The sequence below is a fragment of the Lycorma delicatula genome, chromosome 9 (genome assembly GCF_047948215.1).
Source record: "Lycorma delicatula isolate Av1 chromosome 9, ASM4794821v1, whole genome shotgun sequence".
Classification (NCBI taxonomy): Eukaryota; Metazoa; Arthropoda; class Insecta; order Hemiptera; family Fulgoridae; genus Lycorma; species Lycorma delicatula.
This window is the reverse complement of record NC_134463.1, coordinates 130,547,128-130,810,319: the sequence shown is the minus strand read 5'-3', so window position 1 is coordinate 130,810,319 and position 263,192 is coordinate 130,547,128. Positions and strand designations below refer to the sequence as shown.

Below are 263,192 nucleotides of genomic sequence, written 5' to 3'. Positions count from 1 at the left end.
ACAGCTTGGACAAGCGATTGATGCCCTGAAAAAGCATACGGGGTCAGGTTTGACTAGATTTATAGCAGTCCACGAGCAGGAGCTGAGGAGAATACACGAGGGCTTAACTGATCTGTCTGATGTGCCCCTTCCCGTAGAGGTTAACACGCAGTCCACTCAGACTGATCCTGCTTCTGACACGTATCAGACAGAAATCTTAAATCTTGATTTGTCTGATGATGAATTAATTGAGTTACTCCCGCGCAGGTGGTCTGCGTGGGCAATGAACAAGGCGAAAGTCGTTACTCTTCCGACAGACGGGGATACATGTCAATTTGTTGGCATCAGTAAATCGAAGAGAGCGGCCACAGAGAAGATCCAAGCAGGCATGATCGCATTAGACTCCTCCACAATGATGGAGAGTTTCCAAATGGAGGCTACTAAGAAAAATAAATTTACTATTTTCTTCGATTCCGAAAAAGGGGAAAAGCTTGCGGCCAGATGCATTATAAATGCATTAAGAAAGGTATTAGTCAGTGTACGCAAAGTGACCTATATTCTACCGACTGGTGAATACGGCAATATTTTGAGAAAAATACTTATTTATTTGCATAGAACCAACGAGGAACCTGCAACATTGGTAGTATCCAGGAAATCAGACTCAAGCCGTGGGCGATCTAGGTCTGCTTCGGCTCGTCGCTCGACGCCTCCGGTTGAGGGGAGCAAGATAGTTGTTATCAAGGGACAGGGCAAGTCCTATGCGGATTTGCTCCGTACCGAAGGGCAAAATAAACAAGGAAGAAGCTGGAGAAGTTCTTTCTCTAAGAAAAGGAAGAAACAACGAATTAGAGGTCAGGATCAAGAATGCCGAGCAAGCAGCTCAATTTACTACGGTGCTTAAGGACAGAGCGGCAGACCTTCAAGTGAACGTAAGAACTAGGGGTGATAGAAGAGCGGTTGTGCATATAAAGGACAGAAGAAGACACGTCAGAGCGTGATATTAGTGAGGCGATAGTTGCAGTTATTGGTGCAGCTGAAACGTTCCGGATCACCTCGATAATGACGTGTAGCCTACGGTAATACACGTAATGCTACAGTCATCACAAATCATAGGGCAGCACTAAAATTGATTTCGAATAGACTTAGAGTTGGCTGGGTGCACTGCCGCTCATACATCACAACGGATCCTGTCAAATGTCATAAATGTTGGGCGCTGGGACACACCAGTTTTGAGTGCAGAGGTCCTGATAGGTCGGCTTTGTGCTACAACTGTGGGGGTACAGGCCACCTTATACGTGATTGTAAAGCGGCGTCCAAATGCCTCGATTGTAATGGGACTGACCTTGCACCGGAGGAGTAAAGTGCGGCAAAGCCAGAAATGATTAGTATAATATTGTCCGATCCCAACAGGAGTATTCTGTCCCATTAGTGGGAGAGACCGCCAGTGAATTGAATGTTGACATCGTGATTACTACTGAGTCGAACTTGGGTACTGCTGCTCGTCATGACTGGCTGGCTGATGCTGTTGGTGATGTCGCTATAACAAACATCAGTAATAGGATCGGATGGCAGTTGCATCATAGAGGAGAGGAGATTTTAGCGATTATTTTGCCGAATTTTATCCTTGTGGCTGGATACGTGAGTCCTAATATGGGAATTGCTGAGTATGAACTTTACATTGACGAACGGGTCATCTTACAGTCACCGAAAAGAGCCGTGGTTGTGGGTGATTTTAACTGCAAGGCCACGATTGCTGGTAGCAGTTATACTAACAGAAGAGGGCAAATCTTTACAGAAATGATGATGGCGACTGATATGATCTGTCTAAATGACGACTCTTATACATTTGAAGCCAGAGGTCATAGATCTGTATTAGACCTGACATTGGTCGACAATAGTTGGGATCCTTCGCTCTATCGATGGAGAGTTTTGAGGTCAGAAACCGGTAGTGATCACTTTGCCACGATATTTTTTTTTGACGGTATACGACCGGTGATCGGGAGAACATCAAAGCCGCTGAGATTGTCTAAAAGACAGGTAGAAGTAGCGGTTGACAAAGTTGCTCGCAAGCTCATGGATGGCAGAGAGGTTACGCCTTTTGTTCTGCAGGAATTAATAGTTACGGAGATGGCGAGGATTCCCCAAAATATCGGGGGGTATCAACCCGCTTACTGGTGGACTGCGGAGATTGCGGACCAAAGAGGGATTCTGCAGTACTGGCGAAGGAGAAAATTTAGACTCCGTAGAAGAGGCGGTGCTGTGTATGAGCATGCTGTAAATATGTTTGCTGATGCCAGGCGGTTACTAATTACCTAATAAAATCTAGCAAGAGAGCACGTTGGAAGGAGTTATGCTTGGAGCTGGACTCGGACCCGTGGGGACGTCCTTTTCAGATAGTCATGGGAAGACTGGGTAGACTGGGTAGCCTGTCCTTACAGCTGAGTCTGCTGGTATACAATTGAGAACACTTTTTCCGGTGGCCGAATCGGGTCTATCGGAGCTGGTTGAATGCGATGCAGGTCGATTCACACAACATGAAGTCACCTTGGCGGTATCTAGAATCAGGAACAAAAAGAGTCCGGGTCCAGACTGTATTCCTGCTGCGATCCTCAAGGATCCAAGGGACTTATGATGAAAGTCCCTTGGGAAATGACAGATGTGGCAAGTTATTGCTTGCAGAACAGGACCTTCCCTAATTGTTGGAGGGAGTCGCGCACTGTGTTCTTGCCCAAGAAGACTGCTAATGCAGAAGTGGTTGGTTACCGCCCGTTGAGCCTCATAAACAATATGGGAAAAGTGGCTAAGAGATTGATCGCAGAAAGGTTACTGCTTGAGTTAGAGACAGGCGGGGGTATTAATAACAACCAGTATGGGTTCAGGCGTGGCAGATCGACGCTTCAGGCGATTGAAAAGATAACTAGCTGGGCTATAACAGTCAAGGCTGGAACATGGCGCACCAGGAAGGTTCCTCTACTGGTTATGCTCGACATTAGAAATGCTTTTGGGACCGTCCAGTGGGACTCCATCATGGCGGCTTTAGTCAGAAGGCGAATAAGCCCTTACATTAGGAGACAGATCTCCGAATACCTGTCTGAAAGATGGACTACGGTTAGCACGCTTGATGGTGACATACGATACCAAGTTCATGGTGGTGTCCCCAGGGGTCAGTACTGGGACCGTTACTTTGGTTACTGGTCATTGATGATGTATTACGACTACAGCTACCTGAAGAGACGGAAATAGTGGCCTATGCTGATGATTTAGCGATACTCACCTCTGCGAGATCAGAAGATGTCCTCGAAAAAAGGAGCAATGATACTCTAGAGATCGTAAATAACTGGCTAACCGACAAAGGATTAACACTTTCAGTAGATAAAAGTCAATATATTATGTTGGCGGGAAGGAGACGGCTGCGAGATCTTGAACTTAAGATAGGGGAACATAGGCTTGAACGTGTCAATCAGGCTAAATATCTGGGAGTGATAATCGATAAAACCTTGAGCTTTAGTGCTCATATAGTATATAGATGCGAGAGAGTCAAAGGATTACTACAAGCCCTCATAAGGCTATTAGCTGGCCGAGATGCCCCAAGATCATCTAAACGTAGGGTTTTAGTCTCCGCATGCACCTCGGCTTTATTGTATGCTGCACCTGTTTGGTGCCATATTCACGCAAAGGAATGCTAAACGATGGAGGAGTCTACATAGACAGGCTCTAGTTGGGGTGATGTTCGGAAACCGCACAATATCTTATGAGACGGCGTGCGTTCTGGCGTCCACAAAACCCATAGAACTCCAGGTCTTGGAACGCTGGCTTCGCTTTCAGAGCATGTAACGGGGTGATGCTTCTGAAGTGGTTATACAGGCACGGCAGCGTATATGGAGTCAACATGAGGGGGCTATGTGGACAAAAAGGTTGATTTCTGACATTAGCCAATGGGTCAAACGAAAGCACGGCGAGGTCAGCTACTATGTCTCTCAGATGTTCTCCGGACATGGAAATTTCGAGCAATGTTTATTTCGCTTTGGCAAAAGAAGCTCTCCACGTTGTCGGTACTGTGAACGCGATGACATAGCTGAGCATACAATATTTGAATGCGATAAATGGACAACACTTAGGTTTCGCACGGGAATACAGAATCTCACACCCGAGGAACTAACCGGCTTCATATTGAGTTTCAGGCAAAATTGGAATAATTTTGAAAAATTCTCCTTTTTAGTTTTAAAAGAGAAAAATTATACTGAAAGACGTATGGAGTACTAATAAAGACTGAAGTAATTGTAGAACTAGGATATTCATGAGTATTGTCTCTTTATGAAACCTACGACCGCGAGTAGGCGTTACGAGATCGGACTGGGAATGTAAAGACCGAGACCCGGCTTCGTAGTTGGTGGTTGGGAACGACATGCCTGGCCTACCTTCTGCGGGGTTAGAGGCAGGCAACACCAAAAGACCGAGACCCGGTTCCCGGGGCTGGGGCTGGGGACGGCATAGTAGGACTCGGTTCCTGCCAGGGATTTGAGGCAGGCAATGTAGAGAAAACAAAAAGAAAAGATCCGACCGGGGGGGGGGGCTCTATAGGGGACACGGTAGATCCGGCACCTACCGTGCCGGACATACAGCCGGTGGGTGGGGAGGCCTCCTATTAGTAAAAGGACACTTCCTCGGGCTGCGTATACTTAATTGGATAACCGGCCCGAGGGAGTAGGGGAAAAAGAAAAAAAACACTTCTATGAAGAGTGGGAAAACAGCTTGAAGCGTTGTGTGGCTTCCCAAGAGAACTACTTCGAAGGTGACAGTCCATGTGTAATTGCATTGTAGATAAAACGTTTTTTCTGAACCGGTCTCATAACTTTATTTATAAACCTTGTATAAAGGTTTATATATATATATATATATATATATATATATATAATAAAGGTCAATCCTTTTACTTGTGTGTGTACTTAAACTGGTTTTGTACGGAATTGTTACTACATAACTTTTGCATCGAACTTAAAGAAAACCACCCAAAAGACAACATCGATGGAGGCAGTAAAACTCGATAGATTTACTCTTTTGGCTGCCTTTGCCAAAGATCTATCGTTGATCAGCTTAGAAAGAATATCGGGATTTTGATTTGTTATATCCCTTGGATAACTGTAGTGTTAATTTTAGGCTAGGATCGAACAACAAAAAGTACAGTTTTAATTCCGTACACGTCGTAGATTTATTATTTATCTTTCCGTTTGATAGCGTCACTAAGAAAGTTGCGAATCCAGAAAGTAAAGTCTTTTGATTTTTGTAGTTTGCTAAATGTGAATCTGTAGTTGCAGTTCACAGTGCGTTCCTTAGGAAGTTTATTTGTGATCCTCCGCTCTCGGAGGATGCATTCGTCGATGACATAATCGATTTGAAACGACCGGATGCTAAACAGCAATCTGAGATCTTATTCGAATTTCCTTAAGGGAAGTACACTTTCTTCCGTATTTAGTGTGAAAGTATCCAGCCGAACAATAACCGTTCACCGTTCGGCTAAACAGTACTAAAGGTCTCGACTCGTGTAAATTCTCCCGCTTCCGGAACAAGTAGAAAATTTAAATGTAACGTTTACATTTACTTAAATCGTTATAGAAATTTAATTATAAATAATTAACTATACGGACTTAAAATGAATTCAGCCTCTCATAATAAGATTTCCGAGGTTACCGAGGTTACCGGCAGAAAAAACTGCAAGTCATAATCTTTGGTCTCGATCGTCGAGGATTTAAAAAGGGGTTTTATCGTATTTTGTATGTCTTTCGTGTTCGGTGAATCCGACTTTTGACAAGTTTCAACGAAGCGTGCTTCATTTTTCTTGGTCCTAAACATCTTCAATAATTTTCTTATCCATTTTCCCTTTCTGGCTTCTGTAATCATCTCCATTTTTCTTTTTTTCTCCTCTCCTTGTTTTCATTTTTTCCGTACGATTCTTTGCTGAAGATAATCTCTACATAGGATATGTTCCCGACCGAGATTTTTTCCTCTTCATTATCGTTTAAATCGTATTCTGCTCACCTTCTATTCTTCTGAATAACCCCTCGTTTCTCATTTTGTTCGTTTTTTTTATTTTCACTTTTTTTCCCCGTTCCAAAACTATTCCTTAGGTAGTTCTCTTCCTTTTTTACGATCGTCGACGATTCAGTTCCAGACAAAGTGTTCATAAACCTTCATCGATTAAATAGGAATCTTTCTTGTTGGTAATTTTTTCACTTTTGATGAACTTAACTTTTCGCTATAGTTTTCTCGTTCTAAGCTTCCGTTTAAGAGGAAGCCGAACTTCTTCTCAAATACTTAAATGATTTTATTTGTTAAATAATCCACACTTCTAACTATATTTTTCTTCCTTGCCGACCCTCATTGTTTTTTTAAGTTCGTCTTCATTCCAAATATTTTCCCGTTCTTGCGATATTCTGTCATAAACTGAAGTTCTGCATTTAATTCTGTCGATCGAATTTTTAACCGAAAATTTTTTTATCTAATTTTATTTAATGATGAATAATTTAAAAGGGAAAATTAATAAATTTAGAAAAAATAGTCTTAAAAATGATCGTCGATCAAATTATTCTACGAGGTCCGAAGGCCAAATTTTTTCAGAAACCTTCTACTGTAATGTTGTATAGCAACAGAAAAAAAATGAAAGAGCTTGCGAAAGATTATTTAAGTAAATGCAATTTCTTTTTTAAAGAAACCAGTTACCCGTCCGTGTGTTCGGCTGTTATTAGCCACTTTATATAATAACAGTCATTCACTTTTATGCGAGTAATTTATAACCTCAGTTATGTTTTTTATATTCTATATTGAGAGAATAACAATAATAAATAATAATATCCGATAGGTATAATTTTAACCGAGTTGAAATTAGCAGTTTAAGTGAGATGAGTTTAATTACTGTAATAAATAAATTTGGATATTTTATCGGTTAAACGTCATCGATTGTTTTTATATTTTTACAATGGATTCTTTGTTTTTTCTATTCTTGTTATTAATCTTTGAAAACTACTTCCCCAAAGTAAATTGTAAACGATTAATTAACAAGTTCTTCTCGATATAATAATTTTACGTTCATCTTCTGCGCATTAATAGTTTTTACATTCTTTTTTTGTAATAAAAACTAAAAGGATTACTCGATAAACGTCTCGACCTCTTACCGAGGTTTTTGTACAGCCACCGAACAGAAACAGAGTCCTGAGATGAGATATGCTTCCCTCGCCAAATCGGATAAGTAAGAATGCAGCGACTAAAACAGACCCGGAACCTTACGTGTAACTGGTGAACGCTATGCCGAATTTCCCGATAAACCCGGTAAGAAGAATCAAGGTTGTAGGAAAAGACACCGTAATTTACGCACTGAATACCCATCAAAGCCGTTTTTATAATTAAATATTCTATCTTTATGTAGAAACTTCCATAATACTGGAAAAAGAACTCCGCAGATTTAAATTAAATTTAATATATTACGTTTAGAGTTATCGATATCCGTATTTATTATATAAAAGTATTAAGTCTAAAGTTTTGTTAACTCTTAATGTAACTCTATATGATTTACTCTGACGAGTATGTTTGCAGGAATCGCTTCCACGGCTGCTGTTATTTTCTGACGCAGGTATCGAGCTACTGGGTTTTTTCTCGTTATAGGATGTCTTCTACTTAGCATCAAAAGAAGAGATCCATCGCGTCAAATCGAGGTTTTGCGGAGCCGAACGACCGTAGCTTTTCTTCCTGCCGAGAATTTGTCGTTGAGCGCGGTCTGTACATCTTCTGCGCGATACGGAGTTCCATTCTATTGGAAAATTAGATCCTTCGTATTTTAAAGTCGGGAAATACTAAGTTCTCTAACATGTCTGAGTACACGATGCCCTTTGTAGTCTGCTCGTGGAAAAGAACGGTCCAATGGATTATGCAGGAACCACACCGTACATTCAGTTTCGGACATTTGAGACGAATTCCACCGATTCGTGTAGATTTTCTGTGTCGCATACTCTACAAGTGTGATGATTCACGACTCTACGAACACGAAATGTTTCTTCTCAGAAGATAAATGCGCTGCAAGTAGTTTTCAACAGTCTAACGGGGTCGTTACAGGCTAAATTCTTACGATTACATTTAATTTCACGAGGTAGCTACAGTTTATAGGCACAAAGTTTCAATCGCTCGCGAACAACATCATGGACGGTGTTTTTAGGAATGTTTAGTAGAGGCTAACTCTACGAAATAACATTTTTATTTTTTCGGAAAAACAGTCAAACTCTTTGTGTTTTCGGCCTGCTTCGTGAGTGCCCTTTTAAAACGTTTCCGCTTTCACACCGCTTACGTGTGCTTTGTCACTCGGAGAATTTCTTTGTTCGACAGTCACCGAATCTGTTTCAGAGAATCCGTACACGTAATGCGCTTTCTCTTGCGGCGACGCCACGTTATTGAAGCCGGAGTTCACAGGTAAACTCGTCATCACAAATCAGCTGATTTCGAAGAGATCTAAAGTCCAAATCCTAGTAAAGGCATTTATACGGATTTGAATACTAAATCGTGGATACCGGTGTTCTTCGGTGGTCGGGTTTCAATTAACCGCACATCTCAGGAACGGTCAACCTGAGACTGTAAAAGTCATACATATCATCCTCATTCATCCTCTGAAGTAATACCTTACGGAGGTTCCAGAGGCTAAACAGAAAAAGAAAAGTTCACAGGAGCTTGGTCTGTGCAACAATCTAACGCAGCTATTATCTGACGGAGAATGTGTAAACTAAAAGCTAATCGCTGTTGTTTTAAATTACGCATAAAATACTATCGACTGTTGTAAAATAAAAACCGTATTCGTTCTTGAAATACCACAGTTCTGTTCCGGTCACCCGGTACCTAGTAAATTTATTTGTTTCTTTATTTAGATAAGCCTGGTAAATTTAGGTCCTAAGATCCTTTCTTCCGCTTAACAGAACCTTACACTATACACAGAATAAAAACTTTGTCGATGTAGAAAGTAAAGCGTATGCGATAATGAGCGTAAAGGAAATAACAAATTTAGATAAAAACATAGATAACGTGAACAAAAGACTAGAGCTTTTTAAATAAATATCATGAAAGGTAGGTTTCATTAAAAAAAAACAGAGTATGTAGCCACGGGAAAATTCTACAGAAACTTTAAAAACCAGATACGGAAATATTAAGAAATGAAATAATTTAAAACATCCAGGTGAAAATACCCATCAAAAGTGAATAAGAAACGATCGGCATCAAACAGAAAATATAAAAAATAATAAAAAAAATAAAAATAGAAATAGATAATATAGAAAAATAATAAAATAAATAAATAGAATAAAATAATAAAACCTGTGTATGAAAGTTAGAAACTTGTGCGACAAAAAGTGTTTATCCAACGATGTTAAATTAAGACACTACAATATAAATCTATACCAGAACTCCTCTTTTTTTTTTGTCTTCAGTCATTTGACTGGTTTGATGCAGCTCTCCAAGATTCCCTATCTAGTGCTAGTCGTTTCATTTCAGTATACCCTCTACATCCTACATCCCCAACAATTTGTTTTACATACTCCAAACGTGGCCTGCCTGCACAATTTTTCCCTTCTACCTGTCCTTCCAATATTAAAGCGACTATTCCAGGATGCCTTAGAATGTGGTCTATAAGTCTGTCTCTTCTTTTAACTATATTTTTCCAAATGCTTCTTTCTTCATCTATTTGCCGCAATACCTCTTCATTTGTCACTTTATCCACCCGTCTGATTTTTAACATTCTCCTATAGCACCGCATTTCAAAAGCTTCTAATCTTTTCTTCTCAGATACTCCGATCGTCCAAGTTTCACTTCCATATAAAGCGACACTCCAAACATACACTTTCAAAAATCTTTTCCTGACATTTAAATTAATTTTTGATGTAAACAAATTATATTTCTTACTGAAGGCTCGTTTAGCTTGTGCTATTCGGCATTTTATATACTTTTGTTTATTTTATTACTTTTGTTTTGTTCTTGTTTATTTTCATGCGATAGTTCTTGCGTAGGACTTCATCTATGCCGTTCATTGTTTCTTCTAAATCCTTTTTACTCTCGACTAGAATTACCATATCATCAGCAAATTGTAGCATCTTTATCTTTTCACCTTGTACTGTTGCTCCGAATCTAAATTGTTCTTTCACATCATTAACTGCTAGTTCCATGTAAAGATTAAAACGTAACGGAGATAGGGAACATCCTTGTCGGACTCCCTTTCTTATTAGGGCTTCTTTCTTATGTTCTTCAATTGTTATTGTTGCTGTTTGGTTCCTGTACATGTTAGCAATTGTTCTTCTATCTCTGTATTTGAACCCTAATTTTTTTAAAATGCTGAACATTTTATTCCAGTCTACGTTATCGAAAGCCTTTTCTAGGTCTATAAACGCCAAGTATGTTGGTTTGTTTTTCTTTAATCTTCCTTCTACTATTAATCTGAGGCCTAAAATTGCTTCCCTTGTCCCTATACTTTTCCTGAAACCAAATTGGTCTTCTCCTAACACTTCTTCCACTCTCCTCTCAATTCTTCTGTATAAAATTCTAGTTAAGATTTTTGATGCATGACTAGTTAAACTAATTGTTCTGTATTCTTCACATTTATCTGCCCCTGCTTTCTTTGGTATCATAACTATAACACTTTTTTTGAAGTCTGATGGAAATTCCTCATTTTCATAAATATTACACACCAGTTTGTATAATCTATCAATCGCTTCCTCACCTGCACTGCGCAGTAATTCTACAGGTATTCCGTCTATTCCAGGAGAACTCCTCTACGGTTCGGAAACATTACTTTTCTCCGGATTTAAAAAAGCGTTAGAAGATCTTAAAGAGAGAAGAATTCTAAGAAAAATATTAGATCGGATCAAAGGAGATTAAAGAATTCTATGAATTTTGCCCAGGGTAAGTGATGAGATCATAAAAAGACAATTACCTTATACAGATATCTAAAGAGAGAATGAATGGAGACGGATTAACAAAAAAGAACACTCCGCTTTCTTCCAAAATTGAAAAAAAACAAATAGGGAAAGCGGTCGGAGTGGAAAAATTAAAAAGAATTAGAAGAAATGGAAATTCAGCAGGATACAACAAATTTAGAGTAGAAATAGAGAAATTCAAAGGTTTTCAGGAAGATAAAAGTAGGAGTAAATTAACTGGAACTAAGTGGTTGAAAGTTAAGAAAAAATCTCATTCTGAAAAAATGATAGAATTCTGAAAAAGGAATTTTCATAATTACACTTGTCAAAAATTCTCTTCGTAAGCCTGTTTGAACCCATTTTATTTTATGTCCGTAGAATTCCAGTCTTCGCTTCCGTGATTCCATCTGACTCTTTTTCTCTTAATTTCTCATTTTTTCTTAATTTCCAAGCGTCGTTAGTTTATCTGGGCCCTAGAATATTCCTAAGTGTCCGTCGTTCAGCAAGCTCCAGTTTATCTATTTCCTGCCGCGTATAAAACTCTTGGTAGGATTACCGTCGTGTGGTGTCTAATCTTGCCCGTCCTTGAGATCCGTTTTTTATTGTACACGTCCTTCGTTAGGCCATAGGATTTTAGAATCTTATTGATTCTGACGATGTTTGCTTCCTTCATTCCATTTAGTCGGATAACTTCACCCAAGTACCTAAATTTACTCGTCTTCTTAATTCGTTGGAGCTCTGACCGTAACAATTTTGGTGAGTTCTTAATATTTTTCATATATTCTGTAAGCCTGGGTTTTTGGCCATTCCATGTAAAACATCTTACTTGTTCTGTTCTGTCGTTTCTATATATTTTTCCATGAGGTCGTGATCTGAAAGCCAGACAGTCAATGTTCAGATTTTCTCTCGCCCTATCCCCCGATTTGATTTGCTCCAGCCCTTCAACTTGGCAAGTTTTGTTCCGTTCTCTTATGACCTTTTACAAGTCTACACTAAAGAAGAGAAGAAGAGATAGTCCGTCCCCTGCCTGACTCCTGTCTTGATTCCAAAAGAATGAGATATTTTCCTTTTAAATTTAATCTTGGACTTCGTGTGCGCGAGAGTCAGTTTGATGAGGTTTATTTGTTTTGTTTCTGTCTCAAATTCTTTAAGAATATTATTATACAATGTTTTTTAGTCGACTGTCATAAACCTTTGTAAAATCTACAAAGGTGATCTCTATTCTCTTGTTTGCCAAATTGTATTTCCTGATGACGGTTTTCAGGCTAAAAATCTGTTCTGCGCTAGATCTCCCTTTCCTTAAGTAAAGACAGCTACTTTTATACGGATTTGAATACTTGCTCGTGGATACCGGTGTTCTTTGGTGGTTGGGTTTCAATTAACCACACATCTCAGGAACGGTCGACCTGAGACTGTACAAGACTACACTTCATTCACATTCATCCTCTGAAGCGATACTTTACGGTAGTTCCGGAGGCTAAACAGAAAAGAGAGAGATTTCCCTTTCCTCAATCCACCTTGATACTCTCCAATTTGTTCTTCTAATTTGTCAAGGATAAATTAACATTAAATTAATGTTAAATTAAATTAAATTTAATTTAACATTTATATTTAATGTTATTTCAGTATAATTACAAATTTTAATTAATCGTTTTTAATATAATTGTTATTAGCTACTAATTATTTTATCATTATTTTCACATTTATTTACAAAAATAAATATATTTTTTTGTAAATTTTTAAGTACAGAGGAATGGGAATTTTTTTAAATTTTAAAGTAATATTTTTAATTTAATTTGAACGAGTAGATATCAATATGCCGATTCTAGCGCAAATTTTACCCCCACCATTCCGCCCGATCTAAATCTCATATTTTATGAGGGTTGAGTAGAAGAACAGATTTTATCCACATCACTCCGCCCGGCATGTGACGTTACCGCTGAGGTCCCACCTTTTGGCCAACCCGCCGTGACGTCACAAACCAGGCAGAGTGGTGGGAGTGATTTTGCCGCGTAAGCTTAAGGTTGTTCGTGAGGTATGGAAAAGGAATTCTATAGCCTGTGATAAATGCCATGCCTGACCGGAATTCGAATCCGGGACCTCGTGATGAAAGACCAATACCCTACTACTCCGCCACGGTGTTCGGCGGAGTGGTAGTATTCAATGAATTCTTTATTTTTAGAAGGCTTTTCTGTTTTCTTATTATATTCTGTTAGTTTTCTTTCGTTTTCTCTGTTATTATTATTATTTGTTATTGAATTTATTTATTATCGCAACTTTTATTTTTATTCGTTTTAAGTCAACATAGGATCACATTATTATTTCTATTGTCTTAATCCTTTTTCAAGATTTTATAAGAAACTTTTCCTCCCGACATCTGCAAAATAAATAAGTTTGACATTATTATTTTATAAAATTCGAAAATGGCGTCCTTTGAAACCGTTTAATTATTAATAGTACAGTAAATAATAATTTTACGGAATTATATTTTATTAAACAGAATTTTAAGCCTTTAATCAGATACCTCATTTATTTAAATCTGTGCATAAACAGCAGAGATATAGTTGAAATTTTTAAAGTATATCGCCAAAATTATGCAGTATGACAATTTTATGTTTATTTTCACTTCCTTCACTAATCAACTTAAAAATAACTAATCATAATTTCTATTATTTCTAATAATAGAAGAATTTACATAATAATAGTAAAAATCAGTTAAAAGAGTTTCGGATGGTACGTCCCCACAAAGGTGAACAAAATCTTCAGGTAAGATCAGGTAGTATTAAAATGTAAGTATTACTAAAATGGATAGGCGCACTCTATCTATATACTAAAATATATGACTTGTCAATAAATTAAAATTTATTCTGTCAAGGACAGTAAGTCCCTGCCACGCCTAGATCGCTGAATGCCAGCAAATACCTGTCCACCATATTATAGCGCTTGGAGCTATACTTGACCGATGGCCAGCCATTTGTCGAGGGTAGCTTCCTACGGCTAGCGATAGGAGTCTTATATCCCTTAAACTACTAATGCCGGTTGAACAAAGCAACGGCATCAAGGAACTCCCACACGGTCCGACAATGCGGCTCGAAACCGCATCCCAAATGAAGGGATCCCAAATCCCTTCCAATTTCCACATGGCCGCCCGAACTTTCACCACTAAATCGATTGGGAGAGCCTTTCCCAATATGGTGGTAGGCTCGTAGGAGGTTTTTTAAACACACCAGTGTATACGATTAAGGCCCTGCGCTGGGCACTCCTTAAATTTTGAATAAGTGCTCGATTTCTTTCCAACCTATGCGCCCAAACAGACGCAGCATAAGAGGTCATACTTTCGAAGACACCTCGGACACCATGTACAAATGACGGCCGGACAGCCCGTAATCCTCCTAAGCTTGTGCATCAAAGAGACGGCGTCCGCCGCTACTTGCCTAATGTGGCTGCTAAACAGCAACTTCTCATCAAACAAAACACCTAGGTACTTACGAACTCTAACTCGGCTGATTACACAGCCTTTATACTTAATATGGGGGTTACGACTGTACGATAATTTGTCTGCACACTTGAGAAGCATGAACTTCGTCTTGGACACAGAAATCTTTAAATTTTGAATGTTCATCCAGCCCTCTGCGGTTGACAAAGCCGCTTGCGTCCGGTCTTCTAGCTGTGGTTGTGAATTACCACGAACTAACAGGTGACAGACATCGGCGAAAGCCTGGGCCGTGACCCCTTCTGGGAATTTCAATCCCAGAAAGCCGTCGAATACCAGGTTCCACAGCAAGGGACCAAGAACGGAACCCTGCGGGCTACCCCTGGTGACTGATTTTTCCGCAACTAGGTGCGCATCCTTAAACAGAGCCGTACGGTTAGACAAATTGTCACGTACTACGGCCTGCAGGGCTTCGGGAACATTGCGGCGTTCCAACTCATACAGAACAGAACTCCAACACAAGATTAGAAATGCTGCCTCTATGTCAATAAAAATTGCCAAAACATATTTCCAGTCGGGGCTTTTCACCTCGACAAGAGCATTTAAGATGCAATCCTCGGCGTCACCCTTTTATGAAGCCGTATTGGCTTCTATTTAGAAAATCGTTCATATCGATGTTTTCCCAGAGCCGTTCCATCCACGATCTTGTATTCAAATCCGTATAAAAGTAACTGCCTTTACTAGAAATTGAACCTTAGAACTCTCAACTTCGAAATCAGCTGATTCACAAAGACACATTCACCACTAGACCAACCCGGTGGGTTGGTGGTGTCGTATCTGATCTCTTTGTTAATTCTTTTTCTTTTTCTATTTTTTTTTCTTTACTTTTTATTCTTTGTTATTAATGCTTATTCTTGTGGACTATATGGTGAAATTACTGTTTTGTGATTTATGATCGAGCTTGAAATTTCATATTGGACTTTGTTTACTTGCAGCTATTTATTGTGTATTACTTAATCTGGGGGTTCCTTAAGGATTCGCTTATCATATTCTTTTGTCACGAAACACTTAATGCTCCGAAGAAGAGCCGATTATATTTGTAATTGTTACTGAGTAAAAAAAAATAATTTAGCATCTTATATAATTGATTGTGTGTATAATTTACATGTGACGTTAGTGTCGAATATCAGGTAGAATTTTGGTATTCGGTGCGACTATTGTGTAGTTATCGGCAGGCCCCTGGATCGGTGGTCCATTTACTATAAATGCTCAGTCCTTAATAGATTTAAATATCTTTCGATTTTTAAGCAGGCTTGAAGAAAGAAGGAGAAAGGAAACGATTAATAAAAGATTAAAAATATACTTTTTTCTATCATATTCTACTGGATTTACTGCGTTTACTCGTAGTTTATCAAGATTTTCTTTGTTTTTTTTATTTGTCGTTTAGAAATGATTTCCTTGTATCTCCATCATCATTAAAGTATTAGAAAATCGGAAATCGTCCTTATATATGTGTTTCCGTGTACATAAGAGAAAGCAATCATCACGTTCTTATGTTTCGGATGAAACTTGAAGGTAAGCCTAGCGTACGTTTTCCCTTAACGAGGGGAATTAAAAATCATAAGAAACTCGATAACAGAGAGCTGAAAAAGCGACCGTTTAATCTCCTATCTATAAGAATCGAACCGATTTTTTTAGTAGCCGGTTTAATTTAATAAAATGAACTAATTTAATTATTATTTTGAGATAATACAACCTTAGAGTAGGCTAAAAACCAGAAACAGGCTGAATTGGTATTGCAAATTGGTATGCGATGATATTTCAAATTAACTTCGATTATCTACGGAATCGATTTATTATATGTAGGATGCCGATACGTCTCGCTCACTGCTGATCCGTCTAATTGTAAGGTGCCGTTTGTTGTTTTACTTAATATCCTACGGTTTTGATATTTTAACTCGAGGTTCAAATATACCGGCAACGTAGGCAGGAAATCGATATTTTCTCTTACGGGGAAATAATATTCAAATCATCGCTTCACCGATCATATCGTTGTAAGAAAATCTAAAAACTCGGCAATCTTGAAAATGTTTTCCGCAACAGTTTTGAATTTTAGAATCCTGTTTTTTTTGTTACGAAAGAGCGGGCAAAACAGCTATGTCATAAATCGGTAGCGTATGAAAAGATTTTTCTTATACTAAATATCAATTATTTAAATACAATTTGGTTTTCTATCGCAATATTGTTTTCTTTTACCGCTTTCTATGTAGATTTTTGTAGATAAATATTTTATTCTGTTCGGTACATAATGATACACAATTAGAATTATTGTGCATCAGGAACGTATAGTTGCGTTACTCCACTAATAAAAAAAGGGATTATTCCAGCATTTGCCTGGATGGATCGATGGAAACAGCGATAAAACCTCAATCAGAGTATCATCACAAAATACAATTAAATTAATTATAAAATAAAAAGTAGATACGATTAAAGTCCGTATTAATTAATTAAAATATAAATATGTGAAATAATTTTAATGTAAATACTCTAACATACTAAATAAAAAAATAGGTATCAAATAATTCACAATTCAGAAGATTTAATGAAAATTATTGAACGTAGATTTACGAGCACATTGAACGGGATACTGAAAATTTGGTGATTTTTTTAAAATTAATATATTTAAAAATTCATCCGAATTTAATTAAATTAAGGTAAATTCGAATCGAATTAAAAAGAAACTTGTATTTTCAAATTTAATAGAATTCATTAATTTTTTCCGTATTTTTACTGTAACCAGAACCCGGTTGTAAAACATCAGTAACAGAGCTAACCGCAAGATTGTTTTTTTAATAAAATCCACAATTGGAATCGGTTTTCAGAATTATAAAATTGATTCAAAAGTAAGCTAAAGTAAAAATATTTAAATGATAAAAAGCTAATTTTCAACCAACAAAGGTCGATTGGTAGAATTTTATAAGGAAATTTTAATAATAATAGATTCTAAGGGAAGAATACAAATTTCAAAAAGAACAACCACTAATACGTTTCACTGAGAATATATACTCATGTGTGTGTGTGTGTGTGTGTATGCGCGCGCGCGTGTGTATCTTAAATACTAAAGTAATTCGTGTTTAGCAATGAATTTAAGGACATGTAAAAAAACACACTGTAAGTTATTAAAAAACAGAACTCATTTGTGGATTCAACAAGAATAGAATAAAAAGTAAATAGTTACGGATTCCAAATGCGTAAAAGATGCGACCTGATCATTCAATATAACTGTGAATCATAAGTGCGCGTAGGTTATAATAAATGTATGTCAGTGCCACTAGGCATTGATCGTACAACGATTTATTACAAGAAATACTGAACGCCTAATTCACGGTTGTCATGACATTGTAAGTCGAATGTAGAATATAAAACGCAATAATTTACTTACACTACAACCTTTTTAAATACATGTTTATTTTACTAATTTTATGCCATTTTTGAAATTATGCTTTTTTATATTTAAAGTTTTTTTGTTGTTTTTTTTAATATCTAATGTCGATACTTTTTCAACAAAAGAAATTCCCTTCAAATCAGTGATAATATGTTTTTTTGTAAATAACTCTAGAACGTATAATATTCTGACGAGGTAAAATAATTAAAAATAAAATAATGCGTTCGAATCCCGGTCAAGCATAGCACCTTTTCAAACGCTTTCGATTTCCACCGGACTAATGACCATAACTGGTGATGCCCGCTTTTTATAACGAATAAAAAAAGAGGCGCACGTTTATTGTTCGTCAAATTTTTTGCCGTGGAGAATGGAAACGGGATGGCCGGAGCGACTACCGGTTTCTTGCTACTACGGCGTCCTGTCACGGTACGCGTCCTCTCCGCTGTACCATTAGTAGTGCAAATACTATTTCAAGTACTGCGCATCTTTGTATTTTACACTTTCTAAATTTTTACCGTTAATATTTTTACTTTTTTAGGAGTAATCGGTCAGTAATCGGTAACCGGTTCGAAGCCATTCTCCCGTTCCTTTATTTTAAGTATTAACCTTTTAAACTCAACGCGACATATTCACTGCATCGCTATATATTTTATAAATTCAAATTTTTGCCTTTTACTACAGTTTTTATACACTGTAATCCCGAATTAAGTACAATCTCGTAGCGGTCTCGTACCAAAAAATAGGTCATTTGAGGTGGAAGCATTAGCTAATTTTTTTTTATGTTTTACTTTTGAGAAGTTATTTAAGAGGTACTGTAGCCATCTTTGAAACCGGCTAAGAGCTGTGAAAATATTAAACGGTTACCATTTTGGTTAAAACTGTGGTAACTGGAGATTTTAAAGTCAAAAGTTTTGTTTTTCATTGCCGTTATGTTTTAAAAAGTGTACATACGCATTCCTTAATTGGTTTTTTTTTTAGTTATAAATTACTTTCCAAAAATTACAATTTTGAAATTATACAGTTAGATTATCAGTCGCTGCAAAAAACATGCCTTGTTAAGAAAATCTTAAGAGATCTTTGCGAAAGTACTCAACGGAATCACAAAAAAAATTAATACATTCTGCTGCTAGAATGTAATTTATAATATAAGTAGTATGTAAATTAGCCTTTCCTTTTTTCGGTCGGGTTGAGAGTATTATTGTTTAGTAATTTTCAAATTTTTTTAATCTTTTAAATTTTTTTGTATCCCGCTTAGAAATTTACTTCGATTTGGTTTTGTATTTATTTATATTTATTAATTCCTTTGTAGCTATACTTATTTATATTTGTTGAACGCCGAAATTCGCATCTTGTTTTGGAATTTTTATACGGTAATAGGTTCTGTTGTTATTCTACGAATAAATAAAAAATTATACGTTTTATAAACGTTTCTCGCGAGTTATTATTATTTTATTTTTTATCGAGTACACGCTACATTATCAGCGGCTGATGATACGATAGAGGAGTCGAGAATTAAAATAGCCTTCGAGCCGATAACTTCTTACGCGACTATTTAATTTAATCCGTAATTTATTGCGTATTTACACTTCGTTACGTACATATATACGGCTATTATTTAGATTAATTATTATATGACGGGTAGGCGAACCGTTGCTTTCTTTTAAGTGCAAAAACAGCTGAAATTTTAATAAAACAAAATATATCGTGTCTGCGATTAACAGAGAGGGATGAGGACTTGTTCTTAAAGTTAGCAACAGCCTGAAGGAATAAAAAAAGGCAGTGTATGTCCCCACTCCGACGTCAAACAACGACAGATTGCGATATACAGAGAGGCTACAACACTTGTGCAGGATATACAAGACAACACAACAAGAGCGTGCATACACATCCCCTAGCGGTTAAACTTTTTGTTCGGCCACAGGAGTCGACAATTCGTCCGCAAGAATATAACATTTTTATTTATATTTTACTGTCATCTTTTTTTTTATGAAATGTTAGATTTATAATGTTTATTTATTTTTAGAGGAAATATGAAGCTTTTTTTTAATACGTTTAGTAACGTATAGAGTTTCAATAGTGTAAAACAAATTATTGGTCTTAATACTAAATATATTTAAAAATAAGCTTTATTTGTAACGAATAAAGGATCTTTTTTTTTACAGTATAGTAAAAACCTTACTAATATATTTAAATAAATAAAAACAATTTTCATCATTCCATTCACGATAATATTAATCTGCAACTAGTTTTTGCGTCGAGCTACAACTATCGGTGAGTTGAAATTTTATAGTTTTTCCATTTATTTATTTTTTGTAAAGAATTTTAGATAAAATTACCATTTTTAAAGGTATATATATATATATATATATATATATATATATATATATATATATATATATATATATATACATATTTAATATAAACTTAAATGTAATATATAAGCTTATTTTCCTCTTGATTGGGTAGAATTAAATATAATATGCATAAAAAGACATATTTACTTAAAAATATTATCTTTATTAATCTCTTGGGTTAACCAATCAACTATACGAACGTGTAAATTAAATTCACTATGTTTCACTTAGAATTCTCTAATCTCCTCAGGTGACAATACACATTCATACACACATTCTCTTACATACTGTATTTTAATATATATATATATATATATAAATTTACAATTCTTGTATTGTAGTTAATTGCAGTTTTTATCTGTTAATATTTTAGGAGCCTAGTAATAATGTCTTAATTTATTCATTGTCTTTTATTTGGCTTAACTTTAAAATCATTTTACGACAGCTTTATTGAATCGATGAATTCAACATTAATCTTCTAAAAATAGTTATACAGTTCCGTTTCGATGCTTGATTTATTTAATATAAATTTATTATTCGATACGCAATTTTATTTCCTCTTATTTTTGGTGTGTTTTTTAAATCTTCTTCATTCATTTTTTTATATCTTTTCCGGTGAGTTTGAAGCTTAATATATCGTTTCATGATATCAGCAAAAATCGAGGAAAATCTCACTTTATCCTTAAATCTTCTTTTTTTTTGTTACATTTCGTTTCGTTACAAAAATGTATTTTTAAAAGCTAACGAAGAAATGATGAAAGCTAAATTTTTTTTAATATTTCTCAAATTACCTTGAACATGCGTTCATAATACTTACAAAAAAGAAATTCTAAACCTGTAATTTATGAACTATTTAATAATTAATTTTAGATTTATTTGTAAAATTTAGATATTTTTTGTCAAACGGTTTTCCGCTTATCGGCCTTTTTTTAGATGTTATTTTCTAAAATTAATACGAATAACGAATACGTTCTATTCTGTAAGATGAATAAGGGAACGTGTACGGTAATGAAAAGCGGTTATTACTATAATAAGAAGAAGCTTTACCCGGGGAAATAATTCCTTTAGAATAACTGCTATATTATTAAGTACTTTTTCTTTTTTCTTTTGCCTGTTTTGCCTCCGGTAACTGCCGTTTAGATAATTCTTCAGAGGATGAATGAGGATGATATGTATGAGTGTAAATGAAGAGTAGTCTTGTACATTCTCAGTTCGACCGTTCCTGAGATGTAAGGTTAATTGAAACCCGACCGCCAAAGAACACCGGTATCCACGATCTAGTATTCAAATCCGTGTAAAAATAACTGGCTTTACTAGGACTTGAACGCTGTAACTCTCGACTTCCAAATCAGCTGATTTGGGAAGACGCGTAAACCACTAGACCGACGCGGTGGGTCTACATTAAGTACTGCAGATAGGAAAAAACACTTTAACGATCGTGCAATAACGTAGATTACAATACTGCTAATGTGAACTATTGTCGCATTAGCAGTAGGTTACTACTACTACAAGCAGTATTACTAGCACATTAGCGGCTGTGAGCTATTATGGCTCATAAGATGATGTGACAGCCAGTACCGGTGTGGAGAAATTTAATCGTCTAATTTTAATTTTTAAAAAATAATAATTCATCTGTGACGCAAAGGTGAATATTTTTCATTATTATAATTTTTTTCTTACTTAGGATGCGAAAACGAACGATTTTTCCTTTTTTTTTTTTTTTTTTTTTTTTTTTTAATTTTAAAACTAACCGTTTCTGTATTTATTTTTTTTATTTTATTTATGAATGCGCATTATTTGCTAAAAAAAACAGTCATTTTTTCCTAAAAAATAACAACATCCACTTCTCCCAGATCAGACAACACTGTTTTTTGCTGACCTCCGCGGGGGAGTGGTAGCGTCTCGGCCTTTCATCCGGAGGTCCCGGGTTCGAATCCCGATTAGGCACGGCACTTTTTATACGCTACAGATTTCCATCCGGGCTAGTGACGTAGCGGTGTTCTCTTATAAACTGTATACAATATTTCGGCGTAAAATAAATGGTCTTATTATAAACGAATCGTTAAAAAAAAAGGTTTCCGTTAATTTATTGAAAATACAATGACCTGTTTTTACCGAAACAGTTATAGACTGTCGATGAGCTTTTAAACGATACTAATGTTTAAAAAATTCTGATTTCCCTGTGTTTCTGTTGAACTTGAAAATAAATTTATTTTCAAATAATTTTCATTAACGTCTTCTGAACTGTGATTTATTTTATAGCTATTTTGTTATATTTAGCGTATTCGTGTATTCACCTTAAAGTTATTTCACTTTTTAATATTTTAAATAATTAATACCGACCCCGATCGCATCTATTTTTTATTACGTTATTATTTGTAGATTTTTTGACGCTAATGTGATCAAGGTTTTACCACGGGTTAGGTCAGGTCTCTTATTATCCGTGGAGTAGCAAACTTATTCATTCCTTATGCGATTTATATAATGTATTATTATACCTCCCTCTATGAAGCATGATACCACCTTGCCGATGGTGAGGGGGCTTGAGTGCTCAGTAACACAGAGTAGCTGACCGCAGGTGTAACCATATCAGAGAGGTATCTTTTGAGTGCCAGAAAAAGGAATGATTCCTGAAAGAGGACAGCAGCTGTTTCGGTAGTTGTTAAGGGCGTCAGTCAGGAGGATTTAAACGGCCATATCAACATCACTTTATCTTCTGAGTAGCTGAAAGCGATGGAAAACTACGGCAGTTTTTTATTCCAAGAAAATATAGCTCTCTGCATTTACATGTAGCAATGATGGAGACGCCTTCCTTGGTAAAATATTCTGGAGGTAAACTAGTCCCCCGTTCGAATCTCCGGGTGGGGACTATTAAGGTCACCGGTAAATTAAAAAATAACACTCCACGAGTCGGAGCGTGAAATGTTAGAAGTCCAAAAAGGTTAGTAAGTTAGAATATGAGAGGGGAATGGATAGATTAAATGTAGATGTAGTAGGATTTAGCGAGATTCAGTGGGAAGAGGAAGACGACGTTTGGTGGGGTGAGAATAATTAACTCCGAATCAAATAAAGGGCAGGCAGGAGTAGGATTCATAATGAACAAGAGGATAAAAAAGAAAGTAGAGTATTTCAAAAAACTTCCCTCATTGTAATGAGGATAAAATCAAAACCTAAGTCGACAACGATTGTTAACGTCTATATGGCTACAAGTGCCCGTGATGATGTTGAGATACAGTGTGCATACAAAAAAAAATTGACGAAGCAATTACACACATAAAAGGGGATGAACATTTAATAATAGTTGGAGATTGGAATGCAAGCGTCGGAAAAGGCAAGGCAGGAAATTTTGTGGGTGAATACAGGCTGGGCAAAAGGAATGGAAGAGGGGACTGACTTATTGAGTTTTGCATGAAGTATAATTTAGTAATTGTCAACACCCAGTTTAGAAATCATAATAGAAGAATATATACATGAAAAAAGCCTGGTGATGCTGCAAGGTATCAGATAGATTATATCATGGTTAAAAAAGATTTAGAAATTAACTCCTCCACTGCAAAGCATATCCCGGAGCAGACATTGATAGCAACCATAATTTAGTGGTAATGAAACGTAGATTGTGGTTTAAAAACCTGAAGAAAAGGTGTCAGATGAATCGGTGAATTTACAGAAGCTTGAGTAAGAGGATGTAAAGAAGATTTTTGAGGAGGACACCGCAAGAGGTTTGAGTAAAAAAGATACGGTAGAAAATGTAGAAGAAGAATGGGAGAATGTTAAAAAGGAAAGTCTTAAATCAGCAGAAGCGAACTTAGGCCGAACAAAGAGAACCGGTAGAAAACCTTAGATTTCAGAGGATATATTGCAGCTTGTAGATGAATGTAGAAAATAGAAGAATGTTAGTGTGAAGAAGTTAAAAGGAACTATCGACAATTAAAATTTTCTATAAACAGGAAGTACAAATTAACGAAAGAAGAGCGGATTAAAGAAAAGTGTTCACAAGTGGAAAGAGAAATGAACATTGGTAGAAATAGACGGAGCATACAGGAATGTTAAGGAAAATGTTGTGGTATATAAATTATTATCTGATATGTTAAATAAAGATTATACACCTATTTATAATACGAAAGAAAAGGTCGGTAGGAGAGTGGAATATATTGAAAGGTTATACGGAGGAAATGAATTAGAAACTAGTGTTATAGAGGATGAAAAGGGAGGTATAATACTGACATTTTAATTTAATAAAGCATTAAAAGATTTGAATGGCAGAAAGGCTCCTGGGATAGACGGGAACCTGCACAATTACTTCGCAGTGCAGGTGAGGAAGCGATAAATAGATTATTCAAACTGGTGTGTAATATTTACAAAAAAGGGGAAGTTCCGTCAGACTTCAAAAAGAGTGTTTTTGTCATGATATCAAAGAAAGTAGGAGCAGATAAATTTGAAGAATACAGAACAATTAGCTTAACAAGCCATGCATCAAAAATCTTAACTAGAATTCTGTACAGAAGAAGAATTGAGAAGAGAGTGGAAGAAGTGATAGGAGAAGACAAATTTGGTTTCAGGAAATGTATAGGGACAAGAGAAGTCATTTTAGCGCTCAGATTAATAGTAGATGGAAGATTAAAGAAAAACAAACCAACATACGTAAAATTTATAAACTTAGAAAAGGCATTTGATAACGTAGACTGGAATAAAATATTCAGCATTTTAAAAAATGTAGGGTTCAAGTATAGAGATAAAAGAACAATTGTTAAGATTTACAGGAACCAAACTGCAATAGTAATAGTCGAAGAACATAAGAATGAATAATAATAAAAAAGAGAGTTTGACAAAAATGTTCTTATCCCCGTTACACTTTAACCTTACATAGAACTAGCAGTTCTATGATATTGAAGAACAACTTCGATCCGGAGTAACAGTCCAAGGTGAGAAGATAAAGATGCTACGATTTGTTGATGGTATAGAAATTCTAGCCGAGAGTATAAAAAATTTAGAAGCAACAATGAATGGCATAGAAGTCCTACGCAAAAAATACCTGATGAAAACAAACAAGAACAAAACGAAAGTAACGAAATGTAGTAGACATAACTTAGATGGACCACTGAATATAAAAATAGGAAGACAAAAGATTATGGAGGCAGAAGAATTTTGTTATTTTGAAAGTATATGTTTGGAGCGTAGCTTTAAATGTAAGTGATACTTGGACGATCGGAGTACCTGAGAAGAGAAGCTTTTGAAATATAGTGCTGCAGGAGAATATTAAAAATCAGATGGGTGGATAAAGTGACAAATGAATAGGTGTTGTGACAAATCGATAAAGAAAGAACCATTTGGAAAAATGTAGCTAAAAAAGGCATCCTGGAATAGTAGCTTTGATATTGGAGGTACAGGTAGATGGGAAAAATTGTGCAGGCAGACAACATTTGGAATATGTAAAATAAATTGTAGGGATGTTGGATGTACGGGGTATACCGAGATGAAACGACTGGCACTAGGTAGTTGGAGAGTTGCATCAAACCAGTCAAATGACTGAAGATAAAAAAAATTATTATACACGGATCAGAGTAAGATATTTATTTTATTGCATGTAGAGGAAAAGAAACCTGAATTCAAAAATAAGCGAGAAAAGATAAGATAATAAATAATTAATAAAACATAGCTTTAAAACTTTTTTTTGTGTGTTTCTTACACATTAAAATTAAATAATTTAAAATACATTCAAGAAAGTTTTCCTTTCGTTTCAGTTTCTTCTTGTTTCTGAAAAATAAAATGAAATTGTGTTGGTTAGGGAATCTAGTCTGGAATTTTTACCGTTATTATGAAAATGTAGTTATTGACGGGATTGTATTACATCAACATTCGTCTTTTAGTTTGTACTTTTATCCGTCTGTCGATACGTTTACAAAAAGTTACAACTAAGCTTACCGCGTCTACACGAAAAAGTTTTAAATTTTTAAACATTAAAAATGTAAATTTCGAATAAAGTCGCATTTATTATACGCGTGTAGTGTCATTTATATTATTATTCGATTTATCGTTTTCAGACTGCCACAGTCAGAACTACTTCGAAAAATTTCCCTTCTTTTTTATTTATTCGCGATTAGAAATTCTCAATGTTTCGTCATTTTTAAAATTCCAGTTACAGAACAGGTGTTTCTCATAACAAAACCTACAAGCTTAACTCAACAACATTTATCAACGTGTTTTCTTTCACACTTTTTTCTTAAAAAAATTATTTTCTTAATTTTTTTTTTTAATTTTTTTTTCAAATATGCTTTTACCAGTGTATGTATAGAACGTACGGCAAACCTTAAACAACTTTTCAACAACTGAACGAAGAAAAATGATACTTACCGAAAGCTCTTTCTTCGAAACGATTTATTTGTCGGTATGAGACCACCCCAACGGTCCGAGACGGGGGTCGCTGAAAAACCTTTAAATGGAAACGGTAGAATTATGAGTCGTCGCTTTAAAGGGATCGAAAAAAGATTTTTTGACGAAAAAACTTCGGACTACGACAACCAACATTTAATATTTTTCAAAGAGGTATTTTTTAAGAGATAACTCAAAAAGTGTTCGACAACGAAATAAAATTTAGCAAACGCTCCTACATATCGATCTACTTTTCGTTGTGAGAAAACTATTCGAGATGTATTTAGACGACCGTTCTTTTTACTCCTTTTAAAATTTCTCAGTCGCCCCCTATGGGGTCCCCTGGGTATCGGGATATTGTGGTGTCATATCGAAAAAAAATTGTTTCGAAGTAAGATTTTGATAAATTTCATTTTGTTAAGTTTAACCGTTGAAAAGTTATTAATGAGTTTCGTACTTTTTTACGCTCTTATATTATCCGAAAGGTAGATTATTTGATCGAAATTCGGCGGAAACTTTTCGCGTGAATAACGTTTAAAATAAGATTTAATTTTTACGTTCTCGAAATATTTTACTAGAATACATTTCCAAGGAGTTTCGTTAAAAACACGAGGATATAAACCCGGTTTGAAATTTAAAAATGTTTTGCGTGAGAGTTATTTAAAAATTTAATGCCTTTCGATTTATTTGTTAAAATGTTTTATATCGGATGTGCATTCCCATCGTTAAACAAAAGTTGAACTTTAAGAAGTAAATTCTACTTTTGTTTGTGCGATTTCAAATGCGAAATTACACGATTACCTCTTGTTTTTTTTTCTTAGAAATTCGTTCCACCGGTAAATCGGTTGCTAGTAGCGCTTCATTTGTCTCTTTGATCGGCCATTTTCTTGAGCTCAGCCCATATCATTGTGTACTCTATTAATATATTCCATCCGTTAACTAAGCTTATACGTCCGATCCATACGGTTCTTCTTTAACTATTGGCGGCGGCTTCTCTAATCGCATTCTCGATAAAAGTTCAAATTTGTAACGTTGTCGACGACGCAGCTCATTCTCTTCATCCTACGGTAGCTACATAATTCAAAAGTTCCGATCCACTTTTTCTCTACTTCCCCAAACGTCCGATCTAAAATTATCACCGTTTGATACGTCGGAGATGTAAAACCAGATATAATTTTAGTTAATTAACACTGTTTATCCTATAAAACTGTTTTAAGTATAATTTAATTTCACGAAGAAACGGAAATAGTTTTAGGATATGTTATATCGTTGAAAATAAAAGATCCGAAATCGTTTTACCGGAAGGGAAAAAGTTTGCTCTAATTTCTGCTTCAACAGTAAAATGACGAAGGCTATACTACCATTCTCGGAACGAGTTCAGCGGCTTTACACATCACTTGGCTTGAAACGTTTCTTAACGGACCCCGAAAATGTTTTTAGTAGTTTTCGAGAAAAACTGTTGTGAAGCCCAAAGATAAGTCGAAGACATTTAGGGTCGACGTAAATTTACCGAGAAATCGGTAAGGCAATTTTAGGCTTCGTGTAGGCAGGAAATATATTTTATTCGTTTCTGTAAGCTTACAGTATAATTTAAATACAGTACACAAAGCTTAATTGTTTTGCGTCTGTTAACATTGCCGACTTAGGAAATACAAATTTTCTCGTACGATTCCTTCTTTTTAACTTTTCTCTTCTTACGAGGATCGGCGATCCTCGATGTTTAAGCGAAGGTCGGTTACATAAAAAAAATAATAAAATTCCGATTCAAATACGTCGTCGTATTCCTACTCGGTTCGTGTCTCAAAATACTCCTCTGTTCACTTCATCTTTAAGTTCAATTCAAGGTAAATTATACCGAATTTTTTAATATTTTTAGTGTATTTCAAATGACCGGCAGGACGGATATCGATGAAACTTATGAGATAAACCAGACTGAACTTTTGAAGTTTTGAATGAAATTTTTACCTTCTGTATAGATAATACCGTCTCCTTGAACCAAAGTAGTTTTCCCGTATTTACAGCGCGGAAACATGAGTTTAACCTTATTTAATAAACGGGAAAATAAGTAAATAAATAATAATATGTATGAGAATTTTTTTTTTAAATTTTGACGGTTTAGACCTCATCCCAAGTGAATTTTTACGCGATTAACTCGCTCGTTACGAATTAAAAGAAAATTTCAATCGACAAAAAATGTGTCAAAACAAAAATTGTAAATAAGATTCGTTAAAAAACCGCTGCCATTAATTTACAAGATATACGGAAAACCCTGAACAACGACGCGAAATTAAATTAGTCGCTGATATACTCGCTGCCTATTTTTTCAATGACTGACTGCAAATTACAAATAACGTTCCGGTACAATACTAGCGCACACCGATTTATTACAAAATATTAATTAAAACGCAAAAATAACTAAACAAATTTTCAACTTCAGCGTTCACACCGCAGGCTGAATTTCCAGACGCCCCTGCTTTCCCTATTAAAATGAGTACTAACAAACAATCATATCTGAGTTCATCACGACTAAATAACGGCAATAATTATGGTAGTCTCTACCATTAATTTGCATATTTTTATATGTAACTATTGTTTCCTCGCCAACATGTTTAGTATCGCCGTTCTGTTACACAAACCAGTTCTCAAAATAACTGAACGACTGTAGTAATATTATTTAATATAATAATATTAGCCGGAGAAACTAGTTTTACCCGATTAAAACTCCTTGACGGAGTTTTAATGGCTTAGCTTTTTATCTGGAGGTACCGAGTTCGAATGGGTCAACCTTGACGTTTTTCGTACGGCAAAAAATTTCCAATTTTATATTCCCGCGTACAAGCTTCAAGTTTTTCCGATGAATTAATTCAACGAGAAAAATAACAACGTAAATGTCGTTCTCAGCGAAAAATTACGTCGATCGATTACGAGGAACGTAACGGTACAATCGAATTTTCCTATTAATAACTAATATCTTGATTCAGCTCTTCCCTCAAGACGTTCCCCTTGTATTATATATAAATAAAATATAAAAATATATGAAAATAACAATGAAATATTACACTGTCATCTGAATTACGTCGCTGTGTAAAATTTCACCGTCGTATGACGTCGGGAAATGAGTTTAATTAAGGTTGTAAGATTTGAGGACACGGTCGAACCGTTGTAAGTTAAACAAACGCATGTAAAAAACAAGAAATTATTCGATTATTTACAAACATTATTAAAGTAAATCTTAAAATTCGTTTGATAAATCAATAATACCCTTGTTTAATCGATAAAGTAATTAAAAATATAATTTAAATTTATCGTATCGATAGAAATATTTAACGAAATACTCTTATAATATTACCGTTAAAAAGCATCGAAAAGAGCTGAGTTAAACGGTTTAATAATTAAAGCTTTCGAATAATTTTACGTTTCGTGAATAAGCTAACTTAAACTTTTTTTGTACCGTCAGTGAATGACCGCAATGAAAATACTTCATAATGATATGAAAACATTTCTTTTTTTTCAAGAACACAATTTAAACTTTCGTTATTCTTTTAAAAATAATTTATTTTCTATTTTGATGGATAAGACGATAAAAGTTTTATACCGCAATGCAATGTTTATTTTATAATCCGGTTATTTTATAACATCGTGTTTGTTCAAATTATAATCTAAACCAGAGGTCGGCAACCTTTTTGTCAATAAGGACCCAAAATTCAAAAGTTCATCAGGTCGCATGAAAAGTCATCGGGGACGTCACATTATTATTATTACACAATAAGCAGATACGTTTGCCTTTAGAGTCGATAAAACAAAATTGTTCTTCCCGGTCAACATTAAAACAATTAATTCTTTTTCTTTTACAATTATTCGCGATAGATTATTTATAAAATCCGTTTAACCAGTACGATACGTATTTGATAGTGAAAAGCCGACTATCTCGCGCGATGTGTTGCTAATAATACTCAAATAATAAAATATAGTTAACACTCAAAATAGGTAGCGCTCAGAATACGGTAACATACTACCAAATTTATCAGAAGCGAGAATATCCTTAGTTGCTAAATAGCAAGTGTGTCACTGTACGACCTTCATTGCTATTTGCTGACACTGAGCTTGCGCAATTATATTGTCTTATATAAGCCCGACGCCGATACAGTTATTGGGCTTTGTAGGTGTGTGATATAGTGAAGGCGTATAAAAATCTCATCGAGGGCGCTCTGGCACCTGCGGGCATTTGAAGAACGCATGAAAAATAAAATAAATTTAAATAAAAAACATTTACGCCGAGTTTAAAAAATCCTTAAATTGTAAAAAATATTATTCCGATGATATTTTTTTAATTTTAAACCGACTACTAACATTTTAATAACCCTTAATTTGGCGTCGACTTTAAAAAATCAACATTTTAAAAACTGAACGTAATTCATTAGCGGTTTAGAAAAAATAAAGTTAGTTTTTATTTACTTAAGACTTCCTTTTTATAAAACGTGTAGATTTCGTTTCATTTTTATTTTTTATTTTACAGTAGAAGTCGATCTGATAATATCGAAATACAGAAGTTCCTTCCAGATAACTTAAAAAATGAAATGTTAAACGAAAAACTACGTTAATCTACATAGATCTTTCGAGGATATATTTTATCTTAAAATATATAGTCATTATATAGTATTTATTTTAACCTCATTGTCGATAATAATTAAATCGGGTAGTCTTTGTTCACGCTCTGCAGTAACATCTTTAAGTTCAAGCACAGTCTGGTCGCAATTTAATATATAGTTGAAATTTATTATTTTTGTTTACAGAATTTGTCAGAAAATACAGAATTGTTCAGATGAAATCGTGTGTAACGAGAGAATTACCGTTCAAGAGCCCCTTTTTAATTCTTACAATAATTTTAAATCTAGCCCCGTCACAACGTCTCCATCATTTTATTTCGATTTCAAATTAGCATAATCGAATTTGCGTTGCACTGACGATTCGAATGATGCAAAATGTATTACTAAATAGTCATAAGATCTTGGAACGTGCATCTTTTTTAAAAAAAGTCACGGTTGTTTTAAAAGTCGTTTTTTAGAACCGGTACTCAGTAGAATGAAAGCAATGAATTTTTTGAACTATATTTCAGGATATCGTACTTTTATCCCCCTAATTTGTATTTTTACGGCTGTCTAAATTTTACTTTACAGAAAATTTCGTATTGTTTTTCTCTATTTCTACGCCAATAAAAAGAAAAACACTCTCACTATTGTTTTTTACATTGTACTTAAAAAAACATTAATATTTCCCATGACGTAATAAAATGTTTTCTACAATCTTTCTTTTCACGGCAATAACACTGAAAATTCTTCCGCCTAATTAAGTGTTCAACTTAAAAGAGGCTCCATCACTTCATTTCGACTATAAATAACAGTCTATAATAATTTACAGAAGGTGTTGAAAATGATGTCCATCCACTTTTGGGCACTTGTCAACATGTTTGATTATGTTCTTGGTTACTCTTGCTATCTGTATTCTTTCTATTTTCTGGACGGCATCGGAAATGTTTGTCTTCAATTCTCGCAGGTTGTTTAGATTACTCCTATAAACAATTTCTTTTAAGTAGCCCCACAGAAAGAGGTCTAGACTTGTCAGATCAGGGATCTTGGTGATCCCAATCGCAATCCTTTAGAAATGATTCTTCCACCGAAAAAATCCTGTAGCATCTCGTAGTAGAGCGAGCTGAATGTCAAGCGGGGCTGCCCTGTGGCAATCAGCAGTTACGCTCTTCCTTTTTGCAGTAGGCTATAAACTATGGATCATTTCTCGGCAAACGGCAGCATCTACAGTTTTTTTCAAAAACAAGAGTCCTCCTCCTATTATTTGTCGCCTTGAAACCGCACACCATACGCCTATATTTATGAGTGTAGGGGAGCTAGAATGAAAATGTACGGGTTTTCAGTACCGCAGATCCGTCCGGTAGTACTCACTATTAACAGAGGTGAAACCGCGCTTCACTTGTGAAGAACACTTGGCATTTAAAACGCCAATGTTGCTTCTAATGAACTTCTGAACCGTTGAAAGTAGTGAACCCTTGTAGCATAATCAGCACTAATTCATGGAAAACCTGGATTCGACACGTATAACGTTTCAGCATTCTCCTCACCGCAGTATAAGCTGAAATATTATTTTCATTCTTCTCCAAATAATTCTCCATCACGAATACACGTTCTTCAACAGTTAACCGTATTTTAACAAACAACAACACACGATTATACAACCTTATTCAAAAGCCAGTGCTCGACGACACAGATTGGCAATACTCAATTGTGCAGGCGATAACCAGTCTTTCCCGGTCCAGCACCCACCGTACCTTCTTCTACATTATTCTGCCCATCTCATACCGATATATGTATTTTAACAAAAATATGCAATCGGTATAAACTACCGATTTAAGATGAACACCGCATATGTCGCTTAGTATAGCATTTAACAGGCACCATATAAATAAAACCTTAATTAATAAAGTTTGTAATGAATCTTAATTCCCAGGGTATTTCTTTTTTTCAATCGCGACGAAAAGGTTCATTTAATTTTTAAATCGATCTTATATATTTTTTAAGTAAACTTACGTCGAAAATGATATCCGCTTATTCAATAAAAGAGTTAGCAAACGGTAGCTTAAGTCTCAAGTAATTAAAGTCGCATATAGATTTTAACTATCTAGGAGTTTTATATGTCACCCCTGCGTTGCTTGTTAACGGTTTCTTTTCGGACCGAATTAGTTTCTGATACGCCTATCCGTATTTAAAATAGAAATAACATTTTAAAAATGCACAAACAAACTTAAACGATAATAAAATTGATTTTAAAAAACACATGGAAGTTAGCTAATAACACCGTTTTTCACTTCTTCCTTAAATTTTGACTTCGTGTATAATCGGCCCCAAATTTAAAGCGATTCAGTTATCGGTAAATTCTTTAATTTAAAAAAGTAGAAACTTAAGAACAAACTGAGAAAATATATATTTTTTTTTTATTCTATGTCCTTTATTCGTAGCGATTCATTTTTTGTAAATTTAACAATACATCCTATAAAATATTTTTCAATAAAACAAAATAAAATAAGCGCACGTAAAACTACTTTTAAATAAAACCGTAAACGTTTTTATTTTTTAAATATAATTTAAAACCTAAAAATTTAATAAAATTACATTAAAATATATTAAGAAGTGCATACGCAAATTTGCTTACGTATAAGTAATTTTTATTTTTCACGATTACGCCTACAACAATAAAGGTGTTTTTTATTCGATGTAAAAAATAATAAATATAAAAACACATGGAAAAGTTTTACAATTAAAACATAACCTAAAAATATTAGAAAAGAAACGCAAATAAGTAAACCCCCGTTTTAAAAGTCCCACCGGGCGTTTTATTTAAAGAAGGAATATAAAAGAATTAATATAACAACGTAGCCTACTTTGAATATGAACGAGTACATACGACATTTGGTTCGAAAGCCTAAACATGTTTTTGATTCGATCAGGAAAAATATCCGCGTTATTCTTAATTACAATAGCAGAAAGTTCATTAACCTTTTCAGATATATTTAATCGATCAATGGAATATCGATGGGATTATCCAAGAGACAAATCAAACGCACCGATGAATTGTCATTGAAATTGTGTACAGTACATGTCATCTATCATATAACAGTTCGTGTATTATGTGTAATTTTTGTTTTCATATTATACCTATTAATTTATGCTATTTTTAGAACAGTAGTCTATAATAGGCAATAAATTGTCAATCTATTTATTTATCGTTTTAATTTCTGGATATTTATTGAAAAATTTAAATTTATTGTAATTATAAGCTAATTTTAATACTGTGTTGGTACAAATTTTTATCATTGTAATACAAATTATCTTTAATAAACATACTTTTTTTAAATATTCTATTGCAGTTCCCCTGAGCTTTTCCACTGCTGTTTTTTTTTCCTTCTTTTACTTTTTCCGCCAAATAAGCTTGAAGATTGTGCGTGAGATATGGAAATGGAATTTTTGTACCGTATGAAAAAGAAAGACACGCCTGACCAGGATTCGAACTCGGAACCTCCCGATGAAAGGCCGAGACGCTATTACTCCGCCGCGGAGATTCCGTCAAACGAAATAATAAGAGGTACGAACAGATTTCTAGGTCGAAGATAAATAAAATAAAGAATAATTTAATAACAGAAAACAGAGTTATTATGAGTTAATTATCGAGTAATAGAATAAAATATTGCAGAGATTTAAGAATTATTTTATTAATGTTGTTAATTAAGAAACGGACGAAATAAAGAAAATATAAAAACAAAGAAGAAGAGCTTTCACATATAAAATAAGCTTCGAAATGGATTCGCATTACTCTTTTGCCAGTGATAGTAATCAAAACATTTTTGGAAACCTACTTCGGATTGACAGACGAATCTATCAGCGATAACCTCATCGGTGTCCTTGCATTAATTTCCTTTTTTGGATGGATTTCAGATGAAAAGCGAATAAACATAGGTTAAGGCGTGATAATTTCGACTAATTTCACTACTTTCTCAACATTTTTCCATCTACTGTTTTCCTTGCTATCTGTTGAGCGAGATGAACGAAACGACCCTCAAAACGCCGGTTGTATGATTTTTTTCCGATATCGTTTCACCGGGTGCTTTTGTTGTTTCTGATGACGATTTCAGAAACAAAATGTTAAAATCGTCGATTGAACATCGTTCGATTACGGATTTATAATTTGAAGTCGTTTCACCGAATAAACTTGTACTTTATGCGCGGGAATAAGATATGAAAATTTTGATGAGCTTGAAAAATATCAAACCTGACCTTCTGGATAAAAGGCTGAAAAAGACCGCTCCACCGTGGAGAAAACGACAATGTAAACTGCGACCAAGTCCCGCGTGCGTTACGTAAACGTACAACTGTTGCCCATGTCGAAAAGGAAACAAGACATCGGCCGTGTATTGACGTCACGAACGTTGTCGACTTACAAAATAAGTTCTCTTCCGATACAAAATGTACCATTCATATTCAGAGTATCACATGCATTTCAAGCGGAGAGCGCTGATTACGGTAACGCTTTCAATCCTTGTGTTTTTTATTTTAGAAAAAAATAATTATTTTTAATCGGTTAAGAATTATTAATGAAAATAATATTGAAATAGAAGATTACGGCAACTAAAAATAGGCATTAGAAAAGCTAAAAAGCCATACGAAGTAGTATATTTATAAAGTAGGCTATTAAAAATGTCATTTTACAGAAATATAATACATCAAAATTGAGTTTATAAGGTTCAAAATGAAAGGTTGTAACAGGAGAAGAGAAAAGTTTTATTACAATCTTGTAAAAAAAGACAAGCATACAAACTATTTGTGAACTTTATATTAACTTAGTAGCTAGAGTTAGGTATTTAGGTACTAAGCCTAAAAAATGTGGTCCTCCGGTTACGATACCCGCGGAGTGTCACCCCTATCGACTACGCTGATGATTCAGCCCTGGTTGTGGTGGCAAAGACCGAAGAGGAGGTTACACGTGCCGCGAATGCCGCTATCGCGATGGTCGGTGAGTGGATGGCCGGGGTGGGACTCCATCTGTCCTGCGATTAATTGTCTCAATGGGGGGAAGGCGGCGACTGATGCCTTTCCCGATTTCGATGGGGGAAGCGATGGTCCAATCACGAGAGGCCGCCGAATATCTTGGAGAGTGGTTGGACCGTAGGCGATCATTCACTCGTCACGTCCAGGCGGTAGTGAGAAAGCTGGACGGACTGTCAAGAACTTGGTTAAGTTACTATCGAATGTTGGAGGGCCTCGTACCTCGAAGAGGAGGCTGTACACGCATGTGGCGAACTCAATTCTTCTTTATGGCGCGCCAATGTGGAAGAGAGCTATGGCGGTAGGGCGTAACAGAAGACTGTTGGAGGAAGTACAGCGCCGTATAGCTCTTAAGGTGTCATCGGCATACGCCTCTGTCTCGACTGAGGCGGTGCTGGTGGTGACTGGTATGCCGCCACTACAGCAGCTGGTGGCGGCGCGTGTGAAAATTTATCAGGGTGTCTAAGAACGATGCCAACACGACTGTCTACAGGGATGCAAGCCTGGTGGGATGCATTCACGAAAGGGAGGTGGACGCATCGTTTGATCGCGCACATTGAGCCGTGTGCCGAGAGAAAATTAGGCGAACTGTGATTCTGGCTGACACAATTCCTGACCGGCCATGGGGTCTTTCGTTCATACCTGTGTGGACGAAGAAGAACTGAAGACCCCTTCTGCCCCTACTGTCGCTAGTTAGACACGCCGGAACACGTGATTTTCCAGTGCCCGTGGTGGGATGAGGAACGCCGCGACTGTACTGTCGTAACTGGGCATCTCGAGGTGGGAACCATCGTTGGGACGATGTTACGAAGTTCGGTGGACTTCGACAATATGACGGGGTTTGTGTCGGGAATACTGCAACTGAAATATCGGGAAGCGCGGGGGTGAGGGACAGCTCCGTACGGAACTGCCGTTCGCCCGTGCTTGCGCGGGTGGACGGTGGTGATGAAGTGCGGGGGCTCTCGAGCCCGTGAGCTAAAAGACTGAGTCCCGGCGGGGCCGTCCCCGTTAGAGACGAAGCACAAAGGACCGAGTCCCAATTGCTGGGTGATGGTGGCCGGGAACGGCATAGCCGGGCCTCGCGTTTCCCTCGTCTGACGACTAGAGGAAAAGGCATCTCCCGGAATCGTGTTCACGCTTAATTGGAGGTCTGGTTCCGGGAGATAGGGATAAAAAAAAAGCCTAAAACATATTTTGCTAAATCGAAACAAAATATTTCGCTAAGTTGAAGTCTATTCTGATTAAACTTTGTTCTACATAAAACGATTATTCTGCTAAAACGAAGTTCGGTGTAGAAAATGAAAATTATAAAGATGGAAATGATTAGATCATAAACGAAACAGATTTAAATGAAATTAGAATTTAGAGAATTTGTTTTAAAATTTTAGTACCGAATGGAAAAATGAGCATACCTTAAAACAGTCAAATAACCGATTTGATTTATACTTCATCAAAATCGGTCTGATGGATTACAGTAAACAAATCCTAACGGTTCTATAATATCGTATATTTTTTTTATTTGCGTTTCTTTTGATGTATTGTGATTCTGAAAATTAAAACTATTTAATTACAAAATATTGCTTGAAATTTAATTTCAGGTGTATGTAAATTTTCGAAGCGGTTTCTTTTTTTTTCAAAGTATATTACGGTCATATCAAAAATGATTAAACATTTAAAACGCGTTAACTTAACGATTAGTTTTATTCGTTACCACCAGGGTGTTGGATATTTGACTTTACGTGAAACTTTGAATTCGATGCGAGTTAAATAAATACACATTTAAAACCCGCTATTTATTTTTCATAAGTTTTACCGGTATTATGCGGAAAGGAGATTTGTTATACGTACCGCTTCTGATCGAGAATCCGAACAGCGTGTGATGTAACGAACGGTACCTAACTTTCCTTTTCTCAAGTCCGATTCGATAGTCAAACCCGGGTTTTTCGCTATATCAGTCGGTTATTTGAATGACTTGACGGAACGACCTACAAAAAAAAATCTGTACTGCTAATTATACAGTTTATTTATTTATTTACGCAGCAACAACAGACTGACGCTCGATAAAGGTTAATGATGGATGATAATGAACTTCGTAAACCGTGAAAATCGCTATACCTGACCGGCAACCGAACCCGGGATCTCTGAATGAATAGCTGAGACTCTACTACTCCACCAAGAAGATCGGAGTTTTCTTTTTCTTTTCTTATAAAAAGAAAACAACGAGTCTATTTTTCTAGGTTCGATCGAACTTTTTATTTTTACTGATGTCTGTACTTCAAATCGAAAGTCAAGGATTGAAATGTAGACCCCGGGTGCGATTTCCAGTTCTGGTTTATCCGTTATAGTTTTCTAATCTATAATTGTGTTCATATTCCGTTCCAATAAATATAAATTCTTTAATAATCCAAAAACTTTAGGATTACCCGCCTAAATTAAGTAAATGTACGTATACATTTACATATATATATTTATATAAAGCGACTTGTTTCGGGAATACATATAGAAATTTTGAAAGCATTAAAATTTATAAATGATACGATCAGTCAGGAGAATAAAAGTAATTATGACGTCATTATTCTGTGTTCATATACAAATTACGTATGTAGTCGAGAAGAAATTATATTTTTGTAATCTAAACAAATTTTCAATTATTACATAATGACTGTAGGTGCTTGTCCTTTTCAGTCGATCGTTATAAGCCAAAGGCACAAAAATCCACTTATGTGCAATTCAGCTTCTACGTAAATATCCAGAATGAAGAGGATCCGTAACAATTTCATAAAATCAGATCGTTGTTTTACTTTTTCCACAAGAAAGCTGTCTTGTACAGCATTAAAAATCAAATAGAAAGCCGACAAGGAACGCCAAGATCTGAAACAGATGGTGGGACTAAATTTTGCTTTGGAAACCGATATTACGGCCGGTAATATGTCGATGTGAGTCCTTCATTGAAGCGATTAACCACTCTGACCTTTAATTAACCGAGAAATCGGCTGTCTATGACGTTAGTTTCGATTTTACGGTGTAGATGTGTTTGCCATTGAATTTTGAATAATTTATCTTTTGATGTCCTAGAATCCGTATCGAAAAAAATTATTTCGATAAAATTTGGGATATTATAATTAACCGAAGATGAAGAGCGAACATTTTTTCGTTAAAAGAAACGTCAAAATTAAAGTTAAATTAAATTAGGTTAATTGAAAAAGAAAGCCGGAAATGACAATCGTTTTAACTCAGCACCATTTCTTTTATGTGTTGGCCGCATCATTTTTGAGATTAAAGATTAAGAATCTTGAGCGGGGGTTTTGTCTCTTTCTGCTCGAGACAACCCCACTCCCCGTTTTCTTTCTTCGCTTTCGCTTCTGAAAGTGTACCTACCTCTACTTGATATGCCGAAACCGTAGAGCCGACGTATATTTAGCGCCTTTGCATAGATCCTAAAATTAAGTTGTACAATATATCTAACATCATAAGTGACAATCCGTAATAATTTCTATCGTTATATATTATGAAAATCATTACTCTCAGAGAAAGAAACTCATACCGATCGTGATAGAGAGTAATCTAAAGCGAGGTAACGGGAACGAGTAATGTACACATCTTCGCTCCGTTGCCGTGACTATTCCATTTCTTACAATCGCTTTTTCATTGGTGAAACTCAGTACCGATGGTACATCTTTTACCTAAAGGATTATACATTAAGAGCGGAAATGAAAATGTGAACCGACGAAATACTGTATACTTTTAAGTTCTGAAACGGTAACCAAGAAATACGATATATTTTATCAGTTTAAAAAAAAAATCGTCGATTTCTCTCTACTCAAACTAGGAAATATCTGCAAAAGTGGCGACTGGGATTTCAAATATTACGGATTACTTTTTTATTTTTTTGTTTGATTAACCTCCGGGACCACCGTTAGGTATTGATTCAGAGGATGAGATGAACGATTTGTAGCGCGTGTGAAAACGCCATGCCTGACCGGGATTCGAACCCGGGACCTCCGGATGAAAGGCCGAGACGCTACCACTTGCGCCACGGAGGCCGCCTACTTATATAAAAATAAAAAGACCCTTCAATAACTCCGTCGATAGAATGGCTGACATATCCTGAAACTAAAAATTTTACATTTTTTGGTCTTCAATGTCAAAAAATATTTAATTTGAATCTTCTTTTATATTAAATATTTTATTTTTTTTTTTTGAAAATATTGTTACTTTAAATCGTTAACAAATGCGCATAAGAAAAATATGATCTTAATTAGGCAAAATCTCGAGATACTTAGGGCGATCTTGCTCTACAGCCTCACCCCCTTTAACCTTTTAAGTTGAAAATCTAATGGCATCAATGCCCCATATATACAAGCAATCTGACCAAATTTGGTCAAAATCAGTCCAGTAGTTCGGGAGATATAAGGTGATTTAGAGGCCGACACCGAACATACACACGAGGATTAACATCCGGAAAATTTCCATCCGGTTTTTGGGTTCCTTAGGTGTGAAAACCGCATATGCCCAAATCGTACCGATTACAATACTTCCCTTCTAGAGCTATAGCTCTAGTAAAAAAAGAAGAATTTCGGTTACCTATTTACCATTTTTTTTTTTTTTTTTTTTAGTTACCATTTTCTATGTATTTGTATGTAACTTGTTACCTTCATTATACCTTTTCTGTTAACCGTTAGAAAATGATGATCATAATTTGTCATATTTAATAGAGAAATTTATTTTCGTCGTATGAAAATATTCATCGAATTACGTTTAAAGAAATAAATCTAATTAAAATGGATCGAATAGAAATTTTGAGTTGCTATGTGACGATAGCAGGAAAAAATTATTTTATTATATTGTGTGTGCGCGCGCGCTCGCGTAACTGACCAACCAGTGTTTCATAAAGACTATACAACAGATATTTCAGATTCACTGTTTGCGACACAGGTTATTGACTCCTCACATCTGCTGTCGCCTTGCCCTTTCTCAGTCACCGTCTCTCACACCCTCTCTCGCTCTTCTCCTTGAGTGTGCTGTGTGTATACAAGCACACGCTCATACTCGTACAAACACAGTCCTTCAGGTGCGTTTTTCTTTTACTTCTGGTAGTACCGCTACCGACTTTCTGGTATGTACTTATGGAATCTAGACCTCGCTCGATATCTCCGAAGAGACGATCGGCTGAGTTTAGCATTAACGGCTACCTTAATAAAGAATTGAGCTCAGTATCTTGCTGTAAATGAAACCGTTCCGACAACACTTTTATTCTTCAAAACGGCACGTCTTTGCGCTCCTACGATCCCGTTTTGGATTCGACAAACATCGTTCCAAAATATTGTCGACCGAGGTCCTGCTTTTAACTCGTCGTTTTTTCGTTCCGGTTAAAACAAAGTTTCCTATTTTTTATAAAATTCTGTAGAAGCTCTTTGAACTCGGATGAAACGAAGTATCTGTAACGATTTTTCATAAAATTCTCCGTTTCAAAATTTTGGCCAATATATTTTTTGGAAGAGCACGGATAGTTAACTCTCATTCGCTCGGGTACCGAGCGAATGTAGTAAATATTAAATGCGTTGTAAATTTATTACGTATACCGTAGTAAAGAATACTTGAGAAATTCAAAAAAATGTTTAAATTGAAAACAAAAAACATTACGAAATAGTCGAATACGCCGGAGTTGTCTGATCTCCGTAGAATTTGTACTTTTTGTCTTTTTTAGTACAGTAAGGTTATTTTTGATACCGTGATAAATTTGCAGATCAATTAAAATGGAAAAATCCAATATAAAGTGCGTGAGATACTCTATTCACTAAATTATTTGCACGTTGTGTAATGCTGGTACCTGAAAGGTTCAAAATACATGTTATAAAACAAAATACAAAATTATAAAACAAAATTATAAAAATAACGAAAAGACGACATGAAAATGATGGATCTGGACCTTAAAATAATTAAATTCAGTATTTAACGCTAACCGTTAGAAGGTAATTATTTTGTTCGATCTATTATTTTTCCGATTAATCTATTCACGGGTATTTGCCGATCAAAACGCGCACGTTTACCCATAATCTACGAACATTTTGAGGTAGAAGTAAATAATAACTTAGATCGGTTTTAGTAAAAGTATAATTTTTAGAGATTATTTTATGTATTAGATTTCTCAATAACTAATCACACGTAACCGCATCAGGAGCAAATACTTCAATGCGTTTAAACGCTTGTTAACACACGAACAGCAGTAATACGGTCGATGAAAACACTACGAGAAACGGGTTTAAATGATGGCTGCTGTGTTATTTTGAATGAAACGTTTTAAAAATTAATGAATTCACCGAAGCAGTAAAATTTAAAATACGCAGTCACCTTAATAATATATCTTTAATTAAAATTGAAGAATACATTTTTTGAGGTACATATTTTATCAGTTCTTTTTTTTGCAGAAAAGTATTGATAAAAGGACTGATTTTTTTCTGAAAGTCCTTTCGGAAAAAAATAAATAATTTTTTTTTAAATATACGAGTTTAAATTTGAAACGTTAATTTTAATATATCAACTCGTATATTTTAGAAAAATTAATTTAAAAAATCTACTTTAAAATTAACGTATAAAATTTTAAGTAGTTGTGTTATTTTGTCAACACATTTGTATGTAATCGAATTAAATTATTGCATTTTAATACCACACACACACACACACACACACACAGGATATTAATAAAGCACGGAAACCCTCAGATAATTTTTCAACAGTTATACGTAGAAAAGATAAATTTGGCAACAGCTCTTACTTTGAAATGATCTATTTTTCGGCATGAGATCACTTCTTGAAATGCACTGTAGGTAGCTACCGCACTTCTAGGTTTTTTGGAATGAATTTACCGGTAGTTTATTATATCCGTAAATCAACACTCAGGATGAAATTAGAACCGTCCGTAGAGCGGTGACCGGTGGCGGTATCGCGAAGCCATTAGCATTAAAAATGCGAATCAAATACGGTTCGTTAGTCTGAACCTTGTACTATTGACTCGTCGTACAAGAGGCTGACGGTTAAACACCTCTACTACTCTGACGTACCCTCTTTTTCAGTTTAGCCTTCGTAATTACCGTGAGGTATTACTTCAGAGGATGATATGAATGAAGTGTAGTCTTGTACAGTCTCAGGTCGACCGTTCCTGAGATTTGTGGTCGATCGAAACCCGATCACCAAATAGCACCGATATCCACGATCTAGTATTTAAATCCGTATAAAAGTAACTAACTTTACTAGGTACTTTGACGTACCCTTTTTTTTTCTTTCTCCTGTTTAGCCTTCGGAAATTACCTTTCAGATAATTCTTCAGAGGATGAATGAGGATGATATGTATGAGTGTAAATCTAGTGTAAGTGTAGTCTTGTACAGTCTCAGTTCGACCGTTCCTGAGATGTGTGGTTAATTGAAACCCAATTTCCATAGTACACCGGTATCCACGATCTAGTATTCAAATCCGTGTAAAAATAACCGACTTACTAGGACTTGAAGACTGGAGTGAAGACGCGTTCACCACCAAACCAACCCGGTGGGTTACTCTGACGTACCCGGGCTAATCTATCGGTTCAGTGTAGCTCTTTTATTCTTATTCCTTGGTTTTCTATTAATAGACTCTAATATTATCTTCTTTTAAACCTTTCGCTCTCTAATCCTTCTCCTACGGCTAAATAAACTGTGGATCCTAAGGTATACTACCTTACGGCTCGCAAACCTTTTCTTCTTTTACTAGATTCTGTCCTGAATTTCTCTAATCCTCAATTCGTTTTAAAACCTATTTATTTTTTACTCGTATCGAATCATCTGATTTTCAAAACAGCCCATTTCATTCGGTTCGTCTTAGCCCGAACAGAAAGTAAATTCAGACGTTACCTTTTGGATTCCTAAGCCTCATCGGTATCTTTCTGAGGTCTATAGAATTCGGATTACAGAATGGTCTTCTCTAAAATTGTCATCGGTTTCTTTTCCCTCTTCTGACACTTCATCAAGATTATTTACAAAACGGATAAGTAATTTACCTTTCTGCACAGTCTAAATATTTTTGATGCGTGTTACAGCTCTCTTTCTCTTTGACAACATCGATTATTTCCCACAGCGGTACAAGTAATACCGATACCTTCAACCGATTATCTTTTGTTGATTTCATTTCTTTTAATAAAGAGGTGAAAATAGTTAAAATCAGTTTATCGTATAAAATGTAATCGAGCTTAAACTCATTAAAACTGTCTGTTTTCACCGTCAATTCTATTATTAAAGTTTTTTATTATATTGTTATACTTTCATTTATCGGTTTCAATATAGCCTGGAATTGTTACCTAGAGCGTCATTCTTCGCTAAAAAGTAAAGTTTTATAAATAGAGAAAATGGAAGAACCCTAATTACAGCATATTGTAATAAATGAATTGAAATTGTAGTATTAAAAGGATTATTTATATTTTTTTAATTAAAACTAAATAAAAAAAATAATAACAATAATTTACTGTTTCAGAGATTTGATAATATCGGGCTTTATGAAATATTGCAGCTAAATTGCTGCGATGTTTTGTAATAAAAAACTAGAAATTATTTTGGCTGCGATTATATTTATAACCGGAAATTACATAGGGAACAGACCTACAGTCGCCTTCACAAGAGATGTTGTTGAAAAAAGAATTACTGCTAACAGATTTGGAACGACATCCTTACCTTTAAGAGCAGCTGTAGAACACGTTCCACAAACGTTACGGGATGCCAGGTATGTTAATTATTTACTGTATTTTTATATACGTGTAATTCAAACACGTATACACGATGTAATATTACCTATCTGAATCTGAATTCGCAAGATTCAAAGACATTCAAGTTATCTCAGATGATCTCTTAAGTTATAAAACATAATCTATATTCGTTTAAAATCAATAACAAACAGATGTACTGATTTTTTTTTTAAATTGTATTTATTTTAGAAATTTTTGTTATTTGTGCATCTTATCGTAAATTATCGTTCTAAGAAATCGTATAGAAGCAGGATTCTGTTACGGCACAAGAAGGTACTTTAATGCTTTTGCGTTCTCAAGATGTATACTGTATTTTCATTTTTTTTATGATCGGCGTTTGATTAACGCATATTAAAAAATTAACATTTAATATTTTTGTATAAAAAAAACTGTTTTTTAACTATTTATTAATTTTAGTGTAAAATTTCTAAGCTAACGATTCGATTTAATTTTTAAGTCGTAGGCAAACGTTTTGTTCAATGACTTTCTAATAGTCAACGCACATATTTAATCGTACATATATGTAGATTTTGTGTGACAGCGGTTTGATTACGTACGTATTTACTTTTGTAGACTTAATGTGTTTTTTTTTGCTTAACTTTCATTATTATCCTCTTTAGACAGCTTGCTCGTTGTTAATAATGTATATTACGAGAACAAATTAATAATATACTCCATTATTAACTTCTTTTTTACATCGATTAACTTTAATTTAGCTAAGGTTCTTTCATTCTTAGTTATATTTTTTAATTTTGTCTTTTTTGTTAATCCGCTTCTATTCAGCGTGGTTGAAAAACTTCAAACTAGAGACGCTGTTGTCGTCAACGCACCGAATATTCCACCGGTCGCTCCAGTATCACAACTGTATACATCAAATTGGTGGAGTCAACGCGTGTCTGCTATCCACAGTCCAGGTATTGTATTTAGATTAAATTAAAAATTACGATTTCGAATAAGTATCTATTTTCATGTTTTGTAATCGCGAGGTGTAACAAATTTATGTTTTTGCCTTTTTTTGTATTTGAAGTGAAGTGAAGTTACGATGAAATTTTTTCGTTGAGTACACGTGCGAGGAGATGTTCACATGATGCGGTGTCGCAGAAGAATATATCGTTTACTTATCTGCTATCTTGCCGTTTGTACGTACTTATCGTTCAAACTCTACAGCAAGCTACCGCAGCTGAAATACCTATTCAGAACTTCTAATAATCTCGCACAACAAAAAAAATTTAGCGTTCATAACCGTACGACTACATAATATTCTGTAGTAAAAAAAAAATCTATTACGATACATGACACGTAATAAAATTTCATCGTAGGCCATTCGTAAAACAAAATGCACATCGTTAAACAAAAAATCACACGAACGACCAAATAAATTTTATTTATCTAGGATCGACAAACTTGACCGCTTTGGCTGTAATAAGGTTTAGGCAGGACATTCAGATCGCAATTTTTCACGATTCAAAGAACAGACGAAAGCGGTTCAGTCTACTACTACTTTTCTTCACAAATCCTCTCTGAAACAAATCTCGTGTTCTTAAAGACTAACGATATGAAAATCTTAATCGTAAACGCTAAAGTGTAACTACACACGTTTATGCAAACACTGTAATATGTTGAAATCGCATTCAGAACGATGAACGAACACAATTTAAATCGCACAAACTCTTTCAGCACATCATAAACGACAAAGATTCTTCTAAACCTAGTCTAAACTCCAACAGTACTTTCTGAAGAAGCTTGATTTAGAGCAAAACCAAGCTGACAATCAAGTAACGGTTTTGTAACTGTTACTTTAAAATACTCCTAATGTTTACTTTAGTCAATTTTGAAGCTATTTTATAAATTGTTATCGACGATTAAAAATCGACACACTTATCACTTTAATTTTTTTTTTATATGAGCGCTTGCCCACCGTAATGCAAGCTAATAATTTTTATTAGTTTACTCCTATTATTTATTATTATTAATTCTCATTACATTTAGTGGAGGAAATAAAAACAGGCAAATAATTATCAGCTCGTATTACGGTGCGGGAGCGCACTGCTGAGTTAATTGCCTGCAATAACTCGATTGTTTGTCGACGAATTTTTACAATTAAGGTGTCATTTTGTTCAAAATAATATGTTTATTAAATTTTGTAATAGGTAAAAATTTGATCCGACAAATAATTTCAAAGGTATTGAAGATGAAAAATTAAGGTTGTCGCCATTTTGAAATTTTTGAAGGTGAAGTTTTCAAAATTTTTATTTTGTAGAATAAGGCGCCGGTCTTATATTTGCCAAATTTAATTAAAGTAGGTTTACCCGTTCCTGAGAAATAATTTTTTGCTGAAAATCACAAAATGGCGTGCAGAAGGAAAACAAAGCGGTCTTTGCTCATTTTGGTGTCCTGAATCAGTAACTGAAATTCAGCTAATACGTCCCTGATTATTCTGTATAAAACCGTGATTAACAGCGCATTAAAATGTATAAACGATAACACAATATTAAAAAACGAATTATACTTAAATTATGTATAGAAAACGAAGTATAATATGAAGATATGAGGAATGGATATAATATAAAATTTATTAATAGGATTATTTAAATTATTAATTTTATTATAACATTGTTTCTTAACAGATTTAGCACTAACATATTCTACTCTTTCAAATAATAGCAGAAATGTTCTACCCAAAACATATAATGATATAACACATTTATTATTTTTTTTTATTTCTTTCTAATTTCTATAAAATAGCTTTCAAACTCAATAATAAAAAAATTACAAAATATTAATAATAACAATATAGATTATAAAAATATTTACAATAAATCAGGTGAACGCAAGATAAACTGTGGCAATGATAATTAATTGTGGAAACAGATTCTGTATAGGCAGAACATATGAAAAAAATTCAAAAAACATTAATAGGCGTTTAAGTATCGTAAACAAAATCTAATTATAACGTAAAAAGGACGCAACCCCTTTGATTGACGATGTGAATTTATACAAAATTATTAACGTTAATAAAATTCTTATACAACAGTATTCAAATTACAACAGACGTTCAAAATGATTTCCTGCGATCCTGATGCAGGTTCGTTCACGTTTCATAACATTTGCAGCCGCTTTTCGTAATGTTTGCTCAGTAATGTTTGCAGTTGCTCTCAATGTTAGCCTTCAATTCGTCATATATATTTGTACCGCTTTTAAAAATTGCACTTTTTAAATACCCGCAAAGGTAAAAGTCTGCCGGTGTAAGATCTGGCAATCTTGGAGGCCGCACCTTTTTTGGTATCAAACGATGGCCGAAAAATTCCTGTAACATATCCAACGTTTTATTAGCGGTACGACGCGTTGCGATATCCTACTGAACCGACATTCTCGTTCGTATAAATCTAGCATGACAATAAACTATTCTATTAAGTTGCGATAAACCGCACCGCCTACAGATTTATGAAAAAAATAAAGGCCCTATTACACGACGCCGGGAGATCGCACACCAAACTCCAATTTTACTTGTGTAATGGTCGTTCGTGAAACGCGTGAGGATTTTCAGCGCTCCATACTCGGAAGTTTTGGCTGTTAATGTAGCCAGCCGAGTGAAACTGACTCGTCGCCGAAATCAACACGATTCAAAATTTCAATAACGTTATCAACAATAGAACGAAACCGACAACAATACTACAAACGTTTGCACGGTCTACTTCTTTCGATTCACGAACGACACCGATGCGATAAACAGGCGTTTGTAATTTTTTAGTAGCCCGCAAAGCTGTAGATAGTGAAAGCCCGGCCTGTGAATATAACTTTCTGGACGAGCCAGTCAAACGTTCTTTCACATCCTCCAAAACTTCTACTGTTAACAGTGACGGTCGATCTGTGCTTTTCCGATCACGTACACTCCCGATCTCACGAAATTTATTAATAAAATGCGATTATATTCGACTTGTTAGGAACTAAAAAATTTGGAAATTTTATCCGTAATTCGTCTTTCACTCGTTCGTAATATATATACGCGCGATAAGTCTCGATAATAAATACACGTTCGTACTTGAAAAACAACACGATTGACACAATAGAGACGAATTTATACCGGTACAGCACTAGTGCATAAGAAGGACATTTCAGCTATTACATACAAGCTGCCAATCTTGAGTACAGTATTCCCGACTGACATGTACAGAGAAATAAAATTTAACTATGCGTGACTTCTACCTTCTTAATCTGAGGGTTGCGTCCTTTTTGAACCACCCGTTCTAAACCTTAGAAAAAAATAATAAACGTAAATTCATTAATTTACAAGACATGGAAATATCAGAAATAAACAATAATACACTTGAAACGCGATCTCTTGAAAACCCCCGTTTAATGGAAAATAATAATATTATAAATCAACAATTAAATTTTGAAGTCGGTTTAAACGAATGATAAAATTTATTTAACATAAAAATGATCTAATAATAATAATAAGAGTATAAAATGTATCGATTCTTAATTTTTCATCGTTTAGAATTACCATTTAAATGTTTAATTTTTTTTAATGTTGATTTTTAAAATTTATTTACAGAACAAGGAGCTGGCAAAAATATTTATTGCTTTTTTGAATCTTGGTCAGCATACAGAAAATCACCTGCAGCATTCTCCGCTAACGACATCGATCCTTACCTGTGTACCCATATTGTATACGCGTTTGCAAAGGTGAATTCTCATACAAATAAATTGACACCGGTCGATGAGGAATATGACATTGTAAAAGGTATTATATTAAAAAGTATTTATTATTTTGTTTCTTTTAAGTTTTAGGGGCATCAACTGCTGCGGTCATTAGCCCCTTTCCATATCAAAAAGAAAAATTTCCCTCCCGTCACTATTAAAAACACTAGCGACATAGTCAGTAGACTAATCTTGTCTAATTGGATTTACTGATATTTCTCCCGCCACCACCCAATCGGTCGCCCTAAAGCATGAGACCAAATGTCCGTACCTCGAAGGACTACTGTACCTCGAAACGGTTTAAGCGACCTAATTCCTAATAGCTCCTGGAGCTAAGCTAATCGCGTGAACGGTATATGCACGGTCTATTACACCAGTCGCTTTTGCGTCCAGCCGTACGCATGCCAAATATTTTCTAATCGGGTAGGCGCAGCCCGTCTTATAATAAAATTCACGAGCATCGTAAATTAAAAATTTATCTGTTTGATTTAATTAAATAAGGACAGCAATTTCTGCCGCACCTTGGTCGCTGTATGCCGGCAAGTACTTATCGATCCTTAGCTCCTAGCCTGGAGCTATAGATCGACGGTCGATCGTTACTCAAGAGTAACTTTCTCCAGCGATGCGATCAGAGTCTTCCCTTAAGCAAAATATTGATGCCGGTTGAACAATGCAACTGCATCAAGAAATTCCCACGCGGTCCGACAGTGCGTCTCACGCCACACTGACTCGCCGCTTATGAGCGGGCAATTTTCCCTTGACCTCTAAGTTCCAGGGTGACCCGAGCTATGGTTCCCTCTAAGAGCGGGGCAGTCGTACATCATATGTACATTCGACTGGACCTCCCCGCAGACACGCAGCTCATCAGTTGCCGAACCTGAACAGATATTGTTTCAAATTTACGTGGTTGGTGAGTACTTGGACTCCCGTCGCCCTTAAAAATGACTTTGAGGCGTACCATCCCCCCAAGTCTTGTATAAAATTATATAAAGACCTTCACTTAGTCGTGATGTTCCATTCACGCTGCCGTGCTTCCATCGCGAGGCTCTGAACCCTCTTCCGCAAGCGGGAGATGGGCAACTGAACGAAATTTATATTCGGAGCATTGTGATTACCGTTCCGCTCCGGTACACGCTCGGCTCAAAACTGCATCCCAAATACCTCGGCCTCCCGACCTCTTCAAAAGTTCTACACGGTTGCCCAAACGTTCACCGTAAATCGATCGGGAGAGCCTTTCCCAGTACGGTAGTACCTCATAGGAGGTTGTTTTAAAAACATCAGTGCATACGATGAGAGCTCTGTGCCGCGCAGTCTTTAAATTTAGAATAAATGCTCTATTTCTTTCCGACCTATTCGCACATACGGTGCCTCGAAAGCGACCAAACTTTCGAAGACTCCTCGATACACCATGTACAATTGGTGGCCCGACTGTCCGTAGTCCTTTTGAGCAATTCCCTAAGCTTTTGCATTACGGAGACGACGTCCGCCGCTACTTGTAAAGGTACGGTTGCTAAACAGCATCTTTTTATCAAAAAAGACCCTAAGTACTTGTGAACTATTACTCGGATGATTATAGAGCCTTTATGCTTAGTGTGGGAATTACGACTGTATGATAATTTATGTACGCTCTTCAGAAGCGTACTTCATCTTGGCACAGAAATATTTAAATTTAGACTGTCCACCCAGCCGTCTGCAGCTGACCAGGCTGCTTGCACACTTTCTTCTAGCTTCAGTCGTGAATTGCCACGAACTAATAGGAGACAGTCATCGGCGAAGGCCTGGACTGTGACCCTTTCTAAGAATGTCAATCTCTAGCGCATGGGTAATATTAAAAAAAAAAAAAATGTACACATAGTTGTATGAAATTGTTATGCATACCAATAAAGTAGGTGAAGGCCCAGGTATAGTCTGACAGCTGATCTTCGTATCCATGTCATCCAAATTGTTGATAGTCCAAACGATACTTAACTGCAACATTAACAGCACAGCACCGTGAGATAATTTAGTTAATTGATTATTAAGGCAGTCGTCAGTAAAAGAAAAGAAACGGTTACATATTTGAGAACTCTACATTGTTTTCTTATTGCAATGTCCAGCTTTCCGACCTAAAAAGGGGAAAAAATAAAATGTATTTTCAGAAGTAGTGAGTACTATGTTTACCTGTAACCGGTTTTATATTTCTTTTTTGAGGTATTGCTGCTTGTTAGATCCTGTTAAAAAAAGATAGCTCTGATTTAGAAGTTTTTAGGAACCGATGAGAAATAACTAAAATGTTACGAAGTCATTTTCATTTAACCATAAGAGAAGCAAAAAAAGTCCAAATTGTCATATAGGAAGAATACCTGTGTCGTGCACCAGAATTTGACTTATTTGTTTTCTAAAAATTAAAAATATATTTTGCGCATCTTATAAGCGGCTTATGTTTATATACTTACTTAAATTTTCTTACGCTGTATTTTCTTTATCCACCAATAATTCCTCTGCTTTCTCATGTACCTTGGATTCTGAGTTAAATTTAGTCACAATATATATTTTTACTTTCCCGCCTAACGCAATAGCGTTAGGTTAATCGGTCCGATTTTGGAATATGCGGTTTTTACCGGATCTTGACGTTTTGACACCTAAAGAACCCAAAGAACACAAAAAGTAGTCGTCTGCTATGTTGTGACGTCACAGGTGAGCGGTAGAATTAAATAAAAGAATAATATTTAAAGTGGTCGCTAGTACCGCCACACACGCGCGAATGATATACGGTATGCGGGCGCATTTTAGTTAGAATCTTTGAATTATATAAACAAAAAATATTATATTTAAATAAAATTATCAATATTTTAAAATAAGTTGTGGCTCATTATGTTTTTCTCCTTTTGGCAAATATTTACAGGGATAAATACGATGCTTGTTTCTCGAATATAAGAAAGCGTAATTTCAGTCGTTCTACCAGGGCTTACAACTTTATCTTCTGTAATTAGAAGTACGTAAAACAGTTTTCATCGACTAGTGTTGCTTTCTTGGGTATAAATTTTTCTTGTAAATTACACGAGCATATTTTTGTCATAAAGCCGCATCCGGTACAAAAATACAAAAAAGAGCTTTTTTTTTTATTAAATTTATAACCGAGCACCTAGAAGAGTAAGCTGTGCGGAGTTGTATTGTGCTGCAGAGCAAATTTCGTTTAATTAGATAACTATAAAAGGACGTACAAAACAAAACCTTTTTGAAAACATTGAGAAATACTATTTTGAAGATAAAAGCTAAACAACAATCACGGATGCAGTGGAAATAAAGGAATGCGACAAACTTACTCTATAAATGACGCTCAAGTGGCGTATAACCGTTACCGTTATGCCGTCGGAGAATAAATATTTCGGTTATTTTTCATTTATTTTTTTAAGAGTAAAAATAAAGTCGTTAGGTATTTTTATTTATTTAGATAAAAATAAATAATCTGACTTTTATAATTCGGCTTTTGTAATCGACTTTATTTTGAATAAAATAAAATTTTATTTATTGTGCAATAAAATATTTGTGTAATACATAATTGTACGTTTATGTTGTAATAATTAGTATTGTGCTTTCAGGTGGTTATAGATCATTGATATTTTTAAAACGAACCAACCCGAGGCTGAAAGTATTATTATCGGTCGCCGGTCCATTATCTAATATGACGTCTTCTGCCGCCAACCGTCGTACTTTTATATTGTCTGCAGTCAGAATGTTACAAGAATATGGATTTGATGGGCTTGACTTACATTGGGAGTTTCCAGGTGTATAACACATACATTAATACGGTGTGGTTTTTTAATAATATTATAACAAAGATCGAGTGGCAGTAAGAAAATCTCACATAATCGATTAATATTTTTAAAAAAACAAAACATTAATTTATAATAAAACCGTCAGGTGTTTATATCATTTATTGCAGTTATAATTCTTAAATTTAGATAAATGTTTGCATTTCAATATTGCAGACTTTTACATATCAAAATAAATATCAGATTTTTTTATTTTTCATAAAGTCTGCTTTATTATATCAGTTCGTTATAAATAGTCATTTTTCGGGCCTGTGTGCGTGTGGGTGTGTGCATTTGTAAAATTAAGTGGAAATTAATTCTAGATATAAAAGTCGAGTGACATTTAATTATAGAAATTGATCGTTACTATTTAAGTGATTTTTTCGATATTTATTTAAACAATTTTTTTAGGTGCAGAAGATCTGGGCGGTAGAAAGGACGATAAAGAACATTTTTCGCAGTTAGTTGAAGAAATGTCTGATATATTTGAAGCTAGAGGTTTAATTTTAGTCGCTTCAGTATCTCCATCAAGGTTTAGACTCGAAGACGGTTACGATGTACCGCGTTTGTCTCACCATTTGAAACATATTCTTTTGAAAAGTTTTGATTTTCATACGGAAAGAAACGGCGGTGCTACTCATCATTCACCTTTAACGGCAACTGCTGATCAGGACCCTTTAGCTTTGTATTTTAACGTCGTAAGTATTATATTTTGTTGTTTTTTGCTCTAGGGAACAGCAAATTTGTGAATTTCTACGCTTATTGCTTTCGACTATTTTAATTCGTTATTAATAAGTTTATTTGTTTTGCGATACAAGATACTAAGTTATTATTTTCTTTAATGTTGACGACGGTGATGAATTAAAAAACGACTCGATGTGTTTGACGGAAATCAAAAACTCAAACCTGTAAGCTAGAAGTAAATATTCGGACCGCTGTACTAGCCGGCCTACCGTATTAATTCTCCAGTAATTAAATATTTATCGTTCTCTCAGTGCAAACTCGGCAGGTAATAATAATAATTTATTTCTTACGACAGCAAATACTGCAAGAATTATAATTGTATATAATAATATTTTATCTTGCGTATGCGTTCGACAAAAATACCGTGATTTCAACTTCAATTTACCGACTTATTTCAAAGCTTTTCATTTTACTGTTTCTCCTAAACTTAATTTAATTTTTAATGACGATTTTCTACATTTATAAAAAAAATGAGCTAGTTACTATGTTTCTTAACTTTCTTGAGGTTAAAATGTAATTCTTTTCTGAGCGATGAAATAGAGAATTATTATTAAATTTTCGATTTAATTATTATCTTATTAACAGATTTCCTTAAATAATGAAAATGAAGAACGAAAAACAATTTGAAATGATTTCTTAAAAAAGTAGATGCCGTTAAAAATATCTTCAATACTCTTCAATCTTTAGACCTAAGAGATGGCTGCCGCCCTCCAGCTTGTAGACCACTCTTTATGTACTTCTAATTTAAAACTTTGAAAAACTAAAACGTTTCGATTTTTTGCTTTATTTTGGTGCGAGTCAACAAATCTTATACCATTATTTATTATGAATACCCAGTAACTTATTTCACCCCGCGTTTCACTGAACACGTACTTCAAAGGTGTCACCTTTTCGATTTTTTTGGATTTATTATGTTGTTTTTGTTTTGTGGTAGGGGGGAGATTAAAAAGAGTCTTTTGCACTGCTACTAATTATCTTCTAAAATTCCCAGGTGAAGTACTCATCAAAAAGTATATATATCTTGAAACAATAATCGTAAATTAAAGAAGAATAATTCACTCCTAATCTGATTTTCGTAAAAATTAATTAGCATCAATCTCCGCCGGTAATCGTACGAAATTTTATGAAAGTATTACCCTGTCAGGGCTCGCTTCGCTCGGCTTTCCCATTTACCCGGTCGGGCTCCACCCCCTGACCACCACTTCGTTCATTATCTCGTGCTTGTGACAATAATACAGATAAATAACAATTAAAGCCTGTTAAATTTATAAAAACTATCAACGTATCGTAATTTCTTCAGAGTAACAGTTTGTTTAGCGCAGGACTGAACTTTCTGAACCGTGCAGGTTTCAGAATAGTCGGCTCCCGATCTTAAAAACAGTAGTTATATCCGGTTACCCGTTCATCGTACAGAAAAAACGTATTTTTCACTGTTCTTAACGTTACCCTAAAATCACCACGAGGCGATGACCGTACTTAATTTTTTTTCTATTTAAACTTTTTTTGCGGATCGATTTACGAACAACACGATCTAAAGAATGGAGCAGTATAAAAAAATTACAGAATAATTTTCTATCTGGAGTGTATACGTATATATCGTTTCCCCAGGAGACTCGAGCAATCCGCGTACAGTTGCCCTTACGAGAACCGTCGATTCTCTAAGCGGAGACCGGCCGCTCGAAGCGTCTGTGTTTGCGACTTACTTATTGTCATCAAAAAAGCAACTTTACGAGGAAACCTGAAGCGTTCGAAAGCGAAAGGAAAGTTTAAAGGAATATACGCCGTACATCGTCCCGCCTTTAAAGTTAATTTTCTCCGTAACCGAAAAAGATATCGAAAAAGGCATAGGAAATTTTCGAAAAAGGTTTGATTTATGATGCGGCAAGCGATTTCTAGATTAAATTTGACCGGGGGTTTGGCCGTAATCAAGTTGAATATCGGCAAGAACCATAATCCGGTAGTTACCCTGTACATTAAAACGGCCGCCATCTTAAAACGGTAAAACTTTTCGTAACGGCGATAGTCCTGTTTCTTTTCGAGTATAAAAACTATATTCGTGCAAAATTTCAACTCGGTCGGTTTTTATGTGAAAGACTAACAAACATCGCTGCACTAGATATCTATATAATTATATATATCTATATAATAGATAACAGACAAATGGGAAATGAAAACAATATAATGAAAAAAGTCATTACTTTTTGAGCAGTATTTTACAAGCCTTGAATAATAAGAGGCTTTTAGTTCTTACTAAATCGACTTATGTTTAGATTCTTTCAATTTTTTAACGGTGAATTAAAAATGATAATAGCAATAATAAACGTAATCTTTAATTTACAAATTATACGTTTATTTGTACCTATGTTTGCTTAAAACTCAATTTTGCCGAGCTATTCTGAATTATTTTTTATCGCTATTTTTACTAAAATTTGAGGATGTTTTATTTTTAAACCGATAAATTTGGAAATTTCTGTTCGTGAATAGTACGACTTAAAAAGTAGAATTTTAGAGTGACACGTTTTTCGCTTTGTAATACTTTGAGTCTGTAACTTGAAACTAATTCTTCTGATTCTTTTTTTTAAACGATTTTAGATTTCTAAATATTACATCGGATCGAGTGTTTATTCGTTCGTTAATTATCTATGTCCTTTTTAATTTTAGCTCGAATATTTCCACTTTTTCTAAAATATATTCTAGAATATTTATTCGCCGATCCGATCTCAGAAAGACTCGTTGCTAAATGTAGTTTTGAGAACAGAGGTACTCAGAAAAGCGTCGATTACGAATGTCAGTGACAATACCAGCAGGGCAGAAAATAATACTCCGATCGATTTCTGAACGATTTATATAGAATTAAATTAAAACATTACCTATTTAGACATTACCGATGTGTTGATGAGTTTGTAAAGCGACCCGTTTTACTAAAGATCGTAAAGATATATTTACTAAATAAATGTTCGATTAACAGTTTCAAAAAGTTGTTTTATTGTATTTCGATTATATTTCATTATCTTCACGTAGTTCAACCGCTGTTGTTTTAGCGTGCATCGTTGCAATTGTATTTGTATAATAATTAATATCGTGTATCGATGCAGGCTATCTTTTATTTTTTTTTATTTATTAATTTTGTAATTGTAATTTTATATCTACTAATTACGCGTCGATACGAGTAAAATATTCATTTATTTAGTTACTAAATAACACTAATATTACTTTATAATACTATGTTACTTTACGTTTTACTAATGTTACTTTATAATATCTAGGAATCGATGATTTTCATTTACACCGATGGAATATGTATTCTTGTACGGTCCGTTTATAAATTTTTATCTTAATAAAGAAGTTTTCAATTTTTTTTACAGGATTACGCTGTACGTTACTGGTTAAAACGAGGCGTTAAACGCGAACAATTAATATTAGGTATACCTTTTTATGCGCGTTCGTACACACTAAAAGAGCCATCAGATTGGATACCGGGATCTCCGACCGTCTCATCCGGTAAAGAATCAAGATACACACAACAACCCGGTTTTATGGCGTATTATGAAGTGTGTGAAACAATAAATGATAACCCAAATAATTGGAGATTATTTCGGGATACGGCCGGTGCACCGTTTATGGTTATGGGTGACCAGTGGGTCGGCTACGAAGATCCAGTCAGCATTCAAATTAAGGTAATTATAATTTTTATACGGTAATAAAGTTTCAGTTATTTTTATGTTACCGAGTATTTATAAATCGATTATACAAAATTAAGATTTAATTTTTAAGAGAGTAGAAATCTTTTCGAATTTTGTAGAGTGTAGTACAAAATAAAACACTTGTTTCTACTCCTTTAATTCACAATGTATTACTTAGACCGTACGCGGATTGCGATCGTGCTAGCGATGGAAACGACACAAATGCGGAACGTACTCGGTGTTTGTGATTTCACGAATACCAAACGTTATTGTTTGTTGGAAATTTATGATGATTAATACGATGAACCGCCTTAACTGTTCGTTCGTTTTCTTGAAACCGGCTGTGCAGCATTTTAGCCAGGTTGCAGATGAAACATCGATTGCCATGTTTGTAGTCAAAGACGTCACCTAAACGTAACAGCCTTAAACAGAAAGTCCGGAGATCGGAATCAGGAAAAGCTAAAAGAAATTTCTGAAATTTAAGCCGTACAAACGATGCAGGCTTTGAGAGGATAAAAAATTATATAAATCTTTGCGGAAACTGTTGATAGAACGAAGAGCGATTAAAAGAATTTTGCTTATAAAGATCTGTTTTTACGGCAATGTTAGTCACGACTTGAGCGATCATCTTAATATTAGGATATGAAGAGAACACAATCCACACGAGACAGCGCGATGTGTTTGGGAGTCTCAAGATGTAATTTTTTTGTGCTTGAAGTACCTTAACCCGTTCGGTGCCGGTGACGCGACGGTCGCGTCGGCCTTGTATTTCCTCGGTGGCCGGTGCCCCTAGCCGTAATCCTTGCGTCCGCTTCCTGCACGACTATAAACTAACCCCGCCGACCGAATTCTTACTATTTTGCTTTGAAACTTACGTCTACCCGATTTGATATGATCGACTATTCGATATAATGTATACGATGTCTACCCTTCGCAGAACCAGCCCTAGCGTTTTTACCGCCATAGGCAAACCCAAAAAATGTCGCTCTCAAGCGTCAAAAAAAATTTAACATTTTTCAAAAAAAAAATTAAATTATAAAAGAACCATGTTAACCAGAAAAATGACGTACAAGTGAATTAAGCCGATAATACTAATACAGATTTACAGAAAATTGTTTTATTGAAAAACGAAATTTACATTTTTAACGACAACGAACTTACAAACTAAAACTAGTACCTATTATTTTCAGAGATAATTTAAATATACTTTTAAAACGACAAACAAAATTAGTACAATAATATTATTATTATTATTACAATATTATTATTATTATTACAATAATAATATTATTGTACTAATAGATAGTAAATAATATTATTTTCTAGATTCAAATAAACGAAATATATTTTTGTGAGTTGTTTTTTTTTTTGCGTTCTAGTTGAGGCGGTTTTACCGCTCCTAAATTTTGCTGCCGTAGGCAGTTGCCTAGTTGCCTACCGCCTAGAGCCGGCCTGCTCTTCGATAAGATCGAGCGGCCTTGAGAACTACCGCTTTTATTTTATTTTTTCGTCTCATTTTTAATTACCGTTGTTGTTTTCATTTTTCTGTCAATTTACATAATTTATTTACATAATATTGAAGAAGTTTTCCATCAGTTTGATAAAATCAAAAATGTAAGTAACAGCTTTTCTTATACATATTTATATATACATATTTATTTACGCATTTGTCTTTGCATATTTATATACGTTGCTCTAAAATCTCTAAAATAGCATTATTTTTCTCAACGACAATAATTTTCTCTTATATTTGTTTAATTCTTTCGCATTAATTTTATTCCCTTTACTTGTACTTTCTACCGAAAATTTCAAGAAACCTCTTTTTGACTATTAAAACTAATTGTTTGGCTTCATATATGAGACTAGAATAACTGTAAATCCGTTGAAATATATCCCGTAATTAGCGGTAGTTCAAATTCCATTTTCTTCGGTACTGTAAATAACTAAGGGTTACCGACCTTTGACTGAGAGCAACGAGTAGCTGTTGAAACAGCGAGTAACCTTTCGTTTTTTTTTCCCCAGCATAAAGGAATTTATATAAATCTTTATCGATTATACATTTATTAGCTCGAAAAGTAGAAAAAATATAAAATCGTATACGGGTGAAAGGATAACCAGTCACATTTTCAAGACGCAACCGTTGCGTCAGTGGCCCCAAAGAACTATTCTCCTACAGCCGGTGACGCAATTGTTGCATCACAAAAAAATGGCGAAAGGTTTTTTCCGATTTGAACTAGACGGTACGATTTATCTCCTTATAACTCGGCCACACAGGGTAGACGTGATAAAACATTCGGCGCCGAGTGGGTTAAAGCGTACCGGCATCAGCAGATCGTAAAACAAACGCTCCTTCTTTTTTGCTGAATCGGATGTTAAGCTGTTACCTTTGGAATTTGGAAAATGCGAAAGAGAATTTATTTTTCATCCAGGAAACAAATCGACATATTTTCATCATTTATTTAGTTCTTATCTTGACCGTTACCGTGACTCCTTGAATCAGGCGAGGTGGAAATCCGTAACACGGTCTTTATCGCCGCTTGACCTGCGTACTTTTCAGTTCAAGGTCGCTTTGGAAACAAACTATTTGTTCGACTCCTTGTATAAGTCTAAACAAGCTGTGAGTTCGAATACCAGAAGCGGTAATAACCAAAGTACATATATAACTAGGATTTTTTTTAAATGAAATCGCTTGAAAATTTAATATTTTACATTATATGCGAGATAGAAGTTAAACTTGAAACGTGATGAATTTAAAAACCCTCTTATTTCAAAGATTACTTACCCTCCTCTTCTTACAATTCAGAGTAATCTATATAAAAAGATTCTGTAAAATTTTTACTTTGTTTTAATTTATCTTATTTCATTGTATTTAATATTAACTCTAAGTAAATCACTTTTTGATTACAAACATCATAAACTGCGGTTTTATTTGTCGTAATTCATACCCTTGTTAATGAGTTCATACTAATTTACATCCTATGTTTGGCCAGCCGATTTATGCGTTACTTAAAACCTGATAACAAAAGAACGGTCTTCAGGAAAACGTTTTATTGTTTTTTCATGTCCTGTGAGAATAACCTCTTTGGATTTACGATTATACTCGTACGACTCACGAATCACATTCTTTTTCCAAAGCTTATTTTTGTATAAATAATTTTATTATGATTTTTATGAAGCCGCTTTACTCGACCTTCTTAGTGGCAAGAACTCTTTCTATATATAATGGAAATTATTTATTATTTAAATGTAAATTTACTTTTATTTGTTTTCAACTACAAAATTAGTATCTAACGTCATATATTATAAAAATACAACAGAGAATGTAATTATAATGTAACATAATTATATATCTTCATCGGTGGCACATTACTTTTCCGTTAAAGCTTTAACAATTATGACAACGAACTTAGCGTTCAGAAGGCTTCGATTAAAATTTAAAAAGCGTTATTCGAGTCGAGAGCAGTAACACGAAAAGCTAATAACTTTAAAAAAATATTTTATTAATAATATTCTTGTGATAGGTAACCTGTATATAATTATTATTTCAGGCAAAATATTTACGTCAACAAGGATTGGGCGGTGCTATGGTATGGGCTATCGATTTAGATGACTTTTATGGACATTGCGGATTACGTTATCCGCTACTAAGTACCATCAAAGCAGAATTAGATCCGAAACCATGTAAGATTTGTTATACTTCAATTTTCTTTTATAAATTATTTTTGTTTAAATTTTTTAAATAATCTAAATTTTTTTCAGATTCAACTTTATTTAAGTGTAACAAATAATTTAGTAATACTTAGTAATATTTAGTAATTTAGTTATTTTTAGTAATACGAAATAGTTTGATTCAGAATAATTATTTAATGATAAAAAGAGTGCACTTTCCTTTCGGTTTTGTTTACTATATTTGACTGTGGTGTGTCATTTAATTAAGTTCTAATAATATTTTTAACTCTTGTGCTCGCATAGAATGTGGTATGCGATTAATAGAATTTATAAAAGTATTCTACATTTAGCATTTAAGGTGTTTTTCTTTATTTTTCTATATTTATTTTAAAGTAGGAAAGTAAATTTGAAAAAAAATTAAATATAGTTTGATTTTAAATAATAATTTTTCTTTAAATCTACGGCTGGGACTCCAACCTTCCCCGGCGAAAAATGCTTTCCCGCTTATTTCGTATTCTGAAAAAGCTCTCGCGAACAAAAATTAAACTCTGTTCGCTTTAGAACAGCTTTTGACGAGTCAGAATGAAACTATCTTATCTAAGTAGAAATTAATTTTGTCACATTCTTGATTACTTTGTATCGAAAAAAATTTCAGAAAAAACAAAAATTAAACACCTCATTTTTTAACATTTTTTGTGTAAAATATTTCTTTTCCTTTGACCGATGATAGGTCTACTTCTCTCATGATGAGAAATAATTTTTTATTTAACCTTGTTTACATTACAGATAAATAAATAAACAAAACTAATCCTCGATCATAATAAGTAATATAAAGGTCGTTTTGAAAATAGAATCGATGTTTGCGATTACATGTAGAATAATATCTTATTTTCATCACCCAAACCACATTATATAAGCAAATTTTGCAATCGCTTAAAAACTGTTGTCAAATTCTATTAATATTCAAAAGAAGAATTACTTCAAAAAAGAACCCTAATTAGGTTTGTATAACTTTTAAAATAAATGGATATCAAGAAAGTAAATATTCGTGTTCAGCACTCCCATTATGACAATATATATAATATTACCACTATTGTGTTCACACACCAAAGATTGCTATGATATCGGCTGGAAGAAATTATTCTTATTTATTCTGTCGTGACACTTGTTGCTCTGTAATTAGAAAAAAATATTGAAACAAAAATCATTTAAAACCTTATTTTTATTTATTTTTTAACGTTCTGTGTAAACTACAAACTGATGCTCGATTAAAGTTTCACGATAGTCGATGAATTTTGCAATGTAGGAAAGATTCCAAGTCTGACTAACATCTGCGCGATGAAATAATTTCATTTTTGTTTTTTTTCTTTACATGCAATTTTTCAAACTGCTAGTAAGTATAGCCTTCATTCCATCTCCAGACTTTTCATAGCCACCTCCTAGTGTCATCTATTGTGCTTACTTTTTACGCTTCATTTCTTTCACATTCTCCATAGTCTTCCTGGTCAGTGGCAAAATACTGCAGCAACTGATGCTCATTTCATTATTATTTTTTTATTAATTACCAGCTAATACCCTATACCCTACTACATCTCTTATAGGAGCATGTTAAAAGTGACAAGTCTGAACGGGTGCTGAATCCAGGAACCTCCTGTTTGAAATGCAGAAATCGTATAAGTGCTGACAAAGTTAGCATTTCTGCTAGAAATTATTCTGCTCATAGGCTACCTTTAAGATGGTGTCGGATGAAACTGAATCATTAGTCTAATAAATACTGTCGCGAGTTCGCGGCTTGATCAGGATGTTGAGAGACTGACGACTAAAAATTTTTATACAAATACAATTTATTACCCCAAAGAACAGAAAAAATAAGATAAAAAAATAATAAAAATAAGAATAGTGAATAAATGATATACAAAATAATATTTCAAATAAGGACAAGGTTTGTTTAAAGATAGTTAAATTACATAGGTCAGCATAAAATTTGGAACTGAAAAGACAGGAGGTGTTCAATATAGTATTTTATATGCTGAATCTGAATATGTATTCTGAAACAATCCATCACGTAGCATTCTTAAGTTACAACTCCTTAAATTTACCCACCGGCTTGGTCTAGTGGTTAACGCATCTTCCCAAATCAGCTGATTTGGAAGTCGAGAGTTCCAGTGTTCAAGTCCTTGTAAAGTCAGTTATTTTTACACGGATTTGAATACTAGATCGTGGATACCGGTGTTCTTTGGCGGTTGGGTTTCAGTTAACCACACATGTCAGGAATGGTCGAACTGAAACTGTATAAGACTACATTTCATTTACACTCATACATATCATCCTCATTCATCCTCTGAAGTATTATCCGAACGGTAATTATCGGAGGCTAAACAGGAAAAGAAAGAAACCCCTAAAATTTATTTGTTCAATCATTCGTAGAATAAACAGTACAAATACGTACACCTGTATGTTTGCTTACTCACTTCTGATTTATATTGTTATGCGTATTGTAGATCTATATTTGACACATAACAGTCGAATGATGCCATTTTATACATGTATAGACGTGTCAGTAAGTCAAGTAATGAGTAATTCAACATGATGAAATATTCTTCAGTTTGAGTTCAGCTCTTGGCATGACTTGCTGTATTCTTTAGTCGCAGTAGTGATATTATCATGCACATATAATAAAAATTGAAATAAAGTAGCTTATGCCTTAATAAACTAGTTACGCCATAAATTTAGTGAAAGATTTTTATGATAGAACAACTTTCGGTGTTATTTTATTCAACATCAAGATTTGTTAAGTTGTGTGTGTGTGTGTCATGCTGTGTTTAATTGCACTCCATGGTGAAACAATTTTATGAAGTATTTTAAATAATTAGGTATTTATAAATTAAAACTTAATTATTTTTATAATTATGCAAGTATTTCTGTAATGTTTCAGTTTACTTTCATTCATTAAAGCATTTTGAATTTTGTAATGAATAAATTCAGGCTTGTAAAAATTCTCCAAATATGTTTTGTTACATTTGCAGAGAATTTACCACAAAAAGTCAACAAAAACCAGTATCGAATCTTCTGAAAACTGCTTACAAACATTATTTTGACTGTCTCTTGGGGACTAATTATATTTCAGGACAGTCAAAACAGTGTCAGGACTTGGTCAGGAGACCAAGATAACTCCTGGCTTCCACATGTAGTTTGCATCAAGTGATACATTAAACTAACCAAGTGGTTAAAAGGAAAAAAGAGCATTCACCTTTTGGCATACCTATGATTTGGCAAGAGCTTACTAACCATTATGATGACTGCTATTTTTGCTTAAAAATATTACTGGTTTCAATTCAAACAATAAAAGCAGTATCACATACCCAAATGTTCCTTCACATATAAGACTAGTACTTGATGTTGATTTACCGATTCCGATCACTCCAACCTCTTGGAAAGAAATTTCTGATTTCCCAAAAGACTCAACCGATGAATCCTCAACTTCAATAGATATTAATTACATTTCAGAAGAATCAAATACTGAACCTCACCTCATCACTTAAGCAGAACTAAGCAACCTAATTTGTGACTTATATTTGTCTAAACAACATGCAGAACTCCTAGGTTCATGTGTTAAAGAATACAATTTATTAAATTGAAAAAAGAAATTAAGAAAAAAGTAAATCTCTGCAAAATAAAGATAGAAATTTTTATTTTAATTATTATTATTATTTTAGTATTCTATTATTTAAGAAGTTTCTCAATATTTTAAAGGGTCATAACTAAAAATCTGAGGTTGATGAAGAAAACCTGATTTCATTTTAAGATTCAGCATAAAAAATACATTCTAATTCACTACTTTTATCTTTTCCAAATTATTATTTTTTTGTTGACCTGTGTTATAAATATCAGAATACAGTCCAATTGACTTTTCTTTCTTTTTCCTATTTAGCCTCCAGGAATTACCATTCAGGTATTATTTCAGTGGATGAATGAGGATGATATGTATGAGTGTAAATGAAGTGTTGTAGTCTTGTATAGTCCAAGTTCGACTATTCCTGAGATGTGTGGTTAATTGAAACCCAACCACCAAAGAACACCGGTATCTGCAATCTAGTATTCAAATCCGTACAAAAGTAACTGCCTTTACTAGGACTTCAGCACTGGAACTCTTGACTTCCAAATCAGCTGATTTGGGAAGACGCGTTCATCACTAGACCAACCCGATGGGTTAGTCCAATTGACTAAAGACATTACAATGACCACTAATATTAACATCTAATACTGCATTAACAATATAAGATTAGACAAGTCTACCGTTCATACAATTCCATTTTCTGCAAATACTATTACTTTTGCTGTTTACAATAAAACTACCCTACACTTTATGAATGAATTTAATACTGTCATTTTTACTACTGTCTATCGATAACTCGCCGAACAACTTTCTGCATTTACCCCCTGTCAACACTGGAATGCTTGTGACATACTCTTTGCTCATTGTTAATACACACTGACTGATAACGCTGTCTAACAATCACATTGAACATGGCCACTCACTCACTGTGTTGCGACTGTCCCGAACACGGCGTCGCCTAACTACTTGCTTAATAATCACTGACTACTGACTCTGGTTCCTAGCAGTATTTAAATTCCCTTGCCTGCAGAATCAGTACTCGCCTCATTCCTTAACTGTTGAAGAGTAATATTTTCGTCTGCACACTTATATTTTCCCATAAATTTCTACTCCGGTCTGGTAATCTTTTTCGTCAAATAACAGCTATTGGAGGTGTGCCATTGTCAGTATTATAAACACATTGTTATACAGACCTGTTAGCCTGAGAAAAGGATTCCTTTTAGTTTCTTTCTTGATTCTTTCATTATTATTTCTCATAATTTCTTCTTAATCAGAAGGAATTCATTACCCAAGTCAGTTCTACTGGTCTTGTTACAATACAACTGGAGCTATCTTCCTGTATTTAATAAATATTTTATGGATTTTCTCTTTGGCTTTACAAAGGTAACCTTTAACTTGGATGCAGTATAAGATGATATTAATTAATGTTAGCTCTCACTCATTAACACATTCTACTGTTACAAATATCTGTGGGTTTTGTGATCATAACAGCACTCTAAATCAATCTCCTATTTAATGATAATGTGCTCCTTTATTACTGCAGTCTTATTAAAAATCCTCTTCCTGTGGCTAACTCCTACATTTGAGTCATTTTCTCTCTGCTATTTGAAACCTGTCTATAATCTGATCCTCATCTTTGGAAAATGAATCTTAAGTAGGAGAATGTCAAAATGACCATTTTTAAACAGTTAAGTTTCTAGTAAAAAATTTGAAACTATAATCGAGTAAAGATAATTAAAAATGTGAACATTCATTTTTTTTATTATTATGATGTTTTTTTATAAAAGAACTCTGAGCCAAAACTTTCAAAACATCAATGATCTTGTAATACAATAGTGGACTCCTGTTCAAAATTTTACAGAGATGTAACAATTTTTGCTGTACTTTATATTAGTTATATTTTTGCCTGTAGATTTTTGTTTAAATAACTTCCCAAATAAATGACAGAAACAGAAGTCAGTTTAATTTAATGTTTAGGTATAATGATTAAGTCTTTAAATCAAAAAAGTTAAAGGAATGTATGGTTAAAAAACATAAAAAATTTAGTTTTATGTAATAACTCTTGTAATCTATTCTTACCATATTATCTACAATCCATTAAAACTTACAATTGAAGAAAGATTTATATAATGATTTAAATCACTAATTAAATAAATTAATATGTCATTTAATGAGTAAAAATGGAATAAACCAGTGGTTTTTTATGCACAGTCACAATTTTATAATAATAAAACAAAGTTCTTTATCGTGCAAGTTCCTTTAGATTAATGCTATATAAAAATTATAGTTGCAGGTTTGTTATAACTATCTGTGGAGGGCATTTAATTGAAATTAAATTGGGTACAGCCATATATCAAGAGTACTTGTTTCCAGTTATCATGAAGTACAGTATAATTTATCACTAAATCAAACATATTCTTTATTATATCGTTTGTATTACTACTTTTTAACTTATTGGTCGCGTTCCTTTTATCTTCAATTTTACCATTTATCTGGTTAGTATTTCTGTCTCAATTTAATTAAATTTTCCAGCCTCTTTTTTATTTTTAAACTTCCATAATCGTTTTATTTCTTTTCTCTTTTTTTTACTTTAGTACTTCCATTAATCTTTCTAGTTTTTATGAATGCCACTCGACAATGACCGTGAAATAGTTTTGCGTGCTTATTGTTTATTTTTCTTCAACAGATTCTTTTTCAGTTAGGTTATGCAAAATTTAAATTCTTTCTAAGAACTAGATCATTAGTAAAGAATAATTTTTAAGAGTTTATTAAAGCATATGTATTTTAATGTCTCATTTCTTTTAGGTGTATTTTTTAAATACTTGTGGATTTCCTAAACATAATTATATATTTTTATTTAACGCTTGTGTTCAATGAAGTTGTCTTGTATCATTCATTAATATGTTTGAGTATGTTGAATATTTAGATATGTATGTATTTTTTAGATATTTAAAAAAAAAATTTATCCATTTTATGCCAGATTTATTTTTATTAAGTGTCGCAGATATTACCACCTACAGCTTCAGGAGAAATATTTATAATATCGACGGCCGACAATGATGTCAATAATCTTTATGAAGGAAATGAATGCAATATGAGTAATGAAGAAGGATATTTATATAAAAATCACAACAGTGTTACCTACAGAAATGTTGATAATGTTACCAATACAAATAATAATAGTAATTTTGAGTGTTCTGTATATTATAAATGTATAAATCATTATTCGACTGTAATTAAGTATACCTATATATGCCCTGGTAATTTACGTTTTGATCCTTTATTAGATATATGTAATATACCATCATTAGTACCATGTGATTCTTCAACTTCCACGTCAACTGTTACTTCATTACTGGGTAAGTTAAATATAATGTTTCTTTTTATATGTAAGTAAATAAATACACTGATCGTCAATTATGTTGTTAAATGAGAGTGAATAACTGATTCTTATAATATTTTTCATGCTGATTTCAAATATGAAATCAGAATTCTTCTGTATGTCTTAATTTTGTTCTAACTACCATTCTTATTTTCATGTAGTATCATGCATGATCTCCATTAAGCATAGCATTATGTGAATGTATTCTATTATATTATTTATCACCCTTTTGTTTATTTATTACAGTTTATTAATTGTTGTCATATTGATTTATTAAACATTAGTCATCATGTTTATTATTTACACACAAATTAAAATGAACAAGAATGTGACTTATTCTTCCTATTTTCATTCTTACTATAAACATTTCATCCACTCATTAATTATTTCTGTCATTATTATATTTACGTTTGAACTGTCATGCAGACTAGAAAAATATTTTTAATTCTCATTCAAGTGCAACTTCTTGTGTGTGTAATATTGAGTTTTGCAGCCGGCTTTCGTATTAGCAGGTATATGTTGTTCAGAAACAATATTAATTTAGTTTAGTAAACAATTTAAACAATATTAGTTATTGTAATGTATTAACAATGCCTAAACCATCCAAACAATTTCTATACACCTGTGGTGAGATAATGTTGAAGTCTCAGTAAAGAAAAATAACTCCATTGATAAAAACATCGTATGAACTATATTTTGGATGTAAATTAGGTGATCAACACAAATCTTGGACTCCTCATATTTACTGTACTTCTTGTGTAACACTGTTGACTGGTTAGCTAAATGGATCCCATTACATGCCATTTGCAGTTTCCAAGGGTTTGGAAAAAACCGAAAGATCACACCACAGACTTATTTTTGTGTAATAAAGATATCTGGGACAACAGCTAACATTAGGTGTACTGTTAAATACCCTGTTATTCTCTCTGCCATCTGGCCAGTGCCGCATAGCCAAGAGCTTCCAATTCCAGTACCACCAGAAACATGAAACTTAGATGAAGATGAAAATATTGAATCTTGTGCTGACTTATTAGACAACGAAGAAGACTTTTTTGAAGAAACTTTTTAGAAAATAGGTATATTGAACCCCATTTAATTAATCAGTCAGAATTAAGTGATCTGGTTCGTGATCTAAATTTATCAAAGAATCAAGCAGAAATACTGACGTCAAGACTGAAAGGATGGGATCTTTTACAACCAAACACTGAAATAGGTGCTTTCCGTGACAGACAGTCAGAATCTGTACATTCCTTCTCTCAGTATGAAAACTTGTATACTGTAATGATGACTTTACTGTAAGCTTTGGGACAAATGCACCGTCCTGACGAATGGTGACTTCTTGTTGATTCGTCAAAGCTTAATTTGAAAGCTGTTCTACTTCACAATAGAAATAAATACCCATCAATACCATTAGCATACAATGTTCACATGAAGGAGTCTTATGAAAATATGAAACTTGTACTGAGCAGGATTGAATATCAGAAATGTTTATGGCATATTTGTAGAGATCTGAAAGTAATAGCGCTTTTACTTGGACTGCAACTTGGATGCACAAGTTCTGTTGCTTTTTTGTATGAGTGGGACAGCAGGGATAGGAAAGAGAGGAGAAAGATAGGATAGAGAGAAGAATATTGTTAGTCGAACATTAGTAAAACCAGAAAAAGTTTATCTTCCACCACTGCATATTAAGCTTGGTTTATTCAAAAATTTTTTCAAAGCAATGAATGGTGTGCAGGATTTCAGTTTATAAAAAACAAATTCCCTAATATAAGCAATGCTAAAATAAATATATAAAAATATGAAACCGATAGAAAAAAATCTATTAACATATATGAAATCAGCATAAAAGTACTATAAGAATCAGCCATTAACTCTCATTTAACAAACAAAAATAAAATTTTGTTGACCAGTGATATTAGTAAATCTTTTATTCTGATCTTTACATAATATTACAATATATAGATCACATCAGCGATGCGTAGATATGCTATTAAGTCACTTATAAATGTTTATATTTAGGAATTTTACATGGGTCGGTCATACACCACATTTTTCAAGTTAATTAAAAACCTTATAATTTTTGCAGAGTTCTATTACTTTTTTACTGAATTTTTTTATAAGTGATGCATTTAATTAGGATTTATTATTTATGTATAAATATTATTAAAAAAAAAATTGCTTCATTACAATAACATTTTTTACACTACTAGCTTTAGAAAGATCTTGTAAAACAGAAAATAAAAAATAAGATGAATTAATAATGTTCATTATTTAAAATCTTAAGTTAGAATAAGATCTAATAATATAATAGCAGTATTTTAAATATTTAATAGTAATAATAATAATAATAATAATAATATTCACATTTTGTTTTAATTATGTAGACAGTAAATTGCATCCTATTCAGATAGTTTTCAACACTGGGAATTTTTAAGGAGTTTGCAAATTGAGAGGTATGAAGTAAGGATAATAAGACAATATTTGAAGCTAAAAAAGGTTTCTGTAGATAACCAAAGTTAACATTGCTCGGAACAGTAAATTTATTAAAGTGTTCAGAATGTTTTATGAAGCAATTCTTCCTAAAATAACAAATTTCACAGTTACAAAAATAAAATTTCTATTATCTGCATTAAAAATAAATAAAATAATATTATTTATTATATGGATACATATTAATACATGAAGTCAGATATTAAAAGCTTTTATATTAATTAAAAATTAAATAAAATCCAATTTAAAGAAAGTAGTTAGCTTTGCTTTAAAATTAAAAAAAAAAATCTTTTCGACACAAGTAAAAAAAAAAAAAATAATAGTAGGTCCATAACTAATTGGTAGTAATTTAACAGATTAATAACATGAGCAATAGATTTATTTACTAGTACAAATATTGTCTTTTAAATAATAGATCTTTTACATTTTTTATCGAGCATGAATGAGTAATTAGACTCATCCATAAATCAGATTCTACCTCAATTTTTTTTTTTATTTAACTTTATTTTTTCAGGAACTGACAAAGGTGATTTTAGATTATATAATAATGAGAAACCATCAGAACCAATGCCAGGTATTTCAATTTGTTGAAAATTTATGTTTATTTAAAAAATATAACTTATAATTTTGTAGATACTGAAAACTGAATTTTTTATAAAAAAATATAATTGTTTTTTCAAATTAATGTTTTCTCTGATAATTTTGTGGAGATGTATGTTTGTCTCCAGAACTGAATTGTAATTTATTAGTAGGATATGAATTACTGGTTCTACTAAAGTCAGTACAAAAAAAAAAAATCTTTTTGTTTAAGAAATTACACAAGAAAAGAATCTAAAAATATTTTCTGACTGCTGATATCTTTCCTGAAATTTTGCTCACCACACAGAACATCGATAGTATTTGTGCCTTTTTTTGTAAGCACCTTTATCTTGTGCATTTTACTTGAAAAGTTCTGAATTTGAATCCCAGTCAAGTTTGGCAATTCTTACATTTTACAAAAATTTATCTCAAATTATTAACAGTAATTGTAATCAGAATAATACTGATCGTCACTTTAATGAATAAACACATAATCTAGACAATTAAAACTTCTTACACAAAATTAATTTATTACACTTATAACATCATTATCATGTTCAATGGAAACACACTCCAAGTAGAATCTTTCATTGCATATAAAAAAAATGTTGATATTACTGACAACATACCATACTGTAAACAGAATCAAACAATCAATTACGTTTTCTGACTGCAACTCTTTCAAGAAGATAACAAATAATTACTTAAAGATGAGCAGAAAATCTATCACCAAAGATACTGTAATACTCTACTCACCAAACAATCTCATATAGCACAAATCTTCAACTTCTTACTGCACCACTTCATTACCATATCTATGAATGAGGAAAAATTTCATGGATTTCAACCTAACGCCTACAGGCCAAACCTTAAATTAAAAAATAAGAATAATTTTTTTCCTACAAGAATATCAAAAAATAATATAGTCAAAAATCACACCACATCGCCTTATCCTTCAGGGGAGGTTGGCTATGATTATAGTTTACAATCATCTCTTCAGTTACCTCCCATTTGGGACATCTAGAGAGGCAAGCCAAGACATGATGCTTGGAGGATTGCAACCTAAAGCTGTGTGGGAGAGCACTGAATTTATTACACAGTGTATGGAAAAGACTAAACAACTAATTTGTAGAATAAAACATTCTGCCTATTCACTAAATGTAGTAACCACTATTTCCTAAGAACCATGCACTACACATCTCACTATCAAAGTGTATCATTATTACTGTTATCATAACAGTTTTTTCTCTCATTTCCTAAATTAAAAATTACAAATTTTTCTGTTACCGTTTTGATTGCTGGATCCATTGATAGTGCATTTCCTTATTTCCTCGATGAGCTTGATTCACTTCCTTAACCAATTCTCTATAGTTGTAAATTCGAATACTCTTTGTCATTCAGCTATTCTATGAGGTCATCTAAATTAAAAGTTATATTATTCTTAGTGACAAAACATTTTATATCAACCTAAATCATGCCAGCAGAACGTAAATTCCAGATGATAGGGATAGAAGTTGAAGAAACTATGCTATTAATCCATTTATTTTATACTTTTTTATTTGTTATGAGTTTATACAATTCAGTTTTGTATGGTTTATTAAAGGCCTAAAGGAATATTATTTACAGTAGCCAGTCGATCATGTCTCATCTTCTTGATGAACTAGTACTAGCATCATTTAATTTTAAAATCTGATGATACAGAGTCTATAACATAAACATCCCAAAGTTGTTAATTAGATATTAATTTCTCTTCAATACAATAATAATAAGCAGTTTGCATAATTCATCAGCCATTCTAATCTCTAGAGATTTTTAGCTCAATCTAAAAATAACCAACTTAGTATAATCAAAGCCATTTTCAATACCTACAAGAAAAATAATTGCACATTACAACCTCATAATCGGTGTAGCAAATCGCAGAACAGTCAGAATTGTCAGTCCAGAAATAAAATGTATAGGAAGAATTTATACGTAGTTAACTGATCGACCTTTTTTTTATATTGTTCTAAATCTGAAGATAGGATAATCTCTTTTTGCAGATATCAGATTTTTCCTTCTAAATCCCAATTTTTTTCATTATTTAGGGTAGAGACCATCCCCCCCCCCACACTAACAAAAAATTGCAAACCACTTATTAGAATGAGGTGTTTCATTCACCACCATTAGATGCTAATTCAGTGAGAGTACCCCGGACGGGAGGAAGGAGCTATCTTTCTGACTATGATGGTGAGACTAGAAGTCTGTTTTATACAGTTGTAATACTAAATATAATTATTACAGAATCATTCCAAAATTAAAACTAAAATTCAAAAATTTGCACTGAGATATGAAGTTTTTTGGTTTTATAAAATAATAAATTTAATACAACTAACTCTCTAAATATTTAGAAATATACTTTCAGAAAATCGTTTCTAGAAAAGATAAAAGCAAAAATTAAGAAATTCTTTCCACAGAATAAAAGAAGGATCGTTAATTACTGCAAATAAAAGGGTCTTTTTAAAAAGTATCTGACCTTAATTTTTTTCTGGAAAAATGCCTTTAATTTTCTGCAGCTATGCTTAGCATAGCACTATAGTTATACAATGCAGCACTTGCATGATTTTTCTAGCCTTTTAGGCAAAGCCTCACTACCCAGCAGCTTTTAAGTACAGTTGTGTGAAATACTTCTGTTATATTATTATTTCATTTATCATGGCAAAACATATTTAAAAATGCTAATTCATCTGAGTTTCACTGTGACCTTGGTGAATTCTGAACTGAAACAATAAATATGATTCAGCAAGTACTAGCTGATAACACTATTTGGAGTTACATAAATAAAAGAATAATGTAAAAACCTCAAAAATGGCTGAACTTTGATGAAAAATAATCAGTATTGTGTGAGACAGTTAGCAAACCAAAATACTGATTGTCAGAATTTAAGAATAAAAGATTCTTGTTTTACAATTTAAGAAATTTTCAATGATGTTAGAATTAGCAAACGTTCAGTGCATAATTTTAACAGATAACTTAGAAATGATGAACTGACTACAAAATTTGTACCAAAGCTACTCTAAACCGAACCAAGAAAGCTTTGCTTTGATGTCAAACAGGACATCCTGGATTTTGCCAACAGTTATTTTAACTTCCTTAAGCCAATAATATTTGAAGATGTACGCAGAATAAACAAGAATAAACCAGAAATAAGGCTCAGTCATGACAGCGAAAGCTTAAAATGTTTTGATACTGAGGCCTTGTATCAGAAATTCAACCAGAAGGTTGAATAATTTTTAAATATTATTATCAAGAAGTTACCGATCATCATAGCTGATGCCTTACACTATAAAAGACCAGACCTGTGGAACTTACATGATTGAAAATTCCATCATGACTGTGAACCATATCCCACACAATTAATCAAAATTGTTGACTATACATGCAATTCTTAAGGTTCACACCTTATTTTTAGATTTGACTCCTTGTGATATATTTCCCAAGCTGAAAAAACTGCCTAATTTGTCATGATTTGACATCCAAGAAATCATTATAAAAAACAAGATTACCCTGCGGAATCACATTTCTAAACATCTCTAGAAATGTTTTGAACCATAGTAAAAGCACCAATCTTGGGTTGTTGAAGCACAACACTCTTACTATGAAATATATAAGAGCTAGAATTAAGTATCTATGCAAGATAATTTTGCTTTAATGCCCTGAGGTTGTTTACTTTTTTGAAAAACTGTACATGTATGTGGGTGAATATATATGTATATACAGAGTTATTCAGGAGGAAAGGGAAATCATTTGGGAACTGATTCTAGAGCTTGAAATAAGGAAAAAGATTTATACAAACATATGTTCGAAAACACTTTGTTATCTAATTGTGGCTAGAAAAAATTTTGCTCGGATTTCAGTTCTCCCAATGACATGAGGTCATACTGAAATTTTTAAGGTGATATGTAAGAGGGTAAACTTGATGATCTCTTATGCATTTTGATGTGAAAAATTGAATAAAACAGGTCCCAGAATTGTATTTCTCATAGTTTTCAACATAAAACAGAAACATTCGGTGACAAAAAACATTTATTGTAAATTAATACAGTACAAACCACAATGGTATTTTACTTTAAAAGTGTTTTAATTTTTCAAAGGTTTAAATTTATTCTACTAAAAGCAGCCATAAATAACAAAATGTCTACATCAAATCTACATCAAATGTTTGGAAACTCTACTACTGACATCAATGCACTTTTCAACTCATTTCTTTACAATTTCTTGCCAACTTAATGATATTTTCGCGTTCCTTGACCAAGGCAGCAGTATTGAAAATGCAAGCGATTAATTCATACCTTGTGTTTACTTTATGCTTATGTAACTCACATTTCATCTGACACTATAAATAGGTAACTAAGGGACTAGGTGAGCTAGGTGGCAAATTTACCGGCCCTCTATGTTACTAATTGAAATCTGTTAGCCATAACTCGATAACAAAGTGTTTTCAGACATATGTTTGTATAAATGTTTTTTTCTTATTTCAAGCTCTAGAATCAGTTCCCAAATTATTTCCCTTTCCTCCTGAATCACTCTGTATATAAAATTTACTATCATAGAATGACAATATTTACAATTAATCCATATTTTAGCATTAATATTGTTATGTTTATATTTAATTACGTATAAATATTTAATTTGGAAATGATAAGATAATAATCACTCCCTCATTCTCTAAGTTACTTACATTGCAACCAGGTTACGAACCTTATATATTGTAATAATTAAATAGTAAAAAAAAATTAATCAATTTTTTTTTAATTATTGAAATATGTTCTAACAAGTTACAAACAGTGTGTTTTACATGTGTATTAATAAATGTTGCTTTCACATAATTGTAGTAATTTATTATCACAATAAATATTATCTAATAAGTTTAATTATAATATAATCAGATCCATATTAAGAAAGAACCAAAACTGTTTTTATTAAGACATAAAGTCAATGTTATTATTAGTGTTATAATATGTATTGGATATTTCTTCGTCTAAATGATTTAATAATAGAAAAAACATGTTAATTAGGTCGCTAAGTGTTTTTGCTGTTTTTGTGTTATTTACATTAATTCTTATTTTTAATTATTCTACTCTTCTATTTAAAGTGCTTACTTTTCATCCTTTATGCTCTACCTGTACACAAGGTAAGGTCACAACAGCTTAATAATATTATTATTAATATTACATTGAAGATTTTAGCCGTGTTTGTATTTATTTATATTTATCAAATCTAAAAATAAAATTAATCTCTAAACCCAGTACATTGAAGACAAATAACTGTAATAGTGCTTACCAAGAATCCAGGAGCCCTTTCATGACATCACAGTTTTAGCTAACGACTGGTACGATAATATGAGTGCTTTTTTTTAACATTTCTTAACTCAAGCAAATACCATTTATTAATGCAATGACTCAAAGAGATAAATATCTTACTAGTGTGTTGATTAACTAAAATTATATTTTTTAAAAACAAATATTCAAAATGTTCACTTTTTGTAGCATTGCAAGTCTTCTATCTCTTCTTTATACTTTGAGCAACCCAGTGAAGCACGCCTCTTCTTATTCTTGTTATCGCTTGAGTTATGTCAGATTTTGGTTCCTGAATGGTACATGGTAATTATTTCTTAACATGAATTCCTTTAAGTCGCTCAGAAAAAATAATATGCAGGAGAGAGATCAAGAAATCAATCCAGCCATAAATTCTTTGAGAAAACTATTTACCAAAAAGACCTTTTAAGATCTGTGTTTGTTGTTCTTGAGTTGCACTACATGATCCTCATTTGTTAGAACCATAAAGTCCATGATTTTTATCTAAAAATGTAATAAACTGCTTTAAAATATCTTGGCAAGATCTGTATAGTATGTTTTTAAAAATATAGAGCCACCATTCACCACCTGTACACGGTATACCATACCCTATTTGTCACGCAAATTTTTATGGCTGTAACACAAAAAAAGGATCTGAGTGTAGCTGATTCTAGTCAGAATTTCCTTCTCTGAGAGTAATGATGTTGATTAATCAACCACCCATGCAGTGAACAGAGTGAACGTTTTGCTTGTAGGATTGAATATACCTGCATTTCAGTGGGCTTGGCAAGGTGAAATGCAGCAATTTATGACCGCTAAGTAGGATGTCCTCAGTGGAGAAAGCAGTGGGAAATCACTTCATTTCTCACATTTATTGCAATCCTGGCATGTTGTGCTCATTATTCTTTAGAATGGTTATGTTAATTTTTGGAGTGATTGATCATATGTCGAGTTGCCTGTAACCTCTTTTGTTATGACACCTAACTTATAGAACCACATGCATTTTGAATATAAGCATAAATAAAAGCACACTGTCAGTTGAGTTACGCAACTAGAAATGGGGAAAATGACCACCTGATAATATCTAGATTTCACAATTAATCGGTCTGAATATATAATTATTCATAAATGAGGCTATGAATATTTTTATTATTACTCGTATTTATATATTTTTTTTAATATTTTAGATTTATTTAAACGAGAAGCACTATTACTTTGGGTGGGTTTTTTTAGAAGGACTACTACTTCATGTGAGCCAGTACTTTCAGTGTGGAAATAAAACCTTGCAGCTGTACTAGAAGATCGTAAGACCAGTTCTGGAGTATCATGTGTAGTCTGGAGTCACAGTAGAATATACATTACTTAGAAGATCAAGGCTGTTCAGTAAAGATTTCTTTACAATTTTTGTCTACACAGACTATGTGAGAGACTGCAGTCATGTGAAGATGAATGGATGCACTTGGGTATTGCTTCCCCTGAGAGTAGAGGGCATGAGCAAGAGGCTTTATTTTATCTATAAGGGAATGCACAGTTGACATTTCTCAAACCGGATATAGAGCGTTAATAATGTTGATATGTAATAGAAGGTATTAATATAGTGGTTTAAAGTATTAACATGTTAATAACAGAAGCCACAAATTGTTCATTTATTTAAGTAAGGATAACTTGTCATCAATAGCAAGAGGCATTGTAATATATAAAAATTAATGAAGTAAATGAAACCTGGAAATTGATATTTTTAATGATAAATATGAAGTCTTCAGAAAGAAATTAAAAGGATTATATTTGGCTATAACCAGTAAATCAATGGTTATAATATGTATATATATTGGAGAAGTTCTCACTTTGACACCGGGAGTTGTATTTTAGATTACAGAGTTTAGTTTCTATTTCTTACAATTTATTTATTTTTTATTCCTTTTTCACCCTGTTAGGTAAGTGCAATACACTAAGGATTGCTGATTATTTCTGTTCTGTTGCACTTGTTTCTTTTATTTAGATAGGTCATCTTACATCCCTGTTAGATAAATGACCTTCTTGGAAATTGGGTTGGCTATAAGGGGAGACGTGGAGGCTATTCTAAATAAAATAAAAAAAATACTAAAAAACTGTAAACAACTGGCTTTCAAATTGATGAGACTTGTTCCTCCCAAGGCCTTTTGCAGCTAATTATTTGCTACTTGCTGTTCAAAATGATTTTATGTCTATTTATGAACAAGGAAATGAGAATTATCTTGCACATATTTTATGTATTTTGTCCTTATCCTTATCTAGAAGAATATCTATCTAGATTAATGATTATTTTTAGGAGAAGTTTGAGGTATTGCTTTACTACAATAACTGCTACTTTTTTGTAATAATTCATTAAAAGTCAATGACATTAATTTATTATAAAATCTTGGAAAAAATAATGGTAAATATTTTGGTCTCAAAGTAGTTTATTTAAATTGAAGAAATATAATAAAGAAAATTAATGAAGCAGAAAATAAGAAAAATAAAGGAAGTAAATTTTCATTTTTTGAGAAATAGGGTCATGTACACTCATATTTAAACATATAAAAAAATGTGTCTACAATGAAGGATTTTCAAAGTTAAGGATTCTAAACTATTTATATTCTAAAAACTTCTTCAAGCAACTGCTTTGTGTAAATTTATCTGTTTATTCTCATTCTGAAAGTTAATACACATCCTTAATACACACTACTGATTGTCTTTACTTACTACATAATCAGTTACATATGAAATGGCTTTAAATATCACTGAGATCCTTAAACATCATAACCTGTTAAGTAATGTGTCTTAAGTGATTGAAAAAAATCTACTCCTCCATGTAATTATGACAGTATTATATTTATAAAATGATATTTTAAAAATTAATTTTTGTTAACACTAAGTAGTTTTTACTTCAAATTTATATTTCATCAGATTAAATTTCCTGTTTAATTTTAATTGTTCTTTTATGTTTACAGATGTAAAAGCCAAAGGTAGCGGTCCAAAAGTTGTATGTTACTTTACTAATTGGGCATGGTATAGAAAATCTGAAGGAAAATTTTATCCAGAACATATACCATCTAATTTGTGCACTGATGTCATATATGCTTTTGCTTCTCTGGATCCTAATGATTTAACTATTAAACCGTTTGATACATGGTCTGATATAGACAACAGTAAGTTTAATTAATTATTAACTTATAAGGTGTATGTCAAAAGTTGCTAAAGGAAAGGATCACAAACTGAATAAGATTTTGAATGTTCAATAACTTCAAATAGTCATTAGATAACTGTCAGCCATTTTGTCAACTGATAACTTTCTGATTTTTTTTATAATAATGACTTTCTGACCACAAAATATCCTATCAAATATAAAATCCAGACTGTTGTTCAATTTTTCAGAGCAAAAAATCTTAGTGTTTCGCCAAAAAAGGTGTGTGAAATTTATAAGAGTATAGTAATAAGAAACACACTGAATTTAGGATCATGAGAATATTTATATTGAAGAGAGGAGTGAAAAGCCTGAAATTCTGACTGCTAATCCTCTTCAAATGAAAATCTGTTTCTGAAAAATCATTAATTGTGTCCAAGTTGGACACTGAAGATTTTCACTCGTATAAAAACTAAAGGATACCATCAATGTGTACATTTTGAGATATGGCAAAGAGTTAGACAAATTTTTTTCTTATTTCATGACTGGCGATAAAATGCAGATTTCTTTTATCAGTTGATCAACTGTGAGTTTTATAGGCTTTTCTTAGCTGATTCTGCCTTTAGGCAGGTTCTTACACAGCACATTTGGTAAGTTTTCACTTAACAGTTCCTCCATGCTTCACTATTCTGAGCCTGTCTCTTAGTGTTACCACGTCTTCCTCAGATCTTCATTAAATGTTTCATTTGATAAAGCATTCATCCTGTTTTCTTCTTTCCATCCAACATTCCCTCAATTACAGACTTCAGCAGATATATTTTTTCAGTTTTCAAGCCAATTCATCCCCCTTCTTTCTTTTTACTTCCTTATAAGGAAGTATTGTAATCGTGAAAAATCTCGGTTTTCAGATTTCAACAGAAATATCCATTTTGACTAGTATTGACATGACGTCTGAATGTACGTATGTATGTATATAACATAACTCAAAAACTATTGACATAGAATTTTGTAATTTTGGATTTAGGACTGTTGTAACACCTAGTTGTGCAGTTCCCCTTTTGATTGCAATTGACTAGACCAAAAGTGTCCAAAAAAGCCCAAAATCCAACAAAATTTAGATATTTGACTTTTTCTTAACTGCATAAATAAACTCTCAATGAGAGCTTTTCAGCGATATATCGCAAGTGGTACTTATTTTCATTGGTTCCAGAGTTAGAGCAAAATAAAATTTATGATGAATAATAATTTAAAAAAAAAAAATATATATATATATATATTAAAAAATATCAGAAGTTATTAATGAAATAAATAAAATTTTATGTACTTTTCATTTTAAAAAAATGTGTATATATAATTTAATAGGTGTACAAAGAAGTCATGTGATGTCCACATCAGATTTTTTTTTAGCATTGGCCTTCCTTCCTCTTTTTTCTATTAATTTCAGTTGAAGAACCATTTATGCAATGATATTTACATTCACTGAAAGAATCTGTATTTATACAAACCCTCTCAGAATGGAATATTGTAGAAGCAAAATTTCTTATACACAATATAGCACCAGAATCAACAATTGTCAACAGTCAATTAAAGTCAACAGAAGTACTCTTTTATGAAATGTTTTTAAAACTTAGGTATGCCATTATTTGTATCAAAATACTGTATCAGTGACTGCACTGTTCTGAAGATTCAGGAATTCTTGGAGGATAATTTAATCATTCTATGTACAGCAGAGACTTTGCATGTAGTGACTTCTTTCATCATTTTAAGAGATTGCTTGGTTTTCAAAAGTTCAAGAAGAATAAAGAGTTGAAAACTTAACTGTTAAACTGTGAAATCTTATCAAAAGATTTTTATGCATAAGATATAAAAAAAAACCTTATTTCTAAACATGAAAAGCGGTTAGAATTTTCTGAATGGTATAAATTTTCTAAAATTCAGAAAATTAATGTAACTATAGAAAATAAAAAAGTTATGTTCAAATATCAAACTGGTAAAAATTTTTTTCTTTACATAAATCTTGGTTCATTTCTTTTGGCATACACCTTACATTGTACAAATAATGACTACAGAATGAAGAGAAAGCGTTTCTATTTTTTTTATTGCATAAAGTCCCACATTTTAAGTCTTAAAGAAAGTGGTTAATTGTGTTTACACTTTTTAATTTGATAAGAACATATAGATCTCATTGAGAACATATATAGATCAGACAGTCAGATCTATGTTTTCTATGTCAAAAGACAGATTTAACTTCTGTTTTTTGTTTGTTATTTTACACCATATTTCTGAAGAACCGTAAGCTTTATCAAAATAACATTTATTGAGTTTAACATTTTAACTTAGTTAGACAGACATATTATTGAAAAGTTTGTGAGATATTCTCATTTTCCGAAATTTCCACTCTTTAAGAAAGTGGCCAGTTCACATTGTACCAGTTATTCAACCTTCCACATTATTGTAACTCAGTTTATATTATCACCAAATTGCTTTGACGGTAAGTGGCATTTTAGAACACTGTGATAGCTTGAAAAGGATTGTTTGGGATTTTGTAGTGGTGGCACTGAAAAAAGCCATTTGTGCATTTGATGAGGTAGCCCTGAGAATGTGTGTTATGTCTGGTCACTGGTCTCCGGGCATGTTGCCTCAGCTCGATGAATAGTAGTCAGGGAGTTGCAGCTCTTCCATTGGAATCAGACCGAGCTTCTCCTCAACAGCAGTCTCCATTACAGTGCTGCAGTTATGGCTCTCAGATCCCTGCAGTATTGGGTCAGTGTCAGTCGTCTTCCTCTAGAGTGGTGCTCATCCAGCTCCGCCTACACCGCTATGCTTCCTGGCACTAACTGGCTTCACACCAGGCCAGCCAGGACTGCTGCTCTGGCAAGAATGTCAGTATCCACTGCGAGATCCAATGTTGAGCCGACCAGGGGAAGAGGTTCTTCTTCTTCTTGGTCTTCTCTGATGGTGATTCAAGAGTATTATTGCTCTTACATTGCCATCCTGCTAATTACAAAGTCACCTGCTCGTGGTGGGGAGCCGTGCCACTGTTGTGGGATGTTGCGTGTTCAGCTGGCTTGGTGGGAGGAGCATGTTTCAGGTGCATAAGTGGACTGCAAGTTTCCCGACATCTACCGACTAGCGTCATGCTCGCTGATAATAAATACAGCATGTGTTAACAATATATAATATAATTTTTTTTAAGTACTGTAACAACAGAAACTAGAAATAATGAATTATATTTTCATTTGACAACCAATTACTGTTTCTTTTATTTTTTTAATTTATATTTATTCTTTTTTCTTATTATAGTGCTTGCTTTTAAATATTTTAGATTTTTATGCAAGAGTGATAGCACGTGCATCTGGTGACAGTAATGTATTTTTATCAATTGGTGGTTGGACTGATTCTGCTGGTAGTAAATATTCACAATTAGTCAGTGATTCAGCTAATCGTAATAAATTTATTAGAAGTGCCATTGAATTGCTACGTAAACATTCATTTGATGGCCTTCATATCGACTGGAATTATCCTGTTTGTTGGCAGTCAAATTGTAAAAAGGGGCCGGCTTCAGATAAACCAAATTTTACAAAATTTATTCAGGTAATTGGTTTTGAAAATAAGATTTTTATAAATAAAATTATTATTGCAGTAGAATTTTATCTATATATTATAAAGGTTTTAAAATATTGCGATTTTTTGATTCACTTGAAACAGATAAGAGTTTAGATATTCCGCCACTGGGAATTTCTTCCTCTTATGCCTTTGGTATTATTGACTAGTTTTTACCTGTAATATTGATACTCTTCCTTCCCTTCCAGATCCCCATCACCATCCCCAACATGGGCCCAGACTTGATACCTCTCAGAAAAAACCCCTCAGGGAAAATAGCCAATAAGAACAAACATTGTGATTAACGACACTGGAACAAGTGTCTCATTTCAAGTTCCTCGGCTGCTATAACATATGAATATGATGAAGATATGACCTCAAAATTAAATTAGTTTCATTTCTTCTATGATACTGTCCACCGCACACTTCAAGGAAGACCCTCAAAAAACTCAGCTGAAATTTCACAAAACTGTGGCCATACTGGCTTTCTCAAGTGGCACAGGAAGTTGAACTTTCACTAAAAGAGATCTCTCATGAAGTACAGCATTTGAAATGAGATTCCTGAGAGCTGTTAACAGGTGCTCTTTGCTTGATCGCATAAAGAATGAGGTTATTCAGATTCAATCAAACAGCTTGTATTTAAATACAGAATGGTATGGCAGCAACAAGTAGAGAGAATGAATGAATGACACTTGGCTACCAAGATTAGCTGAAAGATATCTCTCATCTAGTAAACAAAGAATCGGTCAAATTCATGTAAAAGATGAGAAGACGAGTTTCTCATAGAAGTAGTACAATACTTTTTTGTTATAAACAGATTAATAAAAATTAAAAATAATTCAATATTAAAGTAAAACAATAATAAATAAATTAAAGTCTTTATGATCAGAGCTGCATACACCTAAGCTTGTAGGTGAAGAAGATTCACCTCAAAATCAGCAATCAACAATTATGATTAAACAATAATTAGTTATATAAATTATCCAGCCGATTAAACAACATACTAAATTTACCAAACTACTGATCAATTACTAAAGGACTCACCTTTGAGAGTATAACTTAAGCTCAGTAGATGGCTTTCATTAAATAAATATGATGGTGATTGTTTTTAATAGTCACTTTTTTATTGAATTTGTTCTTGTTTAGGGCTGCTTTGGTTCAAATTTAAACATATACAGATGTGAAATAATTTCAGTTTTTTTTTTAAGTAATAAGCTTATAAATTATTTTTTTAAGCAATGTTTTATTTGAAATAGATGTACAGCATCTGGCTCCTAAAACAGTATTCTAAATACTCATAAATCATTACATTGTTTAATATTTGGTATAGATATGATGGTGGTCTTTACACAAAAAAAAAATAAATATATAGTTAAATTAAATTCATTCGATAGAAACCAAAATACTTTTTAAAAATGATCTCATTTAATTTGTTGGTATGGGATTCTGCTTTGAATGATGATTAAAATTTAATTCAGTTATTTTTAATAGTGTACATTTATTTTCACCTGAAGGTAGCTTATCTGTTTGTATGTAGGTATGGATGTATGTAGGTTGTATCTAGGTATGGATAAAATAATTATTTGCATGTGAATAACCGATTCACTGTAATTGTATTACTTTTAGGTGAAAAAGATCCAACATTTTAATGTTACCTTACAACAATGAACAGACATATAGTTTGTATTCATAATTAACTTGTAGTGTACTACTGTGAAGAAATAATAGTAGAAAAGCAAAGTAGAATGGGTTATTGATAGCTCAGTGTTCTTCAGTTCCCCCATTAACTACACAAATTGTAATCCTACCCTTTACCATTGACTGTCTCTAGCCTGTGTCCGCTGCATTCCTTTCTTCTTTGCAGTAACTGTAATAAGAAAACATCAATATAAAGTATCTATTGAATGATACATTCACTATAGTCTTCTAAATCAGTATTTGTTCATGTATGTAATAATTGATTTTTGTTAAATTATTTACGATTTCGTTATACTTGTGTTTATTATGCTCAAATAAAAACCAAAAATAATGCAAATATCCATATGACATGATATACATGAGAAAAGAAAAACTAATGTAATTAATTCTAATTGTGTTGAGTTAATGAAACCTTTGGCTTCACTGGCATTGTAGTACATACAAAAGTGATGAAACAAGTTATTAATACTGAATAGATTTCAAAACTATTTTACACTAGTGAAAGGCTCATCGATATAGTTTGTTTATTTTATTATGCCATGAGCTACATCAAAGTTAATTTTAACTGTAATCTATTAGAACTGCATTGTAAATGTACCTGGTTATCTGTAAGAAGGTGGTTGATGACTTGGTTCATTATTATATAAATTATGATCCCTTGTTTTATTAAAAGATTATGCTCTTATGAGTATTGTTTACTGTTAACTATTTATTAAAAATAATGATTTATTTATTACAATTATTATTTTTACTTTTATTCAAGTGCAGTTTTAGATATTATGTTTTTATTTATTAATATTTTGATAAAACCTCAAAAATCTTAAAATACTGTCCTGGATTGTGAGTCAAAATGATCTCAGTTCACTGCTGGTCATGTAACCAACAGCAATGTCATTAATCTTGCACGGCCTCATTTTTTTTCTTTGTAATAACTTTCATTAAAGGTTTAACAAATTAATTTCAAAGTACAGATTTAAAAATCAAACCTGCAAATATAAAATGAATTTTTGTTTAAATGAAATCTAGGTAAAAATATAAGAAGCATATTTTTCATCTCCAACCGACACAGTTCAGACTATGTAAACCTATTGTTTACTTCTTCCTTGGTTGGGCTTCTTTCATCTGGTTTACACTATAAATCAAATAATAGCAACTGATTCTGTGGCATTCTCAGTAAATGATTTGTCTATCTCTACCTACATCCACTAATCACTACACTAGCAGGCATACATTGCATTTTAACTTGAATGATCTCAGTTTGCTTATGAATCTTTTTCAAAAAATTTTTTTTGTTACTGTGTTTGGTGGTTAAGTTGGTTTTTTTTTCTTGTAATTTAATTAGCACAGTGGTCAATATGTTGATGAATTATTCAATTTTTTATATTTCCCTTCATAATCTGTAAAAATCTCATCTCAGCAGCTTGATTTCAGATTCAGTCTTTCTATTCCTGTTGTGTACTTTACTTGTGAAAGTTAACAGAGGAATAGTCACTGTTTTGTAAAATGTTATTTTATATTCTTTCTGGCTTTCCTTTAAAGTGCCCTTTACCTTAAGGTACCTAAATTACACAATACAAATTCACATACTGTGCTAAAGTCACAAACCTTTGTTGCATATCTTACTTAAATGACAAGTCTGAGGCATCCCAAATACTTAAAATTCTTTATCCAATCAACAGAGTTCACATCGATGACAACTTCAAACTATAAGATCCATTTTCTACAATGACTATTACTTTAAATTTTTCAGCTAAAATCTGCATTAAAAGAAACCAAAAATGAGTTACGAAATTCTGATCAGTACAGATAAGGAAAAAATAATATAATTGTAATTTTAATAACACCATTCATAGCCATCATATGACGCACATCCAACAGGATGTTTGTTATACTGAAAATAAATTGTTATATTAAAAAGGCCTTTCATATAGGTACAGTATTAAATATTACAGTAAACTACTTAATTGCTAATATTAAAAGAAAACTACACAAATAGGTGTATTACACCTTTCTGGAAAAAGGTATATTAAAAATAAAATATATTTTTAGTATGATGCAGATTGCTGGAAGTTCCAGTTGCTGACCTGGAAAATGACAGTAAAGTAAACATTTTAAATCCTTTGGCAGGTCATATAAATAAATACATCACTATAATTGCTAATACTCTCTTGAAGAATAATTATAATACTGAAATACTCTCATTTATATTATATTGCATTTTATGAGTGTGACAAAATGTGTTATTTATATATATATATATACATTTTATACATATATATTAATTTTTTAATGATGTTGGATTATAATTTATATTTATAAGCCACCAGATACATACATACAAAATAAGAATGATCTTATCTTCAATCTAATAAAGCCTTTTGAAATCTTACATTTTCATCAGTTATTAAAATACCACAATTATCGTTAACATTAAGCTACTTCATCAACCAAGTTATGACTGATTAAAACTATTAGTCAGATGTTAAAATTCTATTCTTCAGGCCTACCTATTTAAACAGATCATCCTGCTCAAAATTTACCTGGTGGTTTACTAAATTGAAATTTTTATATATATAAATATATTATTTCTCCAAATGCCACAGTTTGTTTTTAACATTACAAATTTCTAATATTTTAAGATTATTTACTAAATCTGTAATTTTTGTACATTTGAAATCAAGTGATCTGCCATATTTGAAAAATTTTTATTTTTATTTTTAAATGCTCTTAGATGTTGCGAGAATCTTACTTTAAAAGACGTATCAGTTTTACCTATATATATATATGGCATCACAGCTGTGCATTTAATTTTTAAAGTTAAATTTGTCAAAAATATAATTAGTGTTATAACTAAAGAACTTTTTCGAAATATTATTTACAGGTTTATATGCAATTGTAAATTGTTCTTTATTATAAACATTCACTATTTTATTTGTGTTTTTGTTTATATAATTGTACAAAATATATTTTCTATCATAATTTGTAGAACCATACTGGAATAAGGTAGTGTTTTCGTTATTATATTTCTTCTATAAATATCCCTTGTAATTGTTATCAATATAAGATTCATTGTAACCATTCTGTAAAGCTATATTTCCTATGTATTCCAGTTCATTATTTAATACCACCTCATTGTTATGTGAATAAATAACAGCTCTATGTATCATACCATAGTAAGTGTTTCTCTTATGTGAAAATGGGTTATTTTAATTTTTATGAATGGTTATGTTATTGTTGGTAGGTTTCTATACATGCTTGTTTTAATTTCATTATTGTTATTATTTTTTATGTTCATATCTAAAAAGTGTATAAAAGAAAGATTCTTGCAACATCTAAGAGCATTTAAAAATAAAAATAAACATTTTTCAAATATGGCAGATCACTTGATTTCAAATGGACATAAAATTACAGATTTAGTAAATAATCTTAAATTTTAGAAATTTGTAACGTTAAAAATAAACTGGAGCATTATAATAATTTAGAAAACAAATCTAGAATGTGGAAGTAGATGGTAGATGATGTTCTACATAGAGTACAAATTTTTTGTAATCATTTTTTACTATTATTGTTATTTCTACACTAATTTAATCTGTAAATGATATCTGTTTATTTACTATCATCAAGTTTTAGTTTTAATCTTTGTATATTTAATCGACTCAACATTTTTTTTTTTTTTGTTAGGAATTGAGAACAGCTTTTAACAAAGAAAAACCGGCATTAAAATTGGCAGCAGCTGTTTCTGGTTATAAAGAAGTTATAGACAGGGCTTATGATATGAAAGTATTAAGTAATGAATTAGATTTCATATCTGTGATGACATTTGATTATCATGGTGCTTGGGAAAAAGTAACAGGTCATGTTTCACCATTATATGGTGAACCAAGTGATTCTTTCCCCGATTATAATGCGGTAAGTTAAATATTTTATTATGTTTGTGTATGTTTCATAAACAATTGTAGAAACTGATAAATCTATAATTAAAGAATAAACATTAATGAAAACAATGAAATAGTCTCTGGAATTTCTAGAAAACAAACAAATAATAATGATGCTACTGTTAGAGAATCAACAGTACTCGATCACATAAAATAAATACATGCATAGTACATACAGAAAGCTTACAAATAATTATACACGCAATAACATAATAGAATTAAGCAAAGATATAAAATAAATCAAATTTATAGCAAAACAAATGAATATAAGGTTATACAGTGTTTAAAGAGAATGTTAATAAAAAATATTAGAAAGAATATAAAAAAGTACTTCTTTAAAATATGAATAATAAATGTCTGTAATAATGAAAATTATTTTCATTATTGTAATACCATTTATATATTGTATTTTCATTCGTTTTTAAACCCGTGAATAATTTAGTAAAATATCTAAAATACTAAAATTACATCATAGGATAAATTTAATAATGAAGATAGATATATAATTGAAGTGAAATTAAATAAATACACATGGGTAAAATTAACAGATACTTTAAACAGAGATTTTTAGAACTTTTTTCCTATTTTTTTATTTATAGTCATACCAACAATAACAAGTCATTAGTGACTTAAATAAAATACATGATCATAAACAATTAAACAATAAACACTAATCATTGGATTAGGAAATTTGAAAACGTTTGTAAATAAAGAAAAAAAAGATTTTTCAAACATTGTTCCTCCCAAAATAATTCAGAAATTTTTAAATATAATAATAAATTTGAATATTTAGAAAACAATTAAATTTACAAGTATAAACACATTAAAGTAGTAAAATAAACTTTTTGAATCCAATTTTCAATTACAAAATATTACGTCAGGAATGCATTACTATTGTCCTGTAAAAACTGACAGTTGTCCATAACAGACTCAAATGTCAGTTACAGTTAAGTAACTATTAAACAGATTTATCACTTTCACCGGGTTGGTCTAGTGGTGAACGCGTCTTCCCAAATCAGCTGATTTGGAAGTCGAGAGTTCCTGCGTTCAAGTCCTAGTAAAGCCAGTTATTTTTACACGGATTTGAATACTAGATCGTGGATACCGGTTTTCTTTGGTGGTTGGGTTTCAATTAACAGACATCTCAGGAATGGTCGAACTGAGAATGTACAAGACTACACTTCATTTACACTCATACATATCATCCTCATTCATCCTCTGAAGAATTATCTAAATGGTAGTTACCGGAGGCTAAACAGGAAAACAAAGAAAGATTTATCACTTTAAATAATTCATCAAGATTTTTCCTGTTTGGTTTTAAGTATGTATATGTTTGGATTTGTAAATATACATTTTTTCCAAATGTTTTAGTTTATTATTTTCTTTTTTTAATAATTCTATTTTCTTTCTGTATTTTATTATTGCACATTTCTGAGTAATGAGATGATCAGCAACATTTAAAAAATCATTTCTAAAATATTTAAAAGATTTTTGTTAAAGGAGTCTATTAGTTTTATAAATGCACATTTATTACAATTAAAATATATATTTATTACAAATAATTGTATAAATGCCACTTAAAATTTATCTTGTGATAATTATAATAACATTATAATTTTCAATATTGTAGATAACTATTTTATTTGTATTTTGATTTTTATGCATTATATTTTCTAGGTAATGTTTCTTTTGCTTTTTTCAAAAGGAATTAAAAAGGTTTTTATTTATATTATTTACAAAAATATCAATACTTTATATTCTCATTGGTATTCTATAAATTTATCTTGTTTCTTTGACTAATAAACTGGCAAGTTAATTAAGCCAATTTAGATAATTCATCAAAATTTTAGTTGTTCAGTTACAAGTATGTGAACCACTTTGTAAAGTTCTAAGATGGTTTTTGTTAATCTTTTTACTTCCTTGTATGAAGAAAAGTATTGTGATTGCGAAAAATTTCGGTTTTCTGATTTCACCATAAATATCTATTTTGACCATCGCTGAATCCATTTTGACTAGTTTCGATGTGTACGTACATACAGATGTATGTACGTACATATCTCAAAAACGATTAGCCATAGGATGTTGAAATTTTGGATTTAGGACTGCTGTAACATCTAGTTTTGCACCTCCCCGTTTGATTGCAATCAACTGCCTCAAAAGTGTCCAAAAAAGCCCAAAATCAAAAAAAAAGTTGAACATTGGACTTTTTCTTAACTCCAGTAATAAGCCCTTAATGAGATCTTTTCAACGATATATCATAAGTGGTACTTATTTTCATTGGTTCCAGAGTTATAACCAAATAAATTAATGAAATATTTGGATCTTACAAGGGGAAGCCACATCGGTTCGAATCAGACTTCATCTCCTTTTTTTTAACCTTTTTTTTTTTAATTTAATTATATTGATTTATTAATTAACCTCTGATTGTAAAAATGTTTTTACGATAAATAATAATTCAATAATAACAATAAAAAAATATATGAAAAAAGTTAGTGTGTACTTCTCATGTAAAACATGAGAAGTTTGATGTGAATAAAAAAAGAATTGTTTTACGCACTCAAACAAATTTGAACTGAGTCAAACGATCGATAGACAACATTAAATACCATGAATAAAAGTTTAAATAAATATTACTTAAATTAAATTAAATAATATTTATTTTATACAGTTTAAAAAGTATTGAAGTATTTGTTGTCATATAAAACAAAGTTCATTGAATATATTTCAATTAGTTTAGTTTCATTAATTCTTTAGATGACAATTGAACAGGCAGGAGGGTTATCAGTGGCTTATAATATGAAAAATATGATAAAAATAATTTATTTTATAATAGTGTATTTTATCAAAAATTTTGTTTTTTGTAAATTAATTATTTATGCAAAATCAAGAATTTATCTGATGTGTGCTATTTTCTGTGTCATTAAAAAATATAATTTTACTCATAAAAGATAATACTTACATATATATAACCTCAAATTTTGATACACAATTTTCCCCAAAAAAAATATATATACGCTGCAATATAAATAAAATTTTATGATTATGAACAATATTCACAATTTAAAATATCCGTCTTCAGAAATCTGTGTATATAAATATATATTTATTACAATTCAATAACTGTTGTTATGTTTACATCATGTGCTAATCACTTAATTGCATTAAACGACTAACTGAATTACACTACATGCATGTGCATGCAAGCTGATCCACTTGGGCCTGCACAAATCTTCATGGTGTGTTACACTGGCACATGCAGCTTCCTTAACTTTCTGAAAATGTACTCAGATCAGTTTCTCCTAATGCACCAAAAGAAGTATAACTTCAAAAATATCAGAAGTTATTAATGAAATAAAATTTTATGTACTTTCCATCTTAAAAAAATGTGTATATGTAATTTAATAGGCGTACAAGGAAGTCATGTGGTGTCTGTATCAGATTTTTTAGATATAAAATGCATATTTCACAATATTTTTATTTTTCTTAATAAATAAATTCAGATCAGTGCACAATTATACATTGCAAGAACAGAACGATATACATTGCAGGTAGATTGGACGCTCTACAGGTAATAAATAGAACTTGATTAGTGAATTTGTCTGGAGGAATTGTGGAAAGGCTATGGAATATTCTTAATAAGAGTTACATCTCAAAATAAAGTCTGAAGTATAGAAAAGATGAGTGATTGAAGTTCACAGGATGAAAATAATAATTGTTTAAAATAATAGGCCTGCAGATATAATGGTTGTTTCAAAAAGGATACAACCTCCTAGAATGAGAGTATAAGAATATATTTTAATTTTTCTTTGTGTACCTGATAGTAACACTATACTTAAAGTTAACTGCATGAAAATGGCCTTTTAATGCAATAGTGTCATATAATTTCAGTATCTTTGCTTTTCTGTTGTGTCAACATTAAGCTTTCAAATACATGAGAGACAAGTAAAAATTTCTCCAGATGACAGTTCTTAATATGTAAAAAAATAAGTTTGGTATATTAATATCTTGAAGTTTGTAAATGTACAGAATCAAAAGAACCAAAACTCAGCTGTTTATTCACTTAAATAGAAAATGTTTAAGAAAGTTGTGTTCATGCATTAGATTGTCAACAAATACTATTTTCAGAGCAACAAAAAAGTTAAAATTTCACACTTGTCATGTTGGAATTATTCATGAACTGAAAAAGTAGAACATGTGAAATATTGACTTTATTGTCGTTGATTTTAACATTTTGTTGATGAAAACAGGATATAGTACAGATACTGAATCATGTTTATTTTAGACAAGGTTTGGATTAACGTTTGGTGCATATGCTGTCAAAATAGCCAAGTATGGAGCAATATTTCACACGTATTTCATATTTCACGTATTTCTTGATCAATGTGCATAAAAAACTACTGTTTAGTGTGTCATTCTCTGTTTCAATGTGTTAAAGTATTTATTTTTTAAACTGCAGATGATGTTTGTCGTGACTTAATTTAACAATTTTTTGCACTGTTGGAGATAAATGAACAATAATGTTGATTTCAGCCAGGTAGGCTGTCCCATTGTACCATTGTACTAATGAAGCAATAATCATGAGCCGTGTGTCTTCTTTTAATCACATGTGATCTCAACAGACTTGTAGTCATTAAGCTATCCATCTCACAAAACCAGATTTTCTCTTTGGAAATATCTGAAAACAGTAGTTTTTCATAACAGTCCTATTCATTTTCAAAACACTGAAAGTAATATGAAACATAAATGAATAAAGTGGCTGTAAACTTCAAGAAAAGGATAAGACCTGCTTCCATATTAGAGAAAATCACTTTTAACATCATTGTGATCTGAATATTTATGTAAGCTGAGTATCTGAAAAAGAAATTCAAATATATATAGTGTGGTCACATGTTTTCTAAAACATCTGCATTGAAGGTATAAAATCAATATGGAATGAGATCAAAATTTTGAAGGTGTTAACTGTAAAATATTTGTGATTTTACAGTCACAATATTTGTGACAAGTACAGTTTAACAAAGATAGTGTTATGAGAACACACATCAGTGGAAAAATATTGATTTTATAATATTAAGTCTTTTAATTTATTTTAAAGAAATAAATTGATATATACTGGGCTTTCTTTAAATCGATCTCAGATTAACAGAGTGCTCATGGCCACAGAACGTTTTTTCATGAATTAATAATTTACAGACTTAAAAATTTTGATATCAGAGTATACTTAGCAAACTGAATACTTTTAATAGAAAATAAGTGGTTCTATTACACCCGATTATTTGATTGGATTTCTAGATGAAAAATAAAGACATTCAAAACTAGAATTTTTAAATGATATATTATTATTTTAATAGTAGATGACTATATAAGAATATAACTGAGTTTATTTTTCCCGTTGGATTATATCCTGTGCTACCCAAGATCATGTTACTGTTTATTTGGCTGTAATTTTTCATAAATTACTTTTGTTTCTGAGTGTACCTTTCATCTTAATACTTTTGTTTATCAAAATTAGTGATGTTAAGCATAACTGCATCATCCTTACTACCCCACAGAATGCACTGATAAAGGCAAACTGGTAAAATGTAAAAGTGACAATTTATATAAAAGCACAGTAAACAATATCAACTGTCAAATACAATTACAAAAAATATTAATCTATTGATCTCTTATGAAATTAATTAAATAAATAGTTATTCTGGTATTTTTTTTACATTTTACTTATTAAAAACTTCTTTATTATGTTCTAAATACTCATAATTCAATTTGGTTTAACCAGTCATTTTTCAAATTGGCCGAGCAATCCTGTCCCAGTTTTTTAATGTCATTATGTTCAATAACTTAATATTATTTTAGAAAATTATGTCTTTTTTATGACATATCTTCTTTTGCAAGTGAGATGTCATTTTGGAAAATTGCTCTTGTCATTTTATTTTTGTTTATTCTTTTTGTTAATTCTCGTATTAACTAATGATTTTTATTTATTTCTCATGGTTATGTAGGATTCTACATTACAACATTTAGTAAGGATTGGAGCTGATAAATCAAAATTGGTTGTCGGTGTACCATTTTACGGTCAGAGTTTTACTTTAGCATCATCTGATAAAAATATGATCGGCGATGAAACAATTGAACCGGGTGATGCCGGTGAATATACTAAACAACCTGGAATGCTGGCTTATTATGAAATATGTGAGAAAGGTAACGTAACTCTATTTATATTTTATAAATTAAGTTTGTTCTAATAAACTAATCTCCCTTACAGAATAGAGGAAGTGTGTGTTTGTATTATTTCACAATAAAGAATACATTAATTTTGTTGTTTTACCCTATTTGTTTCAGTCTGTTTTTAATTTTGTGACATAAGTAAAGCACTTGTATAATAACACTGATCAGGATTGCATTCTTTGAAATTACGTTCATTACATAGCCAATCCATGTAGCAAACAAACTAAAGATTTGGTGGCTTTGAATTAATGAACAGCAAGCAACAGTATGTTTGGCTTACCAGTGAAAAATTAACAAGAAATCTTAATCTTTACTGTTGTTAGTGCTTATAAAAGTACAAGTTTGGTGTTTAGTAGATTTAGTAAACAAGAAAATTTTAGTTTTAAATTTACTCTCAGAGATAAAACTTAAATTAATTAGCTTCAAAGCAAGAATTGACAATCGTAATTCAGGGTCAAACATTTCGACCCAGGCAGGAAAATTATTGTAGATCATTAGAGGAAACTTATTATTTTTTATCTTTGACAAAAAAAACTGAATTAACAAAATTTGTAATAAGAGACTTTGAATATTCCTACATTTTCAGATAATGAATGTCAGTGTCTACATTAGGTGAAACAGGTGAACACAAGGAAATTTGTGTGATGACATATGAGATCTGTAAATAAAGTAATGGGACTGGTTCAGAAAAACTTTCAAAATAGTTCTGTTGGGAATCCATGCAACACAGATGGTTCTCCCACTCTTCATAGAAGTGTTGGAATTCAGAAACCAAAATATCATTTAGATGGATGGTTACATTTTAAAAAATATTTTCCACTATTCCAAAATGGTGTCCTTTGAGGTGTTTTTTAAAGTCAGTCAGTAACAGGAAAAAGTCACAGGGACTCAAGTGATGGTTGAGGAACTACAGGAATGTTTTTCTTTGCCAAAAACTCATTAATTAAGAGTGCAGTGTGACAAGGTACATTGTCATGCACTATCACAATTCAGCATCCAGTTGTCTTTGATGGCTGGTCTCACACGTCTTTCAAGAATTTCTTGCTAAACGTATTAATTTAAGTCTGTCCTGTAGGCAGAAACTCCTTCTGGACAATGCCATTACTATTGAAGAAACAAATTAGCACGGTTTTGATTTTTGATTTGCTCATTTTTGCTTTTTTGGGACACGATTTGTTTAAAGTGTACCATTCCTTGTTCTGGCATTTTGTTTCTGGGTTGTACTCAAATATCCAAGATTTATCTCCAATAATAACATTTTTTAGAAAATCAGGATCAGTTTCAATTCACCCTAGAATATTGCAGCACACTTGCACCCTATTGATTTTCTGTTCAACAGTGAAATTTTTTGTGACCAATTTTGCACAAACTTTTTTCATGTCCAATTTGTTAGTCAAAATTTGATGGACTGTGATATGGTTCAAATTCAATTGTTCTGCAATCATTCTGACAGTTAACTGCCGGTTGTACCATATCAAGTCTCTGATTTGCTCAACACTGTCATCACTTTTTGATGTTAACAGGCTTCCAGAGCATGGTGAATTGTCCGCAACTGATTTCCAGTCATTTGAAAATTCTTTAAACCACCTAAAAACTTGGGCTCGTGACAGAGCATTATCTCCATACCCCCTTTTCAACTTTGAAAAAGTTTCAGTAGCATTCCAACCGAGTTTAACAAAAAACTTGATTGCACAACATTGCTCATAATTAATACCACTCATTTCTGTAACGCGCAACAAAAATTCGTTTCATGAAAAGTTTGTTTATATTTTACATGGCAACAATAGACTATGTGTTGCCACTTTGGCTGCCAAAATAAACTAGTCTCATTACTTTATTTACAGACCTATAATTAATGTCATTAAATATTTATGAAAATTGAATTGGAAGTGGGGTGATTCCCCTTTAACTTACTGTGGAATTAAATACAGCCAGTTTTATAATCACTTATTTATTTTGTTTAAAACAAATAACATTCTATTATCATTTTATCAATCACTATACAAGTGCATTACTTGATAAATGAAACTTGAATTTCAGTTTTTTAATTTTCTTTATTTAAAAAACATTTGAATTTACAATATTTAACCTTAGATAAAGCTTATTAAAATGTAAATTAAGACTCAAGACTGGTAATAAGTAGATGTAGGAAAGGAAAATAATTGGGGAAAATAGATTTTTTAAATTAACAAAAAGTTTATTTTGCATACAATGAATTATAGAGGTTTTTTTTTGTATATCTTAAAGCTGCATATATATATATATTAATGAAAATGTCTGTATATATATATATATATATACATATATATATATTAATGAAAATGTCTGTATATATATATATATATTTACAGACAGACATTTTTTTTTGATTAGGCCTCTAGGAACCACACACACATGAAGTCAATCAGAATTATTCTTTTTTTTCTTCCAGTATGCTCTCATTCTACTACTTTGTTCTCGTTTTCTTTCTGCAGTCCATTTAATACCAAATCTTGTGGCTTTCTCTGGGAGTCTACAGTTTTTCATAAATTTTCTAAATTGATGTCAATCTTTTACGTGTTTTCATTTATGTTTAATTTTTTAATGTCTTTATCGACTTCCGAGAACCATGTGAGTTTAGTTTTTGCTGTAGTAAATCTATTAAAGATTTGTTTTTTAAGTCTTTGTGGATCCATTCTGTAAAACTGTAACCTTCTTTTTCTTATTATGTTGTAGATTTTATCTATGTCTCTGTTAATTTCGTTTCTGTTTTGCGTTTGTGGATTCTGTTTTTAATGTTTGTGTCATAAATGTTTCTTAGGGTTCTTTCCCACTGAAAATTTCTTTATCTGAAAATCTTTGGAAGCATTCGACTGCATATAGGCTTTGGGAGAAACGACTGTTTGTAGTATTTTTATTTAACGTTATAAGATAATGATTTTTTATTGCAGATGTTTCTTGTTAACCTAAAGGCAAGATTCATTTTCTTACTCTTTCTCTCATCGCTTCTTTTTTCTAAAACGTTAGGAGTTATGATTTCACCGAAGTATTTAAATTTTGGAACTCTAGATTTTTCGATTTTCATCTATTTTGATTTTGGTTTCTTTATTTTCTTTATCGTTTGTGAACCACTGCGTTTTTTCGAAAAGAGATCTGTAATCTTATTTTATTAGCGTATTAGTTCAATTTTTGTATTTTAGTTTGTACTTCTTGACTGTTTATAGCAAAGATTGGAATATCAAATGTTGCAGTAGAGTGTTTATTTTAGGTCCTTTGTTTCTAATAAATAGCGTGTTTGTGATGTTTAGTTTCTCAAGTTCTTTGGTCCATCCTGTGTTCACTCTTTCCAGTGCGCAATCCGACAAGATCGGGGACAATCCAACTCCCTTTCTCATTCTTGTTTTGATTTCAAAAGGATCGGAAATTTCACTCAAGAACTTAACTTTGTATTCTGCGTTTGTTAAAATTTGTTACATTATCTTATTGTTTTCGCGTCCCTTTTGAATTCTTCGAACGTTTTAAAGAGGGATTCGCGGTGTATGGAGTCATATGCTTTTTTAAATTTGAAAACGGTTACTGATTTGGGGATCTTACTTAGTGATATTGTAGAATTTGTTTAAAATTAAAAGTTTGCTCTGCGCAGCACCGGCCTGGTCTGAAGCCGCCTTAGTAATACCCAAGTTCTTTCTCTATTGTGGGTTGTATGTAGTCAAGTAGAGTTTTGAATAGCATTTTAATAAGAAATAATATATATACATATATAATTTTATAGTTATTTATTTATTATGTTTTCTTTTTAATTTCAGTTAAAAAACGTAATTGGAAGGTACAAAAGGCTAAATCTGGTCCATTTGCTACCTCTGGCAATCAGTGGGTTAGCTACGATGATCCTAGCTCGGTCAAAGAAAAGGTCGGTAACATTTTAAATCTTTAATTTTTTATTTTGTTAAATTTTATATTTCTTGTTTAAAAATTCTCTGTTTTAAAATTACTGAAATTTTTCCATGTTACCAAAAGTTCAATGTATATTTTATGGCCGACTCTCTTACGTGCTAGATAAAACTTTTAATTTTTTTACGACAAACTGAATTGAATTTTTTTAATACAACGTTCTAAAACGTTCAGTCACACCTGCATCCATCTTTGGTGATTAGTGCACTGTATCACGCTCGGTGATGTGATGCTGATATTATTGCTGGATGTTTTCTTAACTTTAAAGTCTAATAAATATGTGTCATGTAAACACATTAAAAAATATGTTATTTATTCAAATAATAAAAATCTTTTTTTTAATAAAATTTTTGATAGCTCCTTATTAATAGGTATTATTTTTAATTAAAATGAAAATAATGCATTTAAAATACAAGTATATTATCTACTGAATGTATGTAACTTTTCCATGATTTGTTTAAAAAAAAAAATACTGTTACAATAAGTTTTTCTTCTATGCAAATAATTTTACAAAAAATTATTGAGAAAAATTTGAATACACGCCGAGTTCACAGAGAGTACTTGCCAAATCAACTCTGTCAAAATCCCTTGCTAGATCTACTTATTATAATTAGACTAACTAGAAATAGATCTACTTATTATAATTGTCATTATTATTATTGCGAATCGCTTAATAAAAGACAAAAAAAAATATCATTCGTACATGTTGTAGTAAAATAATGTTAGAAATTTTCTAACTCGGATAATAGCATCTCTCAAACCTCAGAGACAGATGCGATGTGAAGCTGTACCATTATTAAACGACTAATCTGTGCCAGTCGATGGAGTATTTTGTTAGATTACCTGTAAAATCTTCCCTGAGAAATGTACCGAATGAGATCTTTTTAATTTGTCAGATGAAAGCTTTATAATTGATAATTAAAGAACCCGCTTACCAACAATTCTTTTATATATACGGTCAAGCGCTTTCAGAATGAAATTCCATCATCAGGAACTTAAAAAAATGTACTTTATAATCTTAATAAAACTATAACTTCTTCGTCACATAAAGCGGTTTATGTAACGTAATATAATGTAACAGTGTCATCAAATGTTTAAAATTATGTTGACTTAACGTCCTGTCATTATGAATGTCTCCACTGTTATCAACGGTCATAATTGTGGATACCGGTGTTCTTTAGCGGTCGGGTTTCAATTATCCACACATCTCAGAAGCGGTCGACTAGAATCTGTTCCAGACAATATGTTTACCGGTGCGTTTACACACATCGTACTACATCAGCATCTATGTCAGACCTGGCAAGCCTACAATAGTAGTATTTTTAAGCTACAATAGTAGCTGGGAAACCGGATGGAGAAAACAAACTATTAGCTCAATTGTTTGTTTATTTATTTGCTTTTTTTATTTATGCTTTTTACACAGCGTCTCCCGATGAAAATTATTTAACAATCAATATGGCCATCCGGGTTTAAATTTTAAATAAAATTTGTAACCTTGTGTTCCGATTAATTTTAAAAACTGTTTATCGGTACTTATTAATTATATTTGTTAAAGCGTGAAAATATTTTATTATTTTTCCCGTAAATGTTTTCGCTTTTTATTAAAAACTGAAATAAGTTATTACACTGATCGACCTAGAATAATAAAATTACATTGCAACTAAGCGATTGAAAAATGTGCACGTCTTTTTTTTGAATCGATGAAATCGCTTGATTTTTTTTAACAGGCAAAATATGTTAAATCTAATGGTTATGGTGGCATAATGGCTTGGACGCTTGATTTAGATGATTTTACTAATAGATGCTGTCACGAATCATTTCCATTATTGAAAAATATTAATCGTGAATTCGGCTATATTAACACAAATGACCCGACTTCTGGAGATTGCAGTAAACCACCTATACCGCCCACTCCACCTAGCGTTACTCCTACGACTACTCCAGACACAGGTATTGTAAATCATTGTCATTTTAATAATTTACCTTGTAATTAAAAACTGAACGTATGAACTCGCTAGGGTATTGAATACCCCGTGGAGAACGGTCCTAGAAAGTACTTGATTGTTTTACAAGACCCTACAACACACTCGCATTATGTGATTTCAAGATTACTTCGCAGCATTTACAGACAGTAGATAAGTTAAATAAAAATTTGATTTATAAATATCAGTTGTGCTGTATGGAAAAGCCAGAATAGTCCGATCTGTGATAGCACTGGCCGTACAACAGGTAACATAGAACAGGGCACATGAGAACTAATCTTTCGTTAGTTTGATAACAGCTTTAAATATTATAAATGCATGTCTAATTGTACTTCTGAACATTTTTATTTTTGCTGCTGATATAACTTTTTTCTTTATTCGTTGTTACTCTAATGACTTTTGTTTTCGTTCACACTTTGTCGAAAAAATAAAACTTATGTTAAATCTCTATGTAAATTTAGATAGAACACAACAAAACAGAGCGTACAAAATTAAAAATGGGCACAGATTCTCTTAAACGTGGCTTTTCCAGAATTATGAAATTTACCGTCTACGTACTTATATATAAAAACAATTTATCGGATTACATCAATATAAATATAATGAGCGATTACAAATGAAGATGACGTTCATGACATGAGGCTGTGAAGCGAGGACGGTCCGGCTCTAGTAACGACACGATTTCAAGTCCATATGCAAATAGGTTTTGGTGATTTATGAAAAGAAAAAACGTTATATTTCATTTAAGCAATAAATTCGTAGCGTTATCCAAACTCCCTAAAAACTAATTTACAGATACTCCTGAGATTTAAATAGAAAAGTAGAAATGTCGAAAACAATCCGATGTAATTAAATTAAATCGCTTTTATTTTTACGACTAGAACACCATAAATGAAAATCGATCTGCTAATACGCTAACTTATCTCCTTCGATAAGCCGATTTCTTTTTTTTATATATCAAAAATTATTAAATCCATCCCCTCGTGTATTAAATTTGATAAGTACTACATATAAGAGATTTTAATTCTGTTTTTAATCGGTGAATTACAAGTACACTAAATTTTTTTTTACTTTACCGGAAGCTTGCAGTCGGTGAAAACTTTTACTTTTCAGAGCGGTTTTGTTACGCACATAGTGCAGGCAGGGTCAGATTCCGACGGCCGGCGTCGAAATTTCCAATGTTTTTAAATGAGAGCGCTCACAATGGTGGCAGCCATCGGTCTCGAGACGCTTGTCTTCTGATCGTGGAAAAAATCAAGAATCATTTTCCGAATCTGCCGGAGTGAAATGTTTATTCCGGTTTCAGATATCAGAACGATTACTTATTCTTAACCGTATTTAAAAAGTTAATTTAAAATTTTATGAAACTTTTCTTAATGCAATTTCGTGCGTTTCGTTTTTCTATTTTCGCGATCGATTACAGTTTTGTGTTTTTATTTCTTAATAAGGGGTCAGAAAATCTACTATTAAAAGCATTTTTAAAATCTATACCGATCGTCGAGTAAACGTTTTAAATTTTTACTGAAATGTAATAGAAATATTCCATTTCCGTTGTAACATAATCGAAAAAACTTGTCACAATCTCTTTAATCGAGGAAAAGATGGTAGTATTCACCGTAAGCCTCTCCGGTGAACGCTGCTTCACTCTCTTTTAACTTCAACGATGTGTTTTCTGTACCTATTAATAAAAAAAATAGTTTCTTTACCACTCGATTTCATGAACGACAACAAAACTACTTTTACTGTTTCTGTAAGGACAATCTGCGATTCCTACCTCTGCCGACAACCTGCTCTTCCTGCCTGCAATATGCGCGTGTCAACGTCATCGCGACTGATAATACAGAAGGATTTATGATCGGTCGCGATAAGTTGTTAACAGTATTCAGATTCGCAATCGGTCAAAGGAGTTACATATTATGATCGGTCAAAATTCCACTCGGTCGATTCCTTTCCGCGCTCTGATCGGTTACTGAAGGAGAAAATGTTTTTTTTTTTAATTTATTACAAATATGCCGTTTTCATTTAAATAAATATTTATTTTACTCGGAACATAATAAGTCGATTATGTCATGTCGATATAAGATAAATAATACTAATAATAAAAACAAATTACGAGATAAAAAATAATTACGTTTAAAGTTCATAGACGGTTAACGCATTACTTTAAAAAATTTACTACGAAATAATTTACAATTCAGAAGCCGCTATTGTAAATCATATTTTCTCGTATGTAGACGTTAAACGGAATGCAAAAAATAAACATTTTTTTTTTTTTTATATTTAGTAATGTCTAAAATTTCATCGTCAGAGGTAATAGTGTTTCCATAAAAGAAAATGTTTTAATTATGTTTTTAAATAAAGGAATACAAAAAGATTTTTCTACCGGTTTTATAATTATTAAAAATGATAATATTAATGAAAAGTAAAAAACCGTTTCCGTTATCTGGATCGGTAGGGGTAGATATCGTTATTTTTTCTATTCTTTTTAGCAAAGATTGCTCTTTCGTAAATATAAACGCATTTAATTTACTAAATTTAGGTCTACACAATTCACAGTTACGAGTGTCAGACAATAATCTGTCGGCTCGTTTTTGTATCGTAAACACCCGTTTTATTTTTTGAGAGAGCCTCGACAGATGACAGTATACTTTATAGTAGAATATACATAGACATAATAAATATTTAATGACGACGACAAGCTTACCGTTTTATTAAGGCGCTTCAGAACAAAAACAGTACGATTCGACTTTGTTACGCGAAATCAATTCCATCATCCCACGAGAACTTTTCGTCTAATAAAACTCCCAAAAATTTCACTCTGCGGGGAATAGAAATATTATTAATTATTTTCAGATATAAATACGGTTGTGTCGTCTGCGAAAAGGGTTACGATGAACGGATCAAGATTTCGAGACATCATCATCAATAATCTATAAAAAAAGCAAGGGACCGAGAACACTTATTTAAAGCGCACCGTGTTCTACATCTTGAAGCGAGCACCTAAATTTTATGCGTGTATTCTTATCAAAAGATAAAATTCCAATTACTCTTTTACGTTCAGTAATATGTGACTTTTTTTCTTTTTGCTTGGCATTTCTTCAGCCACCACCCTATTCCGTCGCCCTAAAACATAAGACCGAATGTCTGTGCCGCAAACGGCTACTGAGCCTCGAAACAGTTTAGCGACCGGTATCCTAAATAGCTCCTAGAGCTAACTTAATAGCGTGAGCGGAGTAAGCGCGGTGCCATACACCACCGGCTTACGTGTCCCAACGACTCACTTGTCATATATTTGCTAAAATGAGTAGGCGCACCTCGTCAACTATTAAAAATATATATGACAGCCGTAAATAAAATTTATTTCTCCTAGGAAGCAATTCGCTGCCACGCCTAGGACGCTGAATGCCGACAAGTACCTGTCCACCGTTTTATAACGCTTGGACCCGTAATATTAGGCCGGTGGTCAGCCACACTCAGGGTTAGCTTCCCAGGGCAACGCAGTAAGAGTTTTTCCCTTAAGCAAACTACGGATGCCGGCTGAACAAAGCAATCGCATCTAGGAACTTCCACACGGTCCGACAATGCGGCTCTCGCCACATTGACTCGCCAATTGTGAGCGGCCAATTTTCCCCTTGACCTCTAAGTTCCAGGGTGGCCCGGTCACTGCCCCCCCCCCCGCCAAGAACAGGGCAGGGCAGTAAAATATCAGGTGTTCATTTGACTGACATTCCCCGCAGACGAACGGCTCATCTGCTGCCAGACGGAACCGAAACAATTATCGGTTTAGATTCACGCGGTTGGAGAGCAAAACACGTTTTTAGCATCTGCTAAACGCTTGCGTATCACATCTATCGAGCATAACTGACAGCCTATTTATCAAGTAAAATGATTAATATACTCTAACAAAAGTTATTAAATAGTAGTCGCGAAGATGTAATGTTTACGCTTCTTAATCGCATCAGAAATGTTTATCTTTTTTTAAATATTTTATTTAAAAAAATAAAATATTTATTTGTTTCGGTTAATGCAGTTTACTGTACAAAATTTAGCGGCCTATTTTTCTAGTAAATGTTTGGAAGTCGTTACAGTAATCGATACCGATGTAATTCTTCCGATCAGAAGTTAAAAACGCTCTACTTATGAGTACGTACTCGGTTTAATCGTCACATGTAGCAACTAAGTCGATTTCTTGTGTGTATTTAACCCGGTATCAGTTTAACCATGCACGTAAATACTGAAGTCAAGTTTTGATTAGTTTTCTCGTGTATTTCCTCTTCCCGCTTAAATTTTATACGCGTGGAATTTCTTTTCCTATTTGACCAGAATTTTTATCGGATTGTTAATGAGGATGTCGAATCGTTATCTTTATATATATCTATCCGTTATCTATTTACACGTCGTACTTAACAATAATTACAAACCGGCTCGACCACCTTACAAAGCCGTCTTATGAAATACTGAAAACTTTATTTCACAAATAGGTCACAGTATCGTTTCGTTAGATTCATTCATCTATTCGTGTTTTTAAACGAATAGATGAATGAATCGCTGTGCTGTGCTGTTCAATATGTATAAACAGTGTAGAATCTTTATTAAGAATGTATATCTTTTGGGCTACTGTACAGCAGGGAGAATGTGCGCAATATCCGTTATCATTAGCCTACTGTAGTTCTGTGAAATCTTCGACTATCCCAAAACTATAATATTATTTACATTTCTTGATCTAGTATTCATTTTAATATGGAACATACTTGTTAAACCACCGATTTTGTAAAGGCTACTATCAAGAATCGAATGGATTAAAGGATTAACTGCGTTTGTTAAACGTTCGTTATGAACACAGAAAATTAGGAGTTTACTTCTCTTATTAGGAGTTTACTTCTCTTCTAGTAGTACATAGTACGTAGTATGTATCGTTTTCTAGGTGTTCGTTTATTGCTTTCATATTTTTCCCGATCGTTCAAAATCATAATGGTGTATTTATTACTCACAAAACTACCAGAAAATGCATTTATTATTATTTTTTTTTTTTTTTTCTAGGCGAATATATAGAAGTGGAATCTTCAAGTAGTACCACATCTGCACCTGTATCCTCGTCTACTACATCGACAACCGAACAAACTTTGTGGACACCACCACTATCATCAACGACGGAACAAACATGGTGGACACCGCCATCGACATTATCGACAACACAACAAACATGGTGGCCGACACAAACTACTACAACTACATCTACCACAACGACTAGAAAACCTAGACCTAAACCAACGACTACAACGACCTCCACTACTACTACTACTACCTCTTCTACACCAACTACGTCATCAACTACCGAAAATTTACCATCATCTTCTACAACGAATAGTAATGAATTGAATAATTTACCGATAACATGTAATACTGGTGATTATAGACCTGTAAAAGGAAATTGTAATGCGTATTACAGATGCATATTGGGAGAATTTCGTAAGCAACATTGCGCCGGTAGTCTACACTGGAATAATGAAATTAAAATATGTGATTGGCCAGAAAATGCCAAATGCAAAGAAGGTATGTACTTAAATGTACCCGGTACATACGATCGCTCTTTTGTAATAATCTTCTAATAATAATATTTTGTCAGTCGTGTCCATTGTAATTTAAGGATATAATTTTACAGTTTGTTCAAAACCACTGCTGTAGTGTTATTTCCAAAATGAAACTTGCCAGTGCAAACATATTAACTTCTGTATAAACTCGATTCCGTTTACTACCCGCATTATATCTTGTAAAATATTTGAAAATAAACGACTGGACCTCCCCACAGACGCACAGCTCATCAGCTGCCAGGCGGAACCGAAACAATTATCGGTTTAAATTCACGTGGTTGTAGAGCACTTGTGCTCTCATTGCCCTTAAAAACGAACTAGAGGCGTACCATCCCCCCAGTCTCATATAAATCTATACAAGGACCTACCCTTAGTTATGGCGTGCAGATCTTGCGACATCACGAGGCTGTTAAGCCTCTGCAGGTGGAAAATGGGCAACTGTTCGAAATTTAGAACCGGTTCATTGCGATCACCGTTCCGCTCCTGTACTGCTCTGACTCGAAACCGCATCCCAAATGCCTCGGCCTTCCTATCTCTTTGCAACTTCCACATGGCTGCCCGAACTTTCACCACTAAATCGATTGGGAAAGCCTTTCCCAACACGGTGGCAGCCTCATAGGAGGTTGTTTTAAAAACACCAGTGCGCACAATTACCACTGCACTTAACTGGCCAAATCTAACCATTAAATATTGAGTTGTAATATATTTCAACAGCTCTCAGATAGTGTACGCATTCTTTACTATTGACAGAGTGGTCGTGATCTTTGCAAGAACGCTTGTAATTAATGCAAGTCGGACCCTCTAACTTCTTAGGACACTCGTCACGCTTGTGCCCCTCTTCTCTACAATGAGCACATACTGCAGGATGATCACAGAACTTAGCCCTGTAACCATACATGCAGCACTTAAAACAATGCTGGACATCTAAATATTCCTTAACTCGAATAGAAGAGTAGTCTATAAACAACCTGCCCTACTTACTGAAGCTGTTAAATAAAGTATTACTTACCTGGAAAATAGCTTGGTAGCATTCTGCCTTGCGCCTACTCGATTTAAAAAAATACTGAAATTCAGATTTGAAAGAAGCCTTGTACATCTGAGTATTCTGCTCTCTAATGAGTCATCAACTCATCTTCAGATAGTCGCCGATTTATATCAAAAACTATGATTCTTGGGCGCCTCTTGTTCTTAGAGTTGACTTTCATGTCAGACTTACCGACCGACTTATAGATCAGATATAACCTTAAAGGTTTCCTAGTTGAAGCAATGACAACTAACCCCTTTTTTGTTTCCTTAATATTAAGCTTGCCCTCTTTTGTAAGGACCATCTGAAGTTTGTTCCTCATCTCCTTGCTGAATTTAGTAGTTGCCCCTTTCCTTAAATTTACAAAGACCACCTCCGGTTATTTTTAAGACAGACTTTCCTTGTGTTTTTCTTTTAAAATATCTGCGTATCATTTATGCTGAGGAACTGTAACCATTTGTTGAGCCGGCACTGAGCCGTTGTGGTCTCCGTTACCACAACCTACTGAGTCTCAGCCAGTTTAGCAGCTAACTGCTCATACCCATCTGCCGAGGCAGTCATGATTGACTTAAGCTCCTTTAATTTAGGAATGATTTTTTCTCGTGTTCTCTATAATCTTCAACAACTCTCAAAGTGTCCATTAAACGCCCTAGTGAGAACAATCAGCTCCTTCAAATGTGTTACTCACATCAGTTGTTGGTCAAACCACAATCCTAGAAATCTAATCTGCATGCTAGCTTCAACCGATTTGTCTTATGAAAACATTTGAAAGTCAACATGTTCCCTCAACTGGGAAAAATAAATGCAATTCATTTTTTCCGGGAAAAGCGTGAATCCAGTCGATTTACACCACGATTCTAAGCGGGTTATTATGTTCTGAAGCACCCTCTCGGCAGTAGCTGAAGTTCTTTATGCATAGTAAATAGAAAAAATCATCTACCAACAATGAACACCTAAGGTTTTGCATGCAGTTTTTTATACCATTTATAGCCACACCAAACAAAGTAACACTTAGGACACTTTCCTGTGGTACTCCGTTTTCTAGTGTGAAACTTTTGGATATCATCGTTCCAAACTCAAACTCGAAAGGACCGATTATTGAGGAAACCCCTGCTGAATGCAAAGAGATTCCCTTGCATACCCCATTCATGAAGCATATTTAGGATTCCTCCCCTCCACACCATGTCGTACGCCTTTTGCAAATCAAAATATACGGCAACCAAGCATTAGCGAAATAAAAAGGCGTTTTGAATAACAGCTTCCACAGCAACTACACGATCAATAGATGATCTACCTTGGTGGAAACCACATTGTTCAGGCAGTTAGAGCATTTCTCTCAAGGTACCACACTAGATGACAGTTTATCATTCGTTCCATCACTTTACGTACAGTACCGGTCAAGAAGGTAGGATGATAACTTGAGGGGCATGATTTATCAGTTTCAGTATGGGAATCACCAATACTTCTGACCAAGAATCTGGAAACAGATGGTTGGAGAATATTCTATTATAGATACACAAAAGATATTGTAATGCAATACCTGGGAGGTGTGATAACATACCGAGTTTGATATTATCATTTTCGGGGGAAGTATCATGGGAATTACTCAAGCGATGCCTTAGCTCATCAAGAGAAAAAACTGCCATAAACATGATTCCAAATGTGTTTACTACATCCATTGGCGTAGTTACGAAATGCTGTTGTTTTCCAGTCCAATCGGCTGCAGAGATTGTCGTCATCCACATATAGCTGGAACTTTATGTTCCAGCTATATGAATACAACACTATCTGTTGTAACAGATGGTGTTGTTGTTCGAGAAATGGAATCGACATAATTCAGCCGAAAATTTTGTTTAGCACACCAAAACACTCCATGGAAAACAGCCCTCCATTGTGGAAGTCGCAGAGCAATTCAGTCATAGGTCTTTGATTGAAATTACGTAAAGTCCTTTGCTGATAGTGTACACCTTCAGTCTTCATCCCACCAAGGAACAGTAGGCCGTCTTGGCTTTCCAGATGATAAAAGGATGAATTCATTCACGCTATCGAAAATCTGGTATGTAAGCTTGGCAAGTTATTTGATCACGCTATCACCTTGTTATATTGGCCAAAGGAATCCTTGTAACTGATCCAGTCTGCTTTCTGAACCACCTATCTGCATGGCTGACTCTTGAGGTAAATCAATATTATCGACTGAAATAATAACTGGTCTGTGATCGCTTTTAAAAACGTTTTTGGAAACATGGCCAGGTAAAATGTAGGAGTAGGATTGCTGAACACAAGGATAGATTGATGCATGAAAATGTACCTGACGAATATCATACAAACGTATACAACCGTCGTTAAATAAGCAGAGATCTAAGTTCTGCCTCAATCGATCAACTATAGTGCCTCGGGAAGAACATGATAATGAACCCTATGAATAGTGATGGACATTAAAATCGCCAATTATTAGGCAGGGTAAGGGAATCTATGAAAATAGACTGAACAGGTCTTATTATCAAGGGCTTAGTTTGATGTAGCTGTGGTAAAAGAGCCGTCTGTTTTAACTAGGTTCCAGGAGTTCAGCATCTTTTTGTATTTTCTTCATGTGGCTGGAAAAGATAGCTTCTGCTTGGTACAAATTTTGAGAACTGCCTTTTCTTCTTTAAAAGTTGAGCAACTCATGAGTAAGATGAATGAGATCCTTCACAATTAATACATGTTCCTTCCTCCTGACAGTCAGTATCTTTGTGCATCGAACACATATTGCGGTGTTTGAGCAAGAAATTGTAGTGTGGCCATAACTTTGACACTGGAAACATCACCAGGTAGGGGATGAATGGTCATACTGACAGGTAAACTACTTTAATTTTCTTCGGTAGTAGGAAAGGTTGAATATTAATATAAAGGAAGAAGTAGGTTCTTCTATACCACTCTGACGTTGCATTATTCTCTTCATCTCTATAACATATTGGGGAGGAAGTCATCGGTAATTTCACCAACATCTATCTCTAGAAGAAGATCCTGGGAAAAAATTATCCCTCGGCTAGTATTTAAGGTTTTATGGCATATCACATTTATACCACCCATAGGGCAGACATAACAGTGATAGACTCTGCTCATCACTAAAAGTCTCTATCACTATCGATCAGTCTCTCAATTTTCTGTGTTATCAGGGTAACCACTTGAACCCGTTACTACCTTATTCATTAGGAAACCTTATGAAGGGAGCCACCTTCCTGATTATTCCGTAGAACTACAAATATCACGTTTGTATATTGGTGCAAGCGGGACTTGTCACCATTTAAATTAGTATTATCTTCGGGACTGTTATCATCATCAGACAAAGCTGAGCTAGGTCTTTTCACCAGACTAATATCAGTGGTTTTTTCAGATGGACCACCAACCATCATAAGATTTTTCTGTAGATTACTGATTTTGGCTCTACAAGTACGGAGGAAATACAGTGCCACCTCTGCAGAGCCCATGCATACTGAGGCTAAAGCAAAATACATTTTGGTTCACTCAAGTGCCCAGAGGACATCGTTTGAGACTCACTATGTAGAGTTATCCACCCTTTAGGACGATAATTTCCACCTTGGATAACGGTTGCGTTTCATAAGGTCTCACTTCACCACCAAGTGCAAATGTAAGAAGAAACAGTGCAGGGAGGTTGTTGTGTAGTTGTGTAAAGGTTTATGTTGTAATTTGTGTAGTATTCTTGGCATAGCGTATGTGTATAGTGTAAAGTGTTCAGCATCCCAGGTTGTAGTAGGTAGAAAAGCTGCATAGGCTAGGGTTGTGGAGACGTCAACCCCGAAAAGTCTTAAAAAGTAGGAGTACTTTTTTTTTACATCTTAGGTTAGATTTTAAATTATGTTTGTAGGCTTATATATAAAGAAATTGTTATAGAGTAGGGTACAGAAGAGTTGTAAAGAAAGTAACAAATTTACACCTGGTAATTCATGCTGTGTAGTTCAGTGAACAAATACAAAAGAATTTGTACAATTTGTTGATGAAGATTGATGTGACCACATAATTAACCAAGAAAAGTAATCGGCCGATCATGTCCATCAGATCCCACAAAGGAGCTTTACAAATCAGAGCACTGTAATAAACAGATGTATACAAATAATGATCACTGTAAACTCTTTGCATATATACTAACCTATTATCATTATAAGAATCTGATACATTCCACCAACCACACACTACAAATGATATTTTATCTATTTCATTTATTAATATTACTTATGGAATGATATATTTTATATTCAAGTATTTTTATAAAAACAAAATTAAAATATGCAAATGACATTCAATGTACATCATCAAAACAGAAAGCATTTTTATAACTGGAAATTAGATGCAAAAACATTTTATTGACACTTTTCTGGAATTAGAAATGATCTTATTGATTTTTTTACCTAATAAAGCCCACAATGTTGTTCTTATCAGTCAAACAATAATCAAAGTAACTTTTTGATTCAATTTTTTTGAAGTCACAAGACAAATAAATTTATTTATCTTATTTCTTTATTTGTTTACTACATGATAGCATAAAAATATGATCTCAAAGCTTGTTTACAGAAGGTTACAACTCATTGCATCCGGTATAATAAAACCAAACTATTAAAATCTCTGTATCTAAAAGAGAATGCCCTGACTGACTGATTCATAATCAACATACAGCCAAAACTATTATAGGTAGAGACTTGAAATTTTCAGAGTACTTCCATATCTTTAAGTAGGCATGCACTAAGAAAGGATTTTGCGAAATTTTGATTTTAAGGGGTTCAAATAAATAATCTGTATTTTCAGTATCAATTTATTTGTGTCGAAAATATTTGTGTTTTTAAGATCAATCAATATTGAATAAATGGATTACAGTAGTAAAATTTATTAATAATTTAATTTTTTAATTTAATTTAAATTTATTATTAATGTTGTTATTTATTGTTTATTTCTTCTGGCTCTTATTTATTGATGTTGCTTCTTCCTATGGATCGTTTATAAACGTTTAAGAAAAAAGAAGTCTTATGATTTTTTATGAGTCAGCAGGTTAGTGTAGTGTTTCAAAAAGTGAATAAACATATTAATTGAAAAGATAACTGTCAACGACATGTTAATAACCCAATATATTGAGTTATTAATTATAATCCAGTATATATAATAAATATAAATAATGGGTTATTATAATTATAATATTTAAAAATATAACTCACTTTATGCTTTGTTTTTAATTCTTTTTATTTGTGAGTTTCTTTAAAATGGACTCTATTATGTTAGACTGGTAATTATAGATATAATATTTGTAAGTAAAGTGAGGTAAAAATGATATGAGAAGAAGGATGGAAGAAAGAGTGCCACTTTTTACTACAAAAATAATACCACAGGATAAAGGGAGTAGGTGTGATTTTAAATTTAATTTTATCAGTTTAGTTCATACGAGTAAATATAGTATCATCTTTATAATGAGTTTACATACACATTTAACTGATTATTATAACCAGAAAACCTCTTCCAGAGAAATTGCAAGCCGGTCATTAGAGAATGACCGGCTATTTTTTTACTTTATTGTAATTATGGGAATCTATATTAAATTAAATTTATTACTCTGTTTTTTGTTTGGTTAAGAAATTGTTGATGGTGGTTCACAAGAAACTACTGTAACTGAAGCAGCGATACCATCATCATCAACTACTGGAAGGCCAGATGAATGGTGGACACAGCCGACTATGACATGGTGGAGTGAAGCTACTACTGCTAGACCAGTTACTGCTAAACCAACAGTATGGTGGTCACCTGACACAAAACCTACTACATTAATCCCCACCACTACTTCCACTACTACTTCCACTCATACTACTTCCGTTGCTGTAAGTTAAAAGATGATAAAATGTGTGTGTGACTAATATAATACCACATTCTAAATTAAACAGAATGCTGTCCAAAACAGAAGTTTACCATCATAAAAAATAATTCAGGTTTATAATAGATAAATCTGAATTATCTACTGTAAACTGACAAGAGGCCCTTGTTTTAGTAACATCTGCTAATTTCTGTAACAGTTTATGACTTGTTTCTTTAAATAGTCTAGTTTTCAGTTTCTTGTTAATGATGCATTTGACCATTTTTTCTAATGTTGGTGCCAGCTCAGATATCACTTCTCCTGTTTTAAAGAGGGCTGCAGGAGCTTCTGGGCCTGTGGCAACCTGATCATGGGATGCATACAACCTTGGATTTTATGGGTTTAAAACAATCTATTACTTAACTTAAAATCATTTATTACATGCACGGTTGGAGCTACCACTAGATGGTGTAATGTGATCACTTGTTTTGTCATAAAATTTTTAAATATTAATTTATCTATATACTAACAAAAGAAATGTGTTCCTGTTTAACATTCACATTTAGCAATTCATTTTGACTAAAAAGAAAATAATAAAATTATACTTTATTAAACACAAATATAAGTAGTAGTTGATATAATTAATGTAGGAATTAATAATAATCAGAAGCTACCTCTTATCACAAAGTACAATAAAAAGATCTACTCTCAAATAGTTTGAATCCACTTTAATGCAGATCATTATTTGTAAGTTATCAGTTATCGATAATTTACAAAAATTAACATTAAAATTTCAATTAAATTAATTATAACTGTATTTAATACTGAAGTAATTTTGAAATAAAAATTGTATTTATTTAATAACATTGAATTTTCATTGATGCTATTTAAGAAAATTGTACAACTACTTTTTTATAAATGAAATTCTGTATTTAATATACTTGATTTTTATATCCAAGTGATTCAAGAAGGACTTCACAACTTTAAAAGGAACTTTACAAAAATTTATTGAGATAATTTACAGATTTGGTTGAGGTCAGCCACATTGACTTTGGTTCAATATGGCTTCCATTTGTAATGCGATATACATCCCACCTGAAGTTGATTTAATTCCAGACTGTGACCAGCCAGTTGGACATTACATCTGCAGCTGCAGTGTTAATTCAGTCTTAGTCCAACAAGATCAGAAGATAAAGGTGGTACATAAATCAGATCTTTAATGAAACCCCATAAGAAGAAATTTAGCAGGGTTAAATCTGCGGAGCGAGGTGGCCATGCAATTTAAATTTCACGACCAATCCATCAACCTAGTAGTCAAGTATCAATAAAATCTCAAACTTCCTTCGAAGCAGTAGTGAGGTGGTGCCCCATGTTGCTGATAGTAGTGGCATCCATCTTAGTCTTCTAAACAACTTCATAAACTTCTAAACATCTTAGTCTTCTAACATCTTCTAAACAAAGAATTAGAAAATTTTTTGAAGCATGTCCAGATAAACGATACCATTTACGGTTGTCCATTGTAAGAACAAGCCATACAGGCTTTGTTTGCTTTGGGCACAAAAAAATTGACCTTAGGGCTATCTGAGGGTGCTGCAAAGTTTCATGATGGTTTTGTCAATGATGTGAAACGTTAAATTACATTGTCTAAAAATGCATTGTTATTTGCAATTCTATCCACCACTTCCACGCAAATCTACAACCGAGCAACATTGTCATAATTTTTAATGTGTTGAACCATGGTTAGTTTGTATTGCTTCAAGTGCAATCATTTTGGCTTGTGGTAGCAACTCTTAGTGGCAGCGTCTCAACCTTTCATCCGGAGGTCCCTGGTCCTCATGGCATTTCACATGCTATTGTCATTCATCTCATTCTCTGAGGCAATACCTTTGGTGGTCCCACAGGTTAATAAAATGCAATCATTTATGTAATACGTGCTAAACAGTCGTTTGTGGAATCCCAGTCTCACTTGACGTACATCAAGTTGATTTCTTCAGACTACATGCAAAGCTTTCTCTGACTTATTCCACATTAGCTTGAGGAATGCATGAGCGTCCTGGTGATTTTGTACGTTTAACAGAACAACCTATCTTGATGAAGGTTTGGCGCCAAGAGTGAATTGTATGTCTACTAGGAGACTCTCTACAAAAACTACGTTGAGCTGCAGTTGCTTACTGCAAATCGTAAAACCAAAACACACAGCAAACACGTTCCGCACCAAAAAATGTATCCATTTTTAATAACACTGGTGACAGCTTTGGTGGCTGAATTCAGTACTAACTACGTGAATCAAACATGATGTATTTTGCTTTGAAATGAGACCTCAAATGAATTTGTAAGTTTTCTCAATAAATTTTTATATGCTTGTAGATTTGTGAAGTCCTTTTTGAATTGCCTGGTGTTTTAAATTAATTCTAGTAAATTGTTTAATAATTTATTATCTTATTACATCACATTCAATAAATACTTTTAAAAAATTCAAACTTTAAATTTAAAGTAAATGTTAATATACTTTAAAATTCAATAAATACTTTTAAAATTTGAAGCTGTTTATATGAAGTTTTTCAACACTATATTTCATAAGCAAGTATAGGCCACATTTCTAAAGTTTTATGTTACATTAGTTTGTCTTTGTTGTGTTTTTTAACTAATTTATTTTTTTAATTTTATTTAGCCTTCATCACCACTGCCTCCAACAATAACATTTCCAAGTGCTCAGTGTAACAATGGACAGTACTATCCAATAACCGGTTCATGTAGTCAATTCGCTGTATGTTTTAATGGTGCATTAGTTGCACAACAATGTGGACCCGGTTTATATTGGAATCAACAGCAAGGCATGTGCGATTGGAGTTTTAATGTTGATTGCCGGGAGAATTATCGCCGTAAGTTGGTTGAACTTGACATGATAATGTGTGTGCATATTTATAACATATGCATGTTTTGTACAAAGAATAAACTAGTTTTATCATGTATATATACATTTTTATTTTAAGGTTTGGGGGCATTGACTGCTGTGGTCATTAGGTCATTAGTCCCTTTCCACATCAAAAAGAAAAAAGATAATATTTCTTTCCCACCCTATTAAAAAAGATCAGTGACATAGTCAGTAGACTCGTCTTTTCATAACAGATCATCCAAAAACAGACTTGTCAAGGAATAAATTCCCCTAAAGAAACAAAGTATGACAAGGGTGTGAAGTGTGTGTATCACTTAAAGCACAATAAAAACACTTCAAAAAACTTGTCAAAAACACTTAAAACACATAAATCATTTCCAACAAAGTGTTTTCAAAACTTTTAAATGCTACAATAATGTCACAAGAATATTAAGAAATCATACTTTCATTATAAAATTTCTAAAGCTCATGGAAACTAATTCCTTAATGCTATCGCTTAGGTTTACCTTTTTTTAACCTTAGACCATCCTTTTTTACTTCTTTTTTTCGTTTTACCGAAGGCCTTGATGTGTTTAACTCCAGCGTGTCAGGGACTTCAGAGATGGATTATTCTGATCCTCTGCAGTAGATTATGGAGAGCCAGCATCAAATGATACCGGCTTTGATAGTACAGTCAGCAGTGCATCAGAGTCGAAACTCAATGCACTACCCACTAGAGCGTGTGGGGTGGCTAAGTGCTCACCCTCTTGTTTAAAGGCATTTGTGCTTTTGGAGGCTGCATTATTGGTTTTACAAAATCTGTTTCATCTAAAATTTTTTCATAGATTCCTGAATAGGGATTTTCTTGATCTGAACTTTAATTTGTGATTTAGTTTGCTCAGGTTTTCAATGAGCTTCTTCATTTTCCTTCAGTTTAGAACTGGTTGAAGGCCCAATCCTTGGTGGAGAAGAGGCCATTGTTTTAGTAACATCTACTAACTTTTGTAACAGTTTATGACTTGTTTCTTTAAGTAGTCTAGTTTTCATTAATGATGCAGTCGACAATTTTTGCTAATGCTGGTGTCAGCTCAGATATCACTTCCCCTGTTTTAAAGAGGGTTGCAGGAGCTTCTGGGCCTGTGCCAACCTGATCATAGAACACAGTCTTTGGTGATTTACTAGTCATAATTTTCTTTGCATCAAAGTACCTGACGTTCTCTACGGTCTTCACTTCCTGGATTGCTACTTCTTGTTTATAAACAGGACAGATCTTGCTGAGTAGTGTTGATGGCAATTGACGCACACAGGTCAATCCCTGCATGAATCACCAGGGTGCAAAGGCTCACTACACACACAGATTCTTTTCCTTGTACATCACGCTGCTGTGTTTCCAGATTTCTAGCATTCAAAATATATAACAGATTTGGGATGAATGGACGAAGATCTAATCGATGAATACTAGCTTTTATCTTCTCTGGAAACCTGGGTCGATTAAACATCAGGACATGTGATGCGGAGGGTATAACTTCTCCATTGTGTCATATGTTCAATCTTTGACATGCAACGACTCCTTGTGGATGAAGTTCTTCAATGATTTCTTCTTCTGTGCAGCTTAACAGGTCCCTGCACACAACAACACAATTGGAAGTATTTAAATTACTATCAGTGACAACTTCAATGTCGATGCTACATCGATATTTGTTTTGAGTCACCGACTCTTCTTTGTTTTGAGTAGTGTGATGACTGTAGGTCGTTGACGGCCTCAACAGATAACCCTGTCACAGTCTTTCTTGTTTCCTTAACAATACCCCTAGCAGTTTCTGTGATGCCTCGAGTTATCACGAGATGGCTAATTTTTGAAAAATCACTGCTTCCTTCCTCTTGATTATAAGATATTTAGGAATAGGTCTGCCACTCTTTGGTCGAATCTTGGTTTGATCCTTTCTTCCTGAATTCTACACTCTTCCTTATCACTAAACTCTACACTTTTTCTCTTCTTCGCTTCTGAAGAAAGAAGTTCTCCAAGACGAGGGTTGTTACATGGACCCTTTGCCACGGAAATTGTGGATGTAGAGATATCATCGCCAGTCAATCTGTCAAAAGGTGCAAGCGAAGAGATGGTTGGGCGCTGAGCGTACCCCGAATGATAGATCCTGCATGGGTTCCCTCAGTAAGTCACCTCTCACAAATTTAACCAGTGCTGGGAAGCCAGGTACTACCTGACCCACAATACGGACATCCCAGGACTCACATGTAGCAGTAAGGTCTCTGATACCCTTACTCATAGGACAATCCCTGCCAAGGGCCAAAGTGACTGACTCACACTGAGCAGTGTAAGACTTCAGCATAACTAAATTCACAGCAGTCCACCCTCAACCAGGCTTCACAATCAGGAAAAGGGATGGGCACTCCCCATCCGCACTCTGCCCAGTGAAAGCAAAACCAATCATGGTCATGCCTCCCGCATCCGATGCAAACAATGAAACCAAGAAGCACAACTGCAACCAGCTCGGGACCACCAATCCTGTACTCCACTGGGGAGCTTCTGAGCAAGACTATTGTCCTGTTGGTTGACATAAGTGAAGGTAACTAAGTACTGTGTCATTACATGTTGCGTTTGTGTGTGTAGATGTTATTACATGGACATGGGGTTCAGATGAAACAATGTATAAACTTTAACATTCAGCGATGAAACTATGGAAGTTACAAAAGTAATAGAATAAAAATTCTGTAGAAAGTGATCATTATTCCATAGAGTATTAAGGTGAAATGTCGATGTTATAAAATTTTTCTAAATTTAATCCTGAAAGATGATTGCTTGATGGTTTGCAAAATTACTGTTGACTGCCTATCAAGATGTTCTCTAACCTCTTTGTGATCATATTTCCTGTAAAAGACTAGATCTGTGAAAATCTTTCTTCTGGAAACTTCATTATGACAAAACCCTTGCATATTCCTTACTTACATTTAATCTACATATTTTAAATAAAATATAATTCCTCAGGTTTCCAAAGCACTTTAATGTTCAGATATGGGTTCTCTTTAAGATTACTGGTTATTTTTTGACATGAAAACAGCACTTAAAGAATTGGGAAACTCATTCTCAAATAACACTTCTAGAAATGTGTTAAACTTTTTAAACCATGGGTAATCACTGGCATGTGTTTAGTCAGAAGGATCATACTTAAAAGGAAATAAAGGCTGAATACATATGCCAGATATTTTTATCTTAATGCTTTAAGGTCAGGGTTTCTTTTAAGTTAGATCGATGCATTTTGTTTTATTTTCTTATGTGAATTAGTACAATTTTTGCCAACAGAAAATGGGATCAGTTGCTGCTCTGTTTTCTCAGGATATGTTTTTGAAGTGGGGGCTACTTCTTTAATATAAAGTATGGTTTTTTCATAATTTATCATTTTCATAAAAAAAGAAAAAAAATAGTTTCAGGTATTCCTAAACCCACATCAGGTCTATGCTATAAGTCACTACACATTTAGTGAATGTCCTGTGAGACATATTAATAATGTACTGCGGATACACAGTGTATTAACTTGCCCAGCAGTTATTTTTAACCAATTTTGACGATTTTTATTTTAATTGAATGTTTATTGTTGCAGTGTTATAACGTCAGTATATTGCTTAAATATGAAAGTTCCACATCTAATATTTTTAAAATAATTATTGACAACTGGGAATCTTAACTAGAATTATTGCCACCTAACATGTATGTTGCGGAAGTAAACATCTCAACATAATTCTGAAATTACAAAGATATAAATTTGAGTCACAATGAGAGTTCAGTTTATAGTGAAGCTGATGCTGGTCATAAATTATTAATGATTATGGTTAAACTACATGACTTCATTGAGAAACTCTGTCACAGTCTGATGATGTGGCTTACTATAAAGTCTTACTGTAAATGAAACCCTGATTGCTCCTGAAATTTCAGTTCCGGGATGAGGGATCTCTCCGCTCCCTTAGAGCAAGGCATTTCAACATCAAGTGCCATTTTAACAGGACTCAATGGACTCAAAACTCATTAGCTTACCAAACATGTTAAAATATTCAACGAATCATTAAGAGCCTGGACATTATTAACCTTGTATGTATCCAAGAAAGGTTCTTCTAAAACCTGAATGAATTTATACACAAATTTTTTCTCCTTGCATCAGATGTTCCACTCATTTTTCCATGCTTTCAAAGTAAGGATTTTTTACCCTATTCTTCAGAGCAGTGTATCAGAATTTGGATTGATTTCAGCATCAACAAAACAGTTTACTGTAATTTCAGTTCACAGCTCTTGGCTGAACACCTTTACTTCATAATTTCCACATGGTAGTCTATACTTTTACCAACAAAACCGCTGGGAGAGCTTACAAATAGCATGACTAAAATCATACTATCTCCCATTTTCTACATATATTTAGAATAATTTACAAGTTTAGAATGTGTTATAAATTATGTATCTGATGAGTATAACATCATGGCTGTATTACAAAGTATCGTTCATCTTTGCAATCAACCTTGTAATTAGTTAAGGTATAAAATATTTGTATGTGTAGATGAGGTACATTTTTAGAATTACAGAATTTTTTTACTATATCAACTGAAGGAATCCGTTACATTACAGCAATCCAACATTACTGATCTTTGAATTTAAAATCTTTTACATTAACCTTTACAAATTTAATACCTTTTTTTAATACTTGTTTTCCCCATCTTTCATTTTTTGCAAAGTTATTGTTGCTTTTAATTTGTTCACTGTTGAAAATTAGATTCTTTTTTTTTATGAATATTAAAATTCAGTTGTCTCTCTGTCATTTATTACAATATACTTCTTTTCTTCAAATATAAAGTAGGTTGCTTGTTACACCATTCATTTATCCAATTCGTCTATCTCTTCTTCATTACTCCGAACTTCACTTCACTTCTCTCAGTACAAGTTTCTTAATAATTTCCAGAATTCAATCTTCATCCCGTTCTTCCAATTTGATCAAGCCATTATCTATAATAACTAACTTTAGTATTTAGAGAAAAAATGTTCATTCCTACCTAATACCCTCATTACACCATCATCTGACTTTATAAAACCTGTAATAACTCACCTTTGCATTTTGCAGACTTTGCCTGTAAGCAGATGTCACTGCCCATGTCTCACTCCAAAATAAACAACCTGGAATTGACATTACATTATAAAATTTTGAAGGTTTTTTGTGTTACTTTAGTTTTAATCATCCATGTTAGTCTGTCATTTACTCTATTTAACTGTTCTAGCTTATTGTTAATATTAACTTCACCGCAATAAGCAATACATATAAAAAAAAAATCTGATGTGAAACCACATGACTACCTTGTATGCCTATTAAATTACATATACACATTTTTTTAAAATGAAAATTTCATAAAATTTTATTTCACTGATAGATTCTGATTCTTTTCATTTTTTATTGGTATTATTGAATATTATTTATTGTAAATTTTTTTTATAATCAGAGGTTAATAAATTATTAATAAATCAATATATTTAAATTATAAAAAAGAAAAGAAAATGAATTCAGATTTGAACAGATGTACCTTCCCGTTGTAAGATCCAAATATTTCATTAATTAAAATTTTGTTTGGTTATAACTCTGAAACTAATGAAAATAAGTACCACTTATGATATATTGTTGAAAATCTCTCAATGAGGTTTATTACTGCAGTTAAGAAAAATTCCAAAATCCGTTTTTTTGAATTTTGGGTTTTTTGGACACTTTTGGTCCAGATCAATTGCAAACAAAAGAGAAGGTGCACAACTAGATGTTACAACAGTCCTAAATCTAAAATTTCACCATTCTGCGGCTAATCATTTTTGATTTATGCGAGATACGTACAGATGTCACACCGAAACTAGTCAAAATGTATTCAGGGATGGTCAAATGGATATTTCCGTCAAAATCTGAAAACTGAATTTAACTTTAATTTCACAATTACAATACTTCCTTTACTTCATACAAGGAAGTAAAAAGTTAAGGCACTTGACTTAACTAAACAGAAAGATTATAAACTACAATCTTTGATCTTGCAAGTACTACTTTTGTTAAGGTCATACCTACATTTTTTGTCAGTGATAAATTTATCTCTTCCTGATATTGGAAAAGTTCTACTGCTATGCTCTTCTCTATGTGTATGTACAAATATATATATATATATAATTTCAAAAATTCAAATTAATTCATTAACATATTGAACATTGTGGTAATTAAATTTAATGTTAAATGAAATTTAAACCATCGAAACACAGTAAATAGATAAGTTAAACTTAAATATTAATTCCAAGAATCAATGTCTATAATTACATAGATTTTAATGTAATTACAGAATTAAATACAAATTGAAGATGCAGGATCCCATGAAAATTGATTCTTGTAATTACTATGTTAAGTTTTAACTTATAGATAAGTTAAACGTAGAGTAAATAAATTTACTGTATTTTAAATTTATATATATATATATATATTTTTTTTTCTTCGAAAGAACCTGTATATACCAGTGTAAATAATTTATGTGTGCCAACTCTAAGTTGTTTAAACAGCTCTTTACTTACGTATTGGTTAGTTAAAAAAATAATTTTTCACAATTTTCTACCTTTATTATATTTAATTTTTGTTTGATGCATGATTTATAAATTGTATGTATTATATTTTAATTTTATTTCAAAAAAGATTATGTAACCGAGCTTTTGTATATTTATTTACAAAGCGTAACTTATTATATAAAATATTAAAAATAATAATAATATATATATATAATTATGTATTTTTCAAGTTTGGTTTCTTTTTCAGCAGCGAAATTAGAACTCATGTATACATCTGTTTATAGATAATTGCATTTATTTGTTTATAAAGGAAGTGCACTCTTTTTTATTGTATATATTTATGTGTATTTTTATCTTTCATATGTATGTCTTATTATGCAAAATCATCATTTTTATAATTTTCTGTGCTAAAGAACAAACTAACAGACACAGCTATAATGTACACAGTAGGCATGTTTAATGTCATTTTCATTCTAACTTATATGTGTGAAATGTGATGTTAAATATATGTTTTACTAGTAAAATTTAAATCAAATCATTCAGCAGAGGTAAAGCTTTATCAAACTGTTTTTTTATGGTTTTGGGTAAGTTTTATTTTTATTTTTTATTTTTTTATTTAAGTTTAAATATTCATATGATCTCAATTAATTGAAATGTTAGAAAAGAAAGCAAAAAATCAATTCAAATGTGGAATCATAAAAAAAACACAACATTTAATTTTAATCCTCTTTTTTTTTAATTACCCTACCTAAGTTAGTATGCCTACTAACTTAAACAGTAACACATATTTGCTAGCTAATTTTTTTTTCAATAGTACAGTAGTATAAAAATACTGGAAAAAAGTACCATAATTTAATTGTTATCTTTCCAAAGTGGTGGTAGAATAGATACCCAGTATCTCAGTAATGGAGGACTTATTTTTATAAACCAAAAACACAAATACAAATTTTTTTTTCCTCAATTGAATTTTTTCTCATATGCTTTTATTTATTTCAGTTGTTCTTGGTAATATCCTGAATACAGTTCCTGATAATTAATGAATAAATTTTTGTAGGATGTGAAAACACTATCCTGACTGGAATTCAAACCCACAATCTTTTGGATTAAAGTTAAAGATGTTGTCACTTAGACTCAGATGTGTTGGCAAAATATTAAAAAATAAAAATTTAGTTAGAGTAAAAAAAAAACCAATCAAATTTGTTTTTAAATATAAAAAAGAAATAAACTTTAACCAAGAGATTGCAAATTCAGTTTTAAAAGGAAATTAATCTTCCCAATTTTGATGTCAAATGCCTGAGAAACAATCAGTTAAATAATAAAGGTAAATCAATTGTAGAAAAAGTTTTTAAAAACTGGTTGCACTTTATTTAAGATTTATGTTATGAAAACGTTACCTGTATCTAAGCTTGCTTTCATTCCACATCTCAGAAAAAGCTAAAACCAGAATGAACGCTTGCTCAGATATGGGTACAGTCTTTACAACTTTTATCTTAAGTAAACTGTATTGTAGATTTTTAAATTTTTAAAGAGTGGTGGGTATATAATGAATATCAAAATTCAAATCATCACATATGAATTTCATGAAATTTTTATCATTATTCTCCTGCTTTCATTGTGTTCACTTATTAGCTGGCAAAATATTATCGTATCTTTGTGATTCTTTTACAAAAGAAAATCTTCTAAGTAACTAATTTTTAAAGTGGATATAACGTTTATTAAATCTTATTTAAAGTCATAAAATAGATTCATTTATATCTTACAATATATCAATAATGTTTTTTTTTTGTTTTTTAGTTGCAGTACAGTGGTGGAAGTTAGCTCTGAACAGTGATAAAGACCCCAATGCTAAAATTAGTGATGATAGCGGTTGTTCCAGAGGTCAGTTTGCCCCGCATCCTAGTAATTGTAATAAATATTTACAGTGCCAGTGGGGATTATATGAGATTTATTCATGTCCACCAAGTTTGCACTGGAATAATGTAAGTATTACGATAATTTTTCTCTTTTAATTTGTTAACCGTTAATTGCTAACCTTCATAATTAATCTATTATTACATGTGTAAAATTTACTCGCATACTCTTTCATAATTTATTGATAATTATTTTTAATTATTAGCCAAATCATTGAATTCACACATTGAGTTGAAAATATCTTAACATTTTTAAGAATGAAGAATTCTTTTAGTTTTAACTATTTCAGAAGTATCTCCATCAATAGTTTCGTTTTACTCATAAATAATACAGAATTTTTTTTATAATACATATGTGCATCATAAAAAAAAATTCTACTTTAAAAAGTAATATTTCTTTTTAAAATCTTTCCACGTAATTAATTAAAATTTATCAGCATTTATTAATTACAGGGCAACTAGTAGAATAAATTTTCTTATCACTTCTTTGCAATTTAAAAAAGAATATTCTCCTTGCAGTCTACTTTTGAATACCTTTGTTAATTTTTAAATATGTAAACGATGAAGACCCAATAAAAAAGATAATTTTAAAAATATAATAATATTATTTTTACTTACACATTTAAAAATGAACTTTATTACAAACTGACAGGTAATTTGATAGCGTATAGCCATACCTTAAAATACTCTAAATTCTGAACATGATATCCTAAAGGTGGCACCTCTTTGATTTACACACTCTTCAAGTTTAATATTGCCCTAAGTTGGGCTTAGGGCAATAAATTTGTTATGAATTTTTGAGTTGATTCTTCCACCTTTTGCAAGGATGAGAAAAATTCACATCCTGCATGTTCCAGCAGTCTTGACACCGAGGAATATCTCTGTACCTTGAGATAACACTTAAAATTAAAAGTAATTGTTTAATAATATTCTCTGACAATCTAGCTGTGCGATTGGTCAGTCCACCCTCATGAAACCAATATTCGAACTGATTTCAGATTTCCCCACTATTTGAGGAAACAAAAATTCTTCAATCATTCAGACATACCACTCAGACAGGACCATAACAGCTTTACTGTCCTCAGAGTTACATGGTCGGATCATTCAAGAGGTTGTTGTTATTCACCAGGTGGTGATTTCAGTACTATGTAGTGGTTTTGATGTGCATTTCATTAGAGTTTTTCGTTGCTCGATACCAGAAATTTTATTTATTCCCCTATATGTAAAAGTGAAAATATTATTTGATTCATCACTAATTACCATTAAGTAAATAATGTTTTTTTAATTTCTGTTATGTTCTTGTTGCTTAAATACATTAAAATTTATTGGGTATAAAAGTTGGTGACAAAAAGTAACATGATTAACTCAATCAGTGCTATTTAATGTCTACACTAATTGAATTTTATACAGATGCATGTGTAAATCCAAAGATACCGGATTGTTACTGGAAAAAAAAACAATGATTATAATCATCCATTTTAATGGCTCACTCATTATGATAATTTTGTGATCGTTCTAATGTTATTTTCTTCTAGAATTTCCATATTTTACTCTTTTTTATTTATAGTGTGTTTGTTTCGTAAGGCATCTAGGTGCAGTGAATATTTTCGTATCACCTCACGTATTCTAAAAATCATGTTTTAAATGACGTGATGGTTTTTCTTATGTGCTAGTGCAAGCATTTGTATCGGTTAGATTTTATCTTATAAGTATTGCACTTTTATATTCTTCTTTTTTATTAATAATTGGTTAATGCCATTATAATATTATTTTTATTTAATTAATATTACATAAATTGTAATCCTGACCCTCAGTTTGATAACTTACAGAAATTTTGCATTAGTTGATTATTTGAATTTCTAAATAACCTACTAAAATTAATATTTATTAACCAAACAGTGTATTTAATTTTTTTTACAGAAACCTGGAAGATAGATGTATCTTTTACTCTACATCTGTCTTTCTCTTTAGCAATGTAATTTATTCATTCATATTTTTCTGTATTTAATATTAATATTTCATCTTTAAAATAGTATTTGAAACATTCAATTGAGCTTTGCTATTTGAAATTTGCTTTTGGTTCAGGAAGTTAGTTGAATGTGAACAAAATTTTTAAGCAGAAAATTATTTTTCCTTTTCTGTGTGTTTATTAATAACTAAACAATGAAATTTAAAAAATACTTTCTTGTCAAATAATTTTTTTAATTATTTTCTTTTTCTTTTAAATCATTTTTTAGATGATCATGATTAAATTAATAAATTCAAAATTTTATTTGTCATGAAATCTCTCTTATCACATGATGGCAAAATAATCTATACCGCAAACTAATATGTATCATCCAGCAACCTTACAAAATTATGAATATTTACTGTACACAAGGAACTCTTACAGACACAATAAACAGCAGAATCAGTTTTTGAAAATTACCTCACATAAACAGGACACACAAACAATTAATTACAACACAAAATCAACACAGGACAAAACACAATTAATTACAACATGAAAATCTACACATAGAACATAGGAAAAAGATCTCAACATGCTTGAACAATATGAGATTTACTAACATTTTAAATTTGACAAAAACAATGTATTAAATGAATAAGCGCTATGTATATCATATACACTATTCTATTACATACTTGAGAATTTCCCAACAGTTTTAAGATTAGTAAACTATAAACAATAGTGATATCACAATCTTCACTGAGAAATGTGTCGACAGCTCAGAAAGGTATTTGGAAGAATAAGTTCCATTAATTTGAAAGCGAGATATTTACTACTTTTGACAATGGTTCTAAATTATGTTTTGTTCAACTTTTGTTATAACTTTTTAGGGTCAAGCACACATTATCTATTATCTATCAGTGTCAGTTTTAACCAATCTTACTCTTTCAAGGCAATCACATGAATCAAATTCATATACCTCCCTTCAAAATTTATTTATCATTTTATTTATAAAAAAATTAAAGTACATGAAAGAATTAATTTTATATAATAAGAATAATACTATAAAGTGATTAAAGAAGGTACTACCTATATAAAAATTCTATTTATTTTTTACATGATCCCCTTGAAACAAGTAATACCATGAACCTTATATTTGACAGAAGCTATAATTTAATAAATGTTGGCCTGTCATTCATCACAGCAGTGAGTGCATTGATTTAAGAACTGCTGTTTTACTAGCAATGAACATTCTGAATGGTAGAAGAGCAAGTAACATTTACGCAAATAGCCAGGAACTGCTGCGTTTATGCTACAATAACCAATTTATTTTCAACAGGTACTGAGAAATCAGTTTTGGTGTAGCACTAATATTTTTACTTTTAGTAGCCCGAATAATCAAGTTGGTTTTTTTTTTCTTACAGAATCGCCAGATCTGTGACTGGCCTGGTACCAGTGCCTGTGATTCATCTTCGGTTGGAATAGATAATAATGAACAAACAGAAGGTCCTAAATTACCTTCATCGACTACAACTCTTAAGCCATGGGAATTGAATCCTCCATCCACCACAACTCTTAAACCATGGGAATGGAGCCCACCATCTACTACAGAAGAATGGTCTTGGACTCCTAGTACAACTGCTAAACCCACCAAAAAGCCTCCAATAACACCACCACCAAATTACAAACATCCTTTGTCTGGTATTATTTTTTTATTATCATATGAAATCATTTTATAATCATGTTATATTGAGAAAGTTTATTTTGTTTGTTTTTTTTAATCCTCTTCTGCTAAAAAATGTCTCTTTTTTTTCATTTTTGTTTTAATTTTGTAACTTTGTTTATTTTTATGACTTCAGTTCTAGAATTACAATTACAGTAAATTTACAGTTTACTTATACAATTTCAATTATATAGAGTGTTTCATTTTAATTGTCCCAGGCGATTTTCTCATAAACTACACAGAATACAAAAAAATTACCTAAACAAAAGTAACTCAAATTGGAATGGGACACCGCATGATGACATTGTATTTGACCTTGACCTTATTTCAAGGTTAACACTATTTTTTCAAATGGAATAACCTATTTTTGACCCCACCAGTGAGAAGAGCAGAAAATTTTTATTTTGAAACATGTGGTCACAATATATACTTGGACCTTTTCTGAAGGTCGTACAGCTAAACATCAGAGATTATATAATAGTTTTAAGCCATTTCTATGATCTTTTGCATAGTTTGTGAAATAAATGGCCTAGAATATAAATATTCCAGGAATATTTATATTCCATTGTATTTCAAGCATTTCATTGTATTCATCGAAACAGATTATTGTGTGTGTGTGTGTGTGTGTATATATATATATATATATATATGTGTGTGTGTGTGTGTGTGTGTGTGTATGTGTATATATGTGTGTGTGTGAGCGCGTGCGCGCGTGTGTGTGCGCGCGTGAGTGTGAGTGTGTGTGTGTGTGCATGCATGTAAGTCGAGAAAGTACAGTCATACCACAATTTAACAGCAATGCATGCTATTAAAAGCAATGAACTAATAACTAAATTTATTATACATTCTCATCTTCAGTCATATTATTACAATAACCATTATCATTTTTGATTTTAGAAAGATAAACCTTTATATTTTACTTTTTTATATACATAAAAACCGAAACTGATGAATATGTATTTATCCAGTACAAATACCTATCAAATGTATCCTTTATCAGTAGTACTACTTTGTAGGTGATGCTCTCATAGTTTGATTAATTGTTTGATTAATTCTTTCAATATTTTTTTATTTTGTTTTCTTTATTATAAATAAGAAAAACCTTTGATGTTCGAATTGAGATGCTAGATTATTTATTTATATCACCATGGTTGTCAATTCTTGAAGTTATTGCGAACCAACTGGTTGTAGCAGCCAATGAGAAGAATTATAACAGTGGCTGACAGTGTGCTATGGATCACACCAAGACAAGTCTGACCATCAATCTGACTGGTATATCCTGACTTGGCTGATCAAAAGCCTCCTATTGTTGGAAATGATGACTAAAAGAGCATACTGTTCCTACAACTAGCAGAAAATATTGTTGATGAGGAGACCCCCCAGACAACACTTGAACAAGAGAAGAAAAGAGAGAAGATACTCAATCAATGGAAAGAAGCTTGACTCTTAACCTTCAAAACAACACCACCTTCACTTAATTCCAATTGTAGTTGGAGTATTGACCTTAGTTTTTTTTAAAAATGTGTCTTATGAAGGGTTCTAGGTAAAAGTCAAAATTTATTTTTATCAAAATTCTATTCATTTTTGACTCCTTCATTTGTAAAGTACAAATACAGAGTATTTCATTTTAATCACCAAGAGCGATTTTCTCGTAAACTACGCACGTAAAAAAAATTACCTAAACAAGAGTTACTCAGATTGGAGGGGGAAACCTCATGGTTACCTTGGATTTGATTTTGACCTTATTTCAAGGTTAACACTTTTTTTTCAAGTGGAATGACCTATTTTTGACCCCATCAATGAAAAGAGCAGAAAATTTTACATTAAAATATGTAGTCACACATAATACATTGAACCTTTTTTGATAATATTTGAACCTTTGTTTATTTTTATTTTTGCAAGTGAAGAGCAAAAATAAAGGTCAACATCAAAAAAAGATATCAACAGGGTGATACCATGAATTACCACACCAGGTGACACCATGCCTAGGGGGTGCCTCTGCACTAAATATTTCAATGAACAAGGAATAAAGAAAAGTAAATATATATATTTATATATATAATGAAATATTCTTTATTAATAAATACAGTTACAGAAATAATGTAAAAGTCTTGAGAGGAACAGATACTGGATCGGATCATTACTTAATTAAAGTTAAAATAAAATTCACCCCGCATAAAAAGAAAAAATCCCAACCTAAAAACAAAAGAGCTTATGATCCACATAAATTAATAAACAATGCCATCTTTGAAGAAACAACAAAAAAAATCAAATTAACTAATAATTTAAAAGAACTGACATCCCAACTGAAAGAAATAGCTGAAGAACTAGCCCCTATAAACCCAAGAAAAAAACACCAATGGTGGAATGAAGAATGTGACAAAGCAGTCAAAGACCGACACCGGGCTTGGATCAACCACCAAACCCAGAAAACTGAAGAATCTAACCATGAATTCACCAAACAAAGGAAAATAACTCAGAAAATTATAAGAGGAACCAAACGACAAGCCTAAAAAAAATTGATTCAGCAAATAGAAGAAAGTTCCAAGAAAACTAATTTCCGAGACTATTATAAAATTTTTGGTCAGGCTCTTCAAAGATATGAACCACCCACCCTTATGCTGAGAGGAAAAAAAGGAAATATGGCCCACACCAATAAAGAAAATGCTGAAATTTTGGCAGAAACCTTCAATAGACTCCTCAACTGTGATGACCCCCCAGAGCTTTTTGAGATTGACACTGAAACTCCAGTTAAAACTTCACCAGTAAATATCAACCCGCCAACAATTCAAGAAGTTCTCGCAGCCTTAAATGAAATAAAAAACTACAAAGCAAGCGGAGAAGACCAGCTTTTCGCAGAACTCTGGAAACACTCATCAGTTTATTCAGTCAAAACTTCCCTACATCTATGCCTCGTGAAAATATGGAACGAAGAAAAACTTCCAGAACACTGGACCACAGCCCTCATCCATCCATTACATAAAAAAGGGGATAAAACTAATCCGGAAAACTTTTTTTTTTTTTTTTTTTTCTTTCTTAAACACCTCCAACATCCCCGGCCTCCGCCGTTAGGCTATGCGCAGGAATGTCGGAGTGTCGTGGCAGTCGACTGCCCCCCTGTCTTGCCTTTTCTTTGGCGTCCCATCGGGGTCCTCTCAGTTTCATCAAGATGCAGCAGCCCTCCCTTCTGGACGACCACTACATCCCTCCACTTAGAGGCTACCCTTCCCGTCCCTACACTAGGTTGCCGGCTACGCATTGCGCGAAGCCGGCAAACCGCCGCGTCCCCCTCTCACACCTGAGGGTCCCAAATGCATCATCGGAGCACCCCAACTGACCTTCATTCTTGCATATGAAGGAGCCAAAGTGCCCTCTGCATCCAGGCTGCCTCCCTGGCCCTGCACGGCGACCACGATTCGCCCCCTGTATTTTATTTATTTTTCCTCCCTTCAGTTGCAGCCCATCACGTTGGCGTCTGAACTTATTCCTCCTTCCGCAATCCGCGGGCACGTTCGCTGTGAGTGCCCTCGTAACCGTTAGAAGGAACACAATCAATAAAATAAAATAATACCACAATCATACAATACAAGGAAAATACATAATAAATGAAACCCACTTCATGTTGTCTCTTCGGCGATGTCACCTCTAGCCGTGGCCCTCCTGCACACGGTCGAAGCGATCGTGCTTGTCATCTCGAGCCGGCCGTAGAGTACCAACCACAGTGACAATGAAGACAACACAAAAATAATATATATAGTAGAAGAAACACACAGTATACTTGCTAGGGACATTGCTGCTTACCCGCGCCTAGAAGTCTTCTCCCCACTCTCTTCCATGTACCTCCTTCGTCTTCAGGATGCTAGCCACGATGCTCTGTACCGCATCCCATTCTCTCTTCCCTTTCAGCATGTGGGCTACAGTTGTTTCTGGAGTGAGGCCATCTGTGCCATGCCTATGCCGGACCACAGCCCACCTTTCGCACTCGTAAAAGGTGTGCTCCGGCGTGTCATCCTGACCGCAGCAGAAGCACCTCGGTGTCCGTCTTCTCTTGAACCGATGTAGGTAGACCCCGAACTCCCCGTGTCCAGACAGGAACTGCGTGAGGAAGTAATCTACCTCCCCATGCCTCCGCCCGACCCACGGTCCCAAGTCCGGGATCAGTCTCCTGGTCCATGCCCCAGCCGTAGCCGTTCTCCACATCTCCTGCCAGTTGACCATCAGCTGCCTCCCAGCTTCCGCCTTCGGCGTTCCTTCGTATGTGGAGACCAGCTGCGTGGCCCGCAGCTCGATGGGAGGCACCCCTGCGATGACTGCCACTGCGCATCCAGATACGGTGCGGTACGCCGATGTTATGCGTATCGCCGCTCTTCTGGTAAGGGAGGCTAGCATCCGTACGTTCTTCTTTCTCGAAAGTGCGTCCTTCCAGGCCGGGACTGCGTACAGCAGGACGGAGGAAACCACTGAAAGGATCAGCCGTCGCTTGCTCGCCCGTGGTCCGCTCTTGTTGCCCATTAGTTTTTGTAGAGCGTCTTGTATCTTCTCGGCCCTCTTAGTGACCTCTCTGAGGTGGGTGTTAGACAGCCCATTCTTGTCAATCCACACGCCTAGGTACTTAGCGCAACCGGACGTGTGGACCCGTACGTCGTCTACCATGAAGGACATTCCTCTCAGTCTTCTTCTGCCGGTGATCGGGACAGCTGCCGTCTTGTGCGGTGCCAGTCGTAGTCCTCTCTCCCCCAGCCATCTGCTGACGAGTGCCACCGCCAAGTTTGCCTTATCTTCTACCTCCTCCTCCGTCCGTCCCGACACCATCAGCGCGAGGTCATCTGCGTACGCGACCGACTGGCATCCTTCCGGGAGTTCTTCCCGCAGAAGGCCGTCGTACGCGATGTTCCAAAGAAGAGGCCCAAGCACCGACCCCTGCGGAACGCCTCCAAACATGTTGAAGTCATCTTCTCCTTCCTCTGCGCGTACCCGCAGGGATCTCTCATGCAGATAGTCATTTATTACGGCGAGCAAGTAGCCGCTGATCCCTCTCTCCCGGAGTATTCCCATGATCACTCCCCATGGCACGCTGTTAAATGCATTCCTGATGTCTAGGAGAATGATCAATGGGATTTTCCTTCGTCGCCACGTGCCTGCCGACTGAACTCTGGCCCACTCTAGCACCCGTCGGACGGCGTCGACGGTCGATCTTCCCCGAACGAAGCCGTACTGGTCCGGGGAAAGACCTCCGCCCGCCTCAATCTCCGACCGCAGTCTTTCAGCGATCAGTCTCTCATACAGCTTTCCCATCGTGTTGATGAGGCAGATCGGCCGGTATTTCCTGGTTTCTTCGGCTCCCGGTTTCGGGAGGAGGACCAACCTGGCCTCCTTCCAACAGCCGGGAAAACTCCCCGTGGACAATGCCCCACTGAACATGTCTAACACCGTCCACGGGTGCCTATCCACCAACACCTTCACGATGGACCCAGGGATGTTATCTGGGCCCGGGCTCTTCCGCAGGCTCATCTTCTTGGACGCCCACTGTAGTTCTTCTACAGTGAAGCGCCTTTGTTGATCACCAGCTATCGGTTCCCATTCCTCCTCTTCGACGTGGAAGAGCTCCGTTATCGCTGTGAGAGACTGTTCCCTTGTCAATGGGGTCAGGCGCCTACCAAACTTCTTGGTGACGATCTGGTAGGCCCTGCCCCACGGATCTTGCTCCAGGTCTTCCACGAGGTGTTGCCACGCCTCTTGTTTGGCAGCCTTAATGGCTCTACAAAGGCTTCTTCGTGCCGCGTGGAACACCTCCGTTTCCTCCTGTAGGCGCTCAGAGTCCCTCCGTCGTGCGCGCTGCATCCTCTGCCTTGCTGTTTTGGTTTCACCACGCAGTCTCGCAATGTCCCTGTTCCACCAGTAAACATTCTTTACGCGTCTTCCAGGCTGTGGCCGCTGTTTCACACATTCCCCCTGTAGGATAATCCGGAAAACTACAGAGGCATATCTCTCCTGGATTCCACATACAAAATCCTGTCGAGAATCATATACAACCGATGCAAAGACCAACTTGAACTGGAACTTGGGGAATACCAAGGGGGATTTAGGCCATGGAGAGGTTGCCTGGAACAAATAATATCCCTAAAACTTATGATGGACTTATATAAAAGACGGAAAAAACAACTAATAATCACCTTCGTCGACTTTAAAAGGGCCTATGATTGTATACACCGACCATCCATGCTGAATATTCTGAGAAACCTGGGCCTTCACCCTAAACTCGTAAACATGATAAAATTAACTTATAAAATTAACCAATACCCAGTCCAGAGTGAAATTCAGAGGTGAACTCTCTCAACCCTTCTACATAAAAACTGGATTGAGGCAAGGAGACGGCCTCTCACCACTCCTTTTTAACTGCGCCCTCGAATTTGTCATGAGAAAATGGTATGAAATAAATCCCAAAAATATAAAAATGGGTACTAAGAAAAACTCCATCACACTAAATTACCTAGGATTTGCAGATGACCTCGCTCTTTTAGCAAATAATATTCAGGAAGCCAAAACACAAATCATGAGCCTTCAAAACCTAGCACAAAAGATAGGGCTTCATATCTCTTTCGAAAAAACTGAACTAATGGCCATAGATCCTCTGGTAATAGAGCACATTACGGTAAACAATCAGAAAATTAAAATAGTAAAACAATTTAAATATCTAGGGGAAATAATAACTTATAATTTAAATGAAAAAGTGACATGGCAAAGCAGGACAAATAAAATGATTAAATCCCAAAAATTAACTTGGTCAACATATAACAAAAAATGCCTTTCTGCTAAAACAAAACTTAAACATTATAAAACTGTAGTACAGCCAGAAGTCACCTACGGAAGCGAGACCCTTTTCAAAATCACTCAGAAAAACCGAATTGAAAAAATTCTGAAAATAGAGAGGAGAATTATCAGAACATGTATCAATAAAAAACACCAAAAAGAAGGCCAATGGTGGATTGTGCCAAATGAGGTGGTGTATCGAGAAATAGAGCCTGTTACTGATACTATGCGGAAAAAAAGAATCTCTTTCTTCGGTCATCTCATAAGGACACCGGAAACAAGACTGTCAAGAAATATCATTGAAAAGCTCTGGTTCCAAAAGCCAGAAGTAGGATGGATCAAAGAAATTAGAGAAGATATGAAAGAATTGGGAATTTCCCTGACTGACCTACAGAATAAAACTGGAAAAATTACAAAGCTAAAAGATAAAAGCATTAGATTTAAACAAAAGACAGACAAACGACAAAATACAACGAAGAGGGTGTTTACGGATGAAGAAAAGAAAGCAAGATCTGAACGGATGAAGAAATACTGGGCAGCTCGAAAGAGTAAAATAACACGCTTTTCTCAGAAAAGATCCAACTAAAATTGACTTAAGTGGTCCCATGTTGGCCGTAAAAGCATAATAATAATAATAATAATAAAAATACAGTTACAGATACGTGTATGAATAATAAAATTGATAAAAGTATATTTAATGTAAAATCTGTTGTTGCTTATTTTCAGATAGTTTCTTAATATTAGGTTCATATTCTATATTATATAGATTTGGATACTACTTTTCAAAATGTCTTTACATTGTATGTACGTGGAGTAACTTTTTTGTTACTAATTACATACACAGTCGTTTTATTCTTTTCAATCACACCATATTTATCAAACCATTCTGTTTGATATCGACTGGAACTTGTATCATTTGTTTTTATTTTTTTAACTGTCGACATAGTACAGGGCTACAACTAAAAATATATAAATTTAGAATACAATAATTTTATAAGAAATTTCTTATCAAAGTACTTGACATACATACATATGTAGATGAGAGAATTCAATAATAATAAAAAAAGACAGTAAAGTTGAATTTTTAAACACTTCTAGATGGGTACACTAAGGCTGCCAATTAGTTCAAACTGCAAGCTGGTACATCCCATTCCATGATGCAATGAATATGTGCGCCAAGTTTATGACTGACTGTCATAAACTGCAGTGATATAGAAGCTGCAGGTGCAGTAATATAGAAAATCAGTTGGCCAACATCCACATGGAAATTTTTTTTTTATAAATTAGGCATTAGATATTTCCACTTTAATATTTTCGATTATTTGTTTCTCTTTTATAAAAAGAGAGAACAGACAAAAAATAGGTTTATAAAAATCAATGCATGGGTCATTTAAAAAACATTCGTGGGTAAGTGTCTGACCCGTGGGTCATAGGTTTTAAGCACAGTAAGCATTATGAAATTACAGAAGTGTTTACCCAAGTGGCTGTAATGTATCACAAGTATATTGCTGAGTTGAAATTTGAGGTTTCCTACAAACTCTACCTCTATTTTTATCAGTATACTTATTTGTTTTTTGTGGTACCACAGTTTGGTAGAAGAAATATAGATGTAAGTTAAGTTAAATTTCTTAGTCCTTTAGTATATAAAAATAAATTGGATATAAAAAAGATTCCAACTGTTGGCTAAAGAATGTCACAAGATTTAATGCAGTATTGATTTTGTAGAGATTTACACCTTTCCTTTAGTACTCTTTTCTATATAATGAAGAGATAGATTTAATTAAAAGTATCTTTTGTTGCTAATAAATTATACCAAAAAAGTTTACTGGACAAAACCCAGAACAAAGATTACATTGTTACTCAGAAACGGCAAGATTGTTTTGATCTCGGTCAACTGGGCTTATCACAAATACTGAAGCTATTGTTTTGGAATTCTATAAGCAGTTCACTTAACTACATTATGATAATTATGTACACATCTCTTAATTTTTCCCAAATACAGATCAACCAATTGTAGGTATTTTCAGAAGCAGAGTCGGTGAACTTTCTTTCTTTTTACTGATTTTAATTTTTCAGAAGTAAATCATGAAAACATATGATTTTAACAAATGTTTAATTTTTGTGAGTATAGTATTTAGGCAGAAAAGATTAAGATTTTTTTTTTAATTTCAGGTTGTCACTTATTAAAAATGTTTACTTTAAAACTAAAAGCAAACATTCAAAGTCGATAAGCCATTAATAAATTTTTGATAAGTAGTTAATATACTGTTTTGCGTGTTAACGTTTGTGCATTCTCTGATTTTGAATTTGTGAACTACAGTTTTCAGAGTAATTATTTGTGATGTTTTACAGTCTTAAAAATTATTAATTATTTCAGTGATTTTATTTGAAATTTTTGTTTATTGTTTGTTTTAGGTTATTACAAAGTTGTTTGTTATTTTACAAATTGGGCTTGGTATAGACAAGGTATTGGTAAATATTTACCAGAAGACATTGATACAGACTTGTGTACGCATATATTATATGGTTTTGCCGTTTTGGATTCTGAAAACCTTATTATTAAAGCTCATGATTCTTGGGCTGATTTTGATAATCGTAAGTAAAGTATGCAAAATATGAATATCTTTATACATTTTTTTTTTATATTTTCTCCTTTCTGATCATGTTTAAAATAGTTTGTACAGTTTCTCAACTCATCCTTACATTTAGTAAAATAACACAGTTCTGCAGTTGGTTTTGACCGATCTCAGATCGACTATTCTGTAAATAGTTAAACTCAAAGACTGTTAATGATATTCCATTTACCAAAAAACAACATTAATAAAAGGAGTCCAAGTCCAATAAAAATAAATTATACTTTTTGCTGGATTGGTTTATTTATTTATTACACAATTTTTTATATATTTGTGCATTTATAGCTTTTACAAATTTCATCAGACATCATACTAAAGAAAAAAACTGATAAGCACAGACATTCTAGAAATAAATAAATCTTTGTTCTAATAATATATTATACAGAGGATCATCATGAAAGAATAGTGGGATTTAAACCATGAATTAAATTAAAAACAATACTTACAGTGACATTGTTTTACTCGTCAAACTCTCCATTGCAAACAGTTTTGTTACATTATCATAAATTTCAAAGATGAAAAATAGTTTCATCTATTGAACATGTGTCATTTAAAGCTAATCTGTTTGCACTAATTTTTGTTTAAAATTTCAACAGAAAATTAGAAACAAAATTTTGTATCAGGTTTTATTTCTTGAAGTAGCAGAATTTTGTATACAACATACAAAATTCAGCTACTCATTACATTTGTGCGACAAGTCTACATAAACTTCCATGAAAAAAGTTACAATTATGTGCAACTTAAGGAATGGAATTTTATGAATGTTTGTATCTGGAATTTGTAATTCCACAAAACATCAGACTGCACATCTAAACCGGTTAAAAAGTTATATGACCCAAAATCTTCATCTGCTTGAACCAAAACCGAGGCAGTTATTGTTAGCATTATATCCCCATGTGTTGCATTATTTAGAAAACATTAATTATGTAACACTAACAATGGACAGTGTGTTCAGAAAAGTTCAAAGTGATTTAGATAGACCTATTTTAGGAATCAGTTGTTCACCCCATATTGTACACAATTCAGTATCAACAGCATGTGATTTTCTACCCCTGGATATAGAAGTTATTGTTAAAAAAATTTATATTTTCACATATATACAGTAAAAGTAACAAAACTTAAAGACTTCTGTGAATTTGTGGAAATAAATTACAAAATCGTATTATCTCATAGCATCGCAATATTCCTTAGTTTGTTACCTGCAATAGAAAGAATTCATTCCATTTTTGATGATCTAAAATTATACTTCTTATCTTGTGACAAATGCCCAAAACTATTATTTGATTTTTTGAAAATCTAGAAAGTGAACTGTTTTTGAAATTTTTATACGGTACTCTACAGTTATTTAATAACGTAATTCAGCAACAGAAGCATTTCAGATAAATTCTGAATTAATTTGTCAACTTCAGGAAAGAAAAACCCACAAATTTATACATCTTCTGCCAAAGAATTTCTATGCACTATAAAAGAAAATAATGATGTTTAGGAACAAAAATTCTTCTCAAGTGTACACAATTTTTATAATTCTAGTATCCAGTACTTAGAGTTGTGGAGTGGAGAACCAGTTTTGATAAAGTTAGTAAGTTTCAGTGGATAAATTTATGAACTTAAATTGCCTTTTCTGATTTAAAAGAGACTGCTCAAGTTGCTAATGAAATTATAAAAGATCCCATAAATACTATAAATACCATAAATACCTATTTGATGAACGCACTGTTGAACCAGTAGTTCAAAACCTAGGTTGTGGTTCAAGTTCTGAAAAATTACCAGATACTATTTAATTACCAGAGAAATGGAAAGCAATTTTTAAAGTGTTCTGAAAGACTGATATTTCATGTTGTAATATTTCTAAAATGGTTGAGTTTGCGATGTCTTTGCCTGGGATATCTACTCCAGTTGAGAGAGTGTTTTCAATTATGCGGAACAATTGGTCTGCAGAAAGGGGTACACTTTCATTATCTACTGTTAAACATCTGCTAAATATTAAAATTAATTCAGAACTTTCTTGTTGTGAATTTTATAATGTAATTAAAACAAACAAGCCATTTCTGAAATAAGTCATGTCTTGTGAAAAATACAACTGAATAAATAAAGTTTAACGTTTCAGTAAACTGTTAAAATTTTTAAGTAATTTCCAAAATATGTCCTGGGTCGGACCCAAAAAAATATGGTAAGCCTACTCATTTGACATTCACTGTTGCGATATTTATTTATTTTAGGTTCTTTTTACTAGTTAAGTTTCTTTTTTTTCTATAGTGCTTGCTGGTCCATAATACTTTTTTTAAAAGCTGTCATTTCATTTTTATGGAAAGACAGTTTACATTAAGAAAATTACCTCAAATAAGAAATATTAGATAAGATAGCCTTAAAAGAGAGAAATTGAGGTATTAACATGTGACTTTGACAACAAGAGCAAAAACTTACATGACAAAAATCACTAAAAGGTATAATTGAAACCCATGAACAGCTTGTAATATATAAAGTAGGAAAATTAATATTCTAAAAGAGCAGAAGTTAAATCATACATAGTCTTGAATGCAATAATAAAGATCTTTTAAACCCGATTCAAACAAGTGCTATAAGCAATGGCATGAGAACACTCAATGCTCCATACTCAGTGCTCTCATCTAAATCTAGTGTCTGGTGAAAGCACCGAATACTACAACAGGGATTCTCTGAAGAAGTTTGATTTAGACTGAAAGCTATCTTTTATAACCTTTTCTTAAAATTAAGCACACCAATCGATTTTAAAACTTCTATATTCTTTGAATTTATTACATCACATTCAAAAATTTAAATGAAAATCACAGGATTCTCTTATATAAAAGAGAATGTCCTGACTGATTCACTGACTCATAATCAACGTACAACCAAAACTATTAATGGTAGAGACTTGAAATTTTCAGGGTAACTTCGTATCTTTAAGTAGGTGTGCACTAAGAAAGGATTTTCCGAAATTTTGATTTTAAGGGGTTCAAATCGATAAAAAACTAAATTTCGTATTAACAGCGCTATCTGTTGGATGTAAAAGAAACGTACGTTATACTAAATATTTTACGATTCCATTGCAATGTTACCGATGCGTGTGTCCGCTATAGACTAAAAAACTACGTGACCGATTTACGCGCGGGGAAGAAGAGATAAAAGGAAAAATCGGAAAAGGAAAATAGGGAAAAATCGAAAAAGGTAAAAGGGATGAAGGATAAAATGGAAAAAAGAAAAACGGGGAAAAGGAAATCGAAAGGGAAAAGAGGAAAGAGGAAAGGGAAGTAAGGGAAGAGAAACGGAAGAAGGAAAGGGAAACGGGAGAAAACGGGAAGGAGAGCGAAGCGGGGCATGACCCTCTGATCATGACGGGAAGCGCAAGTAATCATAGAGCACTGGCGAAGCCGCGATGAGGATGCTAAAGTTGTTATTGTAATAATTTTTTTGTGTATCTTTATTGGACTTTTATATTTAACTATTTTAATTCGTTCATAAAATGGATCGGTCTAACAAATATTGATCAATTCTCTTATCTTCCTTTTTTTGTTTTCCTTTATTTAAAGTTTTGCGCGGCAATTCATTGTTAATTCGTAATAGCAATTCATGTATTCCTTCAGTATTTTTCATACAAATTTTTATTTACAGTTTTATCAGGATTTAATGAAAATCTAAATAAAACATTGTCGATAAAATATTTTTTATTTATAAAAAAATAAGTTTGCTATTAAAAAGGCATTGAGAGTGAATCTACATCTATATTGTGGGCGAAGTCGCGACGGGGTACGCTAGTAAAAAAATATATTATTTACTAGAAATAAGGATGAAAATGTTAATAAAAATAATCGAAATTTTTAAATCATTTTATAAGTAATATTTCATAACAATTAATATTAATGAATCATTAATTTAACATAAATTTCTCCTAATAAAGGTCATTGCTTTTATTCGGATTTTACACTAGATTGTGGATACCGGTGTTCCTTGGTAGTCGGGTGTCAATTAACCGCATATCTCAGGAACGGTTGGCCTGTGTTTGTTCCCGAATTCGTTTACCGGTACAGTTACATTCCACTGATAAGTCGCTAATGACTAATTGTTGGTGCTACTATAAATAAATATATAAATTTAAATCGCCGAAAACATTACAGAAATAATTAAAAATTAGTTCTGAGAAAAAAGCAAAAGTAATAAGACCAAATATTTTGAGAGAATATTAATTTTACAAAATATAAAAATTCTGAATTTTCATAAATAAGCTTCAGGAACTTTATTTCAACTTCAGATATATTATTTAGTATTGAAGACATTACAACAATTTTTTAGTAGAGAATCCCATCGTCTAAATCATAACTTTTTCCTCTTCTTAAAAAAATACATTTACTCTTTTGAAGATATATTGAATGTCATGTGAAATTTCCTTGTAGTCAGGATTTTTTGTTTTTAGAAAACCTTATTTCTTCACTGTTAATTTTTTACTAATTAATTAATTTAATAATAATTTTTATATTCCACCAAATATCTTTTTTCAGACTTCTACGAGAGGGTTGTCGCTATGAAAATAAAAGGTCTTAAAGTATTATTGGCCCTTGGCGGTTGGAATGACTCATTAGGTGATAAATACAGCAGATTAGTTAACAGCGCTAGTGCCAGACAGCGATTCATTGAACATGCAGTGTCACTTTTACTTAAATATGATTTTGATGGACTCGATCTAGATTGGGAATATCCAAAATGCTGGCAGGTCAGTTAGATTTTTCTTTATGTACTGTTGTAAATATAAATCTGGTGCATGAAATCTTAAGCACTGTTTACATCAGAAAAAAAAAATATATATATATATATATTTAACATTAAATAAGTTGTTTGGATATTGTTTAATGTTTTATCAATGTACTTGCCAAAATATGTTTAACCCTAAAAAAACAAGGCTTTTCTTTTACAAAGTATTCTATTATTTCAGAATATTTCATTTTGGAAGACCAGTTTAATTTTGAAAAAATATTTTTTTTTACTGGATCTTACAGATGTTTTTCTTACATATGTGTCTTTACATTCTTTTTAACTTAAAGTCGGTGTAGCTTATAATTAATCAAAAATTACATACATTTATAACTATGTTATCTCATAGTGATTGGTTCTAATACAAAACAAATTTATGATTTAATGTTTAATGTTGGTTGTTTTAAAAATAACAATGCTATAATTTTTATCAATTACATTAATTTGTTTATCATTTGCTAAAGAATTTATTTAGCAAGTGTACATAAATATATACTTCCAATTTATATTTTGCATCTTCAATTTAATGTGCGAGTGGTCACAAGAATTATTCTAAAATAATTTTGAATACTTCTTGTAAGAATCGGTTCACAATAATATAAAATATTTTTTCTAGTGAAAACTTATTTTTAATCTCTGCACAATAAGCACCTCATATGTAAGCGGGTTTGACTATTACTATTTATCTAGAGCAGTGATTCTCAACCTTTTTAGCTTCTTGACTCCCAATTGTCTTCCTTTACTAACTAAAAACACTGTATAAAATCTGCTGTTTCTCAACAGAATAGAATAATTTCATTTGTTGCTTTACCCTATCTGCCCTAATCTTTCTTATTGCTGTAACAAATATGAAGCGCTGTAGATACAACAAACAACAATCCAAGTGCTTTTTCTGAAAGTACGTATGTTCACTATACAGCCGATCCATGCAGTGAACAGATTGAATGTTGTGTGTGGTTTGGTGAACTTAGTGTGATGATGAATATGCTGGCTCGATGAGTTTCTAGTTAAGCACACAAGTCTGTGTGTATCAATATCTATTTTCAGGCTCTAAATGAGCAATAGGATTATAATTTCTTGTTGAACAAATTTACTTGTGTTGGAAAAAATCGGTTTAATAATTTTTTTCATGAACGACATACTAATTTTTTTTTTCACTATGTAAAGCCATTCTTGAATTTGTAGCAAATAATTACACTGCTCTTTGAGGAGCATCATCATGGTCTTCTCTGGGGTAAATGTCATCTCATGTTGATGACCCCACAGCTCAAGTATCCTGCAAACCTGACTGGCTCGGAGTTCTACCTTCCTTCGACCAGCAGGTACCCATCATCAGCATAAGCCATGATGCGACATCCGCTGGGTAACCTCAGCCACAGAAGAGAATCAAACTCCACCACCCGCAAACAAGGACCCAACACGCTGCCCTGGGGACGCTCCTTGGACAGCATCTTGCCTACCTCATGGCTGCCCTTACGAAGCAGCACATCCCAGTCACTGAAGTAACTTTGCATGACCTTCAATTCACTTACAGTGCATTCTTTTCTTTGCAATTTATAAATCTAATATTATAATCTTTGGTGGCCGAGGGCCACCAAAGATTATTAAATGCCCCAGATATGTCCAGGAAGATTCTCTGGACATATTCAAATTCACTAATTGTTACCACACTCATCACATGGAATCCTCATTACCTTTTCCGGGACGAAAACATACTGATTCTCCATCAGTAAACTGCGCAAGGTTAACCTCCCGTTTATGCAAAGGTCAAGGGCCTATACGACGAACTAATAGTGGGATCCTTGTCACCACCTTTAAACAATATTTTTTCAATTCCCTTCTTCCAACAAACCGGGAAGCATCCGCCAAACACTAACATATTGAAAATGTGCGCGAACAAGGAGATCCACCGTCATGACATCAAAGCTTGGGGCCTTGCCGCTACCTAAACTACAAATAGCTTGACGCACCTAGGCCTCAGTAATATCCAAGTACAATGTCCAAGTACAATCCAAGTACACCACTGCGAAAATGAACGACCTCAGGCCGCACCCGCAGATGGTATCCCAACCCGTTGGGAGAAGACACACCTTGTGACGTTACCGGTCGCCACACCACCCCGTTCGTCCAAGCCCTGAGGGGCTTTACCGGAGGTCATCTTTAGACCCTCTAACTGATTACATCTCACAGTCATCAACCAGGCCTCGGTCGGGATGCCACCGATGTAAATGCTTCGGCAGACATTTGCATCAGTAAATACATATCAAATTTCGCCTTCACAAAGGCCTCAAACGGACATCTTCACATCCAACCTAACTTGATTCCCTCCAACTAACTAACTGAAACCGCGGACCCCGCGCCTAGTACAGATTTGACAACCGTTCGTGACTGTGAATTCCTCAGAAAACGAACGAGTTTAAAGTTAAATCAGTGCTACACTCGTACCAATCAAAATTGTGTTTTACGCAACTTAGAAATTCAGACCTACACCCAAATAAGTCGACCAGTTCAGGTCACCTAACAAGGGGAACGCAACCTCATTCCGGTTCGCGCAGGAGCCGGGGACAAACCTCGCACCCACACCCGGTCCAATCATGCTATCTCGCGTGGCATTACCCAGTCACGATCAAGACCGCCACCGGCGGAGGGAAGCCACGCCCCCAATCGCACGGTACCATACCCCAGCAGCGCAGCTCCCGCCACCAGCGGAAGCCCCAAATCGAATCACAAACAATACCAATATAACCGTCGCACGATGCCAATGCGCCTCCAACCAATCCAATGCCTAAGCCGGAACCCTAGCCACCCGAGTACCTAGATCAAACTCCCTCTGCAGACCTACACATTGCAAGGGCGCGAAGAAAACCGGCCACTATAGACCGTTCCTCGCGGATTATCTAGTTGGTACGGAGATCCAGAAAGGAATGTATTCTCTCAAGTTCCCTAACAGGTCGTGAACGTTCGACCTCGTAATCGTCTAAACAACAAGGGCGCAAAACCGTTATAACAGTTCTCAGACAGTAAAACCGTGAAACTGGAAAAGGTACACACTCGAACACCAGCTCAAAAATAGCACTGAAAAAGACTTTATGCGATGCAACCTTTGTTTGTGAAAAGAGACCAGATGGTATGCGAACTTCCACCTTTATCATCATCAAGAAGTAAATCGTCAAGTAATCTGTGTAAAATTTCAGTCGCATCTGAAAGTAAATCGTGCCGGGTTGAGAGAGCAGACAGAAGAACGTCTTTTCTATGTTTGTGTCCCAAAACCCTGTATACGACACCCCCAGGGATCCTTGTTTTCCTGTACATGCAAAAAGGAACGCCAGGAAATCCCACATCTCCGTACGAATCTTATAAAAATACTGAAACCTAACACCTCTAAATCAGCTACAAGGACTGCCCGCCGCTCAGGATCTCCCTCACGCAGCACACTCTCCTAAAGCAACAGACAGCCTGTTTCAAAGCTGACAATTCCCTACACCACCGTGGTGCAAGCTTCTCTCAACCTGAACTGCGGGAAATCGAGCACTCGGCGGCATCGATGAAAGCCGCCGACTAACTCTCTGCCAGGTCCTCCAAATCGAAAGACTCCACACCCCGATCCAAAACTCGAAATTACCTCCAGTCCGCATGTCTGTACAGGAAACGACCCCGCTGAACTAGAACGTTACATCGGTAGTGCTCACTCGAACCGACAATCTCATAAACAATCAATCGACTATCGCTTGAGCAATCATCCACCACCTTCCAGTTACAAACACTGGCAGGAAGAAACCTACCAATCGTAACATCGATGTTCGTTCCACCATGCAGTCAACGCTCATCTACCGTACTTGTGTAGGTGGGCAACTCACCAGGTACATTAAATACCTGTAGACCATGTTGGGCTAAAATCCCTCTATTACTAACTCACTACCATCATCAGTGAAACCGCTATGCCACAATAGTGACTTAGCTCTCACATTTGTACCAGTAAAGATCGGTCTGGTAATAGAGAATCACAGGAGATTATCTCACTCTCAAATTTAACAGGGTCTCTATACCGAAAGTACGAATTTGCAACATATAGATTCAAGTTCTGAACATCCACATGAAAAACAACATGATATTTCGAGAGCTGTTGAACGAGCAGACATGTTTTCAGAGCCGCAGTAGAATCTCTTCCAAACAGAGAAACCTGACAGTTCACCAGAAACAATACATGAATGCTGCAATAAAAACATCCAACCCTCTACGTAGAACAATCTCACCAAGCTCAATCTGAACTACATAAGCACCCTGTGCGTTTAGCTGCCCAAATTTAACCATTTAACTCTAATGAGTTGAAGTACATCCCAACCCCGTAGGGGAAGACACCCGCCTTGTGACGCTTCCGGTCGCCAACCCACCCCTCCTCCCGTCAAGCTCTGATGGACTTTAACAGGAGTCGTCTTTCACCCTCTAACTTTTTACATCTCATAGTAACAAGCCAGGCCTCGTTGGGATGCCACCGATATAAATGCCTCAATAGACATTTACATCGGTAATTTTTAAACTCAGCTTTTGCCTTCGCTGTAGGCCTCGTCCGGACATCTTTAATATCCTATACATCGTTGTCCTCTGAACTAGCGAACAGAGTTCGCGGAAGCACGAACCCCGCGCCTAGTTCTACTGTTACAGAGCCAATTTCTAGTATATGTCTCGTAATTCGAGGCAAGTTAAACAACAGCATACCCAAAAGTTGTTCGCAACAACGAAATTTAGTCCTAGTTCCCTTAGTGAACTCAACTTCAGTTCGTACCCCAGACTTAGGTTAATTATCGGACTCCGGTCTGGTCTACAAGGGAGAGGCGAACAGACCTCCTACTCCCACTCAGCTCCATCACAGTCCCACGTGACATTTACTTTTTTCAACCGTCGTCGAGATGCCGCTACACCTCACGGTTGCATTGGATCCATGCCCTCGGCAGTGCAGTCACCATCTCGCCGACAGTGTCGTGTGCCCATTTAAAACTGCCCTCTTCAAAACGGCGCTACAGCTCACGGCTCTATGGTAACCCATGCCCTCGGCAGAGCAGTCGCCTGACCGTGGCTCGGTGCACATACGCCTACCTTCGGGAAATCAACTGCTCAGGCGATCCCTAGCCACCCAGGGTGTCACTCTACTATACCTCTTCGTTCGTCCTGCTCAGGCCGAGGGAACGAAGGAAGCCAGTCACAAATGTTCAGTCTCTGCGAGTCTTCCAGTTGACTCGCAGATCAAAGAAGGAATCCACTCTCAAGTTTCCTAACAACTCTGATACCTTCAGCCTCGTACCGGGACAAACATAGAGAATGGTTTACAGTATCATCGACCCTACAGTCCGGAGAGTTCAAGTATAATGTGACAGCCTCTGATAACAATCACAGTCTTTACCATTCACAGATTACTTGGAATCCTTCCGAAGACGTTAACAATTGGCACAAGCTGGACCCTCCGACTTCTTGGGACATTCATCTCATTTATGTCCCTCATCCCCACAATGAGAAAACACTGCCGGAGACTGTTTACAAAACTTTGCCCTGTGTCCATACTGGTAGCACTTTAAACACTGTTGAACATCTAAATACTCTTTGACCTTGCATGAAGACAAGTCGATGAACAACCTGCCTTCTGAAACGAACCTTTTGAAAAAAATCATTACTAACTGCAAACACACCATGTCAGTGTTCACCCTCACGCCTACCCGTTTTAAATAATAATCCACATTCGGCCTTAAAGGCTGTTTCAGTTATCTGAGCGTTTTTCTCTCTTACGAGAGTCATTTACTCGTCCTCAGACAAACACCAATCGATGACATAATGACCCTGAGACGCCTCTTCTTCTGGAGCAACTTTCATGTCGGATTTACCGACCTCGAGGGAGTCAGAGATTGATTACCTTAATAATCTCTTTGTCATCGGCGATGACAACTAACCCCTTTTATGTTTCACGTATATCACGAATTTTCAGGCTCGACCTCTTCTGAGAAGGACGACCTGAAATTCGTCCATCTCTTTACCGGTTTTCTCAGTTACACCTTCCTTGAGGTTGACGAACACGCCTCCGATTTTTTTCGGGGAAGACTGGCCTCCCTTTTCTTTTTCAACATCTCAGCGTAACTTTTCCTCTTAGACCGCACTGGCTGTGCAACCGCAACGGGGACGGAAACAGTCTCCTTTACTACAAGGTCTCTAACCGCAATAGGCTTAGTAGTCAACTTTTCGTATCTTGAAAATTTACCAGGATGTGATAAAAACAGTTTGTTAACGACAGACAAAGTTGTTCATGCTTTCATTAAGAAGTTCGATATCTGGATTATTCACCTTCAGAGAAAAATTTTGATATGTTCCCTCTCATTTCCGATTATATTGAGAAAATACTTTTTTATTTAGGACACTATGTTATTCACCACGATTTGGATAGCATGAAGATGCGTTTGCGTGAGCTAAAAATTCAGTTGACAGAGTATTTCCCAGAAGATAAAAATAAACTCTTGAAGATATAGGTACTGAAATCCATTCAGTGAAAACATTTGTGCAGCTCCTAAGTTACCGGTTGAGATTCACGACCAGCTCATCGAAATATCTGCCGATAAAATGTTGTAACTACAATTCACATCTGAATATTTAGATACATTTTGGCTTGCTCGTCAAAGAGAATATGGAAATTTAGTCACAGAAGCATTGAAAATATTAATCCCTTTCACCAGGTCTCCTTCTCTATGAATCATGAGACCTTGCCGTTGGTGAGGGGGCTTGAGTGCTCAGGAATACAGAGTAGCTGGACCGAAGGTGCAACCATATCGGAGAGGTATCTGTTGAGAGCCAGACTAAGGAATGATTCCTGAAAGAGGGCAGCAGCTCTTTCAGTAGTTGTTAGGGGCGTGAGTCACAATGACTTAAACGGCCATATCAACATCACTCAGTCCTCTGAGTACTGCGCAGTTGAAAGCAATGGAAAATTACAGCTGTTTTTTTTTCCAAGAAAATGTGGCTCTCTGCATTTTCAAAAGCAATAATGGAGGCGCCTTCCTTGGTAAAATATTCCGGAGGTAAAATAGTCCCCCATTCGGATCTCCGGGTGGGGACTACTAAGGAAGGGGTCACCAGAAAAGTAAAAAATAACATTCTACGAGTCGGAGCGTGGAATGTTAGAAGCTTAAAAAAGTTTGGTAGGCTAGAGAATTTAAAAAGGGAAATGGATAGGGTAAACGTGGATATAGTAGGAATTAGTGAGGTTCGGTGGGAAGAGGAAGGCGACTTTTGGTCGGGTGACTTTAGAGTAATTAACTCAGCGTCAAATAATGGGCAGGCAGGAGTAGGTTTCGTGATGAACAAGAAGATAGGGAGGAGAGTGGAGTATTTCAAGACGCATAGCGATAGAGTCATTGTAATAAGGATAAAATCAAAACCTAAACTGACAACGATTGTTAACGTCTATATGCCTACAAGCGCCCATGATGATGATGAGGTAGAATGTGTATACGAAGAGATTGATGAAGCAATTAAACACGTAAAAGGAGATGAAAATTTAATAATAGTTGGAGATTGGAATGCAAGCATTGGAAAAGGTGAATACGGGCTGGGCAAAAGGAATGAAAGAGGGGACCGACTTATAGAGTTTTGCATGAAGTATAATTTAGTAATTGCCAACACCCAATTTAAAAATCATAATAGAAGAATATACACTTGGAAAAAGCCAGGCAATACTGCAAGGTATCAGATAGATTATATCATGGTTAAGCAAAGATTTAGAAATCAACTCGTGGACTGCAAAACTTACCCTGGAGCAGACATTGATAGCGACCATAATTTGGTGATAATGAAATGTAGATTGGGGTTTAAAAACCTGACGAAAAGGTGTCAGATGAATCGGTGGAATTTAGAGAAGCTTGAGGAAGAGGAGGTAAAGAAGATTTTTGAGGAGGACATCGCAAGAGGTCTGAGTAAAAAAGATAAGGTAGAAAATGTAGAAGAAGAATGGGAGAATGTTAAAAAGGAAATTCTTAAATCAGCAGAAGCAAACTTAGGTGGAATAAAGAGAACTGGTAGAAAACCTTGGGTTTCAGACGATATATTGCAGCTGATGGATGAACGTAGAAAATATAAGAATGCTAGTGATGAAGAAAGTAAAAGGAACTATCGGCAATTAAGAAATGCTATAAACAGGAAGTGCAAACTGGCGAAAGAAGAGTGGATTAAAGAAAAGTGTTCAGAAGTGGAAAGAGAAATGAACATTGGTAAAATAGACGGAGCATACAGGAAAGTTAAGGAAAATTTTGGGGTACATAAATTAAAATCTAATAATGTGTTAAACAAAGATGGTACACCTATATATAATACGAAAGGTAAAGTCGATAGATGGGTGGAATATATTGAAGAGTTATACGGAGGAAATGAATTAGAAAATGGTTTTATAGAGGAAGAAGAGGAAGTTGAGGAGGATGAAATGGGAGAAACAATACTGAGATCTGAATTTAAGAGAGCATTAAAAGATTTGAATGGCAGAAAGGCTCCTGGAATAGACGGAATACCTGTAGAATTACTGCGCAGTGCAGGTGAGGAAGCGATTGATAGATTATACAAAATGGTGTGTAATATTTATGAAAAAGGGGAATTTCCATCAGACTTCCAAAAAAGTGTTATAGTAATGATACCAAAGAAAGCAGGGGCAGATAAATGTGAAGAATACAGAACAATTAGTTTAACTAGTCATGCATCAATAATCTTAACTAATATTCTATACAGAAGAATTGAGAGGAGAGTGGAGGAAGTGTTAGGAGAAGACCAATTTGGTTTCAGGAAAAGTATAGGGGCAAGGGAAACAATTTTAGGCCTCAGATTAATAGTAGAAGGAAGATTAAAGAAAAACGAACCAACATACTTGGCGTTTATAGACCTAGAAAAGGCATTTGATAACGTAGGCTGGAATAAAATGTTCAGCATTTTAAAAAATATAGGGTTAAATATAGAGATAGAAGAAAAATTGCTAACATGTACAGGAACCAAACAGCAACAGTAGCAATTGAAGAACATAAGAAAGAAGCCGTAATAAGAAAGGGAGTCCGACAAGGGTGTTCCCTGTCTCCGTTACTTTTTAATCTTTACATGGAACTAGCAGTTAATGATGTTAAAGAACAATTTAGATTCGGAGTAACAGTACAAGGTGAAAAGATAAAGATCCTACGATTTGCTGATGATATAGTAATTCTAGCCGAGAATAAAAAGGATTTAGAAGAAACAATGAACGGCATAGATGAAGTCCTACGCAAGAACTATCGCATGAAAATAAACAAGAACAAAACAAAAGTAATGAAATGTAGTAGAAATAACAAAGATGGACCACTGAATGTGAAAATAGGAGGAGAAAAGATTACGGAGGTAGAAGAATTTTGTTATTTGGGAAGTAGAATTACTAAAGATGGACGAAGCAGGAGCGATATAAAATGCCGAATAGCACAAGCTAAACGAGCCTTCAGTAAGAAATATAAGTTGTTTACATCAAAAATTAATTTAAATGTCAGGAAAAGATTTTTGAAAGTGTATGTTTGGAGTGTCGCTTTATATGGAACTGAAACTTGGACAATCGGAGTATCTGAGAAGAAAAGGTTAGAAGCTTTTGAAATGTGGTGCTATAGGAGAATGTTAATAATCAGATGGGTGGATAAAGTGACAAATGAGGAGGTATTGCGGCAAATGACTGAAGACAAAAAAAAAATCACCAGGTCTGAAAAGGGGGTTTCGTCTTTGGTTGCGCTGAAAATTAAATATAGGAATTGTCTTTTATCCATTGAAAACGATTTGCTTTTGTGTGTTTGTAATATAGACCCACGTATGTAGAAACTTTTAAATGAAAAACAAATGCAACCATCTAATTAGTTTATTTTCTTTCCACGTGTAGCTAATAAATGTAAGTAAAATGTTTATAATAGATTTTTTTTCTTATAAAATGAGTTCATTATTATTTACGTGTAAGTTATAGGCCAATTTCGCATCCCGCTTTTATATCACCGCGACCCCCAGGTTGAGAAATGCTTATCTAAAGGGAAACATTTATTGTATCGATAGTATAATAATAATTCCCTACAATTTTCATTACCAGAGATACCGAGAGGTACATTTTACAGATTTGGGTTGTGACTTTTGGATTTCTTGTTATTTCATGAAATTTTGTGTATTTCATTAAATCTTATTCTTTTATGATCTACAGGTTAATTGTGAAAAAGGACCAGATTCTGATAAAGAAAGTTTTGGATTGTTTGTTAAAGAATTGAAAACTGCATTCAGACCTCATAATTTATTACTGTCGGCTGCTGTATCACCAAGTAAAGCAGTAATTGATGCCGGTTAGTACATATTAGTTGATATAGTTATTTTGCAGAATAAATATTTGTTAATTTACACTGCTTTAAAGGCATCGTGGATCCCAATCTAACACAATATTAACGTAGGTACACTTTTCTCTTGAACCAAATAAGGTACATACCTAACTTTTTTTTTATTTTAAGTTGATATGTTTTACATATTTTGAATGTACAACTTTACATTTGGAGTAAAAATAAAATTTCAGTAATTAAAAAAAAAATTGTTTTTTTTACATTAAAATTTTACTTTTTTTTCAAAAAAATATTTAAAATGTTTTAAAACTGTACATTCAGTTGAAAGAGCAAAGTGAGTTGTACATTCCCAAAAAAATTCAAGTTTCTCTCTCTTTTATAGTAGCCAAGAAAAGTTTATCTAAATACAAAAAAATTAATTTTCATAAACACTGCACTGCATCTAAAACGTTTTATAAACAGAAAAGATACGTTTAGTACTGTCCATTGTTATAAGATGGTCTTCCTGCAGTTATAACTGTCCTCTAATTTTCTTCTCCTGAGATTCCTCTTCCGCCTAATCTTTTTCTCAAGTTGTTGGATGTCTCGCTCACTGTATCTCACTCGCTCCTCATCTAGTTTTTTTATTGCATCATGTGTGTATTTGCCTTGATTTAATTTCATTTCTTCTAAAGTCAAAACACTATATTGCAGTCATTAAACTTGCAAATGGTGTCATATATTCCAAAATGATGAGTTTTAATACAAACAAAGGTTTGTATTGTCCACCAAATCGTATTGTTCAAATATTCATTGACATTTTGAGTTTTTCCCAGATAAACATTTTTCCAGCAACACACAATCAGATAAATCCTTGAAAATTGACTTAATTTCATCAATGATTATTTTATTCAAATGAAATTGCTGATTATGATCGTAAGGTATTTTCCTTCTTTCAGCATCCTGGTACTTACACCATGTATCATCGGATGATGGGCAAAGTTGATGCATGGGTTCTTTGTTACTGGGGTGTACATGATAAAACTCACCCCAAATTGCCTGCCTCACAGCTGAAAAACTAACAGTAGTTCACCTGATTGCTGAGCCATAGTATAACTACAATTTTAATACTATAGCATCTGTAAGTCTATTCTTCCCACCAATAGATATTCCATTAGAAAGTTTTTTTCTTTTGGGCTTGTATCGGGATTTTAATGCTCTTAATCAGGTGCCCATCCACTTTTAAACATGCCCAACACATTCTACTTTTTCGATTGTAATATCAGGACCATAGGGATAAGAATTAGTAACTGTCTGGAAGACAGAAGAATCATCATTGCCCAAGTTCTTGATGTATTTCACATTGTAAGATCCTCCAAGCAGTGAAATATCTCTAGCGCGGCGCCTGTCACTTCCAATATATGCTTTCACCAGAGTAATTTGCTTTGTAGGAATCAATATGTACATTTTTTAATTTCTCTGGACACAAACAATGTTTTGATAGTACTGACACGTCCAACACTGCCTGTATAAACAGATTTTACTGTTACTACACCATTAGGAGAGGTATGGCCTCTTTTTTGCCACAAACCCACCAACTATAACACTATTAAATAAAGTTATGTTATAAACTAGTGAGAAGCAATGATACTAACTTTAAAAACAAATATAGTAGTAAAACATAAAAATAATCAAGAGGAAAAATAATAAAATAAATGAAAACAGCTGAAAGTCAACATTTTGTAATAAAATGAAAAACATGTGTTAACAATAAAATCATAAAAACTTTTATATACATCACAGATAGATGATTCAAATGCCATTGGAAATAGGACGTTTTAAACTTCATTTTGGGACAATAAACTAAAAATCAAAAATTTTTCGATCCATGGTTTTGATTTTTTGATCCATGGTGATGCTTTTTACTGTAATGATACTCAGTTTAAATATTAAATTATGTCGTATAATAGATTACGGTAAAATTAGATAAGTAATGTAAATAACCATTGAAATTTTGAGAAATGTAATGCAAAAAGAAATCAATATATATAATATCTATTCTAGCTATCTTCGCTGGGAAAGTAAACCATTCCTAATAAATCATATATGCAACAGATTTTACATAAAGTGTTATGAGATTGCTACGAGATTTTATCTATATAGTTCCAAACGCGGAACTAGTTTACTTACAAATTTATTGGATTTTATACAGGAACATAGAAAATATCTGTAACTTAAAAAAATATTATGGATATCTAGTAAAAGTAGTAATGTGAATTTTCAAATTCAAATTAAAATCAAATTATAATTCCTAAAAAATATTCAAATTATAGAGTTTTTGATAGGTACGTCCAAATTTTGTGACTGCTTTGTTGATTTTAATAAATACTAGCAAACTTGCAAAAAAATAAAGTGCTCTTAAAAATAAAGAAAAAATTTTGACTGGAAAGACAGAGCAGTATTCAAATATGTTAAAGAGAATGACAAAAGTAAGAACAAGACTGAAAATTTATGATTAGGGATAAGTAAAAAGAGGCTGAAAGGAAAACTAAGGAAAAACCAGCTACATAATGTGAAGAAAGATATGAGTTAGAATATGGAGGTGGAAAGGATTACAAAAGAAGTTATTTTAGAGATAGAACAAAATGGCAGTCTATGATCCATCTATGTTCTAAGCACCCAATCCCGAATATCGGGTAAGAAGTATTATCAAAGTATCTATATGTTTACGTCTTGATACTGTAGTTTAATTAATAATATGGCACAAGATTTTTTTTCAACTAAAATGAAATTTAATTATAGACTGTAATCTCCAGTGTACATTACATATGCAAATATACTGCGATTAGGAAATTACATTTACTCAGTTTAATTTCATTTGATAGGCAGCTCAGCTATTAGTTTGGCTTGTTGTGTAACTCCTGAATAAGAAATAAAATCCTATGCCAGAGTTACATCCTTGAGCCTTAAAAAAATAGTTCACACTTCAGCTATTAGATGTAAGGATGGTGCTACATACTTGGACAATCATCTGTAGAGGAACTGCCTCTATGTTGACTAAACAGTTGTCAAAGTCCTTCTGACAATGACAAAGACTAATGACAGTTGTCATTACTCTTTGTCATTATCTTGTTTTTAATTGGTGGACCAGACAGTTGTTTTTGTTGAAACAGCTAATGAATCATTTCATTATTGAAGACAGAGGTCTGAATATTTTCATTTGGTCAGGACACCAAAAATGGATTCTTGGGGTCCTTTTGTTAGACAGCAAGGAAATAGGATCCTTGGGGTGTTGTGTATAGAGTCCTAGAGTATAAGTGCAACAAAAAATATTCTTTTGTGGGCTCCCTCAACCCAGCAAAATGTTGTTCTAATAAAGCTGAGATTTTAAATATTCTATTAAATGATTTGTTGCCACATTAAGTGACTAATAAAACCTTGTATAATCTGCAAGTCGAAGAGTTAAGTTGCTATTTTTCGTTCTCATGTTTTATCTGTGTAAATTTCAAAGGCAGAGGTACGTCAGGTAATTTTCAGTTCTGGTAGGAAGAAACCTAGGTTTCAATGGAATCCACAGTGCAGCAGTTCCTTTTCAGTTCTGTTGGAATTTTTGTTGGTACTTCGACTAGAATTTTTAATGCTCTTTGCTGGCTATTTTCCTGTTTGCTGTAGAAAAGGTGTTCTTAAATTCTTTCAAGCTGGTGACAAGGTTTCCCCAGTGTTAGCTTCTCTTCTATGCTCCTGCCAGCTATTGGAAAGGTTTTGTATCTTTGTATTACTACTGGATTAAATTCTAAAAAGTTGTAGATGGATGATCAGTATGGTTTTCATCCAGGCAGGAGCATGGAAAATGCTATTTTGAAGATCATGAGTATTGTTTCTTCTACTGAATCTGAATGTCTTTGTATCGCTTTGGACATATTAGGTGCTTTTAGTAATTTATGGTGGCCCTCTGCCCTATTTCAGCAACAGAAGTGTGACTGTATGCAGAATGAGAATGAGGGAATGTTATACAGTTATTTCAGCAATCGAGACTGTTGTTCTTCAATACAGCGACTCAGAAATAGCAAAAACAGTATCTAAAAGTTACCCACATGACAGTGTTTTAGGATCTCTACCCTGGTTATTGAATTTGATTCTTTGATGCAGTTGAGGTTACCCAGTAGATGCCACGTAATTGTGTATGAAGATCCCAGATGGGCTTTTGCTGATTAAAGGAGATTCAAGGAATGAGACTGAATTCAGGGCAGCCCAGGCTAGCAAAATACTCCAGTTGTGGAGTTTACAACATAAGATGATGTATAGCCCAAAGAAAACAACGTTGATGTTGCTCAAAGGCAAACTAACTGTTACATGATGGGCTCGTGTATCAATGGCAGGTCACTGAATTAGGTATGTCTCGCTGCAGAAGTACCTATGTCTTATCCTTGATGAAAATCTTCAATTAAGGGAGCACTTTGCCAAAAATATGCTGCCAAAAAGGCTTGTTCTGCTTTCTTCAGTGTTCAGACAGCAGTTCACCCCGATTGGGGGCTTAATTTCAGAACCATGTGTTGTAAGGGTATATGGGAAGTATAGTGTTATATGCTACACCTGTCTGAGCTCATCAAATGTGGTACAACTGTTATAGGAATATTTTGTTGAGCCCAGCGGCTCCTATTGTTATGTGGGATTAGTGCCTATAGGACTGTTTCTCTTAGAGGTTGTCCTAGTTATTTCTGGTATTAAGCCCATCCATGCGACTGAGCACCAATTACGTTATAATGCCAAGAAGGTAGACCAACTTACCTCTGTCCGCATATAAGAAATAGACGACCCAGGTTTCCATTTGTGGCAGGTCAGATGGACTGAATCCATGGTATTTTTTCCATTGTGAAAAAGTATGCATGGCGTTATGTAGATTTCCCCCAATCGGCATATTAGTTTTTTTTTTTGACAAGGTGCTTTTCCAGGTAGGTTGGCCAGATTTGGTTTGATTAATTTAGACTTGTGTCCAGAGAGTAGGACCATTGATGGCTTGCGCCATGTCTTATATGCCCATCCTAGGATGAATCTGAACATATCAAAAATAGTTAGAGAGCTTGTGAGGGTCACTTTTTGATATGCAAGTTAATTGGAAAACTAACAGAAAATGGAACATAGTTGCTGGCTTCCTCAGATTCTTAGCCCTGCGGAGGATAGCTGAAGGTGTCTGATGCTGTTATAGATGCATAAATAGAATAACAACTTGGGTAGTTAGGGGCTCGCCTGGGTACTTTGCCAAGATAGGCCTTTTGGCATTGAATCTCAGTTAGCTGAAATATTTGTGAGTCTCAGTTAGCTGAGATATTTGCTGTTAGGATGACAATGGATGTGTGGAGAACTTTGTAATGGAGCTGCAGTGCGAGAGGGTATAGCATTGACCTCACTCCTGAAAGCAGACCAGAGCAGAGAGATATGGGATACATTTTCATTAGAGGCTTATTAAATTTGTGAATCTGTAACTTATTTTTTTAGGTTACATTTATATTATCCATAATAAAACATACACAAAATAGTATGTAGAAAATTGATTTTTTTTCATCTGTTTATTATAATTTTAATTTTATGGCCTCATTGGACCACTTTAAACAATCTGTGTCCAGATATCTTCTTTGATGAGCACACTGATCTGCTCTTTCAAATTTCCCAGTACCTCTTCATTCATTCTGATCTCTCCCTTCTTTCCTCACCTGTAAATACTCTTTTCATTTTGTGTCATTTGTCTGTTTTTTTTGTAGTCTTATCATAAATCCAGGATTAGCCCGAACAGTCTTAATTTTTTAGTGCTCTCCAGGGTTACAAAAATGTCTGGAGTTTGAGAATTTTATGACAGGTGAGGGTTTTTTTAATTTTAGACCTATATGTTTGACATCGCATTTTTAAACATTCTCTTACTGCCATGCATCTCTCAGCCGACCTTGGAACAAGCGCTGACATCGATTTTGACAGAGGCTTGGCTACCGGTCTCACCACAACTTTTTACTTAGTCATTTGGCAACATAACAGATCAATGTGTTTTTGTTGTTATCGTGTGTAACATAACTCATCTACACATTTTTGATCATTTTATCTCTTTTCGTTTTTTGTCTCATCGTTTAGCAATGGGCAAAAAAAATGTGCGTTTAATGTTACCTGCAACAGGAATACAAATTTTTTAAAATTGTATAATGACAATAACAATTAACATGTTTTTTGTACACTACCTACTGGAGAATTATCTGTTGCACATAAAGGAAAGGGTATATTTGTGGATTGTAATTTGTGGATTGTCAGTAGGTTTATATTTTCTGTTGGTGTTTTTATTGGTCTTTTTATGTTTATTTGGAGGCATTCTGGGGGAACATTGCAATTAATTAGCTTTTTAAATGCTTCCACTAAAATTTCTGCATTTTATTTATTTCTGTGTCCCATTTTATCACTTTTATCTCGTAACATTAGAATTGGGAAATTATATCTTTGGAGTTGTTTGCCAAATATCTTGGAATAATCTCTTTAATCTGTTTTCTTGCCACTTGTTTTTATTTGTAGAATTATGTCTTTTTGGATTTTTCTTTGTTTTATAAATTCTAGATTTGATTGTTTTGTTTTTTTGCTTTAACCAGGCTTGGTGTCTATTCTCAAATGTCTTATCGCACTCACCATTCCATCATTGATGTTTTTTCCTTGGGTTTATTGAAGCTAGTATTTGGTTCAGTTATTTCTTTTAGTCGGGAGATTATATGTGATTCTAAATTATATGTGATTCTCATATTCTTGGTTCTTTCTTCATAAGCTTTATTGTTTATTAGTTTATGTGGGTCATAGGTTTTCTTATTTTTGGCTTGGGATTTTTTATTTTTTAACAGGGTAAATTTTATTTATTTATTTTTTTATTAAATAGCGATCAGATCCTGTCTGTTCCTCTCAGATGACCTTCAGATTATAAATTTCCTTGCAGTAGCTTTTATTTATGCAAACATGATTCAATTTCCATTTTCATCTGCTTATCATCAAATATTTTGGTTCTTCTGTTATGCACCCACATCCTGTTTTTTGTTATTTCTCATGGATTTACTCATATACAAAATTATGATTAAAATCATTTAAAACATCATATTAAATGAATTAATAATGTTGTGCATTAATAATTTTGTAAAACTGTTACCTAAGTTGGCCTGTATGGCTTGCAGATAAGGTAGCAATCTGGTATTTTCTGTTTGTCTAAATATACATAATAACTTGTTCTGTGCTGATAGTTCTGTTATTGTATTTCTCTTTAATGATAAGATAACATTATTTGACATCATCTTTTTACATGTGGTGTGGCCAAAAGGAGATACCATAAGGAGTGCAGTACAAGCAGACCGCTATTGTACTACTATAGGTGTCAATTTTTATGGTGCATCAGTTGTGCCAAAATGATCCATTTCAGCAAAATTTACAGGAATGTAGTAGTTTTTTGGCCACTGCATAATAATTTTCCATTATTTGAAGTATATTTTAGATAAGTTTTAGTTATTACAACATGTTAAATGTGTAAATTAAGTGTATAGCATAGTTTTTAAAAGTACTTTAGATTACTTTTCTTTATATAGAAAGTCTGCTTTTGGATGACCTAACTGCGAAATAATAAGTGAAAGTTTGCATTTTATTAATATTCTACTATTATATGTTTCTTTGTGAAGTTAAGGTGGTTTTGATTTGTTGTTAGTTTCCATATAACACTGTAAAACCAATATTGAAAAGCATTGTTACAGATGACACGACCAGTTTAAGCTAAATTTGTCCTATTTATTGTAAACTTATGGTGTTTAACAGGAAAAATGCTAATTGTAGTCGAGTGATCATAGGTCCAAACTCAAGCAAATATGTGGAAAAAACTGCAACAATTCATAAATAATGTATAATAAAAGGGTGGTGTGCATAATATAAAAGACCCATACTTTTAAAAAATTTTTATCTGTTACTACTATTAATACTTATTGTTTTCATTGCATTTGTTGAAGATGATTTTTGTAAAAAAATAAATAAATAAATAAATAATTGATGGTTTAATTTTATAAATCGGTGTAAGAATGTAGCTCAACATCTCATCAGTGACACCTTTCATTATATGAAAAATCACTTCGCATACATTGGTTGTTAAAATTTGAAAACTATATTTAATGTTATTTTTTTTACTCTCCTAATTGCATGAATTTTTTTGTTATTGGATTTTTTTAATTCTGTACAAAACAATAATTTAAAAAAACTACATGTAAGAAAATAAAATTATAAAAAATATTATTACTCTTTACTTATGTAATGGTTAAACAACTGATTTATTTATTATGATTTATATTATTACTGATGATTAGTTTTAACCTAATTTCACTTTCATTAATTAATTATGATATTAAAATCTATGATTTTTTTTCATTTTAAAATTAGTGCCTGGTAGTCCTGATAGCACAATTCTTTTTACACTACATTATTATTTTGTGGAGAGGATTTCAATTTCTAAATCTATTTGTTGCTGTAATCTTATTATAAGTCTATATTTTTAATTTTTCAGGTTATGATGTCAAGTCAATGGCTGAAAGTTTAGACTGGATTTCCGTAATGACATATGATTATCACGGGCAATGGGATAAAAAGACTGGACATGTTGCTCCTATGTATTACCATCCTGATGATGATTATGATTACTTTAATGCTGTATGTTGAATTCTCTATGTTTATTTATTAGTATTTTATTTTCCTTAGTACATTTTACATTCCTGATAGTATTTATGTTCATATAAAATGGGGAAATTATTGATTTAAAAAAAGACATCCCTAAAATTTTCATACTTTTCATACAATTTGTAGTTTGTAGATAAAAATACAATCGAAGAGTTGAAGACAAATTTGAGATCAGAGTAACCAAATATGAAAAAGTAAAAATATTAAAATTAATTGATTACAGTGTTTTCTGAATCAATAGAATTCATGGAATCATTGATAGAAGAGAAATCCATTTTGAAAATTTATAAGTGATGAAACAAACACCATGAATTATTGAGAATAATGAAAATTTAATATAGGACAGAAAAACAATATTTTAGAGGTGAGGAGAATTTTATTTGGGAAGTAAAATTACAAAGGATGAACACAGGAATACAGATACACAAAACAGAGTGGCAAGCAGTGAGAGCTTCTGTGCAAAAAAAAAAATTATTCTTGTATAAAACACATGTCTAAGAATTAAAAAGAAATTCTTCAAAATATTTTATCTAGAATATAGTGTCTTTTATGGTGGTGAAACATAAAACAGAAAGAAAAAAAAAAGAAGGTAAAGTGTACTTTGAAATACAGTGTTAAAAGTGAATGTTGAAAATTTACAAAATTTTAACGTAAGTAGTCTTAAGACACATAGTACAGGAAGAGAAATTTGTGACACAATCTGTATAGACGATCCAGATCAGTGAGAAATGCGTTGCATTTAGATTCAGATTGAACAAGACAGAGGACAAATTAAAGGAGATTGTGGTGGGAGAATGACACCAAAATGTTTCAAATCTCCCAGGAAAACACTTCAGTTAAACCTTTACCTTACAATAAAAGAATCTTATATGGACAACACATGACTTCCTTGTACGCCAATTAAATTGCATTTACACATTTTTTTAAAATGAAAAGTAAAATGAAAATATTTTTCATATTTTTTTTTTTTTTGTTACTGAATTATTATTCTTCGTAAACATTTTTTTACATTGAGAGGTTAATAATTATTAATAAATCAATATATTTAAATTAAAAAAAAAGGAGATGAAATCTGATTCGAACTGATGTGTCTTCCTCTAAGATCCTAATACTTCATTAATTAAACTTTTATTTGGCTGTAACTCTGGAACCAATGAAAAGAAGTACCACTTATGATATATCGTTGAAAAGCTCTCAATGAGGGCTTATTACTGCATTTAAGAATAAATCCAAAATCCAAAAAAAATTTGGACTTTTTTGGACACTTTTGGTTCAGTCAATTGCAATCAAAAGGGGAGGTACACAACTAGATGTTACAACAGTCCTAAATCCAAAATTTCAACATCCTACGGCTAGTCAGTTTTGAGTTATGCAAGATACATACATACAAACATACGTATGTACATCATCATGCTGTAACTAGTCAAAATGGATTCATGGATGATCAAAATGAATATTTCCATTAAAATCTGGAAACTGAAATTTTTCGCGATTTTTTTTTAGTTTGTTTGAAAAACAAACTAAATCTATACATTTATTGATATGTGAAGTAAATATTTATAATATATATTACATCATTGTTCCTGAGGATGGAGTAATAATCTCCAAAAGCGCTCGAACATAGTTACTATTAATGAATATTGGTAAGTGGAAATTATAATTATATAAATAATTTATATATTATTACCAACAGACCATGTTTATAAAAATTAATCTAAATGAAATAGTTAGTGGTATTTTTAGAAAGGCAACACATTATTATAAACAGAAAATCAAATAATCCTTGGTAACACAAAATTAAGGTAGTGTAACAGGACCAGTATAAGGGACCAGAGTAACAAATTTCTTCCATTTGAAAAGAAAAAAAGAGAAAATAAAAAAATAGGAATCTAGAAGGAAATAAAAGGGATTTTTTCTTAGAATAACAGGTCCGTTTAACAATTTTTCTTTGTAATACAGACACCTTCAAAAACTCTTGTTCAACCAGAAGAGTTAGCGGACTGAAAAAAGAACTTATTGTAACATGTAATGGTATGAACAATGGAAATTATTACCACTTCAACTATTAAATGGATGAGTCAGGTACTGTTTGTGCAGGCCAAGAAGTATAAATCCTGCCGAGGGCCAGCGGAAAGTGAGTAGTATTGCGAGGCCATGTTCGGCACAATCGTGATAACAAGCGATAATAGTGAGTGTTTGACGTTAACAAGTGAAGAGTACGTCACAAGCATTACATTATGGGCAGTGGTTCAATACAAGACGTTGTTCAATGAATTATTGCAAAACTTTAGTGGGTGGCAGCATTGTATAAGTGTAGGGTAATTTTTTATAAACACTACAATTAATAATACTTGCAGAAAGTGTACTGTATGAACTTTATACCTTTTTATAAAGTATTTTATCTTTATTTTTATCTTGTTTGATTCTATCGGTCATAATAATGCCTTTAGTAAATTGGACTGTATTTTGGTTTTACAATTTTATTGTCAGTAAATCAATTTTGTCTTTTTATTGGAATTATTCTATATATTTTCATAATTATTATTGTTTTTTTTTAAGTTTTAGGGTTCAGGCTGTGATCATTAATTCCTTTCCTCATAAAAAAAAAAAAAAATGTTTCTTTCCCACCCTGTTAAAAAGCACTAGCAACATAGTCAGTAGACTAATCTTATCATAGTAGATCATCCAGAAATAGAAACATAGTATGACAAGAGTGTAAAAGAGTCCTTGCCGCTTAAAATCACTTAACTAACTCGATAAAAAACTTCAAAAACTTGTTAAATACACTTAAAACAGACAAATCATTTCCAATGAAATATTGTTACAACTTTCAAATGCTGCAATATCACATATATATTAAGAAATCATATTTTCATTATAAAATTTCTAAAAGCCTATAGAAACTATCTCATTCTTTATGCTATTGTAAACCATCCTTTTTTACTTATTTTTTTCATCTTCCTAAAGGTTTCGATGTCAAGTTCAAGGTGTTGGAAACCTCAGAGATGGATTCTTGGAAAGGATTGCTAAGGGGATCTTGAGCCCTGCTTAAATTTCTCTTGTATTCTGTTGTTGATGTTTTTTTTATAAATTATGTTTTTGTTGTTTTTGTCCTTTGTTTTGTTTCGATGTTACTGTGTTATTAATGTTATGAATAATATTTTTATATTTTGTGCTGTGTGTTGAACTCACTTTTACCTTCTACAGGTAGGTAGTTCAGTTCCTTTGTTTAGTTAAGTCCTTTCAGTCTTACTTAAGACTCAGTAAGATGTGTTTTGTTTTGAGTTCATTAAACAGTAGTACACCGATGGGAATGTCACTTGTGGCATTCACATCTGTGGCATCCTGGCCAAGGTGGACTGGAATGTCAAAAGACAAGGTTTCAAAAATGACCTTCGATAAAGTCCATAAGGGCTAGGAACAGTGGGGGTGGTGGAGGGCGTCTTCCCTTTCAAGGGGCAGAATGATCCTACACAGTAAATTACAGAGAATCTCCTGCTGCCGGCATCAGATGATACCGGCTTAGATAATGCGGTCAGCAGTGCACCAGAATCAAGGCTTGTTGCACACCCTGCTAAAGCTTGTGAGGCAGGTGAATTTCTCACCCTCTCGCTTAAAGACCTCTGTGCTTTTGGTGGCTCCATTTTTGTTTTTCCTAAGTCTTCTTTTTCTACTATTTTTATCTCTACCTCTATCTTCTCAGTTCCCTGCATGGGAATTTTCACTTCTACTTTGGCTTCTTCTCTATTCTACATTCGCTGTCCTTCGCATTGAAACTGGTTGAAGGTTCATTCCTCAAAGGAGATGTGCTCTTTTGTTTAATAGCTGCTGATTTCTTCTATCCATTTGGGCTGACTTCTCTGGTTGGAAGATTTCCAAGTTAGCTGTTTACAATACATTCAATCATACTTACTAATGCCGATACTAGTTCTGCAACCACATCCTTTGCTTTGAAAGAAGTTGCAGAAGTTAATGCAGCCTGTGCATATGACATTACCTTAGACGATCTATTTTTGACAATTTTCTTCACTTCGAAGAAGCTCACCTTTTGAATCATTTTAATCTCTTGGACTGCCTCTTCTTTATACATAACAAAGTTTCTAGATCTTGCTGAACGATTCCCATGACAATTGAAACAGACAGCTGGATCCCTTCACGGGTCATCAGGATGAAGCGATTCATCATAAACATAAATCTGTTTCCTCGTGCAACATGCCGCCGTATATCCAATCCTCTGACATCCAAAGCATCGCAATGGAATCAGGATGAACGGATGGATATCTAGTCGGTGAAATCCAATCTGTATCTTTTCTGGGCACTTTGGCTTGTTAAATATCAATACATACGACGCAGAAGGTAGAACTTCTCCACTGCGTCGGGTATTCAACTGTCAACATGCTAAAACTACTTATCCAGTCAGTTCCTCAACGATTTCTTCCTCTGTGCAGTTTAAAGGTCGCTGCACACAACTATCCCCTTAGAGGTATTTAAGAGTCCTGTGTGAAGAAACTTTGATGTTAATAGTTCAATCCTCTTTGCATTCAGCAGCCGTGATGATTGTAAATCATTAACAATTTCAGTGAACAATCCTACTGCATTTTCCTAAGATCCTTTACCAGTCCCCTCCAGCAGCTTCCGTGATGCCTTGGGCTGTCATGAGAGAACTTATCTTGCTAAAATTTCCTTCATCCTTTTGATAACAAAATATTTTGATATTAACATTGCCTTTCGGTCGAAACTTGGTTCGATTTGTCTTCTTAATTTTCAAAAACTCAACACTCTTCCTCCTCTTTGCCTGCGAAGACAGAGGCTCTCCACGACAAGGGTTTTTATGCAGACCCCCTGCCATGGAAGGTGTGGAAGTAGACACATCCATAGCCTATAGTGTCACCAGTCAATAAGTCATAAGGTGGAGACAGACAAACGGTTGTGCGTGCCCCGGATCATAAATCTTGCATCAGTTAATAATAATAATAGAAATTATTATTATTTTATATGGTTTTATTGTAATAAAATGTACTTACAAGAAATCTTTATGTTTGTTAGTTTCTTAATATCCTTGTTGAACCCAAACTCAGGACAACATCATTCACAAAGGAGGTAAATATACAAATAATAAAAAATAGAAATTAAATTTAAAAAAATAAAACAACTGAAATTTATAGCAAATTAAATGGATATACGGATATTTTTATAGAAATTATTAATAAAAGATATATTTAAAAGAATGCAAAAAACTTCATTAATTCTATTTGAAAAGAAAAACAAGAAACATAGAACTGTGAGATGTGTTACATAAACTATATTAATAAAATATAAATAAAGTAGTATATATTTTAGACCACGTAAATGGTTTAGTAAAATATTTAAATCATACTAAAAATTAATCGAAGGATAAATTTAATAACAGTGGCATATGTACAAAATTAATTGTAATGAATGTAAAAAAATAATATCGGTAAAACTAACATATTCTTTAAATAAAAACTTTCAGAATCTTTGAGAGCATAAATAAATAAAAAGAATTTTTGAAATGTCGCTGATCGCATCAGTACATATAAATAAATAAAAAAATAATTTAGTTATATTAGAAATAAATAATAACAATAAGTATAACTTAAATAATTAGATAAATATCACATTTGCAAATATAAACAACATAAATACAGATTTATAAATGAAAGGCAATTTTGAAAACAATAAACTGTTTAAATCAGCACACCTGACTTAATCGTAACCAATTTTAATTCATTTTTGATCGTGATAGCTGATGATGAATCAATGGGTTCAAAAAGTACTTGTGTAAATCAGTAAGTTTGGTGTTACCATTATATTGTATTTATATAATATATAATCTATGTATTTTTTTATATATGTATATTTTATTTAGAATTTCAGTATAAATTACTGGTTGAGTGAAGGTGTTCCACGTCGTAAATTAGTTATGGGTATGCCTTTATATGGACAGTCATTTAGGTTAGCTGATGCAAAAAATAATAGCTTAAATGCACCTGCTCCTGGTCCTGGTGAAGCTGGAGAACAAACTAGAGCTGCTGGTTTCCTTGCTTATTATGAGGTAATATAATTTGTACTTTTTATTTTCTAAATGATTAATCATAACAGTTTTAGTTTTAATATTGATTTACATATCCCTTTTGTTGCTTGTACATGAACAGACTATATATTCATCATATTGATGATATATATATCATAACTTTATGACATATTTCTTTACAAAAGTAGTAAAGCCTTTACTCTTTCAGGTAAGTATACATATTTGTTTTCTTTATTTTCATTTTTTGTTGTAGAATTAAGAAAAATCTGGATCACATATATCACTTTAAAGAATAACACTAATTTAGAAGTATAATTCTTGAAGTGAAAGCAGTAGAAGACTAAAAGATTAACTTAGTGTATGCACTGTCCACCCCCCCCCCCTCAATCTTTTTGTGGTGTATGTACCTTCCGTGCTGTAGCGCTTTGTGTTGTGTTCAGATGTCAATGCGATTTGGTTAACTGGCCAACAAAATCATTAGGGTTAACAGCTTAGAAAATCGATTTATATTTTTTATGTTTTGTTTTTTGTGGATAATATATGTTACGGAGGCAATGTTACATTAAACATGCTAATTACTGTATGAATTATAAATTATTTCCAATAGTAGCTCAGTCAATTGAGTGCTCAACATTATAAAAGATTCTGGACTCAGTTTCTGAAATAAAATAGCACTTTTTTAATGTTCATAATGCAGCTCAATATTTAGTCCCAAGCAGAAATCTTTTTGTAGAAGCACTCACAAAAAATATTACTGGACGTCGTACTACATTTCTTTTTTAGTTTATTAATCGACTTAAGTGTGTAAACATTAATGCTTGTTGAGTGTACACATGCCATAATGCCATTTATACATTAATACCATTATATGCGTGATAATATACTGATAAGGTACTACTGCATCTTAATGTCTGAGGCATCTGTTACATTTAAACATCAGACTTTTGCAATAGGGTCATATTTTAATATCGGAATTATTTTATATGCAATTCATGACATTTATATATATTTTTTAAATATTTCATTTGAAGAGAATTTACCTGAAGAAAATGTATGAAGAGAATTTATAAGGTGAATAGAAAACTCACTTTTTAATATTATTATTTACTTTCCGTGTGATACTGTATTCTAATAAATTCAACTGCATAAACCCTTTTACTGCCACGAGTGTTTTTTGCTTTATTACTTCATCAGAGAGAATTTGCAAGCATTGAAGAAACAAAATACTAATTGAAAAACAATACTAATTGGAACAAATTACTAATTGAAGAAACAAAAAATGGAATGGCTTTTTTGAGGCAAATCATTGCATATCCATTATGTAAAGAGAAGAAAGAGGGGCAAATCATTGCATATCCATTATGTAAAGAGAAGAAAGGAAGCATCACTTTAGTATTGAATTTCAACTTCAGCTACATTTGAGCTTATATCCTCATATCACCTAAACTACATTTTGTCTTTACTGGTAGAACAGCAAACAAAATAATCTCTTTTATAGTGAACTTCACACACGCACATAAATCGTTATGTAATAAAATTAATTAGCCGACACGGTAGTCTGTAAAAAACCTGGCAAATTCATAACTAATGCTAGCAGAATTAATGCTTTCTGGCAATTAATTTCTATTTCTATCATATCAGATAATTTGTGCTAATGCTGAATATTCTTAATTTTTTTTTTAATTTGATAGATTTGTGACAGGATTCAAAATAAAGGATGGACTATAGTAAAAGATCCAGAAGACAGAATGGGTCCATATGCTTATAAAGGTGAACAATGGGTCAGTTTTGATGATCATGCGGCTATAAAACGTAAGGTAAATACCTAATTATTTTTTTAATTATTTACAATGCTAAATTTCTTACTATGATTTTAAATTGAATAATGTAATTATTTAATAACAAGCATTAATAATATTAAAATAAATATTATTTATTTTTATGTAATTTTAGGAAATGTATTATTGTTACTCGATAAATTAAAATACATCTTAAAATGAATTAGACTTTCCGATAATTTACTTTTATATGTATATATAAACTGAATAAATTTTAAGATAAAGTCTAATTTAAACTACAACATTCATGTTTCTACTTGTAGTAAACACTTTAAATTTGAAAGAAGTATTACTTTCCAGCCTTTTTAGTCTTCATCATCCTTGATTACTATTTGGCAAAGAATACTTTTAATCCATTTTAGACTATTTTTCTACTTTAGACAAATTTTAAGTTATAAGTTATTATGATAACTTTTTTTGCAAATTCTGAAAATCAATGATATGGATTACTTTAATTTCCTAAAGTATATTTTCTTTTCTACATGAAAAAAATAAATAAAAAAATAAAAATAAATAAAAATAAATAAATAAATAGAATGAGTCCGGTTTGGCATTTATTTTATTTGAAATTAAAACCTGGCTGCTGTGTAAATTATACTTTTTTATGTTAAATCAATATCGTCTACTTTTTTGTTTATACTGCTTGCATGTAATCAAATAGCACTATGAGGTAATTACACAAATAAAGTGTGATACCATTTCTTGTGTACATTACAGATGTAATATGTAATATGTTAGTATTCCATTTCCCTTTATAATGGCTTTCCATCACCAAAATGTCTTGGTGGAAACGTTCACAGTGTTCATCACTTACGTCTCCAAGGTTGTATGAAGCTGTTACACGTCTCACAGCTCTGTATGAAGTAAGAAGCTGATTAACAATATTGTGGTAACTGTCGGATTTTTATTTGCAGAGACAACTTGTGCAAATGTCTTTAAATTAAGCCCAAGCTGCACTTTCTACATTATTTGACAGAGTTAAATATAGCATCTTTGACCAACTCTCTTATCAAAAATTACACTTACATTCAAAAATTTCTGCCTGATGTATAAAATCCTTCTTCATTGCTTTTACATATTTCATTAAAAAATTTTGATATGAAGAGAGGGTAAAAATATTCTTTTGGGTTGGGTTCAACTAAGGGCTCATGAATAATTGGGTTCAACTAAGGGCTCATGAATAATATTTTTCCCATTTGGAGTGTCTTGCTTACTCCACTTTTTGGTAACAATGTTTGTTACCTAGCTCAGCTGTCCCATTCGAAAAAACACATGTTCTAGTATAGCCTAACTGCATGCCTAACAAAATTGCTGTAACTTTCAAATCACCACATATGTTCCAAGAACTTCTTTAATCACATCATATGTCTCTTTAAAAGCGATAGGTATCAAAGTATATTTGTTACCGTTGTGTAGTAGAACAACTTTTAAACTATACTAGGACGAATATACGCACCAGTCAGTGCAACACAAGCTCATCAATATTTGTGCAATAAACCAAATTATTTCCTTGCAGTCTTGATCCTTTGATCCTAACAGTTCGAATTTTTGATAAATTTAAATCCCTAACCACATCATTTATTCACCTTGTGGTATAAGATGTGGCTTATTGGGAGATAATTCAAAGAAAAAATCATTTGTCTTCAGTACTCCCTAATTCCAAACATAGATTCACAGGTGGCTCAGGAACTGAAATAATTTCACTGTGAGATACAGGCCTGATTGCAGATTTCAATGAAGGATATTTTACAGTACGTTAGAAATTCCAGACACACTTGTTAAACAAAAACAATTAGTTACATGATCATTTGGTTCACTCCAAACCATAGGTATACCAAATGGCAAAGCCTTGTATGTACCTTTCAGCTATCCTGTTAAATATACAGAACAATTGGTGCATACTACATGAGGAGCCCACGTCCTGATCACCAATTTTACACTGAAAGTACAAATAATATGCTTTTTTAATTAGGTGTAATGTTTTTTTTTTATTTGATTTTACGGTAAACTCACCACATAATAACAAAAGGCAACCACATCTTTTACGAGGCATTATGACACTACACTGGACAGCAGCACTGGACAGCAGTTATTGTGAACAATAACTTCAGTGCTTAATACAAATAACACAGCTGTGTTTTCAGCTACATGTTTTGATCTAATCTTGTTCAGCTACATGTTTTGATCTAATCTTGTCCATGAAGGCTCACTCTTCAGTATTAGATATGATGTCTTAATATGTAACTATGAACTGATTTAATTATTTGTCTAGAATTGTTTATTTATTGTTTATAAATTATGTTAACAAAATTAAATAATAAAAAATGAACTAAAAAAATACAATATAGGAGCTTTAAATGCTAACTATATGTTGAAAAATGAAGAAAATCCTTTAAGTAAAATTTTAAAATGTTTCAAAAACGGTGAGTAATACAAAGATTCTGAGTTCATATTCATTTTCAGCATCAAAAAACAGTTTAAAATCATGTATTGCAAGTTAAGAAACAAAAATTATGTTTATCAGTGTTATTGTAATCAAATCTACATTGTTTTCTACAAATTCTTCTTGGTTTTCATCAAACATTAAAATCATCACTTTTTTAATTTTTACTATTAAAATATTTTAGCAAAATATTTACTATTATTTATATTGGGTGGCCTAAGATAAATCAAACTGGGCATGGAAGAGGAGAAACCAAAAAGCATTAGTGTATTTGAAGTAGCTACAAGCAATAACATTTCGAATGCCATACTACAAGCTGTGATGCACATATCCACCTGTGAGAAGGAGCAAGACCACAGAAGGAGGATATTCACCAACAAACAACATGCCAGCACATCCTAAAGGACCTGAATCTAAAACCATACAAGATCATTGCTTTACTAGAGTTAAAGCCTACAGACCATGATAAACGTTTACAGAATTTCACATGGCTACAGTAGGAAAGTGGTTTACTCAATCATGATAAATGAGGTGTGGTTCCATCTCAGTGGCTACATTAATTCACGATATTCAAATATTCACGATATTCACAATATTCACCCACGACAAATATTCAAGCTACCACTGCGTGTGTACTATGTCAGAGATGAGATTCATTGGACCTGTTTTCTTCAGACACAGTGAACTCAGCGCGTTACATTGTTGACATCTACCAGCTCTTCATAGAGCAACTGATGCCAGACGAACAACGTTTCGCTTATTACCAGCAGGATGGCACGACATTACACATTGGAAGCAGTGCACTCAGTTTTCACAACTGACAGGACTGTCTTGAAGGATCTGTGTTCACAATCAACTGATATATCCAGTTGTGATTTTTATTTGCGGGGCAACCTGACTGGCAAGGTTTACCAGAACAATCCACAAATTCTTGATACACTGCAACAGAATATATGCAATTATGCAATGCCATCACCAACATTCAATGGGATGAGTTACAACAAGTCACACTGAACATTGTTCATCGGGCCAAACTGTGTCTGAACATTTCTAGCAGTAACTGTAGAGACAGAGGATGTGGGTTTCTCTTTCATTTACTTGTATAATTTCACCTTACAGTCCATGTCTTCTCACTTGCTTTGGATACAGTTTATCTTGGGCCTGTATTTTGATACAGGTAGATTGAACATGCTAGCACATAACACCACATGTAAACATAGGACATGCAATTATAACTAACTAAAGAAAGAGATTATAAACAACTAAAATAAAGTAATATCAAATTAAAATTGAAACAAGTAGTATATTGTTACAAAAGACAGCTTAAACACAATAACTGAAATAAAGTATATTTTTTGCACCCATAAATAAGAAAATTTATTCTAAGTAAATAGAATAAATTCAGTGTATGAATATGGAAATATGTGAATATTTAGGAATATGTGACAGCAAAGTGCGCTGCTTGGTTAAACTACAATGTACATAATTGGGTGATGTGGCAATAATTAATATGGCAGTTTTGTTGTAATTCAATGTTTTAGTTACTCTAATCAGCTAACTACTGATTTGAAACTAGTCAAATGAAGAAATAAGCAAACCACATAAAATATTATGTGGTTTAATAAAAAAAAATATTAAATATTTTTATTTATACCAGGCCTTTCAGATGAATTATAAACATTTTTTTCATTAATCATTCTATCATTAACATTTTTGTGCAGATTTGTGAATCAATTTTTTCTTATTGTCTTGTTACAGTCTGAATATATAAGACAAATGGACCTTGGAGGTGGTATGATATGGGCACTAGATCTTGATGATTTCCGAAATACATGCGGTGGTGGTGAACATCCATTGCTGAAGATCATTGCCAACACACTAGCTAATCCACCTGGTATGTATACAAATTTAATTAAGATATATACTAACATTTCTTAACTGTTTTTTATTCTTTTAAATACACTAAAATTGATTTTTATAATTAATAAAATACTTTGAGTATCACATTAAAACTTTATCAACAAATAATTAATCAGACTAACATTTTCTGTATTCTGGGGATTGTCTTTTGATGAAATTATTTTACAACATGTCTGTTCAAAGACTAGAGAATGAATTTTGTGCAGTATGGTTTTTGGGTACCAGATATCCCAATTCTGTAGTTATTTTTAGACATCCCAACCCCGTAGGGGGAAGGCACCCAACTTGTGACGTTACCAGTCGCCATACCACCTACTCCATTCTGAGCCCTGAGGAGCTTTACTGGAGGTCGTCTTTAAACCTTCTAACTGACTACATCTCACAGTCATCAGCCAGGCCTCAGTCAGGATGCCACCGATGTAAATGCCTTGGCAGACATTTGCATCAGTAAAATACAAATCAAATTTTGTCTTCACATAGGCCTCAAACGGACATCTTCAGATCCAACCTAATATGCCTCAACCTAACCGACCAAAACTGCAGAAGCGCAAACCCCGCACCTAGTCCAGAATTGACAGCACCGTCACTTTTAGACACCAAAGTATTCTTAAAATTATATTTATGAGGTCGGCAGTATACTGCAGATTATAATAAACATTGAACTAAGTAGCAACTACTAGACGGACATCTTCAGATCCAACCTAATATGCCTCAACCTAACCGACCAAAACTGCAGAAGCGAAAACCCCGCACCTAGTCCAGAATTGACAGCACCGTCACTTTTAGACACAAAGTATTCTTAAAATTATATTTATGAGGTCGGCAGTATACTGCAGATTATAATAAACATTGAACTAAGTAGCAACTACTAGAGCTGGCTTCATACTAGTGTTTGCCATTATACCCACCCCAACATATGAAATTAGAAAACTTTAAAAACATTAGTAAACTCTAAAAAATAATTAATAGCATGAGAGACCTGCCTGCATAATGGATAAATTTAATTAACATGTTTTTAAGAATTTAATTAAAACAATGTTAAAGTTTGAGTAGTAGCTGTTTCAGATAGCACAATGTAGAATTAAAGCAACAGTATTTTTGTCTAAATAAGACTACATGTTTTTGTCTTAACAATATGCAACTCATGTATTTTTCCATTTAAAATTAATTATGTATCCATAATTAAAAATTAATTTTATTTAAAATTAATAAATTATGTATCCATCACAGATCAGTACCGCAATGAAGATCAGATCACGTTCAGAAGATCCCAAAATGTTTGTTTTTTGAAAAAATGTGTATATTAAAATTTTTTATTGTTTTATTAGCTTTCTTGTTACATGCATAACAGCGACATACTTTTTTTTGGCAGAATCTATAATAAAGTTGCTATCAAATTTTAATTTTAAAGATGTTATCAATGTTAATAAAAATGCTGTACCATGCTTTTCAGGTAGACATCACGTTGCTAATCATGTGGAGAGTAAGATAACGACAGTATTCCTGTTGACCATAAAGAGAAATTTATGGTTATTCTGTTGGAATGACCAAATTGATTTTGTTGCAAGAACAAAATCAAACCATACTGTTTTACTTTAAAGCATTCTGATCATCATTATTTTTTTTTTGTCTTCAGTCATTTGACTGGTTGATGCAGCTCTCCAACATTCCCTATCTAATGCTAGTCGTTCCAGTTCGGTACACCCCCTACATCCTACATCCCTAACAATTTGTTTTACATACTCCAAACACTGCCTGCCTACACAATTTTTTCCTTCTACCTGTCCCTCCAATATTAAAGCGACTATTCCAAGATGCCTTAATATGTGGCCTATACATCTATCTCTTCTTTTAACTATATTTTTCCAAATGCTTCTTTCTTCATCAATTTGCCACAACACCTCTTCATTTGTTACTTTATCCACCCATCTGATTTTTAACATTCTCCTATAGCACCGCATTTCAAAAGCTTCTAATCTTTTCTTCTCGGGTACTCTGATCGTCCCAAGTTTTACTTCCATATAAAGCTGCTCTCCAAACATATACTTTCAAAAATCTTTTCCTGAAATTTAAATTAATTCTTTATGTAAACAAATTATGTTTCTGACTTAAGGATCGTTTCGCCTGTGCTATTCAGCATTTTATATTGCTCCTGCTTCGTCCATCTTTAGTAATTCTACTTCTTTTTTAACATTCTCCCATTCTTCTTCTACATTTTCTACCTTATCTTTTTTACTCGAACCTCTTGCGATGTCCTCCAATCTACGTTTCATTAACACTAAATAATGATCGCTATCAATGTCTGCTCCAGGGTAAGTTTTGCAGTCAACAATTTGATTTCTAAATCTTTGCTTAACCATGATATAATCTAGCTGATACCTTGCAGTATCACTTGGCTTTTTCCATGTGTATATTCTTATATTCCTCTATTATTAATTTTTAACTGGGTGTTGCCAATTACTAAATTATACTTCATGCAAAAATCTTCAGTCGATCCCCTTTTTCATTCCTTTTGCCCAGCCCATATTCACCCGCTATATTTCCTTCCTTGCCTTTTCCAATGCTTGTGTTCCAATCTCCAACTATTATTAAATTTTCATCTACTTTTATGTGTTTAATTGCTTCATCAATTTCTTCGTATACGCACTCTACCTCATCATCATCATTGGCGCTTGTAGACATACAACATTAACAATCGTCGGTTTAGGTTTCAATTTTATCCTTATTACAATGATTCTATTGCTATGCATTTTGAAATGCTTTACTCTCTTCACTATCTTCTTGTTCGTTATGAAACCTACTCCTGCCTGCCCATTATTTGAAGCTGAGTTAATTATTCTAAAATCACCTGACCAAGAGTCATTTTCCTCTTCCCACCAAACCTCGCTAATTCCTACTACATCTACATTTATCCTATCCATTTCCCTCTTTAAATTTTCTAACTTACCAACCTTTTTTAGACTTCTAACATTCCACGCTCTGATTCGTAGAATGTTATTTTTTAATTTTCTGGTGACTCCTTTCTTAGTAATCCCCACCTGGAGATCCAAACGGGGGACTGGTTTACCTCCAGAATATTTTACCAAGGAAGTCGCCTCCATCATTTTTATATGAAAATACAGAGAGGTACATTTTCTTAGAAAAAAAGCAGCTGTATTTTTCCATTACTTTTAGCTGCGCAGTACTCAGAGGAATGTGTGATGTTGATATGGTCGTTTAAGTCGTCCTGACCTACGCCCTTAACAACTACTGAAAAAGCTGCTGCTCTCTTTCAGGAATCATTCCTTAGTCTGGCTCTCAACAGATACCTTTCCAATATGGTTGCACCTTCAATCCAGCTATTCTGTATCACCGAGCAGTCAAGCCCCCTCACCAATGGCAAGTCTCATGCTTCATAGAGGGAGATTCATCATTATTAAATATTTATTGCATTTACATTATTCCAATCTGAAGTATAATATCAGAATGAGTTTACAAGATACAAATATTGGCCATGAGATGATTATTTGGTGTCCATAAGTAAGAATCATTTAGACTGATAATTAAATGATTAACTGTTTAACTGAGTCCCTTATTCTTAAAAAAAAAAACAATATCCACCATGAAAAGGTCAGTCAGTTTTCCTCTTTTATCCACGCAGTAGCAAAGCTGTCATTCCTGATATGATCTGTATTATGTAACAAAGTATGTACGTATCTGTATTATTTAACAAAGATTGAAATGAAGGATTCAGTTGTTTATTTAAAATTGCTATAATTGGTTTTGATTATATTATACATAAATAAATACTTTAAAATATTCAAAATTTTGTATTACGAAGTTAAACTATAAAGATCATCATTACAGTTTAGAAAAAAAAATTAAATCATTAAACTAAAAAGAATAGGTTACAACGTGTATTAAAGACTATATACCTTACACTGTAGTTTTCCGTATTTAAAGTTATAATGGCTAGTGTTCGTTTCATTGAAAAAATTTTACAATGGATGAAATTCTGAATCATTTTAACGATCTCTATTTGAAGTCTGTAAAATATATTATTAGGCTATCTTAGGCATTATGCTATTTGTTTTCTTTTTGAAATTTTAAACATTGTAGTAGTGTTCGTTCAAAAATTTTTTATCCTGTACAACTTAAACTGTCTTTGCATATCACAATTTGGGAACCACCACTGTAGAGATTCATTTTGCTGAGCAAGTCACTTCTTGACTAGCACAGCAAATTTCCTATGGATCTGACGGATCCATGCGCCAACAAAATTTTTGGAATGACTTGTTGACAAACACAATCCAATTTCAGATAACTGTGGAGACAGACTGTGGCAATCTCTTATCGATACTCCGACTTCTGATGCTATTTCTTTCATCAAATCTCTTTTAGACATCTCGAACAAAAATCAATATTTCACCATCGTCACTATAGTCATCATCACAGTAACACAATCTACACAGAAATATTAATTTTTCTACAGCCATAATTTAAGAAAAACACTACATTTGACATTTAATGGAAACATTTTCTACTCTGACGCCATCACACACAGTACATAAACCTAAAAGAAATGAGAATGAATAAAATAAGAAAAGCATGATTTTGAATTTGGGTTGTGACTGCTGAAAACTGTTATGAAACAGTCTTTCTGTTATAATTAGAAGAACTTCCTGTTAAACAGAAGAACTGATTCTTGAAGCTTTTTGAAAGTATTTCTTATATATTTAAATATCTATTTCTTTGATTAAGTTCAGTTATTTTTTAGAGCTTTGTTTATCATATTAACACAATAGTTACTTCCATAGCTACAGCCTAACGTAGAACTTAGTACATAAATTAAGTTATTTTCTGAATGAAGCACACAACAATGCTTTAATAGACATCACTATTACTAATTGCATCGCTGCATTACTAATGTAAAATAATGTGTAACAATTGTTATTGTACCATCATCATCATCATCTAATCTTTGGGTATACTCGTATTTTTTAGGTTCTGTCGAAATGGTAACAGTAGAATCATCAACAGCTCCTCCAGCGACTGCAGCTACTGAAATGTCTCCAGAAAAGAAAAATAATCAGCTATCATCATTCTATTATGAACAATATAGGGTAATATTAGAGTAATCTATTAGGGTAATATTAGAGTAATCTATTTTAAATTGTTTTTCTATTTTTATTAATAGTATATTTAAGACATTTTAATATCAAAAGAGGTCATTTTTTTATAAACAGTATTATTTTAATAACTAATCAAAGTGATACGGCAAGAACAAATTACCAATTGTACAGAGCCACTCATTTGGAACTATACCTATGTAAATCCCCAGCCTGAAAATTCATTGAAATTTCAGGCAATGAATGTGTTGATAGTGTGGCAAAAGAAGCCTGTTTCCAGACTCTTTTCACCACTGTGTTGTTTCGAATGATCTTGTCTGCTTTGGCGGAGTAAATGGGATGCTACTATTACAATAAACTTTGTTCATTTAGTACACTGTATCACTGTGGAGCTTCTCGTGCAGAAATAACCGTCGAGAAGAGGTTATTATTTGCCATTGTGAATAGAGCACACTAGGGTCACTCATGGATATCTGATAACGCCAACAGATGCACCCATTTGTGCTTGCCAACTAACAGTACACCACATCCTTGTGGACTGTATCTGTTATGCAGTATTGTGTCACAAATTTAAATTAGGGGCTGACATGTTGGGGAACAATGCAATTATGTTATCTGCGAAGTATGTTGGGGAACAATGCAATGATGTTATCAAATGTTGCAATTTATAAAGGCCCATACTTCTTGATCCAAAAAACTATTCATATAGTCCTTATCATCTGTGTATACTATTTGACTTATTCCGGATGTTAATTTTTTTTCTTTTAAGTTACTTCTTTTTTTTACTGTTGTATCCACTGCAGTTTTATTTAGATTTTAACATACATCATCTCTTTCCATCTATGCTGTGTTTTTATATTACTTTGCTTAGCTTTTTAATTATTTTTTAATTGTCAATTTTTAACATTTATTTATTTACAATAAATATATCATGTCGCCCGAAAGCATTTTTCGCCCAGAAAGAAATAAATAAATCCCTTAATAAAGTAGTTTTTAATCATATTATTGCCAAACACAAATCTATCAAAAATAACTAACCAGAAAATTATAAATGAAAATTATAAATAAATAAATATTACAATCAAAGAAGTCACCATCACCATCATCATAATCATGATTTCAATCACCACAAAAAACTTGGTGATGTAAATCATGCAACTTGATGCCCCCATCCATTCCTCCTCAATAGGTTTTAATCAAAATATGAAATTAATTTCCCAGGCTTGCAAAGCATATTATTTTCCTGAGGTTATCTGTGATTTTTTGTTATTACAAGAGTTGATAATACTGATTAACGGGTTGGAATCAGAGAGCTAAGTGAAAATGATGAAAAAACACAATGATATAGCCAAAATTACAAGTATCATTCCAAAATAACAACTTCAGAAATGTTTTGAACTTCAGGAACAGATCTGACCTATTGTGTTGAGACACAAAACCATTCTTTAAAGAATATAAGAATTATAAACCAAATACACAAGGTAGTTTTGCTTTAATGGCATAAGTAATTGTTTGAGCACATATCACACACAATGATTATTTAATTTTAATGATAATCACAAACCTAGCATTTTACTTCTGTTCATGTATATCTATCATTTACAACAGATTTATCATACATTGTGGTTAGTATGTGTTCAAAAGAACTGATTAAACAGTTTTTCCAAGATTTTTAAAAGTCTGCATAATTTAAGAGTCCTAAGTACACATGTGGCTTTTAAGTCAACTGCCATTCTGTCGGGACATAGCGTTAGCCTACTTTTAGAAACTAAACCTTGATTGTATTCGTTTTCCCTTATACAATCAAAAGTAACTTTTAATTTACATAATTCTAATTTTGGTTTGAAACAGTGCTTTTATAATTAAAAACACACTATAGTGTTTTACTACTCAGAAAAACACACACACACACACACACACACACACACACACACACACACTCTTTTACTTTACACTATATAAAAATTAACATGTAGGTAGATAGGCTGGTATGAATGAAAAGAATTTCAGTTAACTAGTGGAATACCACTGTACAATTAACAGCAGCTCTTAAACCACCGTCATAAAATAAAATTTGAACTCTATCCAAAATTTAAACCGATTAGACTTTTTTCCATTTTTGCCAAAGTATTATGTGACAGAAAAGAATAAATTTTTAAAAAAAGTTTGTTACCTAAAGATTTGAACAGGGGTTTGTAAATACAAAAATTCCCAGTCAATGATCATAATTCTCACCACTGATCAGTTATAGTTCTTGTTTGAAGATTTTACTTTAAACAAAAAATTGCTGTCTGTAAATCGCACCAACAGTTTAGTAACCTATGAACTCTTACCAAAGTAATAATCCCATACGACATTCGGTAGTGTATATGGTAAACACACAAAAATCCTATCCTTTATTTGAGATAATTAGTTTTTTAAATTAACACAAGGAAAAATGTTAATTTAAACAAAAAATTTAACATGTATGACAAAGATTGTAGAATTTTGCTCCATGATTTTTTCTGGGATATCTCTTTCTTTTATATATATAGAATACCATCCATAAGTAAACATTTAAAAGAGATTATTATAAGAGGTAGCTTCATAAGTATCCTAGAATACAGTTTTTTAAAAACCCTGTATCAAATTAATTTTCTGAAAATACCATGGCAACTTCTCACTTACATTCCAATTTCTTAACACTATTTCCTTGATGTATTTCCAACTATCACTTTAGCCATGCTTAATGTTTTAATTAATTACTGCAGTAGAAAGATACTGGACCCATCTACCACAAGTCTGTTGGTATATTAATAATGATGCTTGTAGAAATGATAGAAACGCACAAATGTCTGCGGATATACAAGACACACAGTTGTGGTCAGAAGAGATAAAATACGAGGGTTATTTTTTTTCAAGGTCCGATCGGTCATGAAATTAAAACCACAGTGAAAATAAAAATGTTTTTATTTGTAACAAGTACTTACGCTATTTCTCTACATAGTCGCCACTCCGATTTAGACATTTGTCATAGCGTGGTACCAACTTTCCAATACCCTCATCATAGAACGGAGCCGCCTGTGTTTTGTGCCGTGTTTCTATGCTGGTCTGCAGCTCGATGTCTGTGCCAAAATGTTGTCCCCTTAGCCAGCGTTTCATGTGAGCAAAGAGGTGAAAATCGGATGGCGCCAAGTCCAGGCTGTATGGTGGATGATGAAACACCCAACGAAAACACTGGAGGAGCTTCTTTGTTGCAGCTGCAGTATGCGGCCGAGCATTGTCATGGAGAAAGACAGTGCCTGTTGACAACATTCCTCACCGCTTATTCTGAATCGCCCTTCGTAGACGATGAAGAATCACGCTGTATGAGGCTGCAGTGATGGTCGTGCCACGTTCCATGAATTCCATGAAGTCCATTCCGGTCCCAGAACACAGTACCGTACACTTTCTGTTGGAGAAGGTTCCTTGAACTTCTTTGGTTTACTGGGAGAATGAGAATGCATCTGCTGTTTGTTGTTTCTTCAGTTTCGAAATGGCCCCGTGTCTCGTCCCCTGTGACAATTTTATTCAATTATTCAAAAAATCTTCTCCTTCATTGCGGTAGCGCTGCAGAAACGTTAGGAAGGCGTCCATTCTCATTGTTTTGTGACGGTCGGACAGCATCTTGGGAACCCATCTCGCACACAGTTTGCGGTACTGAAGTCTCTCACTCACAACGGTGTAGAGAAATTGTGAACTCAATACAGAAATTGTGAACCGACGATTTTCTCGAATCGCCTCATCCACTCGCTCAACGAGATCATCGGTTGACACTCGCTTCCTTCCCTGACCGCCTGCATCATGAACATCTGTACGTCCTTCTTTTTGCACCATTGTCGCACTTTGCTGTCACTCATTGAAGTTTCACCGTACACATTACTTATTCGTCTATGAATTTCAGCCGCACTACACCCCTCAGCCTGAAGAAATCGAATTACCGCACGCACTTCATACTATTGTTGTACTATTGGTGCTATTGTTGTAGCCTGCTAGCTGCGTGTTCAGAACTAAACTAACACGCGGCGTGATTGAAGGCCATACTAGAGATGCTGCGCAACAACTATGCGCAAAGGATGCTGCGCAACAACTATGCGCAAAGGTTCATCCAATTTTTGCGCCGGTTTTTATTTCGCGACCGATCGGACCTTGAAAAAAAATAACCCTCGTATGAGGCTTCCAGTCATATTACAGCGTCATAAACACTACCACCTCAGATATAACCTGATATAACCTTGATCCTGGGTACAATTAACTGAAAGCACAAAATCCTCTACCATTTTGAGGCTACCTCAAATCATATGAAAAATAAATCTTATCGCATTCTATTCTTTTGTTTTATAGAAGGCTCTGTTATGTGAATTGCAACCGCACCTTGCCGGCTGTCAAAAAGGTTGATCTACTAATGAAGTTATAAATGCTGCTTCAAATCTTTTGCAGTGTCATCTTGAAAACCATGCTACACTGCATCATTAAGTTTAATTGCCAATTTGATTGCATTCAATTAGTTTAACATATTAGTGTAACAGATTTTAATCTTTAATCTCAACAAATTCAGCTAAAAAAAATTAAATAAGCTGATATATTATTTAAGTATATAAAACTGTATTAGAGTTCATAATAATAGTTAAATGTAGCATTAGTTGGTAAAGTACTTAATAATTTAATGTACTATGCAGCTTCATGTACACAGATCTATTTTAAATTTCTCTAATCTTTCCACTTTCTTACTGTTGATATCCTTTGTCAATACATCAAATGTGTGATTTGTTTTTAGTCATTTATTAGAATTTATTGTATAAAGTAAGAAGTCTGGATTAATTTTTATTAAATTAAAAATATGCGCCTTAATAATTTCTTTGCTCAAAAGAAAATATGTAGCGATGTAGAATATAGAATATTTAATATTGTATTGTAGATTTTACTTAATTTATTTTTAGGTCTTAATATAATATTTTAATAGCCGATATTATGTTGTTTTATCAATATCAATAGTACATACCTCATGTGTCTTTTTCTTAAGTTATTTATTTATTATATTTATTATAATTATTGTGTTACTTAAAACAAAATATTTTTTTTACAGTGCCATTATTTTTCACTTAAACAAGTTAAGATTTTAATTTTTACTAAATCAGAATATTTTATCCACAATAAATTACTTTTTTCTAATAATTGTTTTATTTTGTACTCCCTTTCACCAACAAGATTGAGCTCCTAAGCTTCTAAAATATCCTATACTTCCAGTATTGAAAAGAGAGTGCAATAGGTAACTAATTAAGGCCCATAGACCTTTTCTGTAGACATGTTTACTTTTACTCAATTTTTTAAGGTTTTGGAAAATCTAAGTGAACAGTTTCTTTTAATATACCAGATTTAAATAAAATATGTTTTAATAAAAGAATATACACATGGAAAAAGCAAGGTGATACTGCAAGGTATCAGATAGATTATTGGCTTTGGAGAGGGTGCTCTTAAAATCAAGAAAGGATCCAAGTGAGGTCAGCAATCGGCCTATCAGCCTCTTGCCAGTAATCGGCAAGTTACTTGAAAGGCTGGTTGTGGAACAACTCTGGGAAAGCATCAATATGAACTCGTTTCTAAATCAAGGCTTCATGAAAGGGGTTGGCAGGACTGCATCTTGCCGAGGCAAATGCTCTTGCCGAGGTGGAAATCGCCGACTGTAAATATGTTTTGGCAATTTTTATTGACATACCTTCCTTGTGTTGGAGTTCTGTCCTCTATGAGTTGGGAACGCCGCAATGTTTCCATAGCCCTGCAGACCGTAGTATGTGACTACTTGTCTGATCGCACGGCTCTGTTTAAGAATGCGAACCTAGTCGTGGAAAAGTCCGTCACCAGGGGAAGGCCGCAGGGCTCCGTTCTTGGTCCCTTGCTGTGGAACCTGGTATTCGACGGATTTCTGGGAGTGACATTCCCAGAAAGGATAACGGCCCAAGTTTTCGCCGATGACTGTCTCCTTTTAGTTAGTGATAATTCACGTGATAATTCGGCTTTGTCAACCGCAGAGATGGATATTTAAAATCTAAGGATTTCTGTGCCCAAGACGAAGTTTATGCTTCTCAAGCGTACAGTCGTAAACCCCGTATTAAGTATAAAGGCTGTACCACGGTGTACCAAGGTGTCTTCGAAAGTGTGACTTCTTACGCGGCATCCGTTTGGGCGCATAGGTAGGAAAGAGCACTTATTCAAAATTGAAGGAGTGCCCAGCGCAGAGCCTTAATTGTTAGCACTGGTGTTTTTAAAACAACCTCCTACGAGGCACCGCTGTATTGGAAAAGGCTGTCCCAGTGGTATTTAGTGGTGAAAGTTCGGACGGCCATGTGGAAATTGCAAAGAGGCAAAGAGGCCGAGGTATTTGGGATGCGGTTTCGAGCCGACAAGTGAGCGGTTGGGACACCTAAGCTGGTGGTGTATGATACCGCACTTAGTCCGCTCACGCCGTTAGGTAAGCTCTAGGAGTAATTTAGGACACTGTTCGCTAAACTTTTTCTAGGCTCAGTAGCAGTTTGTGGTACAGACATTCGGTTTTATACTTTAGGGCGACCGAATGGGGTGGTGGCGGGAGAAATGCCAAGCAAACCGAACTAACTCATTTAGGTTTTTTGTTTCTCATTACGTATGAGAATCTTTTAATTACTACAAAATATTTCTAACAACTGCACGCTTGCTATAAGTCACGTGGTCTTGCGAGAACCAATCGCGCCACAGCATGCTTCAACTCAGCCGGCCGCCCATATACGCTCTCTCTCTCACACTTCAACCTTTTTTTTCCTGTTTAGCCTCCGGGAATCACCGTCAGGTGTTACTTTAGAGAATGAATGAGGATGATAAATATGAGTGTACATGAAGTTGCACTCTTGTACAGTCTCAGGTCAACAATTTCTGAGAAGTGTGGTTAATTGAAACCCAACCATCAAAGAACACCGGTATCCACGCTCTAGTATTCAAATCCGAATAAAAGCAACGAAAACAAACGGCAAAACATTAAACTCCAAACCGATCACTAAAATAACCCAAAAATATAAACCAGATAAAATCACCAGAATATTAAATTACCCCAAAAAATACATAAGCATCAAATACTAAGGCTGACAAAATATAAACGCAAAAAAACAAAAGACATGTTAGAAAACAAACGATAAACACAAGCACGGCTTAAATACAAAAACATAAGTAAAAGCAATAATTATCATATATCGATTCGACGACATAGAATGTCCCGCACAAGCTTGTACGCAAGACATTCATCTGATCGACAGTCGTGCCCGGCCGGTTCCCCAACACGAGAACAATTTGGGCATACGAGCGACCCTCCCTCCTTCTCTTTTCATGAAGCTGTCTTTTTCATGATGGCCATCCTTACCGCAAAATGAACATAGTTCTTTTTTCTTTACAAGATTTCGCCACGTGCTCCAGCCCAAAACAACGACTCACCTCGACGTAATCTCTAACCCTCTAACCCTACAGGATGTGAAATCTGCAAACTTTTTCTTGAATATACTCTCTTGAAGTTTCTAACTCTAATACAATGGACTTCGCCACCTTTCCTTTTGCCAGCACTAAATACGACCTTAAAAATTTTACTAAATTCAGGAGACATATATTTCGTGTTTTGGACACGAATGGCGTCCATGAAGCCTTCTTCGCCAAGCTCTCGCGGCACATCATATATGACAAACAAGGCCGCAGTAGTTTGGCAATAACTGATTTAACGGTATATTGATTCACCCCTTTCAATTCTGCTAATCTTATTCTCGGTTTCACTTCATTAGCTACGATTCTTACACCCCTGGAATTTTCTTTTACTCTAACAATTCGCAGCGCCTGCTTCTTTGCATCTAGCTTTTTAATAATCTCTCCTTTAAATGCCTCAAGGGTAACACCAGTTGGCTTAACAATCAGTAACACCTCTGGCGACAACACTGGGGGAATCCGCTTCTTTAGTCAATTTGTTCTCGATTAGTAGCAGCGTCAGTAGAGAACCAGTACATACTTTCCCCTGCTTGCCCGTTCGAGCCTTGAAGCCTAGATGTTCCTTGTAACCATCAGAAAGTGCAAGAATCACTGCTTGCACGATCAAGAACGTATATAATCACAACTTTTCTCAGTGACATTCCAAGTGTAGCCTACTAATTCCTCTACCGCTACACATATGTTATTAAACATAACGATTAATTCATTAAAAACCTCATTAGATACTACGTCCGTTGTTACCAAACCTTTTAGGAGTCTTTTTTACCTGCAGAAACGCAAGACCTGTCTCTCATGGCCCATTGAAAGACCGAATATTTCCTCAACCGACCGAGTATCTGAGTCAGAATTACTTCCTTCCTTCGCCAACTTTGCAGCCCCTGTCACCGGATCTTTCTTTTGCTGTTGCTGTCAGCTGGACGAACCACTAACACCCTCATCTGATACTTCATCACTACTACCATCTGCAGCAACCGCCTCCACAGCCCGCATCGCAAGCGCCTCTTTTGATGCTTTCTTATGAGCAACCCAAACCACCTCCTCCTCCTTCGCCCCACAGGTCTCCTTCACTTTGACCTCCTGGGTTTCTCCCTGGCCTCCCTCTCCTTCCATTTACGCTCCCTCTCAAGCCATTTTGCTTCCCTATTTGCCGCAGCACCCTTGCGATGTACCTCCATTCACGAGTCCGTTACTCGACCACTGCCTTATCTGCAAAGCATTTTCTAATTCTAGAAGACTTTTTTATCGGTTCATTCGAATCATTCGCGCTAACATACTAATAAGTAACACTCAAATAATACAACTAAAAAGTAATAACATCAAATAAAAACAACAAATATATACGAAAAATATATTAGCAATCGATCACCAAGTATATCCTAAGAACCAATGTAAACAACAACCAGCAGCCAATCACAGAAGACAAATATGGCTGCCATTGCCAAGGTAAACAACAGTTGGAAAAGCCAAACAACTAACGACAAAAAAACACTAAATTAAAATCCTAAACCAAGTTGCTAAACACCAAACACACAAACTAGGGGAAAACCCGAAAAGAATACATCCTGAAGGGGTAACCTAACAGTCAACCACCTACTCAACAAACCCAGATAACCTGAGCTACCCAAACAACCAAAAAAAAAAAAAACAAAAAAAAAACTAACACAGAACATGAACAACAAAACCCTTAATAAATGCAAAAACAAATTAACGCAAAATAGTACAATGAAAAACCCATCCAGCCAGAGCATTCAAAGACGTCCTATCTCGTCAGAATCGCATGCCCAACTCATAATGAAAGCCACAGGAAACAACTTTACTCCTTATATTTCCTGATAAAAACTTGGCGTTGCTTTGCTATAATTTTCTAGATAAACATTACATTTTTAAAACCGATAATAAAAAAAAACCAACAAGAAAATTAATATTACATAAAAATAATTTTTTTTAATTCTATAAAATCTAAAATAATAACAATACTGTGGGCATTTAAGGCATTAAAACACAGTTAAAAATACAATGTAATCAATACATTAAGTTATAATATATTTAAAATATGATGTTCAAAAAGTGAAGCAATCTTATGGGAAACTGAGTAAGTTACAATAATTGTTGAAAGTGGCCTCTGTTATGCAAATCTTCTTCTTGTAACCTCCCTTGTCCGATGGAGTTTAAATTTGAGCGATAAGTAACCGGCTATTACATAATCGTACTAGCTCAATTTTCTACGACCGTTACGCAAAAAGACAAAAATTAGAAATGCTGAAACGAACCTCTTCCCCTTTTTAATTTTATTCAATTCTAATGCGATCGTTCCTCATGTACAGTAATTCTTTGAACCAGTCCTGAGACATTAATGAAAATACAAGCCGACACTGTACGATATAACTCACGTTAAAGATAGTAAAGTATTAAAACCGGCTTCAACTCGCACTCGCACAAATATACAAGTCCGAAACATCTGCCGACCTTATAGTCGGCAGATGTTTCGGCTTTTCCGGAAAAATCTGAAAATTCAAATTTTGCTCTTAAAAACCAATAAATAAATAAATGAACGAGGCGATGAAAATAAGTTAACGTAATTAAAACTAGCTTTATATTTTACAGATTTCAACCTAAATAAAACTTTCCCGGCTTCCCCCTTGGTAGTATAGCTTCATTCTCAGGAGGAAACATTTAACAAGCCCTTAGCTTTAATAAATTTGAGGAATTTCGCCTAATTTTTGTAATATATTCTTTCTTACTGAGACCCGTATACTCACACATATTTCTTACAATGAATATCAGCCTAATGATGTATCGCAGACCTTTGTTGAAGACCCTCATTCATCTACACGGAAAGCTGTTGTCCAACATGGTTCAAAAACTTCTTAAAACAAATTTCACCTTATCAACGGACTACACTAAGAAGTGAAAAACACCGAAGGACGAAAGTACTAAGGTAAGTTTGTAGTCTGTATTCCAGACTCTCCTTTTAAACGGTTAACCTCAACTAGCGCCAGGGCCACGGCCGTTTCCATTTGTGATGTTGGAAATTTTTAAAATAAATTTTTACGTAATTAAAATTACGTTTCAAAATCTTATAGTTAGGTTAAGTTAAACCCGAGATAGTTTTTACGAAAATTTAGTCGGTTTAAAATCGTTAACCTCGACTCGATCCGTGGCCCTGAAAAATTTACAAACACGTAACGTTTAATTTTATGGAACTCTACGCATCGATCCGGTACAGAACCGTAAGGAGAGCGGGAATCGTTGATATTTTTGCAAATTTTCCTCGATCATTTTTTAGCCCGTTAAAACCTCGAATTCGTGGCCTTGAGAAAGTTTTCCGTAGACGCATGCGGCCGTATTTTTATCGCTTTGCGATTTTACGGGGTAATATGTTTGTAACTTCACTCTAGTACAAGGACATTCTTTGTTCTTGTTTTAGATCAGTCACAGATGTTACACAAGATGCAGATCGATAACAGCGATACAGCCTCCCAGAACGACATCTTTTTTCGGCCTCAAGAAGAAATTAAAATTTTTTTCTTCAATCTACAGACGCTTATTACTACACGGAATAATTCAAATAAGCCTATCGACGCCTACAACACGCGAACGCAAATTTTGGAAAATCAATTTTAAGATCCAAACATCCTCTCCCACCTTAAAGAGTCTGATCGTAAGTAGTACGAAAATAGAGGTACGGCCGCCGGAAATGACGTCATCCAAGATGGCGGCCATCAATAATATGGCACCAATATGGCGGTGGTCGGCCATCTTTGATTGTGACGTCAGTAGCGCCGAAGCCCGCAGTCTTACCAACCTGATTTTTTAAGACGTTCCTCGAGGATGATCCTGGTCGTCAAGGCGACGATGACAAGGTTCTCGTCGGTGAAAAATTGCACCGTTGCAGATCTCATCGAAAACAAGCGGTCGGTTGAAGAAATTTGTGGCCCGACGTTTTAAGAAAAAATGAAAATCGAAAATAAAACGAAGAAAACAAAATCGCCGATAAAATTCTGAACGATAGTGTGCAAATAGCACGTAAAATTGAAGGTGAAGGTTTCAATGAAATTGACGCTTTAGATGTCAGGAGCCGATGCGCTGCGGCGAGAAAGAGCTCAAGGAAGAACTTTAAGAGAAGAAGAGCTGATAACAGAGCTTTTACCTATTTCGGAAGATGAACACAAAGGAAGAAGAAGTCACTAGTTAGTGAATTACAAAACTTAAAATCTGTAGACGAAATCTTTTGTCCAGCTAAGCGGTTAATAACGGAGGTTTCTGAAACCGATCCTTTTCTAAATTTTAAACGACAGCATTAGCGCCATACAGTGAATTACGGTAAAGAACTAAACACGAAAAATAAGAAAAATTACGAGTTTTTTTTAAAAAGAATAAGTAAGTTATAACGTAGGCTTACATTATGTTGTTAAAATATTCTGTTCTTGGTGTTCAGTGTTTTCGGTTCTAAACATAATAAAAATAAAAATACGATACTGTACTGTACGTAAGTAAACATATTTATTACGGCTACACTCATTCAAAAGCACATAGTATGTAAGTATATAGCATGTAGCTCGACAGTGTGCTAACCTCAAGTAATATCCGATTATAACTTGTATAATGTCTGTTTGGTACGTCGATGTCCGCAGGTTTTGTTTTGTAAGCGTATTTCAGGTACCCCCAAAAAAAGTTATCTAGATTTGACGAGTCTGAGGACCTGGTAAGCCATTCTACGGCTTCTCTACGACCTAACCGGCGATTTGGAAATTGTTCGTTTAAAATTTGCAGCGCCCTTAGATAATAATGTATTATCCCGTCTTGCTGAAACCGTGCGTAATTCTTGTCGACATTTTCCTGGATATTCGGGTAAAATTCTGTCTGCTAACGAGTTGCAATAAGCATCTCGGTTGTCGTCCTGTAATCTTTCCGTAAAAGCGGCTGTAAATAATTTACAAACCGTAAACCTAAAATTGTCTCGTGACCCTGAAAAGGGTTATAACGGGGAAAATGCAGACCTTCTCTCTTCCCGTCGGGCGACTGCTGGGTTTTTATTCTTAGTTTGTCGCTGTCCGTCTACGATATTAGTACGAAAATAGGGGTACGGCCGCCGGAAATGACGACATCCAAGATGGCGACCAATATGGCAGTGGTCGGCCATCTTATATGGCGGTGGTCGGCCATCTTATATGGCGGTGGTCGGCCATCTTATATGGCGGTGGTCGGCCATCTTATATGGCGGTGGTCGGCCATCTTATATGGCGGTGGTCGGCCATCTTATATGGCGGTGGTCGGCCATCTTATATGGCGGTGGTCGGCCATCTTGGATTGTGACGTCAGTGGCGCAGTAGCCCGCAGTCTTACCAACCTGATTTTTTAAGACGTTCCTCGAAGATGACCTGGTCGTCGAGGTGACGATGACAAGGTTCTCGTCGTAGATCGTTTTGCAATAGTGGATAATGCACTATCCACGATAGTGCAATATCCCGCGTCGTCGCGGGGTGCAGCGTTCGACTGTCCGACGCGGACGTACCTCGAGGATGATCCGAGTCGTCGTAGTCGTTGCACCAGGAGGCGTCGCCCGTCCCGCTTGAGGTCTTCGTTGTGGCTCGTGCCCCTAGAGGTGGTGTCTGTGTGAAAATTTAGACTTACATACTTCGAGGATGATCCTGGTCGTCCAGGCGGCGGCTGCCGCGAAGGGGAGAGAGGTTCTCGTCGTAGATCGTGCACCAGGAGGCGGTGTCTGCTGCGCGTGTGTTTGCGTGCGTTCTCAGCGGGGTGACGTAGAGAGAGACGTTTACCGTGCGGGATGCGGCGCTCGACTGACGAACCGTCCGGCCTACGCGTGACTCTTTTTTTCCTTATGAACAGGAAAACAAAAAAATTGCGGAAACACCTGCTTATCAACTGCACGAACATGTTTTGACATCCTTATCACCCCTCACATCCACTCGACTCCGATTAAAACAAAAATAATAATCTTTTCCTTATAAAACAGGAAAACACCTGCTTATCTATTGTCCACACATCCGCTCAATTTTTTAACAACTATTTTTCCTTATACATATTATCGGTTCACACATACACACATACTTGCTAATCTGTAAATAAAAAAATAAATGGTTGCATTTTCACACCACCCAGAAGGTAGCAACCGCGGCGCATTGAGATTTTTTTTAACGAGTGATCTTCCCCTACAGGTCTACAAAACACTCTACTATATATCTTAAGAAACGTCTTCATGATACTTCTTTACAAGACCGGGATGTTATGAACTACAAATGCAGATGATGAGTAATGATAAACTTGCACAAGAAAGCACATCTATGTGAAAAAAAATCCCATTTAATAAATATAACTCTTTAATTTATGTATGCGATACCCGCCTTCTTGTGCAAGTCTATCATATTACTAATCATCTGCGTTTGTCGTTTATAACATCACGCTCTTGTAAAGAAGTAAAGAAATAATGTTTCGCATACATAAACGTAATATTGCAAACTTGCACGCATATGTCTATCGTACCACTCCCCTTTTTTGAAAATACCTAAAATTTGTTAAACACTCTCCTCACCTTTTGTAACACAATTGATAGTGGATAAATCCAATATCATATCGTGTCACGGGCCTTGGAACCACTGCATACAATAAACGTAAATAAATATAGTTTTAAAACAATAGTTAGTTACGACTTATTGTATGGGGGTTTAAAGTGTTTTGGTTTTGTGTATGTATGTAATTTTGTGTTGTTTGTGTACTATGTGTTGTAGTCCTTAAAAGGACTTTTTTAAGAAAAACTGTTTAAATTTTTAAAAATTCGTTTCAATGAACGACGGTTTTCTTTATCCTCTTCGTCGTCTTTTTGTTTACGTTTTCGTATTCTTGTATAAGATAAAATAAAAAGCGATATGACGTCCTCTCATATATCGATTGGTTTTAACGTAATCGATTTCTGAATTTTCTTCAGTGTCGTACGCCACCAAGAGAGGTTGGGTATCATCACCACAGAACAATCATCACGGATTCATCGCGGATTCTAAAGAAAAGTCCTCCATCCGTCGCTACATTAGAAGTTACTCTTCTTTTTTCATTTGCAACATACACATCTACAGCGAGTACGTTGTTTTTTCTATGAGACGTATTGAGATCGTGTAACACCTTCGCGTCCAAATTCATATTCGACGAATGATTTAATTTGAACGCCTTTACGTTACCATCGTCACCGTAGAATCCGGAAAATAGCATTCTTTACTGTCAGTAAGTGCAATAGCTTTATCACCGCATTCAAATTTGCAATAATATTTTCGTCCACATCCGAAATCCCCATCATTGCACGTATTTATTTGCACATACCATAGCGTACATTCTTTTTACGTTTTCAATAATCAAATCGCACGAACACAAGTATTCTGGTAGTCCACGTCCGCAATAGTCGAATTTTTTACAATCGATAGCATGTGTTTAATCATCATCACCACCACCACCACAGTGAACAGAGTGAGTGACAAACATCATAAAACAATATTTACAAATATACGATGCAATAAACTTCAATTCGTTAACCGAATCGGTAAAAGTCTTCTCCATCGCTAATACAAATCCGATAATGTTTTACAGAAAAACAATATCTCTTTGTAATCGTTCAAGTTACGATTGGTCTTTGCGATTCTTTCGTTAAGTTTTTTATTTTTTTTTGCCAAAAATATGCACATATCACACTCGCTCACCACAATCCAATCAATCATATCTGTCAGTTGATTTTCAATATCTTGAATGTGTGTTTTGTACGGTATTCCTAAAATTACAGTATTTGGTAAAGTCTCAGTTTCTGTAATTATTGAAAACAGAAATCGAACCGTTAGTATATCCTTTAAATGCGTCAGATTTGTTATCGGACTAGTCGGTAAGAAAGTCACCATCCATGTGGACACTTCCATCGTTAAGGCTTGAATGATTGTCTACTGCTTTGTTGTTTTATATTATATCTTACCCCCCACCACCGCCACAACCACTATAACGAATATAAGGTCTACACATTCCGTCTACGGTATCGATTTTTAAACTGTCAGCGTAAGTAGCATCGTAATTAAAAACCACTCTAACGGTATTGAAGCGTTGTACGTCTGCGGTTATACTTGTTGCATGTGGAAACGCAGCAGTTGTAAGTTTCATAAGATGACGCAACGTTCTTACGCATCGATTCGGAAAAAACTAACGTCCACACCGATGCGGCTATATCAACATCCATTGCTAAACTGCGGATGGAATTGTACATCGGGAGGTGTTTAAATCTGGTTACGTTTCCGCACCACCCACGAGGTAGTATAACCGTGACGTGTTGAGATTTTTTTTACATGAGTGAAATCTCTCCCCAACAGGCCTACTGTAAAACACTCGAATCTTTTTTTATTTATTTTTTTTATATTTGTTTTTGCAAGTGATTCAGTGCAAGCATAAATAATATTCCTGGCATAAAACCAAGGTGGAAGGCTATAACTATAATTGAGATCTCTAACCAAAGATGTTGATTCATCTTGCAGCAGACTGAGCTCTACAGCGGTTCTCAACGTGGAACGACATGTCCAAACGAAAGCGGAATGTTTTCCTTGATGCAGTCTTGACAAAAAGTTGAGTGTTGATGCACATCAATCCTTTCGTTACACCAACAACATTTTACACACAATTCGTTAAAGGAATAGTAATAACCGTTTTTTGCCAATTCCTCTTTGTTTTCTGCGTTTGTGTTCACAAACGAACGCATTGCTTCGATTGGCTTCCCTCACAAGATACAACGGCTTTTTACTCAACTTCAACCACTCCATGTAGAAACAACCGAAATGTAGCGCACATTTTCCACTCGCCTTGTGCGCGGTGTGGTACGGAATATTTACGATAAAGTTTAATTTCGGTTTCGATGCGTCGTCCGGTATCTGACGAACATCGTTATGAAACAGACGCAAAAATTCCACTTTCCCCAGCCCTTTGGTGTATATCGTAACTGCGAACATAACGCCTTCATGATATCGTCGTTGTATACGAGCCGTAATTCCAATCGATTTTGCTAAAATTCCTCTCCAACCATCCGGCCATCCGTTTGTATTTAGATGACATCTCGGACTTTAGGTACGGTGATCGAAAATGAAGAATCATATAGCATCCATTATCAACAACAGTAAGTTCCTTAACTATAAACTCACCTCGTTTGCCGAGAAAGCCGTGATACTCGATAACCTCTTCCATGACGAACGCTCATCCGTGAATGAAGTCTCCGTGATGTGTAACCACAGACGATGTCTACGAAATCACAATGTTGGTGGTGGTGGTGGGGGATACCCCTTCGTTCCCCCCCCCCTTATTCACCTTCTTGTTCTTCTTCTTTTTATTGGTCTTTGTGATCGTCTGTTCAGGTTTATCATAAGATTTTTTACGCGGATTTCTCCTTTTGCGAATCTTCGTTGGTTTCAATTTCACCTCCTTCTCAGCCGACTTTGTAACTTCTGGTTGGTTTTTGAGGTTATGTAAAGTTTCTTTCATGAATAGAAAGGATTGAGTGTCGTCTGGCGAATAAGAACCTCCTCCTTCCATGATAGATGGCGAACAACTACTGATTTGTATGCACGCGGTCGGATTAAGTCTTTTTATACTTTTAAAGTAGAAGTGGTGGGGGTAACCACCTCCATAGTTTCTTCTTCCTCTTTTAAAAATTCATCATAGTCATCATCATTATGTACATGTGACGTTATGTTAGGTAATGAGATATTGGTATTAGTAGCGTTTACTATTGGTCATACTGTTGCCTTTGCTGAAGGCAATGATGACGTAACATTCACTTTGGTTTTCTTCAATGCGATTTTGTCGTGTAACATTACGTTAGGTAATGACAATCTCGTATTAGCAACATGAACCGTTGGTAACACCCTTGCTTTCTCTAAAGGTAGTGATGCAGTGATGTTGCTAACAGTATCAGCAGACTTGTTTTTTGAAGATGATGGTACGGTAGTGTTGTAAAAAATGGACAACGGTTCCACGGACGATGAATTACACCATATTAAACAGTACCGACGGCTGTGACGAAGAAAAAAAATTTTGCATCTTTTGTATTCATAATTTTGTGCAATCTATCGGCGTGACCGAGCAATTCATCCAGCATCTTTTCAACGATATTTTCACCATCGGTTCTCACTCGGTAGACTACACGACCTTCGCAAATCTGCCCTTCCCCGTCTACGATTACGTATGCGTAACCGGACGGAACATGATGGGCTACCTTATCGGTAAAACTAGTGTTGGGTTTAGGTGTGGCAGTGTCCATCGGATGTACAAATGATTCAAAGTGTGCATACACCGCATACGGAACGCGTAGTGTGGACGAGTAGTCCCTAAACTTCATCACGCATTCCTTTTCTTTAGTGGGATCGGGTACTCTTATCCTTTGTACACCATGTCGCTTACACTCGATCAAATGTTGGTTTAGGTTTTGTGTAGCGACAAGTGAATCTGATGAACTGAAACGGTGCAGACAATACGGACAATATTGACTGCTGCATCGACTCTTTGTTAGACCCGAAAGGAGATGAGATTTACATTTACATTTATGTAAATGTAAATGCAAAAATTCAGTCGACAGTTCATTCTCATTCAGCATCAAAACCAAAAATATGTCGCTATTCTTTTCTACGAGGAAAATTATAGTAAATTTTCTTTCAAGACAGATGAGAGGAGTCTTGCTGTTGATCTCGTGAAACACATCACAACAATTAATTTGGAAGAGAAGTTAGAATATTTAAAAAAGTGAAGACCATTCAAAATACACATTGCAACACGGTGAGCTCTAGTATAAGTTACTTAATATGACAATAACAGTCTAGATGGTCCACAGAAATATATAATATTCTCTTCTTACTTTTATGTAAATTATAATTAATAAAAAATGCACTCATATGCATTCAGACATGCAACTAATTAAAGAATGAATCAGCAACATTTTACTGCGATAACTGTACGAGTTTAACAAAAAACATAAGGTGAAAATTTTCATTTTGATGATAAAATTTATTAACGCACTGTAATCGTTTACATAATTTGACAACTTTCTGTAAAATATTAAGGCAGAGGAAGTGAATCTTTCAATCTGTTTTATTAAAGAACAGACAGTTATGATTAAAACTACCTTTAGCGTCAACAAAAATAACTGTACTTAACTGCAATAATAAAAAATAAATTTAATAGAACGTTCAAACTTGTTATTTGCAACTCGATGCGATGTATTTTAAACAGTGCAGTAAAACAAAATTTTTATTTTAATGCATTAAAAAATTTTTATTTTAATGCAGTCAAAGAAAAAAGCCTTTTAACACTGATTCAATTCACACAAGATGAATTGGCCTTGAGATCTTATTATATTGGTTTACAAATAATGTATAAAACTATTTGATTACAACAGGGAAGGAATAGGTTATAATAAAAAAAGGACACATATGAGAGCAATATGTTTTTATTCTAGTATAAACACTGTTAATAAAATTTAAAATATTTTTTTTTTAAATACTACAGGAAATCAACAAACATTAATTTATCATTAAAACAAATTTATTTTATTTCGCCATTAAATAAAGTATATTTATATCAATATTTCTATATGACACATCAGGAAAGAAAATTTACCCATAAAAAGTAATCTATAATCATCTAATAAACATCAAGAAAAGGAAATGAAGCTTTCTCAGGTAAAATTAGATCGGCCAGAAAACAAACCGTTCCAGCAAAACCTTCATATAAACTATACGGATTGTCTGGTTTACGGGCCGAAGTAAACCGTTTACAGAATATAAATTTAGCAAACTGCTGGGCTCTGAATAAATGTTTTTTATCTCCTGTTAATCTATATAACAAAAGAAATACATACCCGTTTCCAGCTACACCGTGACAGATACCTGAAAAAAAATAATCACAAATTGTCAGGTAGTACAATAAATAATTTCAGACTAGTTATGTTAAGTTTTACATATAAATTTTACAAATAACTGACAACTTCTGTAGTAAAATATGATCAATTACCGGGGTTACTCCACCACCGTTTAGTGTGATAATTTAGTATCAAACATCCTGTAGGCTACATGCAACGACTTAACGAAAATATTTTGGCTCTCAAATCATAAAATCACAGCGTACAAATACTGCATCTGAAGACGTCTTTGCTTAACCTCAATAAAGCTGTATATTTATTTTTACTTATCAAACACCTGTTTACTAATGTGAAAATCGGACATGAAATATGTTCGGTTAAACATTACCGCATAAAAAAATTTAAAACATAGTCACACAAATAAGAATTCAATGCGATACAGCACAGCTAAATATAACTATAAATGTTAGAAAAACAAAGAAAAAAAATCTGATGGAAACAGAACAAACATATTTATATGTTGTGATAACAAATTAAAAAAAAAAAAATAATTAAAGTTGAATAAAACATTAAATTGTAAAAGTGTTTCACAAAATCCATACCTAGAGCATTGTTCCAGGTGTTCTCTTGAGTAAGATCAAGAGTTTTTGTTTGAACAGATTTTGTTATTTTTATTTTACTTTTTTTTGCTATGACACTCTTTCATCGACTTTGTGTTAAAGATTTTAACTAGTGTTAAATGTCTTTAAAAATTTTAAAAAACTACTACTTCATCTGTTATAACTCTCCAACCTTAAAAGTTTTCATCTGTCTCGCATCAAAATGTTAAATTTGAATGTAGATATACAGTTGAGCTTAGTTCTTGCACAACTTATCAATATGTTCATACCGCCTTCAGTTTGACTGACCAAAAAATTATGTATGCGGGAAAGATTTCAATGTATAATTACAAATTAGAATCGGCTTCATATTGCTTTTAGCAATAGAGCATTTAAAAATAACAGACTTATTAAGTTAAAAAGACTGCTCATTGGAAAAAATTTACATGAAATTTAAACAAGCAATAACCGATAAATAAAACTGATTTTAACTACTACAGTTTCTATGCTTATAACTTCTACAAACCAATATCAAAGTTTAATTTCAAATCATTATGATCCACCTATGAAAACCAGAAATCAGACACAAAATATCTGGGGTTTATGCGTGTTGTTTCCCTAAAACTGAAGCAAACTCTTATCTTAAAGCCACAACATAAATGAAAATTGTTCGGCAGTGTTTTAACATCATATTTTTAAAATAGTTTTTCTGTTAGGTTACATCAGTAGAGATGTTATCGTAAATATATAAATGTATATTATAAATGGTGAAATTCTATCATTGAAATGTTTTAACACTACTCATTAAACCACTTGTATAAAAATTTACTTAGGCAGGTGAATGATGTAATTTTCAGAAACCATTATTTCAAAAGCATTTTTTTCATACTTGAAAATAATCCACGGTATTTGCATCAAAACCAATGCGAATGCCCGTTATTTCAATTTGTCCACATTGTCACCTGTTATCTCATTTCATTTCCTGTTATTTCATTGTCACCAGCAAAACCTATTTTAACTAAACTTACAGAATCAACTTATTTTAACCAGCTTAATTACACAGCAATTTACGTAACTGAAATCTTAGTTCTGTATTACGTCCTCACTTAAAAAACTCGTGGGACTACTGCTCCAACAAAAAGAAATTTTTTAATTTAAAAAGATACTTAAATAACAGATAAATCTGATTCATTTCATGTGAACTTTCTTTAATTTACAAACATAAAATGTCTTAATTTTCCAACACATAACTGTGCCAAATAATTTGCACAATTCCTACAAGAAGTTTTCTTCTCAGTTTCAAAAAGGGAATAGCTGTACCGTGTAATTTTTTATGAATTACAATCTAAGGATGTGTTTCAGCAAAAATTTGAAGCGATGAGAATTAAAATAAACAGAAATTTAAGTTACTTTTACAAAATCATCTTTTTCTTTCAATTTCAACGCAGTTTCCTTCTCCAGACTTCTGACAAAAGTTCTTCAAGATTTACTCACTGGAGAATAAGAAATTTCAGAGAAACTAAAATTAAACCAAATTTTAGACTACTTGACTGATTTTAAACTACTTTAAACTAATTTTAAATTATTTAAGCATCTGATCACAGAAGCTTACTAAGAAGCTTGTGGGGATGGGAATATCAAAATGGAAATTTAAAGCACATGAAAAATGCCATTCCTGACCGGGATTCAAACCTGGGACCTCCGGATAAAAGTCAGCAATTTTATAATTTTTTTTTTTTTAATTTTTAACAGAGGTATCCTTTTGAGTAAAAGATAAGAGCTAGTACCTAGAGTAAACACAGGTAATTCAGTAAAACTAGCGATTGAGAAATTGATGATTAGACATTATAAATCCATTTTCTTCAAAAATAATATAATTTTTTTTTATTACTGGTCTGCTGGTAAATACCTTAGTTTCTTTTACTGTGTATACTTAAATAATTTTTTAAATCTTTTATGCCCACTATTTTCCATGAAATCACTATACAACTAATCGATTACTTTTGATAATTTACTCTTACTGCACTAATTTAAAATATTTTATTATTTTAAAACAGTGTAAAAATCCTTTCTAAGGGTAAGTGCACAGTGAATGCTGGCCACAAGTCGCTGTTGCAGGTTGCTAGATAGCACTGGTCACAGATAACCGATTCACACTGTTGCGTGCACATAGTAAACCATGTATAAATATAGTATCCGCCTAATCTTCGTTTGGTTGTTGATATTTGAAGACAAGCTCCAGTAGCAGCGGTGATGATGAATTTCTTACGGAAAACATTTTAAAAAATGTATTTTTTAAGGACAAAAGTATTAATGACATAAATAAGAAGAGACAATTGTGTGGCAAGTATCATCACCTTTTTCTGCAATTAAAAGATAAAAACAGTTTGTTTAAATACATGAGAATGACTCTGGAAACATTTAATTTCACTGTCAAAAGTAGAACATCGCCTTCAAAAACAATGGTGCAACTTGCACAAACAACCAATATTACCAGAAGAAAGAGGGCTTGTGATTACTTTGAGGTTCGTATGTATTTTGATTATACACTTATACCCATTATTAGGCTACTATTAATTTTTTAAAGTTTTTCTTATAAACTTTATGTTACAATAATGTTATCCGATAAGTACACCAGCTGTATAAACATGAAACTGGAATCTGCCCATAGATGGCCCTAGCTGTCAATGTAATTACCATCAAACCACATCACTGGCACCATTGTCTTTCTTCGACAGCTGACAAAAATTTTCAACTCGCAATACAAGTTTCATACAACAGCATAGTTTTAATTAGTGTTGAACATGTCAAGTTTTGCACCTACAAACTATGATTTGTGGACAGCATTTCTGTTACCATTTAAAGAAAACTGCTGCAGAATTGCATTGAATGCTTGTTGAAGCTCACGGTGAGCATGCTCTTGGTAGATAAGTACTTTGAGTGGTTTAAAAGATTCAAACGTGGCAATTTTGACATGAGAAACGAAGAATGTGGAAAACCACCAAAAACGTTCGAAGACAGCTAATTGCAAGCATTGTTGGATGAGGACGACAATCAAACGCAAAAACTTGCGAATCAATTAAATGTAACACGAGAAGCCGTCTCCATAAGTTTGAAAGCCATGGGAAAAATCCAGAAGATGGGAAAATGGGTTCCACATGAACTAAATGAAAGACAGCCAGAAAACCCACTTGTGAAATGCTGCTCGCCAGGTACAAAAAAGTCATTTCTCCAACGAATTGGGACAGGTGATGAAAAGTGGGTATGTTTCAAGAATTCTAAGTGTAAAAGATCATGGGTAACTCCAGACGAACCATTAACATCAATTTCAAGGCCAAATTGCTATGGAAAGAAGACAATGCTCTGTGTTTGGCGGGGTCAGAAGGGTGTAATCTATTATGAGCTGCTAAAACCTGGTGAAAACGTTAATATGTAAATGAGAGTGAATGACTGGATTCTTATGATAATTTTTATGCTGATTTCATATATGTTAATGGATTTTTTCTAGCAGGCTTAGTTTTTTTTTTGTAATTGAAATTTCTTTTGAAACAAAAATGTACGGTGAGCATAGTATGATCCTACATTACATGCATTTTGTACTCTCCTAGAATCTATTTCTTTTGGATTTTCTGCTGTAATTTGCTGTACGTAAGATTCCAACAGTAGTCAGCTAAGATTTTTGGGTTCCACATTCCCTGACATTGTGCTCTCCATGTACATCACAGATAGCACTGAGATTGTTAGGGGAAAAATCCAAATGTGAATGTAAGAAATGGATTTTGAGTGACAAGTTACACCCAACTTCTTTGTAGTTTAGAAGTTCACTCACAAGTTCCCTGTTGGAACTGGAAGCTCTTGGGTACGTGGCACTAGCCACATGGCAGAGGGAATATCAGAGTATTTAACAGTAATGTCTAATTTTAGCTGTTATTCCATCCCAGATATCTTTATTACACAAAAATAACAGCCTGTGGTGTGATCCTTCAGTTCTCTCTAAACCATTGGAATTGGAAATGGCAAAGATTTGCCCTGATCACCTAACTTACATCCAGAGTACAGTTAATACAACTTTTTATCAGTGGAGTTACATTTCTTTTCTGACATTTCACAGATACCTCACCACAGATGTAGCAGAAATTGTTTGTACGATTAATGCAACTGTGAGGCATTATTAATACATTACAATGACTAATAGTGTTTAAAAAAGAAACAATTTATCCACACTAATTTAATTTAATACAACATATACCCACAAATATGAAAGCCAGCTACAAAACTGAATGATACACGCATGAGAACTTGCACTTACATAAGAATTAAAAATATTTCTGTAGTCATGAATTTATAAGTAAATATAATAATGACAGAAATTACCAATGAGTGGATGGTTATGTTTATAGAAAGATGAAAATAGGAAGAATAAGTCACATTCTTGTTCTTTTTAATTAGTGTGTATATAATAAACACGATGATTAATGTCTTACAAATCAATGTGACAACAATAATAAACAATGTAAATAAATAAACAAAAGTTACTTAGTTGATAAATAATGCAATAAAATACGTTCACAAAATGCTATGCTTATGGAGTTCATTCCTGATATACTACCTTTAAATAAGAATGGTAGTTACAAAAAAGTAAGCCTGTAGATGAATTCTAATTTCATATTTGAAATCAGCATGATAAATACTACAAGATAACAAAATCACTTTTGATCCGTATAATCAATGGCAGCCTTCCCTTATTATGCCCATTTTTACTTAGTTGCTGTTGAGAATTCATGTCATCATCAAGCACCACAACCCAAGAAATTAACATTATATTTTGTTATTTTTATTCTATTAAGTCACTGTGATCCCAAGCAACCATCCTTTTAAGGTAAACCAAACTTTATAGAAATAGTAAGCGGTTAATTTTGCTTACGAGAATCAATTTACAAGCATACTATTAAATACAGAAATCTTACAAATGCAATCAGAATAGTAAGAAAAAACAAAAAGGACTTATTAGCTAGCATTTTAGAATAGTGTAAATTCACATTATTATTATCTTTCTCGCTTTTTGGAAAAATCAGTCACGCTTGTCTCCTTCTTTCCTGTGAAAGGTAGAGTAGAGAAGTAATTTTACTACCCACCATGCATCACAACTATTATTGAATGTGATTTTTTTTGTTTCTTCACAGACCAGTTTCTGCATCAATAGTTGCAGAAACTGGTCTGTGAAGAAACAAAAAAATTCACTTTCAATAATTCAAGTGAAAAGGTGCTGATGCTACAGGTAGATGGCAGGAGACTACTAAGCAACAAGAAATCCAACAGACAGCAGCCTCTGATGACTGCCTTTTGTGGAAACCGACACAATTAATGATTTAATTGTGATCGCTGGTAATGATAAAGAGTAAATAATAAATAAAGCCACTGGTTACAAGAAAATTTATGAAAACACGAGGAAATCTCACCTCCCAGATATTTAGAGGCATCAAATTTGGCTTCAGATCGAACAAAAAAAGAAGCAAATATACTGTGAAAATATCTGCCTGATCTCTTGTAATAAAACTTTTTTCCTATCCGCTATATCAAGATTATATTTAGTGGAAATGACGGAAGCTTGGTTCTAAATTCTCATTTACAAAACAAAAACACAGAATTTAAAATATTTAAACAGAAAAAAGAATCTTCTTCTATTACAAACAAAAGATTGTTGTAGACCAGTGAAATTTTTGTAATGTTCTGAGTTGTAGAAATGCAGCTAAAAATATTGAAAATTATGAAATACATTGTTCTATTTTAGGCATTATATAAATTTTCATCAAAAAACCTTTTTTACCTCATTTTTAATATTCAATAAACTTCATATGCAAGTTTAAAATTACAAATATTGTTGAAATACATTAAGAAAAGCATGAATTTTCTTTCAAAATAGTATTAAAGAAACAAAACCCAAAAGGATGTTGGCGACTCTATGTACCACATATGAGACTGGACATTGAGTCCAACCGCTCTCAGATTAATGATTACCCGAAGAGTTTAAAAGATTTAAAATAAATGTTTTACAAGGTTCTTAAACCCAAATTTTTTTTATCTTGTGCAAAAGGACCACATTTTTTTATTCTACAAATTCAGATCTGATTCAATCCAAATTTTTATGTCAATCAAATTTAATGCATACAAATTTACATACCAGAAATAAACACTCACCACATAAATTAGTTTAATTTTTTTGTTTGAAAGATAAATTTATTATGTTATTTAAAACTGCAGTTAATTTTTTTTTTTAGGTGCGAATAACATTTTCACGTTATCATCGCCCAGAAAACAAAAACTAAAGTATTAAAAACAAAAACAAACAACTACTATAACAAATAACAATACTAAAAAATTACTTAAGTTAATATCACAGACAAAATCTTAACTATTTAAAAAACTGAAATAAAAATAAATTTAACTAACTTTGAGAACTATAAGGGCTCCTCCTTGAATAACAGAAAAAATAGACTTAACATAAAATTCATAATAAAAAAAAATATATAACATTAAAATGTATGTAAAATACTAAGACATCGAAGAAATAAAAACACCTGGTCTAAAACTTCTTATCATTGCCCAGGATTTGATGAATTCGTTCCTGGGCAATTTAAATTTACGATGCACAGCCACGTTACATTTATAATCCACAAGGATATGGCCCACAGGCAAGTGGCAGTTGCATCATATGCATATATTGGTGCACTTACTGCTGACATCAGATACCCAAGAGTAACTCTGGTATGACCTAACCGCAATTGACAAAGGACCACTTCCTCTCAACAAATTTTTCTTCATAAGGAGTCTGATGGCAATACAGTGTCTATTCTGCCAGAGTTTATTATCCACTGAAGCTGTCCAGTCACCTTGCCACTTTGCTCGAAGAGCATATTTTACACAATTAATAAAATTGCATGTAGTACTACAAGTGGTGAAGGGCAGTTGACTATATGCATCTTTTAAAGCTTGGAGTGCATTACAATAGTCATTACAAGTAGGAATATGATGGGAATTTGGGTGAACAATATTCAAAGCCTTATTGATAGCATACCATTCAGCAGTAAATACATTTGTAATATTAGGTAGACCAAACATAAAGGTTCTGCCATTAACAACAAATGTACATCCAATGCTTTTATTCTGTTTACACCCAACCTGTGTATACTACTGCATCTGGGTTTGTCAGAGATAATTTAGTGAAACATTTGCTGAAAAATGATAGATAGTGTTGATTCTTTATTGCGTACGGTAAGGTAAAAAATAAAATTTATTAGGTTGATTCTCCACAGAGGATATGAACAGGGATACATGGAAAAATAGGTCTTTCAACATTTAAAAAGTGTACTAAACGCCGGGTACAAACACCCACAGGTGCAGGATAACATGGATGGTCTTTATACCATTATAAATTAGGATTCACAGGGACTGTGTTAAAATCTAGGTGATCTGGTTGCCCTTTACAACAGGCAGAGTAAAATGCTAGAAGTTGGTCCTATCTATCCTGTAACAGTTATAAATTTTCACCCAAATCAAGCTCATAAGGCTTAATTAAATTGATTAATTTATTTGTATTTTGTACATTTTATTTTATAAATTTCTTAATACATCGACAAATGATTTTTAAACGCAAAAGTTAAATTAAATTGATTTATTCAGATTATCACAAATTATTGATTTATCACAAATTCTTTCTTAAAATAAAATTTAATATAAGTTAAATAAATTTAACATTTCCCACAGAAAGCGTTACATTAGTGTGCGTACACGTACTCACACTTTCTGTATAATTCTGAGAAATAGTGGTAGGGGTTAGACCAGTGAGACCATCAGAAAGACACAGTTTTGTGTTTGAATTCATCGCAGTGAGTTGAGTGCAGCGACTATGTTAAAGAAAAACTGTTTTTGAGATTTACAATCTATGTTATATACATTATACACATAAGAGAAACTAATATTAAAGGCCTCTCCATAAAAACATTTTATGAATCCATTAGAAAATGGCTTATCCATCCATCAACAATTTTTAAAAAAAAATTTTTATTATTAAAAATGTAACATGTTATAATAACAAATATGTTCAAAATTATAATTATAATTAATTTTGGATTGGCCAATTCCTTAGTACTATAAGTATTAAGATATTTTGTAAAATTCTGATATGTACAAGTAGTAACTATTAGTGGTTCTACAAATTCTAGACTAATTATGGGTGTTCAAAATCAAATATGTTTATTGTTTGTCATTTTTTTATTTTTATAAATAATTCATTGCTGTTAGTAACATTTTATGATGTGTTGAGTTATTGTAACTTGTCTTTTTTGTAAAACTTGAGAGAGCACCCTAAGCAGCATAGTCTTAGTACAGTGTTTCACAAATCCCAACAATAGAAAGTTCTTTTTTTTTATTCAATAAAAATAAAAATTTTATTTTTATGTATAATTTAAATTTGATGTTTTATAAGAAGCTTACTACAAAATGGTGTCTGAACATGGACCAGAAGCTTACAATCCCAAAGTGATGATTCACCGCACTCAAAAAGTATGCTAATGATAGGGCTTGATCTAAAAGCACCTGTAGCAACACAAAGAAAAACAAGATGAACAGCATTTACATCTTAAGTGCTGTATGACACACTGAAGAGTAGGTGACAACCATAATGCAAACTGCAACAAACTAAGTATAATAAAATCACAATAAACATGACCTATCGACTCCCCAGTTGGTGTTGGACGAATAGCATACCTAGAAGTATAGAACATTCTGTAGAATGACGGAACATTTTGACAAGACAAAGAATAGCATGATGTACAGCATGTAACATCTTAAGTGTAGTATGATGCACTGAAGAGTAGGCAACAACCATAATTTAAACTGGAATGAATCCTTTGTCTTTACTAGATTTAAGTACTGGTACGACAATGACTTTGACCAGACCAGGAAGAAGACGTGTGCAGAGAATAAACCATTATAGATTCACAAAAGGTGTTGTAGCACCAAATTGGAAAGGTGTAAGAGCATACAGAGATGAATGTTGTCAGGTTTATGGGAGGTATCACTTGGGTTTTTAAGTGTGTGTGACAACTTGTTGAATAATACAAATTCAGCATTTAATTCACCAACATTTAACTATAATACTTCAATCTGTATCTTGTACCTCTGAAATTTGCTAGTGTATGATGAAGTGAAAGACCTGAGCAGAAACAATCTGGTAAGGTAGTTGCCACTGTAGATGATGAAAGCAGTTCTCCTTCATGAATGAGTCTGAAAATGGATTGTTTTGGTGATCTGCCAATTGAAACAAAGCTTCTTCCACACAGTAGACGAAGGAGAGTAGTGCATGAGATGGTGTCCATGTATTTTGTCCACGACTTCCTCATACGGTCTAAGAATACCCAAAGGATGACACACCACTTTAGGCATTAAGGTACAAATTTAATATCCATTTGTAGGCCTGCAGTGAAATTTGCACAGTTCCTCCCGTCATTTCCTAATAGCATTTTGGCAGTCATCATTCCACCAAGAAACAGAAAAATGTCTAGGATTTCCAGATGCTTGTAGAATATATCTATTAGCATTCTCAAGTAACAGGGACATAAAAGAGGTAAGTTGATCAAGGGTGTCTGCACAGTCATTATTCTGTAATGGGAAGGCTTTATGGTAACTCCTCCAATCTGTTTTTTCAACAATCCATCTCCATGCTCTTTTGTTCAGCCCACAGTCGACACCAAAAGAAATAATAATTGGCCTGTGGTCACTGCCATAAAAGTCGTCACAAACATACCAATTAAGAAAGGAAATAAAATGGGAAGTTGCATACAACATCCCAGAAAGGTTGGTTACGTGGACTTCCTTAACAGGGAGCTAATTAGATGGCTTTCAACCAGCTGTGTTTACTCCTGTCCGCAAAACTTTAGATACAGGACCTTCAGAGGGATCCCACAGCTGGTTTCACTAACAAATTTTTGTTCATTCATCTTATTCAGCTCTGAAATAGTGGTTGTAAGTGATGCAACTTGATCAGATAACATCTGAACAAGTTTTTTTAGCTCACTGCATGATCCGCACTGCCGATTACCTGAATTTGTAAAAGCTTGTTTTGATGTAGCAGTGGCAAAAGGTACAACTCGTTTAACCAAGTTGTGCGAGTTAAGCATATTTTTATATTCACTTTGTGCAGCTGGAAAATATAGCTTCTACTTAGTACAAATAAAAATTGCCTTCTCTTCTTTAAAAGTTGGGCAATCTCAAGAATGAGCTGTACACAATCCACTGCAGTTTCCACATTTTTCATCTTCTTGGCAGTTAAGTAACGTGGTCTCCTTATATATCTAGTTTTCGAGCAAGATGTTGTAACATTTCCATATCGTTAGCATTTGAAACATAGTCATGGGTTGTGGATGAATGGTCATACCCGAACCGACAGGTAAGCTTACTTTTATTTTCTCTGAAGGTACCAGAAGGTTAGATGTTATAAGTGAAGGTGTAGGTTCTTACACTCTGCTCTGCCCTTTCATTATTTATTTCACCTCTACACCTTTCTGGGTACAAAGTTCATCAGCTATTTCATTAACATCAATCTCCAGAAGATCCCAGCAAAAGATTACTCCTTGGCTGGTATTTAGAGATTTGTAGCATTGTAAGCTTCTTGTTCCTGTTTGGAGCCATATTGTAAGCTTCAGGTCTCTATTCAGAGACCATTTTGTATGCTTCTTATAAAACATCAAATTTAAATTACACACAAAAATAAAATGTTTAATTTTTAAAGAATTAATTTTTAATGAATAAAAAAAAAATGAACTTACTATTGTTGGGATTTGCAAAATAATGTACTAAGACAATGCTGCTTATGTTGTTCTCTCAAATTTTATATAAAAAAATTACAATAGTTCAACACATCAAAAAATATTACTAACAGCAATGTAGAAATACACATTATTTATAAAACTATTAAAAATGACAATAAACACATTTCACTCAGCGCTCCCATAAATGGTCTACTTGAATTCATAGAACCACTATTCTGAAACTACTTCTGCACATCAGAATTTTACAAAATATTTTATTAATGTTTATAATACTAAAGAATTGGCCAATCCAAAATTAATTCTAATTATAATTTTTTACATAATTTGTCATTATAACGTGTTACATTTTTAATAATAATTTTTTTTAACGTTATTTTACTGTATTCTGTATAAATCATAGTTTATAAATTTCTGAACAGTTTTTTTTAAACATACTCACTATACTCAACTAACCATGACAAAATCCAACAAATGCTTTTCGATGGTCTCATCAGTTTAACCCCACCACTATTTCTCAGAATTACAGTCTGTGTGAGTATGTGTACTCACACAAACGTAACGCTCTTTGTATAGGAAATGTCTCTTCATATTTCAAGCATGATGTCATACTTCTTAAAATTTTATTTTAAGAAAGAATTTTTGATAAGTAATGAATCATGCGGCGAATAATTAACTTTGACATTGAAAAAAATCATTCGTTGACTATAAAATAAAATATAAATAAACTCACCAATTGAATTAAGCCGTATGATTTATATTTAAGTCAAAATTTATAATGGTTACAGCATACTGCCTTTATGTTACTATTACCCATATTGGTGAGACCTAAGAGTGATAGGCTCCGTTCACCAATAAACATCTCATCATTTGAGACGCACTACATAGAGCCACCCACCCATCTTCACAATAATTTCCACCTTCAGTTATGGTTACTAAGATATCGCAGCACCAGCAAGTGTAAATGTAAGAAGAAACAATGTAAGATGTTTTTGTGTAGTTGTTTAAGGATAAATACTGCAAATTGTGTAGTGTTCTTTGTGTAGTGTATGCAAGTTGCAGTAGCTAGGGTCGTGGGGATGTCAATCCCCAAAATCTAAAACAAATGTTACTTGCTAAACAAGACTAAGTTTTACCATAAACCATATCGAACTGTATAACAGACAGTTTGTAGTGATTATATTGATTTTAAGTAAAACACAAACTTATTGTACTAACCTGGACCTTTCTTAAGAAGTCCTTTTTCCCAAATCAGTTCACCACATTTTAAGCATGATTTTAAGTATTTTACATCTTGCCAAAGAAGATAAGCTTTTGCCATCAAATATACAACACCTAAATAAAAATAATCAAATATATATTAGAAGGATTTCACACACTCACTTTATTATTTTAATTTTACACAGCATCAACTACTATAACGTTAAGCATTAACACACTGTACGCATGGAAAACTGCAAATAGTATTTAAAGAACACATTTATTTAATGCAGTATTTAACTGGCTTTATATCCAACTTGAATAATAGATACATATTTGAGATCTAAGTCTTTAATAACTTTTTGATACATATAACAGAATATGTTTACCATTATTTTCTGACTAAAATGAGTAAAAATGACTAAAATATTATTATAAATTCAAGTATGAATTTGAATCTTTATTTAGGGATTTAAAACACAAAAAAGGATTTATTTTTGACCAAAACATGAGTTATTTTAAAATACAGACCCTTTTTGACTTACTGCTAATTTATTCTCAAGAGAGTACAAACATTATCTATCAGTAGTCGGCTGTTGGATCCGCTAGTGTAATCATAATGATGTTATCACTTCATATTACCAATTAACACATAAGAGTGCTGTGATGCAATAAAAAAATTAACTAATAGAAGTTTAATTTTACATATGTAAATTACAAGTGTTAGAAGTATTTTCAATATTAATTTTATAGATTTTCATAATTGAAGGCTACTATGAAGGGGGAATTGGAATTGAAGGAGGTCCAGATAAGATCGAACAATTGAATTTACTAGTTCCAAAAACAACGTTTTGAAAATGAGTGGCTACAATTTAAGAATATTTCTATTTCCATAACTTGAATGCAGGAAATAATGGATTTCAACCACAATTAAGGCATGAGTCAGCAATAGTATGTGATCTCTTTGAAATCATTGGTTTTTGAAGACATAGGTCGAAAATAAAGTTAAAATGCCACAAACGCTTTTTTTATGAAAATCATTTTGGAATGAACTTGAATACTCAGGCTCAAACTTTCAAAATTAAGAAAGGTTTTACTTTACCCGATGAACAAGACGTCTTAAAGGCCAAGAAAAAATGAACCTGTTGAACAATAAATCTCTCAGAAGGTGCAACACACTTTTAAACAAACAATGGCTCCAAATATATATGTTTTTGAAATCTGTACTGTTTGAAAAGCAAGAAGGATTGAGAACTTTCATTTTCTATAATTTTTTTTAATTTGCTTCTTAAACTAAAAATTACAGTGTGAATGCAACACTACTTCAATACTATAAGGACTAAACTTCAATATAAGGACACTACTTCAATATAAAGACTAAGCCCAGTACTGGGCAAGAAAACCTGACTTTTTGGACATAATTTTTTTTCTGAAGATATATACACTGTAAAAATTAATAGTTCAATCGTATCAATATTTTAATTTTTATTGATCGAGGGGTTAGAGTTCATTTATACTTTATGGAACCAAGAATTCTGAATCAGTAGTCAATTTTTTCTGAAAGTAGAAAATATTTTTAAGGACTGTTCAAACATCATCGATTTAAATTTTTGTAAAGTTATGAAAATTCTTTAGATGTCAATAAACATTATTTATAATATTACAGTGTTAAATTGTATTATACAGACAATAATTACTTAAAAACTGAATTAATAGTAATACTACTGCAAAAAATATAGGCTTAGGAGCACGCATGACATTATCTACAAAAATACATTGACTTTAATTATCTAGCTTTCAACTGACTAATTCATATAACACCTCAATTCAGAAAAAAGCTAAATTTACCTGGAGCTCCATGACACCAATGTACCAGTTCTTCACTTACAGGCCGTACTCTGTTTCCAACCTCATCCATCGCACAAGGAAAATTACCATCTGGAGTTTGCAATGATAACATAAAATCAACAGACTGTCTTATAGCATGTTCTGAATCAGGATACTGTTTAAGAAATTCAGGTACTGACATCAGCATTTGCAGTATAGTACTCAGTCCGTGAGCAGCTCCTTTAAAAGAGGTAAACAATAATTAGAACACTGAGTAAGAATGATTTGAATTCTAAAAATTAGTCGCTAATTTTTCATCTCTTTGTTGTATTTATAGATTTGCTCTACCGTTTGATAGGATAATAATTATTTTTTTCAATTCTACTTTAAATTTTCAACTTTTTGAATTCAGCAGCAAATTAAATCAAACTACAAAAAAAAATTATTAGCCCTTAATTTTATGTTGATTTCATAAAATGAAAATTTTAAAAACAGAAATAAAAAATGTTATTGTTTTACTTTTTAGTGTAATTTTCTGAAGTCTGTTTCAATTGCTCACATTTTATTTTAAATTTTTTTACTGTTTTATTACAAATTTGGACAGGCCTATAAAAATACTGTTTGCAAGGAACCTGCGCCTATAAAAATAATTAAAACAAATACTGAGAAACAATATAAAAAGACATTTGCTAAGTGTGAGTTAAGGGTATCTTCATATCTGTAATATGCGTTATTTTTTACCAAAGGTTTTTCAACTATCCTCTATATTAGCATGAAAAAAAATATAAATATACAGGGGGTGATTCAGGAGGATAAGGCAAATACTTTGACAACTCATTCTAGAGGCTAAAAATAAGAAAAAATTTCATATAAACATAGGTCCGAAAACGCTTCGTTAGCGAGTTATACAGGGTGAAAGATTTCGCCCTCGGGTGAAATTTCTGAAATTAAGAATTTCAGAAAGGCTTAATTTACCCGGAGGAACTGAAACTCGGGCGAAATCTTTCACTCTGTATAACTCGCTAACGAAGCGTTTTCGAACCTATGTATATATGAACTTTTTTCTTATTTTTAGCCTCTAGAATGAGTTGTCAAAGTATTGCTATATCCTCCTGAATCATCCTGTATATATATAGTATCATGCAAATTAATCCCAACACAGATGTTATTTAATAAAAATAACTTTTATTTATGATTTTGAAAAAATCATACTTATACATAATTTGTGAATATCTCGTAATTAACAGTTTCACATGCGCATGCGCGCACACACACTTACACACAGTTTGTATAGACAATGTAACACTTCATTTAATAGTTCCACTAGTTACCTTAAATTCATTTTTACATGACCACCAAAATAACTTCCTTAAAGTAAAAAAGAATCATCAAAGTCGTATTTGATGAAAAACAAGGCTGTATGCTGAATAGGAAAATACAGAAAAATTAAATTTAGCCTATAAAACACAGTCTCCTACCTAGTAACAATCTACTTTTCAATTGAAAAAGAAGACATAATGAAGTAGTTAACAGATTTATCCCCCAAATAAAATAACCCACTCCTAACACACAGACAATTTTTTCCATTGTTAAAATGGTTAGAATATGTTTAGCAGAATAACCTACAGAGACTGCAGCAAATTTGCTTTAATTTTTCCTACTATCTACAAACTGTATCCTTTCAAGATGGCCTTCATGTGAAGAATGAGAAAAGGTTTGTAGATGCCAAATGAGACAAATAGAAGACAGATATGAAATAACTGTTTTTTGTTTCATCGAAAACTCTGAATACATTCAACTATGTTTTTTTTCTACAATTCAGGCCTCTTCTTTTCTGTGCCTTCCTTCAATTTTATTTGCAAATAACGACTTTTTATTGAAATCAAATCGACATCACTTTCACATTTTATTGATTTTAAAATGCTCAATTTTATCAAAATTATAATAAATAATAATGCGTACTACTCATTTTCATTACATCAGAAAATCACCAAATGAGAAAAATCTCACTACACACTTCAAATCTGAAAATTAAACGATGCAACATGACATGGTACACAATATTATTTCTAAAGACTTAAATCAGTGCCACTGTCACTACCAGAATAGGAAGAATCAATTGACGCTAAAATTTTGGTCTCTTTTCAGACAAACACATACTTATAAACAGTTTACAGTAACACATACCTAAATATTCTGTATCATAATAAGAATACATCAACCGTGATGGACTATTGTGTCTTTTAGAGTACTCAATCCCAGACTCGTACACACATCTGCACACATCAATGATATCTTCAATAGGTAACACGTAAGTGCCAAACACTTTTTTTAACCACAATGCTCCACTTATGTATCCAGCTCGTCCTACTAACAGTTCATCACCACCATAAGGTAAAAAATGTATTTTTTTACACTTTACACCAGCAGCTGTATAACGTAATATACTATATTCCATGGCTTCCTTCTCACCTATAAAAAAAAAATATATATAAAACAAGATCCGAATTAAACAATACATAGAATCAGCATTAGAATTATAGTGATACAAACTCCACTACGATCAAATAAAATAAGAAATATATACAAAATAAAAAAATTTATTCAATTTGGCTCTCTGTACAATTTAACTGTTTAAAATTATCACAAAAATATATATTAAAAGCATTTTCTTTTAATGATTTGATCTGTCATTGTTATTTTTAGAATTTAAATCAATACTGACAATACCATCAACCGCACAAAGTCATCATGTGAGAGATATAGGTGTCATAGATCACCTGCAGGTGGCCAGACCGTGTTGCAAAATTATGGATCCAAAGTATGAACTACTACAGAAATAAATGAATAAACTTTCATTATATTGTTTCATACAGAAATGTTGTTCAATTTTTAATTTGTAAATTCAATTTTATATACAATACTTTTAAATAAAAAACTGTTATTATATACAGTATACTTTAACACAGTACAAGTGTAACTACAGTACACCAAAACATATACCGGATTTATACAGAGTAACCATGACATCAGATTAATCAGAAAATAATAATGTCTGACAGTTTCTCGACAATGTATTCATGTTTTACGACAATATTTTCAATATGTTAGACAACACTTTATGACATACAAACAAAGAGTAAAGATGGGATGTAGCAGGAATGTTTAAAATTAAAGTTTGATAAAGTAAGAAATGAAGAGGTTTTAAATTAAACTAGAAAATACAGAAGGTTTAGCAGAATCTTGCTAAGAGATTAAGGCTAGTGGGCTGTATATATATTACAGCAACCAGGGTTCTATAATGAAGTGTAAAAAGTAAAAACAATGAATGAAGACGCAGATTAGAATACTGAAACAGATAAACAAGGATAAAGGATGTAAGAGGTTTATCAAGACATAACAGAAAGGAATAGAGAAGTACATCAAATCCAAATAATGGAAAAAATTCATATAAACATATGTCCTAAAATGCTTCGTTAGTGAGTTATGTTTATTTTATTTTAATATTTAGGACTTTAATTAAGGTGTAGAATTAGTTATTTCTTATTGTTTTTGAATTGAAAAATTGAATAAAATAGGTCTCAAAACCACATGTGCAGTAGTTTTAAGAAATCTGGGATAAAAACCCCTGTTTTTATGTTTGATATAAAATAACTCTATTAAATTGGTAATAAACATATATAACTTATAGAGAATTTAATTTTGAACAAAATGGTGTAAGGTAAATTGGATAAAACAAAGAAAAGTCAGAAAAATCCCAATTCTATTTAGAAACACTACACTAGACCAAAGTAGTACAGTAGCAGTACGTATCAGTTTATAATAAATGTTCAAAAATAAGCCTGCCATTTTCAACACATTTCTTGGAATGCTTCTGTATTGCTTTTGTTGCTCTTTTTAGTTCTTCAGGGATGCCCTTAAGTTGCTCAGCCGCATCCATAATGTGAACATTAAATTCTCACAAGAATGTATTTTTATTTTATATAAAATATTTTTCATCCATCCCCAGCAAAAATCTAAAGCTATTAGATCAGGCAATCTAGGTGGCCAAGAATGTGGACCTCCACAACCGATCCATTTCTCAGAGAAATGATGATTTAAGTGGATGGAAATGGCACAAGAGAATTGAAGTGTGTGATCGTCCTGGAAGTATAGTTTGCATCTCGATGCTAGATGAACATCTTTAAGCAGCTGCAGCAACAATTCTTGAAGAAACTGCTAGTAAACTGCCAGGTAATGTGAATGTTCAAACAGCTGATTGTGAAGAAGGGCACACACACCATGTTTTATTAGATAAAACATTATAAAACAACAGTTTTTATTATAAACTCATTTGCTCAAATCAGGTAATAAACAGCTGAGACAAGGCTTAAACTGTTAAAATGGAAATAATTATGCGGCCTGATAATCTTGTGCCCATTCCATTATTACAAATAGAAACTAATTTTAATTCATTTAGTGAAGAAAGTAAAAACATGCTCAAGATTAATTACAAAACAATCTAAAAATGTAAATACTGTATTTTCATTTAATATTTTATGGTAATTTCCAACACAACTGACCTAACTTCAACTGTGTAATTAAACTTTCAAATAATCATAATAAACTAATTTTTTTTTAATCTACTAATAAATTCATAACACCTAATCCAATTTCATTTTTAACTACATTTTTTTATAGGTTAATTAATACCTTATAAAGGTATAAGGTATGATGACCTTTAATAACAAAGGTCATATTTAATACTAACAAGCTTAATGCGATTATATTTATTCTGATCAATGGCTATAAAAAAATATTATAAACAGAGATTTCAGCATTATATTAATAGTGACGTAAGGCCACAACCCACTAAAAAACTTTGTACTTTTCTTAACAAATTGATTGCATTGCATGTCATACCAAAATATTACAATTAATGAAATGGTAAACGTGAAATCGATAAATGCAAATTACAGGTAACTGTTCTATTACATAACAATTGTTCTCCTGTGCTGTAATAGTTAAAAGGCAAAGTTAGAATGCAACTAATCTTTTTATCTACTACTTGACAATTGAATTAAAATACAAAGAAACTACTATAAAAAAATAATCGTAATGTAATATATTAAAATATTCATTTTATATAGAAGAAATTTTTAGAGAGAATTTGGAGGTCATTGGTAAAGACACAATACAAACAATTCTAACAGAAAAAATGAACCACCAAAAGGTGTGCTCTCATTTCATTCTACTTCTTGACTAAAGAACAAAAACAGATGCGTCTTTCTTCCACACAAGACTTCGTTGAAACTGTCGATAGTGACCTGAATTTTATGCAAACAATTGTAACTGGGGATGAAAGCAGGTGCTTCATGTATGATCCACAAACAAAGCGTCAATCCACTGCTTGATAAAAGTCAAGCAGTAAAAATCAAGGGTGAAAACTATATTGATTGCATTCTTCAACTCTAAGGTCCTGATTCAACATGAACTTGTCCCAACCGGTCAAACCGTGAGTTCTTAATTCTATTTGGAAATAATGAAATGCCTGATGCGTCGCATTTGTCGAATCCGGCCCGAGTACCAGGATCCAGGCAGTTGGACTCTCTTGCACAACAATGCCCTGGCACACATAGCAACATTTTTTAATACGTTATTACGCTGAAAATCAAATCACAGTCCTATCCACCCACCCTGTTCACGACTTGGCTCCAGCAGACAAATTTCTGTTCCTGAAACTCAAGTTGAAGATGAGGGGCAGCTTTTTCAACAACATTCTGACCATCCAAAGGGCTTGCACCAAGCAGTTGAAGACGATCCCACGAAGTGATTTCTCCAGAGCGTTTACGGGCTCTACCGGCGCTGCAACACATGAAATGTGTTGCAGCGCCGGTAGAGCGCCTTGGTATCCCAAAGATCCATAGCCATAAACCTTCCTTGCTGACAAATTTGGTGGGCTTTCTTTGACTTGCAAGGAGAACTGGTTTGGCCCCAATTCTACAATTCTCTTCAAAAAAACTTTTTCCTTCTGCATCGTAGTGTGAAAAGAGTCTAAGGCAGAGCCCAATCGTTTGGTTTGATGAATCTCTGTGAGCATTTTTGGAACCCATTGAGTACAGAACTTCCAGTAGCCTAATTTATCAGTGATAATCTTGTACAAAACCGTATGAGAAATTTGTGGGAACGATCAGCCCCTAAATAAATCACAGGTTAAAGTAAAAATGCCTAACTTGAAACATTATAGAAACATCCTTTTGAATTCAGTAAATAGTAAACTTCAAATTATGTAGCACTACTGTATTCATTCACAGTCACTTAGTATCAATTACTATTGAATGTTTCTACATAATACACAAGCAGAAATGTTATTAAATGAAAAATAATTGTAGTAATAATATAATTACTGGGCATAATGTTCAGAATCAGAATTTGTAACCTTTCTACAAAATAACAACTTTAACAAAAGTCTGACTGAGCTTCGACAAGGTGCGCCTAGATATATCCAGAAAAAATAGGAGAAATTTGTCCAGTGAACTGAATCTAAACAAACTTCACAGCATCATTTATATCAAATTACACCTCACTAGATCACATCTCTCTTTGGTTTAGCCTCCGGAACCACCATCAGATATTACACTTCAGAGGATGAATGGGGATGATATGTATGAATGTAAACGAAGTGCAGATATGTGGTTAATTGAAACCCAACCACCAAAGAACACCGGTATCCACAATCTAGTATTAAAATCCGTATAAACAACACCTTTACTAGGATTTAACCTTAGAACTTTTGACTTAGAAATCAGATGATTTACAATGATAAGTTCAACATTAGACCAACCCAGCGGGTACGATATTACAAGCTGTAAATCACAGATCAACTTGTAACTTGGGACCTAGTCCCACCAAAGATAACCCCTTGACAGTCAACCATGAAACGTCTTTTAAGGAATATTCCATCAGCTGAATCAAGCATCACCAGAGTTCAGAGAAGGCAGCATTCGGATATGGTGGGCTCCCGCTTATAAGATAACAAGTGATCGGAAGCACTGGAATGCTCCAATACTACACACACAAACAAGAAAAAAGTCCAAAATCAAAACAAAGCAAATCACCTACATTTCCACACATAATGTAAACTCGCTCATGCCGACTGGAAAACTAAAATTAACAATTAGCCTAATAGATAAACACAAAATTCAAATCACGGGTCTGCAGGAAATAACACACATCAACCAGGACGCCATGGAATCTCAAGGATATAGGCTCTACAAAGATATACCTGGGAAGTGATGGAAAATGTCCCAGTTCGAGTAGGTTTTTTAGTCAGCCTCAAAATAATAAACTCCATACAAGAATTCAAGTTACTCTCCAAGAATCTTAACACACCCTTAAAAGTATCTAATAAAAATCTACATTATAATAAATACCCATGTACCCACTAATAATAAAAATACCTTTCCAAAAGACTGTAAAGATACAGAAAAGGTTTGTTTCTGTTTTTTTTTTGGGGGGGATGGCAAAAAATGCTTTTGTATTATCGCCCAGAATAAAAAGTTTTTATAAAAAAAATAATAACTAACTACAAAGTCTAAAAATTTAAATAAAAAACTTACAACTCACAGATAAAAATTTCCTTAAAATATATTTAAAATTAATATCAGAGTTGTAAACATATAATTAAAATAAGCGGAAATATAATAAAATCTGAAAAGGACCCCTTCTCAGATAACAAAAAAATTAAAAACTAAAATAAAAACTTAAAACACAGATAAAAATTTCCTTAAAATATATTTAAAATTAATATCACAGTTGTAAACATATAATTAAAATAAGCGGAAATATAATAAAATCTGAAAAGGACCCCTTCTCAGATAACAAAAAAATTAAAAACTAAAATAAAAACTTAAAACTAATATCACTAAAAACTTACAATTATATCACAGTTGGAATCTTAAAAATACAATAAAATTATTTACAAGAAACATAAAAATGAACACAAAAAACAATAAAATTTACATAAACATTGAATTTAACAAAATCTGAGAGGGGTGTAAAGACCCCTTCTCGGATAACAGAATAAAAAACAAACATAAAACATAAAAATTAAATCAAAAATGGTCAATAAAAATTTTCAAATACAAAAGCTATATGCAACATCAAACTGTATGAAAGAGCAACACAATGTAAAAATATTAACATCCAGTCTAAACATTATTGCCATTGCCCAAGATTGACATATTTTTGGGCAATTTAAATTATGATGCAATGCCGTATAACATATGCAATCCATAAGTATGTGGTGCACAGTTAAGCGGCAGTTGCATTGTACACATAGTGGTGCATGTTCTTCTGACATGAGGTACTCGTGCATGACTCTGGTATGTCCTATCCACAATCAACACAAGAATCACTTCCTCACGACGAATTCTTCTGCTTTGAGGAGTTGCATGACAATGCAGAATCTTTAATGTGCCGGAGTTTGTTATCAATGGTAGCCTTACAGTCACCTTGCCACTTTGCATGAAGAGACTGTGTTTTACAGACGTTTTAGTCAATTACGAGTAGTGAAAGGAGGATGATTACTCATGTGTTTAGCAGCGGAATCCGCATGTTCATTACCTGGAATTCCTACATGGCTAGGAATTCAGCAGAAACTCACTTGTGTGTTGCAACGGTTCAACTCAGTGATTGCATTGTAAATTTCAATGATGATAGGATGTCTAGAATAAAAATTTTCTAAGGCTTGGAGAACACTACACGAGTCACTGCAAATAAGGATATTTCAGTATATTTCAGATTAATGATATTCAGAGCCTTATTTACAGCCTATAGTTCAGCAGTAAACACTCTAAACACTCATAACACCAGATAGACCAAGCATATAAGTTCTATAATTGACAACAAACATGCAACCAACAGTGTTTTAATCCATACTATTGTGTCTGGGTTTATCTTTGAGAGAATATAGTGAAACATTTGCTGGAAGACAGTAGTTGGTGTTGACTCTTTATTGTATATCATAAGGTCAAACAAAAAATTTATAAAATTTACTCCCCATGAAGGATATGAGAACAAATATGTTGGAAAAAATGAAGGTGTGTCAACATTTATGTGATGCAGTAGATGTCAGGCACAAACACCTACAGGTGTAATACGAGATGGTCCTCATACCTTCCTAAATTAGGATTCCTAATGACCGAGTCAAAAGCCGGATGATTTGGCTGTCCTTTGAGACGAACAATATAATATGCTAAAAGCTGGTCCTGTCTATCCCAAAGTGATGGCTCACTGCAGTCAACAAGGACACTTACTACAGAGCTTGATCTAAAGGCACTTGAGGCAAGCCAAAGCAAAGCATGATGTACAGCAAACAGCATTTTAAGTATGGTATGACACACTGAAGAGTAGGCGACACAACCATAATCTAAACAGAAACAAACTAAGGAGTAGTAAAAACATATACATGACCGATCGGCTTCCCAAATGGTGTTGTTAAGAACTCACAGCATATCTAAAAGTTTGGAACATTTTGTTTTTAATCCATCCACATAAGGCGGCTATCAATAAATAAACCTAAAAACTTGTTATCACGATGATAGCAATTTGCTCTCCATTGAAAGAAATTTGCAGAATGGAAGGGTCCCGCAGCCGAGAAATGACTACACATTTTGATTTTTGACAGGTGAGAAAGTGTAGCCAGTAACCCAGGACCAAGCTTCAAGGCGAGATATAGTGTTCTGTAGTACTCTCTGCTGTGGTTGTTGAACAGGACGTTAATATATATATATATATATATAGCAAAATCATCAACAAATAAAGAACATGAAACAGGTGGCTGTACACATTTAGTAACAAAGTTGATGGCTACAGAAAATAAGGTGGCACTTAATACACTACCATGATGATGCTCTCCAAGATGATGCTACCCGAGAGAAATGAACACAGAACTTTCAATGATCTAAGAAACCCCTAATAAAAGCAAGAATATTGCCCTTGATTCCCCATTCTTTGTGTTTAGAATACCACATCTCCAGGCCCTGTCGTATGCTTTTCTGATATCAAAGAAGATTGCGACGAGGTGTTGAAGTAAGAAAGCATTTAGAATAGCTGTTTCCAATGAGACTAAATGGTCAGTGGAAGATCGTTCTTGTCAGAAACCACACTGTTCTGGAGATATAGGCCATATCACAAGTACCATCCAAGTCTGCAGTACACCATTCTCTCCGTTACTTTGCATAAAATGCTTGTCACGGGGACAGGGCGGTAGCTTAAGGAGTTTGCTTTGTCTTTACCAGGTTTAAGTACTGATACAACAAAGTTTATAACTTGGACTTCTGTTCAAGTTATCATATGGGAAATCTCAGGAGCGGGCTGTATGTGAACCACTTGTCTTACCCATATGGGGTTGGAATGTACATGAACCACTGCAATTTGCACATTTTTCATCTACTTGGCAGTTAGTAGTATTGTGGCCTTCCTTAGCACATCGAGCACAGATCTCAGTTTTCGAGCAAGATGTTGTAGTGTGACCATACCCTTGGCATTTAAAACATCGTCGAGGGTTGGGAATGAAAGGTCATACTCAAACTGAAAGATAACAAATTTTTCTTTTTTCCAATGGGACTGGAAAGTTGAAAGTCAAATATAGGAGAAGGTGTTGGTTCTTCCATTCCGTTCTGCCTTTTCATTATACGCTTCACTTTTACATCTTGGGGATGAAGCTCATCATCTATTTCAATTACATCTATATCCATAAGGTCTCAGCAAAAAATTACTCGCCAACTCGTATTTAGTTTTGTGGCATTTTGTACTTAAACGTAAGATAGATTGACTCTGCTTATCATTAAATATTTTTATTTATTATATTTGCTTATATTTAAATATTTAGACTTGATTTGTCACCATTTAGATTAACATTATGGTCTAAATTGTTATCCTCATCAGACAATTCTTTTTTTGCCCCCTCCTGGCAACCGGTTCAGCAATTAAGCATACGCAGTCACCAGAGGGCGCCGTGGCAGCAGTCTCTGTCTCACCTTTTTTCAGCAAGCTCCTTCAGGTCTTGGACCTCCCCCTTCTTCAGCGCTGCCTGGATCGCGGCGAGGTCCGACCGTGCCGTCTGGGTATGCTTATTGTCCAGGTCCGCAGTTCCTTGAGTGCCCTGCATCGTCGTCGCAACCCTTTGCGCCTTTTCCATGACTCTGCCGGTCGTCTCCTTGAAAATGTCGCTCACTTCTGGGCTCGCCTCACATAGAAGCAGCAGGACCTGAATTTCTTCCAGAAGCGACTTCATGGTCGGGTGGTGGTCCACTTCCGCGTCTTCACTCACCTCCTTCCTGCGCTTCCGCGCCCTGAGCTCACCCAAAACCGTCTCGTCCGTTGCTTCCTCCTCTGACTGGTCGGTGGAGGAAGTCAGCGGGGGGCGCGGTGCGCGCAACATCTTCCTTGACCGTCGGAAGGCCCTCTCTTCCTCTGTCGTTGCTCCGCTACACCCCGCATCGCCGGCACTCATCAGCTCTTGCTCCATATCGTCTGCTCGCTCCATCAGCACTGGTTGGTACAGGGAAATCCCGCAGATACCACTTACTAGTCCTATACACTACACTTAATGTAGTCAGTTAATAAAATAATTAATAAAATAATTAACAAAATAACCTAAATAATGCAGGACTTACGCCCTAGAGTTTGCACCACTCAAAGATAACACACCAATTAAATAAGATTACGGTCCTAAAGTAATTATTTGTCTAGTTCACTTAAACGAGTCTTAACTGAATCACTAAGTAGGTTGGCACCACTGCTGCAACCTCTTTGTCTTTAACTTGTCCTAATTATGGCGGACAATGGCGGCTGATACAACTATACAGTATCCCGCCTGCTATGCTAGTATTTTCCCTCCACAAAGCACGTGGCGAGAATTCCATTTAGGTTACCTCCTAAAAACACTTATTATTTGATTAACACTATATCTATCTGTCATAAACTACTATTATCATCAACAAAATACACAAGGTTAATATTTTATCACTTAAAAAGTCACAACTAATGTATAAATTAACTTAAAGGGCTGGCGCTGAAGTGTCGCCACGTGGTCTCACATGGTGAAGGAAAAACGTTATCTCGGCTTCCCACGAACCGATTTCCACGGTTGATGTCTTAAAATGATCGTCTTGTCGAACACTAACACCTGCAAGCTATTCTACACTAATTGGCACTGTTTAAAATTTCACTTAATACGACCGCCTTACATGACCGCCATGCGGTCCATATTTAAACTAAAAATGCTTATATCTACTGTAATTTCCAACAGATTTGAACGTTTTATGCCTTAATCCACTCATCTAAACCTATATTTTATCACTAAACACTAATAACTACCGAAAACTATGAAAACCACTGATTATTATCACCCAGTGTAACCCCATCCTTGTCCCCAGTATCATTTTATCCCAACAGTAATCATCGCAATGCGATGGAATCCTGACAACCGCATCAAAATCACAAACATAAACATATAATTAAATGAAATTAATTCATAAACACAGAAGCCCCCGCCGGTGCGATCCACTGCAACAGGCCGTTTGTCATCTCAGTCTGTATGCAACACAAAAGGAGATATAAGTATACAGCACAGTTATAATGATACAATTAATTACAAATAAATAAATAAAAAAACTATTATACATAAAGAACATCAAGGAAGGGCAACAAAACAACCTGCCCTATCCCCTTGCAGGCCAATCAGCGCAGCCCAAGAAATACAAACAATTAAGTTCCGAACCGGAATATCACTGTCCCCGCCGCAGCGGGTTGCCGCCACAGCTACCCTGGCCTGTTCGGCCCACATACGATGCAGTTACAAATACTATTACACAATACAGTTACTAAGTTTATAAATACAATGATAGGATCAATACAAGCATAAATAAATAAAGCGGTTAAATACAATAAATAACTCAACCCACCCCGTTCGGCCCGATCTCCCCAAACAGAGAACAGCGCAATCCAACAATGAAATAACATTTAGTTCACCTAACAGAAACACAATTTCCCCTTATTTCATCGTACTGCCCCCACACCGACAGTCCCCCAGTGCAGTCACTACCTTGTAGCAGCTTTACCCAACCAACAATAAATACAATACAATAAGGGCACTAAAACAACAATATGGCTTAACCTACAACCCGATCTCCCAGAGCCTTGATGACGGCTCAGCCCAATGTTAACATATTACAATTAAACCCATTATGAACACAACAAAAAACAAAACACATTGAAGAAACAATCCAAACCTAGTTCATGCTACCCAATCTCCCCAAGTCCCAATAGGCAGCTTCCAATCAGTCCGCACTCCACTCAGCGTAACCTGCTCCTTTCTCTGAAGGACCCCCGCTGCTAGACCCATAACCGCCCTCCAGTTATTTGAGCTGCGGAGCATAAAAGCAACAAGCGTGTCCGGCGTAACCCCACCTAGACCAGCACGTCGCCGCACATCCTCCCATCTCGGACACTCAAAGAAGGTGTGCTCGGCCGTATCGACCTCCCCACAATAGAAGCAGTTTGGGAAGCCGCGCCGCTTGAATCTGTGAAGGTAACTACCGAATTCCCCATGGCCAGAGAGTAGTTGACATAGGTAATAGTCAACATCTCCGTGTCTCCTTCCCAGCCACTCGTTTAGCCTTGGGATCAGCCGCCTGGTCCATCCCCCTGTGTTTGCCCTCTCCCAACTCCCCTGCTAGTCCTGCATCATGAGGACCTTCGAGTCTCCAGCGCCTCACACCAGACCGGCACAGCATACAGCAACACCAATGTTGCAGCCGTCATCAGAAGTCTGCGCTTCGCCATCCGCGGCCCGTCCCTGGTACCCATCAGCATGCTCATGGAGGTAACCACCCGTTCCACCTCCGCCGTGCTTTCAGTAAGGTGTTTGTTGTACCTGCCGGACCTCTCCAGCCACACGCCTAAGTATTTCACTGCCGGAGACTCAGCCACACGAGTGCCCGGACATCAATCTTCCTCAAACGACGACGGCCAACCACCGCAACCAGTTGGGTCTTGTCGACCGCCAGCTCCAGTCCATGTGTTCGCAGCCACCCATCTATTTGAGCCACCGCCGTAGACGCGAGTGTCTCCACCTCCCTGTCTGAACGACCGCTCACCAACAGCGCCATCATCAGACAATTCTCGGCGAGGTTTTTTCAGATGGACCACCAACTATCATGGAGTTTACTTAAGGACTTGAAATTTTGGTCCGAGTACCGGCGATATAACTGACCACTCCAGCAGAGCACACACATACTGGAGCTAGAGCTAAATACAGCTGGGTTCGTCTGGTGCCCAGAGGACATCATTCAAGACTCACTTACGATTGCATTTCATAAGATGTCACAACACCACCGAGTGTAAATATAAGAAGAAAGACTGTAGGATGTTGTGTATGTGTATGAGTAAATGGCCCGCCCAAAAGAAAATAAACAAAAATGCACAGACTTGACGATCTCTACAGAAACCACAACCTAATCTTGAAATCCACATATTTCAAGAGAAACCTCAAAAACTGAAACCTGGAAACACGCTGACTCCACTAAAGGAGAGTAGCAACTAGACCTTGCCTTCATGGACAAACAGCAACACAAGGAGATCTACAACAACACAAGGAGATAAAAGTCCTCAGAGGAGTAGACACAGGCTCACATCATTATGTAGTCAAAATTAAAATTAAATTTACTCTCCAAAGAAAGCAAGAAAACCAAACCCCTAAAACTAAAATAAAAGTGGACCCTACCCAACTAATCAATTATCAAAAAACAACCAAAAAAATAACAATCACAGATAAACCAGAAGTGCTAGTCGAAAATCAGCACTTCACAAAACCTTCAAAAATCAGCACTAGAAATACAAACTCCCAACCCTACTAATAAAGAATGAATCTAAATATTTCAACAAACTTCTGAACTGCAATAAAGCGACAGAACTCCTAAACTTCAACACCAGTACCCCAATAACAACACCATCAGAAAACATCAACCCTCCCACAATAAAAGTCCACCTAGCACTGGGTGAGATGAAGAATTACAAAGCAGTAGGAGAAGATCAGACTTTTGTAGAGATCTAGATACATGCAGGAAGATCAGCAAAAATTGCCCATCGTTAACAACTTGTCAACATCTGGATCAAAGAAGAACTATCAGAACACTGGATGATAACAGCCCTCATAAAAAAGCCACTACACAAAAAAATGGAACAAAACATGCCCTAATAATTACAGGGGAATCTCACTCCTAGACACAACACACAAAAAAAAAATTTTTTCAAGAATCATCCTCAACAGGATCGATTCACAACTCAAGAAATAACTAGGAGAATACTAGGGAGGTTTCAGACCCTAGAGGAGCTGTCCAGGCCAGATCACGATTAACAAGCTAATAACAGATTATAACAGAAAAAGAAACAGAAACATGGTGATAACATTTGTAGATTTCAAGAAAGCTTATGACTACATCCACAGAGAATCCCTAGTAAAAATTCTAAGGCTCCACACACTTCATACAAAATTAATAAACATAATAAAACTGACCCTCACAAACACTACAAACAAAAGTAAATATTTGATTAGTATTTTTATCTCTTCTAGAATAACTTTCATAGAATGTAATAACATATTAAAAAACACATACATTCCTAAAATTAAATATGACACACATTGTGGAATCTAATAGAAAAAAAGTCATTGAATATTACTCAAGTTTTATTCAAAGTAAATCCCTTCAGGATCAGTATAATGAGCAACATGATTGATCTAACAATAACAAAAACCACCTCCATAGTCTTCTTTTGATACTATTTAATGATTAAGACTGTTAGATATCATTACTATCATTAATTGACACCCCAAGTTGACGATAAAATTCAGAGGCAAGCTCTCAAAAACCATTCGAGATCAAAACAGAACTGCGGTGATGGGCTCTCACCACTATTATTTAACTGCGCTCTAGAAATGGTAATGGGAGAATCGCTCAAAAAATACCCAAAAGTAAAAATGTGCTAAGAAATCAAAATAAACTGACATTGTTTTGTCAATGAATAAGCACTACTAGCAAATGACATCAACGAAGCTAAATCACAGATATTATAAACTTAAAAAAGTGCAAATAAAATCTGCCTCAAAAGATCATTCGAAAAGACAGAAATTATGTCCCAAAAACCAACAATATTAAAAGAAGTAAACATAAACGGCGATAAAATCAAAATTCTAACCCAATTTAAATACTTCAGAGAAATAATAACAAAAAACCTAAAGGCAAAACCTCGATCCAAATAAAAAAACAAACTAGCTAAAGCTCAAAAGTTAATCTGGTGCACTTACAATAAAAAATGTCTATCAATAAATGCAAAAATAAGACATTACAACAGTCATTAACCAGAAGCCACTTTTACGAAGCCTACTACAAAACCTTCAAAAATCAGCTCCAAAAATACAAACCCCCAACGATACCAATCACCTGAACAAACAATCTAAGACAAACTCGGAAAATCAAAAGGAGAATTTAAAGAACCTGCATCAATAAAATGTATCAGAAAGAGGGGTAGTGAGGTAGTGGTGTGTTTGTGCCCAACAAAGTCGTGTATAAAGAGTTAGAACCCATCACTGATACCCTCCATAAGAGACAAGGATTCTTTGAACATACCACAAGGATGCAAGATTCAAGACTTCTGACACAGTTAAGTATAGTACAATCTCAAAATGAAATTGCAAAGAAATGATGCAGATGGATCAGAGAAATAAGAGAGGATCTGAAGGACATTGACCTTACACCACAAGAAATCACAGATAAGATAAAATTAAACAAGAAAATCAAGAACAAAAACAATCGCATTATCATTTCATAAATATTATCAATAGATTTAATAATAATTCTTTATCCTAGTTTTAATTTTACAATTTCCTTTTCAATGTTATCAAATTTGCTTAAAATGAAATTAATTTCTTATAGACTAATAAACTTTTATTTACTTATCCCCCTCTTTCTTCCCTCCTGAACCAGACCTTGTTCTTGATGCAGTTTAAATTTCTGAATTATTAATTCAGAACTTATCAATTATTGTTATTGAATTATTAATTCAATAAAGAATTTTTAAATAAAAAATTAATTTTCAATAAATACAAATTGTGCAAAAAACAAAATTATAACCAGTTCCACCTCATAACTTGCAGAACAACCACCAATGAAATAACAAAAAAATAACATAGCTCCACAGACACTTCCACTCATTCTGACATTTGACTAATAATAATTAATGTTCTGCAAGTAACTGAAGATTTTGTCAAATTAATTTTTTTTTTTTAATAAATTTAGAAAAAAATATTGTTTGCTATTGTTACATTATGTATTTCCTAATTGTTATGTGTAATAAGCGTTGTTGAGAGGGTATGTAAAATAATTTTTATTGGCTGATCTCTTTTTTAGTTATTGTACTATCTTAAACATTGACTTACCTTTTATTCTGGAGGCCAGAAGTGGCAATGTTGGCGGGATATTTCTCTGAAATAAAATCTCATCTCAATGAACAAAGTGCCACAATAACTTTGCAAGGTACAAATTTATCATTCCTCTACCTCAGCATTTCTCAACCTGAAAGTTGTTGAGGTGATATGAAAGGAAGGGGGGTCGTGAAATTAGCCTACAACTTTACATGTTAACAAGTGAATCATTTCATAAGAAAAAAATAATTTATTATAAACATTTTACTTACATAAGTGCACATGAAAAGAAAATAAACTAATAAGATGGTTGTGTATTTTTTTATTTAAAATTTTCTCTACACATGAATTTATGTTGGAAATACACAAAAGCAAATTATTTTTAACTGATAAAAAACAACTTCTATATTTGGCTTTTAGTGCAACCATGGATGAAAAACCCTTTTCACATAGGTAAGACGTGGCTTACCTAATCCCATAATCCCATAAAAGGGATTAATATTTTCAATGCTTCTTTGACTAAATTTCTATATTCACTTCGATGTGATAGTCAAAACATATCTAAATCTTCAGATGTGAATTATAGTTGTAATGTTGCATCGGCAAACATTTTGATGAACCGGTCATGAATATCAACCGGTAAGTTAGCAGCTGCAACAACATTTTTGATAAATGGATTCAGTACCCGTCTCTTCAAGAAATCATTTTTGTCTTCCAGGAAATACTCTACCAACTAATTTTTTGCTCAAGCAAATGTATCTTAGGATGAGGCTAATTTGTTTAACAAACATTATGTGTTCATTTACAGCCATGTGCCTCAGTATTGGTCCACAAGTTGCAATAATTACAGGCCATATGAACCAAATGTAAAAGTCAATGTAAACATTTAGTTCTGGGTTTCATGACACAAACATAATTCACTTTTAATGGATTTCTCTATACCACCACCAAGCCATGGTCTCAGAGTAACACAATATTCTTAGCCTGTGGTTACTGCAATAGTCGTGATTTATGACTTCATAGATTTAGATTATATGTTTTTATAATTCTTATCGTAATAAAATTCCATTATATGATCATTTTCATTTATACCAATATTTCTAAGTGCATTTACTGGATATAATCAAATGTAATGTCATGCTACTACAGTCAGCTGATAAGTGCCAACATGTTGCACTCATATGTAAGGCAGTGGTGAGTTGTTTATTTTGGTAGTTTCGCTACTTAATATTGTATTTCTTTGTTTGGAACTTTACGTTTATTTAATAACTTTTAAGTGTTAGTATTTTTCATTTCTATAATAAATGGTATCTTAAAGTTTCCATACGGTTGCAAGGCTTAACCCAGCTTATTTCTAATGATAAGATTTTCATAACCTATAATACAACACGTAAAATATTTTGATAATAATGAAGAGGTGACTTGAGAATGACGAAATTCATTCAATATTAGATAATCTTAAATCAAGTTATGAAAGTATTTTCAGAGGTCACGATAGTGATGCTGACCCGATGAATGACGAAATTCATTCAATATTAGATAATCTTAAATCAAGTTATGAAAGTATTTTCAGAGGTCACTATAGTGATGCTGACCCGGTGTATGTATCTAACAGTGATGAGATTTCATCAGACAGTGAAAGTGGTATATCTGATACTCCTCATGAAAATTCTGCAGTTGGAGAAAGCAAAGGAAAACATAACAGATCCTGAAGCAGGTATTGGAATGCATTATTCAAAATACCACTTGAGAGGATTTTCAGCAAAACATTGCAGATCCTGGACCAGGCACAATTAATGCCACCAAAAAAAATGCTACTACAGGTAAAAAGAAAAACATTTTCTATACATCTGGGATCCTGTAGGGAATTTTACTGATTTGGAGTTAGTTTTTAATCCATCTGACAATCCTCCATGTTGTACAAATCGAGATTTTTTAGAAAGTATGCAACAGTGGAAACCTGTAGAGTTTTTGAAATTTTTGTAACCAATTAAGTGATACATCTTTTACTTTTTGAAACTAATCGATTTGCAAACAGTCGAAAAAATATTGTGGGCATTTCTTGACATGCCAGGAGAGTGATGCAGGTATCAAATGCTAAAGAAATTAAACATTTCTTAGCCATTATTTTGTGGGTGGGGATGATTGTATTAATATCTTTTGCACAATATCGGTGAAAAGAAGGTTTGTTTTGTATTTGTAATACAGTTCCCTTTTTCATGTCAAGAAATAGGTTTGAGCTACCGTTAACCACCAAACTAACATAAGTGTATCAGCTAATGTTGTGGAGTTGGCTAAAGATTACCTAGATTATGGTGTGACCATATTTGTTGATAATTGGTACCTTAGCGTATCACTTGCTCAGTAGTTATTAAAAAAAAGACTCGCATTGCATAATGACAGAAAATATTAAGAGAAGAGAGAAAGTGGCTAAAAAAATAATAAAAGAATTGTTTTAAAATAGAAAGATACAACAGACGTACTTATGCTCAAAACTAAAAATGTTGGTAACACAATATCATAACCGAAACGCAATAAAGAAATAACAAATCCATAGCAGTATTTGACTACAGTAAGAATATATCTTTTATAGATCTATACGACCAAATTAGTGCATATCATTCTGGCTGCCTTAAGCGCTCAGTCAAACTATATCAAAAGGGCACTATCATCAACTAATTCTAAATACAGCTGTTGTAAATGCTCTTTCACTGTACAAAGCAGTTACAAAAAAAAAACACAAGTTTTAGAGAAGTCATTGTAAATGGTCTATGAGGGGAAAAATGTTATCTATGAAAATCCTGCGAAGTCGGTCTACTACAATACACAAATTAGTGAAAATAGGAGACACAAGGCAAAGTATAGGAATATAGAACTATGGGATATAAAAAAGCCATTCTTAAAATTAAAACGGTACAAACCATGTGCAGCATTTGCCAAGAACATATATTCAGAGATTGTTGTTATTGAATCTTAATTCAACAAAACCATGAGTTTTTTCATAGTTTTTTTTTATTTTACAGAACAAAATGGAATAAAAAAAATTGTAATTTTATGTAACTTATTTTTATACATGTCAATTTACTTATTATAGGTACTGCTAATTTAATGTATGTTCTGACAATTATTTTGTTTTAGTTTGTTATAAGAAAAGTTTGTACTATTTTATTAGCTATTTTTCTTAAAGTAGATTGTTTTCAAAATGGAACTGTAATTATCTTGCAACCAGTATTATTCTTTTTCCATAAATTGTCACAGTCTTAAAATCACAATTGCAACAGTAGAGGCCACGTGACTCAGAAGTGGGTCCTCCTACTAATGTAAAAATTACAGATTAAAGTATATGTAAGATAAATATTTGATACAAGATAAAATCTGATGAAATAATGATTTCATCCAAAAAGTAATTCTGTGATCTCAGTGGACATGCTAGAAGAATCACGATGGCTCCAAAGGAGAATTCACCAGTGACCCACTTTTGGTTCACATGGGTTCTTACAGTAATGTGTGATCCAATAATGGGTCACATGGCAGCCAATGTGATAAATGTGAAAATACATCAGCTAAATAAGCCAACAGAAATATAAATTCATTATTCTGTAAAAACATTGTGAATGGCATTTGTATATCCTGTAAAAATATTACTAATTCATCTTGCGATTCCAATAACCTTTTTTTTTTGTCTTCAGTCATTTGACTGGTTTGATGCAGCTCTCCAAGATTCCCTATCTAGTGCTAGTCATTTCATTTCAGTATACCCTCTACATCCTACATCCCTAACAATTTCTTTTACATATTCCAAACGTGGCCTGCCTACACAATTTTTCCCTTCTACCTGTCCTTCCAATATTAAAGCGACTATTCTAGGATGCCTTAGTATGTGGCCTCTAAGTCTGTCTCTTCTTTTAACTATATTTTTCCAAATGCTTCTTTCTTCATCTATTTACATCCAATAACCAGGTTAACCATTTCCCCTGCTATAATCGATAACCATCTGACTTCTGTATTGAAAAGAAGAGATTTTTTTTATTTTCACCCGCTTCATTGCATACTTTAGCAAACACCCTATTCCATAATGGTTGACTTAATAAAATTAACCATTTTTTACAGATTTACAAAAAATTTGTTTAAGATTTTCCAGCATATTTTTTATGGCAAGAGCATGTCTATAAAGGAAGAATGTCCATTCCGCTCTTTTATTTTGTATAAGACGATCTTTTAATTTTTCAGAAATTCACTGTTCTTTCCAATAATCACAACTGCACAATCACTACATACTACAATATGTTTTGTCCAGTCTATGTTATAATTTTTAGTAGCTTCATAAACAACATCAAAAAGACATTGTCCTGTTGCATGATCAGGAATTGATTGGCAAAACAACATGTTTTCTTTGATTATCTATCATATCACATAAAACATTGCTGATTTGCAGTTGTATCTTACAAAACATAAGAGCTGAGAAAGGGTTTTTTCTGAATCTGTTGATTCATCATATTGAATAATAAAAAATTTACTGATGTTTGTGATCAGATAATTCAGCATCAGCAGCCCTGTCATCGATTCACCTTGATACTGTGTCATTAGAAAGTAGAAATTTTTTCAATTTTTTGCTTCTTCCACGCTTATTAAAATACTGGCCATATCAACTGCATCAGTCAATACAAAGTATTCTGCGATTGTATGGAATTTGGACATCTTGGCTACTCTCTTCATGCTACAAGATAAGATGCTTCAAATGTACTTTTATCAGTATGGCTTGACTTAGTATATGCATATTCGAAGAACATGATGCTGTCACAAAGAATATTACATGCAAGCTGACCAGATTACAAGGATCATGAACACATCAAGCTGGAACCTGTAAATTGCTCTTGTTTCATACATGCATGTTCATAACTGTCGCTATCAACACAGCTAAATAGTTTTAACCTCGTTTCATTAGAGTGGGTTGAGGGGGATTGTGAAATATTCTTTATATATTTTTTTTTTTACTTTTTGGGGATCATGAAGCTAAAAAGGTAGAGAATCACTGCTCTATCTAAGTAAGTATGGTAAGTAGTGTTTCACTACTTACCATGTATTATCTATAGTTTGTACAAACTCGTTTGTGAATCTAAAAAATGTTGCAAATGATTAACTGTTTGATGGACAGAGTTTTCTAGCAGGTTTGCAATTCTCCAATAAGGCCACCATTCATACAAAATAACTGTCAATGCCACTTTAATGCAAATTGTTATTAAAGGTATTAATTAAAGTTTATAAGTTTATGTCTGGTACTGTGACCAAAAACATTTCCTTACATTCTCCTCAGCAGTAACCATCGAAGACCCATTGCTGAGGCTTTTACAGCCAACATTGCGTTATTGTGTGAACATACTCTCATCCATTCATCTGCCACATCAGATCCACCAAACTGTGACAGAATTATTAATGGCATCCAAGTAGAAAACTCTCGTGTACAGTTACTCCAGTCCATAAAAGACATCGCTGTGGTTGATTTCTAACTTGTGTTCACAAAAATTTACTGATGCTAGGCCCTTTGCCCAAGCATAAATAAAGAATGCTATTTTCCAAAATGATAATTTAGAACCGGTAGGAAATGTATTTTGGTGCAACCGTTTAAATTCTGTACAGCCTTCCTTGTGATTCAGCACATCCATTCATAAAATCATGCTCTTCTCCCCCTCTTACTTCTACATGGATTGTGAAGAATGCAGTGTTCCTGGAAAAACAAAACTGGATCATTTCCATTTGTAACGCATTCAACTCAATGCACAAAATTTATAAAAATTTTGATCTTTTATTCTAGCCTCCAGGATAAAAGTCAATTTAAAATAATACAATTAACTAAAAAAAAGAGATCAGCCAAAAAAAAACATTATTTCAAATACCTTACCCATAACAACTGTTAAATATAACATACTTGGCAAACAATTTTTTTTAACTTACTTGCAATTTATTTTCAATTACTTGCAGAACATTATTCTATGAGCAATGACTTAAGATTAACCAATTGATACTGACATTAATGTTTCTTGACACATGATGGAAGATTACCCAAAAAACAATTTTGTGTGATGTCAAAACTATATACGATGTCAATACAGCTATAATTACATTTGCTGATATAAGCTAGCCACATATGGCACACTGTTGTTGTTTCCAAAACAATGTCATCACATTAAGGTACCACAATTTGGAACCACAAAAAGAACCTGTTCACCTGTCGTTGAACTTCACATTATATATTCTTCAGGTAAACAGTGATTCACCTTTTTCTACGAGTTCACTCGGACTTCCATTAACCACAGGAGACGCAACAATTTAGACTCACAAACCTCACATAAATAATATCTCTAGTCTACCATCATCACATTATGAGAGAAAAAAGTTCTCTTTCAAAGAATTTAATGATTATTAGTTTTAGCAAAATTAAAACTTGTACCTGGTATATAATTACATTAACCCTTAAAGCGTCAAAGTAACGATATACCGTACATGAGTGGTGCTTGTGCTAAAAGTCTCACCAGTACTACATATTGGTATGTAGTTTTTATGTTCATATATTTCTTTACGTTACTGCTAGATCGCTCATTTAGTATCTTTTCTTAAAGCTTACAATTCGTAGATATCGGTAGTGTAGGTTGTTTTCATTTTACAAAACGTATTTTAGAGAATAATCGATTTCAAAATTCCGATAATCTCTGATGTAAACAGAAGTTTGTTCTGTGCATTCATGGTTATGTTTTGGTTACTCCGTGCGTTTATAAGGGATTTTTTATAGGTATTATATTATTATTTTATGAAATTAGAGTTTCAATTATAGTGTTAGTTGTAGTTTAAGTTACTGTGATCCGTAAAATATTCAGATTTATTCGTTAGTTCGGTGTTTTTTTTTTACAATGTCCAGGCCTAGTAGGCGTCTTACTGATGCAGAAATTAATAACTTTTTTGTTGATGATACTGACAGCAATTTCAAATTATCTAGTGACAGTGGGACTGAAGAAGATGATGAATTAATCACAAGCAATAGTGATGGGGATTCCGAAGATGAGACATACAGAAACATCACAACCGGAATTTAATGTCCCTCTTCCGCATCAATTTTTGGAACTCCCCGGTCCAAAACATATGCCTAATCCAGGTTCCACACCTATAATTTATTTTTATTTATTATTTACACTTAATTTATTTGAACTGATGGTGAAAGAAACCAATAGATCAGCCAATCAACATTTAAATGCAAATAGAGATAGGCTGTCTGAACCATACCGAAAATGGAAAAATATTACTATTTCTGAAATGAAAGGTTTTATAGCTTGCATACTGAATAATTAGAAAACCTACTCTTAAGAGTTACTGGAGTACAGTATCATCACAGGCAACCCCTTGGTTTGGTAAAATGTTTTCAGCGCACCATTTTAGAATTATTTTGAAATTTCAAAGCATAAATATTACAAAAAATGGTAACACAAAAATTTCAATAACTCTGTAAATAATATGAATTTTTAAGTGAAATTTTTTAAAATAATTTTAGTTTTTAGATAAAGTGATAGATTAGATATAAATAGCAAGGATTTTTTTTCAAATAAAGAACAAATTCACTATTTTTTTTTTTTTTTAATAAAAAAAAGTTGAATTTTATTTTTTAAATAATTAATCAAGGGTGTAACACCATTTTGGATCGTAGCACCACAATCTATATAGTTTACTGAGTAATTACAATTTTTTTCATAATTTTATAGTGTATATTGTTATTTCTACCAAACATCTACTTTTTCTGAAAAATGTGCTTGAGGCTTTTTAACTAGTACTTACAAAATAGGTAATACATACTTAAAATAAACTAATTAAAAATTAATTTTACACATTAACTGCAGAGCAAACGCATTATTTTTCTCTAAATAAACTCTATTTTATCCATAATTCAGTATACTGTATAAAACTAGAAATATTTTGGCAAAAAAATAAATTATCGCTCAGGAATAAAATGGTACCTTTATGCGCCTTTTGCAAAAAGCATGCAAAAATGTCATTTTCTGAAGAATGTAATAAGACATATGAATATTTTATTAAACAAAGCAATACAGTTATAACTAATTTCACTAATACAAAATTCCACATTTCAACAAATCCTTACACTTCAATTAAACAAAACTAATATTTTAAATATATTACATTGGTATCACAAAGTAAACATGAATTCACTAACATATGAAATTGACTGAACACATAGTTGGAGAAACTCAACATTTTATAAAATAACGACTATAAAAATAGTAAAATCATAACAAAATTTGACTTTTAAAGAAAACAATGTATCAATGCGATAAAATGATAGACAAAACGAAAATTTAATGATTCTAAGAAAAAAAAATGGTAACATGGGATTGTTAAGTTATTATTTGTTGTGTAAGAATAACAAGTTACACGCCTAGTGTATGATTGATTCCTCACACAAGCTAAAGGTACGTCATCGCAACTTTAATTTTTAAAAACCAGTATTAACAGTTTTCAAAATAATTTACATGAATTGATGAATAAAAGCAACACTTAAATAGGCAAATAAAATAGAAATATTATTTTTAATAAGCATATTGTAATTATTATATACCAAGTATCTGATATGCATATAAACTTGCTAATTAAAAACTTATTACCACACCTAATAAAATCGTTAAAATAAAAAGGTTGAGATTAAAAAGAAAAAATGTTTACAAAACGGTTCATTTAAGTACCATTGGCTGTTAATTGGCTACGCAATTTCTACTTAAAATTTGTTTCTTCTAAGTTCTTTAAACTAAATATAAAAAAGCAGGCACCACTAAATTTTATTAATTCTACTGTCACAATAATATATTTAAACCAGACAGAAAAAACTACAAAACTGATTTAACAATCTAGGTATAAGGACAGTTTTATGAAAATTACTTTTCCACATTACTACATTTTTATTTTCTGCAATAGAAAATTACTTAGTAATTTAAGCATTTTAAATATTTTCATATAAGTACTAAATTATGAAACTATGCTACTCTACTGATTTCAAGTTTCATTAAATTTCTCTAAAGTCCACTAAGTATTGTGTAAAGAACACCAAATTTTTATTACAAATATTATTTCAAACTATATTAAAAGAAATAAAAAAATTGTAGGCTGAATAGCTAAAGAAATCCTGGGTAAAAGATTTTGAATTCCAAATTTATAATCAAAATAGCAAAGCAAAACAAATTAATTATTTTAACACTTTTTTGGGTTTTATGAGTTATATATATATTTATTTATTTGGTTATCGCATAACCAAACATAGACATATATTTTTAGTGGTGATTGTATAACCCACGAGACCCACTTTTTCTGCTTCTTTATAAATAAAGTAACTAAAATTTAATGTTACATGCTTGTACAAATATAAATCTATAATAGACTTCTTTCTTAAAATTAAACATACTAATTTGGCTAATTGATAATGAACACTCACCAGCAGACTTGTATAAACAAGCAGCAACAGCATGAACACCACTACCACCAAGTAAAAACCCAGTTTCATCAGCTGGATCCCGTATCGGTTTTCCACTCAAATATTTTTCTGCCTGTTTAATGTACTCAATACCTTTACTAAGAAATTGGACCTTTTGGTCTCGAAATGCTGGATGTTTATACAAATAATAATACATGTAAGCAATACCAGCAATGCCAACATAAAGTCCTCCATCACCAAATTTTTCCAACGCTGGTTGTCTAAGATTAATTTGGTTGACTAAATTCAATATTTCAATAGTTAACTTATCACCTTCCCACGGAGATATGCTCCCCGTTTCGTAATCCTGTAACTCATTAACAAAATACCTCTTAGGAGAATACATACTTCCGTCAATTTCGTTATCCACTCCTAAACTGAAATTGCAAATTTGATGTAAAAATGGGGGAAGTTTCCTACTTACACAAATCACTTCATACGGGGACGAAAAGTTTAATCTAAAACATTTCAAAAGAAAAAACATTAAACAATTAAACTCAGGTTCGCACCAAACCTAACGCCATGACAATCAGGATTGCAACCTAATGATTGAACAATCATATACATTTACTAATTTTATTTATTTTATCTTTAATATTATTATTTTATGCTTAATTTCATTAATCCATGACTAAACTTTGGTATAATGAAAAATCATTGAATTTGTTACGAACTAAGACAATGACACATTGAACGATTGTGTGACCATGACGACAATGATCTCACGTAAAAATAACAAAAATTGATTATATTTACGATGTACAAAACCAACATAAATAATATATATTTTTAAAGAATTTCAAAAACAGTAGGTTCTCAATTCAATAAGTTTTTTTTTCAGTTTAATAGGTAAGAAACCCGAAAACACTTAAAAATTATTTTAAATTGTAATTACTCTCAAAATAATGGATCTTGATCTTCCAAATGTCTTTTGGAGCTAAAACAACACCTGCTTGTGGAATTCCGTTGCCGTACTTTATGGCGCCATTCTTAAAAATGCAAGGAAATACTTTTGTACGTAGTTGAAATATATGTATATTTGATAAATGTTGTGTTCAATAGCTTGTTTTTGACATATTTATTGTATTTAAATTTCAAACGGTACAAGTTGAAATACTGGGTTAATATGATGCTTGTAAAATATTCGTTATTATTGACTTTAATATCTTACTAATATAAGGCAGTTACAATAATTATTTTCTTATTTTGTATATTACCGTCAAATCCGGATAATTGGCACACTGATTAATTGGGACAGCCGCTTTTTTGAGACAGCTCTTTAAAGAACAAACACAAAACGAAATTTTACATTGATAAGTACTTCGTTTATTCGGTTCATAATGCCGCTTATTGGGCCAATATCAGATGTATATTTCTTATTAAAATGTATATAGGCCAGCGGTGAAAAAAAAACTTTGTGGTCCTGAGAATTATGCGGCTAGATAATGGTGCGGGATAGAGACAGTAAACATTCCACAGATAAACTACATTAATGACGCTTCAGTCCATTAATCATTACAAATAACAAACATAATCATTCAAACGTTTTTAAAATGTGTCAATTTTTGTTTTTAATCTACCTGTTAACAGTTAATTAAAACTGTGAGTGAAAATGCCGCATAACGATATGACATTGGGTAAACGAATAAAGCTTCTTGACAAAATAAAAACGTATTCACCTATTTTAAGTCAGCGTAAACCATCGGAACTAACCGGTGTACGGAAAAGTGCGATAGTTCGTACGTAACGTGCTCCAAGAAGTTAAAATACACCAAGAATGAGCTTTAAAAGTCGTGGAACATTTCAGAAAAGAAAACGTGACGGAAAGGATCCACTTGTTGAGGAAGCTCTGAATGAATGGGTCACCACTGTAACTTAGCAAGGTGTTATTGTCACTGTTCCGATTCTTAAAGACAAGGTAGAAAATTTTACTAAAAAATTTAATCATAATGAATTTTAAGTAACGGATGGCTGGTCATCTTATTGGAAAACGAGAAATCATATAAAATTCAAGAGGCTCATGGTGAAAAAAAATTGAGTACAGAAAATGCTGCTTCATGAAAATCTACCAAACTGAAATTCTTCAGAATTTTTCTGCCGATGGAACAGGACGGTATTATCGTACTCCACCGATGGATCCTTGTGCTGCAAACATGAACTGTTGTCTGGATCTAAAAAATATACGAACCATACTACCGTGCTTTGTTGTGCTAATATGTCAGGAAGTGACAAAAGAAGACTAGTCGTAATTGAGAAGGTTGCCAAGCCTCGTTGTTTTAAGTGGCATACAGTAGACAGTTTGACGATACATTACGTCTCAAATAAAAATGCTTTGATGAGAAGTGCAATCTTTTCAGAATGCCGAGCAATTGGGATGTCGAGTTGCAGAAAAAATTAAGAATAATCGTACTATTGACTGAGAATTGTGCTGGTCATCCGCGACCCAATTATTTAAAAAACATTACTATTGAATTTTTATCGCCCAATACAAGCCTCATACAACCATTGGACATGGGAATTATAAAAAATATGAAGTTTATTTACCTCTATTTATGTGGTGAACCACATTTTTCTAGAAATAGAAGAAAATTTACTGAATTCGGACTCTACAGCTGGCGTAGTAAGTTAAAGAGTCAACTTATTGCAAGCAATTCAGTTTCGTAGCCGACAGCTGTGGAGAAGTAAGTAAAACGACAATAAAAAATTGTTTTGGCCATTGTGGTTTTTCTGATCCAGAAGAAGAGGCAGAAAATATGCAGGAACATGATAGTAACACAATACTGCAGCAAATTGAAAATTATCAATAATTTGTACAGATTGACGAAAATATTGAATGTGTACAAAATGAGGAATGTGACCCCACTGTTGTAGAAAAACTCCAGTCCACATGCAGCATAACGGATGAAGCCAGTAAGGTTGAAGATGAAACAGAAATACAAGTTACGATTCAAGATGCAAAAAGATTTATTCGTTTCGGACTTCAACGGTTTTTTATGCAGGAAGAAAGTGATGGCAGTTCTCAATTGGAGTTGAAAATCTGTGCGAATTTCGTTGACCTTATGTCATTAAAACAAAAACACCACTGGAGGTTGGATGAATTTTTTCAAAGAAAATAATCAGGCGAGACTTTTATGTTGTATATGCATGGCTACCCTCTTTATATGCAGACTTCTATGGGCCAGCGACTCTTCTGGTGCCTTTGCTACCACCTTCGTCAGGTAGCTGAGGGAGACGTTTTCCAGATCACCGAGACGCTCTTTTACCAACTTCTTGAGTCTGACTCTCTTTCGAGCATAGTTTCCTGGTGTCAGCCGCCACCCTACAAAACCCGCTATCCCTGACCTCGAACCAAATAAAGAGATGGTTGCTCAAAAACTCCTCTTCCGTGAGCACCTCCCACCACCGCGTCTTCTCCGCCAACCCTGGTGAGGCAAGCGTGACGTCCACGAACGAACATCCATTGTCTCTCACCAGGGTAGGCTCTGTTCCATTACTGAGCACCACCAGACCCAACTCGGGTATGTACTCCTCCAGGAACCGCACGCTATGATCCGTAACATGGCCTCTCCATGTCATGTTCTTTGATTTTAAATTCCCGCCTACGACGTCTTTACGGAGGGAATGAATTACACTGGCCAGATCCTCCAGGCACTGTTCATATTTGTCCAAGCCAGAGTTTGGATAATGTACACGGAGAAGACCACAACTTCTGGGAGCTCAACCCATACGAACCCCTTCCTCTCGCCCGTGGTTAGGATCGGCATACCACCACCGCAGATCGCCGCACTCCAAAGCCTGTCCACTGCCCAGCCATCTTCATCCACCTTCCTCAGGTTAGGCTCGGACACCTGCAGAAGGTCTGTGCCCTTCCTCCTTCCCACTTCCAGAAGCGTGTCATGTGATGCCACACTCCTGTTGTATTTAACTATATGAATCTAGGCATTTCTCTTGTTGCAAAGGGCGCTACCAGTCCAATGCCCAACTCCACCACACCGCAAACATTTCTCCATGGCCTTGCAAACTTTGGTCTGGTATCCCTCCTCACCACAATTATGACACATGGCCGACCTGCCAGAGCCACCGCATCTGGCTGCCATGTGCCCCAACTCAAAGCACCTGCAGCACCGTGGCCCCTTTGTGCTCAGGGTCACCTTGCAGTGGATCCATTCCACCCAGATTCTCCTCCTAGCCGCTAACACCACCCCCGACGATGCTGTTATCGCGACTGTGGTTTTCTTCGTGCTACCAAGGCCAGGCGTATAGAGGTTACCCTCAAAAACTCAATTTTTCCACTGTCCCAGATGGCCTCACTGATGAAGTATAGGAGCTCCACCTCTGCCACTTCCTACTCAAGATCCTTAATGATAATAAGGCCTCTCCTGCGCGACCCACTTGTGATACACCCTCCAGTTTTCTCAACATTTTCTTCTGGACCTCTACACCCTCTTCTTTGTTAGCCATTACTTTCATGTGCAGGGATTCCCCTCCGCCTCTCCTGATGGACAGTATTTTCATTATCTCCTCCTTGTTCACACTGTTCTTGACTTTTGTGAGGAGGTCGCTCCATGTGGTCCCTCAAACTTAACACTATTATGCTGATGGGCTCCATCAACTGCTGCACCTGTTTGCTTGTCGCTCCATCCACTTTCACCTCTTCCAGGTACACCACTCTGTTATCTCCACTACTTCTACCCTGGTACTCTAAGGTTTTTTTAAGAAGTACGCTTACCTTGTTCACCACTGAGACATATTTGACATCGGCCTGTAGCTCCTGCATTTTCTTTACTGCTCTGTGTAAATCCTCTGCGACTACTATCTTCCCAGCCTTAGTGTCTGCTGCCATGATGTACAACTTACCCTGGATATTCTCTTCGATGTCATCTATCAGCAATTCTGCTAGGCCTTGTTCTACTACTAGCTGACTCCTCTTCAGCTTAGATTGCCTCACCAGCCTACACATGGTGGTGACCCTATCCAGTAGTTTCCTACCACGGCTCTTCCTGCCATCCTCTGCTACGTCATATGTGACTAGAATGTCACCACTAGCATCAAAGATAGACCCCTTGACCGCCTCAGAATTTTGACAACATTCCTCCCAGCGACCTTCTGAGAACTAACTTCGGGATTTCCTCATCTAAAATACCCTCCTCTATCTGAGCCAACAGCTCTCTGTTGACAAATCTCTTCGTTTGTGTGGCCGCATCTATCATCAATCCACCACTACTGTGCCCCTGTAAGCGTGAGATGTGACAATTTTTTCAACTCTTCATCACGATTTACACATCCTTACTCTTTCACTGACCAGAACCGCGCACTCCTTAATCTCTTTTTTTGTGTTTACATGCCGGCGGCAAAGGTCCCCCAGTTTATGAATGGTGCATCCAGGAGGTGGTCCATATCTGTCCCCTCTACTCTATCAGATCCCCATAACTGTAACTTAATGGCGACCGCCTTCCTCTTAGGAGCCCTTTTTACTGCGTCCTCACTCTTCTAAGTGTTAGGTCCATCATACTAGACGCCAGTGTCAACGTAGCCGTCTTTTGGATTCGTTGGTTAGGAAACTTAGTATCCACTCCTTCTTCTTTTGACAAACTTGATTTAGATATCAATATCTAGAATGCCTTCTGCTCCTAATTACAAATTCACAGAGAACCCACACACCCCAAAATAAGGGTCTAATTGGGGGGGTTCAGGAGGAGTAAAATAAATGTATTATTCCAAAAAAGGGGTCGAAAATTTTGGATGGATCAATTTTAGGAGAGCAATGGCAAGGAAAACCGCAAACTCATGCAGAACCAAACCGTTCCTGGTTTGGGTCCACAGAAGCGTTGTTATTAACCAAAGAAGAACTCCCTTATGATTTCTTCAATGACTTAGACAAATTTACAGGTGCCTCTCAATAAAAACGATAAATTTTCTAAGTTATTGTTTACGACTTGTGGTGACTTAACAATGACGTCACTCACCTGAACCAGCCTGCTCGCAGGACTTGGAATAATTTCATCAACCACTATTACAGGTTATGTTAACTCAAGTATGTATATAAAAAAATACATACAATATCACACTTACTTAGGCCTTAACAATTTTGTCACAATAAGTACTGTTACCCACAAAAAAAAAACACTACAACAGCTGCAGTGAGTCCAAAAGACTATAATGTTTACTGTGAACATGCCCTCAGCAGTCACACCACTAATATTTTCATAACACTGTTCTAACTATGTAAAACAGTGAGTATTTTTACTAACTCAGTGATATTTACTCATTTATTATTTTTTTTATACTCAGTGTTTATTTATTGTTTGTTGTTTTTATATTTGCATTAATGAACATATTTAAAATATTATTTTATTTTACCTAATGTACAATCATATACAAAATCATCATTTTAAGCAAATTCTAATATTTATAATTAACAATAAGGAATGCATTACACAATGTTATTAATAACATCAGTCAAAATAATTTTAATAATTCAGCGAGATGATGTAGCAGTAGTGATACTCTCCTGCAAAGGAGAGTAAATTAGATGATAAGATCCTAAATATCTTATGTGAAATTTCAGATTTTTATAGTATGCCATTTATAACATAATCTTCAATTTAGAAAAATTCTTCATGTATGGTGTACCAGCTGACAGCATGTTCGCAATATATATTACAGTTATAATAACGTAACCCTTTAAAGAAAAAATTCTGAAAACTGAATGTTTATACTACGCGAGAAGATTAGATATGTTGTGTTGGGTAAATGCATCAATTTTAGTTAGTCTGAAAATATTTGAAAAGTGTTTATCTACATAAACACATCCAAATAAAGTGTTTATTTGGATGTGGTGATTTGGAGGAAGTTAAATGATTTGCTGCTTACACTTTCTTCAGTAAATGTGCAATTTATTAATAGAGATGTAAAAATGTGTGACTTTATGTTATATTTTTAGTAGTTATCAACATAGAAATGCCAGTATAATAAAGAGTGTACAACAAAAAATAATATTTAAATTTTAAAGTTATTTCAGTTATCTCTTAAGTTTGACTTACAGTAAAGAATCACAAATAAAATGAGAGAGTATTTTTCACAGTTTTTCCTTACAAGTGTTGAATATGAACACATTTTGTCAAGTACATACATATAACTGAAAGGCGAGTTCATACCTACTTTAACCAACATGTCTGGAGTAATGGAAGTGACAGCTATTTCAATCCTGTACCTCAAATCAGGTACATCAGTAGGTACCAAAGGCATACATTCAAGATCTTTCATAAAATCCCAAAATAAAAAATCACATGAGGTCAGATCGGGTGGCCTTGTAGGTCCACCAAAAACAAGCTCTATCAGTGGGTCTGTCCAGATCGATCTTGTGGTTATGCAAAGAGTAAACTGCACCACCTAAACTGCCAAATAAATGTCTCTGGTCCATCTTGGAGCTGGGAAAAGAGCCATACATACTTAAAAAAAAGCCCATAAAAAAATATTCAATTTTGAGGAGTCCCTTTTGCATTGTAACAGTTAATTGGGATTTTCTGACCCCAGATATAGACATTATATATGTTAATTTTAACATTAAGATTAAATGTTGACTCATCACTAAACACAATACGATCAAGAATCATTTTCATGCTGTAATATTTTGATCACAAAATTGGCATGCATAATGTTGGTAGGTTCACATGGTTCCCACAGGCAGGAAAAGTAGGAAAATATAAACTTAGTCAGAAAAAGTCAGGAATTTTTGGAAGAAATCAGGAAAAATTTCAGAGAATTGCATTTTCAGTAACAAATGTCTTTTCCATTAACAAATCTCTTGAGGAGAATTTGCACAAAGACAATAATTTATCAATGAAAAGATTTTGTGCAATTGAAGATGCTGGGGCAAGGAGAATGTTTTCATTACCAAAAAAATGATCACAGTAGTGAGAAGTTCTAGATATGAAGAACGTCTTGTAGAAAAAAGTAAAAGTTTCTCTCAAGAAGAACAGAATAGAGCCCTGAAAATGAAAATGCAAGCAGAAATTAAAAAACTTAAGGAAGAAAGGAAAACATTGAGGGCTACAATCTTGGCAGAAGAAGAACAGATAGACACCAAAATTAAACTTTTAGAAAAGGGAAAATTATTAGAAACCTAAAGATATTGAAGAAAAATTGCCTTCAGTTTTATACATACATAATAATACGTGTATAATGAGATCTCATATTATTATTTTTTTAAATTTTTTGGTGTATGTTAGAACAATGACAAAATATTTTTCAAGTAAATGTTAATAATGTTTGTTTTTTTGTACAAAATAAGGTATTCTGTTCTAGTTTTCTTATCTTTATTGATTTAGTAACAGTGATTTTAGTTTTCTTTTAAGTTGTCATTGTAGATATATTCTTTGTTAAATTGAAATCTGTGTTTATTAACATTTTTATTTTAAAAATCATAATAGAAGAATATACACATGGAAAAAGCCAGGTGATACTGCAAGGTATCAGATAGATTATATCATGGTTAAGCAAACATTTAGAAATCAACTCGTCGACTGCAAAACTTACCCTAGAGCAGACATATATAGTGACCATAATTTAGTGTTAATGAAATGTAGATGGGGTTTAAAAACCTGAAGAAAAGGTGTCAGATGAATCGGTGGAATTTAGATAAGCTTGAGGAAGAGTAGGTAAAGAAGATTTTTGAGGAGGACATCGCAAGAGGTCTGAGTAAAAAAGAAAAGGTAGAAAATATAGAAGAAGAATGGGAGAATGTTAAAAAGGAAATTCTTAAATCAGCAGAAGTGAACTTAGGCGGAACAAATAGAACTGGTAGAAAATCTTGGATTTCAGACTACATATTGCAGCTGATGGATGAAAATATAAGAATGCTAGTGATATAAACACGAAGTGCAAACTAGCGAAACAAGCGTGGATTAAAGAAAAATGTTCAGAAGTGAAAAGAGAAATGAACATTGGTAAGATTGACGGAGCATACAGGAAAATTAAGGAAAATTTTGAGGTAAATAAATTAAAATCTAATAACGTGTTAAACAAAGACACCGATATATAATACAAAACGCAAAGTCGATAGGTTGGTGAAATATATTGAAGAGTTATATGGAGGAAATGCATTAGAAAATGGTGTAAATGGTGCTCCTGGAATAGATGGAATACTGGTAGAATTACTGCGGAGTGCAGGTGAGGAAGTGATTAATAGATTATACAAACTGGTGCGTAATATTTATGAAAAATGGGAAGTTCTGTCAGACTTCAAAAAGTGTTATAGTCATGATACCAAAGAAAGCAGGAGCAGATAAATGTGAAGAATACAGAACAATTAGCTTAACTGCCATGTATCAAAAATCTTAACTAGAATTCTGTACAGAAGAATTGAGAGGAGAGTGGAAGAAGTGTTAGGAGAAGACCAATTTGGTTTCAGAAAAAGTATAGGGACAAGGGAGCAATTTTAGCGCTCAGATTAATAGTAGGAGGAAGATTAAAGAAAAACAAACCAACATACTTGGCATTTATAGAGCTAGAAAAGGCATTCGATAACGTTGACTGGAATAAAATGTTCAGCATTTTAAAAAATTAGGGTTCAAGTACAGAAATAGAAGAATAATTGCTAACATTTACAGGAACCAAACAGCAACAGTGACAATTGAAGAACATAAGAAAGAAACCGTGATAAGAAAAGGAGTCTGACATGGATGTTCCCTATCTTCGTTTTTTTTTTTATCTTTACACAGAACTAGCAGTTAATGATGTTAAAGAACAATTTAGATCCAGAGTAACAGTACAAGGTGAAAAGATAAAGTTGCTACGATTTGCTGATGATATAGTAATTCTACCCAAGAGTAAAAAGCATTTAGAAGGAACAATGAACTACGTAAGAACTATAGCATGAAAATAAACAAGAACAAAACGAAAGTAATGAAATGTAGTAAAAATAACGAAGATGGACCACTGAATGTAAAAATAGGAACAGAAAAGATTACGGAGGTAGAAGAATTTTGTTATTTGGGAAGTAGAATTACTAAAGATGGACAAAGCAGGAGCGATATAAAATGCTAAATAGCACAGGTAAAATGAGCCTTCAGTCAGAAATATAATTTGTTTACATTAAAAATTAATTTAAACGTCAAGAAAAGATTTTTGAATGTATATGTTTGGAGCTCAGCTTTTTATGGAAATAAAACTTGCGACAATCGAAGTACCTGAGAAGAAAAGATTAGAAGATTTTGAAATGTGGTGCTGTAGGAAAATGTTAAAAATCAGATGGGTGGATAAAGTAACAAATGAAGGGGTGTTGCAGCAAATATATGAAGAAAGAAGCATTTGGAAAAATATAGTTAAAAGAAGAGACAGACTTATAGGCCACATATTAAGCCATCCTGGAATAGTCGCTTTAATAATGGAAGGACAGGTAGAAGGAAAAAATTGTGCAGGCTGGCAACGTTTGGAGTACGTAAAACAAATTGTTAGGGATGTAGGAAGTAGGGGGTATACCGAAATGAAATGAGTAGCACTAGATAGGAAATGTTGGAGAGCTGCGTCAAACCAGTCAAATGACTGAAGACAAAAAAAAGCATTTTTATGCAAACAAAGTTATTAAATATTGTTTTTGTTTACTGTGCAAAATAATGTAGACTAGTTTTTGTGAAATATTTCAAGCAATCTTAGTTGCGAGCCAATTATTTTCAAAAATTGCTATAGTCAGTTTTTATTTCTTACCTGTGTTACTTTTAGTTACTTTTATGTCCATTTTTATGCAAAAACTGATTAAATAGTTTTTTTTGTAATTTGAAATGTAATTTACTGAAACAATTTATCACACAATGATTTACTGAAACAATTTAAAAATGACTGTAATAATAAGTAATAAAAAAGCATGTGTTGGGCAGCTGTGGTGATGGTGGAGGCTGCAAAAGAATAAAGTATGTATATATTTTGCAGAGTAAAAAGTAGTAGCATAACATTATGAGAGTCAGGAAATTTTTACCAAATTGGTCAAGAAAAGTCAGTAAAAACGAATCTTAAAATTCAATGGGAACCCTACTTCAAAGCCAGTAGCAGCTGTAAATATTATAGATGCATATGTAAGAATTTCCTTTGAACATTCCACAATGGCATTTCTAGTTTGCGGCCAGCCTTCCTACCATTTTTTTTATGATTCCACAGCAGTCTCCCTGACATATTCAACACTTTCAGACTCCTTTGGTCATCCCATACTCTTATTTTTTTACTAAGACATCTGATCTGGTTGTTTTAAACTGATTATGCCATCACCAAATGTTATTGTATCTTGGAAAATCACAATTAAACTTTCTACAAAACATATGTTGAACTATAATTACAGATTCATATTAAGCAGACTGCAAAACCCGGAAGAGGTTTCTGTTCAGGAGTTGCCTTCTTTGCTAGAGGCTACAGTCATGTGTGCAACTAAAATTATCCTTTGTTTTTTTTAAATTCTAGCCTTAAATTAACACTGTACTCCTCATGCAAGAGATATTATAATAATTAAGAGCTTTGAGATTTTTTTTGTATACCTGATATTTGGTTGTTTCTTAATATTATGTAAAAAATTTATATTAACTTGTTTTATTTCTATTGTTGAATAACATAAATAAATGACAAATAAGAGTAAATAAATAATACAATTAAAATAATATAAATAAATATAATTAATTAAAACTGTTTTTCAATTACAATAACTCACTGCAACAAATTTCTATTCTATTCTCATGCCCAATAAAATTTAGGTTGAACAATAGAAATTTTACTAAATTGAAGATTTAATGGTTAATATATTGCAAATGGCATAAAACTCCTTGAAGTTTCACCAAACAAATTTCATACCTTATTGTCTAATTCACCCTTTAAATGTGTGAAGTGGTTATTTTAGGTTTGTATTTTGAAAACACTTTTAATCACCTGAATGAAATTTTACTTTTTAAAAGATATTCTTTGAAATGTGATCTAATCAATTTCATTAAAAAAAATTGTAAGAGATAGAATGTTTTTAAGAAAGCATGTGTTTCTCTATTTAGTGAAGCCAACATCTTGGTACAATATCTAAACAGTTTACTCAAAAATTAAAAGTCTAACCCGATAAAACTTCATGGAAAAATGGACTCTTATATAAACTACTTGTGTAAATGTATAATCTGCAATGTAAAGAGTTAAATGTGTACAACTGGCATACCTTTCAGTAAATGTATTATTAATAAATTAGTTAAAAACATTCACAAAAACTGATTTTCATTTTTAAAAATGTATAATTATATTATTCTTTTTTTTCTTTTATATACAGACCATTTTAGTAAAGTGACTGGTTCATTTAATTAGTCAAATAAAAACCTATGCAAAGTCTCTACTAGCTTTTTCAAGAGCCAGATGTCAGTTTTACAAGTTTGTTTTAATATTTTACATTATGTCTGAACTGTTTTACAAGGAGGATACAGAACCGAGGATCTGTCTCTGATTTCCTAAGTATTGAAAATAAAAACATATTTGTAGAATAAATATCACACAATGGAAGTGTATGATCCTGAATAGATGATTTTAATTATTGATCTATAATAGTCCCTAGATTCTTTGTTTAAAGCAACTCACGTCAGAAAAGATCAACTTATGATTGACATCCAGAGTAATTCTCTGGATACAGGTAGAAGACATGAAGGTATAGCAATTTCTTTTAAGGCAGCTAACCAAGTACACTTCCTTCCCTGTTATCATCCATGTATATATCAATTCTTTTTTCATCTATAATTTGTATCTCGCCTGCTATATTCTGAATTTAAAATCTGAAATTTATTGTCCTAGTTCCATCTCTATGTTTTATGGTTGAAGATTTTAATATAATCATATCTTTTTTTTGGGCTGAATTCATGTTCTTTCAGAGGAAATAGAATTGAGAAACTTAGACAAGATGTAAATCTTGCCTTCTATCATTCATTGGCATATAGATTACTCCTCTCTTTTGTTGTTTAGCCTCAGGAACCACAGTTAGGTATTACTTCAGAGGATGATATGTAAATTGACTGTAGTCTTGTATGGTCTCAGATCGACCATTCCTGAGATGTGTGGTTGAACCCAAACCACCAAAAAACACCGGTGTTCACAATCTAGTATTCAAATCCATAACATAGATTACTACTGACATCTCCTTTTAATTTTCATATTTTCAATGTTGGCAAACCCTGATCTGTATTGTAGCAACTGCAATCTGTTATGGCCACATATATACAACACAACATATCTACACTGACCAAGATATATAATGAAGAAAGCAGACTGAGATAAATACTGAAAAATCTTGATCAGGAGTAAAGTAACGTCATCTAGGTAAGTTAAGCATCAGTCTTTTCCTGATTACTTTAAGAAAGTACTCAGGGATATCAGCTTCAAAAACTTCAATCACAGACCAAAAGCTGAATGTCTCATAATTTACCTTAATGTTACAACGATTGGCATCAAATATAATGAGCTAAACATTTATGTTTGAGAAGTAATTGTCACTTATCAGGTGTTATCACTTCAAAGGAGTAGAAAGTCACTTATGCATTCAGTGTTCTATTCACAGAATAAGAAATAAAACTCTGTACAAAACACTTACATAGTACTGACCCTAAAGTGACATTAGCTTATTTATGATGTTCCAACCTGCAGATTCTGCACTGAACTAACTGTCTATTAAATTTGTCCAATTTTGAACATATTTTTCCTAAATGAATCTATTGCTAATTCTTATAATAAAGACCAATAAGAAGTCTTGTGCTTTCACCTAACATCCTGAAAATGTAATCTGCAAGCTTGAAGGGATGGTGAACCAAAAACTGGTGTGACATTTTCAGAAGAACTATCTTAACTGCACCAGAGAAATGAGAATTTAGACACAGTGATCCACCAGTAATATAGTTGCAATACAGAATGTTTTTATAATATGCAAATACTTTTTACAATTTAGGAAAGTTATGTTGGACACCCTGAAGAAGCAGAATATATTTGCAGTGTGCTGGCCTTTACAGCATGATTCCTAGACAGTCAAAATACAAACAGAAATAGCAGTTCCCAAAGCATTCAGACTGGAAAACAGTGTGCTTAGAACAGTTTCCTTAGTGATCCTACAGCTATAACTAAATAACAAACAACAAATACAAGCTGGTTTAGTACCTGTATCAAGGTGATTTTGGAATCTTCATTATTATACTCACTAGCAACTGCTGAATGTTTAATTAAAAATTCATAAAAAAATTTAGATTTAAATTTCCAGTTTCTAAAACATGTGTATGCTTTTTATGATTAAAGTAATACACCAAAATTATTTTTAAATCAACAATAAGTCTGAGTATTACATTGCACCACATGAAATTTTTAGGTTTTCCTTGATGAAACATGATGGGTTGTAACCATTATTTACAAGAGCTCAAATTTTATGTAAAACCTTTAGGTATAATGCATTTTGTTAGTAAGAGGTATTAAGATGCAGATTGAATATGTATTACACAAATTGCATTAATAATTTTGGATATCATATATTAAAACGTTCACTAACTTCCTACCAGTACATAAAGGTTTAGCCCAGTAATAAACATTATATATGTTGCAATCTGTTCAACTAGTAAGCAATAACTATCCCCCCATGGCCAATGAGATGAGAATGATGTGAATGACATGTAAATGAGGTGTAGTCTTGTACAGGCTCAGGCCAACTATTCCTGAGATGAGCAGTTAATTGATACCCAACCGCCAAAGTACACCGGTATCCACTATCAACAATCAAATCCATATAAAACCAATTAACTTTTAGTAGATTCAAACCTCAGAACCTTCCAACTTCAAAAATCAGCTGTTAAACAACTGGATTTGCAATTATGAGTTTACCACTAGACTAGCGCAATGGGCTAGTAGTAAGCAATTACTACTAAATGTAGTAATTTTTTTTTCTTCCGACAAGATTAAGCTAATGATGAACTGTCAACATGTGTTGTGCAAAGGCACGGCCTCAGTATCCTCTGAATATTATTATTATTTGCAAGAGTAGGCTTAATGACCATTTCACAGAACAGCTGCACTTAACAGTCCCAACATTTGAGATAGCATATATTTACTCTAGCTCTTGACCTACTATATACTCTATCCACCAATTTACTTTACTAACATGGATATCTTCACTGACCGGTTATTATCAACTTCAGCCAACTAGCAGTAATAAAGCTGGAAGTAGTCATGCGATATTAAAACAATAATTTGGATACTTTTTTCTTAGGTGAATGAACCCAGATGTAGTGATTTACATTGATGAGTCTAAATGTAGTGATTTATATTGATTGATGAAATTACACTGATTAATCAGATAATTTATATGTTCACTCTTCCACACTAATGCAATACAGGGTTATCATAAAAGAATGGTGCGGTTTCAGTAATTCATAGGAAGATTGTAGGGAAATTTCTAGATGTTATATTGGTATCCCTGAAAGCCTCCAACCCAAAAGTCTGTTTATCAGCAGTTGTAACCACAACGTCAGTTCTTGTATTGTTGTTGCGGTGAGTTTAGTGAGATACTATGTTCTCAGATAAAGACAAAGCAAAGTATGCTTTATTGATGGCTGAATTAAAATCCATAATTTTAGTTTTTAATTAAAACTAAATAATTTTAAAACTTAAAACTTTCATAATTTTAGTTTCACGTCAAAACGCATGTTTCGACGTGAATTCGGAAGAGATCCACCACACAAAAATAACATAACACGTTGGTTCAAACGATTCGAAGAAACTGGATCAGTTAAGAAACAGAAATCAACCGGCAGACCAAGTGTACCAGACGAAACGGTTGAACTAATTAGACGATAGGCAATTAGAAGTCCTGGGAAGTCCATCCCCTGTCGAAGCGTCGAATTAAGTATTCCAAAATCAGCAGTTCACAAAGTTTTACATAAAAAACTGAAATTACACGCTTATAAAATCCAGATACTGCAGGAATTGAAACCCGATGATGGTGTAAAACGTTACAATTTCGCTGTTGAAATGTCGGACAGAATAAGTGAAAACGAATCATTTTTAGATGATATAATTTTTACAGACGAAGCTACATTCCATGTGAATAGATGTGTTAACAGACACAATTCACAAATATGGGGCTTTGAAAACCCACACGTAATTATTGAGAAACAACGCGATTCGCCTAAAGTTAATGTTTGGTGTAATGAAAAATTGTGTAATAGGGCCTTTCTTCTTTGCTGAAAAAACAATTAATGGAGTTGTGTATCTTGACATGTTAACCAATTATTGCTTTCCTCAGCTGGATGAACTCGAAAACATTCATCGACTTCATTTCCAACAAGATGATGCTCCCCCGCACTTCAATGCATTGGTCACGGACGCTTTGAACAAAAAATTTGGAGATTGATGGATAGGCCGGCAAGAACCCATACTTTGGCCTCCAAGGAGTCCAGACCTGACACCTTGCGATTTTTTCTTGTGGGGGTACATCAAAAGCATTGTTTATACACAAAAAATTTGCGACCTAAACCACTAAAAAAAACAGGATTAATGAAGCAATGACAACCATTAACGAAGAAATGTTAACTAATGTTTGGAGAGAAGTTGAGTATCGTTTGGACATTTGTCGAGCGATTAAGGGCGCATTGAAATTTATTAATTATGTAAAAAAATGTTTGAGATGACAAATTTGAAAAATAAAAAACATAAACTGTAAGTAATTCTGTTTTAATTTAAACCATGTTCAAAACCGCACCATTATTTTATGATAACCTGTACAGTATATTTACTGCTGAATTTTATGCTGCTACTTATGGATATTCATCATGTCACAATTAAAAAGAAAAAGTAAATTATTGTTTCATTAGTAATTTAGATAAAACATGAAAAAATTACTTTGATATATATATATATATATATATATATATATAGTGTTTAATTTTTATAGACCCAGGTGGTTTTCTCGTAAACTACACACAATACAAAAAAATGAGCTCAAATGACCTTGACTGTTATTTCAAGGTTAATACAATATTTTCAAATGGCTTTTCAATTCTTTTTTTAATGAAAAGAACATAAAATAATACATTGAAATATGTGGTCATGATATGACCTTGGACCTTTTTTCAGGGTGTTTTACTTTAATCGCCTCAGGTGATTTTCTCGTAAACTACGCACAAAAAAAAATTTACCTAAACAAAAGTTACTCAGATTGAAGGGGGACACCTCATGATGACCTAAGATTTTACCTTTAACTTGACCTTATTTCAAGGTTCAAGTGGAATGACCTATTTTTGACCCCACCAATGAAAAGAGCAGAAAATGTTATATTGAATTATGTAGTCACACATATGACCTTGGACCTTTTTTAAAGGTCATAGGCTAACCATCAGAGATAGTGTTTTACAAAAGTGTAAAGACATTTTTATGCTCTTTCCCATAGTTTGCAACAAAAGTGGCCTGGAATATAAATATTTCAGGCATATTGTATGACCATCAAAAATATGTAACTCATACAACACTATCTCTGATGGTTAGCCATATGACCTTCAAAAAGGTCCAAGGTCATATGTGTGACTATATTTCAATACAAAGGTTTCTGCTATTTTCATTGTTGGGGTCAAGAATGGTTAGATACCTTGATTTTTATTTTGTTCCTTATATTCTAAAGTTAAATTTGCAACAAATTAAAAAAAAACACAGGCACTTAAATAAGAAAAGTTATGATTGCTACAACTACCTATACATGTAGTGTTTATGCAGTTGCGAAAAAGGAATTTTATTCCCAAAAATTAATCAATGATAAAATTAGATTTGAACTGGAAATTTTAATTTTAAATAAATAAATACTGTTAACACATTTCTGCAATAATAAATTTTCCAAGCCGGCCAAACAGGTGTTTACTTTGTATCTTGATTATATATATATTTATTTGCATTCTTTGTTCATATACTTTTTTCTACATAGAGTTAATACTTATGACTTACAGAAAATTTTGAAAATATATTCATTATTTTTATAAATATGAAAAAAAAAATAATTTTACAAGATACAAAATTCCAATAACCTGGCAAATACATTTATATACTGATGTATCTTACTCAAATTGAGAAAAAAACGGAATATGTTTTTAAGTGTACTCCTTTGGAACAGAAAATTTCATTATTTACATAAATAATTTTGTACTCTTCACGATGACATGTTTTGAAAAATGTTGAGTCATATAGAAGAAAGAAATGATGAAGCAGGTCCTTGAGTGATAACTTCACTTGTTTAAAATAACTTTACTGTAACAGCATCCTGTCATGAGCTTTTTTCATATTATTTTTAATGCAGTCTTTAGTAAAAAGAATATGTATGTATAAGCCAATAATGTGCTAAATATTATTTTGATTTCAGCAATTCTGAAAAAAAATCGCTCTGATTTATATAACTATTTCTCCATGAATGTAACATAACATACATCATAGAGACTTAATCATATAATTACGTTACTTCAACAACACCTTAAGATCCGCTAATAGAGTAAATATGTCCTAAGTGGAGCATTATTATATTTCAACTTCATCTGTTATAAGTTAATTGAAAAGATCATTTTTACTTGCACTATATAATAATTCATGCCATGCCCTTGTTCAACAATAAAATTTACAGTACAGTTATAATGAATAAAGGACATAAGACTTAAAAAATTGGTGGTAATAAACAGAAAAAGAAAATTATGGTGTTAGACCTGTCAAATGATCAGATAAAATAAAAGGAAGGCAGAGACTGCTGAATACAGGGTGAGCAACATAAAACTGAACCCGTAATGAAACTGCTACCCAACACCATTTTGAACAAGTAGCACAACTAGTGGATGTATTTGTTATTAGTGATTGTTTCTGCTATTTGTCAGGTGGTTACGTATCAATGCAGTATATGTTTTGTTGCAATGCAGTAGTGTTTGTGTAAAATGTCTTATTCAATCCAAAGAGGAGAGCTATAGTTGAGGTTCTGGATCGTTTTAAGAATCGCATAAAGTATTCATAGAAAAATTTTGAATGCCTGTATCCTAGTGAAGAGTAGCATACATGATTTAGTTAAAAAATGGCATACAACCGGTTGGGTTTAAAATGCAAAACAAAGTAGGCAACTTTCCGTTACGACTCCACAGGCCATTGCGGACAGTGAAAGGAAAATTACTGCCAGTCTAAAAAAAATCACTACGCAAGTTATCCCAACAATCTGGTGTTAAATATACATCTTGTCAAAAAATTCTTCATGAATTAAAACTGAAACCAACTGTGTTACAACTGAAGAAGACAGACAAACAGAAACGACTTGATTACTGCAACTGGCATCTTGAAAACATTGTTGGTTGACAGATAACCCGATGTCATATTTCATGTCAGATGAGGCACGGTTTCATTTATCTGGCCATGTTAATTTGCAAAACACCAGGTATGAAGATGGTGAGGGATCCTCATGAGATATTCGAGTGTCCACTTCACGATGAGAAAACTGGCATTTGATGTGCCATTTTCAGTAATTGTACAGTGGGACAATATTTTTTACCGGACTGTCAATACTCAAGCTTACCTCACAATTTTTGAAGAATTCTATGCACAATTAACTGATAATGAAAAAGAATACAGCTTCTTGTTGACAGAGCATGTGTTACACATCAAGCATTTCACTGAATCGTGTTCATGCAGCTTTGACAACTGGATGAACTGTCAGCAGAGGATATTGGCCTCCATGTTTCCCAGAGTTGTTCACTTGAGATTTTTTCCTTTGGGGCTATTTAAAGGAAAGAGTTTATGCATCTAATCCCCACAATATTGATGAACTGAAGGTGAACATTCAACAAGAAATCAATGCAATTTACAATATTTTGCATCAGACGACTCTCAATATGATCAGTCGAGCACAAAAGAGCTTCAATACCCAGAGTGGTCATTTTGAACATCTTCTGAAACAATATGGTAAATAAATACAACATTTAAATTACGTTTTATGTTTTTCTTATTTAATTTATCCGTACCATTTATAAAATCGCATTTAACATAACCTATCAATTCTGCAGCGGTTATGTTATGGGTTCGATTTTATGTTGCTCACTCTGTATTATCTTGATAGAATAATCTTCCCTTCATATTCTTTGTCCATCATCATACATGGCCTGCTTTCAAAAACTATTTTTTTTAAATGCCATCGAGAATTAATTATAAGGCTTGCTGATAAACATAATTTATCATTAAATTAAATTGTGTGCACAATAATTTTGTACTGTTAACTTAATCTTCCTCAACCAAATGAATGAAAGATGTCTTCTGTCATCTTTTCAACCGAAGTGAAAATATTTCTGTGAACATATACAATTTATTGAACTACTTACGTTAAGTTATTCCTACCGAATAACTTGTAATCAGTTTAAAACTTACTTTTAATTTTTTTTATCTAAAATGGTGTTTTTTCTCTAGGAAGTAGTTATTAAAATTAATAACAAGTTTTCTAGTTACCTGATGTGAATCATGAGCACCAAAAATATAACTTCAATACATAGTGATATTTTAAGCGTTGTATCTTTTCCTTATTTTACATTACGAACCTATTTACATTTTTAGTAAAAAAGAGTAGTTAGGTATATGCGTGTATTTATGTAAATGCAAGGACTATTTGGAAAAGTAAGTTCCGGTCCTCAGTATTGCACCAAGGAGTGCGAGTAGCAATTCCATCTTTGTACAGTTGAATAGCCCAGTTCAGTGCAGTTCTAGTAGTGTTATTGGCAATATTGCTTGCTTGTTTGTTCCTGTAAAACTTATTCTAAATGACTGCTGTCACAGAAAATCCCGCTGACTGTGAAGTGCATGTCATCAAATGTTGCCTTCACACAAAAAACTTGTTGGCTGCTGAACTTTGTGCAGTATATAGAAGGAATATCAAGGGCAACACTACAATAAGATGATGGTACTGTATGTTTCAAGAAGGTTGAACAAACATTCATGACAATGAAAGAAGCGGTCACCCTCGATTGTCACAAGTGAACTTTTTGCACATGTTGATCTGAAAATTTGAGAAAATCATCAATTCACAAATTCAGAATTATCCTAATATTTTCGACACATATCGTGAACAGTGATATATGAAATCGTAACAGATAGCTTCCACAGACAGCTTCCACAAATTTTGTGCTCGATGGAGACATCATTTTCTTCATGACAATGCTCATCTGCATACTGCAATAGGCACTTGACAGTTTCAAATAGGAGTTGTTTAACCACCCTCTACACAGCCCTGATTTGGATGCTAGTGATAATCACTTTTTTCCAAAAATGAAGAAATGGTTAGCGAAGCAGCACTGAAAATGACGAGGAGTTGAAAAAGGTATATTAGCTGACTTAATTCACAGGTGACAAGAGTTTTATGACAATAGTATTCAAAAACTTGTTTAAAGATATGATAAGTTTCTTATTTCAGATGGCAATTACCTAGAAAAGTAGCAAAAAGATGTAGGTGTAATATGTATAAAATAAATATTTTTTTAATAATGAATCAGAAGTTACTTTCCAAACAGCCCTCATATACATAAATAATCGATCGGTCATTTTGGTTTGATACACTTCTTCATTGCTTTATATTTTACACTGATCTTTTAAATATTCTTTGCTTCCATCAAATCTTCGAGTTATTTATGTATTCTAATCTTTTTTTCCCCTTTATATTTTTCCTTTTATCCTTGAATCCATAACAAAATTAATTAATCCTGAGAGTTTTAATAACCCACCAAATAATCCTTTACACTGATAATTTTCCAAGGTTATTTTCAAAGGCCTTGCTAAGAATATAATCATTTTTACTTCCCTGTATGAAGTAAAGGAAGTACTGTGATTGTGAAAAATTTTAGTTAACATATTTCAACGGAAAGATCCATTTTGACTTTCAGCACGACATCTATACGAACATATATATGTATCTCGCATAACTTAAAAACAATTACCCGTAGAATGTTGAAATTTTTGATTTAGGACTGCTGTAACATCTAGTTGTGCACCTCCCCTTTTGATTGTAATCAACTGGACCAAAAGTGTCCAAAAACACACAAAATCCAAAAATTGGATTTTGACTTTTTTTAACTGCATTAATAAGCCCACATTGAAAGCTTTACAATGATATATCATAAGTGGTACTTATTTTTATTGGTTCCACAGTTATAGTCAAATACAATTTTAATTAATTAAATATGCAACTTCATCTCCTTTTTTTAACTTTTTTTATTTTTAATTTAAATATATTGATTTATTAATAATTAACCTCCGATTGAAAAAAAAAAATTTACAATAAATAATAATTCAATAATAGTAATGAGAACAAAAACACGCCTGCCAAGGCATGCTTGGAAAATGCTCTTCCTGTTTGATACCGGTGGTACATTTTTCATCTCATATTTGTTTATAAATCACCATAGTATCTCGGCACAAGATGTCGACTGAATGATTTATACTAATTTTGTTTAATATCTTCTTTTTTTTGATAATTTTGTTTAAGTTCTAACACTAATCTGCTACTCTTCTTTTGGGCTAACAATCAGTATCAGTCTTTTATTGAAATAAGAGGTTGCTTCTCTAGTCTAATATATTTACCACATTAACTAGATCAGTTTATAAATTTTATTTTCTAAAAAAGCCAATACATCCTCTTACCACTATAATCTGTAGAACTAATATAATCTTTTTATTTTTCACAAAATTATCAAGTTTAAATAATGTAATGTTTGTATTTTGGTAATTATGTTTTTCTTTACTGTCTTTTGTATGGTATTGTGAAAGCTTACAGCCCCTATTTCTCCAAATCAGGCCATGCTTCTTTCCGAAATGCTTTACGTT

At 33.6% G+C, this 263,192-nt stretch overlaps 2 protein-coding genes across 2 annotated transcripts; one reads left to right on the top strand and one right to left on the bottom strand.

The window, feature by feature from the left end:
* The first annotated feature begins 53,192 nt into the window (after positions 1–53,192).
* Positions 53,193–183,992, top strand: Cht10 (Chitinase 10). Its single transcript, XM_075376203.1, has 26 exons — positions 53,193–53,364; positions 53,803–54,089; positions 57,501–57,812; positions 61,367–61,499; positions 68,391–68,462; positions 71,490–71,549; positions 79,857–80,054; positions 83,355–83,623; positions 89,012–89,239; positions 95,262–95,460; positions 99,273–99,376; positions 101,145–101,367; positions 106,440–106,973; positions 113,634–113,875; positions 116,519–116,729; positions 125,094–125,278; positions 128,585–128,861; positions 138,109–138,288; positions 142,841–143,052; positions 153,304–153,439; positions 161,964–162,106; positions 168,024–168,209; positions 169,880–170,005; positions 174,228–174,363; positions 179,373–179,491; positions 183,860–183,992. The coding sequence occupies exons 1-26, from the start codon at positions 53,262–53,264 to the stop codon at positions 183,911–183,913; spliced, it is 4,929 nt and encodes a 1,642-aa protein (XP_075232318.1). The 5' UTR covers positions 53,193–53,261; the 3' UTR covers positions 183,914–183,992.
* Positions 183,993–198,472: 14,480 nt separating this feature from the next.
* On the bottom strand, positions 198,473–240,894 carry LOC142330033 (lanC-like protein 3). Its single transcript, XM_075375044.1, has 5 exons — positions 240,303–240,894; positions 215,539–215,823; positions 213,373–213,591; positions 211,543–211,659; positions 198,473–198,927 (listed from the first exon to the last, which is right to left on the bottom strand). The coding sequence occupies exons 1-5, from the start codon at positions 240,823–240,825 to the stop codon at positions 198,683–198,685; spliced, it is 1,389 nt and encodes a 462-aa protein (XP_075231159.1). The 5' UTR covers positions 240,826–240,894; the 3' UTR covers positions 198,473–198,682.
* Between the last annotated feature and the right edge of the window lie 22,298 nt (positions 240,895–263,192).

Excerpts from the sequence above, each read along its gene's own strand:
- Cht10 (XM_075376203.1), top strand. The coding sequence starts at position 53,262 with ATGACGTCTTCTGCCGCCAACCGTCGTACTTTTATATTGTCTGCAGTC. Across the intron at positions 54,090-57,500 it reads TAGCTTTGTATTTTAACGTC|GATTACGCTGTACGTTACTG; the intron begins GTAAGTATTATA and ends TTTTTTTTACAG. Across the intron at positions 179,492-183,859 it reads TCTATTATGAACAATATAGG|AAGGCTCTGTTATGTGAATT; the intron begins GTAATATTAGAG and ends TTTGTTTTATAG.
- LOC142330033 (XM_075375044.1), bottom strand. The coding sequence starts at position 240,825 with ATGTTTTTTCTTTTGAAATGTTTTAGATTAAACTTTTCGTCCCCGTAT. Across the intron at positions 213,592-215,538 it reads TTATGATACAGAATATTTAG|GAGCTGCTCACGGACTGAGT; the intron begins GTATGTGTTACT and ends CCTCTTTTAAAG. Across the intron at positions 211,660-213,372 it reads TTGGTGTCATGGAGCTCCAG|GTGTTGTATATTTGATGGCA; the intron begins GTAAATTTAGCT and ends ATTTTTATTTAG.